This window comes from Aulonocara stuartgranti (assembly GCF_965226115.1).
Source record: "Aulonocara stuartgranti genome assembly, chromosome: 6".
NCBI lineage: Eukaryota > Metazoa > Chordata > Actinopteri > Cichliformes > Cichlidae > Aulonocara > Aulonocara stuartgranti.
Genome location: NC_138944.1, coordinates 5,611,326 through 5,899,683, shown reverse-complemented (window position 1 = coordinate 5,899,683; position 288,358 = coordinate 5,611,326). Strand labels below are relative to the sequence as shown.

General features: G+C 40.3%; 16 protein-coding genes and 2 long non-coding RNA genes across 37 annotated transcripts; 8 read left to right on the top strand and 10 right to left on the bottom strand.

The window, feature by feature from the left end:
* Positions 1-27,581: 27,581 nt before the first annotated feature.
* On the bottom strand, positions 27,582-31,953 carry crybb1l2 (crystallin, beta B1, like 2; the record flags this gene model as incomplete). The annotated part of the gene is made up of 6 exons (XM_082537497.1): positions 27,582-28,296; positions 29,498-29,640; positions 29,751-29,883; positions 30,362-30,480; positions 30,903-31,003; positions 31,779-31,953. The coding sequence occupies 6 exons, from the start codon at positions 31,951-31,953 to the stop codon at positions 28,125-28,127; spliced, it is 843 nt and encodes a 280-aa protein (XP_082393623.1). The 3' UTR covers positions 27,582-28,124.
* Positions 31,954-36,398: 4,445 nt separating this feature from the next.
* cryba1l2 (crystallin, beta A1, like 2) lies at positions 36,399-45,026 on the top strand. Of its 2 annotated transcripts, XR_014277499.1 has the most exons (7): positions 36,399-36,532; positions 36,763-36,839; positions 36,931-37,049; positions 41,654-41,795; positions 42,017-42,159; positions 44,385-44,587; positions 44,742-45,026. XR_014277499.1 is itself a non-coding variant. In XM_082538011.1 (6 exons), the coding sequence occupies exons 2-6, from the start codon at positions 36,765-36,767 to the stop codon at positions 44,530-44,532; spliced, it is 627 nt and encodes a 208-aa protein (XP_082394137.1). In that variant the 5' UTR covers positions 36,399-36,532; positions 36,763-36,764; the 3' UTR covers positions 44,533-45,026. The 2 variants fall into 2 exon arrangements, 1 of the variants encoding a protein (XP_082394137.1); XM_082538011.1 differs by having other exon boundaries at positions 44,385-45,026.
* Positions 45,027-45,900: 874 nt separating this feature from the next.
* unc93b1 (unc-93 homolog B1, TLR signaling regulator) lies at positions 45,901-62,040 on the bottom strand. Its single transcript, XM_082538010.1, has 13 exons — positions 61,845-62,040; positions 59,350-59,466; positions 59,053-59,194; positions 57,262-57,415; positions 57,017-57,178; positions 55,431-55,560; positions 55,240-55,336; positions 53,516-53,640; positions 52,087-52,269; positions 51,644-51,917; positions 51,442-51,563; positions 51,231-51,353; positions 45,901-48,550 (listed from the first exon to the last, which is right to left on the bottom strand). The coding sequence occupies exons 2-13, from the start codon at positions 59,464-59,466 to the stop codon at positions 48,305-48,307; spliced, it is 1,875 nt and encodes a 624-aa protein (XP_082394136.1). The 5' UTR covers positions 61,845-62,040; the 3' UTR covers positions 45,901-48,304.
* A 1,454-nt stretch (positions 62,041-63,494) lies between these two features.
* Positions 63,495-67,195, bottom strand: timm10 (translocase of inner mitochondrial membrane 10 homolog (yeast)). Its single transcript, XM_082537446.1, has 2 exons — positions 66,966-67,195; positions 63,495-64,597 (listed from the first exon to the last, which is right to left on the bottom strand). The coding sequence occupies exons 1-2, from the start codon at positions 67,034-67,036 to the stop codon at positions 64,402-64,404; spliced, it is 267 nt and encodes an 88-aa protein (XP_082393572.1). The 5' UTR covers positions 67,037-67,195; the 3' UTR covers positions 63,495-64,401.
* Positions 67,196-68,146: 951 nt separating this feature from the next.
* Positions 68,147-84,536, bottom strand: LOC309709064 (uncharacterized protein). Of its 5 annotated transcripts, XM_082537494.1 has the most exons (9): positions 84,005-84,313; positions 83,572-83,745; positions 83,046-83,172; positions 80,494-80,612; positions 79,464-80,395; positions 79,189-79,281; positions 73,332-73,797; positions 70,396-72,174; positions 68,147-68,898 (listed from the first exon to the last, which is right to left on the bottom strand). In XM_082537494.1, the coding sequence occupies exons 4-9, from the start codon at positions 80,594-80,596 to the stop codon at positions 68,579-68,581; spliced, it is 3,693 nt and encodes a 1,230-aa protein (XP_082393620.1). In that variant the 5' UTR covers positions 80,597-80,612; positions 83,046-83,172; positions 83,572-83,745; positions 84,005-84,313; the 3' UTR covers positions 68,147-68,578. The 5 variants fall into 5 exon arrangements, with proteins under 5 accessions (XP_082393620.1, XP_082393618.1, XP_082393619.1 ...); XM_082537492.1 differs by lacking the exons at positions 83,046-83,172; positions 83,572-83,745 and adding an exon at positions 84,468-84,536 and having other exon boundaries at positions 84,005-84,223; XM_082537493.1 differs by lacking the exon at positions 83,046-83,172 and having other exon boundaries at positions 84,005-84,312.
* A 344-nt stretch (positions 84,537-84,880) lies between these two features.
* Positions 84,881-116,663, bottom strand: ctnnd1 (catenin (cadherin-associated protein), delta 1). Of its 8 annotated transcripts, none has more exons than XM_082536591.1 (23): positions 116,553-116,653; positions 107,617-107,764; positions 104,364-104,438; positions 104,147-104,272; positions 103,634-103,923; positions 103,431-103,521; positions 102,959-103,149; positions 102,629-102,881; positions 101,822-101,893; positions 99,768-99,918; positions 97,943-98,144; positions 94,755-94,872; positions 94,457-94,613; positions 93,669-93,686; positions 93,284-93,349; positions 91,747-91,874; positions 90,073-90,223; positions 89,736-89,931; positions 89,417-89,601; positions 88,611-88,658; positions 88,220-88,302; positions 87,361-87,457; positions 84,881-86,948 (listed from the first exon to the last, which is right to left on the bottom strand). In XM_082536591.1, the coding sequence occupies exons 2-22, from the start codon at positions 107,755-107,757 to the stop codon at positions 87,398-87,400; spliced, it is 2,802 nt and encodes a 933-aa protein (XP_082392717.1). In that variant the 5' UTR covers positions 107,758-107,764; positions 116,553-116,653; the 3' UTR covers positions 84,881-86,948; positions 87,361-87,397. The 8 variants fall into 8 exon arrangements, with proteins under 8 accessions (XP_082392717.1, XP_082392718.1, XP_082392721.1 ...); XM_082536592.1 differs by lacking the exon at positions 116,553-116,653 and adding an exon at positions 116,303-116,509; XM_082536595.1 differs by lacking the exon at positions 107,617-107,764 and having other exon boundaries at positions 116,553-116,663.
* A 3,579-nt stretch (positions 116,664-120,242) lies between these two features.
* On the bottom strand, positions 120,243-134,114 carry card14 (caspase recruitment domain family, member 14). The gene is made up of 20 exons (XM_082536521.1): positions 133,782-134,114; positions 133,381-133,518; positions 132,970-133,295; positions 130,952-131,107; positions 130,733-130,852; positions 130,314-130,439; positions 127,996-128,145; positions 127,789-127,908; positions 126,727-126,827; positions 126,214-126,269; positions 125,735-125,795; positions 125,072-125,288; positions 124,873-124,999; positions 123,186-123,426; positions 123,011-123,074; positions 122,784-122,904; positions 122,461-122,625; positions 121,907-122,025; positions 121,518-121,633; positions 120,243-120,887 (listed from the first exon to the last, which is right to left on the bottom strand). Exons 1-20 carry the CDS (start codon positions 133,993-133,995, stop codon positions 120,680-120,682), a joined length of 2,946 nt encoding a protein of 981 aa, XP_082392647.1. The 5' UTR covers positions 133,996-134,114; the 3' UTR covers positions 120,243-120,679.
* A 1,557-nt stretch (positions 134,115-135,671) lies between these two features.
* Positions 135,672-158,396, bottom strand: ccdc40 (coiled-coil domain 40 molecular ruler complex subunit). Of its 4 annotated transcripts, XR_014277273.1 has the most exons (20): positions 158,326-158,396; positions 156,604-156,743; positions 156,113-156,206; positions 155,881-155,996; positions 155,620-155,703; positions 154,657-154,876; positions 153,875-154,032; positions 153,641-153,763; positions 151,541-151,662; positions 151,032-151,275; positions 150,770-150,952; positions 149,926-150,171; positions 147,582-147,795; positions 147,310-147,479; positions 147,129-147,220; positions 146,561-146,675; positions 143,854-144,042; positions 143,613-143,771; positions 142,907-143,216; positions 135,672-137,073 (listed from the first exon to the last, which is right to left on the bottom strand). XR_014277273.1 is itself a non-coding variant. In XM_082536522.1 (19 exons), the coding sequence occupies exons 2-19, from the start codon at positions 156,730-156,732 to the stop codon at positions 142,977-142,979; spliced, it is 2,898 nt and encodes a 965-aa protein (XP_082392648.1). In that variant the 5' UTR covers positions 156,733-156,743; positions 158,326-158,396; the 3' UTR covers positions 141,667-142,976. The 4 variants fall into 4 exon arrangements, 3 of the variants coding, with proteins under 3 accessions (XP_082392648.1, XP_082392649.1, XP_082392650.1); XM_082536522.1 differs by lacking the exon at positions 135,672-137,073 and having other exon boundaries at positions 141,667-143,216; XM_082536523.1 differs by lacking the exons at positions 135,672-137,073; positions 158,326-158,396 and adding an exon at positions 158,009-158,125 and having other exon boundaries at positions 141,667-143,216.
* Positions 158,397-159,779: 1,383 nt separating this feature from the next.
* Positions 159,780-194,706, bottom strand: LOC309708455 (testis-expressed protein 2-like). 2 transcript variants are annotated; one of them, XM_082536520.1, is made up of 13 exons: positions 194,538-194,706; positions 193,986-194,077; positions 174,590-176,114; positions 173,848-174,048; positions 173,343-173,670; positions 172,999-173,237; positions 172,491-172,655; positions 169,753-169,852; positions 163,907-164,033; positions 163,224-163,331; positions 162,711-162,920; positions 162,285-162,405; positions 159,780-161,565 (listed from the first exon to the last, which is right to left on the bottom strand). In XM_082536520.1, the coding sequence occupies exons 3-13, from the start codon at positions 176,099-176,101 to the stop codon at positions 161,416-161,418; spliced, it is 3,261 nt and encodes a 1,086-aa protein (XP_082392646.1). In that variant the 5' UTR covers positions 176,102-176,114; positions 193,986-194,077; positions 194,538-194,706; the 3' UTR covers positions 159,780-161,415. The 2 variants fall into 2 exon arrangements, with proteins under 2 accessions (XP_082392646.1, XP_082392645.1); XM_082536519.1 differs by having other exon boundaries at positions 163,224-163,337; positions 194,538-194,705.
* Positions 179,992-180,738, top strand: LOC309707938. The gene is made up of 3 exons (XR_014277128.1): positions 179,992-180,132; positions 180,210-180,423; positions 180,505-180,738. It is a non-coding gene; the product is annotated as an uncharacterized lncRNA (long non-coding RNA).
* Positions 194,707-194,836: 130 nt separating the features above from the next.
* On the top strand, positions 194,837-210,481 carry LOC309708461 (perforin-1-like). 4 transcript variants are annotated; one of them, XM_082536536.1, is made up of 3 exons: positions 194,837-194,867; positions 206,606-207,141; positions 208,222-210,481. In XM_082536536.1, the coding sequence occupies exons 1-3, from the start codon at positions 194,859-194,861 to the stop codon at positions 209,387-209,389; spliced, it is 1,713 nt and encodes a 570-aa protein (XP_082392662.1). In that variant the 5' UTR covers positions 194,837-194,858; the 3' UTR covers positions 209,390-210,481. The 4 variants fall into 4 exon arrangements, with proteins under 4 accessions (XP_082392662.1, XP_082392664.1, XP_082392663.1 ...); XM_082536538.1 differs by having other exon boundaries at positions 194,858-194,862; XM_082536537.1 differs by lacking the exon at positions 194,837-194,867 and adding an exon at positions 201,975-202,200.
* Positions 195,338-196,781, bottom strand: LOC309708463 (myeloid-associated differentiation marker-like). Its single transcript, XM_082536541.1, has one exon. The coding sequence runs from the start codon at positions 196,427-196,429 to the stop codon at positions 195,554-195,556; it is 876 nt and encodes a 291-aa protein (XP_082392667.1). The 5' UTR covers positions 196,430-196,781; the 3' UTR covers positions 195,338-195,553.
* Positions 205,895-214,769, top strand: LOC309708789 (perforin-1-like; the record flags this gene model as incomplete). Its single annotated transcript, XM_082537078.1, has 2 exons — positions 205,895-205,940; positions 214,230-214,769. Exon 2 carries the CDS (start codon positions 214,230-214,232, stop codon positions 214,767-214,769), a length of 540 nt encoding a protein of 179 aa, XP_082393204.1. The 5' UTR covers positions 205,895-205,940.
* A 4,644-nt stretch (positions 214,770-219,413) lies between these two features.
* Positions 219,414-220,570, top strand: LOC309708462 (perforin-1-like). The gene has a single exon (XM_082536540.1). It carries the CDS (start codon positions 219,510-219,512, stop codon positions 220,494-220,496), a length of 987 nt encoding a protein of 328 aa, XP_082392666.1. The 5' UTR covers positions 219,414-219,509; the 3' UTR covers positions 220,497-220,570.
* A 320-nt stretch (positions 220,571-220,890) lies between these two features.
* On the top strand, positions 220,891-225,225 carry LOC309707807 (perforin-1-like; the record flags this gene model as incomplete). The annotated part of the gene is made up of 3 exons (XM_082535354.1): positions 220,891-220,974; positions 221,173-221,708; positions 223,838-225,225. The coding sequence occupies 3 exons, from the start codon at positions 220,891-220,893 to the stop codon at positions 225,006-225,008; spliced, it is 1,791 nt and encodes a 596-aa protein (XP_082391480.1). The 3' UTR covers positions 225,009-225,225.
* Positions 225,226-232,414: 7,189 nt separating this feature from the next.
* Positions 232,415-236,352, top strand: LOC309707808 (perforin-1-like). Its single transcript, XM_082535355.1, has 3 exons — positions 232,415-232,581; positions 233,786-234,321; positions 235,057-236,352. Exons 2-3 carry the CDS (start codon positions 233,786-233,788, stop codon positions 236,231-236,233), a joined length of 1,713 nt encoding a protein of 570 aa, XP_082391481.1. The 5' UTR covers positions 232,415-232,581; the 3' UTR covers positions 236,234-236,352.
* Positions 236,353-248,252: 11,900 nt separating this feature from the next.
* On the top strand, positions 248,253-255,733 carry LOC309708787 (uncharacterized protein; the record flags this gene model as incomplete). The annotated part of the gene is made up of 5 exons (XM_082537075.1): positions 248,253-248,788; positions 249,003-250,197; positions 253,469-253,498; positions 253,622-254,157; positions 254,363-255,733. The coding sequence occupies 5 exons, from the start codon at positions 248,253-248,255 to the stop codon at positions 255,540-255,542; spliced, it is 3,477 nt and encodes a 1,158-aa protein (XP_082393201.1). The 3' UTR covers positions 255,543-255,733.
* Positions 255,734-265,104: 9,371 nt separating this feature from the next.
* Positions 265,105-270,584, bottom strand: LOC309708547. The gene is made up of 3 exons (XR_014277293.1): positions 270,300-270,584; positions 266,380-266,549; positions 265,105-265,223 (listed from the first exon to the last, which is right to left on the bottom strand). It is a non-coding gene; the product is annotated as an uncharacterized lncRNA (long non-coding RNA).
* Positions 270,585-288,358: the final 17,774 nt, after the last annotated feature.

Below are 288,358 nucleotides of genomic sequence, written 5' to 3'. Positions count from 1 at the left end.
TGATTATCAGCTAAGCTGGCCACCTCCACCTCTGTAATTGCAGAAGTTTTGACAGTTTTCTTGGAGCTATAAAACAATATCTGTTAACACAATGCCAAAGAGGAATGACATCAGCAATTATCTTAGAGAAATAATTGTTGCTGCCCATCAATGTGGGAAGGGTTTAAAGCTATTTCCGAACAATCTGATGCTGATGGTGATAAAGATTATTTTAGAGTGGAAAGCATTCAAAACAGCTGTCAGTAGAGGACATCTCAGCAAAATCACCCCATGGTCAGACCATGCAATGAAACTGAAAAGAATCAAATTCAGTTCAATTTATTTATATATAGTGCCAAATCACCAAAATAGTTACTTTATATTGTAAGGTAAAGACCCTACAAAGAGCTGCATCTCAGACACTACAGGCCTCCGATAGGATTTTAATTGTTAATGTTCACGAAAGGGCAATAAGAAGAAGACTGAACAAGTATGGCTTGTTTGGAAAGGTTGCCAGAGAAAGACATTTCCTTCCATCCATCCATTCTCTTCCACTTATTCTTATCAGAGTCACAGGGGCACTGGAGCCAGCTACCATAGGACAAAAGGCAGAGTTCACCCTGGACAGGTGGCCAGTCTGTTGCAACCATTTACACAAACATCCAAACCTATGGGCAGTTTAGAATGATCAGTTAACCAGAATCAACCCAGCTGAAAGCTGTATGGAACCTTAAGAAAGCTGTATATAAACAAATGCTTGCAAACTTCAATGAACTGAAGCAATGTTGTCAAGAAATGTGGGGTAAAATTCCTACGTAATGTAACAGACTAATAATTTCTTGCAGGAAAAACATTGTGTCAAGTTATTGCTGCTGGTGGTAACAAGCTGCTGAATAATGGAATCTACCAAGTTTTTCACACACTGCTTCTTCCTTGCATTAAATGAATAATGGCATGCTGTATGTCATGTTTTGTTGCTCATATGAAGTTGCTTTTGTCAAAATTTAAGACTTGCTAAGAATAGATGATTATTTTATTGTCTCCTGATACTTAAAACTTTTGAACTGAAAGAGGGTACGCTTTCTTTTTCATGTCTATACAGTGGGGCAAAAAAGTATTTAGTCAGCCACCGATTGTGCAAGTTCCCCCACTTAAAATGATGACAGAGGTCAGTAATTTGCACCAGAGGTACACTTCAACTGTGAGAGACAGAATGTGAAAAAAAAAATCCATGAATTCACATGGTAGGATTTGTAAAGAATTTATTCGTAAATTAGGGTGGAAAATAAGTATTTGGTCACCTCAAACAAGGAAAATCTCTGGCTCTCACAGACCTGTAACGTCTTCTGTAAGGAGCTTTTCTGTCCCCCACTCGTTACCTGTATGAATGGCACCTGTTTGAACTCATCATCTGTATAAAAGACACCTGTCCACAGCCTCAAACAGTCAGACTCCAAACTCCGCCATGGCCAAGACCAAAGAGCTTTCGAAGGACACCAGGAAAAGTATTGTAGACCTGCACCAGACTGGGAAGAGTGAATCTACAATAGGCAAGCAGCTTGGTGTGAAAAATCAACTGTGGGAGCAATCATCAGAAAATGGAAGACATACAAGACCACTGATAATCTCCCTCGATCTGGGGCTCCACGCAAGATCTCATCCCGTGGGGTCAAAATGATCATGAGAACGGTGAGCAAAGATCCCAGAACCACACGGGGGGACCTGGTGAATGACCTGCAGAGAGCTGGGACCAAAGTAACAAAGGTCACCATCAGTAACACACTACAACGGCAGGGAATCAAATCCCGCAGTGCCAGACGTGTTCCGCTGCTGAAGCCAGTGCATGTCCAGGCCCGTCTGAAGTTTGCCAGAGAGCACATGGATGATACAGCAGAGGATTGGGAGAATGTCATGTGGTCAGATGAAACCAAAGTAGAACTTTTTGGTATAAACTCAACTCGTCGTGTTTGGAGGAAGAAGAATACTGAGTTGCATCCCAAGAACACCATACCTACTGTGAAGCATGGGGGTGGAAACATCATGCTATGGGGCTGTTTTTCTGCCAAGGGGACAGGACGACTGATCCGTGTTAAGGACAGAATGAATGGGGCCATGTATCGTGAGATTTTGAGCCAAAACCTCCTTCCATCAGTGAGAACTTTGAAGATGAAACGAGGCTGGGTCTTCCAACATGACAATGATCCAAAACACACCGCCCGGGCAACAAAGGAGTGGCTCCGTAAGAAGCATTTGAAAGTCCTGGAGTGGCCTAGCCAGTCTCCAGACCTCAACCCCATAGAAAATCTGTGGCGGGAGTTGAAAGTCCGTGTTGCTCGGCGACAGCCCCAAAACATCACTGCTCTCGAGAAGATCTGCATGGAGGAATGGGCCAAAATACCAGCTACTGTGTGTGCAAACCTGGTAAAGACCTATAGTAAACGTTTGACCTCTGTTATTGCCAACAAAGGTTATGTTACAAAGTATTGAGTTGTATTTTTGTTATTGACCAAATACTTATTTTCCACCCTAATTTATGAATAAATTCTTTACAAATCCTACCATGTGGATTCATGGATTTTTTTTTTCACATTCTGTCTCTCACAGTTGAAGTGTACCTCTGGTGCAAATTACTGACCTCTGTCATCATTTTAGGTGGGGGAACTTGCACAATCGGTGGCTGACTAAATACTTTTTTGCCCCACTGTATCTATCATTTCCTCATTTTATAATGTAGCTAATTTAATATTACTAATATATGTTATTATATTTTAAAATTAAACATGACAGCATTCCTCAAAGCATGCTTGAGATTGCACTTTATTAACATTTTTATGACTAAGTTTATAATTTAGGAAGCCTTGTACACATGACACTATCCTTGATGTGCTGATAACTCATTCATCTCTGCATTTCATTTTATTCAGTCACATTTGCAATTTTGTATAGTTTTAGGTTGCCACCTTTTTAGGTGGCTGCTGCGTTTCCTGACACCAGCGTTATTTAATCTGCTATGATAGCAAACGCAAGCCCTTAATGACTCAGCTGAAACAGAAGAGTAGCACTCCCTTGGACTCACTCTGTGTAATTATATTGTGTTATAGTATAACATGAAGTGCTGATGAATGATCTGTACAGTGCAGTCTTTCCCTCTTATAATCAGAGAGGACCACAGCTGGACTCCAGCAGCCTTAGATAGTGTTCAAACAGATTTAAGTTTTCTTCATAGACTTTCAATAGTCCAGGTTCTTGGCATTAAGGGATTGAGTGAAAATGTTTACAGTAGTATGGATGGAAAGGGGCTGGGTAAAACTATGTTTCTATATAAATGTATATCATGTTATGTTTCAATATTAAGGCTTTGTTAAAGTTTTATACATGAAAACTAGACCAATCAGCCACAACAGTACAATCACAGACATGTGAAACAGATAACACTGCTGGTATTGTTGCTGCTGCGAAACCTTGAGTCCTGGCATTCATGCTTATGGTGTCTTAACAAGTTCCACCCACATAAAATTGGAGCAGAATAAGCTTAAACAGCATCATAGTAATGGTCCTCTTCATCATGACAGTACACCTCATTGCAATAGCTGAAGGCAGCTTAAGCAACATGGGAAAAAGTCCAGATTGTTCACCCAAATTCCAGACTTATCATTGCCTAGTCTTTTCAACCATTGTTTGGACTCCAATGGAAAAAGGCCTTTCCAAGGAGGTCTTCCTCTTGCAAGCATTTAAACCCAAAGTATTCAAACCAACACTGTGTCACCAATGTCGAGACCTGGACAGTACCTCTTACAAAGGGTATCTGCAAAATCTAAGACAGGAAGTTTTAATGTTGTGGCTGATGGTACATAATCAAAAGGTAAAGATTAAAGTATTATCTTTAAGTAAATCCTTGACAAAATGCATATTTAGCAGATTCCAAACAGTTCTGCTGGAAGTGAAACTATTACAGTATTAAAGCCACTTGGCAGCCGCAGCACTACCACCTGCACCTCATCTTCGTCTTTTTAGTGTCAGCAGTAAAAATAAATGTTCATTTTGCATGTAGTTCTATAAAAAAAGCACCTTGGGAAGCTCGATAAACAAGAGACGCAATTTGTTATGCTGAGTTTACAAAAACCTGCAGCCACTCCTCAGATAGCAACATAATCATTCATTTGGAGTCTCTCACCACCTGGCAAATATAAGTCCAATTTACACTATTGTTTGGCTCCGTTTTTAATTTTTACCAACTCCCAAAGAAAATGACTCTTTAGCTGCTCCACCAGCTGTCCTCCAGCTTGTTCCTAAATGAGCAGGGAGTGTATAGTTGGGTTTTGATGGAGATGATGCTCATTGCCAGCTCCATATTTATTCTTGGATTCTAGTCCAAGAATAAAATATGTAAGAGTAGCGCTGCTTGCTTCACAAGTTTAATTAAATTGTATTTAACTTATTTTTGGCATCCATGAAGCTCCTCCAGTATTTTCATTGACTGAAAAAAGGTGTTTTCAATGTTTAACCTTCAATTACACCCTCGCTTTAACCCAACTTTGTTCTGGCTGGCTCATCCTCACAAAAATAGTTTGAACAGCAGGTGTGTGGGGTGAGTGTCTTATGGCTAAAGAAGTATACCCCCTCATATAGAAAACACAGACATAGTACAGAAAACACAAAACTGCCTGAGCATTTGTCTCACAGGGATTACTTATACATACAGTGGCATCATTACTTAAAACTATGGCCATATTTAATATAAATTTCAACCCTTCTAAGAATATATCATTACCAGTGCTGGGTGTAACGAGTTCCAAAGTAATGCATTATTGTAATCTCATAACATTTTTCAGTAAATGTACTGTACTAAATTCAGTAATCGCATTACAGTTACAATTATGTTGCTGTTTGTGTTACAAGACCCACTGTGAATTACAGGCAGATAGAAAAGAAAAAACTTTTTTCCCCACACACGTGTGCTATAATATTGGTGCGGTCTGCAGCTTTTGGAATATGAACACTGGCTTTACTTTTATTGCATGAAAGGGCAACAGTGCAGTAGTAAAGTGCAAACTGTGTCCAGCACAGAAACATTTGCATCATAGTCAAAAGCAGCATCAGCTCTTTGCAAGCATCTGCACAGACAGCATGCTAACACAAAGCTAGCCAAGAACTGATAGCCAGGATAAAGCTAATTGTATACTGATCCCAGCCCAGCAGCCAGAGTCTGATCTTCAACAGGTAACAAAGGCACTTACGAGCAGCACTGTGGCCTCCTTTTTTCCATTTCATTCACTTTGCTTTATGCTGTTTGTTGTTGTTTTTGTTGTTGTTGTTGTTGGGGGGGTCAAACATAAGCACTAAAAGAAGCGTGTATGTGTATGACCTGTGGACTGTAGTGTGAGGTTTAAATAGTTTCTGATAATTGTGTGACAATCCATTTCATGTCTTGTTATGAAGTAACACAAATGTAATGTAACAAGAAGTGTAACAGATAACTTTTTCCAGCTAAATTAATGACTCCAACCCTGTGTATGACAAAAAGGCAAAGAATAATAGGTCCCCTTTAAATGCTTTTCACTGAAAACAGCTGCCTACTGTAGCCAAAAAATGCCACTATAAGATGAAAATAGTGAAGTTGTGCAGCATACAGTCCACCTATGATATATGGTTACCAAATAACAATGTGTTACAATTTCCAAGAATTTAAAACAGTAATTGATAATCCCATCGATGTCTGGCCTTTTAAAATGCCAAACATAAGGTTGAACCCATAGTACAATATAAAAAGATGGATGTAGCCACCTTGATGCTGGCTGATGATATTCTGTTGCGTTAAGCTGAGTATTTTGGCCATCTCCATCTTTATGTTTTGAAACTGGGTGGGAAAACTATTCATGTTCATATGGTAGCAAACCTCTCTTAGGTAAACCCTGCATTTATGTTTCTTCTGAGTAGTAATTGGCACTAATATTATACAAAATGAACATTATGTAAGATATGTTTATTCCTGTGGTTCTTTCTGGAACCAGAAGAGTTGCTGCCTGCTGGGTACAAGAAAGAAAAATAAAGATCTATCAATTTTCTTAAAACACGGGATCGTCACAGGAGTAAGACAGAGAGGCAGCTAACAATTCAGACTCACATCCACAGCCAGATTAAAATCAATGATTGATCTAAAAAGTCCTAAGACTCTTAGAGGAAACAGGAACCCACTTGGTGTAGGGTGACAGCTCTAACTACAGCTTCAACTGCCACCCTTATATATAATATACAGTACACATAAAAAACACTTCTGTTTAAAGAAAGCCAGCTCACACAGAGCGTCTGGGTCTTGGAAGGAATCCCTGCAGAAAATCTATGGCACAGCTTGCATGTGGTGACCCATAAACACTCCACTCTCCTTTTTTCTTTTAAAGCGTGCTTAATCTTCAGGGAGCAGGTGAATGTTAATATGGTTGATTAGGATTTTGCACAAAGAACAGATAGTAATCAGCTGAGGCAGATTTTCTGTGTCCAGTAAAAAGCTATTTTGTTTCACTTTTGTCTGATCTGTATCAGTGTTTAATTTGCTTCACTGTCCCCTCTTGCCTCCATCTGTCCCTGACGTCTGTTTGATTGAATTCACTGAAGCTTTGCTGGCATCATTATAGTCCTGCCGATGGTAGAACTTCTGAGAGTCACAGTTTTATTCTGTTCTCACATTTCTCCCACTTGCCTGACGTCATTGTTTCTTCCAGATATTACCTGTGATTATTTCACCTGTGTTTTTGTGTCTGCCTACGTCTGCACATACATTTTCTTATTAACACTTCTCTCCAGGTGTTAAATCTTCTGGTCTTGTGAAAATGTTTTCACTCCTACTTCAGGATGTTGTGTCTGTTTCAGTTACATTGAAATAAGGCAGCCTTTAATAACTGCTCTCCTGTAATAGTAGTGCCAAATCAAATCTGCGTGGATCAAATCTGTAGTAATGACATTAGGAGGAAAGTAAATTGTAATGTTTTCAAACAGTAGCTTTATAAATTAATATGAGACTGCATTAATGGATGCACTCAAGAATGTAGGAATGTAACCTCTAACAAGGCTGTGAATCTGAGAAAATCTACCAAGGGTTGGATCAGACCAGTTCCAAAAAAATCTTTCACCAGCAAACAGGAAATGGGAAACTCAGACAAGCCACAGCAGCATGACAGGATAAACCAACAGACAATTAACCTCAATCCATATGTGAGGAGCAAGTAGGCTGACGTCAGTGATGTGACGCACAGAGACCAATGTGAATCTCTCAAATCCCAGCAGCTACCCATTGGAGGTCAAAATGAAAAAATAAGTCAACGAGATGAGTATCAGAATAATGGATTCTTAGCAGAGGTTATTCAGACTACAGTGAAATATTCAGAAGATGAAATCTTTCCACATTTGATGTGTGAACCAGATTCTGACTAATCAGGAAATTTTCTTGTTACTGAGCATCAGGAAATATTAATTACCCCCATTTTCCATCATCTATTTTACACCAGCAATTTCAAATGATAATGTGGCTGAAAAGTAATCCTTTTCGTCAGTGTGTGCCCCCATTCGACGGGTAATGGTGAAGAGGTTGATGAAAAACAAGCAGTGTGAGAGAGGGCGGCAGAACGTTCGGTTCAACAGTGAGAGAAGGAAGGAACAAAATTTTCAGTCCTGTAAAACGACAGAAAATAACGACAGGACCCCCCACTGCCGTACCAATCCTGATGTTGGAGCTGATAGAAGGGCTGAAAGGCAAGGGGAGAGATTAACATGAGATGAAAGAACGTGGAAGATAAATCACTGAATAAGAGTAGTGACGTTAAAACTGAGAAGGGGGTGATTTTGACATCGTGGGAAAATATAAGTGACAAATAAAAGAGAGACTCAGGAAATAGCCACTACCACCAAGAGGAGCCAAGACAGTGTGTGAGAATAGAGCTCCTCCTTATTGAACTTGTGCATAAGCTGCACGGCAAATATTCCTCCGGAAATGCATTATGGTCATGTGGCATGTGCTGGAAGCACTCAGGGTGCTTCTAGTGAACTTTTAACATTAATCTTTAAAGCAAAGGTCATAATAGTACATGAAACTTTGTTACTATACTTAAGTAGAATTTTCAGGTGTCTGTACTTTACTTAAGTAGTTATTTTTCTGACACAGTTTACATCTGTACTTTCTACTCCTTGCATTTTCAAAATGGGCTCGTTACTTTTGGTTTGACACCTAAACAGCAATCCTGTTTGCGTGTCAATCCCATAAAAAGAGATGAAAGAGGAAAAACTGTGTGCACACTGTGTGGCAATGGGGGTGTAAAAGTGGGCACAACTTTATTATTTGGCACAACATCGGAACAACTGCAGGTGTCCATAAGTTGCAGTTTGTCACACAGTGTGTTGCTATAGCTAAAGGTCCAGCTGCTGTATTTCACAGAAAGAGATAATTTCACTCGGAGATGGAGAAAGATAAGAAACACAGGACAGGAGGGGAAGAAGAGAGGTTAGATTTAAAGGTAAGGACTGCTCAGGGCTGTTTCATAAACTGTCTGTACATGTGAGATTATGTTTTCTCATATTATGAAACCTGCTGCAAAACAAACCGAGGTAGACTGAGTTATTTAAAGGTTGCATGAAAAATCCTCTGCAGGTTAGTTTACTGTACTGTGATGGATTTAAAGTAAAGAACAGTCTGTGACTGGTGCACAGTGGCCATGGTTTCATGGTCAAAGTAAGGTACAGAAAGGGTAGCAGAGATGATTTTGAATTTAAGCTGATGATCACTGAATTTCACCTTCATACAAACTTTATACCATCAAGAAAAAAGACAGCATAAACAGTATAGAGGATTGAAATCAGCCAGCCCAACTCATGAAACATCTGGTTGAATTCAGGTGTGTACGTCCACAAAGAGCAGCAGGTCAGATGATCACAGCATGTACACTAAGACAATCTACCGGAGTGCTCAATAGAAGTTGAGCCATTACAACTCATTTAGGGTTCCTCACCTGCCGAGTCCCACTTTTAAGTCACCCTCTACAGTGTAGGTTACAGAAAATAGAGCTATTTTTTTATTTTCCTTCTTTTTCTCCGCTTTGACTGATCGTAGTTTAGTTTGAACTTGTGTTTAGAAGTGCTTTTATGAGTGGGTGTGAATGGGTGAATGAGGCATGTTGTATACAGCGCTTTGAGTACTCCGGGAGAGTAGAAAATCAGAATCAGTCCATTTACCAGTTACCATTTTACCACCGACATAAACATTGATATTCATCTGGCAGCATAATGTAAAGGCTGGATAAAATGACAGTCTGCACATCACCTGTTCTTTATAGGTTCAAACCAACATGTCAGTATTCTTATGAAGTACAATCCAGAAGTTCTACAGTTCTCCCTAACAAAAATCCAATATCATACCCAAACAGAATTTGCCTTCAACATTGCCACGTTGTGTACCGATGTAATACATCTGTCTTTTTGCTCACTACTTACACGTGTGTCAACATGGGCTTGAAACTTGACAGATCAAACTGGTGCAATATAACCCAAAACAACTTTTAAAGTGTTAGAGTGTAAAGTTTTCAGGCCTGAAGGCAGTGCATCAGGTCAGAACTGCAAACAGAAAGTTGTCCCTAATGATCAGACTGAGTTTCACTGTAACATCCTGGGGCATCTGATGAAGAACATTCAGAACAAACAGTCTGAACTCTGGTGCATGCCATTATGCCACTGTAGATCAGAGAAGCCAAATGCAAATTGGTCCAGACGGGACTTTGAGGGAGCGATGTAAAACAAGCAGCAGTTGGAAGCAGTTCTGCACTGTACGAGGTAAGAACCTTAAAGGGGATTTCAGATAAATTTAATTACGTTTTTTTTTTTATCCAGAACTTTATGACTGTACCTCTTAGATAAGGCAAAGAGGGAGCTGTCAGATTGTGTCAAATGGTTTGCATTAACTGCAGATTTCTTTGGTAATATCCACCACTAATGCACAAAACCACAAAATGGGAAAGTAATTTGCATTTTAACAACATGTATGGATCCAAAGGTTCTATGCATCTTTCCAGCATTGCACACTAGTAAAGGAAGTCAGGGGATGGGAGGGATGTTTTTATTGGGGTTGATTTAAAAACCTGCAACCATGACAAAAAAATCCTGATTCATTACGTGAACAAAGCTAAGAACCAAACAATGAAAAAAAGAAGTCTAGAGAGACTAAACCTCTGCCTGTGTTTATCAATTACAGCATCAAGTTGATAATTTATTAATCACTGTTTTTTAAGTTAGTAGTTCTAAATATTTCTGGATAGAGCCACACAAAGCCAGTTTTGTAAAAATATGGCACGATACGCATGTTTGAAATATAAAATATTGTAACCATAACTGTTCAGCTTAATCTAGAAGATCATAAAATAACTTCGATTTAAATCTTATTTAATCATTAACCTTTAACCCTAAACCTAAGTGACTAGCAACTTTACTTTGAGTGTGACTCAAACTAAACAAAAACTATACAAGTTTCTTCTTTTATATTTAGAGAGCAGACACCACACACGATGTAAGTCCTCCCATCACTCGGGACCCACATGCTTTCATTCAGATCTTTAATAACCTCAAGCAGACAGGATTCAAGCCCTGTTTAAGCCTGTTTCTGTGCCACCACAGTTGCAGATAATGGCCTTCAGAACAAATATATGAACAATTGATGGATGGGGTGGGTTTTTTTAGTTCTATCCTGCAGGCTGGTGCTTCTAAGGCCAGTCCTCCCTCTCTTCCTTCTCTCGCCTCCTCTCCCCTCCATATCCCTAACCCTAGTCATCAGCCCCCTCACCTCTCTTTTTGCATCCGTCTGTTCCCCTTTCATCTGTTATTTTTAACACTCAGCCATGCCTCATGCGTGACGCAGATGGGCGCGTAATGCGGACACAGTAAACTGAAGAAGGAAAAGGCCTTCGCTGGAGGCATAGAGACTGAGAGAGAGAGACAGAGAGAGTGAGGGAGAGAGAGAGAGAGAGACAAGGGAGGGAGAAAGGTGGGAGAAAGACTGAGCTAAAGACCACTGGAGGCAGATAGGTGGTGAGATATATTAGAGAGAGAGGCAGAAACGCTGTCAAGAATCATTTTACGCATATCGCACAGCTAAACAGGTAGATTTCCCAGAACATGTCAGACATGAGTGAAATACCGCGTCAACAAACTAGAAAACATAATCAACGCTGCATTATTCCCACTTCTTCCCTCTCCTTCACTACCAGATCTTCCTGAAAGCTTAACACACCCACTTGTTTGTCTGAGCAAAAAGAAGAGGAGTTACATATCAATCTTGCATCACTCAACAGTCAGCCTGAGACTTTTCATAGAGGCAGTGAATGAGCATCAGCACCACATGACGCACACCAACTGTCAGGCTTGAGTATCTATGCGCTTGCACGTGTCCGCTTATGCGTGTGAGAAGTAGTGCAAATATGTGAATGGTTCATTTGAGTGGCTGCATACAGATCTAGACATCTAGAAAGTAGCTCCACAGAATCATACAGCAGACCAAAGAAAGTTTTACTTCTCCATATGCTCTGCCACCTCACCTCTCCACCCTCCAGTTTATAATAATGAGGTAACATTACTCATAATTGGACAATGAGGCTAAAATCATCAGTAGACTCCTACTCGACATACGTGTTCAAGCTGTTTCCACACTTATACATCACAACTTCTGCACGTAACAATGGCTGCATCCAGACTGTGATTACTAAGGCTGTATGTAGGACTTAATTATTAAAATAGTAAAATTAGTACAGATGACGCATTCTGTTGCAAACAAAATTTTGTATTATAGCAGCTAACAATGCAAAGAATCCTCCAAATGATTATTTTATTTTATCTGCCTGCAAATCTGAAGGGAAAAGCAGTAAACAGTTACTGTGCAGTGAGTGGGAAGCAAAGGTAATTATTTCATACTTAAGTACAGAGGATCAAATGAGACAGAAATTTGCTTGAAAAAGTTGGAGAATATATAACTCCATCCACTTTTTTCTCCTTATTTAGTTTAGGGTCACAAAGGACCAGCGGCCAATCCATGCCATCACAGGGCCAGAGGCGGGGTACGCTCTGGACAGGCTGCCAGTCAAATGCAAGGCTAACACAGAGAGGCAGGCAACATTCACAGTCATGTTCAAGCACAAGCCAGGGGAGAACATGCAAACTCCACACAAAATCGCCCCAGCAGGCCACTATTTCTGAAGCCACAATCTTCCTGCTTTGAGCCAACAGTGCTAATCACTGCCCTGTGTTCAGAATATACAAATATAAAATAAACAAATGCATAAAATTATAAATACAAAATACAAAAGATAAATATATATTATGTGGATATAAAACACACAGGATGCTGAAAATACAGAGAAAGCTGATGATCAGACATGTGTCGGTTCAGGTGGGGGTGCCAGTGGGGGGTTGTCAGTCAGACTTCACTTATCTAATTTCAGGTATTCCTCTCAGGATTCTTCACACATTGGAGGGTCAGGGCAGCCTGAGAGGTGGAATCTGGGACCAAATCCAAAAGCACTTGCTGCTGCTCCTGTAACTTATTACTGTGTGCAGAGAGCATCCCTAAGAAGCATGCAATCATTTTTATCCAGTTAGAGCTTTGCTCGTGGCTTCATCATAGTTTAGTAAGGAAAATAAGCCCCTGCAGTCGCGTTTGGTTTTGAAATTGTTAATGAACATTGTGTTTGTTTGTTTTTGTTTTTGTTTTATTTTATGTTTTTATTTTTATTTTGCACATTAGAACAAAGTAAATCCCCAAATGTTGATTCTGTTCACCTAGACATAGCATTTTGTCATGACAGTTTGCATATTAATGATCAAGGAACTGACCTCACAGCCCGTTGTTCATTCAGTGTGCTAGTTTCAGTCATTGTGCAAATGTACTGTTTATAAGGTTGGGAAAACCTGCAGTCAGCTGAGACTGAGGAAGTCACTTGGATGAGTGATGAAATGTTTCTCCCACTGAAAACATCACGTCCAGATGAACAGAATCAACTTTTTGGGAGGTTCAGCGTTCTCGGGGAAAGTCACGACAAACTGTTGTGGGTTTCTTTCTTCCTCTAATGTGTCTTACTGTTTTTTATTCATTTTTTATTGCATTTATTTATGTATTACCTCAAGTTAATTTAGCATCCTCATAGGCCTCCAAAGTGAAGAAACTTACTCTTTCAATCTCAGTCTGATCTTGACTACAGTTGAAATCTAATAATAACTATCCTTTCACCAACTCTTGAGACCTTGTGTGAACAAATTCATTCTTTTGACTTCAGCAGGTACAGTTGTAAATTCCATTGTTTGTCACCTCCAGTTACAGGTACGCTAGAGTCAGAAAATAGATTTAGTCATGTTAATCCACCGCTCAGTTCTTGTGTTCCTGTAAATTGTGACAATTGTCTTGCAGCATGTTTCAGTGGCCTGGATATTAAATTGCCAGCTGTAGAATGTGTCTGAAGTCCTTGAAGAGGAAACTCTCTATGGTTGTTGTTGCTTTGTGAATGTAGCATGTAGCATGACATCACTCACAGCACTGTAGCAATCCTGGAGAGAAGGTCACTGGAAGAAATGGTATCAGTCATAGATAATCCAGACTACACACTGCACCGTTTACTGAACATGTAGAAGAAAACTTTCACACACTTTCTCAGTTCCACTGGCACAAGGACAATATGGGAAATGTTTATTGTTTAAATTGCCTACTTATTTTTTCTTGTGATGATTTTATTAAATATGTTTCTCTATTTAATTGTGTTCCTATCTTTTGGGTAATTTTTGCCTTATTGAGCCACTTGGTCTTTTCATCCACCCATTTTCTCCAGTGTATCCAAATCAGAATTATAGTGCAAACGTCAGGTACGCTGCAGACAGGTCAACAATCCTTCACAAGACTAAAGATACAGAGATGCAACTTATTGTCATTTTAGAATCACTAGTTAACCTAGATAGGATGCACTATATTTTATTTTAACAAGATATATTCTAATTTATTTAAGTAACTTTGTTCTAGGCTATTGTAGCACTTGATTTCACATCTCATCTTTTCTAATCTTATATGGTAGCACTTCTGGGTCTGGGCTATTTTTATATTGTTAGAGAAGACTATCAAAGAAAAACTATATTTATCCCTGTAGTGAAGAATATTTTGAACCCTTGGCTTGTGTCTAAGCCCTACCTTGCAGGTCACACCCAAATTAGTTTTTTCCAGGAAATGTCTCATTTGTCAATGAGATTATTGCTGAGCAGCAGTGGAAGCTGTCTTTTAAATAGCTGTTTTTGACACACTGCTCTGCTTTGCTAGCTTTATCAGTTAAATCTGATTTCCACAGGGCATAGAGGGTGTCTCTATGCCCTGTGGGGCATACGGTAATCAGACCCAGTGGGTCAAAGTGTTCGTTTGTGTTAGATGATGTGAGACAAGGTTGCTTGCACTCAGAGGAAGATTTCAATTTTGATATATGTAACATAAAGAACAAACATGAATAATTGGTTCAGCTGTTATTTAGGATGCTTTTGTTGCTCCTAATTTAGGATGGATTTTAATATGCAGGCATCCATTCATGTGGATGCCTTCATGCGGCTCATCTTTTTGAGCCACATGAGACACATGTTGCAGCCCGTGTATCATGACTTCGTAATTTTCCACACTGGAAACAGCTTTGGCAGCAAAACATTAACCTGCACTTATGATAACAGCAAGTCCTTGATTTCTGGATAAAACAAAGGCTTTAGAAACTAATCTATCCTACAGAGCTGATTTTTAAAACTAGAGTCAGTTCAAAGACACAGATAAAGTTGACCTGTTCATGTTTGTGAGGACTGGCCATGCAATGGAGGCTTGAATAAAAGCCCTTAAAGTAGTTCACCAATACAGTCTTTTTTCTGATTTAGATATTACAGAAGTGGATTATCAACCCTACTGTGGCCTAACCCTGCTATAGATGAGGTGCTGAATCACTTTTAACCCCTATCCTGCGCACAGTCAGGGAAAATGAGTTACTAACCTAGTGTCCAGTTGAGGTATTGAATACCTAAACAGCGCTGGTTTGTTTGTGCCATTCCCCATGCTAATGTTGTGGTTCAGTTGCTGCAGGGATACTCAACCAGAAGTCTGATTATGAGCCCATTTCCAGTTCAGAAGCTGTGTAAAATGTAAATTTAAAAGAAAATGCATTGATTTTCAGATCCCATAAACCCATATTTATCCACGGTAAAACACAGAAAACATGTCAAATGTTAAAATGAAGAAAATGGACATTTTTGGGTACATACATCACAAATAATCTGTAAATGTCTTGGAAGACAGGGATGACAGGAAAGTTGTCTCATTCGTGTCTGATATATGATGCTCACCTGTCATATGTTTTGAGTTGATGAAAGTTCCAGTTCATCATGCGACTCTTATAATAATGTAATAGATGCCTTATGCAGTTTAACATATTTGCAGATGCAGTTCATTGCAGATATTTGCTTCTGAGAAAGTCTGCCTCTCTGAGATGCTCATTTTTATACCCAGTCATGTTACTGAACTGTTGCCACCCACTCAAGCGAAATTATTACTACCAATTATTTAAAAATTCCTTTAGCTGTTTACTTTTAGTACCACTTATTTTTCACTTTCCTGATGCCAGTTCCAAACTCAAAGGTCCAGGTGTGCCTTTGACTTTTGTGAGAACCATACATTGTTACTCCAGTTTACAACTACAGAGAAGATTACAAACATTTACTATATCAGGACTTTGCACATTTTATTTATTATGTATTTATTATTTTTATTCATTAACAAAAAATCCTTAAGGAATGTTTCACAAGGCTTCCAGTTTGTTTGCACAGTTACAAGGCTGAGGCAGTAATTAAAGCATAACTCATGAAAACCCCTAACTGATGCTGTGGAGGTTAACAGCTCTCAGCCCGAGTGTTTCCTCTGCTGAGAGACGTTGCTGAATGCTAACCTGGTGCCAAGCAAACTAAAGATGCAATTGGACACCAATCCTCCCTTTGGAGAGAAACTTGGCAAAACACTGATCCAAACCAAAAGCAGCACCAGAGTTTTTTTGGATTGTGTGAAATTGTCTAATAAAGCAAATGAGGAAAGGTTAGCAGAGTGGGAACACATTCAGGTGTAAAGCTAAGTCAAAACACTGCAAATAGGAAAGGTGGCATGTCAGGTGTCAGGTTTGAAAGTTACTGGCATATTGCATATACATTTGCTAACATTTTATGCAGAAGAAATTACCCAAAGCAACCAGAAAGCTCTGCTATTCTGAGATCTGTTGCCCTATGAGGTTTGAACAATGTAGATTGCTCAGCTCCTTGCATTCCTTTTAGCATGAGTCATCCTATTCACACCACAGTCCCATTCAGGTTTAAGCAGATGAGAAGTTATACATGTAGTTATTCTCCATGAGACCAAAGGAACGACTCTTACAGGGCGAGATGTTCCACCTCCTGAGGTCATGGGCATGAATTTGTTTATATAAGGTCTTGAGAGTAGGTGTATTTATTTATACTTTATACTATCTTTTGGTTGCACAGATTCATTTTGTAGCTTATGTTATTATATGCACTTTAAGGTCGATACCTACGTGACCCTATTCTTATAGAAGAAATGTGATGAGGAACATTCTTGGCTATCAAAGTGTGAGCACCAGTGTTGGGACTAATGCGTTATTAAGTAACGCGTTAGTCGCAACACTGGTGAGCACACATCTTATATTCTACATCAGCTTCTAATGATTTATTCCTTCTTCTTAATTCTTTTTCTTCTTCGTGTTTTGGCTGCTCCCCTTTTAGAGGGTTGCAGCAGTGGATCATCAGCCTCCATCTCATCCTATGCCTAGCATCCTCTTCCGCCACACCAAACCTTTTGCGTGTCTTTAGCTCATAATGAATTTGCCAATGCTTACTGATGCGAGTGATAAGATAAGATAAGATAACCTTTATTAGTACCACACGTGGGAAATTTGTGAAGGACTACCTGTGCAAGCAGCCAGCCAGGCAGTCAACATTAAATCCCAATACGGAGTAAAAGTGGAGCTTTACAAACGGATTGTGGGAAAGATTTGCTGAACATGAGTGTATCTGTGTGTGCATGTTAATCCTTTGCTCTCTTTCACTCTTCCCATTATTTAGCAGCATTGTACCTCAAGGAGTCATTAAGCTCTCATAAGCCTTCCCATAATCCGCTGCTGAGACAGTCCCAATTCACAGAGTGACATCAGAAGCAGGGCTAGAAATAAGAGTAGCCTCGTGTGTGTGTGTGTGTGTGTGTGTGTGTGTGTGTGTGTGTGTGTGTGTGTGTGTGTGTGTAAGACAGAGAGAGGAAGCGAAAGTGTGAGAGTGTGTTAGAGTGTGTGCGTGCATGTTTGTGTGTGTGAGGTCCAGCTTGCGCTCTGGTCTACTCACACGTGAAGGCCCATATGTGTGTGTTAACTTGTGTGTCTGTGCATGTGAGTGCGTGCGTGTCAGTCTGACGTCAATACTCCTCCGATCCATATTTAACTGCATAGTGAGGAATGCTCACAGCACCTTGTAGGTGTCTTTTCTCAGTGTATTTATAGAATGAACTAAACTGGGTGCCAGTGTGACAGGTGAAGTGTGCCTTTCCCTCCATTTTGAATGCTTGAGGACGGCTGAGCTAAAACAAGAGTGTTTATTTCTGGAATGGGTCTGCAAGGAAATGTGTTCTGGTAAAAATGGGTATGACTCTTTTTTACATAGAAGTTTGAGTGAATGTTAAAAATATGAGGAAAGTGCATCATCACTTATTAAAATAACTCTATGAAGCCATTTAGCCACTGCAAGAAAAAACTCATCCATCAGATGAGGATTCACACTTGTCTCCAGTCTTTCATGTTCCCAGGAAAAACAATTTTTCTCAACATTAAACCAAAACGACTCAAAGAGAGCTTATTTATTGAGCTCATTGGATGTGTCTTTACGTGGAGATATATTCACTTTCAGTCAGCTGGAAAACTTCTTCCCATTGCTTTTGCTATTTTTGTTGCTTTTTCCACCTACATGTTAGTGTGGTGATGACTTTGTGCTACATTCATTCATTCTGAGAATTCTCCATTGATTGCACAATATGCATTCATATAATAACATATGATATAATAATTCCTGATGGCCGCTTCAGGAGAGAACTTTATAAAAACAAATGTAATAATGGTAAATGTATATTTTAGAATAACTAGTTCCAAAAATGACTATAAACATAAATTTTTCTCAATGTTTCTTTTAACAAGCAAACCTGCATTTGCAGCATTAGTAAATGTCCAACCTAACCTGCTCCACAGAATGTTAGGTTCAAGATGACATGTACAGAATCACTGCTTACTAATGGATTAGTTCTCAGGGGGAAACCATGTTAGAAGATCCCTCAAACCTTAGTGTGTGGTTAGTAATAAGGTCTACAGTTTTGATAGACTAAAGGTTTAGAAGATATAAGTACTTGCAATCAACTGGTAAACGTGAATGTGCTCATAGCCAACACCGTGGATTGACTAATCAAATTAGAGATGGACCGATCCGATATTACGTATCGGTATCGGTCCGATACTGACCTAAATTACTGGATCGGATATCGGAGAAAAATAAAAAATTTAATCCGATCCATTAAATATCACGAAAGCATCTCACAAAACTTGCAACACGCCGTAACTCACCTCAGAACGTTAGCACTCGGAGCAGTATGCATCACGTGATAGAGTGGCTGTGGCATGCGGGACCTGTCTGTGGTCTGGATAGCATGTGGAGCTTCGCTAGCAACCCGGCATTTCATCTCCGACAAAGTTATCCCGAGAGAAGTAAAGCAAGTGTGTAAGTCCATCTCTGAATGTTTGTAAAGCATTCCTGCGTTAAGCTTAACAAACGATATATGGAGCGACTGCCTCTTCTTGCTGCTACTTCAATCATGAAACTGCTTAACGATCAGCTGATCGTCTTTTCTGTCGAGTCCGTGACTCTAGTTTGCTTTTGGCCCACTTTGCACCAGAAAGAGGAAACCAGCGGCTGAACAACAGCAGCACGTTTAAGCTTGATCAGCTGTTGTTAGAATGTATTTAATATTACTTTCTACTCCAGGATCTTTTTCTATGTAGCTGACGACTGGTAACTGTGCAGGGGCGGATCTAGCAAAGTTTAGCCAGGGGGGCCGATAGGGCATTAACAGGGAAAAGGGGGCACAAAGACATACTTTTCTTTCTTATTCTCATTTAAAATGTCTAGCTTTTAATAAATAATTATCTGACACCCAAAGTTTTAATTTGATGCAAAATGAATAGAAGTCCATTACTGTATATAGTAACTATTAAGTCTAATATATATACCCTAGTAAGCTATAGTACTTTTTCCTTTGGGAAGGTACCATCTGTGCAGTCTGCAATTCTGTTGAAGAAAGATGTTGAATCTATTTAATATTTCTTGAAAAATAATTGATTTCTGTGCATTTTTTTTCACACTGCATCAAATTAAGGTTGATTACGGCGATTAAGCATCATGAGGTGGAGCGTGAGGGGTGGTTCCCTATTTTTTATTTATTTATTTTTGTTGTTGCTGGGAGTTGGAACCCTATTAGTTAGGTTGCTTAATATTTATGCTAAGTACTCTTTAAAATACCAGAATAGGGAGGATGGTGTAGGTTTAAGTTTATTAGATTGATCAGTATTGCTGAAATATGAAATATTTTTTTTTGCATACAGGTATAACAGAATAGCTTTAGTGTAGTTGTTGTTTTAAACTTGAGTATGAACTTATACAAAATGCAGCAAGATATTTAAAAAACAGTTTTGTTGATTAAAAAACACTATATCGGATTCATATCGGTATCGGCAGATATCCAAATTTATGATATCGGTATCGGTATCGGACATAAAAAAGTGGTATCGTGCCATCTCTAAATCAAATAGATGACCACTTTCACTTGACAGCTTAATCCATTCGTGGGGCTAAGGGATGAGTGAAGACAGATAAGGAAAAGACATCCTGATGTCTCTTTGTTATTCATGCCCCAGAGGTCCTTATTTGTAATTGCTTTTTAATCTGCATTATATTAAATTCAGGGAAAGTAAAGCAGCTTTAGGTGCTACTAATGGAGTAACAAAGCAATTAGTTTTTTAATCAGGCACTTAAGGCAAAAAGGAAAGCATCAACTACCAGGTGGGCAGGGCTTGGCAGAGTCGACCATGTCAGTGAGTAGTATTTTCACATAAAGGTATCTGTCCCTAACGTAAGGAAAGGTCATTTGGAAGAGCTGAACATATTTTATTGTCATACAGAATATGATCAATCATCTATTTGGTGATCAGACTCTAATGAACCAACATAGCAGGAGTCCCAGCAGTTATAGAAATTAGGACAGGACCCTTTGGAGTCTTGCTAATGGTGGTGAAGATGAAAATGGAGGCTTGAATCAGGCTTTGAATGACCAGGGTGAGGCAGAGCTGGGGAGAAGGCAGGTTGCACTAATAAGAGTCTGAAAGGCAGAATGATAGAAGAGCACTATTATTTATTTGGAATCACCCAGTGGTGAGCTAAAATATTTTATAATAGATTAAACTTGTTAAGTCATGTTGTTTCCCAGGGAGTAAAAACTGGGGACTTTACTGGAGCAATTTTCCTTCTCTGTTGCAATGTTTGTCTTTGTATTTTGATTTGTGAGCTTTATTTCTCTAGAGCATGCACATGCTATAGCATTGTTTACAATTAGTATGTTGTCAGGTGGTTGCTAGGCAACACAATGACTTCTTAACATCATGCCTAAAGCAGTTTTGTGTTTGTAAACTAGTTATTAAGTTAGGTTCAAACTGATATGAATCTTTTATAAAGAGTTGACTACACATGGATCAGTTTTGCCCATTGGTAGGTTTTCTTTTAGTTAATATGTTGAAATATCATATCTGATACATATAATAACCTTACACATATCAGATTATGAAAGGAGAATCTTGTGGCTGCCATAAAATCTGGTTTATAAAAGTTAGAAAACTTTTTTTAAAAATGTGTTTGATAATATTGACACATAAAATTCAGTCCATCTTTCTAAAAAGAAAGATTTGGGCTATGAATTTCTTCACCCATAGTTCCTGTACAGTCCAGATTGTCCACTCGTTAAACTTATTCAGCTTTTCAAACTTTTTTTTAATGCATTGGCTGCATTTTAAAAAAATTTTATACTTTATGCCTTTGTATTAAGGATAAAAAGAGGGTATAAGATAAAAAATTATCTCAAAAGCATTAATTCTGGATAGCAAGGATCAATTTCTTTGAAGCTTTATATGAACTTAGTTATTGTTTTTGTATATTTCATTTCTAAAGTTGGTTTAAAAGTTAGTTGTCCTTGATTAATGTGATTAATGTGTTAAGAATTGCATATTTAAATGTATTTCAAATAAACTGGTACACTGAAACATGTTGTTGTACAGACTTAACGATTGTGGCTCAAGAGTTTGCAGTTCGTCTTGTAACCGGAAGGTTGCCGGTTCGAGCCCTGGCTCAGACAGTCTCGGTCATTGTGTCCTTGGGCAAGACACTTCACCTACCGCCTACTGGTGATGGCCAGAGGGGCCGATGGCGCGATATGGCAGCCTCGCTTCTGTCAGTCTGCGCTACAACTGTAGCTTGCCATCACCAGTGTGTGAATGTGAGAGTGAATGAATAGTGGAATTGTAAAGCACTTTGGGTGAAAAGCACTATATAAATGCAAACCATTCTTATTTTTAACATTTCCCGTTTCTTAATAATAAAGATTATGTTTTAAGGCAGATGCCAGGAAGCCGAAGTGCTGCAGAGTTATTTTGATCTCTCACAGAAATCTTTGCACATTGAAAATGATGTCAAAATATGTATTTACAGCCACTCTGCAGTTCCGAGAAAAAGAAGTGGAAAAAATGACAACCTTGGTGGGCCTATGTATGAAAAAGGAAAAACTTTGAGTGTTATTTAAAAAAAGAAAACATGATGTTATTGTTAGTGTCTTCGCTAAGATGTGACTTTCAGTATTTTAGAAAACATTTTAATTGAGAACTGATGTGTAGCTGTGAGTCAAATCCCTGAAAAAAAATCCAAAACATTAAAAACTCTGGTTTTACAAATTAATATATTCAATTAAGGCCACTAAGGCCAGGGTATGAGTCTACCCACTAACAGTTGTTTTTTTAGTTAGCAGTTGCAGCCGTTTTACATTTTAATTATTGCAAATATTGCAAATATTCTTCTAGTAAATTCATTAATAATACTGAAAATGTCTGAAATATGGAGAGCATTTAAGGACTCATTCTTTAAAATATAAACAATCTCAGTCATCTTTCAGAAAACGACTTACTGTGTCGTTAGTTTTAGTTTTACTGTCTTTGATATTGTGACCTTGTTTCGTCTCTTTATGTTTTGAATCTAGCAAGAATGAATAACAGCAGCTCCCACTTCAGAAGGCTTTGTTGTTGCAACTAGGATGAAAAACTCAGAAATGAGTAAATTCTTCCAACTCTGACCCAGAATCAGTCAGTGATGACATTTGAAATGCAAAAATGTATGAATTATTAACGAGCGTCTGCAACCCACAACCCTTTAAAATTTAACCTCAGGGATTCTAATTTAAGTTCAGGGACTGAACGTGTCTTAATACTTCATTCAGAGTTACTCTAAATCCCTCTCCAATAAACACACACTGTTTATGTATATGATATTTTAATCAGTGCTCCAGATCATTTCAGCAAAAATGATTACCTAAAGTGATTAGTCAGTAAACAAAAAACATTTCATGGCCAAATAAGTACAAATAAAAATGCAAATATGAAAAAAGGATATAATTATTAAACATACAAGATTAATAAAGTGTGACGAAATAAGCTAAATGGTTTGTAATGACAAACATAAATTAGGGTGCTTTTAAAAGAGGTTCTAACAGATGAAGCATAAAGAAATGGAAGCAGTTTTTCCAAGCTCAGTCCACACTTGCAGTGATTGCCAGTCAGTACATTGAGTCTGATATGGCCTGGAGCACCAGCCTAGCACAGAGGTGATGTAAAAAGGCAGCTTTGCCACGAGACCTTTGAAGATGAACAGAAACATATCCCTCTGACGACTTTCAGGCACATAAACGAGAAAGATCGACTTGCAGAACTGGGGGAACCTATATAGATGACAGCCGGAAGGAGCGTGTTTGGAGGCATAGTCCCGCTCCTGAAATTCCGAAACATAATCTCCACTTGTTAACTGCAGGAATTCAGAGATGCACATAATCAACTTTAAAAACTTTTCAATGATAGAACACGAGACAAGTCTGATGATGATCAAACTTTGATCAAATGATCAAAATTTAAACTACAAATTAGTTAAACTTTGCTCAGATTAGTTTGTACTGTGTGTCTCAAAGATAAACCTACTGAAACTTTCGTCTTGCACATCTGCCTTGTCATCCAGTCTTCATGGCCAGGCTGATATTTGGGAGGCACCAAAAATCAAAGCAGCCCTGTCCCACACTTTAAGCTTTACTGCCATCCACATACATGAGAACAAATGCACTCACCTGCCAGCTGTTACGAGGAAGAAACAACGTGTGTAAACCTGCTTTTAATCCTGTTTAACATAATAATCTATGGGGACTGATTCACTTTTCAAGTGGTCTTTAGAGGAACTCCAGCCTTTGGCACTTCTGCTCTGCCTTTATTTTTGAACCCCGGAGGTTGCCAGTTGGCTTAGCTCAGACATATTTCGACAGTGATTTCGTGGGCCTGCTAAAGAGGGCATTCCTGTCCACTCTTTGACTGCATCCTATCATTGTTGGTTCAGCCCTCACTTTTGAAATGAAAGCCATGTTATGAATGATATGAAACAGCAAACACTGACTCATTGTGCAGCGCTGCAAAGCATATGCAGCCCTGCACAACAACTGATATAGTCACCTGGGAATGAAACACTGAACCTGACTTGGGCGCTTAACCTAAAATTCACATTTGCAGTTTTAAAGAAAGCAGACACATAAGCATTTGCACAACAAAAAATCCTTGTATATGTTTAATAATAGACAAATCAAACATACAAGACACGACGCCCCAGCCAGACGATTGTCTGACACTTAATCAACCATAAGTGAAAACTGAAGGCCTCAAAGAGTAGGATTGCAGGTGCATCACGCTGGATTTCATCAGAATGTGCAGGTGTTTGAACTTTAAGGACTTCTTGCATGTTTTATGATCATACAACTAGACAGCATTATTTTGACTGCAAAGAAAGGTGAATGGAAACTGTCTCTCTTTTCAACAAGGTAGTGCTGAAGGAGAGAAAAAGAACCCCAATACTATAAATAAGCTTCAAATTACTTCAAAATTCCATTGTGCTATATTAGCTATTGTCTTTTTAGATTGTGTCATTAGTGTCAATAATCAAATTTTGGTGTCTAATAGAAAGTAGAACAATGATCAATGGGCTGGATGTGGTGAAAACTAATGGAGGGAGATATTTCTGTACGATATCTATCATTTCTGGGTTAATAGTGATTGAATAATAGCCTAACGCTGTTTACTGAAAGCTGCCTTATTATATTTGCATGATTTCAAACACTCAGCAATACAAAAGCCCTCTTCTATAAAATTGATGTCATTGATGATTCCCTTGATAAACCGCAAAGCATCGATATCGTGTGCAGATTACATCATGAATGATGGAGTTTGGTATCATGAATATTTCATAAGCTTGAGGGGAAGAAGAAAGCATTGCATAATTTATCACATATGGAAAAGGATGTGCTAAAATGCAGTCATATCTGTCTTTGGTGCTGACGTTGGCACAGCTGGCCATTAATGATCTCTTTGGTGAGAAAGACCTAAAGTGCTGCTGTAGACAGAGTGCTGCGGTGGCACAGATTTTGATTTTCTTTTATAGAATAACAAATTGGTCCAAATTGCTTTCCATCAGTACAAATTAAATCTGCATCTTTGGAGCAGGCATTATGCCGGGTGAATACACAGTGGGTGGACTGGGGATAGAAACTGTAAATTGCCTCTAGATGTTCTCTAAAGTAACAGATTTATTGGGATGCTGTATTCTTTGAGTTACTTGGAGTTTATGGAATCAAGAAAAGTTGATTTTCTGAGAAAGGCAGACTCTTTGGTGTGGTGTTTAATAACAGAGCCATCAGCCACAGCATTAAAGTCTCACCCAGTTTTGTGAACGTCTCCCCCGTGATGCCAAAATAGCTCTGATCCATGGGAAGATGGACACAGGGCATTCGTTTGCCTCCTGTGGTTTGCAGTGGTCGGGTGCTGGCAGTGTATCGTTTAAGTCTCATGTGCTGTAATGTCACCTGTTTTTCTAGTTTTCTAGTTCAGGATTTTAAAAAGGTGAGTCTGTGGGGAATTTTAACAAATAGCTTTTAACATTTATTAAGTCCAAGATACTAAATATGTTTAACATTCTAGTTTGCAAGTCACACAAGTGAGCTGTTGAACTTTACAGCGTGCATGAACATTGTTTTAAATAAGTTAGAAGAGGATTTTTTTTAATGTTCGGTCCTCTCTCAATGATGTTATGAATACGCAAATGTATCTGTTTTAAATATATTTGCGAATGTTTCTTACGTCATGGAGAGAGCAGCACAGGTTCAACTATCCACGTTACACTTCAGAAAGTTGGTAACTGGGGCAGGATCGACTTCCAATCCCTTGAATGACTCCTGCTCGCATATACTTGTCTTATTATAGGGGAGCTCCGAAAAACTTTCTACTTCCAGCAAATTAATCTGAAAACAGCTTTCATCTGTCAAACTGTGCAGATGCACCACTCTGTGGTGAAAAGCTAAAAATCAAAAAGAAGCACAGAACCGTGTTTCTGATCCGCAACCAAGTTTTTTAGCTCTTAAAATATGAAGGGATTCTTTAATATTGATACGTTGATAACCCTCTCTTGCCAACTCAGATCTAAAGTTTATTTTCCTGTTTTGTTATTTTCCCTCTCAGCTGCATGATCAAACACTTCTGGAGATCTGAGATCAGGTTGTATGTGATGTACAAATGCAGCAACCACCATTTTTTGAAGTTTGTCTTACAACTAGTTATCTAGTTGTCTTTTATGTGGATTGTGTACACCTGATCTCATTTCCTCCCAGTTGTCTAATCCCCATTAGCCCGCAGTGTGTGAGTATATAAAGCAGTCTAATTAAATAGCTTGATTTTTGTTAAATCCTGCATCCCTCCCGATTCCAAACTTGGCTCTTTTTCCTTTAGCCATGTGACAAAAATATACCTCAGGTTTCAAATGACAACAAATTAAACTCCGTCAATTGCCAACATTTCATACTGGCATCACAAAGGTTTCTGAAACAAAGTGGTAATGAAGCTAAAATCTGATTCCAATAACCTCTGTAAAGGTTATTCAAAGATTTAGGTGTGCTGGACCAGCAGTTATGTCAAATATAGATGGAAGAACTGAATCACTCAAGAGTCCATCTGGCCATGCTGGATGATGTGTAGAAAGTGAAGAAAGAGAATGACAATTTATTTAGACTTAGTGTGCTGAAAATCACGGTGGACTGTTTTTCCTCTTCTTTCCTTATACGATGGAGCAGATTTCCTTAAAATGATAATATCCCGGGTTCACATCTCTGACTTTGATCACAGAACTTCCACCAACTTGTTCTTCAAACTTTTTGTTTACAAAGGACAACCAGTCAGAACCAACTTTTCCTAAAGAAATAGATGAGCTGCTTTCAGGCACAGAAGAACCGAGAGGCTGCACCAGTGCACATGTGAACAGAATAGTGATTATTTTGAACTGTGAGTGATACAGAGCTACTCTAGCAGAGTCAAAGAGTAAAAACATGTTGATGGACATGACGGATCCATTTTAAGATGAGTCAGATTGTTCTGAAGAAATCTCAGGCAGTATATTTAAATGTGCAGTCAATTAAATGTGGACGTTTTCATAATAGGCTGTATTATGATATTATTAGGCTCATGGACTAAAATTAGTTAGACTCCCTGGACTAACTATTCCTGAAAACCAGCTTTAATTGGCATGCGTACATCCCTTGGGCCACTCGAGGCTAAGAGAAACGAGTCACAATAGCAACAGTAAAGCTGTGTTTAAACCAAATAAAATTAACTTGGTGTGCTTATTACACGCTGAGTTCCCTTGTTATACACACGAGTGGCAAATGCAAATGCACAGGACTTATTTTGGAAACACTCTAATGTATTACAAGTTAGCTGATACTTATTGAGTCTCCCTGTTGTTCTTTTGTGGCTCTTTAGCCATTGAATCCAGCACAGTGTTCATCAGCTATGATAAATAGTTCCATGATAGCCATGAGAGTGCTTTAAGGCTCCACAGAGTTGTAGACAATGACTGACTCAGCTGATTCTGCTGTGGGGTGTTGCTCCCTCTGTAGACGGCGAAAAAATATTGATTGTAGCAGCTTTAATTTGAGGATCTGTTTTTACTAAATATAACAGGGTCTCATGCTGGGTTCAGTTTTTTTGTGCATTTGCTAAATATATATAAAAGTCTGTTGAATAAAATGTCATTCCAAGTAAAGCAGGTAGTGAGATGATTTATTGGGGTTTAAGGCTGGTGTGGTAGCAGGATCTGAGCAAAGAGCAGTCACCGCCATTTGTCTCTGTGGTTGTTTTCTTCTGTCTCAGTGCCCCGTTCACACAAACAAACAGAAATCTACGCTGGTACCCCTTCAGTCAGGCTCTGACAGGTCGAGCGAGCGCTGACGTTGGTGAGATGTGGAATAATATATGTGAGGGGAGAGAGGGAGGGAGGGGAGGAGAGAGAGGAGAGTGGGGAGCCAGAGGCTGACAAATGGAGACAGCGAGAGAGGAAGAACAAAAATGGAGAGAGCATTTATTATGAGAAGCAGTCTCTGTGGTTATCGTAATTATCTCCTCCTAAACTTTGAATAACTTTTCATTGGCCGCTAAATCACAACTATAAATAACAACCTAATGTACTCCCCCCATCCTGCACTCAAACCGTCAAGAGATTTAAGGACAGGGGAAACATTATTACACCCTCTCCCTCCTCCTCTCCTTCTTTGCTCTTCCTCCTCCACCTCCATCTCTGTGCCCGCCTTCGGCCTCCGCCTCTCCTCCAGTCCCTCTCTTCCTCGCCCTCGGTGGGTTTCACTTGGAGGACATGGTGTAGCAGCCGTGTGGGTGCCACTGCATGTCACGAATGCGCCTAATGGACTGCATCTGGGGGCAGCGGGCACCAAACTCATTGAAATGCCTGTAATCACCCTTCTCCAGCAGAAACTGGCTGCCACGGTAGCCGGGGAACTGGTAACCCACCCAACTGAGGAGAGAAAAAGGGAGAAGAGAGGCAAGGATAGGGAATAATAGAGAGGGATTACAAGGTTGGACAGCAACTGTTCAGCAGAGAAAATGTGAGGCAGCAAAAAAGCATGAGGTGAAACAGAAACAGCAGACAAGTGAGAAACATGATGAAAGATGCTAGAAGGACACATGCTAATAATTTAGAGAGAGTAAACATCGAACAAATGATGTCATCGATCTGTTTATCATGCTTCTAGGTGTTAAAGCACAGACTCGTCTGCCTTCCAGCTGCCTGTTTGGAGACTGCGGGTAGCAGTCCAAATAAAGTAATCACAGCAGATAAAACAACAGTGTACGCTGGCTGCCACGCCTCTGGGAGCGCAGACAGAGACATGGAGCTGCTGACGTTCGTGACACCCTCATGTAGCTGCTGATGAAAAAGCCTCTATTCCTGAGCACATTACCAGACAGAGTGCTGTTTCTGTCAGTTTAAGAATGACGCCACCGATGTAGAAATGGTAAAAGGAGCTGGACTTTTTTTGACGCAGCTGTTGCAAAAGCAGAGTGTGGTGTTTGTGGTCAGTGCTGCTGAAAAATGCATGATTTATCAACCAGAAGGCTGGAAAAGGTAGCAGAGTTACAGCTTCACAGTCAGCCTTAAAGAAAAAGCAGGTCTTCTAGATTTCTGTTTGTTCACAAGGCTGATAGCACTCATATTTGGGGCTTGAAACAGTTCAAGTCTTGGTCTTTCACACTTGCAAAAAACACCCCCAGACTGTTAAGGTTCGCCAATTAAGATGTTATACATTGTTTATTGAATTCTAAAAGAATAGGAAGTGTAAAAACTTCATGAAAGCTGAGTTTTATGGGGTGCTTTGCTAGCTTGTTACCTCGTTGACAGCAAGCTTGTTGAAGCTGCTGCACCCAAATCAGGCCCACAACTACAAACTCTTGTTTTATACCAATGTTTCATGGTTTTGTTGGAATCACATAGCATATAGCAAGTTAATTTGTGAGCTTTGCATGTGCTGTTAAGCTGACTATTACTTTCAAAAAAGATCCAGGTTAGCTTAAGCCCTGTTTCCAGTCTTTATGCAAAGTTAAGCTAGCTGGATGTTGGCTTTAGCCTCATATTTAGCACACTACAGAGTGGTATTATTCTACTCATTTAACTCTTTGGAAAAATGCAATAAGATGTTGTAATTTCACAAACTACTCACGTTCCACAGCTGACCATGATGCTGCCCACCCTGTCAGTGAAACCATAGGAAAACAGGCTGGGAACGTCATCATCCATGATTTCCATCTTGCGGCCCTTGAATTCTCCAACCTCATACAGGCATATCTTGTGCTTCTCGGGATCCTGCGAGGTGGCGGGCATGAGGAAGGAGGAAAAGAGAATAAGGATGTAAAGAAGGCAAATAAAAGTAGAGCAAACTTCCACCAGTTGAGTGGCTGGAACATAGGACTCACCATGCGGACAGGCCTGAAGGACAGCAGGTAGTCATTCTTCTGGCAGTTGCTCCAAGAGTCCCAGCGGGGGTACTCGCCCTTCTCCAAGATGAACATTTCTCCACAGAAGTTCATCTGCTCAAAACCCACGAAGCTGAGGACGGGGAAAAGGAGAGGAAGGAGAGTGATCATTGAACGTCCCTCAAGAAGAGTCAGCTCACTGATTACACTCAAATGAATGAGCTGACTCCTCTTGAGGAGTGTGCAGCTTGTAAAAATCTTATAGCATCTTGGCCTCTGCTGCTTTGATTTTTAAATGTGTCCCTTGTTGCACTACTCCTTATCTCCTTGCTTATATTTTCTTTTATTAACTGACATACTTCCATCACTTGTGCTTTGTGTGCTTTATTATGTTAGCAGCCAAAGTTCTCTGCATTGCTGTACTCTCTGCAAAATCACTCGGGATAAAAGCATCAGCATAATGCCAAATGCAAAGTGGGGAAATGTCACATAATGGTGGAGTGTAGCTGTTAAATCACCTGCTCTTCTCTTAGAGGAGTGTGGGTGCTGCTGGGTACCACACTAGTACATGTGGGTGTATACGTCTCACAGCACGCAATCGGAATACTTACGGCCCACAGTCGACACGCAGGGAGCGCACCTTGTCCATGCCCAAGTCACACACGTTCATGCACTCGGCGTTGATCTCAATACAGCGGCCCTGGAAATTCTCCTGGTCGTAAACCCACATCTGAACGATTGCAGTGGGGAGCAAAGAAAATAGGAGTGGAGGTCACTGAGGTAGGTTCAGATTCAAGGGAAGATATATGAAGCAGGAAGTGTGACACGGGGAGATAAAGATGAAGTGCCAATGTTTTTATGACAGCTACCTCCACAGTGATTTAACACACTGGGGGTTTTTTCTGTCAGTTATAGTTGTCAGCCACCCCCTCAAAGAGCTATAAGAACCAGCAGGTCGCGCTAACAGACGTCCGCTCACAAGGTAAACTGTTACAGTGGTGTGAGGCCAGCTGCTTCCCACTGTGTGAAAAATACTGTATGCTGTATTTGTGATGTTTAATCATCTGTTTTACGTGTGTGTGTGTGTGTGTGTGTGTGTGTGTGTGTGTGTGTGTGTGTGTGTGTGTGTGTGTGTGTGTGTGTATACTGTACCTTGTAAGATGTTAAGCCCATCTCAGACGTCTTGGTCTGAGCTGCTTTCCCATCAGTCTGGGAAGCAGACTTGGATTTCTCTCCTCCAGCAGACATGACGACTGGGATAAAAAAAGAAGCTGTTATAGCTCTAGTTTGACTTTTACTGTCACACTAAGAGGTTGTAAAAAAATCTTTACTTAAGAATAGGGTCTAATGATTTGTTATTCAGTAAACAAGACCTTTAGCTTTCACATGTTCATCTGATCCTGATTGAAGTTGAATTAGGAATGACCAAAAATAGCAAAAATGAGGGTCGTTCTTTACAGACTCTTTTCTTTATACATTCGTTATTTTTACCTTCCTGTTAGAAAAAATGAATGCCCTCAGCTCAGAAGGTTCAAAGATTCATACATCCTGAGTCATTTCTGTACAGTTTCTAAGCATGCTGCATTTACAAAGCTGGCACATGTGTGTTAAAGTAATCGGCATTAAAAGAACCAATCAGAAAATGTCCCAAAAACCTTTACACAACTAAGATCTACTTCAGAACAAAAGCTAAAAAAAAACACTCATCAAAAGCAGATTTTAGTAGGTTGAAGCTTTTCTTGGCTCTGAATCTGAAATGTTGCACTTTCAATGCTGCATTTGTGAAACCAGCTTGATTCCCAGATCCCCATTGGAATTTAAAATGTAAACATTAGTTTCTAAACTCCAGTGCTTTTTTCTGAATATGCCCAAGTGCATTTACTGACAGCTGCTGGCTGCGTACAAAAGAAAAATCACATTTTTGCCAACATTTGACTTCAGTTATAATTAGCTTCCTAGCTTGTCCTCTGGGTTAGTGAAAAGTTTCTATCTTTCTGTTCTGTTCTGTATGTTTGTCCACTGTCTTACCTGTGGCTGTGTGTGCGTAAAGGAGTAGACTCAGGCCTGAGACTGGTGGTCTGTGTGAGAGTGCGCGGGGCCCCTCGTCGCTTTTATATGCTGGCGCCCAGAGAGAGGGGATTATAGACACAGAAACAAACTCGCTGAGCTCACAGCCCCCACAGAATAGAAATACCCCCATCATCAAAGAGAGAGAGACGGGCAGAAAGAGAGACAGAGCATATGGTTGAAATAATATGAGGAAGAAAATATGACAAACTCAGATATATCAACATATGGTCGACCTCAGATGACTTAACCGCATCTGGAGTTATAATCAGGATCGACTTTTGTTTTAGCCAAATGCTAAAACAAGCAAATTTTTAGAATTGTGAATTTCAAATGAAATCAAATACATTTTTGTGTAAATTTTTTTTTCTTGTCGTCAGTGATCTGCTACATTTTGATAGGTTAACAAAAGACAAAGTAACCTTATAAAAGCTTGCTCATTGTATGAACTCGTGCACTGAGTGAAAGAAATGACAGTCCAGCTGGAGTAATGTGAGATAATGCACTTTTCTACGCCCTTACAGTTTCAGTGTAATGACAGCCAAGCTGACCAGGTTCACATTAATGAGCGTATTGCAAAATCATTCCCTCCTGTTCCCTTCAGTGCTATAAAAAAAGAGGCGCTGGGAAAAACAATAACAGGAAAAACAATAAGCTGTGAGAAGCAATAACGGTCCAGTGCCTGCACCTCAGGGTGAGCAAAGAGGTTCAAGGTTTGCATGGACAATAATCTGATTCTGTCTCTGTTCATCTCAGTAGGAGAAGGCTTTTATATCAAAGCTTTGCCTTTTTTCCCTGTATGGGTCAGTAAAATATTACAGTGAGTGTTAGCTGGAAAATGTAAAAAGTGTTTGAGATGTTTATTTCAAAGCACTCACAAGAGAACAAGCAAAACAGTCGTAGTTGTAGCATTCGAGGTCGCGTGTTGTGCTTCATCAAGGCTTCAGATGACGACAGGAGGGAAATATGAGGTGCAGCTGAGTGCTACATGAGATTGTGAGCATTCAGGTAAAACCATTCATGTCTTCAATTCAATGTTCAGACTTATTAATTTTGAAACTTGAATTTGCTCAAATCATTATGCTCAATTAAGCATCATTGAAAGGTCAGTGGAGGAAGTGATGCAGGAGTGACTCAGACCCAGTGAAGTGGCTGAGGACTGCAGAGAGTCTCTTGAAGGAGAAAAACAAGGGAAGCAGGAAACAGCACAATAATACACATGAAAATGGATTTAGCAAAGCCGTGGAGGGTCAGCACTTTTACCTCTTTGCTGTTAGCTGGTTCTGGGTTTAAACTGATTGGGGTATTGCTTGTAGGTGTCTTCCCACACTCCAAAGACATGTCGGAGACAGATGGACAGAAAACAATTTCTATAAGCAAAAGTGAAAATAAATGATAGGTCTGGGTGGCGCAGTGGTTAGCAATGTCACCTGAACCAGCCGGAGTCTTTCTGTGTGACGTTTGCATGTTCTCGCTGCACCTTTATAGGTTCTCTCTGGGTGCTACAGGTTCCTCCTAGAGTCTAAAGACATGCATGTTACATTAACTGGCGATTATATTTCACTATAGGTGTGACTGTGAGTGTTATCTGTGTCTCTGAGTTGCTCCTGTGATGGACTGGTGACCTGTCTTTACCTCGCCTTCCCACAGCTGGGAACACATTTAATCTAACCACCTGTTATGCGTCTGTTCCTTAAGCTAAAGATGCAGATTCATTTGTTTTGTTTCTGTTCTGGTTAGAGAAAGCTTTAATGTTTTCTGAACAAAGTTGTACACTCTGTTGTATGATATTTCCTTTTTTAACTTCCTGCATAAAATACCCTTCATAACCTAGATCAAGATTCTTCAAGAATCTTTATTTTATTATATTTAAACCCATAAGATGGTTCATGTAATCCAATAGTCCAATGCATTGTTTTTGTAAATAGATAAACTATTTCCAGCTGTTCTGAAATTATTTGAAAATTTTGTTCTGATGACCAGTTTTTCTTTTAGCATAATAAACTTATTTTAGATAACACAGTGTGCTGTTGGAACACAGAAGTGATGGCTGCTGAAAATATACCTGTGTATGTTTCATTAAATTTAAGTTACAAGCTATGATTATTGATTCCATTAATTATTATTTACAAACCTTCTGAATAGTGACATATTATAATAGATGAAAGCAAACTGACTTCTTTCAAAAACAGAGCCATGTCCAACTGGCTGTAAACATGTAAGCAGTTGTGTATATAATAAAATTCCCGTTACATTTTAAAGCAGGAAATTAATGCATTTTTCAGCATAAATCTCTTTGTAACAACCTAACACAACTTCAAATACTATGCAGAATTATGGAAGAGGCAGTCTTTATACAATATAAAGTCAGATCATATATGCAAGGCATGTGTACTAACATGTTTTAGTAGATCTGGCATCGAATAATGAAATAGCCAACAAAACTGTGACATTTTCCATGTGCTTTGATAAAATATCCTCTTCAAAGAGCCCATTGATTGATATGTGGAGCACAGTGGATGCATCTCCACAAATGTGAAATACTCTGAATAATGGCTGAATACTGGTTTGATTGGTTTTTCTTACTTGGGGAAAAATATGCTAGATTAGCTTTGCCTTTAATGACATTGTATGCTTTACTTTTCATACATAGGCTTGTTTTTATATCCCGTGTTTAACAAAGACAGCCCATTTTGCTAAATGACTCAAATCCAGTTTCATCCCCTTCACCGGGAGCTTTTACAACAATTTCTACAATGACTGAAAAACCATCTACTGAACCCTCTATGTGTCTATTTTTCATCATATAATTTGTGAAGCTGACATTTACAGCACAGCACTAAAAAACTTCTCATATGTGTATCAGTGAAATGAAAGTTTAGTTAATTATAGTTGTGAGTCAACTTAGTTTGTATAGTTATTTCTATAATTTCACTATTGCCAAATATACCTCATAGGTCTTTACAGTGTGTACAGCAGACAACACCATCGGTCCTTGTTGCCTAAAACATGAAACCTAAACATATTTGTGTTTCAGATGGGTATATATATATATATATATATATATATATATATATATATATATATATATATATATATATATATATATATATATATATATTTGAGCCTCTGAAAATACGACTATTAAATATTTAATGTGATACTTTTGTAAAACCCCTTCTGCTAACAGTAACAACTATCAGATTTCATGGGTTTTTTCCCCCAAAGATCTGCTTAATGCTTTCTCCCTCCGACACCCAAATGAAACCTCTGTCCAGCCTCATTCATGTCTTTCATGTAAAACAGCAGATCGAAGCACTTTGTCCAAGACAAGTTTCTTCTGGACAAATCCACACAGTGTGAGTACATTTTTTTAGAGCACAGCAGGATAAAAGCTGGGAGTCGTGACTTAGCCACTTAGCCACTGCCTTTTCATGTGTGTGTTTTGTGTGTGTTTGCCTGTGTGATGTTAAACATGTTAAGGAGAATTTGAGGCTCTGTTGATGAAATGTCAAGCAGCAAGGGGCTGACCGAAGGAGGTTTAAAACAACTGAAGGGTCAAAATGATCTGTCAAAGGCTCGCAGTGATGTCAAAACCACTTTCCTTGTATTTTTTCACAACTTTTACGCTTTCTTTTATAGAATCTATATAACATGCATTATTAATTAACAGTTATCAATAACGTATTGAATTTAATTATTCGGTCCCAATTTCCTCCACTTTTGGAAGCCACCATTTAAACAGACTCCCCGGATGACTCTCCAAATCCTCCTCATTCTCTGCCTATAGCCCCGGCCATTGTTGCTCTATACGATGGCACTGCTGACCTATACGAATAGACTAAAAACAGCCACGCATTCATCGCCCGCATCTCTGTGACTGCGCTCTATATGATCTGCTGAGTCGACAGGCCCCATAGGGTTACAAAGAGAGAGAGAGAGAAAGAGAGAGGGAGGTAAGGGGGTGGGCGTGTGGGGGACATGGAACGCGAGCAATGAGCCCGTGCGTAAATTCGCAGTTGCGCGTGCACAAACCGTTTTTACGCACGACGCCAGGAGCGATCATTTTCTCACCTGCGGCAATTTTCCCACACTTACCGGAAGTTTTCCTCAAGCTACCTTCAAAATAAATGTTGAGGGGGCTCCACATATTAGGCGTCGATATGATTAATATACAAAATACACTCAATATTTGCGAAGTGATTATTTTATTTATCTTCTGTAAGCAAAATTTACTAATCTCAGAACTTAAAGCTTATGACTTCAGAATGCTTGCTGCTGATGCTGTGAAAGTGATTCAGTAAGTTGTAAATTTGTTTGAATCAGAATAAACAAGCAGGAATAAAAACAACACTAACTTGAGGACTTAAAAATGTAATTGAATATGTCGGCAAGTTAGCTTCTCTGTGACAAGCTGATAGAAGATAATATATATATATATATATATATATATATATATATATATATATTCTAAGAGTATAAAGAGCTAGTGTTGTACTTTAATTTTGAAGAATTTAGCCGGAAGACATCGGTCATGTTCCTGTCCTACTTCAAACACTCACCGCTTTCACGTCATTGGAAAAGAAGGGCGCACGCGCACACTAACGAGCATGAGCATCCCGCGTGAACGCCAGTATAAAAAAGAACCTCCAGGTTCAGACCAAAGTCTATGCAAACGGCATTTAGATTGTGAGGAGTGTCAGCAGCGCATCCAGGTAAGATGACCCGGAAATTTCCTGCTTCAAAACTTTCCCACGGGGTGGTTTAATTGATTAAACGGGCCTGATTGGTCCTATTGCAGATATGAGAAGGTGGAGGTTAAATTTATACAGAAAGAAATCTCAAACAGAAACTGTTGCTGTGATTTTAAAAACTACTCCAGACATGCTGCATTTTAATGCCTGTACATATTCTCATTCATGCTCTTTATCTCTCTTTACTCTAGAAATGAATAGAGTCGTTAGAGCCCACATGACCTCACCTATGATGTTCCCTAGAATGGACACTGCTCCTTTCTTTAAGGTGAATTCACACACTTTTTATTTGCACTCATAAATGTAAAGTGTAAACATGCCCAGCTTCACCCATTCTCCGTGTCTCCCCCCATGCGCAGGTGACTGTGTTTGAGCAGGAGCATTTCCAGGGCAAGTGTCTGGAGTTCACTTCTGAGTGCTGCAACATCCACAACTGTGGTATGGACAACATCCGCTCCATCCGAGTGGAGAGTGGAGCGTGAGTCACACAGCCTGTACGCCTGCAAGTCTCTGTGGACAGCTGACTGTGTGTGTGTGTGTGTGTGTGTGTGTGTGTTTATGTAATTGTGTCTCTGTGATACAAGGGTAGAGAATGAGGCACCCACTACCAAACATGCCACCACGAAGGCCACTGCATCCTACATGTAGGGTCCACACACCAAGGCAGTAATGGGGGGTGAAAAGGAGTATTTTATTTTAAAGACATTCAAATTGCTTTCACCATTTCTGGCTTTAAAGGCTGTTATACATTCCTCATCATTTATTCTTTAAGGCCACATGAGTGGTTTTATTTTTATAGCTTGCTGTGCACCTTTTTTTAATTGCTTGTATGTGAAGGTCAGTGTCAGGATCTCTCAGATAAAGATGATGCTTTTAGAAAGAACTATCTGTTTAGAGTAGCTTTAAAAAATGATATCCATTATGTACTACCAGTGCTGTTATAATAACCTTTCGTGAAGCTTTACTGGACTGGAAACACTTTGTGCTACTCAGATATTTCAATTTCTTAATGAGTTTAGATATTTTAGAGCAGGGATGTCAAACATAAGCCCTGGGGGCCCTAATCAACCCAGCAAGGACGAGTCCACTGGACAGCTTTGTGAAGGACTGTGCAGATTTTAAACTTTTTACTGTATTTTCATAGGTTTTACAGCTTCTTCTATTCATAAAGACCTCCTCTGTTGTCCTTCGTACTACAAAGTAGTGAATTAACAGGCAATAAACTATTATCTACTGTAAAACTTCATTAAAAGTGTGAATTAATAAAAACTTTATGTTTTATAAATATGGGGCAGTCTAGTTAATGAGCTACCAGAACTTTTACAGTAATTTTACACATTGATTATGGAAGAACTGAGACGTACTGTTGGAATTGCAATTTTATTTCTTTAATTCTACATTAGTTCATCTCAGGGATTAAATATTTAGTTCAGTGTCCTTCACTAGTCCGGCCCACTTCAGATCAAAGTGTATGTAAAACAAGTTTGACATCCCTGTTGTAGAGTTTGGAGTTATCCGTGGTGAGAAGTAAGTTGAGTACCTGCTTTGAAGTACTTGAGCAGAGTATTTCTATTTATGTGAGTTTATATTTCTACTCCTTTTGGTATCAAAATATCGTGCTAATTTTCAGCAACAAATAGATGAACGTGCTGACTACCCAACCATCATAAACCATTAAATAACCAAGTACAGAAGTTGTAAAGGAATCGTCTATTTAAGAGACAAAAATCTGAATTACATTTTAAAATTATCCTCTTGCCTGTGATGCTCCGTGTGTATGTACATGATTTTGCTTTTAATTATAATGAAATGAGTTGCTTGCTTTGTCCAAAGCTCCAGAAAATGCACTGGACTGTTCTCCGGACAGGAGCAATGGGCCCTTCCAGAAATCATGACCCAAACACAAACAAAACAAAAGCCACAAGCAATTTTGTTCTGAAAGATTTTATGTAGGACATATTTCTTTCATTCACCAGCCAAGAGTGGGTGCAGCTAGCTAACATTAACACAGCTGAAGGGGGACACCCTCCTTTCACACTGTCAGGTTAGAGACTCTTTCTTCTGCACTGTGAGGTTAGCGGTGGAAGTGGACAGACAAGAAAACTGTTCACAACAAGGTTTGTGGATATTTTGGGCTTTTTTTTAAGACTTCATTTGATTTTTGGGTGAACTGTTCACTTATAATTGTGATTAATAACTTTTTCCCCCTCCATCTGGAGAAAAGAGTGATGTATTTCAAATCTTTCAAATTCCTTGTAGCTGTTTTTCGTCTTACCTAGCTCTCACTTTCTGACTTTTTAGTTCACTAGCTAACTGCTAACAGGTGTTTTTAAAGCCTTTATTGCAAAAGAAAATCTTGCTAGTTAAGCACAAATGTACATTTGCAACATGTTGTTGAATACTGGGCTAAACTTTGCTGTAAAGTTCTGAAAAACTGAGCAGAGCCACACATTCAATCAGTAGCTCCTGCTGTTTTATCATTAAAAGGACTGCTCCACTTTTCATTTTCCACTTTAAAGGACACTTTACAGGTTTAAATAGTTTTACACTGTCATGATACATTTATCTTAGGTTTAAACTCAGCCAGCCCAGGAGTAATCAGTAGCCCTCACCATCCTGACTCGTGGATTCAAATATTATGTTCTTGGTTGAGCATGAACGTGTGTGACATTTCCGTCATTTGCAGATTTGTTTGTGTTTATGTAAAACATAACAAGAAGCTCATTTTGATCATATATTCTTAAGGACTTTAATGTGACCCACATATTTGTTCCTAAAATGTATAGAAATGTGTCAGTTTTATCAGTGTCAGAAATGTGTCAGAAAGTTTTATCAGACTCACAACTTGAACTGTAAGGCTCAAGTTGTGATTCCTAAAGGAAAGTGTAGTCCCTTCCTCTGTAAATAATGCAGCTGTCTGCTGGTGATGTCTCACAGGATCAGAAAGTCTTTGGACTTCTCTTAATTTAGGAGCAGAGCACTAGATGTAACGCTCTGGGACATTTATGCATGTATTTATTCTTAACGCTGAGTGTAAGAGCAAACTTGTGTCTGACGCACTTAGGACCAAATCGTTGCTGCTTGTATCTTCATACGTAACCGCCCAGGCCTTAGTCATGGTGTGTAAAGCCTGCCAGAGTAGTGATTCTCCAAACACATGCTGCTTTCGCCAGTTCTATCTTATCAGTGGAAAAACACACTGAAAAGTAAAAGATGGTGAGCTCTGCTTTTCACTAACAGCGCAGTGTCAGCTATTTGTACTCCCTTCCTCTGTGCAAATGTGTTACTATTTTGTGGGAACAAAAGTGGGGACTTAAAACTATATACCAGTTTTTAAATTGCGTTGATAGGCCACGTAAAACCAGAGTCATGATAAAAAAAAATATACGCAATGTTTTTTCCTGAATACTATCACTATGTTTACTGCAGGAAGAAACACTAAAACTGCGTTTTCTAAGGAAAGCACCCAGAAGCACTCTCTGCTTGCGAACAAAAACAAAGAAACCCTTTCCTATTGATGGAAAATTTACCATGTCGACCAATCAGAAAATGATTCTATTAATTCAAGTCACATGCGCAATAGTCCCCGTTGGTCACTTTTATCAAAAGGCACAGACTATTGAAAAATGGGCAATGTGACAGCGCCTCAAAAAACTCTCTCGGTTGGCCTGGGGAGGGTCAAGTAAAGTTCACTTAAGTGTTTCTATCAAAAATACTCCTCAAAAATTTTTTGGCAGTTTTATTGTGTGGACACAACTCAGATTTTGGTTGCAATTTTTATCTAAGACTAATTTAATTACAAATAGATACTTTTTTAAAAACATTGTGTTGCAGTGGTGCAGTAAGCACAGAAAAGAACTTTATCTGCCTGAGCTGGAGGCGGCAGAGCTGAAGATGCTTAGATTTTTGTTGGGAGTGACCAGGAGGGACAGGATCTGAAATGAATATAACCGAGGATGTAGAGCCAAGGCTGAGGCCATGTTGGCATGTGCAGAGGAGGGCTAGAGGATATACTGGACAAAGGATGTTAAAAATGGAACTGCCAGGCAGGAGAAACGAGGAAGACCACAGAGAAAGTTTGTAGATGTATTGAAGGAGGACATATGGGGTCGGTGTAACAGAAGAGGATGCTAGGTTCAGGGGGAGACGGAGGCAGATGATCCGCTGTCCCTAGCATCCTCTAAAAGGAATAGCTGAAAGAAGAAGATTGTAGAGTAGTGATCCAAATTTTTAGACTATTTAAAATGAACTACAGGAGAGTAAAAATACCATCAAACATTGTAGCTTGATTACTTCCCCTTTTATCTGTGTTGATATACATTCTTTCAGATACATTTACACAACATTATCTGAACACTGGGGGAAAAGTTGAGCTGAAACTTCTTTTAGTTTGTTGATACATTTTTTATGAAGTATTGATTTGGGTACAAAATCCCATTTCAGAGCAGGTAGGAAAAAACACTGACAGCTGTTTGGTCAATAAAAAAAACAGAAGTTGCAGTGCATTGTTCTCTCCATTGTCTTTAAAAAATGTATGTTAGTCAGACTCAAGACAGGCAGTCTTTTATTCACAACTTTTTCTTTCTCAGACATCATTTGGTGGGGAAAAAACACTTTCAGGATTGTTTTTCACTTTTTGGTCCTTTGTCTTGTAGGAATAGGATGACATGTGGGACTGCACAACAATTTTATCCCTGGTGTTTTTGAAGTTCAAACATATCAAACATTCAGATCTCTCTGAATTAGTACGTATTAACGCATTCTTGCTCCACATTAAGTCTTGTTAATGGCTGATAACTCATTGTGGGAAAGTTACATAAGATGATGGCTGACCTGTTGGTTGTAAATATGAGTTCGAGAATTCTGTTTTTAATTTTGCGTGTGTGCAAAAAAACAGAAAAAAAAATCCAAAATAGGACACTCACAGCTTACGACATGATGCATCAGCACTCGTGAGGCTGACGAGCAGGCCCTCTCATCCTGTCTGATGTCACTTGTCTGATTTATGTTCAGACTGATTTCAAACTGTGCTGATTACCATTTTTGCTCTGATATTTTTACCTCTGCCACTCTTTTTTCCAGCTGGGTGGGTTTTGAGCACCATGATTTCCAAGGCCAGCAGTTCATCCTGGAGAGGGGCGAGTACCCCAACTGGGAAGCCTACAGCGGCTCTCTGTCCTACCACACTGAACGCTTCATGTCATTCCGCCCCATCTACTGTGCTGTGAGTAGCAGCAGAGGGAGGAAAGGGTTGGGGGATACAAAAATGAAAGGGTACAAAATAAGCGGGAGTGAGAGAGATGATGATAGTGAGTGACAGAAGGTGCAGTGAGCCACACAGCGGGTGACTGAGACAGCTCAAAAATAGAAATCAGACAGCTCACAGCTAAATCTGTGCTCCCTCTGCGCTAACATTAGTCTGTTTCTTTTTCTCTATTTCCAAAGTCTCACCACAGCAGCCGTATGATGATCTTTGAGAGGGAAAACTTCATGGGGCGTTGCACCGAGCTGTGTGACGACTACCCCTCCCTGGAGGCCATGGGCTGGTTCATGCCCGAGGTGGGCTCCATGCATGTGCAGTGTGGCGCGTAAGTTAGACACGTTCCTCCTTAATTCTTCAAGTTTAAGTAAAAGCCAACATGAGTGGCTTCAAAGATGCTTGCTCTCCAAGTGCTTGCACATTGGGGATCATTGGGCATCTCTTCATAATGTTTCCATTACAATATAAAATACTTTGGGGAGTAAATAAAACTGATTTGAAAGCAGCTGCATAGATAGAGGAGAACAAAATCCATTAAGAACTGAGACTAAAGACACACCCTGATTTACATGCTCAAGTCACTTTCACACTCCTGAAACGTCTAGAGTCGTTCTTTCTTACATGACTTTTCTTGTGTGGTATTTTCTCTCAACTCGAAAGGCTCAATTTGTTTTGATGAGGAAGTTTTGAGGTATGCAGGAGGTAGGTCACATGATCCACCATGTCACCAGATTATCTGCTAAACTCTCAAATGGGCCTGACTGTACATTATATCTTTAATTTGTGCCTCCTCGTCTCGTCTCCACCTTCTGACTGTGACCTAGAAATGATCTGAGATGTCAGTACTGAAAATTGTGTCAGTTACTAAAATGCACCGGAGAGGAGAGAGAGGAGGCTGCAGGTCTTACAAAGACCAAGTGTTTTTACCTCGGATTTTTTTTAAAAAGAATATTTTGTTTTAATAGGTTGTTTCAGTGATTTAAGGTGGTCAGCTATGTGACCAAAGCTTCTGTCCTTCAACTTTTCTGTGTAATTTAAAAAACAAAGTTTTCTTTTGATAGAGTAGATCACAGTTACATCTGAGATCATGAACTACAGCACTATTACAATTGTAGCTAATAAATTCATGATCGTGTTGTGTCACATCATGTTGAATTGACATTACTTTAAAATAAGCCCCAATTGCAAATATGTCTTAAATGCATGTGTGAAAAAGGGCTTCACTGTCAACATTCCGAGCAAGACTTTATTCCCTTCCAGGAGACATATTTTTATTTTAAAATACACGCTTAGTGCTCTACATTTCACACATGAGCTTCAACAAAAGGTTGAGAGAATAAAACTGAGGCTCTGTTCCAAGTTATCTTTTTGAAACGTGGATCGCAGAGCAGGAGATGCTTTGCATCAGCAGTGCTGTCAGTGATGTTTAGGTGAAGATGCTCGCCGATGCACACTCTGTGCAGTGTATTAGGGAGTTAACAGTGCAACAACTCAGAAGAGAGGAGACTGTAGAGTAAATATATAATCCAAGCTTAGATCGTACAGTAGCCGGAAGTCAGTCAACAAAGCAACAAACGGGCAAAAACAAAGAAGAAAAAGTGAGAAATACTAGCTGCAGAACGCTGCAAAGTCTGAGTGCGCAGAAGTAAGTAATTAGCTGATGAGAAGCAGGTTCGACTAGGTAAACACAGATGATGCTAATGTGGGCGGGGCAGATCATTACAAATGTGGAGGAAGTAAAACTTTCTGAACACAAAAATATCCCTAACCGCGACGGGCAGGTGATAAACTCTCTAGCATCTGGTCTGATTGTGTCAAACATTTGCGCTGTCACGTGTATGTATGGCATGTGACGTATAGAAAGGTTCAGAGAGCTACTTTCATCTTTATTTTGTGTTTTTTAGCAGCTTTAAAAGGATGACACAGTTATTTTTAACACAGTTAACAGAGACGGTCGTGTGAATCAGGCAACTGCTTTGGCCAACTGGGAAATATCTCAGCCTGTAGCGTGACATTCAGTCTTTTCTAGATGTCCATGTTTCCCCTGGGGTGAAGTGCAATATCTTTTTATTATCCTCTTCAGCCTGGCCTCTGCTCTTTTCTTTATGACTGAATGTCTGCAAAATAAAAAAACATTTTAATGAGCATGCTAAAATATGAAGGGTCTACACGGTCTGCTTATCAGGGTAGCGGCTCGTGTGCCGATGTGACAACCTCTCACATTTCTGGTGTGTCCTGTCATATCAACTGCCGGACTTTGGTGTTATTTATTATGAGTGTCACAGCCTCAAAGAGCAGCTAACATGACATATTTTTGTTTACACATTTCCACTGAATTCGTCATGACACATTTGTTATTTACGACGATTTTTCACCAAAACAAGCCCTCAAATAAAATTGGCATACGGTTATGTGCCTGTCACAGATTTGTTGACTAATCACTAAAATCATATAGTTGTGCAGTAATATCAAAGATATGTTTGCATTCATTTAGTCATCCACATAGTGACTGTTCTTAATGAATCTCCTCCTCCTGCCTCTGCGTTTCCACAGCTTTGTGTGCTATGAGTACCCCGGCTACAGAGGCCAGCAGTACATCATGGAGTGTGAGAGGCACAGTGGAGATTACCAGCACTGGAGGAACTGGGGCTCTCACTGTCAGACTCCAAAGATCCAGTCCATCAGACGCATCAGGCACTGAGAGGCGGCAGATCAGGACAGCAGCAGCAGAACAACCTGGGCTCTGGCTAACACCTGTGTGTTCAAATTTAGGGGCCCAAATCATTAACCTACAGTTCTGTGACACAAACCATTAGTGATGTAGCAGCTACCTCTTTATTCCAGCACGTGTATTTGTTGCTCTCAAAAATGAAGTGTGTTGTTTTCCATCCATCCGTTTACACAATACAGGCTCACGGGACGGTTGGAGCCTATCCCAGCTTACATGCGACAAGAGGCTGGGTACACAGAAAGACAAACATTCAGCTAACTTCACAAATATGTCTTTGGATCACGGTACAAACCAGAGAACCTGAAGAAAACCTCATAGGCACAGGGAAAACATGCACACTCCATGCAGAAGGGACCCAGCCGGGCGGTGGATTCAACCCCTGGACTACCTGCTCCACTGCTACCACTATGCCAGCTACGGTTTTCTTTTGGTACATGTAAAATAAAGATCAGAGTGAGAATGTGTGATGTTATTCCTGTGTTGTGTGTGAATGCAAGACAGTGTTCGGTGTCGAATCAGCTGATCTCCAAAGTGAGCGAGGTGACAGGACAGTAACAAAAGTCAGTGAATAATAATGACTTGATCGCATACTAGACTGTGCAAAACTATTAAGGTGTCAGTCGTACCTGAGCTGAAGAATCAGCTCTACGTGTGTGCACGCCTACAAAGTGTACCAAGTGTACCTCGTGGCGCAGTAGCTCATCCAGATCAAGGGCCACTAAAATTCACAGGTTATTGTAACGTGTGAAGTACAGAAAGAAAGTGGTACGATTTCTTATTTGTTTTCACTCATGCACAAACAAAAAAAAAAATCCAATCCACTGAGAAGTCAGGTTCATGAACACTCCTAACCTAACTCAAGACATAATTTTGCCATAAATAAACCTAATTACAAGATTTGTGTATAGATGGTACAGAGGCACATACAAACACTTATATGAACATTATAATCCAGACAAATACTCTAGGATGAGTAGTGATACTAGTGCCCAGTCAACAAATAAACTTAAGATGACAATTGTGTTTAGGTTTGATTCAATTCTGCCCAATACTGTAGGAGGAGCAGTGATTTTGTGAACTGTGAACAGACTGACAAGTGATAAATACCTCGTGTGGCACTGAAGTAGCCTATTATTTATAAAAAAAAAAATATGCTGTGTGACAATAATTGCAAGCCAATTTACTTCAGTCTTGCTGTTCCTTGTACTGGTTACACTCTGGTTACATTTTCAGGTTTCCATGGCAATGACTAGCTGTCACCACTACCTTAATATAAAGTCAGTGACTTTGACAACACACCACCCACTTGTCAGACGTAAACATCACAGTCAACAATAGTTTGATTCAGCACATCTTTTTACTTAAAACTGCATGTTTATACTGGAGAAAAGCACAAAATACATTCTCAGGGTCAGAAATTACATAAACTGAACAACATCAGCACGGCGATAATGCAGCTAAGCCCTCTAAAACACTTGCAATACCATATAAAGTTGAATTAAATGTTATACATCCACCGTAGGATGTTGATTACATTCCTTCCTCCTACAGTTGGTTAAAATAGAAATCTGTACCTTGATGAATAGAGCTGCTGTGGTTCAAGTACATCCAACCTTACTATCTATATATATATATATATATATATATATATATATATATATATATATATATAGAGAGAGAGAGAGAGAGAGAGAGAGAGAGAGAGAGAGAGAGAGAGAGAGAGAGAGAGAGGTGCAAGCCTAGGTGTTTCTGCATGAAAACACCTAGGCTTGCAGTTAGGGAATACAGAGTGCTGTCCAGTAAATCTAAAGTTACCTCGGAAAACATAAAAACAGAGTAAAACAAAAGACATTTAAGTAAAAGAGGCACAGTAAGAAGAAGTTTTGGTATATATACACAGCAAAGGCTGCACAGTGATGTGCAGAATTCCCTCACGTTTACAAGGCAAATAGCTGACTTGATGCAGGTGAAATTTATGATGGTGAAGTTACAGCAAGTGTTTCTGCATGCCATGACGGCAAACCAGCCATAGGTTGAATAACAGTTTAACTTAGACGTAAGTTTCCAGTCCAGAGGAACCGCAGTGCCTTAAACTCGTATTCTTTCTTATGGCCAGCAGAGGGTGACTCCTCTGGCTCCAAAGTATTGTCCAATATATTAACATTTGAAAGAAATTGACTGTAATGCTCACTCCATTTGTGACCACAGCAAACACTTTCAAGCATGATCCGTTTTTAAAAATACTTAAACTAAAATAGACTGAGTAAGCTTTAGGGTATGGAGACATTGTGTCAAGTCCCTACTTTACGACCATAGTGTTTCTTTGTCAGATCTACCTCTTGCTTGTTACATCACGATTTCTTTTTTTCTTTTTTTTTCAGAAAACATAAAAACATGATAATGCCTATGATTATAATATTGAGTTCAGGGCTCTAAAGGGGACTCCACTAACAAAGGATGTCTTCAAGGCACTCACATCCATCTTTTAAATAGCCTACACTTTAACATCTTTGGGAGTTTAGCCGTCATTAGAAATAATCATTCAGCACAGAAAAGCAGTTACTGCATGAGCAAAGAGGTTTCTATGTTAGACCCTTTGATACTATATTGAAATGATACTGTATGTATATGCAGGTTCAAAAAGCATATTTGGCCCTTTACTGTTTTGACATGTACAAAACACTAAGTTATGTATGAGTGTTTCTTCATCTAATGTCCCTTTGAGAATGGAATTAGTGGGTTTGCATTTGTAGCACTTTATTTTAGAGTGCATGAACCTCATCTGGACTTAGCATCGTCTTCGGCTAATCGGCAACTTCTAGCAATTATTAGCAGAGCAGAGTTCACAGACACAATGCTAATGTACTCTCAGCTTTAACATGCACTGTGCAACTAGTGTCTGGAATGCCCACCGTATCACCTGCTACAAACCAAGATGGAGCAAGTAATGTTGCAGGGCTACATGCTAATGTTAGCATATAGCTCGTGTGGCTGTAGTCCTTTCAGTTTGTTTGTTTCTGAATATTATTTTAGATTTCTAAAATCTATACCTTACTGGGATTAGTCAGAAAAGACTGAACTACGCACATGCTGAATGCTGCACTTCATCAAACATATATTCAAGCTCATCTTCTGCATCTCACAGCAGACAGCTTCTGACAATGCCTTGTGTGATTCCAGATTCTCTGACTAATGTGCAAACACTATTAAATGAAATACTGAAATTATAAGGAATTAAAACAACAAATATGGGGCTTTTTTATGTTGCTTACAAGAGGCAGGCTTGTTTTTCTATCAAAACACGCTTCACCTTGTGATTAAACTCAGAAAATCAATTCCTTCATTTTGTCGCTTGCTTTCAACTCTTTCTATGCAGATTTTTTTTCAATAATAAACAACAAATTCTCATGAAGAAGAAGCACAAAAGCAAGTGAAATGCTCTCTGCACTTATCATTTGGTTAGCCAGTCTACATAGAAAGAAAAAGGACTCAATTTTTTGGTTTTATCCAGAATATGCTGATGTGTTATAACAATATAGCCGTTAAAGCTGGTGTACTTTTCTTATTGATGATTGTAATTTCACTTAAGCAGTTACCTATAGCTTTCCTTCAAAGTTAGAAAACTATAAACTATCGGGGCTTTTTCTTAATTTTTATATTTTCCACTGAAAAACAAAAATTTACAGAAATATTAATGAATAAAAGAGCGTCCAGTGCTATTTTAACTCTTCCTCTCCTCTTCTCATATCTCTCCGTCCCTCTCGTTCACACGGGCGTCGTCCTGTCCACGGCCCTCGGCTCCTCTTCTCCTGGCTCTGGGTGAGTTAGCTCCCTGATACCAACCCTCTTGGTCCCTTTCCTCCCCGTCCAAATTTTGCACTACATCACAGTCGTCTTCCTCCCTCTCATCTTCTCTGTCGTCCTCCTCGCTCCTCTCCGAGTCGGACTCATCGGAGTTGTCCTCTTCCAGGTAGCGGTAACCTTTGACCTGAGGACAAAAAGAATTAGTTGAATTAGTTGCTCTGATGTCAAAACCCGTTTCTAGCTTAGTATGCAGTAGCATTTTTCACAATAAAATGCACTGATCCTTGGATTACCTTCTTCCAGAAGAAGGACAAATCAGTTTTTAGCAATTCTAATCTAACCACATAACAAAACGCTATATTCTACTTATATAAAACGCTTATGTAAGCAGACAATCTCTCAACAGCCTGTTCTATCTACTTCTTTTGGTCTGCCATCACTCAGAAACCTCAAAATAAAACTTCCATTTACTTTAATGTAAAACAAATAAGATCCTTCAAAGCTTGATTGAAGCGCCTTTTTATATTTTTGCGTGAAAGGCTAAAATCTAAAATCAACAGAGAAGGAGTCAGCAAAATAAATCAGACTGAATCCACAAAAATGCCATCTCAAGGATTTTCTGTGTGCAAATACTTGTTTCTGATAGGTCACTGTTATACACAGCAAAATCCATGCATAGAATATAACAACAACCATGTGTATTCAGTGACTTCGCACATGTTTAAATAGTGGCACGGACTTGATAGACATGTAATATTATTTTCAGACATTGTCCTAAAGGACACCTTCATGGGTAATACTGCTCATACATTTGCAGATAACTGTAAACTATGTTTGAAAAACTAATTTGCCTTTGGTGTGAGTTTTTTTTCTACAAAAGAAAATGAAGGAAAAAAAGGGAAAAATAATGAGCTTATATCTACTCATTCCTCTTCAAAGAAAAAGTTTTTACAGACTGCATGGGGGAGTTTTTGGCATGCCCCAAAGTAATTTCAGCCAGAGCATAAGAAAAATAATCAGCTGCCTCTTAATTAGGGTTTCATTTTTGTCAGATGATCAGAAATACAGGAATATGCATGGATGTCTGTCAAATACGGTAACATGCACTAATTGCCTGTATTGTCTGCTTACAAACACAGCCACCTCCCAAAGGCCCACAGAGACCTTTATGATATGTTCAGTTCCATATCACAGAAAGACTCTGATTGTTGTTGAAATCTAAAGAAACGATGACAGCTCGTGCAGAAAATGCGTCACTGCTCAGTTTGTGGTGTAGTTGATAAACAACACTGTATTTAATCTTCTTTAAACAGACTATTTTTTGCCTGCTGCCTTATTGCAAAACCAAAAATTCAGATCAATCAGAATATTTTTATTCAGATTTATGTATAATATCTAAGTATATCTTAAATCTAAACTAATATATCTTAAAGCCACTATAATATGTCCACAGAAAAGTCGACATACTCGACTCCACTCATGTTGATGAGATGACGAAGGAACATGAGAAGTTGGAGTCAGGTAGCAAAATGAGATCCTCGCTGCGTAGCTTCAGTTTACAGTCAATTAAATGTGAATTAAACATGAAGTTGGTCACAGCTGCATAATAAATTGCTACAGCTGTATTTTATTACGTGAGGTTTAACAGTGCTCAGAACGTTTCATATTTAGGGACACTTTTAATTAAATTGATAACATGGCACAATGTGACAAGATTTTGAATTATCTTTTAACCACACACACAGAATCTATGACAAGCAGAGAGTCTGGTGAAATTAAATGACTGAAACAACATATGAATACAAGGTTTTAAAGAGTGCCCCTGTGGCCATGGTTTGCATATTCCAGCTGCGTGCCGGTGCCTGTTTTATAAATTGACAGTGAAAACACTTCACGTGTGCATCTTCAATTATAGCCTCTGCCCTTCAGGTGGATTTTAGGAATTGAGGCATCCTCCAGCGTGATGTACTGAGACCGATTTCAAGGGGACAAGGAGGCGGATGGAGGACAGAGGAGATGAAATTAGAGAAATGAGAAAAGCATGCCACACCTGAGTGCAGCAGCTGATCAGCATTCTGCTCATTAATGAAACTGCACTTCAATCCAGCACTACTAAACCACTCCTTACTGGCCACTGTGATCTGTGTTTTCGGGATGAGCTCAGTAAAATTCAAAACGTGACCTAGGGTAACCTAGGGTAACTTCTCTGTCTTGTTATGTTTGAGTAATTTTGCCTGTAAGAATGTGGAAGCTTGGTAGGGGTTCTCTGCCATGTTCTAAACTGTTTTCCTGTGTTTGTGAGTAGCAGCAGAGCCTAATTAGTTTATAGTCTTCAATGTTTTTATGTTTTTAACACAGAGCTCCGATTTCTTTTTTTCTTTTTTCATGGTTTTGGTGGCGGTGTTGGAGCAGAGGTCCAGGGGTCAAACCTTGGAGACCCTGAAGTCTAGCTTCCTCCTTATTTTATTCCCCTTTTTCCTTCTTTAATTATATAACTTGTTGACGTATAATGATTTATAGCAGAGGAGAGGCCTGTCCATTAGTTCTGACTTAAGGTTTTCTAGTGCCCACTATTCATGTTACACCTTGTGTCACCTTATACTTCAGGTAAAGACTATAACACACTGTGTGCGCAAAGAAACCTCTCAAGGTTCCCACTGAGTTTGTCATGTCCCCAGCGCCCTGCATGCTCTAATCAGGTTTTTTTTTTTTCGGAGAGAAAACATGTCGGACAAACTCTCCTGCTGTGTGGAACGTGACAAAACAACTTTGATTTTCCTGAAAACATGCAGAGATCATGTTTGAAAAGGGCTCATTACAAAGACCAGATTCATGTATTGATCCTCGATGGACTGACTAGTTACCTTGTGTCGTGGCCGAGGGATGCGAGGCAGTCTGAATGGCACTCTCTTGGCCAGGCGACGCTCCATCACCCAATAGCAACAGCAAGCCAGCAACAAAGTGACTAGTAGTATGGAAAGTTTTGCCTTAAAGGAAAGTGAAGAAAAAAATAGGTTAGACTAGGAACAAAAAAATGGAGGGAAAAACTAACGACATAAACACCGAGTCACATACCCTCATAGGAAGACCATACCAAAGGTAGACTATAAAGATGGCGATTGCCTGCCACCAGTGATAGATGGTGTAGACAAAGTCCAGGCGTTCCTTTTCTTCAGCGTACAGCATTCCGAGTAGGGCTGGAACACACAGAGGAACTCATGTTGTCACGTGTCATAGCTGAAGACATGCAAACATAGAGACCATGGATGATACTCACTGCTGACGCCTGTCTTGTTCAGGGCGGTGCCGAGTCCCCATAGCGCAGAGATCACTAGTAGAGGGCCCTCATACTTGGGGCGATTCGGCTCTGGAGAAAATGCCATGAGAACCACCACAAGCACTCCATGCACAAAAGCACCACTGATGAGACACACCCAGCGTGGAAGCCGTAAGAGGGAAAGGCTAAGGGAGGAAAAGATGGAGGCGGAGAGGCCGTAGATGACGATGAGAAGCCACAGTTTATTTAGACCCAAAGCACATACACCGTAAGACTGTTGAGAAAGAAGGGGGGGGAGACACATTCTTTCAACATTTTATGACCTGATTCACGACTCTGCTTTCTCTCATGACATCCTTAAATCCTACATCTTTACATCTGTATTTCCGTTTCTCTTTAACAAACTTAAACTACTGTACAGACAATCTGCATGAGTTTAGTACCAGGGTGAATCCAGAGATGGCAAACAGTGTCTCGAATCCACTGTAGATGAAGAAGGGGCAGAGCAGCCGCAGGCGGTAGTCCCTCAGGTGTTTGAAAGGCAGCTGAAAGATGTTTCCCCAGCCTATACTGCGAAGGTCGATCTCTTCTGTTGGGCGGTAGGCGGCCCCACACAGCCCGAGGAACTGTGAGTAGCAGCACACAGAGATCACTTTATTCAGAATAATTTTCAATGGAGCTTGTGCTTCAGTTTGTTTTTGTCCCATGGTGAGGTTTTAAAAAATGTCTAAGAATAGAACAAACACAACAGATGCCTGAGAGCAACATTAGCTCTTAAACTAGCAGCTGGTACCCAGTTGGTACAGACTAAAGCCAGTGAAAAAGTGTTTTAGCATCTATTAGCTTGTTTTAGTTTACAGTCTCATCACTTTCATCGTTTCCAGCAATTCCTCGAACAAATTGTAAGCCAAATGGATGCTAGCTTCCCAGCAAGAATCCCAATTCACTGACTTTAAATACCAGAGGTCTGAGGTGTTTTCCAGTGCTTTGTTCATATCTTGCAAGTAGCCACAAGAACGGTTATAAAACGTCTGATTGGATCACCCTACATGGTATAATGTGAGCCTAACAATAATAGAATACTGTAAAACAACTAATATAGAACTTTCAAGCACATAAATTACAGCTAATGGTAATCAACTCTGTTACAAGACCACCACAGACCTTATCTTTGGGGATGCCTGGAGTTGCGGCGCTCTGCTGCTTCTCTGTTTACGCTTTATAGTTTGCAGCTTTAGCTTTACAGTAGCTCTCCTGTGATTTCTTTTATAACATCAATCTGAACGTCTTGTTTATTGAATATTTATAGCTTCTTGTGGGTTACACATGCTAACTGTGAGAGAGGTTCTCAGCTGCACACAACATGCCATATTTTAGACATCAATACAGGTTTGAAAAAGGCTTAATTTTTTCCTTTATTTATAAAGATTTGATATTATCTAAGGATTAATTTCTCTTCTCTGTAAATCCAAACATTCTTAAGAAAACTTTGCAAGTCTTTTATCACATGTAATTCCATCTGAAATGGCTTCCTCAGAGCATTTTTACATTTATCTTTTAATGAGAAAGTGATGTACACGGGGATTTATAAGAATAAGATTACCGTTTCAGCTCGGTGTTAATTCCATCAGAGCATTTTTGGGTACCCAATTCAATTTTCTCTCAGTAATTTGCTCTTTGTTTTGGTTTTATATGCTTGTCTAGTGACTACTTAATGCTGATGTTTTATTGTTGTTTTGCAAGAACGTCACAACAGGAAACAGCGACACAGATTATACAAAGCCTGTCTAGATAATTAGAAAACAAACACCTAAACAAACTGAATGACCTCGAGTCTACGTGTTTATGTGCCTGTGTAGGAAGAGAACTTACAATGATCATGGAGAGGAAGGCGAAGCCCATGAGCACGCTCTCCACTTGGATGAGCAGCATGGAGCTTGGCAGTTTTTTCAGCACGGTGTTGTTGAAGCCGGGGATCAATCCGGTGACTTTAGCACCTGGTTTAGGGACAGGAAAGAAATTAGAAAATAACTGATGTCAGCCAAACAGCCTGTGTTAATCCTACAGACTGTTAAAGTGTCTGTCTGTACATTTAAGCAACAAACTGTACTTTACAGACTTTTATTGCAGCCGTACTTTATAAAATTACAAAAATGCTTTAAAAGTCTCTGAGTGGATGAAAGGCAGATAGGAATGCTGATTTAATAAAACCTAACAGAGCTGCAGACTGAAGAAAACAAAGTTCTTTATGCAGTTGTGATGTAAATCGAAGAGGTCAGCTACAGTCATGTGATCCTCTACCTCAGGTCTGTTTCCTCCTACTGTTAAAATGTGTGTTTTTTAGCCAGTAAACCTACTTCTACTTCCACTTAATGAAAACATCTGAATGGGGAAACTGTGACACAGCCTGTCAGTTGGTGATGTTTCTCTTTAAGTTTCATTTTGAATAATACCAATGTTACCAACTATTTTTATTTTTTACCACCTTTTTAGTTTTGCACTGCTGATTTTAAAAAAGCAGCTGTGATCATGGTGCTTAAATAGTACTGAAAGTACTGTGCAAAAATCTTAGAGGCATGCAGCAATTTATTGAACCAGCAAAAACAGCTTGAACAGTTCTAGCCTGTAGGCTTTTTGAAGGACATTCAAAGCTCTACTTTGGCTGTTTCTGCCTTTTGTTCATTTCTCTGTCAACATGATCCCCACTGCTTTAATAATGTTGAGGTTCAGGCTCTGGGGAGACCAACCCATGATGTGTTTTTCTATCCAGTTTTTTTTCTGCACTGGCAGTGCAGGGATCATTGACATGTGGAATAATTAGGCTGAATCATTACATCACTAGCAGTCTTTGTAGATAAGATTGAGTACTGAACATCAGATTTCAAATTTGCGCTGAAAGTTGAAAATACAAATTGACATTTTATTGCTTTTTGAAATTCACAAATCCAGCAGACACAGAACAATGTGTGGATATTTCAACCTGTTTCCAGCACCTGGTGAGATAACGAACCTCCAGGTTTGGCTGTGGTTTGGTCTCTGAGAGAAGTGTGTGGCTCTTTTACAAGCCTCTTGCTAATTTTACTTGTAGTACTTGGATTAAACCAGGTAACAAAGTGGCTGTGTCAGCTTTTTCTTTTCTTTTTTTTTTTTAATAATTACGTTCTGCCTAGTCAATATTAACACTCGGGCAACAAAGTGTTTGTCTATGATTACTCTGAATCCTCCAAACACTCCACAAGGCACTAGGAGAACTAATAAAGAGTAAGACGGGAAGACTGATGGACTTCCTTGTGTGTTTTTACAAAATAAAAAGCAGGGATGGGAGTTAAAATCTCTAAAATATAATTTATTATAAATAGAAAAAGTTACATGAATTAACTGGTTTTAAATGACAGCCTCACAATTAACAGGATAGATTGTTTTTTTCTTTTTTTGGAATGATGATGGATTTAGTTGAAAAGTTGATAAAAATTCCTATTTCCCATACTCTTCCTCTTAATATTAACATGGAAGTAAATTTAACTTTTATTGTCCCGAGCTTATTATGGTGTATCTGTACAAGTCGCTACTGGAAGTGAGGAGGCAAGTTTCTTTACCGCAGTGTTTCACTTGGGCGAGGACGTGGGAGTTATCATGGAGGTAAACGCTGTTGAGGACGAAGGCCATGGGGAACTCGGCGAAGACAAAACTCAGCTGACGCAGAAGAAAAGAAAAAGGTTTGCCCGTTTGTCCAGCAAACAGTATGATATTAATAACATCATTAATGAGGGAAAGCTGAAAGACTCACATTGAAAATGATGTTAAAGACCGACTGGAAGACGATGATATAGCTGTGGCACGCTCCCTTTGGGAGCTTCTTCTGCTCCTGCACGTGCTCCTCCTTATAGTTGACGCATTCATAGTACTGCTGTGCCATCCTGCGCATATATGAGAGTGTTTATGGTGTTAGAAAACAAATTTAGAGGCATTTATTTTGTACTTATCTTCAATTAATCACACGAGCCCCTTGTCTCTGTGTATGAAGTGTTTAAATTGATCAAAACCACATAGGCTGTCTCTGTTTCACACTAACAACTACGCTTTGCCCTATAAATGCTCTATATTCAGGAGGTGTAAAGAACCCGAGAACAAGCTTTACATTCACATTTCCTCTTTTAGGATTTAGCGACTTCATAAAAGGCAAAAACACATCAGAGCATTAAAAAAAAAGTATTCTGCCAGCAGCATTTATAATAAAAAGAAAGATCAATACAAACTGAACAGGCGGTGACAGAAAAAAAGATCTCAGCTTGTAGTCAGCGCAGCACGGCTCAAAAGAAATACAACAAAGAGCCCGGTAAATTGTTCTTTCAGTCTGCCGTTGATTAAACTGATACAAGGTTTTGTTACATCTGTTGATGAAAAGACATTTTAAATAATGCTCACTCGATGATGCTTTCTGAGAGCTTTGTTGTGCCGGAGGGACACGTGAAGTAGGGACAGGTATTCAGTGTCTTCATAAAGCAGCAGCTCTTATCATCCACATGAAACATGTAAACATTAGACCTTACATCTAGCAGAAATATGGAGCATTGCTCGATTAGCTACTAGGAAAATTGTGCCAGGCTCTAAAACTCCAGGAGTCCCATTTTTGCTTGAAGAGCTACAATAGCAAAATGTTCTTTACAGAGCTCTACTACTGCCTACACTTGAGATCTTCTTCTGTCGCTCTGTTAAATCCTGTAGCTACTCATGATAAACACGTAGTTTCAAGTAATGATGTCTGCATATAAACAAACAATTCCTGTGAGCCAAAAGTGTTTAGGGCTTCAGACTGCTCTAAACACTTTTACTGTAGTCTTGGTTGTTTGATGTCACTGTGGCACATGGATCTGGCTGTGACCACAGAGGCCTCCATTTGCTGTTCAAACCTTCTGCTCATGAGCAACTCAGACAAAAGCTGGGATAGAGACTAGAGAGAGGAGCTGAAACGGCGTGTTTCTCACAGAGGATGAACTGAAGAGCCGCACTAAAGCCTTTTTATAAGGTATTGTTTGTTTGTTTTTTCAAGATTTCAATCGTCCTCTCTCATCTAAAAGTCTGCTGACAAAGCCCACTACACCACTGTATTGTGCCTCCCATGGAGACTTTCTTGCTCTTTCTGCTAGTTTGTTTTACCTGATCGGCCCGTGATTGGCTCGCTTTTAAAAGAATGAATGAGGCAAGAGGAACAGCCGCTTTCTACTTCCTTCACTGGAATAGAATATTCTGAAAGGTTACTATAGTTTTAGGGGATTTTTTGTTTGTTTGTTTTTTATTTCTATAAATCTTAAGACGCAGCAAGGGTTAAGGAAGCACTTCCACCCACCCAAACTTCTACTTCTTCTTTCTCACCGTGTGATATAATTTCCCAAGGAGGCCCACAGGGGCACAATGGCCACACCGATGGCCACAGCCGATGGAACGAGGGTGTAGTAACGCTCCCAATAATTTGTAGAGACGAAGAGAGCGTAGATCCCCGAAGCCAGGAACATCATCCACTTGGTACCTAGAAACCTGGATGTGAGACAGGGTGTTTAAAGGAAGAGCAGGAACATTTATATAAAGACATGTTTTAAAACTTGGGTTTATGTTGCTACCTGATGAGGAGAGGCGTGTACAGGAGGCCTATGATCGGTGTGACATTAATCCCCATCAGCATCTTCTGGTCGATGTCCTGCAGGCCGAGGTTGCTGTACTTTACCTCACGGTAGGTCGTATCATAGTGGAGGATCAACTGCATCTGCAGGAGGCCTGTTGCACACATGTACAGGTACAGTAAATGTTCACGAGTTGCACCTTAGAACACATATGCATCAACACTACAATGAGCGGGTGGAGGGAGGTTTGGAGTCTTCTCCCACCCCCATTCTCTGCGGCCTGCTGGAGCGGGAGGGCTAGTAGGAGGAGTTGGCCGTCCGGCTGCGGTCTGGGGTGTGGGGCCTCCCTGCTGCTGCGGAGTCGGGGTGGTCTGCCTCTCCCCACCGCAGGGAAAAGGGTAACACCACCTGGGTCTGGGTGCAATTCCCCCCTCCAGGGGCAAGGGTACCTAGACCCGGTTTGTAGAGTACGCTTGGGGAGTGTGATTGTGTGTACAGCGTCTCTTTATGTCTGTCTCCACGTTGGTTGAGTGTGGAGTGAGTGCATATGAGAGCATGAGGGTGGGAATGGATGTTTGTGTCTGTGTGTGCCTGTATGTCTGTGTCTATATGTCAGGTTGGGTATCAGACGCCACCTCTATGGGGACACCTCAGGCCCTCCAAGGTTTGGAGGCCTATCTCCACCCACCACCACTTCCCCTGCCGGTGGCGGACTCCCTCAGGTGTCGGTGTGTTGGTGGTTCTTTGTGTCTGGGGGTGGGCGTCCGGGTACACACCGGCTCACTCCTTGGCGGCCGCTTGTCGGGGCCTGGGGCCTGGGGCTCGCTCGGGCCCCTTTGGAGGTGGGGTGCCCCCGGCCTCTCGGCCTAGGGCTCGGTCACTCAGGCACAGCTGGGGGCCGGCGGAGCTCACGGGCGCGTCACTGCAACCCCCCCTGGCTTCTGCTCCGCGGCTGCTGAGTGAGCCCTCATCTGGGACTCTCCTCAGCTCTTAACTGGAACAGTGGCGCGGCTGCCCCTCTGTTGGTCTTCCATGGTCTCTTGTGTTCTGGGGGCCTCTGGATGTCTGGAGTTTTGATCTCCTCCATACCCGCTTCACACCCTGGAGGACGGGGCTGTGGCCCCCCCACACTCCCTAGCAGATCATTACATGGAGAAACCTTTGGAATGCAAGCATGCTGATCCACACAGGTATGCACACATGGGTATTCACAGACACGGACTAAAGCTTTCTTGGCTGCTGCCTCAAAGCACACTGTGCGCTGTCTATCTTGCGTGCTGCACAATATCGTTTATTACTTAGTAAATACTGATATCTATGACTAGCTAGTTTATTGTGATGGTGCTTTGTTTTCTCTATTATTATGTTGCTCTTTGTTGTTTGCTGTCTCCTCTGTTTGTTTGTTTGTTTGTTTGTTTTTTCTCCATACAGGTGACCCAGGAGTTTTTTTTTTTTTTTTGTTTTTTTTTTTGTTTTTGTTTTTGTTTTTTGTTTTTTGTCTCTCTTCCCCCCCCCTTCTCACCGTCTCCTCTCCCCTTGGGTTTTCTTTCTTTCTCTCCCCCTCTCTCTCTCATTCATTCCCCCTGTCCTATTTATTAAAAAAAAAAAAAAAAAAAAAAAATGACAAAGGATGAACTGAAGCTCTGCCATCACGTAATGTCGCATACTGCTGTTTCTGATGTCATTTATAAAAAAAAAAAAGAAAAAAAAAAAAAAGTAAATGTTCACGAGTATTCAAGCTACCCTGTCTGTGTTTGCCAGTTTCAGCACCCCATCTTCAGGGAAACTCACCCATGTACACACTGTACACAATCATGGCTCCAATACTGGCTGCAACAACATTCTTGATGATTCCCAGCCTCTTCCTTCGATAGTATTTCTTCTCCTCCTCCTCCTCGTTGTAATCTGCCTGTGGGCCCAAAAACTCCTCCATCTAAAGAAAGAAGGACAAAAAGTTATGCAACACTTAAGCAGAGGCAGAGACGTGTTTATCAAATTAAAATCGGATTGTTCTGATCCGTAGTACACCAAAACTGATAACCAGAGAAGCTGGATTTATGAAGGTTCTCTGAAATCAGCTGAGCTCACCTGGCCCTGCACGTTGTCTTCGTGGTCCACATTGAGCATTTCGTTCACGTTGCCATTTGGAGGCACAACAAACTGATCATCATGAGGGATCAAAGCTTCATCGCCAGTTGCCTCCATCTGGTGACCAGAAGAAGCAGCACGCTATATTAATACTTCACTGCACCTTCTGCCATCATCGAAACCAATCGGCCACCTGCAGCCACCGTGGTTTTCAAGCTGCTGCACATGAACGAAACTCTAATTATAGATGCTTAAAGTTTTCAGAATCAAATTAACTGCAGACGTAAATATCATTAGTGTAATTACTATAATGTTGTATCAAACACACCTGACTCCAAATCACTTTAGATGCATTTTCAGATTTATTTTTAAGTATTTTGTTCATTTATTTTTGTTTTGAGTACTCTGAGACAAAACATAACTGGCTAATTTTAGCACATGTATTTATAGCTTTAAAACTGAACACGTTATAAAGTGAGATTGTGTTAAAATTCACAAAAATGCATACAGAAGCAGCATTACAGAAGCCATACTTCCTCTTAATTGTTTCTCAACACAACGTGCCAAAACGTTTTAAAGCTTGAAAAGCTATTTTAATACAAATATTAAGAAATCATAGAATAGGGGGTGGCAGTTATATAGAGGATATGTTCAGATAAGGGACTACTCACATTCACATCAGGATATGATATTTTCATTTATTTTAAAAACTAGCTGAATGAGTACTTTAACACGCGACTGTTTAACTTATTTTATCCAAGTTTTTATTTCAAGTGAAATTATTATACGTAAAAGTCCAACAAAATATTCACATTTAATGAAACATAAAAAAGACGAGCAGTGTGTGCTGTTGTTTAAAGAAATTCAGTTTCAGTTGTGTGTCCAGAGCAGTATGGCAGGTTGACCTTCCCGTGCACCGTGAGCTGCACGTTTATTACGCGTGCCGATCACGGTGCAGCTACAAAAGTCCAAAACCTTCACATGTGTTTTTGGAGCTAAACGACTGCAGCGTTTCTAAACAACTAAAACTAACTAAAACTTGCAACTCTTCTTACATTTGTATGCCTCTGTAATAATACTGGAATCACCACAAGCTGCAGTGCATTTTATAAAAAGCTGGTGACATTTATGACATCACTGCATTTTTTCCGCTTGTAAAGCCGTCCACTGTTCTATGCTGGACCTTTTGAACCAGTTCTGGTGTTGTGCCAACAACTGATTTCCAATGTTTCCAATGTGTTTTGATGTCTAATGTCTTTACGTATGTTGGCAGACTTTGGTGAACAGGATTCACACAGAGGTTATATATGAAATTAAGAAATGGCCTGTTTTGCAAGTATCTTTATGAGTCTGCATTATTGTACCTACATCATAACCAACTCGGTCTTTTTGGCCACTGTGCTTTTTTGTTGTTTTGTATAGATTCCTCTGGACTGTACATCTCTGCTGTTTACTCTTACTATTTATATCCTCCTGCATAGTTCGTGTGGAGTACCCATAATTTAATTGTGCATGTACAGTGAGGATTAAAGTCCTGTTTTATTGAACTCTCTTTATACAACTGTTATGTTAAATTGTTGCAGTTTCTGCTGCCCTCTTGGCCAGATCACTTTTTAAAAGAACATGTTTCCTTTCAGTGAGGCTTTTCAACCGAATAAATAAAGGATATAAAAAAGTCGCTTTGACAGCAGCTTCTACATTGTGACAGGAATGTTGTTTGTAGCTCAAAATAACTTGATGTCATTCATGAGGGATACATTTGACATATGTTTCACATATTAAAGGCCAACAAGTCAGTAACAGAAGTTTAAATACATGCAATCACTTTGTGGCCTCGCTCAGTCCCTGTGTTTAAGTTGTTAAGTGATAAAGTTTTCTGTTTTTGAATTAAAAACCTGCCGAATCAGTGGTGAGTACCATACTTGGTGATTCAAACCCCCAACAAGAGAAAATGAACTTGCATAGGATACAAGAAGTGTTCCTTTGTTTCTTTTAAATTGTATTTACATCACATTCCTTTGCATAATTAATATTATTCTTACTATTATAGGTTACCATTCACAGTTCATGGACTCCCCCTTCTCCTGTAATAATTACTGAAGTGTCTTTTGTTTCTTTTATGACTTTTTATGACCAGATTTATAAACTGCATTTTTATAAAAGCAGATGTGATCCATCAAAACACCTTTATCGACAGAAAAGCGTGTCTGTCTTAACAAACCAGCCTCATTCACAAGCCTTTTGTTTGCCTGACTTCTCTTTTCCTTCCCAGTATGGAAACTATGAAAGTTAAAGCCGTGCGGGATGGTGTAACTGCGTTTAACCCCTTATTTCAGATTTCTTTGACAGCGTCATATTATGACCCTTGTTATTACTTTCATGACAGTTTGCATCCGGGTCTTGTTGACGTTTCAGCGTTTCAAAGTTATTAGTCAAACCCACGTTCATAAAACAATCACCACCGTGTTTTGCCATCTACCCTGAAATTCACTTACCGTGTCAGTGGAGCGGGGCTGAAGCAGAATGAAGACGGGGACAGAGACACACGGACATCCCCGCCCCTGTGTCCCTTTCAGACCCTGTTGTCGTTACTTCTCCTTTCTTATATTAGGTGCAGTATAAATAAAAAGTTTCGTGGAGGAAACGAAAGTTAGCTATCTTCACTTCCTCACTTGTGCCTGCTTCTCTTAAAGCCACAGACGCGCTTTTAGGAAACACGCCCCCTTCACGCTCTATGTGTGTGTGTGTGTGTGTGTGTGTGTGTGTGTGTGTGTGTGTGTGTGTGTATACATGTTTAGACGTCTTTGTGAGGACTTATGAGGGACAAAATGTTCGTCCCCACGAGTTGAAGGCATTTTTGAGGCTCAAAATGTGAGTTTAGGGTTAGAGTTACAATTAGTTTATGGTTAGGTTTAGGCTTATGATTAGGATTAGACATTCATTTTTGATGGTTAGGGTTAGGGTAAGCGGCTTGGGAAAGCATTATGTCAATGGGATGTCCCCACGAGGATAGCAAACCAGACATGTGTGTGTGTGTCGGAACTTTTAAAGAATTATTAATAATTATTAAGCGCGGTATCACGGGCTGTGGATGGAGGGGGCATGGGATATATAAAATTAATACCGAAGCAAACCGCTTGAAATCCACCGGTTATTATAATTCCGTCTCAGTTGCGCAGTTTGCAGTTCTGTTATAACATCACACGTGTTGTTCTGTTGAGCGGTGGGAGCAACAATGTCTCACACTTGCTCGGTTTGGTTGATTCAGAGCGACCCACCAGATGGCTTTGCAGAGTGCGAGAGCTGCAGTGAACTCATTAATTATACATTTAATAAAAAATAACACGCATTGCTGTTCCTGCTCTGGTGACGTCATGCTGGTACACAGGAGTAAAAATGCACAAACTTTACTTATTCTAGAGAAAGATCTTTAGATCCAGACACTGCCTGCATTATGGATAGAAAGCTGAAAGCCGGTTTCAGTTGCTGCTTGTTTGTGGCTCTCTCTGCCTTCAGTAACTGAAAAGCATGCTCTATTGGTCACAAATAAACACTAGTGGCACGGTTCCACTGCCAGCCATACATGCTCAAACTATAACACTGTCTCTACCATGTCTGACAGATGGTGCAGTGTTTGAGATCTTAAGGTGTCTCTCCTTCGACGCTCAGGTTTTCACTTGTCCATAATGACTTTTAGTTTTAGCCAAGCAGGATCTTTGACATGCTTTTTTGCAAAGTTTAATCTAGCCTTCTTCTTCTTGTGTAACCATTGGTTTGCTTCATGTTTTAAACCCTCTATATCTGCATCTCTTGATTGTAGATATGGTTAATCAGCCTCCCTCCTTGAGCGCGGTCGTCCCTGGCCTGAAGTTGTAAAGCAGTTTTTCTTAAACCAGGAAAGAGTTCTGTGATCATGTTTCAGAATTCTTCACAGAAAATTTCATATCAACAAAACTTTTAGAACCTTTTTTTTTCAAAATGTAGAAAAACACTATGTTGTATCTGTAATAATCACTCGAGATTTCATTGTATTTCATCTTATAGTTACTGTATATTCATTCACACACTCTGCACGAGAGTGAAGTCGAACCATACCACAAACCTCGTGTGAGGGCCAGAATAAATACTTCCAACACTCATGAAGCTAGGCTACACGATGACAGCGCTTTATTAGAGTTAACAGCACACTGTGCAGCTTCTCTGCAGTGCAGATGAAAAGCTGTGTCACTGTGGTTTAAACATGAAGAAAAAGAGACACGCACACTAAAACATGGTCCACTGACACACAGCACAACACAGTCTACACAAGCATGACAAAATGAGCAAAGTTCAGGCATTGTTTTTTTTTGTTTTTATCTGAGCTGTTAAAGACAAAGAACCAACCAGGGTCAAAAGAGTAAACTATGAATAGTACAAAAAAGACATTTTGGCTCAGCCCATAATGAATTCTGTGCATGCCCTGACCCATGATTCGCTGTTTCTGAGGTGTTGCACAGGACTGACATGTCTGCATGACAGACAACTGTAAATAAACTAGTTCCACGGGTTGAACTGCAGCTTTGCAAAGAGTCTATATTTACTTTCAGTGCCTTCCAAAACCAAACAAGAAAAATCTGACCCCAGTTCAAAGGGTGAATTGAGATAAAGATTAAAGTTGAATCATTCTTTGCATTTGTCTGGACCTGTCACATGTAACCAGGTTTCTAGCTTTCTGGTGTTACGCATCAGAGGCCTTTCTCCTTTTCAGTCAGATTTTCAAGTGACTTCGAGAGTCCAGGCTCAACGTACAGAAAGTGGAAAAGATCCAGAGTGTCTGGTCCACTGTGAGTAGTTTCAACATGTCCTTATGCTGCTGATCCACCAAGTTTCTGAGGAAGAGGCAGTTTCTCTCAGCGGGCCCTCGACAGCATTAACTCCACACTTTTTTTTTTTTTATTTCCCACCCTTTAATTAAAATACAAGTCTCTCATTGTTTGAAGCCACACATGCTAACCCCATCCCCATGACCTTTTGATCCCACATCATTCTCCATTTTGTTTTCTTCATCCACGTCTATCCGCTCCCCACAGCCGCCTTCCTCATCATTTCCTCGTCCTGGACTGAGAGCTCCGTCAGCTTGCGTCCTAGCCGCTCGTGAAGGTCCAGATATTTGGCCACGCAGCGGTCCAGGCAGACCGACTCACCCTTGGTCAGCTCTGCCTCCTTATAATGTGGCGGTACGCACTTCCTGTGGCAGGCATTAGTCATTCTGAGAGGAAAGGAAGGAAACAGTCAAGATTCTTCAGTATTAAGAGTGATGATAAAAATACATTTTTAAAACATAACAAACGTGTTACTACATGATATATTCACGCATAAGCACCTTATTGTGGGGTCCCCATTATGACTTGCTTACAACAGTCACTTAGTAAAACAGAACAGCGCCATCTGCTGGAGTTATTTTGTGAACCTAAAGTTGGCTCTGAATACTCTCCTTTTAAAATTCATAGTTTCATATGACCTGATATAATAGTTATTTAATTTCATAAAGATGTTAAATTAACCAACTTTTAGGTCAAGAAAAGGTGCATTTAAGAAGAGTATTTAGAATTTCTGCAAATAAAATGTATTCTGGCTCATGTCACAGCAGAAACGTGCTTCCCGGTGTTGACACAGATCCTTCATCAGAGCAGGGAGAGACACAGATTCAGTTTAATTATATACTTCAAAGAAGAACTAGCAAAAAGTTAAATGGCAACTAATTACTTCCTTTGTCCTCAAAGTCTTCACAGGGATAAGCCCCGAGGACAGAATTTCATACATCCTTGCCCAACAAACACCACATGACCACCGACGGACATTAAACCCAGTTCCTCTTCACTGCAGGAGATTCACAAAGAGACCAAACTCAAAACACATGAAAGTCATCAATCTCTCATTTCATGTTGCTGAATGAGTCTATCCAACAGCACTTCATCTAGCCAAATGTCTTTTAATACAACACCATGCTCATCAGAAGAAGCCTTAAGTTCCTTCTGCAGGTCACCATCACCGTTTGCCTTAGGAGACACAGTGATGGTGACCTGATAAATCACATTTCAGTGGATTATTTCTTTAACCCGATTAAAATTATTGGTTAGGTTCTTCACATCCAGCCCCAGGATTCAAAAAACTGCAACAAGGTAGACGATAAGCCACGAACGCCTCTAACTGCCTGAAAGGCCCAGTTACTGTCACTGTTCTGGTGAACTACAAGAAACAGTTAAACTGTTAAAAACAGGCATTTTACACTATGTACTTCTAAAAGTACTGCCAGCATTGGGATACCAATAAAATCCCCTAAATCTGAAACATCAACTTACTGACATGTCAAAATGTTTCCTGTCAAAAGATACTAAACATAACAAACAAACATGACATGCCTCGCCTACCACCAGACCCAACTAAACAGAACAGCCCATCTGACAACGTCCAACAACTGTGTGACGCCATCACGTCAATACAGACCAAAATCTCTGAGGAATGTTTCCACCATTTTTTTTTATATCTATGCTAAAGGCAAAAGGGGAATTATCACGTATGAGCAAGCACTAATCAGGTGGCCAGTAACATATCTTTAATGGCTCTAAGATGTTGCCAGGTATCATATGAATGTAGAGAACTAGTTAACTAGAATTTGATAGAATTATTGCTCACTTCCATCCACAAAATGTAAACAAACATTAGTATTTGGTTTATGGAGTGATGTCAATAACTGGGCGCCATCAAATTACTGCAGAAGAAAATCCCAGTAAGCTGATAGAGAGCCAAGAGCCAATCAAACCTCAGTCAAAAAAGTAAAGCAAGCAAACTGCTTGTTTCTTGATCTGAATGGTTGAACAAACCCATAACTCATTGCTCATGTATATTTATTCGTCTCTTTCAAGCCAAAAACACCTGCATAAAAGTACATAAACTATTTTCTTTGGCAACTGACTGAATCTGACTCAGTGGATTTTAACTGCAAGACTTTATTAAAAGCACATGAATGTATAATTTGTGCAAGGTCATGAAAGGATAAATATTAACCAGGCTCGTCTTTTCTTCATTCAGAGATGCAGGTCTGTGCTGCTTCTTCCAAGTATAAAAATACTTGTGATCAAAACCACTTAACTTAATATGAATGAATGTACTCTTACACAAGTGACGGCATTTAAGTAGATTACTGTGTTATGACACAAGGACACATCTTTATATTATGAGAAAAAGCCGTACTGTGCTTATACTGTAAAATTGTGACATGTGAAGTAAATTCAGTGAGTTAAGCACTAAACTCAGGCCTTTAAATTTTAGTCACTATAGCTCTTTTTAAAATAAATGCTATCCCACACTGGATTTAACCCTTGCCAGCCTTTAGTAGAAGCCACCCTTTGCCTTAAACATGCCGGCTGGTGGGCCTTTATAATAATGAGCTTCACCAGCAGGACACTTGCTCGCATTAACGATGAGCTGTACAGGCTCAGCTTCACTAAACAGTAATTATCTTTGCACATTATTCTGGCACACTGTAAATACATGTAAGTTTGACACATAAAAGCCGCGACACTTCACAGCAGACTGCTGTGGCTAGCTGAGAGGTTAGCTTGTTTGGGCTTTACCGGTTGTACATGTCAGCCATCATCTCCACCTCCAGCTCCGCCGCCAGCTGCTGCGCCTTCACAGGATCCATGGCTCCGCTTCAGTTCTGCTCACACCGGGTCTCGAACCACAAACACGCCGTCCCGCTGAGCCTCTCCTCCGGACAGCAAGCAAGGAGCAGTACCCGCTGCTTCTGTAACCTTCAAACCTGCACGAAAACACGTGTGTGCCGTTTCCCTCACACACTTCCGGTGACAATAAAGTTGGATTCAAAAAGCAGAAAGCGGAGGGAGCAGGAAGCGCGCCCTCTACAGGTGTGTGTGTGTATTTCTATTTGTCCAAAGTAAGATAAGAGCTTCACAGGGAAGTGAAGGACAAAAAACCTGCTTAAGTTCAAACTGAACATCAGAATGAGGAAGAAAGTTGGTTTGTTCTGTATTTCTGAAACTTCTGTCTCCATTTATTTATTCATGCTATTTGTATTTTATCTATTAGTACATATTAACCGGCATATGTGTGTGGACACCAGAGAAAGAATTTCATTGTACAGAGAAATGCTTTTCTTTGTACACATGACAATAAATGCTTTGAATCTTCTGAGATGTTCCAATGCAGAGAGATCAGAAAAAGATCAAATGTCCAGTGAGCACCAGCTCTCTGGGTAAAAATTAATTGTAGATGGCAGAGGACAAAGGAAAATGGGCAGACTGCTGCAAGCTGATGAGCAGGCAACAGTAACTCAACTAACCACCCGATGCTTGGTTTTGGGGTTGGAAAAAACTGCTTCGTAATTGGACGTCTCGGTTTCTTCTGCAGTATTTGGATGGTTCTGGTGTAAACATAAAAGCATAGATTTACCTTGCTTTGTGTGTCAAGTCCATCCCTTTATGACCACAGTGTACAAATCTTCATATGTCTGCTTCCAGCAAGACACTCAAAGGACCTCCATAGATACCAGAGCTCAATCCAAAGTATTGCATTATAAATGTGTAGCTCATAAATCTGGGGAGCAAACCAGCTGTAACATGTGATGCTGTCATGTCAATATGGACCAAAATGGAAAAGGAATATTTCCAGCACTTTGTTAAATCTATGCCAATTAGAATTCAAGCAAAATGTAACTAATAATGTGGCCAGTGAGTGTATATTCTGTAGTGCCCTCTTGTGTTCAGCTATGGTGCTTTTTAAAGAAAGCAAGCGGTCACATGAAAACGTTTAATAAACCATAATTATATTATGTACTGATGTACATAAAACAGTTTTACAAATATAGACTTAAAACAACAGAGCTTTTCCACAATGGAAACATACAGAGGGACATCACTGAAGGCCACTCAAGTGCCTTTTCCTCTATTCATCAGACAATTTCGCTGAAAATGTAAAATTTATAAAATTGACAAAAGAAACTTTTTCTTTAGAATATTATTAAAGGAAATGAAACATCTTTTTGAACCGTATACAGAAGGAACTAAACGAAAACCCAAAGCGGTGAAAACATGAAGTGAAGAATGTAAAAATGAATCTTTAAACGCAACTTCATGTGACATGTGAACATAAACACAACCAGAACAGAGACAGCATTAGAGTGAGAGCCGACCACTGGACGGGGTAGAAAATACACACGTACATGACGTTACTCTGCCTCGTCTCCAGTCACGTCAATCTCATTCACATCATCTTCCTCATCTTCATTCGGAGTCATGTCTATGTTGTTGAGGAACCCCTCACACTCTCTGGTCTGAGATGCTTTTTCTGGGGAGCAAACCAGAACATCCACCTCTTCTTCTTCTTCCTCCTCCTCCTCCTCTTTTCCCTTTTTGTCTGTACTGGTTATCTTCGCGGTCAAGGGCTGCAACATGAAGTCCAAAGCTGTGTTTTCTTCAGGCAGGAGGGTGTCACTGTGAGAGGAGCAGTCATCATTGAGGAATGGAGACCCCGTTGTATCAGATTTCCCTGTGCCACAGAAGGAGACTGTGAGGGTAGCAGGAGCATGTGCGTGCATGTTTGTGTGCAAGCAGAAAGAGGCATACTCACACTTTCCGATGATAAATAACTGATCAATAGTCAGCTGCCTCTATAGCCAGCAGTGAGCTTTTGACGTTAGTGTCTCATCTGCAAACACCGTCAGCAAATAAAACACAAGATCAGCTGCCTTTCAAGTGATTCTGTTCTTGTTCTGCTCTGCAGCCCTCGAGAGCTCAGCGCACCAGCATGGACCAGCATCATCTCAATCGAGTGGCCACTGAGCTCACAGTGCATCTCCAGACCAAACAAGAACTTTAATCACCAGCTGAAGTCAAAGACAGTAGAGCAGAAGTCCATCCACCTAGACCAGGGGTGTGGAACTCCAGGCCTCAGGTTTTAGATGTGTCCTTGATCCACCACAGCTGATTTAAATGGCTAAATTACCTCCTTAACATCTCTTTACGTTCTCCAGAGGCCTGGAAATGAACTAATCATTTGATTCAGGTGCGTTGACCCAGAGCGATATCTAAAACCTGCAGGACACCTGCCCGTGAGGCCTGGAGTTGGACGGTGACCGCCACAAGAGCAACCTGGTCAGGCTGCCACCTAGTCTTGGTCCTCCACAGGAAGGAGCAGGGTTAGGTGGTTAGTTTGAAAATAACAGCTAGTAGATGACAGGAACCTGCACAGCCAAATGGAAAGAAAGCTTTATGGCATGCTTTAAATGCTCGAGTGCCATCCCACTGTTGTGACATAACTGAGGACATAAAAAAGGAAGAAACTAAATAGCAAAAGCAAACATGGACACATGCCTACAGAGAGAATTTTACAGTGTTTCCTACACAAAACACTGCATTCTCCTTCCAAGGTAGATTTTTTTTTAATGTAGTAGATCCACTGAGAAATGAAGGTGCCGTCCAACCAGACTGCAGGACAAACAGCACTTAAGTACATGTTGATCATGCACTGGATTGTGCAACAGCACGTTTAAAAAAAAATGGCCGTATTGAAGCTGATGTCTGAACAGATACTGAAATTCTGAGCAGACTTAAAAAGACAAAAAATATTAAAATGTAAATTTGCTCTATTGCAAGGTTTAACCTGAAATGATATTCAGGTTTTTTTATTAGTTTTTTCTCTTTTTTTATGTCTAAATCTGCATCTACTTTAAGAAAAGTTTTTTGGTCTCTTGAAGTGAAACTATGCGGCTTTGCGTCAGCCCACATGGGGGCGACACAAACACCGTGCCTTAGCTCCAACCTGACAGTTTATGGTCTGTGTTTTTACAGTTTACTCCCATCTGCAAGAGACAAATGGCCTGAAGCCACAGCACACTATGCCAACCCATCCTCGGAGGTGCCTGTGTGATTGGCATAGAGCAGAAAAATCAATACTACCAATGTAATCATTCATTCTGAATAACAACCTTCAAAACAAAATCCAATTAATTTACCATGGCAACAGAAACAGCAAAATTCAAAGTACCTTCATAAGGACTTCCCAGTGGTCGCTCTCTCTCCGGTGTCACCTTGGCTTCATCTTCTTCCACAACGTCTAAGGACACTGGGTGGTCTTCATCACCATCCAAACTCCTCTTCTCGCTCATACGACTGTTTGTCTCTGCAGACGGGCTCAAAAGAAGATTGTGATTTTTATCAACTGCGATGTTTGAACCTTTGTGATGTTCTTCAGAGTTTGTCCCGTCTTTAATGTCCACTCCTTTCTCCAATATGCCATCTGTGCCTGTTGCAGGTTCATGTGTTTCCTGGGTCTGTTTGGACTTCATTCTTCGTGCTTGTTGCCATTTAATAAGCTTCTGAATGTCCTTCAGAGTGACCACGTGCCGCTGATTCACTGTCCCGGGTTTTACGTTACAGTCATTATTGGTTTCTTCAGCCTTTTCAGTGTGCTCGACACTCGCAGTCTTCTTCACTGCGCTGACCTCCACCTCGCTCTCATTCCTCCTCCGTTTCCTGCACGTCCTCTCCATTTTTTTCTCCTCCTGCTCCTTTGGCAAGTCCCTGTCGACCTGCGCATTGTCGACATTTTCATTGTTTTCAACAACGGCAGGAACACTTTGTGTAGAGTCCTCTACAGGTCTTATTTTTCGGGGTCTACCACGTTTCCTTTTCGCGAGCGAGACGCCATCCTGACTCACAAGCTGAGCTCTGCTGACGACAGGCTTGAAAATGCAAGGCGTTTCAGGTGGGGTTGTGTTATTTGCTGCCTCTTGAGATTTTTTTATAAAGCCCCTGGTCCTGATCCGAGACGGCTTGGTGCCAAAGGGTTTTTCTTCCCCAATGTCAATGACGGGCAACATTTTGCTGGGTTTCCCTGGAAGTCCAGATGGTGCATTTGAAGACCTGATAGCCACTTCTCTTTCCTTCAATAGCACATTGTTACTTGACAAACTCACTGAACAATTCTTTGTTCCATCACTGACTTTTAAATCTTTGTACGCAGAACAAGAACCGGTGGAGTCTTGTTGATCATTTGTGCGCCTTCTCTTCCTCCCGTCTCCTGTAGAGTCATCATGTCTATATTTGAAACTCTCCTTCAGCCTCCTGGAGTACGATTTTACTTCTGCTGCTGATTTTTTTCCTCTCTTTTTCAAGCTATTCCCTTTGCAACCTTCTGCACTGGTTCCTCTATTTGTTAAATGCAAATCCTTCTCCTGCTGCTCTTGCTTTGACTGGCAGCTGTGATCTGGATCTGGTGATGGAGATGTACTTTTATGACCTGTGCAAATGATGCTGCTAAAGGGAAACTGCAGTGAACCAGCGTTGTCCGAGAGCCAGGGTCTCCTACGTAAGGATGGCTGCTGCTGGACATCGTGTTCAGGGTTTGCTGAGTTGTTGAGTAGAGGCTGACCTTTAGCTGCAGATGAACTTGGCTCTAATGGGGAGAGACGCTGAGGAAGCCGCAAGTCATCCATGCAAGGTGAGGAAAAAGTGGGTTTAGACTGTGTCCCATCTCCATTTGGCAGAGGCAAAAACTCGAGACTCTGTTGATCATCTTGTGAGGATGGTGGCTGAAATGCTGGGTAATGGAGTTTCTGGCCTCTGGTGGAGAAAGCTGAAGACAGGGCTGAGCCTGTGGTTGTTTCCGGATACAGAGAATTTTGACTTTTGAATGGGGGCAAACCCTGGCAGCTCAATCCATCGATTTGCCATAAAGATCTGACAGCTGGGTTGCACTGGGGAGTCGGCTGCTGCTGCTGGATCAACTTGGGCTGGTTTGGAGCTGCAAAGCAACAATGGATACCTAACGAGCAAGCGGAAGGATGACTATCAATTCATCTTAAATACGTGAATTGTAAGCCCTGTATTTTTATAGACATTTTCTGTGACAATCAAAAAATCCAATTAAAAGTACCAATTAATAAGCTCCTAAAAACTGAGGAGGAAGGGCAGCAGGACGGGTAGCAGTGAGAGCACTTGAACTGAGACTTAAGTCAGGTTCAACTCAGTCTGCTTCTGTAATAACATGTAATGTGCTTTAAAAAAAAAAAGAAAGAAAAAGGTCCTACTGTGTTACTCTCTGAAAATACACCTCTGCCTTTTTAAAATCAGTATAAAAAGGACAGAAGTCTAAAACAGTCGTCTACAAACTGCTCAGCCTCAGCTGTCCCTCCTACTCACATCCAGATCAAATCTGAGCATCTTCAACTGTGCAACATCCAGCTCCTGCACTTTTTTGCCCATCTCCAAACCACAAACCTGCTTTACTCCCAGTACCTCTACTATTTGCAGATTCACTGTTACACCTGTCTCCCTCTCATTCATACACATGTATTCTTTTTTTGCTTCTACTGACTTTTTTATTTATTTATTTTTATTTCTCTTCTGTCCAGGCTCTCTTCCACCTGCTCTCAGTTAATTCTTCAAATTCATTTTCTTTGCAGAAACACTGAAGTTTAATCCAAGGAACGAAGAACTGTTTGAGGTTTTAGACAAAACAAGGTATAAAAAATAATAAAGACAAACTGTAAGGCTTTACATGTTGTTAAAATGTAACTAAACAAACACAAAAATCACCAATAAATGTTAAATGCTGAACAGTAAACTTCAGTACATTCGCAGTGAGGGGTGGTCAGGATTTTTGAGTCCTTATTCTAAAATTGATCAATGTCTTGTCTCAAAAAACAAACAAACAAACAAACAAACAAACAATCAACCCCAATACTGTTAAGATGTAATACACTACTGCATGCAGAAGGTGGCAGTAATGGACCTAAAAACTGTTTGCTAGCCACAAACAATAACAGGCCAGTAATGAGACCCTGGAGCCTGTGGAGCAGTGAGGAGAGATGCTAAGGAGTCTTTAACAAAAGAAAACAAAAAAAACTTACTACGGGTCTGTACAACTATTTCATAATGTGATATTAAAAATATATGTGTATTTACAAAGAAAGCTTCTACCTGTCTCCACTGACGTCTGGTTGCTTTGCGACTCCAAATCCTGAAAGAAAGCAACCTCTGCTGCACTGGCAACAGGATCCATCCGACCCTGGGCTGCGTCACCCTGCGAAACTGGGACTCGGCAAACATTGTGGCTCGACTCCAACTTCTTACAGTTACTCTCCAAGTTGGGCAGGATGTTCAGGCTCATCATGACGTCCTCTAACAGCTTCTCTATCTGCTCGTCACACTCGTCCACAGAGCCCTGCGGCTGAGGCGCCGGCGCTGATTCAAGCTCAGTGTCGGGGTTTGAGGTGAAGCTGCTGCTGGAGAAAGACTGGGATTCAGAGGTGGTGCTGTGGTGTTGCTCTGGTTGTGTGGGAGAGCTGGTTACAGCAGGTGGAAGGTTCTGGATCTCTGGTTTCTGAACAGGGCATGGGGGGACAGGGGAGGGAGGAGGCTCGAGTTCCTCAGCATCTGTCTGTGGCTTTTTGAAAGATGAATAAGAAACCATTAAAACCATTACAAAATATCACCTTTCATTCAAACTTTAAAACAAAGGTGAATTCATCTGTCTGCAGATAAACTGGACTAACAAACTATTTTATTGAGGTGCTTCTCTGAAAATGAGTCCCCAACAGTTGCCTCTAAGTGCTTTATAATGTAGGCGAGGTAATAATAATACAGAGAAAACAACGACGGTTGAAACGTGATTGTCGGATTGGGGGCGACGGGACAAAGACTTTATTTTACCACTGAAATCTAAGTTTCATATCAAAGTTTGGATTTTCATTCCTCCAGTTGAAGTTATTTGATGAGAGCTGGAGAGGAAGACTGAAACCAGCTAAAATATTTAACACTCACTTCTCTGATCACCACAGTTTGAATAAAAAAACGACTTCACTGTTTGCAGCACTCACAGGAAACAAGTGAAGAAAAAGAAATTAACTGGTGATCATGTCATTTTATAAACACTTTTTTCCAATTCCTGTTTTTCATATTCACATTAAACAATTGACAAATTTCTCGACACGTAAATAAAAACAGATACTGCTTTACCATCAAGACATCAGAGATTCTTGTGGTAATCTTTTACCCTTTACCAGGTAAAAGGATGGCAAAGTTTCCACAGAGCAAGTATGTCTGCTGTGCTGCTGATCTCAGGGGGAGAACATGATGAAACGCACCTTCTTTCTGGTCGAGCCTGAGGCAACAGCCGAGCTAAACCTGCCCAGCTAAGGTTTTACACCACATTTACATCATACCGCTGCTGCTTACTTCTCACAGAGCACGGAGTGAGACTTTAACGTCTCACCAAACCATCGGCCGGGCCACGTGCACCTCCTCCTCCTCTTCTTCAGCCTACTCTATTCTGCAGAAATGCACCTTCCCTCCTGCGGTCTCTATTCTTGTTGACAAATGGATATTTCTTGTTTCTTGCTTACCAGCGTGAGCTTAAGTTATATAAATGTTTAGTTGTCATGCTTTCATAGGTAATATTTCAAAACATTGCAAAACATCTGGCATCAAAAATAAGCCCCAATGCCAAGCAACAGTCTTCAAGCACATTTCAAAGTATAACAGGTATGATTACTCGTTTCTCAGGTCTCCAGCTGCCTGAGTCTATAACACAGTATAAACAAAGATTAAGAAGAAGAAGCTGGTTATTGTAAGGTTTTGAAAGGGCATCCTATTTTTTAATCAAAATAAAAGTTTTTATCACAGGGAATTCTTCCACTTCATGTTTCTTGATGTTCACTCGATTATGCCGTCTGTCAGACTCAGAACTGGGAATTTAAGTGATACTGAAATGTACTTTCCTAAATACTTCAATCTCCCACTAGCTCATGACAAACCTCATGACACTGTCACACGTGTAAAGCCTGAAACCATAAAAAAAAAAATCCATCCATCCGCTTCTTCTCATCCTTTTCAGGGGCGCTGGAGCCTATCCCAGCTGTCATAGGGCGAGAGGCGGGGTACACCCTGGGCAGGTCGCCAGTCTGTCGCAGGGCCAACACACAGGGACAGACAACCATTCGCACTCACATTCACTTGCACATTCACACCTATGGGCAATTTGGATTATCCAATTAACCTATCCCCACAAGCCATAAAAAATTGCCAGAAAATTAAAAAAAAACAAAAACATTTTTTTAAGCGTTTAGTGTAGCTTCAAAAAATGTACCGTACTTTCTGGACTATAAGCCGCTACTTTTTCCCTTAGGTTTTGAGCCATGAGGCTTATACAAAGGTGCGGCTATTCTGTGGATTTTTCTTCCACCACTAGGGGGACTCTAACCAGAATTAGAATAAAAAACAAGATAGATTGATGAAAAATCAATGCAAAGAAGAATACACTACTTTTTCTTTAGCAGATAGAACACCATCCATCCATCCATTTTCATCCGCTTTGTCCGGAGCCGGGTCGCGGGGGCAGCAGCCTAAACAAAGAGGCCCAGACCTCCCTCTCCCCAGCCACCTCCTCCAGCTTATCCGGGGGAACACCAAGGCGTTCCCAGGCCAGCCGAGAGATATAATCTCTCCAGCGTGTCCTGGGTCTGCCCCGGGGCCTCCTCCCGGTGGGACATGCCTGGAACACCTCACCCAGGAGGCGCCCAGGAGGCATCCTTGTCAGATGCCTGAACCACCTCAGCTGGCTCCTTTCGATGTGGAGCAGCAGCTGCTCTACTCTGAGCCCCTCCCGGATGGCCGAACTTCTCACCCTATCTCTAAGGGAGAGGCCAGCCACCCTTCGGAGGAAGCTCATTTCTGCCGCTTGTATCCGCGATCTTGTTCTTTCGGTCACTACCCACAGCTCGTGGCCATAGGTGAGGGTAGGGACGTAGATCGACCGGTAAATTGAGAGCCTCGCTTTTACACTCAGCTCCCTCTTCACCACGACGGACCGGTGCAGCGTCCCCAATCCGTCTGTCGATCTCCGGCTCCCGTCTCCCATCACTCGCGAACAAGACCCCGAGATACTTGAACTCCTCCACTTGGGGCAGGAACTCATCCCCAACCCAGAGTGGGCACTCCACCCTTTTCCGGCTGAGAACCATGGCCTCAGCGTGTTCAGATAGAACACGCACAACAAATTACCAACTGGTAATTATTTTCAAATCCTCGCCCCTTCATCATGGAAACCACACGAAGAAGTTCGTATGATGCAAGTTTTAAGTTGAAGGCCATCGATCTTGCTATCCAGGAGGGAAACCGCGCTGCTGCACGCAAGCTTAGCGTCAATGAGTCTATGGTGAGACGTTGGAGGCGACAGCGGGAAGAGCTCATGCAATGCCAAAAGTCGAGAAAAGCTTTCAGAGGACATAAAAGCAGGTGGCCTGAACTTGAAAATGTCCTGGAGGAATGGGTGAACACACAGAGAGCAGGTGGCCGAGGTGTATCCACTGTACAGATCCGACTGAAAGCCGAAACAATCACCCGCGAAATGAATATTAAAGATTTCAAAGGTGGGCCGTCATGGTGTTTCAGATTTATGAAACGTAAAAACCACGGACCACTCTCTGTCAGCAACTCCCCCCTGACTATCAGGAAAAAGTTGAAAACTTCCACAAATTCGTTGAAAAAAAAGATACAAGAAAACTCCATCGGACCAGACGACATAATCAATATGGATGAAGTACCTTTAACATTTGATCTGCCTCTGACCAGGACTGTTAACAAGACAGGTGCATCATCCGTGTTGTTGAAAACAACAGGCCATGAGAGGACGCACTTCACCTGCGTTCTGGCATGCACGGCATCCGGACAAAAACTTCCACCAGTGGTGATTTTTAAGCGCATAACTATGCCGAAAGAACAACTCCCGAAAAGGCATAGTGGTCAAAGTTAACACCAAAGGGTGGATGATAGAAGGTCTAATGAAGGAATGGTTAACGGAGTGCTATGGGAAGCGCCCGGGAGGATTTTTTCACCGGAAAAAAGCACTGCTTGTTTTGGATAGCATGAGGGCCCATATCACAGATTCTGTGAAAGCAGCGATCAAGAAAACAAACTCCATTCCAGCTGTGATTCCTGGAGGTACAACAAAGTTTTTGCAGCCACTTGACATCAGTGTAAATCGGGCATTTAAAGCTGCACTACGGGTTGAGCGGGAGACTTGGATGACAAGCGGTGAAAAGTCATTCACAAAAACTGGCCGCATGCGAAAAGCATCCTTTTCTGATGTCTGTCAGTGGATCCTAACAGCGTGGAGTGCTGTGAAAGAATCCACCATCACCAATGGGTTCCGAAAGGCTGGACTGCTGCGCGAAGAGAGCGGCGCACCTTCAGAGCCAACTTCACCGGAGGATGACAGTGACATGGAGAGCGAGACTGATGGAGACAGATGTGATGAAGCTCTTCTGAGCCTGTTCAACTCCGACACTGAAGAAGACGACTTCATGGGTTTCAGCGAAGATGATTAAAGTGACTTGTGGTTTCAAATACAGGAAAAACGGAGGTAAATAAATACTGTTCCGTTTTAATCAGCAAAGTTGCTGCCGTGTTAAAAGGCATTGTTCGGAAAGAATCTGTTCAGGTACATACTTGTACATTTGCAGTACAAGATTGTTCTGTACATGCAGTAAATATCTATTTTTTCATCATAGATATCTGCGGCTTGTATATCCTTTTTTTTTTTTTTAAATAGAGCTGATGTGGCTTATATACAGGTGCGCTCTATTGTCCAGAAAGTATGGTAATTAAATATTAAGTTATTTTGCAATTTATTCCTTAACCCAGGGTCCAGGGTATAATTGGCCGTTTTTGACTACTTTTTGATTTTACCTCTATATTTCACCTTTAAAATGTGTTTTTCTTGCCTTTTTTGGTATCATTATTTTCAGCACAACCTCAAATATCTGAAATTTGAGTTATTTTTTCATTTTGGTATACTATATTAGCACAGTTGATCTAAATTCAGACAAAAAATTCAAAATCCCAGTAGAAAAAAGTTATATTTTTTACTGTAAAACCCACAAACATGTTTAACGAATAATTTTCATAACTTGAAATGCAAATAGAAATTGTACATTTCTAAAAATTATGCACAAGTTTTGCAAACAACAAAGTTATATGGTACCATTTACCTAAAAATGCAGCCAAGGCCTCAGGCGTTTTTTATATAACCATTTAAATCTATTTACAGAACAATCAGGTGTTCTGCATCAAATAAGAAGGCACACAAATTATTTGTGCCAGTCCAAAAAATGTAGTTTGTGTTCAGTATAAGACAGAGGAGAACAGCACAGGCCTAAACCCTGCAGGTCTGACAGCAGGAGGTGCATCAGTCCAGTTTTCCATGTGGGAACAGCGTTTACACTGAAATCTGCCTTTGACGGCTTTTTTAGAGCAAATATGAAATTCAGCGGTCTAACTGACACACAATACAAGACAATAACTACACAACAAACTAACTACAGCCTCCAAACACGCTAAACGTCACTAATGTCTCACATATGAAAACTCGCTCACTCTCTCTGTCTTTCGCTCGCCCGCTTTCCATCGCGGGTGTCACTCCACTCATCAGTTTTTTGATTGGCTGACATGGTAAACTCTAACACCAATAGGGAAGGGATGTTCGCAAAGGGAGAGTGTTTGCTAGCACTGTCTGTAGAAAACGCTGTTTTTACCGTTCTTCACACTGTAAACGCCACTGTTTTGTTCAGAAAAAAACATCGCGTGTATTTTTTATCATAACTCTGGTTTTACGTGGCCCATCGACACAATTCAAAAACTGGTATATAGTGAAGTTCGCACTTTCGACCCAAGTTGAAATGGGGACTCTGACCTGCCGCATCTTGTAGCTGTGTCGTCTTAAATTGGTCATGTGATTTTGATGCGCCGCCGCGTCCGGCGACCCCAGAGGGTTAAATACCTGAGTCGGTGATGTCAGGATGGACGTCTCATTTGGGCTTTGTACCGTCACCACCTCCCACATCTCTCCTGTCGTTCTTCTCCTCAGCTTCACCTGCACACACATAAGACAAATACAGTTCTGACAAAAACACACAAAGTGAGAAAGGTGTCCAACACATGTGGTGTGACATATAACAAACTAATCCAGAGACAACGAACATACATGATGCCTACACTCAATCCATGAAACGGAACTCCTGCTCACAACACGAAAAGAATACAATTTCTTTTCACCTTGATGGATATCTGTGCGTCTTCCATCATCTCCTTCATCTTGGTTAGATCTTTCACCGCTGCGCTGCATGGTGAAGGACTCTTTTCACTCGAGTTTTCTTTTTCGTTCATCTCATCTCTGCAGACCTGTCGTGGCTGCTCTGCATTTACGCTCTCAGCTGCCGTGCCGTTTGATTTTCCATCCTCCAATCCTGCCCTTTCTCTGGACAACCAGTTGATGCTGTCCCCAGACTCAGATGACTCTTGGTAACAGTCGCCCTGAGCTTCCGAGGAACTGGAATCATTACGGATGGTAGGAAAAGGCACAGTGTCAATGGAAAAAGATGAAGTGGATGTGGGATTCGTTACACTGTCACAACTTTGGCCAAATGTAGACTCTGCATCACTGGCAACGGCGGGGCGAGGGGTGAGATGTGGAACAGTGATACAAACATCCGGGCTTTGAGCTACAGAGGAGGCAGGCTCCGGATTTCCAAAATCCACTGAATTTTCAGCAATGGTTGCTGTCTGTGTGCCAACAGACACACTGATTGTCTTTCTGACTGGTGAATTTTCCTCTCCCGTGCCCGTCACCTCAGCCTCAACATGTGTCTCCTGTATTTTTAGGCTTCCCCGTCTCTCTCTGCAATTCCCAAGACTCTGCCTCCTTTCCTGGACTTCTTTCGGCCCTCCACCCTTCTGTCCTCGTACAAGGTCTGTGATTCCAAACTGGTGGGCTGCAGCCAGCACATCACTCTTCTCATTGTTTCCTTTTACCTCCAGCACACCAGAGTAAAGCAGACCAACCAGCTTGAGCAGAGTCTGGGCCTTCACGGTCTGGAGCTGGAGCTGACGCTTCTGTCCAGATGGAGGTGAGGGGGAGGCTGAAAGCTTCTGAGACAAGTACGGGCTGAGAGCTGCAAGGATGCAGCTGTGGGTTGGGATTGAGATACCTTTACATAAAGAATAAGTCAGGAGAGAATGACTCAATTGTGCATTTTGTACATTGTCTTACATCACAAAGAACTTTGTAATTTTCCTTCTTTCTCACCCTCAGTTTGGAGCAGGGTGTCACAGAACTGGGCACTGTTCTGTTGTCTCTGCAGCCCCCCGAGAAGCTGCACCTCATAACCAGGCCACAGGTACCTCTGCATGTCCACATGAGCACTTCTGTTTGAAGTACAAACAGAAGCCGTCTTGAAGCAAAATCAAACAGGCACAAGAGCATTTGCAGGCAGAGGGAGTTTGCAATTCACATCCAAAGATACGTTTTTAATTTTAAAAAAGTAATATGGTTAACATTCCAGGGCATGTGTGTGCAAAATTTATGTTTCCCTGCACAACATCAGAGGCAGAAGAAAGACATGGAGAAGAATCCTTAAGTGAGAATTCTGTAACAGCAAACACGGTGGCTGAAGCCCAACCTTCAGATAGAAAAAAGCATTTCAAAGTCTTATTTTTTTAAGCGTTTTAAATCAGATTTAACAGGTGATTGTAAATGTGCAGCTTTTATTCTTTGGTTACCACTCAGATAATGATAACGATTAGATAGTCCTTCAAAGTAACTGCCCAAATAAGGGACTACAAGGATTTTTATCTCTGTCAAATGAACATGTGCCTGCATGACTTCCTGACTTATCTGACTGTGTGTGTGCTTGTCTTCATCTTCTCATCTGGAAGCTCATAAACCAGCTGCCATTTGGAATTTGTCTCAGACCTTTATGAGTCATTTCATTGAGCTTACGAAATGTCACAACATTTATTTATATGCAGACACGCACATTCCAAAGATTCTCAGTGAGACCCAAACCACTTTGCCACAATTTGATCCGAATGAATGCGGCCATCTTGGAATATGTCCATGCCATCAGGGAAGAAAAAAAATCCATGGCTGGAAAAAGCTGCTCATTCAGTAAATTCAGGTAGCTGACCTCATTCAACAATGCTGAACCTAGATATGAGCAACTAAACCAACCACAAGACTGCCCCCATGGGCTCGTGTTGGTGCATCAATTTATCTGTATCCCTCAGTATGACGTGCTAATCATTCTTAAGCAGGATAAATCTGGGCTCAGACCATCTTTAAGCACCTAAGCAAACTGAAGTCTTCTTTCCACCCTTACAGCCTCATTGAGAAGTGGTTTTCTTAGGGCTATGATAGCATTTAGTCCCAGTGTCTTGAGTTTGCTACAATGTAAGATAAGGAAATGCCATGACTCTGTTTTTTTGGAGATTTCTTCCTGTTAAAAGGGAGTTTTTCCTTTCCACTATTGCCAAGTGCTTGCTCATAGATGGTTTTCTGATTGTTGTTGGTTTTCTCTGTATTATCGTAGGGTTGTTCTGTTACAATATAAAGCACTTCGACAAGACTGTTGCTGTGATTTGGTGTTATATAAATTAAATTGAAGTTTTTACAAACTAAATATTTCAGTAATCTCCGATCAGGATCATTCAAGATTTTGTCCATTTCTCCATCAAAGATGATGGTTCACCACAACTCTTACAGGTTTCAATAATGCAATAATACACTGGGCAGTTATTAACCCAGTTTTCGTCATTTTAGGAATCTCCTGAGTTTTTCCCCTGCTCAGGCCAATAATGTCACCCTTCTAAAATAGAGTAAGATCTTTTCCACAACCCCAGGATACGTCTCCAGACATGGTTGTTTAATAGAAGAGAACCTACTCACTGCCTTAGGTAGGGTTAAATAACCTGCTGCCAGCTAAAACATTAAATCACTGTGATAATTATTTAGTGGAATGGGTGGACAATAGTCACAACCTATTTCTTTGGGTGGTGGCTACTTTTTTTCCCAGCTTGGCTATACCATATGGTTCATTAAAGGGCATGTGAATTTAATTTCAGCAAAAACTGGGACACAAAAACTGCTTGTATAGAAACCTTGTTCTTCTTTCGGCTACAATTTTAAGGAGGTCGCCACAAATCATCTGCCTCCAAACAAATCTGGTAAACACTTAAATAGCTTAAATAACATGGGGGGGGGGGGGGGGCTCACTATCCTGTTGAATAAGAGCACAGTCATAAGGTAGTCAGTATTAGCCGACATGGAAAACGTTGTATAGAAATTACCAGTCAAATTAAATTAAAAATTGCTTTCAAAGTTTGGCTGATTTGCACAAAAATGAATTATTTGACCAACTTTGCTTAGAATGGCAGGAAACAGATCTTTTGATGATTTTTTAAAAAAACCCAAATCAGATTCATGGTAGGGTATTCCTTTGAAAGTACCAAAATATTCCAATTGCTATTTTTTTTTTTTTTGCTTTTATTATTGTATTATTGCTTTTATTGTAATTTAAGATACCATTTCGAGCTTTTCTGAATATATGGACGCTAGATGATGGTTTCATTTATTTTCTATTAATCTGAATAATACAGTTTATTTATACCTTTTATCTTTTGAGTTGAAGAGCTTTTTCCCCTAAAATCGAAATGAACATTTCTGAGTAAACTGCTCAATTGCTGCATTCATGGTTTGGGGGAAAGCCTCACTTTTGACCTCTTCTTATAATTTAATGCAGGTTTAAATTCTTGGTACAACTTGAGATCCTTAATTTAAGTACTAGGTACACCTCTAGATACCCGTTTTCTTCTGACAGTGTAATGAGTCACGGCTAGTTTCCTGTGTGCGGTGTGTACAGAGGTGGTCTCTCTGGCAGGATCACAGCTAACACCGACTCTGGGAGCATGTGGACCACGTGGAGGAGCCCTACAAATTAATTAGCATTAGTGAACTTCACTATCGGCTTGTTACCAATCAGACAACATTTTTATTTGTTTGTCTGTTTCATTTATTCCATTAATCGCAATTTTCTAGACACCTAAGCCGACTTTTTTTTTTTTAAACAAAATGCGTTGGTTAATCGTCGCTGTCTAGACTTATCCTAGCTAGCTTAAGAGGTAGCTACATGTTAGCACAAAAATGCAAAAAACCAAAACGCCCTTCATTTCGCATAAAATTTTGCCACTTTATTCATAGACTACAACTTAATAATCCTTCCATTCCTTAGAATGAAGGTTTAATCGGCTTAACCTTATTAAGATGGCTAATTCTGGAGTGATTTCCGACACTGTGGCTAATGTAGGTTAGCTTTAAAGTTACACTTACCAAAATCTTCCTGTAGCAGGAGCAGAGGGTTCATGGAGGATTATGTTTATTTTACCCACTGGAGTTAAAGCCAGAAATTAAAGTCGCACAGCCATATGCAACACATCGACGCCCATCACGAGTTTTTGCATCCGAGATGGTGTTGCAACGTGATAGCGACACCTACTGACCGCCCTGTGAAATGACACCGAGCGCTGAGTTATTAGTAAGTTTGGTGTCAGCTCAGAGTGGATTCACTTTTAGTTTCATTGGTTTAAAAATTTTAGTTCCAATTTGTTTTGTGATAGTGAAAAAAAAATAAATAAATTTATGAATTAAATATGCAAGCTGAAAATCTTTACTGACATATGTGTAGTTTGTTGATAACAAAACTGCGTTAAACAGAATCAGCGGAAACCAAAATGTGTATATATAAGAGGGAGAGTCCTTTTACTTGTGTTTGTGTTCCTGTTCCTTCTTCCTGATGTCGGCATCCATTGGTCATCACCATAACTATCACAACTACGGTCTTCTCCTTGTCAGCCACCACTATGTGTGGTTGGTTGGCCAGTAGCAGATTCTCTGTCTGGAACTTGAAGTCTCACAGGACCAGTCCTGTTGTTCCCAACCACCTTAAAGGTTAAAGGTTGTCGTCGTGGTTATTCTGCCAATGCTTTACAGCAGAAGGTGAAAAAACATTTCAAGTCACAAAATATGCAGCATTATGTGGAATATGGCAAATACTACCACAAAAAAAAGCAAACGCAACAAAAAAACAAAACAAAAACAATTTTGGATTAAAAACAAAAAAAAGAAATAAAATGATGGATGTTTCCCCTCAGACGCCAAAGGTTTTGTAGATGAAACAGCAGCAGAAACATGTACAAAGGAGACTACATGAGTAAAGGGAGACCTACATAAGGAATAATGCTGGCTGTAATGTATGCTCTTTAAGTTTACGCAGTGAGGGCGTCAGGAATGTTGCTTTCAAATGGAATTTATCCTTCACATTATAAATGGCTCAGAATTAGTGTCCCAATTTTAATTGGCTGGAATTTGGTCACCTGACTCGCAGCCATGTGGAAATCCTACAGTGTCACTAAAAGTCTGGACCATTTCCTTCTCATGCTTAAATTACTGCTACTTAATTTCCTCAATATGTTTTTAAAAGTAGAAAATACTTTTTTTTGTAGTCTAGTTTTTATTACCCCCACTTTCAACTATAATAACCACAAGTAAATGATACTGAGTGACTACAAAAATCATAAACATCTCCTTGTTCCCATTTAAAAATAAATAAATAGAATCTGAAAAAAGAAAACACGGGCACTGAGAAATAATTTTCTTTTTTATTAAAAACATTATTGCTAGTTACATAATTCATTCATAAATGAGAATGTGCAACTTTAAGAGCCAAGGCAAAGAGATTACATTAGTCAACAATCTGGTTTTTTCCTTCCCATTAGTGTATCTGATGATGGCGTTGGAGGATTTCTGTTCAGCTAACTTGGTTTTGCTTTCAATTAAGACAAACTGTTTTCAATCAAACAAAAAAAAAAAAAAAAAAAAAAAAAAAAGATTGCATATGCATTCACCCAGAGCACCCAAAACAATTGAACCCAAATCAATATATATATAAAAAATAATAATACATAAAACCATTAAAATTAACAAATATTCTCTTGTATATATAGTTTAAATGTGCTTTTACTTTTTTCTTGATTTTATCTAATAGATTCTGGTCTATGCCTCTCTTTCTAACACTAGCCCTCGCTCGCTATCATTTTCATCTTTCAGTCAGTCCAATCTTGAAGACAGCTCGTTAATTTGAGAAAAGGAGGCTGTCATATTTCAACTGGCATGAAAAAAGGAGGTTAAAAAAAGAAAAGAAAAATCACACTTTACAACCCCGTAGTGCTTCTTTTAATCATCCACGCAGTAAGTATCTACATCTCACTCGGCACTAAGAATAAGCATTCCTCTTCAGAACAAACATCGTACTAAAGAAATGTGGGCAAAAAAAAACAAAAAAAAAAACAGACAGCAATGTGTCGATCTGTAGTCTTAAAGCCAGGCAGGTTATGGATTTGTGAAGCAGTGAGTTATACAGAACTCAAGAGTTTAATTTAAAAAAAGAAAAAAAAAAGAAATATCCAATAACATACAAGATCGCATATTCTTGCAGAATAAAAACTTCTGAGTTCTATATACAGTACTCCCAAATTGTACACTGCTGTGAAAAAACAAAACAAAAAAAACCAACAACTTGACCAGTTACCCAGGTCACGCTGGACACACCCATGAGACCCATCCTGAATAAGCGAGGCACTCCAGTTAGCTCACGATTAAAGACAATCTTGCATATGTACACATTCATAAGATTATGGACCTGCAGATAAGGAAATGCGCCCACCGGATCCTTGAGATATCCACTAAGAATTACCAAGAAAAAGGGGGGTGCATTTAACAGAAAGATCACTTTAGAAATTGCCGTCTGTTCCAACAAGGAGGAGGAGGAGAATCATTCGTCTGCTTTATTTCTGGCTGTATAACTAACCTTGTACAGTTGTGGATCATCACAATCAAATGCAGAAAAAAGCAGCACGCCCGTGCATCTTTGGGCTGTCACCAACACAAGATGCCAACAGAACAAAGCGGATGACAAGTTTTCAGTGTGGCTGCTGGAGAAAAGTCTGAGTGTGCCATGTTGCGCGTTAGCAGTGGCAGTCACAGCAGTAGCAGTGTCATTTGGCACGCGTACGTAACTAAAAGTACACAGCAAAGCGAGTAGAGGAACAACCGCTACCAAAACAGAAGCAGAAGCTGTACACATATCTAATTAGACAGATAAATACAAGATCCCAGCGGTAGGAAATTACTCATATTTTGTAGTGTGTGACCATTAAGGAAAGAGAGAGAGAGAGAAAACCTTGATTTCTTCAAAACAGAGTGTGTTAGCCATTTATGGAAAATCTCACCATAAAGTGTCCTGATATGATTCCAACAGTTCCTTTTTAATTTGTTTAATTAGTCTTTGCTCTGACCTCCGAGAAAATACCAAAGAAGCCACAGTCTCAAAGAAAGAGAGCATTAGTGTTGTCCAAGCAAGCTGTAGTGCTGATGGAGTGGTTTTGGAGTCAAGTGGTCGTAGTGTCACATCCGGCTGTCAACAGGGAATGCAGAGCATCGTCAGTTTTCCATATGGTTTCATTCGAGTGTTTGAACTGCAATGGAGGAATGTAACAGAGAGAGAGGGAAGAAGAGAAGCTGCAAGAGAGTGAGTGTAAGGGATGAAGTTTAGTCATGTCGGTAGTGTAGCGGTAGTCCCCCATTGTCAGTTCAGCAAGGGCAGTAAGTGGGAGGAGGCTGTCGTCTTGTGATGCACACAATCAGTTTTTCTGCAAGAGAAGAAGAGGTACAAGTGTGTGAACGGATCACATGGAGCGGCTAAGGGCGAGGCAGCCATGCCTGGGTGGAAAGAATCACACTTTTAAAGAAAAATTTATTATTTAAAAAATACAATACAGTGAGTAAAAACGTTACTTAACATTGGACAAAACGAAAAATTACAAACTGTGCAAAGCAGAGGTAACAAAAAATATGTGTATATAAGATCCAAGGAACCACAAAAAATAAAGATTTGACACTTTTCACCAGCAGGGGGAGCAAAACAGTCTAAAAATAGTAAAATGGAAGCTCATTAAAAATCCAAATCACAATTAGAAACACACAAATATTCACAAATCTTACTACAAAACTAATATTAGGCCATGCGGTGAGTTGTGAGAGCAGCCAGTGGGACACACATACCATGCGGTGACATGCAGTGTGACACAGTGGGTGTAGCCTAACCATCGTAAGAATCCATTAGAGGCAAGGAGGCCTGCCTCTCCCCATACATCCCTCCCTGGGAGAGAGAGAGAAAAAGAAAGAGGAGAGAAGGACAGATAAAGATGAGGAGAGATAAGAGTCCAAAGGAGTGGGTGAATAAAGAGGGTTTAGTGTGAAAATCCAAAGAGGAGGTGAGTAGACACAGAAGGGGGAAAAGTGGAGGGAGTTCAGGATGACGAAAGACAGAAGAGTTGCGACATGTTAGTGCAATGTTAGGTCCTGTTTTAAGGTTGGAAAAAAGGGACAAGGGTGAGAAATAACGCACAAGATAAAGATCAACTCCTGTGCTGTACCGAGACATGCATCAACATGCTGCCTGTGGGTGTGTGTGAGAACATGTCCATTCACACGGTAACTTTCTGGGAAACCAGTGTGTGAAATTAACACCATTAATAGTTTTTGCCCTTTACATTCATTGAACAACAACTTTAGCAGCTTGTGAGAGCGCAGACTGAACTCAGATGGCGCCTAAAGTCAGGTGAAGCACTGCAGCTATAGCACAGCTCGGTGATTTTGGCTTCTCGGATCAGCAATCCTCAACCCCAAAATATTCCATTTATAATCAAAAACAACAACAACAAGGTGTGAACTGGCTAGATAACTTTAAAAATTAAGTGAGCATTACGTTACATTGGGGTCAGGAGAGAGATGTAGCAAAGAGCAAAGTGCATGTTAGGAGTGAGGCAGTAAATTCTCAGTAAAGGTGCAGACATGCGGGCTTATGTCTCTAGGCAAAGGTGTGAGGAGTGTCAGTGTGTGTCATGAGGTTGGCCGATACCTGATCTAAATCTTTGTCAGTAGGTCCGAGTGTGTTATCCAGAGTGTTCCTTCTCCCCGTCTGGTCCAGTGTGGAGTAGGCATCTGAAGAGGAGAAGCACGTGTTTAATTGGTACTTCCGATAAATACACAAAGGGCGTAGAATATGGAGCTGGCAGGAAAGAGAAAAAGAAGAAGACCGCAGAGTAGATTTATGATGTAGTGAAGGAAGACATGCAGTGGGTTAGTGTGACAGAGGAGGATCCTAGGGACAGAGGCAGATGGTCCGCTGTGCTGACTCAAAGGCAGCAGCTGGAAGTCAGTGATGACTTGATGCCAATGAAAGCAAAGGCATGTCGGACAGCTCTTCTGTCAGTTGTATCTGTTTGTGTGTTTTGTGTTTGCACACTTGCCTGGTCCCATGTCATTCATTGGAATCATTTCCCGGTCACTTTTGCCACCTGTGTGTCAGAGAAATATTAAAACAGTCAGAAATACATGTATTGCTCTGTAATTCTAAAGAATTAAGTCGAGACAAATACATTTTTTAATGCAACCAAAGTGCTCAACAGGTAAAAAATAAATAAATAAACAACTAAATAAATCACCACAACTAAAACAAAAGTAAAAGCAAATGTCCACATTCAGTCTACTTTGAAATTCAAAGAATGAAACGGTTTTTAAATCAGTACTAAAAATGTCCTGTGTTGACATTTCAAGAAAAATTGCCACACACTTCCGGAGGCCCGGTCCCTTCTATACCTTAAACCTGACCTCAGTACTCAGGGAGGAGTCAGGCAGGTCCCACACACACAGTAAAAAACAAAAACATGCAAAAATCACTTAGAAAACAGACTGGGAGGCAGTGCAGATCAAATATGCTTTCACTATTCTTGAAAATTCCCCATGTGGCAAAGCTGTAAATGTAATGAATCGAAAGTTGGCTGAGATGAGTAACTCCATATCTGCAAACAGCCCGTTATCATTCTGCACAATCAACTTCCGAGTTGCATTCATGCAGAGGAATCATTCAGACTCAAGTTTAGAGAGATCTAAGACGGAAATTATGTGAAACTCTGAATAGATACTTAAAAGGCCAATTTGAATAACAACTGACACCACTACATCATTTATTTTATAAAAACAAGAAGACTGGTAACAATCATTACACTGAAACCTTTTAAGCAAAGTGGCGGCTATTTTGACTCCTACCACTGACCTTTGTCTATAAGCGGCAGAGTGCTTTCCTCATATCCGTTGGGTTTGTTGGTGGGAGGGTTTAAGTTGACCATGAAATCTGTCTTCTTCCAGCCATCCTTTTCCAAAGTGCGCCGCAGGTCCTTGTAGCCCCAAACTGTCTGCAGCACTAGGCCGGCTCCACGCACCTCCCGATCTGAACGATTACTAAAGACGAGAGGGACAGAGAGGGAGAAAGGTGCAATTTATGAAAATAACCCGTTATAGCAATTTCAAGATGCTCTAAAACGTGGACAGAAAAAAATTATCCAAATGATCTGTATCCATCTGTCACTGCGTACCCATCCTTGTTGATGAGCACCAGTCTCTCGATGCCATTAGCAGCCCTGAGAGTCTTGGCTGCTTCCACACTGGAGCCCAGCACCTCATGGAGCGTGCTCAGTATAGACACCACTGTCTCTTCTGACACTGCTCGCACTGGCTGACTCTGACCAGCACCAGGCAGGTTATTTACCAGGTTAGGCACCGCATGTTTACCTGACAACACAGGGAAGATTAAGATTGCAGCATACTTACAACTGCTAACACTGGTATGTAATAAAGCTGGGGATTTTTTTTTAAACTCTGGTTAAAACCTTTTTACTGAAGCTCAGTTAGACAAAGAGTTAAATGTGTCACCTAGTAGCTCTTTGTTTCGTCCATCAATGGCCAGGTTGCGAAGGGCTCCGGACATGGCTCGGACTACGCGGTCGTTGTTATGAGCCAGCTGCTCCGTCATCATGGATAAACCTTTCTCCCTGCGCACCAAGGCACGGATGCATCTGCCATACTACAGACACACAAAGTGCTTTTATTGATTTAGAAGACCATCTTAACGACCATTGCTGCTAAATCTCGTGCTTGGTTTTTAACAGACTTTTCACTCAGTGGGTTACCGTTACCTGTCAAACGCTACTTACACAGGGTAAAATAAGTATTGGATACATCACCAATTTTCTAAGTAAATATATTTCTAAAGCTGTCACTGATATGAAATTATCACCAGATGTTGATAACAACACATCCACTCCACACATGCAAAGAAGTCAAAGATAGATGTTCGTGAACACACCGACTGAAATTCATTTAATACTTGCTACAAAAGTGGTTGGGGATGACCGCTTCGAGATGTCTCCTGTGGGGAGAAACTAGTTGCAGGTGTGATTTTGCGCCAGTCTTCCACACAAGCGGTCTTTCGAAATCTAAGCTTTAGTTCTTTCTAAAGGTTTTTAGTTAGATTCAGGTCAGGCGATTGGCTGGGCCATTCTAGCAGCGTTATTTTTTCTTCTCTGAAACCAACCATGAGTTTCCTTGGCTGTGTTTGGGAATATTGTGTTGCTGAAACGCCCCCCCCCCCTCGTTTCATCTTCATCATCCTGGTAGATGGCAGCAGATTTTCATAAAGAATATCTCAGTTTCCATCGATCCTTTCTTCAATTATATGAAGCGTGCCAGTACCATTTGCTGAAAAACAGCCCCATACCATGTTGTTCCCACCTCCAAACTTCACTGCTGTTGTGGTGTTTTTGGGATGAGTTGCGGTGCCTTTTGACCTCTAAACATGGTGTTTATTATGGTACCAAAAGAGTTCCATTTTAGTCGCATCTGACCAGACTATATTTTCCAAGTATTTCACAGGCTTCTCTAAATGCTGTCCACTTCTGTATTATGGCTCCATTACTGATAGATTTCAGGCGTGTCATGATGTTCCACACCTCCCTTTCTTCAGGAGTTCAATACCTTTTCCCTCTGTCATTTCTAATTATTGCACATAATAATTTAGGGACACCTACGGTTTGATTTTTTGCATGTGTGGACTGGATGAGTTGTTACCATCCAGTGAGTTGTTGCTTTTGATGTAAGAGAACTAGCAGCTCGGAGACCCTCTCAAATAACTGAGTTTATCACCCTCTCTCTAAAGCTGAACCCAACCTTCAGAGGAAGCTTGTTTCTGCTGCTTTGACCTGTAGCTCTAGGCCATATGTAAGCATAGGAATGTAGATCAACCAGTAAACCAATACTTCAGCTCTTTAGGTGGAGTGTTGACTAAACAAATACCACTGTGATTTTTCTCATGTGCACAAAGTCAAAATAATTGTGTGTTACATTACAGATAACCTCTAAGAACAGACAAATCTAATACAAATCCTCATATAGAGTGTTTACTAATGTTCCTGAAATAACCTTTGATTGCAATGACTAATGTTAAAACAGCACCATTTATTCAGACTTCCCAATCTGGTTTATTTACTTAGCACATAAAGTTCTGGTACTGTAAAATCGAAAAAGATCAGTATAGATGGCAGTTCTTACAGTCCAGTGTCCAGCGCACAGGTTCTGAATAGCTCCAGCTGAAGCTTCCAACACTGTGGCGTTTTGGGACTCCTTCACCAGAGACATGTAGATGCGAACCACCTCCGGCTGATACAAGAGCTCATAGCCTACAGGAAACAGGCAGAGAGTGGACACGTGTGTGATGGGAACATTGATAATGTAACAGGTCCTTCATAAAGAAATAATCTTTCAGGAGTATAAAATACAGACATATTAATTATTGAACAATATGTGCAGGGATATGTTAAGTAGTAATTCTTGAAAATCAAACAGGATAAGTGTTCCTGAATGCGGTATCAAGATTGAGTGATATCTATTCTTTATCCAAGTACACAGACAGTTTTCTTTATGCCACCCTCCAGATAAGAACACAGCAAACGTCTATACTATCATCAAGCCGATAGGCACTCTGTAAGGGCTTCAGTAGAGACAAAACAAATGGTGCCCAACTGTCTGCTCATTAAGCTCCAAAAGCCTTGGACAGAAGATCTTCCTCCAAATATTAACTCTTAAAACAGCAGAGACGATTGATGGAGAAGCAGAAGACTCACCAGCGCAGGAGGAGCCTGACCACTATCACACCTACATTTGTCATAGTATAATAAATCTTCCTTTACATCAAACCCTGCGATAGAGAGAACGTCTCTGTTGTGGTGTCCTGAAAGCCTCTTAAAGCACAGCGAGTCCAATCAGAGAAAAGGGCAGAGATCCCGTGTGTGTCTGTCTGTGAGATTGTTTCCACATGAATGCAAACAACATCCACTACTCCTAATCTCCCATGAAGAAGTGCACAACAACAACAGCTCATTCCAGAAGCACGTTATGATGACGTATGAAGTCGAAAACGACAAGAGAGGCAGAAATCTGCAAAACTTTCAAAAAGCAAAGGCTGTAACTCATTTCCTTTACTGTCCACATCCACTTCCTGTCTTTCTTTTAGCGCTCACATTGGTTGCCCTCTGCTCAACAGGACATCATCTCATGAGTATTCATGGTCCAGATTTAGATTTTTGTCCTGTAGATTATTCTAAGCTGTATTGCAATAACGGTCGTATGTCACAAAATTTTGTTTCCAAATTCTAATTACAGAAAGTATACTATAATCAATGCATCACCAATTGCTGATGCATTATTGCCATTTGCAATCAAAAAGAGTGGTCTTCTGAGTCCATGTGGATGGAGCGAGGTACAGCTTACATCAAACTGCGCGTGCAGTAGCAAAGCCAGAGCAAACTACATTTTCAGAAGTCCGAGCGCTTTATCAGTTGACAACATATTTGGTGTCAAAAAAAACCACCAAGTTTACCTGGCATTTGTAACAAATAAGAGATATCTCAGGTGTACTATGACATCCTCTCTACATGTCTGCCTGTGAATGGAGCTGTGGCAAACAGTCATCTAAAGGTGGATTACGTCTGAATGAGAGACCGCTGTCACCACAACACGTTCAGTGTTTTGAACCCCATTTCTATAAAGGCTTAATTCAATAAAAGGTGTTCATAGAGCCTTTGCTTACCTTGAGCAGGTGAGGTCCTTTTTGGAATGTCTATTGTATCATCAGCTGTATCCTCATCTTTCCTTCCTGGAAGCAACATTAAACATTAACATCAACAAAAATGCCAAAACAATCTGCTGTTGACACCGAGTGTGATGGCTGTTTCAGACTGACACATGCGCTGTTAGTACATGTGTTCTGATTTGGTTAGACACGTGCTCGTCAGGGCAAACATGAAGATTTAAAAACTACAGTGCACTTTCTACAAGTGTTCCGCTATTAAGAAATAGGCCATGTTAGTGCTAGTAAAACATTTCTGTTATCTAAGCCATGATCCTACTGCACCCACTCCAAGACAAAAGTACAAAGCAGAAGTAAAGTGCATAGCCAGGTAAAGAAAGCTTACCTTTGGAAAACCACTCATCTGCAGCCAGGCCGAAGGAGGATGTAGGGCAGGGAGGGGAAAGAGAAGAGCAGCAGAACAGGAGGAAGAGAGAGCATTTAAGTAAAAAGGAAAGCAGCCGTAATTGAGTCACTCAGTAAACACCTGTTTACACCCCAAAAGCAGCACTGCCACCACACAGAATCAGCATGTGACATGCCATGTATGAAGGCCAGATAAAGCAAATGCAGGGAAACGCCCAAACCAAACAATTTCATATTCACATAAAATTGTACATCAAATGTATTAATAACGTACAAGTGTAGAGTAGCTACAAACACATAATAACTACCTGCAGCAGTCTGAGTTTAGTTGTGCCCTACCACCTCACCACTCACTCTTATATCATCAGTCACTATCTTCTAAAAATAAAGAGTCAAATCAGAAATAAAGGGAAAAAAATAAAACTAAAAAACTAAACATTTGACATATTTATACCAGCATTAACACATGGTTGTTGCAATTGACTTTGTAATACAAAGCCAGCAAATTGTAGTGGGGGCTGTAGTCTGACAAAAACAAATCAATACTCTCGGTGAAACACAAACAGAGCAGCTGAAGAGAGGATAAGATTTCTCTAAGGGGGGGAGGGGTTAACATTCCTGTGCTGATGACTGGCTTTGTTTGTGTAATGTGTTTGTCTAAGATTGTGTGTATGTGCAAGTATCAGCTCAGTGAGATGATGTGACCTCACCAAATGCTCTCGATACTGAATGAAAACTACGCTATCTCTGTCTGTCTAAGGCACACACCTTTGCTCTTGCGGGAACCGAAGCAACTGCCCTTATTGCTGGAGTAGGCGGGGCCTTGGTGGTTTGGTGTGGCCTCCAGGTAGCGCTCAGGGTTGGGGATTTCACGGTGCACTTGGTAGGACAGGTTCCTCAGCAGACACACACAGTTCTCTGTCAACTGCAGAGATGGAGAGAAAGTTAAGAATCAAAACGCCGCCTTTCTCATTGTAAATTCACAGGTAAATGTTACTGAACACACAAAAGCAACAAGGATCAAACAAAGGTGTCAAAGGATTTAATCAATCAGAAATCCACATACCTTGTTGTCCACATCTTTACAGTCAATCTGGGACTTGACAATGTACATGAGCGAGTCGACCAATCCCGTGCACTCCCTGAGCTTCCTCCTCGCCTCACTTCGCTCTGAACTCACATTTCTTTAATCGAGAGGAAAGTTAAAAAGAGGAGAAAGAAGAACGCAGATTAGAAGAGGTTAAAGGGGAGCGGAAGGAGTCTGCTATAGTGACTACAAAAGGATTCCAGCACATAATGCCCGAGCACACCCCCATTAAGTTTGAATGAAACTCCTGTTAAATGTACTAGTTTACAAAGAGAGTACAGTTTGACAAGATCGAGTTACATCTCTGGGCCAATTTTCTCAACTGCTCTCTGACTCAGCCGCACTTAAAAGATTCAAGAGAGCTGGAAAACTGAGTGTCGTGGCCTTTTGTCTTTTATGTTTCCCGTCGGCAGACACACCCTTTCACATAATACCAGGACACATTCTCTTTCACTGCACAGGGCACTCATCTGACTTCACTACATAGTTTGAGAAGTTTATTTACATGCTGCGGTAGGCACACATTTAAAATAAAAAATGCTGACCGAATCAAATCAGGACAGCGGCAGGAAAAAGAAAAAGAGTGTCCCGGTTTTCAAAAAACAACGCTTGAAATTTGCTAAACTTATTTCAAACAAACGGAAAAAAGCAAGACAATATCTATTTACATATGTAAATAAAATAGTGTTTGACCCTAATCCTCTTCACTAACCTTAGCTATAAAAGAAGCCACATAAGCAGACATTAAACATGTGTGCCACTGTTCACGATATGCCTGCATGACTTCTGGAGCCATAAAAGTTTAACTCTGCCTTCCATCTGTCGTTTACAGTTCGACAGTGAAGTGACACGAAATCATAAAGCGAAACTAAAGGTTAGGTTTACAGTCACAGAGATGAATATTTTCAGGAAAATCCACTAAGTATTAAAACTTAAAGAGGAATTTCCTGAGTAAATATAGTCATTAAATACTCTGCAGAAAACAAGTTCTCTGTCAAAGATCTCCTACAAGTCTTGAATTGGAAAAAAAAAATAGCTTTAAACAGAAATGACACACTCATCGTTTCAATGACCCATATGTAGATAGTGGCTACCACATGCCCAAAACTGGCTATAATTTATACTATAATTAAGGCACTCATATTGCTGCGTGTATACATATCCATTAAGGCAAAACAAACTGCACTCATAATGACCTTAAATTAACCACTAAACCCAGCAGTGCAACTGAAGCTTCACTGACACAAAATCTCTGCACAACACTCCCCGTCTATTTGGCAACAATGAAGAGAGCGTTCTTGTTTGTCTGAATATTGTTAAGTGGAATTAGAAATGGACAAAAGCTTGTAGGAGCTTGGCATTCCCACTCCGTGTGAGCTCTACTCTTCAACTGGTCTGAACAACGTGAGCTGAGAAATTGCAGAGTTTGGCTGCAGGAAGGCCAATTACAACGTGCTACAATTGTCTGGGTCAAAAGGCGTAGTGACCCAGCACTAACTATGTCACAAACATGCTAGTACAACCGCCCAATTTTTAAGAGATTGTTTAGCTCTGGCATCTCCTGCGTAATGTCAGGCTGAAATTTTGAATTTATTCATTTAAAAAGGGACAGTGCGGTTTAACATAGTTCAAGTGCAAGACATGAAACTGATGTACCGCACATAGGTTTATAGCTGCTGCTAATTTTCAACAATTGTCTCTTGTTGGGCTTACAATCTAAATAGATACATTTTACAATAAAACATACATTTTCATAAAACCATATTACATCATGAATACAATTACAATTAATAGACAATAATTTAAAATAAAATTAAAATCATTAGTTAAAATGACTACAACTTTGATTTCCCTTTAACCACACTTTAACCTTCAGTGTAAAGGATCTAATGTCTGTAATCAATTTGATATCGGTTGGAAGTGTGTTCCACAGGTGGCAAGCCTTTATAGAAAAAGCTGACTGACCGAATGTAGACCTGCGATATAATATCTTGCAGTTGCCGTTCACCTTACTCCTAGTAATACGATTACTATCTTGTCTCTGGATGTATCTATTGAGACACTCTGGGGCCACCCTATTTATACATTTAAAAACTAATTTAAGAAAACACAGATGATTAAAACTCTTAAAACTAAGTAGATTATATTTCTTTAAAATGTGACAGCGATGCCACCGAACAGATTTTTTTTATCCATTATTTTTAAAGATTGGTTATATAAGGATACCACAGGCTGAATTGTAGATGGTGCTGCTTGGGTCCAAACTGTCATACAATATGAAAAATGAGAAAATATCATAGAATGCATAAATAACTGAGCTGCTGAAGTGGGTATATAGTGCCAAGTTAACTTAAAACAATTCAGATGCTGTCCAGACCATTTCTGTAAATACTGAACTTTCTAAATCCTCAAGATAAGATGCGTTTCCACACCTGCAAGTAACCCTTTTATAATTAGACTTATGGCTGAGGGAAATCACAGATAACAGAGACAGGCCTGAACATACTGTTTATACTAGAAAAGTCAATGCCCCACTGTCCTCTGCTTGCCCCCCTCCCAGTAATCTCTGAAATTCCCTTCCTGTCACCCCACCCTCCCCTCCTGATAGCTCAGTTACTGGGCAATTTTTCTTTTCTTTGATATATAACTGACATTTAACCCAGAAGTGTTTATATGTACTAGTAATTAGAGTAAGAGTCTTTAACATGAAAAATATCTTTGATGCATCACTCCAATATACTCACTTTTTTAAGTCTGAATTTTTGAATCTGCTTGGAGTTTTTGTTCCTTCTACAGAAAAGTGTTTTAATTAAAACATGCTTCTCCTACACATGTATGTATTTACACATAGCATCTTATAAAGACCAAGTAAATAGAGCTCTGATTTTTTTTTTTTAAAGAAAAAAAGTTTTGAGTTTAATCTGACTGAAGACATTTGTCTTCAGTATTTTTTTTTATTATGACTCTACCATCATTCTCCATCTTCACTATGCCTACTCCATGATGCATTTCCTGCTCTTCTGCTCTGTTAGCGCATCATTGCTTCCATCCTCCCTCACACATCCCACTGCTCTGTCAGTCTGTTGACCTGGCAACTTTCCACTTTCTTTTCCCAGCTACATATCTTGCTTCTCTAATGTTGCTTCCATCCTTCCTTTGCTCCATACCTCAGGCAGCCTGCTGTGTTGGTGAGGGCAGTCTCCCATTCAAGATGTCTGGGCTTGCAGTTTTCCTCCCCACCACCTGCTCCGTTGCTCCCTCGCTCCCAGCCTGAATGGGGAACCATCACCTCGTCGGAGAGGGCGTGCAATGCATGGTCCACAATCTCCATTTTCACAGAATCATGAGACGACAAGTTCCACAGCGTTCCTTCAGGGGAGAAGAAGAAAAAAAATGTTTGTTTTTTTTAAAACATACAAAAAAAAAAAAAAAAAAAAAAAACCCCAAACCAGACGAGAAGATTCAGTGAGAATTTTGCACTTTTCCTGCAACTGATATCACTGAGAAATTCTTAAAACTTTGTAAATATTGTTTTCTAATAAAGCACAAATATATTATTACTATAATGGACTGAGCCTTTGTGTGGTGGCTACACATGCAAGTGTGACTGGTCCCAAAGGAACGAGGAAGAGTCTGTGCTGCCTGACTCAACTGAAATGATTGGAATCACCCAATGACTGATTTTTGCACATTAGTATAACAGTTGTCATCAATATTGGAGTACTGTAACACCTCGGTGTGTGACAGAAAATAAGAAAATATGCAATACACCCACTTTATTTCCACACAAGTTTACATACATCCTACAGTCAGTTCAGGGTTTTTCTTGGCTCAAGCAGGCCTTTGTGGGGTGACTACGCTGGCTTACTCAAAAGAAATGTAAGTGTTTTTCTTTTACATCATAAAAAGTTGAGTTTAAGCCTGAGTAAATTAAACATTAAAAACACTGGTTAAAGATTTATCACAGCCTTCGTAACATTTTCTTTGGGGGAGGGCCAATGTCGTCCATGAGTGCCAACATTTTTTATATGCAGGATATACCCTGTGGACTATATTTTGATCATCATTAAGTCTTCTTCTGTTTTAAACTTAAAAGTACTGAAGGTTTCTGCAAACTCAGGAATCCTATAGCAAATGAATAAACCGAGCCCTTCCAAAAAATATTTTAAAAACGCTGGGCTGGCTAATAAGTAAGCAGGAGCTACATTATTTCTTTTTGGCACAATGCCAACTTGATGTGGCTTTTGATCCCTCTTAGGTTCAAGACATTGGCTGTCCAAGGTTCATTTGCTTTACTTTTGGTTGCATCACTCCCTCCCTTTTTCTGCCTCCTGCAACAGAAGACTTTTTTCCCCCCGATAGTTTTTCCATATTTAGCTACCAGGAGTTTCCATGGAAAACAAAAGCCCTACCGACTTACTATTTTGGTTGTGCAATGTGGAGATTTGGTCCCAGAGGCAGACAGAGCTGCACTGTGAAAGCGAAGCTAACATCATTGTCACATTAAACCTTGGCAGTGTCATCAATTCTACAGCCATAACATTATGAAATAAATGTTGATTGCACAATGAAAAGCAACAATGTAGCCTATTGCCCATTTAAAATGCACAGTTTAAATAAGGTTGTATGACAGTTCTATGTATTAGTACAAACGTTAAATAGACAATCTGTTTTAAATCCTGACCTGACAAAATTTCTCTTTCCTTTGTGTACATTTTATATTAAAGTTTATCTTGGTGTAGGATTGTGGAGCTTTTGCAGGGAGCTGCATGGTTCTTGGTGGGATTGCTGCCAGTTGGCTAAATTACTTCTGTTGGGTTGCAAAGTCATGTCCAATAGCTGTCCAACTGGTGGCAATTGTCAGCTTTATCTAGTATGAAAAAGCTAAATTGGCACACATTAACTAAATTAATAATAGCCACCTTAACAAAAGTAAACAACCACACTGAACAAGACTGAAAACAGAGCCCAGGATCTCTATGCACCGTGTACCTGTGATAACGTCTGTCAGATCCTGGTCATGAGTCTTCCTCAGCAGCCTGATCAGAGCCGGGACGCCATCGCAGTTCTTGATGGCAATCTTATTGTCTTGATCTTTGCCATATGAGATGTTCTTTAGTGCGCCACAGGCTGCGTAGTGAACCTGTAACATACACAAGCACAGCTTAATGGGCCATCAGCCACGATGGAGTGGTACTTGAAGGCATCGATTTCAAATGCATGGAGTGTGCTAGCAAGAAACAGTCATGACCTCGAAACTGTACTACACGCATTAAATAGGTCTTGGCAGAGCTCCTCATACGAGTAATTACTACAATTAGTGGTAAATTAGCAGGCTGCATTTTGTACACATTTACACATTAAAGAAATGTTAAAGGGGAGCTATTATGCTCATTTCAAGACTCATAGTTTTGTTCTTGGTCTCCACTGGCGTAGCTTTTCATAATGCACAGTTTAATTAATTATATATAAGGAAACTTTTTTTTTTTTCATCCAGTTGCTCAATTTTACTGGATCCTTATATATTAATATTTTTCAGAGTTAGGGAAAAACAAACAAACAACCAAAAACCTATACATACGCTGCGCATGCAGACAACACAAAACCCAAATTTACTTCATTTTTAAAGCCATTGTGAATATTTGTTATGGTTAGGGTTAGTCAGAAGTCACCATCACATTATCATACGGGTAGGACGATTTGCCAAAGTAGGACAGTTTCTCAGAACACCGGTATTACAACAACAGAAGGTGTGGCTGATGTATTTAGCCTTAAGTAAAAAATATAAGGTATGTCTAAAGCTGCTAAAGTAATAGATGGTAGCAAACTAAGCTAACAGTTTATCTGCATAAAGACTATTTGTAACTGCGTTATATTTCCATTTCTAAATGTGTTTCTATTGTGGTTGAAATGCAAACAGCCTCTTAATTTCACTTTAATGTGGCTACAATTCTTTCTGACAACAAGAAAGCATCATCATTGGGGATGACCACAAGCTAGCTTGTGGGATGCTAGCTTGTCCAAGAGAAGTAGCCTAAATTTCAAACTTGGCATCTTTAATTTGAGCAACCACCTTTATCACAGTACATATTTGGTTAGAATATCAGATATTTACAACATGGTAATTATGGCCCACGAATATACAATACTTCAATAATAGTATTTATTAGTGCCATTATACCTCAACTATTACTTTGTTTTGTGCATTTTGTCTGTATTAAAACTTGTATGTATTATATAATAATAAATGTATGGCTAATAATGTGAAAACCTACAGAAAAAGAAGAATTGCACAATGGTTTGCAACATTAGAACATTTGTATCTGATTTATAATCAATGGTGGTGAACTCTGGTGTTTATGACAGAAAAAAATAAAAATGAAAAATGCAATACTTCCACTTTATTTCCACTAAGTTAACAAACGTCCTAGAATTTTTTCTCCGCTGTTGCTTTGAAAGTTGTAATAGTCTGCATTCCTGGACCATTTTTTCATTATATTATACTTAATGTGGACTCGTTTTTCCATACACACAAACTTATTGGATGGACTCTTTAAAACCACTTTCAAATGTTTAGAAGATGCATTTGCAGTGTGACCCATTTCCTCAGTCAGCAAGTTATCGCGCACACACACACCAGACTTCAAACCTGTCACTGGCCACGGAGCACGAAATGTGAAATTAAGATGCTTCTTTGCCTCGGGACTGGAATGCATGATGTGGTTTCCTTGGTAGTGCCCTTACAAACATCAGCAAAATTTTGCCACAACTAGACCGAAATGAAAGGGAACTGGAGAAAAACCACTGAATGTTTCGGCCAAAACCGGATTTAGAACAAATGTCGCCCTCCAGGATTTGAAGTCCAATACATGCAGCTTGTTTATAGCTCACATTCATTCGGTATTACAGGTAAATCTACAGTTCACCTTGTCCTCACAGTTTAAAATACACTTCATCCCTTAAGCTTCGCTTTTAGCCCAATCATAACAACCTTCCAGAACAGCAAAGAGCGAACAGAAAGCCTTGGAGAAAAACAACAAACTGACCTCTCTGTGTGGGTTGTCGAGCATAGAAACCAGTGCTGGAATGCCTTTCAGACGACGCACATCGGACTTCACCTGCAAATCAAAAGGAGGGATACAGTGTGAATGGGCATTTGTTATATTATTAAATAGAAACCATGCAAAACAATTATTAAATCAAGAATGAATAGACAAGCAAGGGCCCAAAACAAGGATACAGAGTAACAAGTGAGAAACACTGAAAATCATTGAAAAGACAATAAAAACCTCAAGTATTTTAATCTGTGAGGGAATTTCCCATCAACATTGAGGGGAAAAAGCATGCACACAAAATACAAAACAAAATACTTCTTAAGCCCTTGAAACAATCAAAAATGGCTCTGTCAGCTCGTGCTATTTTACAAGTTATTATCTCTGATTTTGCCGTTGCTTATATTTATAAAGCTTAGTGACATGCTCAAAGTTTAGCTCTGGTCTGTTCTATTTGTTTTAATTCACGTCTCAATCATTCCTGCACTGTGCAAACTACCACGAATTAAAATTAAGTGAGGGAAAAAACATTTTAGTTAGAAATAGAAATAAAAACGACACTTTTATAAAAGATGAAAACCAGCTGAAAAGATATCATGTGCTTACAAGATGTGCTTTCAACATGACTTAAAGTCCACTACTTAAAAATCAGCCCTGTACATATCCAGCTGACATTATAATGAGAAAAATTAAACATTAAATCTAGTGAAAAAAATAATATATAAACATATAAAACCTTACAAACTTTATAACGGTGAAAAAAAAAAAAGAGAGAGCTTGCATTGTTTTCGGATCCTTTACCTTATCATTCTTAAAGGTGAGATGCTGCAGATAAGCAGCTGCGTTGCTCCTGACGGGATCCAGCCTATAGTTGAGCATGGCGATGACCTCAGGCAACTCTGGCTGACGCCAGCCACCGGGGCCAGAGCCTTTCCTTAGAGTGCTGTCCAATGAAGCCATGCTCCCTCTTTCACCCTGAGCCAGTGGCGCACCACCACCCCAGTAGTAATCTCCTGCACCGCTCATGTCACCATCCAAGAGGCCCTCATAGCTCCTGAGAGGAAAAAGGAAGAGATCGGTAAAGGCTGACACTAAAATATATTATGGAAAATCAAAGATCACACAACTTACCCAGTCCTGCGAGGCGGAGCACGAGGGTAAGCATGGGGGTTGCGGGGCACAGTGCTGTAATGCATTGGAGGTGCCATGCCATAGTCGGGCTCATCAAAGCCCATACTGCGTTGGTCATCCTCCAGACCGTATGGCTCTGGAACAAACCTTGGAATGGAGGAAAGCTCCATACCACTTCCCATAGGCCCAACCTACACAGAGACAAAGACTGTGATCCAAAAACAACTGAAACTATGGCTGCACTCTAAAATACATTTTCAGTGGCTTGTGTCTGAGCTTGGAAACTCAGACATACACATTATGATAACAGTACAATTAATTGGTGGGAAGGGAGTGTTGGAGACAGTTTGAATTCCTTCTTATGTTCTCGCTGTCTCGCCAGAAAAATGTGTCGTGTGTAAAATTCCCGCAAAGTAAAATTCTGCCAAGAGAAAAGTGCCAGAATAAATTGGGCAATGATTGCTTAACACACCTGTGGCTGAGCAGCATAGGGGTCCAACTGGTTCCTGCTGGGGGCTCTGTAGTTGGGATCTAGAGTCCTATACCCATCTGGATGAACCGGTCTGGAAAGGAGGAGGAGGTTGACAATGAGACAAAACATTATCATGGAAAAGTTTAAAAACAATCTGCATGCCTTGAAGCCTAGATAAACAGGAATTTCATTGAACATGTTACCTGTAGCGATCATCCATGTGAGCTCCCCTGTTGAGGCTTGTATAGACCTCAGATGGAGGTCCAGCGCGGTAGTCGTCATAAGGTCCCACTGGAGGTCCGTAGTGGTAGTTTCGGGGCACAGTTTGAGTGGGGTAGTCCATTGGCACAGCAACTCCAGGGCCCTGCCTGTAGACTCGGTCCGCAGGTGTAGTGTATCCACCTGTCACGGAGCCTCCACCATCCATTGACAGTGTGTCTGACACAGAAGGGATGACTGTGCGTGTGGTGGTAGTCTTTACTACTTTCTTTACCTTAAAAGGGGATGACAAGACAGTAAAGAGATGAGATATCAACGCTGACTAATTACAAGTATGAACTTTTCTGCTTTACAGAGATAGCATCCAAAGCAAACCTTGCAATAAACCAGAACAAAAACAAGAATGAACCAGTTTGGCCAGAATGCCACTCTTCCCCTTGTGTTACAGCTGGAAACTCCTTCGCAAGAAGTGACTACTATTAGCATCTAGCTCTTACTGTGGTTTCTGTACGCTTCGTTGTCCCATCTTCACTGGTCTCCACAGACACAATAGGTGGCATCTGCTGGGGTTGTTCCTCCACCGTGAATGTCTCCTGCACCACCTGACCAGGCTCCATCCTGAACTGCATACATTTGGATACATTTCAGAGTAAGATACAAATGTAGGTTACACACTCAGTAACCTTGGATCAACACTATCTGAAAGGTGCTTACGTGATGTGTCCCGTTGATGTAACCCTCGTTCAATGTCAGCCTTTCTATGTCTGCATCACAAGGAATGCGGCCGTTCTGTAGAAATAGAGGAAGAAGAAAAAAGTACACATGACATGGCCCAACACACAAACTAAATGAAAGAGTATGTAGCCATGAGCAAATATGGACAACAGTACTGACAGAGCAGGTTTTCCACATATATTGAGCAATGTGCAATACATATATACATGCTTCCAAGTTTTAAAAAAAGAATAAACAAACAAAAGCGAAAGAGTCGCAACCATCGCCAACTTTCATTTTAACTTATACCATCAATCGAGATCAAATAAAGTCATAGAAGGCTTAACTCTAATACCTATTTTCACTTTTAAAAAAAAAAAAAAAAAGTGTGTAATTTTATATATATATATATATATATATATATATATATATATATATGTATATGTGTGTGTGTGTGTGTGTGTGTGTGTGTGTGTGTGTGTGTGTGTGTGTGTGTGTGTGTGATGGTAGAGAGAATAGGTGAAGAAAGCTAGACTTGTAGAACTCAGACTTCCTCATGCAAGTCACCACCATCTACATTGCCTGTCCAGGAGTGGCAATGGGTGTGGTGTACTTTCTATTCCAGCCACAGATGGAGCCCTGTCTCTGTTACTACAGCAGGTAGTCACTACAAGGACACAACCAGGAGGGTAATTGCTCAACTCTGATTTAGAAATATGCGTCATACTGATAGAAAAGCCGTAGTCTCAAATTTACACAAGAAAAGATGTGAACACCATGCTGAAAAATGTGCTGGTTAGAGGTGCAATAAAACTGCAGCCAAGCTCTTACAGGCAACACGTAGATAAGCAAAACAGCCTTGTGATGAAGGCTCAGACAGAGAGAAGATCAGAAAGTACCAAGCAGAGGCGAGCGTGTGGGAACTTGTCAGTAAAGACTGAGGTTGTAGTGCGCTGCCTTGAGAAAGTGGCAGAGGCATGTTGAAAGCCTCTGGGCTATAGAAACACAGAGCAGCGATAAGAACTAGAACAGACTACAGTTCTCTTCTGCTGTCACTGCTCTTTATTAGCCTGGGACTGAGAAGCGTCCCACTGAAGGCATGCCACACATGCTACAGTGACAAAAGACAGAAGGAAAATAAGGAAGAGACCAAGTTTAATTGGTATGTTGCAAAGGCCTCCTCAGGGCCAAAAAGTGTGAGCAAGGACACACCTGCTCTTTCAGGCATGCTAAAGGCTGTACAATCAGAAAGCGAAAGAATGAGTGAGCGTAGGCATCTGTGAGGTAAACTCAGAGCATGAAGTCACTCTGAAACAGGTAACTGACTCAAGGTGTGTGAGTGCATCATTCTCGGAAATCAACAGTTTTACAGAGAATTTCTGACTCAAAGTCTGACTGCGGCCCAGGCAGGGCATTGGTCTCATATGAAATCTGCTGGTTGTTACTGCAAAGGTGAAGTCTTGTTTCTGGCATAACAAAATGAAATATTCATTTAAACAGAAAACACATCTGCATACTAAGTAAGACATATTTTTTGGTACAGGAAGCGTTCTGCTCTCTTTATTTTTGAGCAGAGTCTGGGTGCATGCAGGTAAACAGGGGTTTTCCTGGATCACAATAAGCTTCTGTATAAGCATGATTAGCCCGTCTACTTTTAAGGAAAAAGGTCAAAGTTACCTGAAGTGAGAAAATAAATAATTTTCCTGTTATTTTGGACCATTTATTTTTAGTTTGAGTAAAGTAGACCTCAGATAGTTTAAAGAAAAATCTCATCCTGGTAATTTTCCTTTGGTGGAACCCAAAACTTCTTTGGAGGGACAGCAGAGTATTTTAATATTCAGAAAAAATGCTCTAAACTGCAGGTTTTAGATATCACCCAGAATCAAATGACTAGTTCATTACCAGGCCTCTGAATAACTTCAAGACACGTTGAGGTCATTTTGCCATTTAAATCAGCTGTGTTGAATCAAGGACACCTCTAAAACCTGCGGGACACCGGCCCTTCAGGCCTGGAGTTGGACACGTAAAGGCTAATGGACTAGCTAAAACACAATCTTGAAAGCAAAGGCTGTTGTCAGTTTAGCTTGCATTTGCAAACATTAACTGATAACTGATATCCACAGGCTACTCTGAAAATCCCCTCTCTTACAAATTTCCACTGTTCTCTAAAGGCTAAATAAGCACACTATCCAATTTTTATATTTATATGTCTTTCTATTAGAAGCCCAGAATGGGCTTCTAATAGAAAAATCTGATCCGGGCTTTGCTGCTTAGGCTGCTGCCCCCATGACCTGCCCCCGGATAAGCAGAAGATGGATGGATGTTTTTCTATTTTTTTTTTTTTTTTTTTAATATAAATCAGAACAACAGAGAGATGCCTTTATATTGTAAGGTAAAGGCCCTAGAGTAATACAGAGAAAACCCCTACAATCACTTGGCCCCCTATGAGCAAATGCTTTGGCGACAGTTTGAAGGAAAAACTCCCTTTTAACAGGAAGAAGCCTCTGGCAACTCTGGAAACAAGTTGCAGTTATTTTGTAAAACATTGCAACAACTTATAATTTGTATTTATTTTTTTCTTTTATCTTCCCCCTGAGATGTCTGATAGATGTAATAATGCATTAGTCTCACTGGCATAGTTACTTTGGCCAATACTGGGATGAACAATATTTAAAATGATTATGCAAGTTGTTAAAAAAAAATAGTGGATTTATAAAGATGTTTTTGTTTGTTTGTCTTCTCAGACTTTAATTGTAATTCAACCCAAAATAAATCAAGAAAAAAAACAAAGACAAAATATCAAATAAGACTGTTCTGCATGCAAACACATTGGGTTTGTAAGGTGGATGGAAGGATATGATGATGAGGATGATTAGACTTATGCTGAATGAGGAATGGGTGGTTTACTGAGGAAATGGAGAACAGGACAGATGGATGATAGGAGGAAATGTGTGAGTAAAAACTGCGAGGAGAAACAGCAGGTGTAAAATACCCCCTCGGAAGACTTTACTGAAAGGTGTCTTCGCTTGACTTAGCTTAAGTTCGAAAACTCAAGCAGAATTCAAGCAGTTATCAAGAGTCCAGTTAGATTAAACCCAGAGAGGAGGTATGTTTAACCCCAGTCCACACAGAGAGGATGGGGGTGACCGTGAGGATGAAACTCGCTCGGATTACAGATGAATCCAAGGGGTGTTTCGATGGAAAACAATGCGTGAGGGATGGTGGTGGTAGGGCGGGGTTTGTTTGGTGTTACCTGCATGTTGGGGAGGGGGCGGGGCAAGGTGCCAGCACACGACCTCCGCTCCTCCTCCAGAGCTCGGCTCAGCATCTCAAACTGCCTCTCCTGCTCCCGCACCGAGGCCAGCAGGGAGGCCGTACTCGCACACTGCTCCATTCACACGCTGAGAGCAGAGCACAGGACAGGAAAGGATAGGACAGAGTCAACACCAGAGAGCAAGATGAGATACAACCAACACCAGGATTTAACAAAGAACAGACAGAATCACCCAAGTACAAAACATATAAAAAGAAGAGCTGGCACAGTGTGCCTGGAAAGTGCTAATGAAGTTGATATTTAGAGGCTAAAAAGCAGCTGGAGCTGACGCAGGGAGGCAAAGCGAGGCGAGATCAACGAGGGAACAGGAGCGAGAAAACGTGATTAGGTTAGAGCATGTGTGAGAAATGCTGCAAGGATAAGCAGTGAAAAGAAAGCATATTTATTTCATTAAAAAAAGATTATTCAATTCAAACTCAAGGTGGAACCAGCAAAGCAGCCATGGATGAAAGCTCCCGTCACCTTTTTTTTTTTTTTTTTTTCTCCTTTTTCCCCTCCACCTACTCCTGTGCTGGGTTAAAAATAATAAGCGCGATGCATGATGAGAGAGAGAATTACAGCGTGTTTTCAGCTGCAGCGTGTGGAGCTTGTTAGCACTTCCTCACTCCAAAAATGCAGATGAAGTGAGAAAGGAAGAGGGAGATGAGTGCGAGAGCAGAGAGGAGATATCATGAGACAAGAGTCATGCCAGCAAGTTAAACTAAATTTAAAAAGCCTGAGGTGTTTAAAACTCTCAGGGTGTGACCTCCACAGCAAGGAGATGACAGAAAGTCCTGCATCCCTGACGAGGGAAAAAGTCAACATGTGTGAAAGCACTGTTCAATACTGCCATGACAATGATGAATACATGCAAATTACCTAGTCAAGTCCTCTGTATTTAACCTCATTAATTTACCTGTTAAATTATTGTATGGATTGTGTGACAAGACCCTGCCACTTTTCCAATTCTGACTGACCACCTTTGTGTCTATTACACAGTTACTCTAAAGGGAGTCTGGGCTAATATTGCTATAGGAAAGCAAACTATGCTTTGCCAGTTTGCTGATGTGTTAAACAAGGGGGGCTCCAAATCGTTTTAGTTAATGCCCCACATGCAGCTTTACCAGTAAAACAATGATTTCATAACAAACAATTTAAAATAGCAACCCTCAAAGGGCATGTATACTCTAAAAGGTTATTAAAAAGCTGAAACTGTAAGCCCAAGTGTAACACACCCGCCTCTCCACTTACTTGTAACTAAAATAAAGCATCATCTTTGCTAAAATATGTCTCATTTAAAGCGTGAGTCGTAAAAAAGAAAGAAAGAGAGATGACATGACAATATATTGAGACATGAAAAACACTTTTTACAACAGTAAGTGTGATTTTAAAATCATCTAATTTTTTCCACATTCATTGCATCTGCCCTCATTACATGTGCATTTACAGTGGAAAGGCATAAAAACCCTCACTCCGAAGTAACCACTCCAATGCAGGTATTTGCTACTCTTACCAAAGACATCCTGAAGGAAGTCCTAAAGGGATGCTTCCCATACACAAATTACCTAATAAAAAACTGCCTTTAGTTCTTGCTCGAGTCTCTAGCTCAGTTTAAGATGTTTGCTTCTTTAGTGCTATTGATTCACTATCCTGCTTCATTAAAAAAAAAAAAAAAAAAGTTCCAATGTTAAAGTCTATTTCTGCCACAATCTGATTAATAGTCACACTATAAGAATCTCAGAGAAACACAAGCTTGAATGGCTTTCAGACTTTAAATGTAAATAATCTTTTTAACTAGAACTTCCTGCTGCTCCTACTGTGCTTTTAACTTTGCAACCATGGTGGGTTTACCAGTTACTTGAATATAAATAATATTGTCTGACAAAGTAAAGATGAAACCTGCAACATGCTCATACAATTCAAAATAACCAACAGATTTATATAAAACTTTTACTTATGTAAGCAATAAATCCTGAGCAACAGAGAAAAGTGCTAGCAAAGAAAAAAGCTGTAGCTGCAAAGGAAAGTAAGTACAAAACTTGTTGGGGGGGGTTTTAAACATAAACTTGGATTTTATGAAGGAAATGCATCATGAAAAACCACAGATGACCTAAGCCTAAATTACAGAGGCAAGATAAAAAGGAAAGGTCCTTCTAGCCCAAATTAGGACAATGACAAAGTCCTTTTTCTGAGACGCTGACCCTCAGCAGGGACACTGGTGAGGAAGGAATGAGGAATTTAGGAGATGATTGCTTCAGCAGTGTCTGTCTAATAACGAGATGACAGGAGTGTGGCTCTTCTCCAACCCAGAGCAAAAACTGTTTTGTACCTCAAAGTTCACTGAGTCATGTAGATCAAATCTGCTCTCCATCCAAATATACAAGACGCTTGGAGCAAACAAAGACTCCAGTCAAAAGCCCGAGCGCACACTTACACCAGCACAAGTGTGTGTTCACATCTGTGTGAGGGCGAGTGTGTGAGTGTATGTGGGTCAGAGACTAAATAAAGGTGGCAAGTGAGTCCGGCTGACACCGCTTTTATCCTTGAATACTCAAACAGATACGCAGCTGCTTTAGGCAAATTTAATGCTGTTTAATTTTGTTCCCTGGAAAAGTAAATAGACACATTTCTGAACAAACGCATATGAGCCGCACAAAAAAAACACATGCACACACACACGTCCTGCCATTGTCATACATTCCACAGTAAGATTTAGCGTGTCATATCCTGTCTCAGCTGTTGGAAGCTGTCCTAAAAAGGGAGCCCTTCATTCTTTCTTTTGTGCGCTCTCATCTGTCTTCGACAACAATGTTTTCCCCCCCAGACAAACATTTAAATCTTGGAAACGGAGCATAGGCACTGTTTTTTTTCTACAACCCAATCAGGGCGTCCGGGGCTCACAAACTAACAGATGTTTTAGTGTCAGAGTTTCTGCCAGAGGTACCTGATACATTTACGTGGTACATTAGTTTACTTCACAGTTTTTTATCCCAACTGTTCAATGTTCCTCAAAATAAATTTAGATGTTTAAACCTTAGAAATACAAAGGAAATCAAGTCGACTTGTTTGAAAGTAAGAGAACAGTCAACACTAAGCGACATTAAACATCTGCCATACATGCATTGTGCATATAGTCAAGACCCATTCCAAACGTTCTGATTATCATACTTTAACCTGTGCGTAAGACTGTAAACTAATGTGATATTGTGTGTGCAGTGTGTGACACAAAGTGCTAGCACCAGAACCCTTCCTTGCAGGTTAACATAACGTGCATCAACGATGCTCCAGTCGAATTGTTTTCTTCTCAGTCTACTCTCATTCAGCCTAAATACAAGTGTCCATTTTCTAAATTTCTAGAAACCCACAACCAAGCTTCTGTCCTCAGTTCTACTTTCCACCTTGCTTCTTTACAACTTTGTATCACAGAGAGACAGGTGTGCAACGTCTTAGAACTTCGTACATTGATAAAATAAGCAAATAATTAATTTAACAAACTGGTATTTCTAGTGCTAACCAAGCAGCAACATTCAACCACTAATGGTAACAGGAGACTAGGCGAGCCAACGGGCATGGAAAATATTGATGGTAATGCTGTATGGTCTCGAGGGTAACAACATCCTTGTCAGAAAGCCATTTCTGTTTCTCTAAGCCTCAACAGTTTTAGTGTAGGGATCTTTTTGCACCACTCCGCTGAACTTTATAGATGAGCTGTGGTTCACCTCATATATCAGCTTTTAGAATCTGAATTTGCCTCATATCTTACTTTTCCCTAGAGGCAATAATAACAAGAGCTGTGTTAGCCCTGTGACAGCCTGGCAACCTGGTCAGGGTGTGTCCTGCTGTTCACCCTATGACAGCAGCAATAGGCTCCAGCACTCCTGAACCAGGAAAGTGAAAGAAAATGGATAAATGAATGGATGGTTAAAGGCCTCATCATGTGATCATAATTTGATCTGAACCATAACGAACGGAAAGTTGCTGTTGTCCCTCGGTGGGACTGTAAAATGGTACAACACACCACTGTGGTTGCTACATCCTCCTTCCTGATGTTTATTTTCAGGGAGCAGTCTGTCATGTCTTACAGACACAAAAAAGCGTCATATTATATATTATTACTATGTACTTGCCTAAACTCTGACAATTATCTGAACCCGGCATTACAGAAAATGGAAATCAACTAACATCACAAAAACCAGATAACGCCATGGTTTAGGATGTTCTTTGAGGCTTTGTCAAAAACATCTACACTTTTTGTTAGCACTGATGAAGATTGAGCTTCAGTGTAATGGACTTTCAGATGCACACGGCCTCTACAGCCACGAGAGCCACACCACTAACATTCTTGTGGCAGGAAGTAGTTCCTTCTTAAAGTTTAATGGCTTTTGCCACTTAAAGTCTGGCCATTATGCTTTTGTAATCTACTGTAAGGCCATTAGCAGCAACGCTAAATTGTATCTGCTAATGGGATAGACTTGGAATTACACTGCTAAACCACTTACTACTCAGCCAGAGCTACCACACAACACTCACACACGCGCGCACACAGTTTGTGTCCACTACTCACTGCAAACTTGCTAACAGTTTGTTAGTCTGGAGAATTGCCTTATTATCATATGCTATCACGGCTATTTGAGGGAGTTAGTCACTGGTGGTTGTGGCAGGCTGAAATACACCCTGTCCCTGTCTATGCGCGCACACACAGCTGAGGTGAAACTTTGGTAAAATGCTGTTGTGGCTTGGCCAAATGCTCTGCTGACTCAGCCTCATTTGAATGGTCACTCAGAGATTTGGCCCGTGTGTGTTAGTTTAGTTTTTCCTTTTTTTGTGTAGCCTTGGCTCACATCCAGCTACTACCACCTTTCCCATCAAAGTAAAACCATGTACCACCCCCTCTCCACACACACACACACACGCGTATACACAGCCCACCATGTGGTGTACAGCGTGGGCACGCTGTGGAGAGCACACATTCACACACACCCCCACAGACTTTGCAGGGACCACCACAAGGCCAGCTGCCCAATCTGCACAATACCAGTGTACTATTCTTGGTGAGAAGGAAACGTGCAGCCCCATTTGAGCGGAGGGCCATTTAACTGCAGCTCGAGTCTAAAAATGAGCAAATAAGTTCAAATATGTGGACGTGAAGCTGGAGCTAGGACTACAGATATGATACCACCAGTTCTTGGGAGTTATTGGCCTTGCCCCAAAAGAAAAAAACAAAAACTCAGTACTGAATTTTTTGGCAGGTGGGGTTTCATTTAATCACGCATAAAATAATATTTTGTTTACCAAATGGCTAAAAATGACAGGAAAAAGCACAGACGTCTGTTAAATCGGGTAACAGACTCTTTGTGTTAACTACATGCAGACCAACTGCGGTTGCATGTGTAGCTGCCCTTCAAAGACTCATTTTGAACCAGGAAAAACCCTGATACTGATAGGATGCCATTAGTCACTGTAATACATTTTTGTTGTACTGCTTAGTCTCAAAAGCAGCATTACTTTAATAACTACATATCACTTACCTCTACTTATAATATAAGGTGGTATCAACAAATACAATATTTATTTTTGTCATATTTGTTATTCATTAAGTCAAAGTCAAGAAATTTTCTAACAACTCCAAGAACGCACTTTGAGTCCAACACATTAACTTTATATCATATAAAACAGATGGAGGAGTGACCTCTACCTGCTTGGTTTAATACAAAGCCAGTAGAGGTCAGTTAATTAATTAGTAATTAACTGAACAACAACATACTCTACAACTAGTGCAGCCTGCATGCCAATTCCAGAAAAGACAAGAAACCCGTGGAAAAAAATACTTTAAACTTCTTTTAGCTCTAGTTTATGTCACAGAACAGAATCATTTCCATCTGCGTTAGCTCGTCTTTCCATCTCACCAAAGCTGACTAAACCTTCCTGAAATTAATAAATAGAGCTGGTAACTAGAAAAGAAACCAAATCAATCAATCAAAAGGCCACTCTCTGAACAAACTGAGGCTGCTCGATTATGGCAAAAGTCCTAAGTACAGCAATTTTCATTGATACTGGCATTTAACACAATTACTCAGAGACCTTAGAGTGATTTATTAAACTTAAAAAAGAACGCACTTTCCTTTTTAATTAAGTGACTATCCCTGAACTTTAATTAGAACTGGAATAAAAAAAAAAAACGACATAAATAAATAACTGAACTGAAATAAACCTGCCACAGAGGAGTGGCAAAAGTACAGAAGAGAGAGATGTGCTGAAGGGCAAAACAGAACTTCTTTTGTCTTGTTTAATTAATCTGTGGAATCCAAAATGGGATGGAAATTAAATTCAACAACAAACATTTATAAATTAAATTAGATTTTATCGTGAGTCAACTAAATGTCATCAATTCATATTCTGCTGTGTGCTCTGTGATAGTGCTAGATTTAATTAAGCCTCTGGATACCCCGACATATCGAGCTTTTTGAATCCAGAAAAGACATTTGCCCATCTCAAGTGGCCGATATTTATCTGTTGTGTCGCATTACTTCACATTGGCTAAAGGTTCAAATGTTAACAATTGAGAATTTTTGTTTCTCTCACAAAAACAGGGGTGGGAAAGATTACAAAGATACAAAACTGTCAGCCAAATGCTGTTAAAGAGTTGTACCGTTAGGACCACAATTTTCCAATCAGTGCATCCCTGAACCTACCTGTAAAGGTTGCTCAAGATTCACCCACATAATTTTAGCTTTAATCAATATCACTACCAGAAAACACAGAAATCATGCATGGGGCAAAATATTCCCTCTTAACTGCTTCACTAAAAAATGGTCACACAAACTAAAATCCAATATTCAGCCATTGGTAAAGATTTGCCACAAGTGAACCGCAAACAAGCACGCAATCACTTCTAAATTGCTGTCATGAGGTTCATAAACGTGCAAACCAAACTCAACCTTTCCAAGAAAATAACCACCAGCACAGAGGGAGGGTGCTGTACGGCTGTTTTGCTTCACAGCTTCATACCCTGTACACTCTGATTTAACCCATTATCACACATCTCCCATGCACACCCAGCTGAAGTTTAAATAAAAACAGACTGCAGGTGTGACTGCTGGAAATAGACTGAGGAAGAGAGACATGTGGGGAGACATGGAGGAGGAGCAAATATAAGAAAACCCCAGCTTGTGTGTGTGTGTGTGTGTGTCAGTCAAAGGGACACACCCATGGTATTTCTCTGAAAGCCCGTCATTACAGAGACTCACAAATGATAGCCCTGGCTAAAACAACTGGCTGAGCAGCAAGACTTCAGCCTCCACAGACAACATGGTTAGGAGCAAGAGAAGTGCCCAACTTCAGATTTTACTTTTTTCCTGTCCCTCATTTCTAAATCTTTCGGAGAAGGCAAATCACAGCAAACAACTTGTTCAAACTTGTCCACAATCTCCTCCATCTCTGCCCCAACAAACTCAAACAGATATGCCCGCAGGGTATGAACAGGAATATGTCAGGCATGTCCAATCAGCTGACTGTATCAAACTAAATCAACAATCCAGTTACTTTAGATCAACTCTGAAAACACTAACTTATGCTGGTCTGTGTGATATTAATGTTTTTCTTAACATCACAACGAAGCCACATGAAGCAAACTGAAAGCTCAAAGCTCACTCTAAACAGGGACACACACACCTGCTCCCTCTGGCAATTTACTGTTTTACCTCTGTAAATAAGTTGTAAAACAGTAAATTGAGAAGACGTCTATGTTGTAAGCGTCTGCACAAGGGGCAGAATAACTAAGGAACCAGCACACCTTCCCGCCTGCCTTTCCAGCCAGCCACCTTACCACACCCCGTCCAGACCTACACAACAGGTTCTTGCTTTTGTCCTTGGCTGCCGTTGATCCGCCACCACAACAACCAGCACCACAAATCCCGTCTCTCTCCTCCTCTACCTGGCAAACCACATCAAAAGACAGCTGCAGAAACAATAAACAGTGACTAAAATGAACGAAATTAAAAGCACAAGCACACACCGTAGGCGCTGGAACACCTGGAAGCGCCAAGAGTCCACCGAGAATGGGCGTTTCAGGTGTAACATAATAGGAAATTGATAAGCCGAGATTGGACTTTGACTCCACTAAAAGCTACGATGCGGTCAGCCAGGTGCCTGGCCACTTCCTTGTTCTCTCTCACCTGCTCTGGATAGCCCCCTAGCTAGCTCGGGGAAAAACGGCAATACGAAGCTGTTCATTAAAACCTCGCCGTTTTCGTAAACAGAAGATTCGACGTGTAATGTAATAGCACTGGACACCTTCCAGCTCACCAAAACCACAAACCATTCAAACCACAAAGTCCCGTGTTTACGGAGTGCATAGTACGTTTATACCCTTGCCTCTCCAGTTCAAACCTTCATGTTATGAGTTTTCTTAAACTTTCCCCGAGCCTCACTCTACAAGAGTTATTCATCAAGCCAGTGCTAACGTAATTAGCTTCTACTGCGCCTGACTAGCCTGCTAGCGCGGTGTCTACAACAATCAAGTTCACTAAGAAAAACAAAACCTGCCTTCAACAAATCCTAAACACTTGCATCGAGCAAAAGGTAAAACAAAATAAAATAAAATAAACACCATAAGGCAAACCATTACCGATCCTGGAGACTGTTAGGTTTGTTTTGCAAAGTCCATAAGTATTTGAGATGGGAGATTCAGGCCTAGCCTAGCTTAGCCTCTGCCGCTGTCGCCGCTGCTGCGCTGACACGATCCAAATATCAGAAAGAGTTGGGATGAAACAACAAAAAACACCTCTACGTTATCGAAGGTACGCCCTAAAAGAGAGCACACGAACTGAGCGCCGCGGAGCGAGAGCACTCAACATAAAAAAGGGGAAAACACCCACCTATACAGTCTCCTGTCTGCCTGGCTTTGGCTTGTTGTTCACTTGTCTCAGCTCTTCCTCCTCTGCTGGGGGGAGAGGTGGGGGCGAGCTCCCGAGAAAAAGAGAGCAGCATCGAGGAGAACAGACAACAGCAGGATAGCTTCATGTAATAGACACAAAAAAACGGTGTAGTAATATTTGTTGACAGTATGTCTGACTCCAAATCAATACTAATGATTTATTTTATTCATGTAATAATATAAAAAAGCTTCTGTTTGTCTCCATTTAATTTGCTCTCTTCCATTATAAAGGAACAAAAAAATGAATTTCCATGGGAACTCGCTCCAGCAGGTGAACTTTCAATCAATCTGTCAACTTTCAATCTGTGGAAATTTTTGGAGGATAAAATTCTATGATATTTTATCCTCCAAAACTGCAGGTGACATTTTTGGAGATCTCCTGTTGCCCTCATGTGGTCATAATGTTATAGTGCTGAACTTTATTTACTCTTAGGTCCCTAAATATTTGGAAGATTTTTGTAATTTTTCCCCTTTAATTGCATTTCCCTTATACTTGAAGGGGTTTAACAAAACGATTGCGTTAACTTCTTAGGAATTAGCGATTTTTTTACGCATTCACAAGATTTTCAGAAACCTTCACCTCCAGCCTTGACGTTTCCACTTTTATGAGACTTTTATGAAATACTTATGGTGTTAATTTGGAAATCCTAGATCAGATCTTTCTTGAGTTGTTGTGCTCACAAAATATTCAGAAAGCTTTACCTCTGAACTTGACAGATTCAACCTCATCTGAGATTCTTAGTTGACGCACCTCTGGTATCAGCGTAAAACTCTACATTGCCTTGTTGTGTTCACAAAGCTGGGTGACCACGGTACCCATCTGGCTGGCAGGGTGATGGCAGTATCCCATCAACTTTTCAGGCCTGAAAAAAAACAAAATAAACCTTTAGAAAAGGTAAAGCTGCTACATCATCATACTCATCCTACTTTGCAAGAAAACAGTGCCTGTAAAGTGATGGGGGGAAAAGGACGTAGGTATTTTAAATTCACTAAATTTATTTATTTATTTCTAAGTTATGTTTGCATTTGACCTCAGTACATAAGTATTTGTGGGTCTTTCTGGTTCAGAGCACCACAGGGGACCCACAGTGCAAAACACATGCCGGCAATCAAGCTCCTTTTTTTTTTTAAGTGAGCCAATTCATTTACAGCTTTTAAGATTTTAGTCAAATGATAGATATTAGTTCATAATGAAAACATGTGCAGTCATACATTTCTGCAACACCACAAATCATTTTCAGCTTGTTTTTTTCCTTCTCTCAGATCTGTAATGTACAATATTGAAATGTCCTTCTAAATGCAACAATTAATGCAACAAAAGATCAAATCTGTCTTAATGTTTGAATCTTACAGTATGTAATACTGATTTAGATAAATATTAAGCATAAATGGCAAACATTCAAAAATGTCCAGAGTTAGTGACAGTATGTAAATTCGATCCGCTGATTATTCGGGATCTAATGGTAAATGATATTCTGTGTTCTTCTGCCCACACAGGTCAGCTGTAAGACCGTTTTCAGATTTACGAAGTGGAATAGTTTAATACTTTTTGTTTAATACTTGTGTTTTTTCCTTTGCAGCATCCCAGCATGCCTTTATCAGTACTGAAAATATAGTGAAACAGTGAAACTGGCCATATGGAACAATGGTTATAGGTTTTCCAGTTTTTTGAGCGAATGAAGACCTCCCTACAGGGGCATTCACACTACACTACCGTAACTAAATAACTGAAAAGTTCCTGATTTTTCACTATTGATTATAGAAATTTGCTTATTTGTTTTTTATAAATTTTCTACAAAAAAGGACTTTTTCTGTGAGTTCAGTTTTATAATTACAGGACAGTCTATTGAATATTTACTGAATATTTACTGTAATTTTACACATTTATTTCTTACAGTTTAAGCCCAAACAGTCATGGTGACAAATTTCATATTCTGTAGAAAGTCTGACTTACTGCTCTTCTGTTACTTATATTTAGATATCTCAGGAATTAAATGCGTAGTTAAGAAAGCAGAGTTGCGCTGGTCCGGCCCACTCAGGATCAAAGTGGGCTCCATGAGTCCCGTGATATAAAATGAGTTTGACTTTCTTGTTCTACAGGGTTCGGTGTTCCTTTGTGTCAGATATCATGTCGGAATTTAAATTTAATCTGCAATCACACAACCTGTCATGCACAATAAAAAAAACCTGGGCAAAAACAGGAATACAGGAGTAAAAGTTAGACTGAGTTGTTTGCAAGCAGAGCAGTGAAAACAGTCATTTCCAGACTGGGCTTCACTGCTTGGCTAAAGCAGTAAATATGATCTTATGAAACTTATGAATCTTTAGTAGCAGAATTTTCGTTTAATTTTTCAACTTTATACAATCATTTCTATATTTGTTCTTTCATTTCTTCCTTTCGTCCACTAGGTGGCAGTACCACATCAAAATAACTCAAAAATAAATCCTTGGAGCGCCACCTGCCCTGTTCCGGTTTCCTCCCACAGTCCAACGTCATCCTTCAGGGTTCACTGGCGATTTTTCACCCGCGGTGTGAATGTGAGAGTGGAATAAGAGGTTGTGTGTCTGTGCTGCTCCTGTGCTGAACTGGCATATGAGTGGGTCCCAGTGTCAGAGCAGGAGACCTGTCACCCGAGGAAAACTTTTTCAGAATTACATTCCAAAAACATGTGATGAAACATAGTCTGGAATCTGGAGCACATGTTCTCCTCACATCCCAAAGCTTAGTCTTTAAAAGAACGGGTTAAAGAAAACGACGGCAAACAAAGCATAGTTCACACGTATTTTTCTAAATTTCATTTCCTAAATGAATTTCCTAAATTTCCATGATAATAAACTTGTTGGATTAACATCTGGTTTGTTGTCCATGTTTCCATTAGATCAATAAATAATACAAGTTTATAGGCAGACACCAAATTCTCACATTTGAATGTATAAATGCTGTGTGTCTCTGCTTGAAAAGGCTTTCAGTTGATTAATGAATGTGACCAATGAACATTTAAATACACTGCTCACTAATAATAACAAAAATCATACTATAATTATTCTAGTGCGTCTATACATGTTTATATGTTCCCCTCCTCTTAGACAAGTGGACCAATCTGGATGAAAATTTCTGAGAGTTTCTGTGACAAACAGTGTGGCACCAGTGAGGGGCTTTAGGGACGGATACAAGGAATAAGACTTCTTTACATCTGCTCCACAGAAACGTATTACTGTGCAAAAGTTTCTTCTTGTGTTTTTCCTTCCTTTTTTCGATATTTGCAGGAGGATTTATTTTGCGCTGATATTCTCTGAAGATCCACACCCTGGAGAGATTTTTCTTCACTTCCTCTACAAGTCAGCAATGTCTTTTGATATTGTTTAGATTTACTGCTAATACAGGTAATACACTGCTCAAAAAATTAAAGGAACAGGCTGTTTGTGACAAGCTAAACCAATCACATGATGCTCTGCAGCTGTGCTTAATTTCAAAAAAACAAACAAAACACCTGTAATAGTGCCCGGCGTGCGCTGTCTCGACAAACAACATTCACTTATCTGTACTTACAGCACTTCATTTCACACTCGCACCAAAGAATGCACCATCTCCAATGAAATCTCACTTTGAAACTCCACGTGACACAACAGCTCAGATTATTATTATTTTATTCTAAATCAAGGGTGTGACTTACAAAACACAGCATGTAAGCAAGAAAACATAGAAAATGAAAAATTATCTACATTTTGTACAGATGCAGTAAATGCAAGCGTGTGTTTCATGACAAAACCTGTGTCTTTAGAGGACACTACACATGTTTGTTTTAAACAAATAAGTCAAAAAAAGGAGGCAGCGTAAAACACGTTTCTCAGTAAGTAATGCAGCTACATGCACACTAAACGGTCCTCCAGTTACTCATAAAGTATCACAGATACATACTCGTGTTTACAAAAAGTTTTCTTGTAAAGCTTATTTATCCATTTAATATTAATGTGTTTTTTCATGATCCAGTAAACAAAAAGCCCTTAAAGAAATTTCCATTATTTACATAAATGCTCTGAGTTTTTCTTCTGTTGCCTTTTCTTGCCCTACCACAGGTCAGGCTCCACCCACACAATCTTCTTTTGCTCCTCCCAGATGATGGTGCGCAGGCTGGTCAGCAGGGAGGTCTGGTCACACCAGGATTCTGGATCCACGCTGTGATACAGACACGGCAGCTTGTCCAGCAGCGGCTCCTCGCTCCTCGAACACGCCAGCAGCTGCTCCTCTGTCTGACTGTGACGGTGCAGCTTTGACCTAACGTAAAAGTTAGATAAATAAACTATAACCTCCTGCTTTTATGAACTTTTGTATTAACATGAAGTAATATCAACACATTTCTTTACACTTATTTATTTTTCTAAAAGTCGCTCACATAGAATAGGAAGGAAATGTTTTTGCTTTAGACTTGCTGATATTGTTTGTACATACAGTTGAAGTAACTGATCTGTAAGTATGACAAAATGTGTTTACTTAGTAGGCATAATTGCACAACTGGCCTGGGCTCTTTATTCAACAATAAAAAAAATCTGGAGCTCAGTGGTTGAGCAGCTGATCCCTGATTTCCTGTCTCTGCTATTGCTGCACTAATAAAGGTGAGATTAGTTAAAAAAGGAATTTTACCATTAAACTCTATACATGAATACATCAGTCCCTTTTGTATTTTGTTTTACTTGTCTGAAAATATGAAGTTAAATTACAACTCTAAGATATTTGTGAATGAATCTGTGTGCCATGGAGTCTAACTGGAAAAACAAGGAAGGTTTTCTGGGAAAAATGTTGACTCATTATTTTTGCCCAGCATTCTCTCGCTGCTTACAATCGGAAGAAAAATGTAATATCAGAAGCATGAGGTGGCATTGCGTGAGATGAAGAAGACGAATCTACCTCAGTTTACGTGCGCTACGTGCAGACTGGCCAATGAAGATGATAATGGGGAAGATCTCAGAGCGCTGCAGCCGGCGCACGCAGTCGAGGCCTAAAGGCAGCACGCAGTGGATGCCCTGCAGGTTATGAAGAAATAAATAAAATTAGCTTAAGTGTGATTTAAGCGCAGTGCTGTTACATGAAATACATTTTAAAGAATCCCTGGCACTGTGATAAAGTAAAATACTGGTTTAAACCTGATGATGGTGCTAAAGTCATCAGATAACCAAAATGTAAGTTTTACAACATAAATCTCATTCATATTTGTACAAAAGTTGCGGCTCAACTGGCCATCATCTGTTTAGCATTGCACACAGTTTGTTGACCACAGCTTCCTTCTTTGCTCTGACCTTCTTCATGACCTTCTCGACACTCTGCAGGGTGTAGCAGCGGCTCCCACCCTGCTCAACCTCCTCCAGGATCTCAGACCTCTGGAGCTGGGCTGCATGCTCACTGGAGCTCAGCACCTCTGAAGCAGAGAGGAAAGAGATTATAACACACAAGATAATGCTGTGTATTATTGGAAACACACATTAAATGATTTCGTTTGGTGTAGCCTGTTATTTCCTCTAAATATTCTACGCCTATGTTGCTGTAATGATGGTAAAGATTTACACTTTATGGCTGCTGTCCTCCTTTTATTGATATTTATTTCCTTCCTGGTTTACAGTAACACACAAACTCCATTGTACAGTATGAGACCGGTTATTTACTATGCTTCCATTACAGCATGAAATCGTAAATAGAGTGGGAGGTGTATGAGCAATCTCGCCCATAAAACATGAGTCAGCTCAGGAAACCGTGTCCCTCCCGCTTATCTAACAATTTGTCTTCAGCTGTTTATTCTGTAGCCGAGATTCACATAAGATTTCATGTCAGCTTATATCGACAGAGCATTTCTTACCAGGCTCACAGAGCTGAAAGCCCTGCCAGCTGGCCAGCTTCTTGTCCAGGATGCGTCCCAGCACCGAGGGCAGCAGCAGGACAGGCCTGCAGACAGGCGGATAGCGTGGCGTCACCAGGGTGTAGGGCATGAGAGTTACACAACTTTTGGGTGCAGATGTTGCATCTGCAGTGGAAAGAATAGACAGTGCAAATGTTTATATCTCACTAATATTTCCATAGATCTCTTTTTTAAGTGCAGTTAAAGCTGAGATTCACTGGCTGTTTGTAGAATATGAGGCCCCGAGTAATTCTGCTGTTTTGTGACCACTGGGGTTACTGTACTTGATTCTGCACTCGCGCTCTTCTCCTCCTCCACGCTGACCCACAGTGGGTTCCTGCCCTGGCGCCCAGTGCTGACAATCCTCACAGTCTTCTGTGTATTCTGGGTCATCACACGCTCACCCTGACGAAGCAGAAGAATATTCCCAGGAGTTAATTAGGGGAAAGATGTAACTTGTGAAAAAAACTAAACAAAGCAACAAAAACCCAGTGCTTTAGTTTATTCTTACCTTTTCAGACTTCTTTGCTTCAAAGCTCATATCCTCAATAGCTCGAATCAGAAGCCGCTGTGCCCTGTGACATCAAGAAATCAGTGAGTAGTGATCTGACTCCATTCTCGAATAATCTGAAGAGCGCACAGTTGCCTTTTGTGAACCTGAACTTTTCATTCATCAGTGCACCAACCTGTAATAATTGGGAACAGTTCCGCTCTGGAGGTCCAGCTGCTGACACGGGTGAACGTGACTGGCGTGCCACGAGTCCTCGGTGCCGGCGGGCCGCGTGTTCGTCACATGCAGGATGTCGTTACAGGACACAGCCAGGGTTCCTCCGGGGCCGGCAGGGAGGGACATGTTGACACGTACGTAGAAGGAGTCTCCTGATGATGTCTCACTGCTCTGCAGCTGTTGCAGCAGCGCCTCGTAGTCTGAGCAGACAGAAGAGGACGTTAAACCACTGGACTGACACTCTGCAGTACACACCATGTGGATGATATTCAGAACTGATGTCAGTTGCTGTACATGCTCTACATTTCATCCCAGAACTAACACAATGTCAAGTTTAAAGAACAATATACTTTCATGGTAACTGTACTTTATTACCTCCTGTGCTTAATCCTCACACCCAACATAAGCACAAGCCTTACCTGTAAAGATGCGTTTATAAAATTCACAGATAAAAACTAAACCTATACTAGACCTTATTTTATCAGATCCCCTTCAAAGCTCGTCCCGTTTTGATCACTTACACCTGTGTGTCTGTGATGAGGGCTGGAGCTTCTCCAGAGTAGCAAAAACAGCACTCCTTCAAACTGAACTTCCTTGAACACTCTGCTCTCCTCGCGAGCAATGATCCACGCAATAAAAATTAAGATTTTACTCGATAGTTTGAGGGTCATGGTGAAAATGCAGAAGTGGTCAGAAGTGGACTGCCAGGGTGCAGTCACTAAGTAGCATCCAAGCCAGAGCGGGCCAGATGTGCACAAGAAGACGGGGAAATCAAATCAGGTGTGGTTTCTGAATACATGAGAACTTTGAGTTCATGTACATGCATAAAAAATCTGCTGAGAACATTTAAAAGACCAGTTTGTGATGCAACGCGTGAAGGAGAGGGAATAGCAAACAAACAATCATTTTATTATGTCAACCATGCAGGCCCTGCTTTTTTATTATGTTCTGTCTTCGGATACGTGCCAAAAAATGTGGTTTACTTTTTCAAAATGATAGGTTTCAGAGCTGAATTCTTTGCTTGACGCAAAACAAAAACACCCTCATGAATGCAGCATGTTCACCATATCCAGTTTCTACTTCCTCATGTCAGGCATCCTTTTAATGTCAACCAAAGCTGCCTCCTTCCTGAAGTCAGCTGTAACCATAAAGTCTTATTTCACGGCTACGCGTGTAAAACAAACACAAAGTATAATACAGTACTGCCAATACTCTTACATGTTTATGGGCATTTTTACAGCTTCAGTAAGTTTAGATAATAGTGTGGAAGAAAAAAATAACATAGAACAATTTGGCTTCAAGACTGCAGACAAGTCATAGAGCGAGATCTAACATCTCCACTAAAACGGCATATAAGTGATTCAAGATGAGACTAAAACTTCATTTAGGCTTTGCGGGAAATTTACTTCCTAACTTGCGTAGCAACTGGAAACTCTTTTTATCCCTATACCGCAGCCTTTAAGTGGTTGTGGTATGCGCTGACCCGACATGTAGTCACATTTCTCAGGAGGCACGCCAAGCTACATAGAAGGCTGCGATGCAGGGTTACAGTAAAATGGTGTTCCGGTTATGGTGCAAGTTATATGGAAATCTGACGCAATTCGTGTGTAAGTTCTCGATGAATCAGTACAAGAAATATGACGTACCATCTTGCCTGGGGCGGAGGGAGAGATGACAGATGCCTGCAACCTGGCCAAGAGCCCACATGGCTTCCTCTAAAGTGGAATCTTCCAGCACCATCCTCAGAGCCTTCTGATTCTTCTCGTACTTCACCTGCAGACCAACAGCGTTTTCACAACAGGTGATAAGGAGAAAAACTGCTTTTACGCACACATTTGCACCTACCTCCACTATCTGAGCCCCGGGGCTGATGCCAACAGTGTGAGCTGCGCTGCCTTCAGTCACCTGATGCACAAACACTCCCGTCTTATTGCCCCCCACTACTGCCAGCTGGCTGAGGAGCGCCTCACCCTGGAAGGAGATGCTGAGAACTCTGCCACTGACACGGATCGCTTTTGGACGAGAACGCATCAGGAAGGGAGGGACTGAGGATCTTGACAGGCTGACGATGAAAAATTAGGGAAGTTATTCAAGCTATTTAGCAAATATTGATCACTAATAATTACAAATAATTCCTGCACACTGGGATTAGTAGAAAGTGGACCTGCTCTCCTGGACTGATTTTGCTACAGCAGTGCACACTAACAATATCCGGTTATTTGTAGAGCACTTTTTTTTTTTATACATGGACATATGATCCCAAGTTACTAAGTGTAAGAAGTAAGTGTGGAAGAATGCGATCTGAGACACTGAGGAGGTTTTTTATTGTGGTGTAAAATTCTCAACTGTTGAAGAGTTGTTTTCACTTCACCAGCTAGTGATCAACAATGTCCTGTATGCCCTGTGATTAATAGCCTGCATTAGATTTATGATTGGCCTTAAAAGTGTCCATACCCTTTGGGCAGAGTAGAATCTAATTCTATTTAAAAATTCGTGTCACTGTCTCACCTGTGAGAGCTGGACCTCCTACGAGAGGAAAGCCCGAATGTCTGCATGCTCTTGTTCACCACTGGACAAAAGAGAGAATGTTTAATGATTGGACATCACGGTTGTTTCCCAGGAAATAATGTGTTGGGGTTAATGTGTCACTCTACGTTGGCAAAGATACAACAGGGGACAAAAGCAAATGAAACTCCCCTCAAACAACAGCTATAAGGTAAAGAATGTACTACAATAATAGAGAGAAAACACCAGTGATCAGATGATCCCCTATGAGAAATATGGAGAATAGAGAAAGCACTTGGTGACAGTGGGAAAGAAAAACTCCTTTGTAACAGGAAGAAAAATCTGGCAGAACTAGGCTCAGGAACGGGCAGCTATCTGCCGTTCCAGTTGTGGGTGAGAGCAAGAAGGAAAGAAGGTCTCGTTCTGATATCTCTGCACACATATACAGTAATTTAAAGAAGAATAATGCTTTCAATACACACCGCTGGGGAGCAACACAAAGTCGTCCAATAGACTGTCAGTCTCTGCTGCCTCTGAGCTACAAGAAAAAAAATACAGACAAGTGCCCTTATCAGATCCAACAAATATGGATGCACACAACAATGACGGTATGCATTTTACACTGAGTTTACTTCGCAAAGAAGCGTGTGATAAATGGAGATAATGTCTACAGACTGGTTTGGTGGGTTGCTATGACAACAGCAAGACACTGTGACAAGTATATAAAGTCTACTCAATTTGTGATTTCAATAGAACTTCTGTGGCTCCTCAACAAACTTGTGTTCTTTAATTAGCTCTCGATTGCACTTTCTTTCTTTTTGTGTTGTAAATCAATAATCAACCTGAAACTGTGCCATGATATGAACACAGAAAGGAATGCAGAGTTCAGCAACACTGCTCATTCATCCGTTCTGGTGAAATGTTTCCCAAAATCTCATAATGTCAGTAAGAAATTATGAGATTTTGATATGCACTTCTAGGAAACACAGGCATACCTGCTCTCTGCATACAGAATTTCCTTCCTTCGGCGGAGAGAGTCTGGACTGGGAGGCTCAGCGTTTCGGGACCGCATGCTACACGTAGCACCATCTTCACACTACACACACAAGCCAATATACACGGCCAACACAGACACAGAACATAAAATCATGACTGCAGGAAAAGCGACAGTATGTCACAAGTGTGTAGTTTGAATGAGAAAGCAGGAACATACCACTCTGTGCACTGCGGTTAACTGATATGTCAGGGTTTTTCATTATTAATCTCAAGAGCAGTGCTATCAGGCTTTGATCACACATGATGGTATTTGAACTCTGGTGGTTGTCACTAGTGACTGGTTTTGTCTCCATCTCACCTTTTTTCCCACTGATAATGTGCCAGCACCCAATTTAATATTGGTTGCATGCAGTTGAACGCCATAAATAAATAACTTTTTACTCATGGCGAAGAGTTGCCACTATAAAACTGTTGGGTGCATTGTTGGAAGCACTAACAGAGACTGGTAGGTGCATCCTACAGATTTTGTCCATTTTAGAAATGAATCTAACCACCCTCTGCTGGCAGTGAGTGGAAGAAAAGAGGGATTTGTGTTGATGTGCTCAGGTGTGGTTCTTTAGTCACTCTTACTGTTTGCCTGACCGGCCACACCTACTCTTTGTCTATTCAGCTTGGCAGCTGTAGATTTCATCCATTACTCACTGCATTACTGAGTCTACTAAAGTGGCCACAGTGTTCATCAGGCCGCTAGACAAGAAGCCCTAGTTTCTCTTGTTGCTTTTTGTCTGCACTGTTTTCTTTGTGCCTGAGATGACTCCTTAGAATCATTCCAGGCTACAAAGCAAAAACTCCTCAGCCACTCCACACGTCAGCCAGCCACAGCCTTGCCTCCACCTCATCTAACTTCTACGAGTTGACCCTAATCCTCGTGACTGTATTAACTCTATTCTTTGAAACTGGAGAGCTGTACAAAAACATCAGATTTAAAATACGTGATTATATTATTACATGTGGGGAAAAATTAACAGAGCATTTCACAGCTATTTCACACACTCACACACCTCTGAACTGCAGGAAACCATTGAAGGATTAATTGCATCCATGCGGCAGAGTCTGCGTCGAGATGATACGGGGCATTCATCACTGCTGGAACTCAGACTATCCCAGCCGCCCTCCGTCTCCTTAGGGTAGACATGAAATTAGTCAGTAATAGCATTTTCCTCTAAGTGTTGTGCATACGTGAGCATGTGTGTGTTTAAAAAATTTACTTCGGAGCTCTGGTGCAGTTCTGTAGAGCTGCACTTGGTCTGTAAGCTGAACACCTTCTCCTGTAGCTCCACCAGCTGGCACCGCAGGGTGTCCTTCTCAGCCAGGACATGTGCGATCATGGCCTGGGCCTCATCCCTGGACTGATAAGCCTAGAAGCACATGAATGATTAATAATAATAATAATAATAATGGATTGCATTTATATAGCGCTTTTCAAGGCACCCAAAGCGCTGATTGACAGTTATTTAAAACCGTTTAGCTGACTGTGCATGAAACTACTTTGATTCTTAGTCAGACACACAGACCCAGCTGAGCCAAGTTTAGGCCTCTGTTTGCTGAGATACAAAAGTACATACTGGCTTGGATACAAGCATGTGGTATGCAGTCGATTGTCAAAGCGGCGCCAACAGCAGACAACGATCTATTTTTCAGCACCTTTCAGCAAACACACCTCTGGAACAATACTCGATGGAAGCTTAAAAATAGAAGTACTGTGTTTCCAAGTCATTGTGAGTAATACATCACTCACTTGAAAAACCTCATATAGATATAAATACCAAAACACAACACTTAGAAATGTTCTTTATGACATCAAGTTGATCGGTTTTAAATGAATGATTAATATAATTATATTAAATTATTTATAGTTTTTAATGAAATATACGGTATAATTCAATTTAATTCAATTTTATTTATACAGCACCAAATCAGAACAACAGTTGCCTCAAGGCGCTTTATATTGTAAGATAGACCCTACAATAATACATACAGAGGAAAACCTAACAATCAAATGACCCCCTATGAGCAAGCACTTTGGCGACAGTGGGAAGGAAAAACTCCCTTTTAACAGGAAGAAACTTCCAGCAGAACCAGGCTCAGGGAGGGGCGGGGCCATCTGCTGCGACCGGTTAGGGTGAGAGAAGGAAGACAGGATAAAAGACATGCTGTGGAAAGCATCTCTGTGGTGTTCCAATGGCACACTGAGTTACTAATTGATTATTAGGAAAGCTATTGTCCAATTATGTTTTAAATCACCACCAGAAAACAGGAAGTGAAACAGGAAGTGGGAGACTTTAAGGCACAACCGGGCGAGACAAGAGTATCAGAAGCTCTAGTTTGGGAAACAGCTTTGTTAAATAGTTAATGCGTCAGTTATATTTTTCAGGTGTGTAAGATATACTTTGATCACGCTCTGATAATTTACATGAAAAAAAAGTTCTTATGTTTTGGCATTTTCAGACAGTATTCAAAAACTGGGGAAAAAAGGGAGAAAAATCAGTGATTTAAAGAGTTTCCATCTGGGCTAACCTGAACATAGAGACTTTTAATGTGATAAACCTGCATTTGGTGACAGAGTTTCTTACTGAAACACTGAAATGGACATCTGTATGCCTAACATGATTCTCCAAGGAAATACTCGTAGGAATAGGAGCATTTTTTTATCCTCTTTGCTTGAGAATACTTGAGATACTTGTTATTAAAACTCAGAGGAAATGTTGTGCGCAGCGTCAAATAAATACAAATATACATATACATGTAGAAAACAAAGCACAGTGAGGTAAAGTAAGTATTTTTTGTCATTAGTTGATTGTCTTTTAATTTTTTTAAACAATTTCAAATTACACTAGATTAAAGTTTTTCTTTAAACAACAAGCAAAGCCAAACTATAAGCAGTGTAAGTCTGAATATGTTATGCCTACAGAAGTAGTTATATAATTGAAGGTACTGTCTTGATCTTAATTATTCTGTGCTGTGGAACTCCAACACCTGCATTCCTCGAGCTTGTGTGTGCGTCACACCATCCGCTCGAGACTTGTCTAACAAATCAAATTCCTCTGCTTCAGTGAAGCAGTTAAATGCTGTTAAATGCAATCTGACAGTTTTTAGGGTGTGGTAGAATTTTTTAATTCATTGTTTTCAGAGGAAAGGGTTCAAGTTAATGACAGCTGATGTAAAATGACTTTAAAGTGGATCATTTCTTCATGATGTTTTCATGTGAAGGTAAGAACATGTTAGAAAAAAACAGAATACCGCTCCTTTAAAAGAAAGGTATTATTTAAAACAGAGAGGCGCGTACACTGTGTCCTTTATCAAAGACACATAAACACACACCTACGCACACAACAGACAAGTACAGAAGAACGGCGTATTATCTGACACTTAAAGCACTGAAACAACGCAACAATGAACCAGAGCAAAACCGATGCTCTCCGTAAAAGTAAAGTCTAAAACAGAAAAATGCAGCTTGAAAATGTTAATTAATTTGTTTATCAAATTCAGGAAAGATTGATTAGAGGCACCGTCGTCAATTCCTTACCTGGTCTCTCTCGGCCTGGAGAGCTTTCATCTGGTTCTGGATCACAGCGCTCTTCTGCTGGTGCATTTTGCAGTCCAGAGTCAGCTGTTGCACCTGGAGGCTCAGAGACTCGTTCTGATCCAAGAGCTGACAAGTACACGCATATTTTGCCAATTTAGCTTCAATTTTAAGTCTATGTTACATTAGAAAGTCAATTATTATATAAAGCAGTATGTGGTATTCATGGTTTCATGGTTTATTTATATTAGTGTTAGGTAACAATAACTCTCCAAGTAGCAGCTGAATACTTTTGCCCATCATGGTGCTGAGTGGGAGTCTGAAAAGCTCACTTTCCATCAGAGATAACTGGTTGAATTTGTGTGACATTTCCTGATCCGGTTACTGTAACCACTGAAGGAAAAAAAACAAAACAAACACACCTTTTTTTTGTCTCTGAGCAACTGTTCGTTCTCCTCCCTGTATGATCGGAGCTGCTCTGCTAGCTCCACCTGACTGTCTATGGCCTCTGCCAGGTCTTGAGCCAGGATGTCCTGACGAGCCTGATGCAACAGGAGCAGCAAATAAGATCTCACCTTCTAAAGAATATGAGTGAAAAAAATGGTCTATATTAAAAAACAAAAAAGAACAATTGCGCTCACGGGGTCTAGTTTTTCTGCCTTCGCCAGCTGGCAGCGCAGGCTCCTGACTTCATCTTGCAGCTGTGGTGACTCAGGACAAACAGACTTGAGTGACCGCTGCCTCTGGAATTCATTCTCTGCTTGGGCATTTTGTAGCTCAGTCTGCAGCTGATACACCTGCCACCACACAAGACAAACAAGACTTGAGACACTGTACATCTAATTAGGTGTTTTATGTTTTTTTATAGTCTGTGGTAAGAAACAAAGAGTGTAAATCAGTAAATCTGAGACACTGGAGACAATTCAATTAAATTCAGGAATTAGATGACCCCCATTCCCAGATGAGCAAGCACTTGGTGGCAGTGGGAAGCAACCATGTTCAGAGTTTACTAGAAACAAAACAAGGAGAGAGAGAAGCAGTGAAGGGAAAAGAAAAGCTCAGGGCATTATAAGAAGCCCACAGCAGCCTGAGACTACAGCAGCAGAACTAAGGGAAGGTTCACAGTCGTCTGATCCAGTGCTAACTACAAGCTTTTTGAAAAATGAATGTGTTAGGCCTAATCTTAAAGGTAGAGAAATCCAAATTTGGAACTTGATTCGCAGGAGAGAGGCCAGGCTTTGCCTCCTATTCTACTTTTAAATACCCTCGGCTTGACTATGTGAGGACAAGGATTTTAGATTCAATGATAGAGATGCTAGTAAAGGAGAAATATATTCAATTCATCAAATGACTTTGACCAGCTGGAAAACAACAGAGGTGAAATGACTTTGACAAAACAGTTCTGATGATCTGAAGTCAGTTCTGATATGCTTGCATGATTGAAGTAAACAGGACTCTTTTCACCAAGTTCTCTGTTACCCATCAGCTCAATTCAGTTTAATTCAATGTTATTTATCCAAATCAAAACAACAGTCTCCTCAAGGTGCTTTATATTGTAAGGTAGACCCTACAATAATACATACAGAGAAAAACCCAACTATCAAATTATCCCCTACAAGCAAGCACTTTGGCGACAGTGGAAAGGAAAAACTCCCTTTTGACAGGAAGAAACCTGCGGTAGAACCAGGCTCAGGGAGGGGCAGGGCGATGTTTTTTTAAACAAAAGTCTTTTCAAACATGAATATCTACTGTCATAAAAAAAGTTCTCTCACCCAACTAAACAATGTTTCTGGGAAATATAATAGAAATAACAATTTTGTTATTTAGAAAAAAAGACTTTTATGACCACATTCAAAATGACCTTTCATCATGCCTACGTACTGTCTCACACAAAAACAGCAGCAATTTAGCGCTATACTTCTCCAAGATTTGGAGACTTGTGGGAGGAATAACTGCAGATACTGAAGTAGCTTTACAACACCTCATATGTGCAGTTTAGAGCTTTTGCTGTGCCTTTAGAGGAAACCAGTGAAAAGTCTTTTGCAATATCCTTTTGTTTTGAATCTGTAGAGGTCAAATCTGAAGATTAAAAGTTTAAAGAAAAAAAAAGATAAATGCATTCATGACAGTGTAACCAAATGCAGCATATAAGAACTGTGGAGCCTGCTTGTTATCTTTGCTTGAGGATAAATATGGCAGCCCTTTCTGCAGGGAGGACAGAAGGACTTTGATTTTGAGTGGATGGGTCAATCATTAGAGTACAATTTAAAAAAGGAAAGTGTGACATGTTACAGAAGGAAAGATCCTGAACACTTCCCACTTTTGCCTTTCATTTGTTCTGCCTGGTAACTTAAACCCCATAGCTCCTGTATATAGCAAAGACTTTTTGCTAAATACCTATCTCAGATTACTTGTGAGGTGTCACTTGAGTCTGAGTCTCAAGCGGGAGAACATTTACCACAGCAAAATACACAACTTTTTTTCAGGCTGTGAACACAAAACAAAAAAAGCATCCCTTGGCACTGTCTAATCCTTTCAAGCTTTAATTTCACTTCTTTAACATCAGCCTTTTGAGGATTTTCCCCAGGGATGACAGCTTTGAGACTCAGACAGAAGGTCTCCTGCAGTGAACAAACAGACTCTAATGACATCCGCTGACCTGAAGGTTTAGCTCGTGGAGCCGCCCGTTCACAGCTGATTTCTCCTCGATTGCTGCTGTGTAGCGAATATACAAGTCACACTTCTCATCCTTCAGCTTGGTGACTTCACGTTGCAAAGAGCACAAGTGTCTCTGGATCCGTTCGTTGTCGGTGCGCAGGGTTCTGGACTTCATCTCCTGCTCCATCATCTGACTGATGTCTGCCTCCAGAGAGGCGCAGTGTGCTCTCAATTTGCTGGCCTCGTTACGGGCCTCCTGCAGCTCTTTCTGCATCCCTGTGACGGCTCTGACCAGATACTCAGTCAGCTCTGAGTATTTTATCAGGCCTGAAAGAGAGTGCAAGGATTGCAGTCAGCAGAACAAAGAGAACAAACACATCCATAAGACATACTAAGACTTTGAGCCACTCACCACTGAATCTTGAGGGCTCAGTGCTGGGTTTGCGTCCAGTCACCTGGGTGTAGAGTGCTGGGTAGTGAATCATTAAGCTCTCCAGCAAGGCCATACCACCATTCTTTCCCTGGGTTCTCAGCAGATCCAGCATGTGGCCTAGAAATAGTAGATTACAATGAGACTTCCAAATTAACCTTTGAGTTAATGTCATCAAGCAACAGCAGCGATGCAAATAATCACAATTCTAAATCTGAACAATTTTGTTTTTACAGATACACCTAAACTCTGTCAGTGTGACATGATGATTTTATATGTTGCTGCTACACTTTTCTAAGTGGTTAACTCAGCAGTCTACTGTATCATCTCATGGACAGAGTTTCAACTGACTTTAAAATCTATGAAAACAATGAAAATCTCACTCGTTCTCATGCAGCGGTTTGTGAGGTTGTGGCAGGAAAGGATCTCGTCCTCGTCCATCTCACTGAGAACCCTGGCCTGCCTCAGGTACGGGATCAAGATGCACGGCCGCACTCCTAGCGAGATCCGATGGCGGTTGTCATTAATCAGCTCCCACAGCTCCTCCTCACCCATCCCTTTCAGGTCTAAATCCTCGGGGACACATTCCTCCGCCATGCTGGGTCTACTGAGTGTGTTTTAAAGCGTAATGATGTTGGCTGCCACAAAGATGACAGCTCTCAGTGGAGCAGGTGGACTGAGCACACACCTTTTGCAGCCAGAGCAGCGGACTGACTGTAAAAGGAAAAAACTGTTCTATAAACGTGTCAGGCATTTTCCACGCCCTGTGGGTGTTTATGTCCAAGTGCTGGCGTGTGGGCGTGCAGGAAAACCTGAAAGACAAGCTCTCAAGGATTCGACTCACAGGCTGATGCAAACTGAGTTAAAGGACACAAAACACCCACACACATAGTCACTAACACCCACACAAACACACACTCAAAAACAATCAGTCAGTAAAGCCATGATTAATGCCCATCTCTTATATTTACCCTCTGGGTGTTAGTAATGTTTGTTTACCCTGAACAGCTAGCTCGGTGTGTACTCGCGCCACACACAGGAGCCCCTCTCTCTGTTAATGAGTGAGGCAGAGATTTGTTTACTGAAGAGCGCCTATGGCACTGATGAACAGAGCCTATCGCTTACAGAGAAACGCTGGATGCCATTTGAGCTCACCTTAATAATTTCTAATCACATAAAAGCAAACACACACCACACACACCGCAGTGCTGACAGGAGCAAACACTAAGCGGCAAAGTGCAAAGTCCTGTGTTAAAGAAGGAAATAAGCTCAGCTGTGGTCAACACAAGGATAATGCCTTCCTCGTAATAATAGCTAGCTTACAGTTCTTGTGTGTGAACTTACTGTCAGCTGTATTGTAAACTGTCTATGCAAACAATTGGAAGACATCAGGGCAATCTACTGTATATATATACAAGCATTAAGACAATGGAGGATGTCATAACCAGTGAACTCACCAGGTTCAAACAGGATAAATGGGCATGTAGGCGTTTTCTAAGAATGTATTTTAACTGCAAAAGACATTAGATTTAAAAAAATAATTATAACAACAGCTGAAACATAATGTCAGCTTAGAAAGGGACCGACAAACATCTGCCAGTAAACTGTATTTTTTTTTAAATTTATTATTAGTCCTTTATTTATCCAGGTAAAAATCTCACTGAGATTAAAAATCTCATTTCCAAGCGAGACCTGGCATCATGGCAACAAAAGTCAAAATACATGTACTACCTAAGTATATAACATTTAAAACAAATACAATATCCCGTATGAACATGTGAATACAATAACAGATCAATTGAGAGCGACATCAAAAACAGTCACACTGAGTAAAAGAGTTATTCTCTCATTCCTTTAAGATGAACGTAATCTCTAATTGATGTAACCAATTCGGATAATTTCAGTTCCTTCTGCAGATTATTCCAGGAAGCAGGGGCAGCGTATTTAAAAGCTTTCCCCCCAGTCCTTTTCTGATTTTTGGGACAATCAATTGTATGAAATTGTGAGAATGAAGGCTGTGGTTGGTTGTGGTTTTTACACATGTAAATACATAAATAAGACCAACCAATGGGAGAGTCTGCAAATATGCATAGATGGACATTTAGCAGCAGCATACAAAGAACGATGATGTACACGATTTCTATAGCCAGTAATAAAACGTAAAGCACAATGGTAGACAGTATCCAACCTCTTTAGGTAGTGGGCAGGTGCATTCATAAAAAGCAGGTCACCATAATCCAATAAAGGTAAAAAAACTTGCACGAAGCAAGTGTTTTCTCACTTGGAAGGAGAAACAGGATTGATTTCTAAAAAAGTAACTTAATTTTAGTTTTAACTTCGACACAAGCCTTTGAATGTGAGTTTTAAATGACAAATTCTGATCTATAATGATCCCTAGATCATTATAGTTTTAATCTTAGGAGACGTAGCGAACAAGTCTTTGCCATTTGAGAATAACATGAGCTTGGTTTTCCCTTGATTTAACCAGATGCAATTTTAAACGGCAAAAGTCTTCTTATTGTGAGCGAGAAATAAGTGTGTCGCAGATGTCCAGTCCACAAGTTCACTACCCCTTGACAAGACAGTTAACAAAATATCCTCTTGCCTGTCTTTCTGCAAAACTCAAAAGCCCTGCTCTCTACAGTACACGATCCAGTGCTCAGTAACCCAACCGGCTTCTGTCAACAATGCACAGTTTGTTTATCTCGCACATCACGTAACACCATGGGGACGGCTCAATACTAGGAATTTCCCCTTAGAAGATGCATAATAATATACAAGACAAACAAAAGTATAATAAAAGAAGATGTGGAGGAAAAAAACCTCTGTCCAACTCCCACATTTCGAACTGTAAGAAGGAAAAGAAAAAAATGGGCTATGTGGTTGTCCATAAAGACCATTTGTAATTTTGAAACTAATCATTAATAAAGTGGGATGCAAAAGTTTGGGCAATCTTGTTAATAGTCATTATTTTCCTGTATAAATCGTTGGTTGTTACAACGTTGTACTGGTTCCTCTGCACGAATGCCTTAGTGGATTTTGAGCAGTGTTTTGGGTCGTTGTCTTGTTGAAAGATCCAGCCCCGGTGCAGCTTCAGCTTTGTCACTGATTCCTGGACATTGGGTTCCAGAATCTGCTGATACTGAGTGGAATCCATGTGTACCTCAACTTTGACAAGATTCCCAGTCCCAGCACTGGCCACACAGCCCCACAGCATGATGGAACCACCACCATATTTTACTGTAGGTAGCAGGTGTTTTTCTTGGAATGCTGTGTTCTTTTTCCTCCATGCATAACGCCCCTTGTTATGCCCAAATAGCTCAATTTTAGTTTCATCAGTCCACAGCACCTTATTCCAGAATGAAGCTGGCTTGTCCAAATGTGCTTTAGCAAACCTCAAGCGGCTCTGTTTGTGCTGTGGGTGGAAAAGGCTTCCTCTGCATCACTCTCGCATGCAGCATCTCCTTGTGTAAAGTGCGCCAAACGATGGTTGAACGATGCACAGTGACTCCATCTGCTGCAAGGTGATGTTGTAGGTCTTTGGTGCTGGTCTGTGGGTTGACTGACTGTTCTCACCAGTCGTCGCTTCTGTCTATCCGAGATTTCTTGGTCTGCCACTTCGAGCCTTAACTTGAACTGAGCCTGTGGTCTTCCATTTTCTCAACATGTTCCTAACTGTGGAAACAGATGGCTTAAATTTCTGAGACAGCTTTCTGTATCCTTCCCCTAAACAATCTTTGTCTTCAGCTCATTTGAGAGTTGTTTTGAGACCCCCATGTTGCTACTCTTCAGAGAAAATTAAAAGAGGAGAGAAACTTACAATTGACACCATTAAATACTCTTCCACATTATTGGATTCACCTGTGTATGTAGGTCAGGGGTCACTGAGCTTACCAAGCCAATTTGAGTTCCAATAATTAGTTCTAAAGGTTTTGGAATCAATAAAATGACAACAGTGCCCAAATTTATGCACCTGCCTGATTTTGTTTAAACAATTATTGCGCACTTTCTGTAAATCCAATAAACTTCATTTCACTTCTCAAATATCACTGTGTGTGTCTCCTATATGATATATTTAACTGACACTTTTTATTGTAACAACCAACGATTTATACAGGAAGATAATGACTATTATTACCAACAAAGCCTCCTAAAGCACGGCCAGCTTCGAGGTGTAAAAGGATGGTAGTGAGATCATTTCAGATTAGGAATTTTTCATGGTGTTTTGATGTTTATCTATTATTGTAGGGTCTTTACATAAAATTGAATTGATTTGGTGGTATACAAATAAAACTGAATTGAATTCAGTTGAGTGATTATGGGTGTTAATTTTACATTAACTCTAATTGATAGTCCTTGATGTGTGTCAGTCAGAATCATTATTGTATTTGTTCCCTGATTCGCAAGAGAACAATCTGAAAGAAGCGGTATTCTGATTCCCTGGGATAGAGTTAAGGTTAGAGTTGGGATTGGGGTTAATAACTATACACATTAACAGTAAAAGCTCAACAAGTAATTGCAGTTTACATATTAACAACGGTTTTCTGGAGAAAAAGAAGTTCCAGTGAGGTTTGCAAGTGTGATGAGCAGTAGCTATGCAGCACTATCTTTCTAAGTCTGTGAAGGTTCTCAGTCATCCAGGTCATCGTAGTCAAAGGAGCTTGCAAAGAAAAGCGTCTGGACTTCTTTAAGTTGCTTGAAAACATTGCAGCTAACTGTTGGCACACACTGGCTGCTGAAATGTGACAATCATGAAAATATCTTTGATCAGTGGCATCAATCCAATCAGTCTGGTGTTACCAACGTGAAAGTTTCCATAAATAGTAATCATCAAAATATGATCTTTTTATACATTTTGAAAATTTTGCATAATACTTGGAAAAGTTGTATCAAACTGGATGCATGTGCATGTGGATGTTTGCATGTTCTGTGCTTTAGGTCATTCATTGCCCGTCAGGTTGTGGCATGTGGATAAATAATGCCCCATCTCTTCCTCCTGGAAGTATTTTTAGAGGTGATTTGCCTTTTTGAAATCCAGAGTTACAGAAATGACCTTCAAATTAAGCTTCCTCATTTCAGTTCTTCACTTTTTTTTGCCATGAATATTTTGTGTTCTTTCTTTGTCTTGATTTGTGGTCTTTGAGGTTGTTCTTTGTTAGGACTGGTCTCTGATTTTGTTTTATTTTAGGTTTTTTTTTTACCTTTGACAGTAGAGAGATAATCTACCAAACACTCCAATCAGGGTTGGTAACAGTTATAGTACACCGAATGTAATCTGGTCCTTAGCACGCCTTAAAATTCGGCAAATGCAACCTCAGATGAAGTATACACCATGAAATATCACACCGTGATGCAGAAGCAGGCCTGTGAAAAACTAATCATACTCTACTGCTTCTATAAGAATTAAGGATTAGTAGCAGTCAGGAGCTATTAATAAAATTGACATGATGGACTGATCATTATTAATGTGAACTGTTAGGTGTTAAAGTTAATGACAGTACAATTAGAGCTAGAATGATCAAGTAAAGACTGTCTGGAAAGGTTGCCAGGAGAAAGCCTCTTCTCAAAATACATAGCAGCATGGCTTGGGTTTGCAAAGTTGCATTTGAAAAAAACCACAAGACTTCTGAAACAATGTCCTTTGGACAGACCAAAACCAAGTGGAATAATGCACAGAATCACATTTGCCAGAAACTAAACACAGCATATCAGAACAAACACCTTATATACCAACCGTCAGGGCTCATGATATGGGCTTTTTCTGCAGCCATAAGACCTGAGCGCTTTGCAGACACTGAAGTCCTCTGTATACTCAAACCCATGCTGAAGTTTTTATACTGTGTATAACCCTCAGTTTTAACTTGATTTACAAAGTCTGAGTGCCACAAAGTAAAAGCACATCATTGCACAGCAGTGGTTTGTATTATGGCTCGATACAAAGCTCAGTTTTTCCGTGACTAATAATAGTGACCATGGTAATTTTTCTGAAATAAATCTATTATTGTGATGAAAATCTGAACAGGTCCAATCTGCATTTCTAAAGAAAACTAGCATGTTTAGAAATGCTATGTTGAAAATGTCTTGCTCTATTAAAAAAGCACTTAGGAAAGATTCGACAAAAATGTTATTGGGGGGCGTGCTAGTAATTTTGTCCTCATTGGTAGCTCAGTACGTAAAGTGGCAAAATAAAATGAAGCTGCCAGAAGATAAAACAGAATAAAATAAATTTCTGCATTAAAACCTAAATAACAAAACTGCTTGAAATTGTCATGAGGAGACTCGTGTACTTGCTTTAAACATTCATGGATAAAATCACCACTTATACTGCAGGTCATGTAAAAGCTTTCTCCCTTTTAGTTTAGCTAGTGTCATTTGGGTGTGTCTGAGCGGACACATCATTTACAAGGAAATTGAATTCTCTGTATCAGTTGCATGTTTTGCTAAGCCTGTGCTATAACAGTGTGATGGTGAAATACTATAAGGTTTTCCATGTGCTTTGCAAGAGTCTGCTATTTGAGCAGCAGGTTTCACAGCATTGCAACATTACAAGGCTGGTGCTAACCTGACTTTAGGTTCTTTTCTCTGCTCTGTCACTCCAGATGGTACGTGACAGTTCTGTCCCTACTACGGTTTTGTGCCATCTTCAACTGATCTTTGACATCAACTGATAAGGAATGAGAAAAAAAACAAAGCATGTGTACTACTGACAATAGAAAACCAAAATAAGCTTGCGTCATGTCGCACCAAGTACTGATAATATAGCGTTTTGTGTACTTTAGGGCATGTGTACCGTGTAAAGTGGCACGTTTTCCATTTGATCAACACATTACCACGGCAGTATGAAAAATATTATATAAAAAGGTGTGACTGTGGAATATCAGGCTATTTTAAAATAAATATTTTTAAGTGAAATCCAATCTAATAGTTATGCGATGTTTTATGATACATAGTGTTTAGTTATAAAGCACTTTTTTAAAAAACACAATTTTGACAAAGTGCTATACAAATCACCAAAACACTACACAAAAAATCAGCAACAACAACAGTGATAAAAATACTACTGTAAATAAAAGCTAAGAGTACACCACTCTCATTCGGATTTAAAAGCCAAAGAATAAAAAAGAGTTTTAAGATATATTTTAAAAAGAGGTAACAAGGGGGCTGGGCAGGAGATCATTCCACAATTTGCGAGTGAAAAGGCTCGATCACTGGTTTTTCAGAATTGTGTTAAAGATTCCACTTTACCGTCGCTGAAAGCATTAACGTGGCTGCCTTAGCCTGATGAAGTTGACTGCTACAACAAAATGCAAGAATTTCTTCCAGGACTGAGCTGAACAAAGGCAGTTCACTCCCTGGTGATGAGTGTACTTTTACTGTTTCTTGGTTTTGAGTTACTGAACACTGTTTGAAGTATATAACATTTTTATAATTTCTCCAGTATGAAAGCAAGCAGAACTGAAGAATGAAAAAAAAAAATACACAACAGAGATTTATATATTCAGATGAATATTATTATGTAATGTGGAACACATGTTTGACAAAATATCTGCAAAACTGTAAATGTAAAGTTAAAGGTTTAATGAAGAAGAGAAGGAAATGAGCTAAATACAACTGTTATGACACAGTGAACGGAAGCTGTTTCCAAGGTTGCTCAATCGGAATTCTTTGTGGGTTTTAGAGGTCAAAGACTTCAGAAATAGTTAGAAATCCTCGATCCATCAATTTCAACAATAGAAGATGAAACTATGAATACAGGAAACAACAGAGGGCTATTACTGTAAGTCTATAAGTGATGTTTTCATTTCATTTCATTTCATTTTTATTTATTTCACACTTGGTACTACAAATCAAACAAAACAACCACAACTTCTGTCAACAAAACACAACAACCATGTGTGAAAAGGAGCAGGAAGAAGAAAATATTCTTATTAAACCCTGCCCCCTATCTACCATCGAACTTATATCACCGGTGGGCACCAAAAATCAGGAACAAACTAATATTGACATTTCTCTCCGGTCGAATCCCAAACCAACATCACATTCATTCGCATTCTTCATACTGAGTTATCGTTTTAAACATATAACACTTTTTAAAACATTGTAAATTTATACAATTCTTTAAATTATAATGAAGTGAATTCCACAGTCTTATACCCCTAACCGTTGTGCTCATTAATCTTTGTGTAGTCCTGGCTAACTGATGTTTAAAATAAAATTTCCTTCTATTCTCTTCTCCCCTTGAACACATCAAAAATACACTTTGTAACTTAAAAGGCAAAATATTATTTTTAGCCTTAAACATAATTAATAATGTCCGTAATTTCACTAAATCTCCTAATTTTAATAATTTTGATTCTATAAATAATTTGTTTGTATGTTCTCTATATTTAACATTATGAATTATTCGTATAACTTTCTTCTGTAATAGGTTTAAAGGTTTTATGGTATTCTCATATGTATTCCCCCAAACTTCAACACAATAGTTGATATATGAAAAAAACAAAGAAAAATATAAAATACGCATTGTTTTATAATTTAATAAATCTCTTATACTACCCAAAATGTAAGATTGCTTTCAAACCAGTTTGTCTGTAATCAAAAGTTTAGATTTGTGACCAGGACAGCCTGGAGAACAATACTGAAGTCTACTTAAAAGAAATCTCATCTAAGAGAGTTCAAGCTGAGCTGAAGAATAAAACTGGTCACACCAAATATTGTGTTTCAACAACATCAGAACTCTATAAACTTTGACTTTGCCTTATATACTTAGATTTACTTAAGTATCTTTTAACAATATACCTGCACCTATTTTTCATAGCAAAACATAAAGAACTAATTGGTGGCTTTAAGATATTTGCACATTACTGTATATTTGTGACACACTGGTGAATGCTCATGTTAAACATGGCTGAGGATGGTGTATGTAAAACTAATCACTGCCAGGCTTCAGTTTTTGTGTGTGAGTAGATATCTCCAATATGGAAGTTTGTGAGCATAGACACTTCACTCATCTGCTGTTCAAACCTTCTGTTTGTAAGTTACTGCTGTACGATGCTGCAAATGTTGCCAATACCAATGCAGACACTTTGAACCTATAAAGGCAGCTTATGTAGGGCAGAGCAGTGTGTCATGGATTATCAGATGAATCGTCATCAATTTGTAAATTCAGGACATATTTTAATGATCACCAAAGTACTGTGATTTTTACTTTCCACAATAATTAGTTAATACAACAAAAAACATCTTTTTGATTTTCAGGTATTTTGTAACTGGCTTTTTGGAGACCCGGAATTTAAATGTGCCAGTCTATAAAGCCCTTGGGGTCAACTTTAACACAATTCAGTGGGCCACATAATTAACTTTGAGATTAGAAACTTCATTACCTTTTATTTCTTAAATTTTTTCACAAACAACATTTCAATGCATCAACGAAACCACACATCAATGTGAACAAGTTGTCATCCTTCCCTGGCTGTTACTTATCTAAGCTTTCCCTTTTTTCACTCACATGTCATTCCTGTGCATTGTCCTTCCAGCGCGCACTGTCACGTCATCTTTTCCTGACTTTGGGATGTTTCCTATTCCACAGCCTGTGCATGTTCAGACAGTGCTCGTGACAGCCTGCGGAGCGCCCCCTGATGTTGGGGGAACTCCTCACATACGCGGTGCAAGATGGTGCTGATGGCATGCAAGCGGTCCGTCTGCCTCTGCAGGGCGGCTTCCACGGATTCGGGGGTGGACAGTGCTCGATAGCTGCCTTCACACACTGTACGCAACCTCTTGGCCCGACTCTGCAGAGCCACTAGGTGTCCTAGGTTCTAGAGAGAGGGAGCGATAATGACAGAGTAATGACATATTAATCAAACAATGAGTAGTTATATTTTATTCCTGATAGGTCGGATAAGTGTGAGTATTTTCCAAGAGTGGAAACTGTGATGAGCAAGTTCTGTGTACGTGACCCAAAAAAAAACAAGTTAAACATTCTCACCACACCTTCATTAAGTTGTGCAATGGTAACAGTTTCACTTCCCATTAGACATTTGTATTGACACATACCGGGTATCATTGTTCCTTTAACAATGAAGAGTGCATCGGATTAGAAGCCAATGAAAAGTGGATCACACCCTCACTGTACATGCAACCCAGTGCAATTCAGAAGAATAACAATTTTAAAGTACAATCACATATTCACATTCACAGTCTGTGACCCTTACCCTTTCTTTGGTATCCTGAAGATTAACAAAGTCAGAGTCGAGGATGTAACTGGTGCTGCACAGTTCTGTGAGATGAGTCTTCCTCTGTGTGATCCTGTCTCTCAAACTCTCCTTCTGTTTTTGTAGCTCCCCAGTCACCTGCTCATACTCTACCACTTGCTGAAGACAAATCCTGCATGTAAGATAAATGCTCAACCTGCTCCAAGCACAAATGAATTAATGTTCCGTCAGTCTCTTTTACCTTGTGTGCTTCCCGGATCTTGCGCTGTAGGCCCTGTATAGAGAGGCTCAGGTCACCCTGTGTAGCCTGTTTGAGGGAGTTCCTCATCATGGCCTCCTTGCGCAAGACGATGGTTTCCCTTCTCGCCACTGTTGCTTCGCTTTCCCTCAGCAGGCATTCCCGTTGCCTCATTAGCTGGCTGAGTCGCACCTGCACAGACACAAACACACTTTGGGTAGAATTCACAAACATTAATCACCCTAAGAGCAAATTGTTATCCAGCATTCTTACAACTTAGTTTTACGACTTTCAAGACAATTTTAAAAATATCTATAAATCTAAACCAAAGAGTAAAACAGTGAAATGTGGATTATTAAATATTAAGTCTCTCTCCTCCAAGTCTCTGTTAGTACATGACTTAATAATTGATCAACAAATCGATTTACTCTGCCTTACAGAAACCTGGTTGCAGCAGGATGATTATGTTAGTTTTAATGAATCAGCACCCCTGAGTCATTCTAACTACCAGAAATCTCGAAGCACAGGCCGAGGGGGCGGTGTGGCAGCAATTTATCACAACAGCCTATTAATCAACGAAAGACCTAGACAGACTTTTAATTCATTTGAAAGCCTGATGCTTTCAAATGAATTAGGACCAATTCTGTTTACATTATACATGCTTCCCCTAGGCAGTATCATTAGAAGACATAGCATACATTTTTACTGCTATGCAGATGACACACAGCTCTATCTGTCCATGAAGCCAGATAACACACACCAATTAGTTAAGACCTGGATGGGCGCACATATTAAACAAATATGTAAGAATGCTTTCTTCCATTTGCGCAACATCTCTAAAGTTAGAAATATCCTGTCTCAGAGTGACGCTGAAAAACTAGTTCATGCATTTATTACTTCTAGGCTGGACTACTGCAATTCATTATTATCAGAAGTCCTAAAAACTCGCTGAAAAGCCTTCCGCTAATCCAAAATGCTGCAGCAAGAGTACTGACAGGGACAAGAAAGAGTGAGCATATTTATCCTGTATTGGCTTCCCTTCATTGGCTTCCTGTTAAATCCAGAATTGAATTCGTTGTTTGTTGGGTTTTTCTCTGTATCTAGTATTGTACGATCTACTGTACAATATAAAGTGCCTTGAGGCGACTGTTGTTGTGATTTGGCGCTATATAAGTAAAATTGAATTGAATTGAAGTCCAAATCAAGCATCAGAATGGGAAAGAAATGTGATTTAAATGATTTTGAACACAACAGTGAGTTCACTACCCTCAAACAGCATCTACAGATTTAATCTAAAAGAGCACCTTTGGGTTGTGGTAGAACGGGATCATAGATGTGCAGCTGGCAAATCTGCAGCACCTGTGTGATCCTATCATGTTGATGTGAACCAAAGACTCTGACAAATGTTTCTAGATTCAAAAAATTGAAGCAGTTCTGAAGGCAAAAAGGAGCAATACAATCAAAAATATTTGTATTTGTTGGGTCTATTAAAAATATTTGAACAAATCTGCCTCCTAATGTGATCCCAGTGTTAGTCCTTTCAAAACTGAGTTTGCACTGAGTTAAAGTGTCTATACTTTAATTTTGCAGTTATACGTTGTATGCATCAGTAGTTCATAATGAGAAAGCAAATGAGCCATAAGATCTAACACATTTACAAAAAGCTTCAATAAGATGTATTTTTGCGGCTTTCATATTTTCCGTCACCTTGTCTCTTACAAGCAGGCACTGATTTATATTCTGAATATAATCTGAATATATCAGTATTATGTGCTGTAATCAGACACCAAGCTGACAGATTTATCTGCTTCTATAGAGAAAATAACATGACTGTGAGTTTGGAAGAGCTTGAGATAATTTTTTCCCCGAGGAGGTACGAGAAATAAAAAGACTGAGCTGTTAGTTTTCACATCCAATTGGACCTGGAGCCCTTTTTTGTCTCAGATACCTTTTTTTGATGGAAACTCCTTATATATAAAATTACCCTTGCTCAGAGGTTTAACAGCCTTGAAACTATGACTGATAAAAGTGTCCACAATATAGTTCAATCTTCCTTTACAGTGATACCCATGTTGAGCAGTTAATGCTTAATTAGATCCTGCTGATGAAATCATTTTAATGTTAAAGATTGTTCAGGTAATGAGTAAACTGGAAACGAATAAGACTATGTTTACTATTCATTCATTATTCATTTCTGATCATATAATTGAGCTTTTAATATTTATTCCATCTAAAGAAGAACTGAGACTGAATTGTGGGTTAGGAGAATCGTTACACCACTACTGATGCTGTAAAGTCATATCCACATGTTGTTTCTATTCTTTAAGTTGTAAATTGGAAAATTTGCTGAACTTCATGCCTGATACATGAACTTTTGAGGCTTTTTCCCTTGAAAACTAAAAAAACATTGCACAATACATTTGTAAGCAATAAATTATAAAAAAAAATTGCTGGATGCAAATTAAAACTTATATTAGCAAACTTATATTTATTTAATAAAATAAATTGTCAAAAGGTTCAATAAACAGTGAATTTTCCCAAAAAATTAATTCAAGGGTCAAAGTGATCGAATGCATTTCAAATAAAGCATATCCCACTCTTATGTGTTTATGCATTGTACATAAACAGCACATTTGCACATGGCAGGCTAAGGCTAAAATGTAGATGGCCAATCAGCCTTATAGTCTGTCTGTAATCGTACTGTGTTTACCTCCATACGATGTATTTCAGCTTTCATTGTGTGGCTTTCTCCCTGCCCCACATCCATAGCTGAACGCATCTCTTTTACAAGCTGTGTCTTCTTCTCCCACAGCATGATTTGCCGCCTGTATGCCACACGTGCCAAAGAAAAAGAGAAAATACACACACATGCAGAACAAAGTACACTATTCCATTAAAAATCAAAGTGTTTCTCTGAGTATGTGATTCTTCCGGAAATAACTCTGCATATTTAATGAAGCCCTGCAAAATTTTACCTTCATACTATGAATATGTTTCGAGTTAGAGGCATTTGAGTTACATGGAGCTGGGTTGAAATTTAAAAGATTAGTCGACTAGTCACGATTACGTCGACTATCAAAATCACCGACAACTAATTTAATAGTCAATGGGTTGTTTGAAGCTTTGTAAGATCCTGAAAGATGCATGAATAAGTAGTAGGACTTAAGAGTTGAGAGAGAGATTTAAGAGATTTAAGCAAATTAGCAAATCAACTCAATAATAAATAAATTGAATATGTTTAAGTCAGAAGAAACAAGGACAAAAAGAAAGTGACTGACTCAGCTTCCACCAGACTGTTGAGGAGCCTCTCCTTTTCCTCCTGCGTCTTCTCGACTTTCATCTGCATCTTAACGGCCTCCCTCTCTGCATCCTGGTCACATAATTTTACATAAAGTTATATATTAATATAAAACAGAAGAAAAGAAGAAAATATAAAATGACGAAACCCGCCTGTCATGCCTTAAGTCTGTGAATGAAATCTGTCTCCATCACGGCGTTTTCCTGCTGCAGAGCCTGGCTCAGTTGTCCTTTCTTGCTGAGCAGCATGTTGAGCTTCAGCTGATCACGCTTCAGCATCTTTGAGCTCTTCTCCAGCTCAGCCTCCTCACGGTGCTCTGATTCTATCTGACCTGAAAGGGTTAGAGTTGGTGTGAGAATGAAGTGGAGATAGTAGCATAGTAGCATACAGGTTGTGACTTGGACGGAGTATGCAGCATGTGCGTCCTGCATACTCTCAAAGTAGAGTTTCGTCTGTTGCCATCCTGTGTACTCTGCCTGCAGTTTGAGCAGCTCCTTGCTGTTGGCTTCTATCATTTGGGTCAGTCCCATCAGAATCCCCTGTCGCTTCATCCAAAGCTGCTGGTCGCTCTTTATATTTGCCGCCAGCTCCTCAATCTGAGCTATTATTGACTGTATCTTGATGTGCAGAGGACCGAGGTCATCATGCTGCAAATGCAGGAAAAATAAATTAAAGCTGGCAGCCTCGTTTTTGAAAAGAATTCAAAATGACACTAAATTATTTTCATTCACTTTCTACTTTTAAAAGCATAATTGATCAATTGAGAAGTTTGAACTTGGCTCACGATTTCCTTCCATCCCGGATTTTAAAGGATGGGTTCGATGTTATTGGCACTGAAACCACAGCACAGAAACGGCATTGCTGAGGGTTTTCAATGATCTTCTAGAACATGTTATAGGCATCAAGGATTCTGCCCTTAATTGGTTAAAAAACTGATACATGCCTTTGTGACCTCCAGATTAGATTATTGTAACTCGCTCTACTCTGGACTCCAACTCGCTCACCTACAACGATTACAGCTCGTTCAGAATGCTGCGGCTCGTCTCGCAACCGGAACTAGAAAGTTTGCCTCTATTATTCCAGTGCTCTCTGACTTACACTGGCTGCTTATTAAATTTCATATTGATTTTAAAGTTCTGCTGCTTACTTGCCTCACACTCCTCATCCTCCCTGGGAGAGTCTATGCCAGGGTGCTGGAGAGGAGAGTCTGTCCGTTAGTCGAACCTTGGATACAGGAGGAACAATGCGGTTTTCGTGCTGGTCGTGGAACAGCTCTTTATCCTCTCGAGAATACTTGAGGGTGCATGGGAGTTTGCCCAACCAGTCTGCATGTGTTTTGTGGACTTGGAGAAGGCATTCGACCACGTCCCTCGAGGGGTCCTGTGGGCGGTGTCTGGCCCATTGCTACGGGTCATTCAGTCCTTATACAACCGATGCAACAGCTTGGTCCGCATAGCCGGCAATAAGTCGGACTCGTTCCTGGTGGGTGATGGGCTCCGACAGGGCTGCCCTTTGTCACTGATTCTGTTCATAATTTTTATGGACAGAATTTCTAGGCATAGCCAAGTGCTGGAAGGCTTTCACTTGGGTGGTCTCAGGATTTCATCTCTGCTTTTTGCAGATGATGTGGTCCTGTTGGCTTCATCGGGTGATGGCCTCCAGCTCACCTTGGAATGGAGTGTGAGATCGACAGACAATTGGTGCAGCGGCTGAAGCGATACGCACGCTGTACCGGTCTGTTGTGGTGAAGAGAGAGCTGAGTGTAAAAGCAAAGCTCTCAATTTATCGGTTGATCTACGCCCCTACCCTCACAAGGTGAGGAGTAGTGACCGAAAGAACGAGATCGCGAATACAAGCGGCAGAAATGGGCTTCCTCCGAAGGGTGGCTGGCCTCTCCCTTAGAGATAGGGTGAGAAGTTCGGCATTTGAGAGGGGCTCAGAGTAGAGCCGCTGCTCCTCCACATCGAAAGGAGCCAGTTGAGGTGGTTCGGGCATCTGACAAGGATGCCTCCTGGGCGCCTCCTGGGTGAGGTTTTCCAGGCATGTCCCACGGGGAGGAGGTCCGGGGGCAGACCCAGGACACGCTGGAGATATTATATCTCTCGGCTGGCCTGGGAATGCCTTGGTGTTGGCCTTGGAGGGAGGTCTAGGTTTCTCTGCTTGGGCTGCTGCCCCCGTGACCCGGCTCCGGATAAGTGGAAGAAAATGGATGGATGCTTACTTTGAAATGCCTAAACAACCTTGCCCATGACTATCTCATCGACCTTCTCAGTCTCTATGCTCTCAGCCATTCTTTACGATCATCTGGTCAGTTACTTCTGGCCCAGCCCAGGCACCGTCTGAAGACTAGGAGTGATCGTGCTTTTGCCTCTGTAGCATCAAACCTCTGGAATAGTCTTCCTGCTAGCATTCATGCCTCTGACTCCATCCAATACTTTAAAGCATGCTTGAAAACTTACCTATTCAACCTGGCTTTTCCAACTCACTAATTCTCACCGCTCCTTAATTGCTGTATCGCTACTCATTTCTCTGGATAATCATGATTTCTCCCTATCTCTACTTACTAATGTGTTTGTTTGTTTCTCTGTTTTCTCTATTTGACCTTGTTTTAATCACTTACTGTTCAGTGCAATTATTTACCGTTATTCCTTACTGTGAAGCACTTTGGTGTACCCCCTGGTTTTCAATGTGCTATATATATAAAATTGCATTGTATTCTATTGTATTTATTTATGATCTTAGTAACAAGAAACCACAGCTTCCCCACAGCCACTCACCCCAGTGGTGGCCGCTATTTGAGAAATCTTCGTGTTGTATCCGATGATCGTTGACTGCTTCTGCTCGATGACTCTAACAGATGAAGTAAGCTTAGCCTCAATGGCTGTGATTAACTTGTTGTACTTTGTGATCTCCTGATCAAGGGCCTCCTGAGTCAGGGCCAGGCTGTCCACTCGCTGGCTGACCAGCTGGCTCTCCAGCTTCACCACCAACACCTCCTCCTCTGACTGCTTCAACTGGTACATCTAAAGGGGGGAAAGGAATGATGAGAAGCACATAAATCTAATATCTTCACATATTTGTTTTATTCTCTACACATTTTACAAAGAAAAAAAGCTAGGAATCAAAATGAAAAATGTAATCCTGTCACGTAAAAGCATGAACAAAAAATGTTAAAACTAGTAAAATAATAATACTGAAATTGAATAAAGCTAATTTGACAATATGAATAAATTGCATTCAAATCTCTATGACTCTATAGTGTACATTAACCTTTATACATGTACTTATTTAACACCTGTTACTACTACTACTACTGTTACTAATCCTGTAGAGCTGTTGTTATTTGCATTATTCTGTCATTTCAAACCAAAAGACTTCATCAGTTGCTTGTGAATTCTCTCTCTTTCTTTATCTATAACGTGATACTGCTGGAGTGTGTCTTTCACTAAAACAAGCCCAAGCCAAAGACCTGGACAATATGTAGGGTATAGTGAATAACACTCTTATGATAATACTAGAGATATCAAAGAAAGGGGATTTAGTGTGAATGGTCTGAAGAGTGTTATCATAAGAGTGTTATGACAGTCTAAGCATTTTCAATACTTTCCTGCTTTTAGTTACCTTCTCTTTTTTGAGTCTGGATATCTTCTCAGTGAGCAGTTGGGAGTACTTGGCAGCGTTGTTGTGGAGGAGCTTATGCTGCATGGAGCTCATGATGTTGTTTTCCAGCTCCAGCCGTGCAGAACTCTCTTTCTCCAGCTGCTTACTCTGATCGTTCACTTGAGCCTGGAGTGACCCAAATTCCTGGAGAAGACAAAAACAAAATCAGGCAATGTAATGTTTCTAACCTTGTACCACGACTGCTCTCTGGCCAAACACTGACCTTTGAGAGTCTAGCGAGGGTTCGCTCTGTCTCCTGCAGAGTGAGGAGGAATGTGCTGTAGTGGGCCTGCAGGGCCTCTTGCTGAGCCTGCTTGTCACTGATGAGCTTTCTGGTAGTGGTGCAGTCCATTTGAGACCAATTCAGCTGCAGTGTCAGTATCTCATTTTGCTCCTGCTCTGCATTGATGGACTTCTTGTAGCCATCAATGTCCTTGTCCAGCAAGATCACCTGGTGCTTGGTTTCACTGAGAAGAACAGAAAAAAATGAATGGCTGCTCACTTTTTGTTCTGTGTTACTTTTGAATAAAAAATCAAATAAGGGTTAATATTATCATTGAGTGTTCTAAAAAAATTTTTTTTATAGACATCTGTCATTTTCTATAGACTATGTTTCTATGTTTAGAGCACTGTCATCATTTGTTACATGTACACTTGAAGCGCATTAGCACCTTTAACGTTTACTCAGTAGGACATGAATCAGAAACAGCTTCCCACATCCATCAGTCTCACCGGATGACTTCCTGCATCGCACCGAAGGCCTCGTCTCGTCTCCTCAACCCCATGAGGCAGCTGCTCCACTGCTGCAGCAGCTGTTTACGGGCCACCAACAGTGACTCCATCTCCATCTCAGCCTGCACAAAGATGTAAAAATGAATGACTGATGTTGTTTGACGACTGCCATAATCAGAGAATTCTTATTTCATTCATGAGTTAGTAAACTTAGACAAAAACATAACCTGTTTGTCTTTTTCTCTCATCCAAATATTTTTGTGTTGACTGTATCCATTTACATCATTAAATCAACTAGTAAGATACACCCACCAGCCACTTCATCAGTTACAGGTAGTTCAGGTTGGACAAACTTGCCTTCAAAACAGCCTTTTTTAAAATTGTGGCACAGATTCACAGATGCTCTGTTGGACGGAGATGTGGTGACTGCTGGCTATAGTGAACTCATTGTCATGGTCAAGAGTCCAGTTTGAGATGTTCTGAGTTTTGTGACATGGTTCAACATCCTGTTGGAAGTAGCCGTTAGAAGATGGGTAATATGTGGTTGTGGTCATAAAGGAATGAGCACCAACAAGAGTCAGGTAGGTGTGGTATTTCATCAGTGCTCAGTCGATACTGAAGGATCAAAGGTGTGCCAATAAAATATCCCCCACACCATTACACCAGCACCATCCTGAACAGCTGATACTGTGTGAATTGCCTCCACTTCCTGTTCTTATCTGAAGGGAGATTCACCCTTAGTGATTTTCTGCAGTTGTATCCCATCTGCTTCAAATCATGCATTCAGAGGTGCTCTTTCTGCATACTTTGGTTCTAGCAAGTGTTTATTTGGCTTACTGTTGTCTTCCTATCAGCTCAAAGAAGTCTGTGTCATGATCCTGGGTCTTATGACCCAGCGGTTTGAATTTTTGTGTTTTGTTATTTTGTATTATGGTTTGAGTCCACCTTGTTAGTTTAACGTTTTAGTCCCTAGGTTGTTATGTTTAGCTATTGGTTGTCAGATTTCCTTGTGTAATTGCTCCTACGTCTCCCTCTGTATATTTGTGTTTATATAATTCTGAGCTCCTGTGCGTTGTTTCCCCTCGTGTTTTGTCCCATGTTTCCCCTGCCCATGATGTCAGTCCTCTCTCCGTGCTCTCTCTCCCCTCCTGTCTGTGTCTCTGTGTTCTTCCTGTGTTACGTTTAAGGTCTGCACCTTGGGTTAGTATTTTCAGTTCCGTATCCTCCCTGTCTTGTTATGCGTAATTGTCCTCAGCTGTGCTCCCATATGTTCCCACCTCACTCATTACCTTCTGTATATTTATGTCAGAATCACCCTCTGTTCCATGTCGCGTCATCCCTCATAGCTGTGTGTGATTCTCGCTGTGTCTTCTTGTGCATATTATAATTAGTTTTTCCCAGTTTAGTTTCGTATTGTCGTATCGCCTGTTTCCCAGCAATAAAGCTGTGCTTTCGAGTTTACTCCCCGTGAGTTTGCATTTGGGTCGTCTCCTGCCTGCACACAGCCGAAACATGACAGTCTGGCCATTATCCTCTGATCTGTGGCATCAAACAATTTGTCTCAGACAACTGCTGCTCAAAGAATATTTTCTCCTGGTTGTGCAGTATATCAGCAGTTTAAAAAAAAGACTGTCTCATGTGCTCCAACAACCATGCCACGTTCAAGGTCACTTAAATCACCTTTAAGAGACCTGTTCTGATGCACAGTTTGAACTCCAGCAGGTTGTCTTGTCCATGTCTAGATACCTAAATGCAAGTACTTGAATGTGAATCCATATATCAAGGAAAATTTTCACTCAATCAATCACTGGATAAATGAACTGGGCTATTGTTTTAATGTTTTCAGTTTTACTAATCGATATAAAAGCAATATTCACATCAATGAAATATTTATTTGCTATGGGTAATATGAAAGTTGACACTTTTAATAGTGAAATCACCCAATACTAACTAGCACCTTATCTCACTAGCTCACTATTTTGCTTTTATGTCCAAAAAAAGGTCTGGTGGGCAACTAATTCTTGTTCAAGCTGCAGGGATAAAGTGCTCATCTCTTCATGTAAAGATGCAGCATATAACCTTTTACGGCACAGCAGTTACCTCTGAGAGAGCCTCTTTGGCTGTCTGTGTCTCCTCTGCATGAGCACTGGTTTTGGACTCATACATGGCTATCTGCTGCGTCAGCCTGTCCAACTCCTTTGTTAGTCGCTCCACATATAAATCCTGATGTAACAGATGAGTATTTTCGCTTAGTTAAAATTATGTTGATATACCAGATAGTGTATATATTGACAAATACAATCAAATCGTAATAATTTACATGTGAGTGTCTACCTGCTTTAATTTCTGGTCTTCTGCCTGGGTCTTCTCAGCTCTCGCTTTGCGTCTAGCGTTATTCATGGTTTTGACTTCAGAGCGCAGACCTTCACTGACTCCTTGGATGAAGATGAGATACTGTGTCATGCTGTCTAACTGCGCCTGTAGCTGGGACTCTGAGGGAGGACAGAGGAGAGAGCATAAACATAATGGCTCGAATCACAATTTCAGAAACATGAACAGATACAGATGTTGCCTTTCTGTTGCTCAAACAGTATTACATAGGCCCAACAAAGGCTGCTTTTAAAAGGGAAAGATTAAAAAATTATAAAATCTGTTTACATTTATTTTAACTTCTTAACTTGCGCCATTGAACTTTTAGGGTTTCACATCCATCAGATTCTCACTTATACTAACATAAAGCCAAATGCATAAAAAATAGTTGATCTTAAAGCTCCAGCTTTCTGGCTGAAACGTGTAAACCTAAGGGGTGAATATAAAGAAGTTGCATAAAGTGGAATCCTAATGTAATTGAATTTTACTGCATTTTATTTTATTTTACTGCAGGCTGAGTAACAATCATAAGTAGTACGAGTGAACTCACAGTGGAAAACAACCCCAAACAGAGAATGAAGCTTGATTCGGATGGAGGATAATAGTAGCAATAAAGTTCTCTTTAAAAAAAACAAACAACATAATTGTAATGTGGTCATTGGGACAGACATCAAGAGTCATATAAAATCAAAACTAATCCTGGATCAGCACAAAGACACAACCTCTAAATGACAGTCCAGGCTCACCATTGGCTCTGGCTTCGCAGACCTTTCTGGTCATGCTCGAATGTTGACTCTTTATCTCCTCCAGCTGGTTCAGAACCTGCTGGTGTTTGGTTTCGGCTTGTGTCTTGGTCTCATGGAGGTCATGCAGCCTGTTCTGCTGTCTGACCAGATGCTCCTGAATCCTGAAGACCTCCACACCTAATTCCTGATTGTGGCTAGCATCATCCTTCGCAACTGCATGCTGATGGAGGAGGAGAGCAGTTAGAAATCACAGAAAAATCAATAATTCTAGACGATAACCGACTTTATACATGCTTTTATGTTGGGTACTAAAATGGCTTTCCTTCATCCAGGACAAAGCCTGGTATAAAAGTACTGGTTCTACTTATTAGTGGTTGCCGGTTGGAACTGGAACTGAAAAAGATTTTATTGTATTTGTAACTTATTTCCAACATTGTAACCCTTTTGGGGACATTTTAAAAATAAATCTGTGACCTTCAAACATTAGTCATTATGTGAACATTATGTGAACCCATTATGTGAACATATTCAGATAATGAGGGGAACTCTTAAAATGTTTTATACAAAGTGCTTTAAATTTCAACTCATTACATATGAAATATACTGTACTATAAATCAATATTCGCTATATATACCATACATGACATTTAATATATTGTGTTTGTCATCATTACCCATTTGAGTGATGAAGGCCTCACACCTTAACCCTGCAACAAGTGTTTTTCTTGGAAAGGTAAACAGTTTGTGGGTGTTGCATCTTTCCTAAACACCTGTCGTATGTAATACAGAAGATGTGAAGTGTTCTGCAGTTGCCATACAGTTCTACAGCACCATCTTCTGGGCATTTAAATAGAAAAGTTGCATTTGTTTGTATAGAAACTAGCTTGTTTGCTCCTGCATGTGTGAATCAGTGTATTAACTGAGCAAAGATGGAGAGAGTTTTTGGTCAGAGAAGTGGCCGACCTTTTCCCTCAGTGTATGGTTAATCCTTTCCAGCTGTTTTCTAAGCTGGATTGTCAGAGCAGCTTGTTGTCTTCTGACCACGGGCTGCCAACAGATTAAATATAGTATCAGTAACGTCCCAGTGGAAGACAAAGATATGTAGTATTAATGCTTCACATCCATCATAATTCAATTTTCTTTCTGATGAGCACTAAGACAAAAATCGATTCATTATTTAGTAAACACACTGGTCGTGTAAAGATTAAAGGTGAAGCTACAAACATGCTCAGGATCAAGAATGATCAACTCCTCTTCCTCATCTTCTGGCAGTGGCTCATGATCCTCCATCTCCTCCGATGTGTGTGAACGGTGAGCCATCTGAGCAATATCCTCTTGCACTGAAATACAGTGAAAGGCATCATTTAACCAAAAAATAAATAATCATGTAAAAAGGGTACATATTGCTATAGAATATATAGAAGTAAATCCCACAGAGGATTAATGTGGGACTTACTTAAATTTGTGGCCGCAGGGAAGTTTTCATCCACTACAGTGAGGTCATGGTAACGCTGGGCAGCAGGGCTCTCTGGCTGTGGCAGTGACTGAGCCTGTGAGTCCGGAGACAAACATGAAGCATGAATAGAGCTCCTTAATAGCTGCTGTGATTTAAACATTGAGAACTGTTAGACTGAAGATGTCAAACATGAACCTGCCCACCAAAGGGGCCAAACTGGCTGAGTGAGTGGTTTTGCAAAATGTAAATTTGCAAAGAAGGAGGACACACTTCTTTAAGAATGGATCCTGTCATGAGAGTCCAAACTGCTGATTCCATTTGAGCCAAATGACTAACACTACTGCAATATTTTGTGCATCCAACAGTTAAGACTGTGAGTGCAGCAGCACAGCACCTGACCAAACATCCAAACTGCATCAGTGTTCAATGACCTGTTGCTAAAATAGCAACAAAGTAAGGAAACAAAACCACAGCAGATACACATATCAAACCTCTTTGTAATGTGAGGCAGTCGCTCCAATGTCTTCTTCAGCGTCGTCACTTCCATGATGCAGGTTGGGATCTGTCTCATTTCGGGGGGAGCTTTCCTCCCTTCCATCATCATCTCCTGGGTTCTGCATTGGACCTAAAACTTCACATGAAGATTTATATTTTCTCCAGGTGACTAATATGTGTATTTGCCCCAAAGGTCAAAGGCTAATGGTGAGAGAGAGAGGGCTTTTGAGAAATTTTCCGACTTTTTTCTTAGCAATGCTGAAAATATAAGAGCAAATATTTTAACTTGTGGCGCTAATCCCTTTTTTATTAGTCAGCTATTGCCACGTTTGAAGATTCTGAACATGTTTTCTTTTCTCAGATGTCATATGACATGTTTCACTTCTATAACAGATGTCCTGCCTGCCATCTTGGGTTTTGATTTAATGGGCTGTGGTGTTCTCTCAATTATAAATGCAAAACTGCCAAACAGTAGTCCAGTCATTCTTAAAGAAACAAAATTTGGAAGTGGATGTCTGGAGTCTTTTGGCTAAACAATATCTATGAAATCTTTTAATCAGGTTTCAGGGTTTTTCCACAGTGTTAAATCTTCTCTCTTGAAACTGAAAAATTATATTCTAGTTGATACCTGTTCAGGTGGTTGTTCAGTTTTAGTTCTGCTGAACTTGAGTGCTGCTTTCGACACCCCATGACTTACACACTCATGACTTACTCTTTGAGGGCTGTGTTGGAGTCAAGTTTTGACTCTTAAATGGTTTAATCTAATATTAAACTCAGAAATTTCTAGTTAGCATTGGATAATACACTTCTGCACCAGCATTATCACATCTACAGGTACACAGGGGTCGAGTTTTTTCTATGTCCACGCTCCCTCATGGTCAAATTATTTGTCAAAATAGCATCAGTCTAGATTTTGCAGCCTATTTTACCTTTGAATCGTGGAAATGTTATATAAGACTGCTCAATGAGTTTTGGATATAAAAAATACAGTGTCCTACGGTTTCTTACACTTAAATGAGTGCAAAACAGAGGTCATATTGTTGTGTGTTGCCCTTCCACTAAGGTCCATATAGGTCTGCTTCCCTAACCTATGGAATCAGGGTGGGTCCTTCGTAATTAATAAATAATAATGATCAGAAACAATCATTATCTCTTTCAGTGCGCCCCAGGGCAGCTGTGGCTACAATGTAGCTTGCCATCACCAGTGTGTGTATGTGTGTGTGTGAATGGGTGGATGACTGAATGTAGTGTAAAGCGCTTTGGGGTCCTTAGGGACTAAGTAAAAGCGCTATACAAATACAGGCCATTTGCCGTTTTTCATTATACACGATGAAATTAAATTAGTAAATACATTGCACTCATTATTGATTTTTACAATTTCATGTGTTGACCAGAACTCACCTTATATATTCAAGTTTTTCTGAGCCTACTTGAAAATGAATAAAATATCAAGTGGAAATCTGAAGATTTCCGGGCTGGGCTTATGGGTAACAAATACCTTCCTTGTATTTAAAATTAGCTATGTTTCTGTATTCTTGCTAGCTTCGCGCTAAGTCCTCAACAATAGAGAGGGTTTGTGAGGATCACAGTATAATAACTGTCAACCTGACTTTGGCGCTTTAATAGTCAAAAGAACAATTTAGAGTTTGCGTACCAATACCATCGTACTATATCGTACCAATGATATAATTTAATTTTGCATTTAGGATACAACTTACCACGGTAGCGTTACGGGTACAGTCGATAAAGGTTACTAGGCAACCGTAAACTTCCGTAGCTGGCGTCTGCGCAGTCTCAGTCAGACATCAGTCGCTGTGGCGTTTTAACACACAGGTAGCACGTAGGATGTACGCGCTTATTTACGACCGCTTACAGAATAAAAGTCATTTCTAGGAGTTACTGACATGTTCAAAGCTAATTTCTTAATGCTGTGGTAACATTTTTATCTCCAGCCAACAACTGTGAGAGGGCTGGAGGAGCCTGTAAGAGAGTAGACAAATATTTAGATGCAATTTATGGCCTCATTTTGGGCAGTGATCTTTGTTTTGATAATCACATAAATACGGTTTAAATACTGCTTTCTATCACTTAAAGGTTATATCTAGGACTATAAAATTCCTGTCTCAAACTGACTATGAGATGCATTCATCTCATTCATGGGTTTAAGTTGGTTATATTATTGCAGCACTCTATTTGAAGGACCAAATCATCAGCACAACATCTCTGGCTTATTCAAAATGCAGCAGGCAGAATCCGTACAGGTAGATGGAAATTTGACCTCATTAACTTAGTTTTGAAGTTACTTCACTGGCTCCCAGTGCTATATATACACATTCTTCTATTAGTTCACAAATCTCTCAATGGTTTGGCCACCCAGTATGTCTCTGACTTGCTGACTGTCAAAAACCCAGACTGGGTCTTTTAACTGTTCTCAGAATCAAATCTCAGTCTGTTGAGGGTGCTTTCAGTTTTCTGGAACAAGCAGCCTGCTGACTTGAGATCAAAAACAGACTCAAAACCTTTTTGTTCACACAGGTCAATAAGTGTTGTTGTTTTGCTTTGTTCTGTCTTTAATGCCTTCAGTTTCCGTACACATTCAGTCTCATGTATAAAATGTCTTGTATAAATAAAATTGCCAGAAGGAGAAAAGAAAAGAATAGGGAAGAAGTGTTCAGTGAATCAATTCCACTTCCTGTCAGTTATGATCATAACGAATTACAGTAGTCCAGCCTAGAAGTAATAAATGCATGAACTAGTTTTTCAGCATCACTCTAAAACAGAATATTTCTAAATTTAGTGATGCTGTGCAAATGGAAGAAAACAGTCCTACATATTTGTTTAATATGTGCATTGAAACATATCCGTCTCTTGATGGCAACAGTTATAAAACAGTATGTAAGGACTGGAAAAAGTTACATCACAACTAAAACTTCCAGACGTGAAAGAAAACGATGAAGTTCTTGAGTTCTTTACCTATAATACCTTTAGGTACAATAAAGAGATGGTTACAGCTCCAACTATAAGCTTTAATAAAAATCAACGTGATTTAAGTGATGAACTGAGCCCAACATCAAATTATTATTAATCTATTATGAAAACAAGACCCACTGCTAGAGAAGATAAACTAAGCATTTGCAACCCAAATTGTGAGAAAGCAAAAAACAACAATAAAAAGCTTTGACAAGATTTATTTTGCTCTATAAATAAGGCAGATACACATAATCACTGGATTTGGCTTTGAAATTAAAATGTAAATTTTAAAAAGTCATGAATAATTCACAGATACAAATAACTTCATGAGCTTTACATATATCATCAAAAAATTCTCTTTTAATTCTCTTTATACCAAAAACATTGACACAAAACCTGAAACCATAACCCACTTAGACTTCCAAAATACAAGGAAAAAAAACCCCCTCAACATTAACGCATGTACTGTAGTACATCTGTAAATGTCACTTCACAATGCTTTGTCAATACAAGATGTGTACCTGTGAGCAGAAAGAGCAGTCCAACTCTGGGCCTAATTAAAGGACTTTGGTTAAGATTAGAAACAAAGTTAACGAGCTTTTTTTTCTTTTTTCCCCCAGAAGGGTGCACATTCTTGGCAATAGGTTTATGAACCAGTCTGTACCTTAGCTTCACTGAAGTGTCCTTCTACATACAGCGTGGAGGTTAAAGTCGTTTTAAAGCACTGTCACATATCTTAATTAAAACTGTTAAGTGCATCGATAAATAAGCCACTCAGCTCTCCGTAAGCCCGATTATCGAATAGGACATGTCTAAAATGATATGCAAGGAGAGCTAGTGTTTATCATAAGAAAACCTTCATTAGTATTTGTGCAATAATTTGCATATCCCAGTCAAATGTTTGCCGGGAGAAAAGACGTTTCCATTCAAAAACAACTGAAGCCACAAACACCCGTACGTACATTCAGCAGACGTGTTACAGGGCTCTTACTTCTCAGACATACACTTATAGTCTCTATCATTTTAAATTCTATGTAGCATTTCTAACATTGCACTTATTTGTTGCGTACTTGTCATAAGCATTAAATTTACGCTGTGAACGACAGTTCCTACATGACGCATGTTTGCTCTTGAGCATTTCTTCCATGTTAACACGGATAATGGCATCAGTGGCATTAATAAAAAAAACAAGGAAAAAGAAAAAAAAAAAGAACAGGGTTTGGCAAGTGAACGGGGTGTTCAAGATCTGGTCACAGCACAAATCAATACTGTAAGTTAACACCTGATTAAAAGTCGCTGACACAAAGCCACTTAAAGGTTTAATCTTTTTCGGTAAATAAACATCAAGTATCTGATTTATTTCGCCTGTTTCTCTAGAAAAATCTACATACATCACGCTGTGAGCACCACTTGCTCAGTCTCTAAACTAAAAAGGCCTACCATGCGCCGTCTCACTGTCTCATCACGTGCAGGCTGTAAGGTATGTGGTGAATGCTTTCACATTGACATGTTCATAGCACATTATATACTTATATGTTCTCCTCTTATTAGCTTAACCCCCTCCCGGTTTTGAGCCAAACGTGACTCCCTTCATATGTCCATCCTTAAACTCTAAAAGACAAATCAATCTATCCTCTGATAAATACCACTTAAGGGAGCAGCAAGCAACAGTTTGTTTGTCATTAGTGTTTATTTGGTCGACTCTACCTTGTTCTTGTAGAATTCATAGTCTATTCTATGGGAATGTGTTCGTGTTACAGTAGCGTCAGACCTATCGACTTTGGCTCCGGTTTCCATTCTAAGACCCTGTAATAGTTAGGAAATACTGTAAACAATCATCATGGCTGGCTGGTGCTCTCCCTCTCTGGCTGGGAAGGCTCTGGGTCCACTGGGGGGCCAACTAAAGGGCCACCAGCTGTCCGTGGGTCCATGGCAGAATGCATGATCGGCAGCCACACGTCATCCATGTTTGGCATTACAAGGATTTTCTAAAAGATGGAGAGATAATGGACAGGCAGTATTTAATATGCTTGATTCAGCGTGAAACCTAAAGTGAAGTGGTTAATTTGCCCAGTTTATTAATAAAATGCACTCATGTTCCTAGTGCATTAATTGACTAGACTGAAAATGGGTGGAAAATTTGAATAATTTCTAGGGATTTCTGTGTGTCTTGGGTCTGAGTGAAACATCTCCATTGGTAGGTGTTCAGGAAGCATCCTAGTCAGATGCTTGAACCCACTCAACTGAATCCCTTTGATGTGAAGTAGCAGCAGCTCCCTAACTAACATGCCAGATGAGTAAAAACTGCCAAAAAGGTAATTAAGGAGCTGAAATGTTGACTGTGTAACAATCTACAGCTAATGATGTTAACACTTGTTTTTAACCTTCACTCCATTACAAAAGTGCATGCACCCAAAAATGCGTCTCAAGTGCATCAAATCCTCTAAACACCATCTGCTGTTGTCATAATTGTGCGCATGGTTGAGGACTACAACTGCTGGCATCACTGCCTTGCTCTACACTTTACCCTACATACTAATATGCATACATAAATCCATACATAGACGAAGACCATAAGCACATCAGCAAAGTGTGTCTTTTTAGCTCTACCTTCTGTACGGAACCATAAATAAATGTTGCTGTGCTCCGAAGTATGACTGTGTCAGTGACTTACAAAAATTAAAGAGAAATGTTGTGTTTACGATACCTCGAATTCCTGCTTCAGTTTTTTCTCTATCCAGTCTGTGACATGAGCCAGAGTGACTTCTCTTTCTCCCAGTTTAGGTCGTGCCTTCAGTTCCAGGTGAGGTGGTGTCCTGAAGCCATACCTGCACCAGAAAACAATCAACACCCTCACCATCACGGCTAACGACTGACATATGGCCACCACTAGAGGGCAGTAAGAGACTGTATAAAGAAATACACATTTATTTAGCTGAGTAATTCCACCAGTTCTGGGTATCCTCACAGTTTACTTAATAAACAAAGGTAGTTGGATTTAAGTTTAGGGTAAAGGTATCTGGAGTCTAAAAAACTGTTTACAACAAACGTGTTGTTGTCATTCTGGTAAACCTGCACCTTCACTCTGTGCATTCCACAGGTTACACAGCAGGACAAGACTTTCTTCACATACCATATCCTGTCAGTAGGAGGAGGGGGAATGTTGACTGCCAGTGTTCCTTGGAGCTCCTGCACCTCCACCGTGAGCAGCAGCGGTGTGTTGGACACTTCTTCCATTTTCTTTTTGATGAACTCCGTCTCTGTGGCCTTCTGGAAGTATTTGGACTTTGTGATCTTGTCCACAAAGCGCATGATCTTGCTCGATTTATGTCCTCCAACAAAGCTGTATTTATTAAAAGGAAGATTTGGGTTAAACAATGCAAACTTTCCAGTAATCCAATAATTCTATTTTTTCATTTTGATTTCTTCTATTATTTAGTTTTATTAGTGAAATAAATACAGATGTGACAGGTGAAATTATTTTAGAATTAGTGATCAGAAATGAATTACACATACATTTTTTTAGACAGTCCCAGTTCCAATTAAATTTAACCAGTACTTTTGTAACCTGAAGTAATCATAACACTCATTTCCTGTTTACATTTACAGTCCTTTGATTACAAAAAGCACGCCCCTTTACACTCACCCCTCCGCTCCAGTCAAATCATTGGAAACATCTGAGGAGTCTTCCTCATCTGATGAACCTGCGCTGGATGACTCTTCATCACTGTCAGCCAAGCAGTAAGTTCGTGGCCTGTATCTAGAAACACATGAACAAATAAATGAGGATTGTAATGTGCTGGCTTCTATGCATTTATTAACAAATGCAAACGGTTTTGCTTTGTGTTTTTTATCGTTTTTAATATGCCATCTATGATTACTCACATGCACACATGCTTATAACGCTGTTTTAATAAACAACTTAGTAAGTTACTAAAAAAGAAAAGAAAAACAAAGCTTCACGAGAATTATTTTCACAATTTTTCAGGTGGTGTACACCTTGTTTCCTCATGAGACCTTGAAAAAAAAAAAAAAAAGCCCCCTTTCCCATTATTTTTGGGAATCCCCAAACATTCATATTGTAGACCAGTGGTTTTAATTTGCACCTTTTACACCAAAAAGCAAGGGGGGGGAGGTATAGGAGACAGAAAAGACAAAACACTGAGAGAAACAGGTGAGGTACCGGACAGTGTACTAGATACTAAAGACCACACGCGTTGTTTAAGTCCCAGGAGAACCCCCCCACCCCCCACAAAACTCTGCATTAAATCCAACAAAGGCTGTTCCAACAGGTGCACACAGTATTGTGGTGGAGATCGACTGTCTTACCCATCTTTGCCAAATTCGCCAGGGCGCAGGCTTTCTCCCTCCTTGCCCAGGCGAATGAGGTTCATCTTGGTTTCCAGGGTCATCAGGAAGGAGCCACTGTAGGTCATCTCTAGGTCAAACCACAGACCTGAGGGGGAAAAAAAAAAAAAAAAAAAAAAAAAAAAAAAAAAGATTACTAGGAAGGTCAATATGAGGAAAAAAAAAAGTAAGATATGAAACTGCAAAATGTAAGATTAGCAGATCACTGTTATATTGTAAAAAATGGCTTCCCAATCTGAGTCTATTAGTGACAGTGGAAAGAAACATAATTACTAATTTTGAAGCTAAAACATTGAGAATCTTCCATTTCACAGTCATCCTCACCACCTCTCGTCTCAGACTTACTCTCACTATTCTCATAAAGCTGTGCTGCTCTTTCTGTGGCACCTCTCATTCCCCTCCAAGCATCACTAAAGCAGGGAACCCAACTGATTTTATTTTCTTGATCTCTCTGCTTAGATGAGAAAGACACACTGAAGCACCCCGAGAAGGAAGGGAAAAACTGGAAGACATCCTTTAAACGTAGGCGGAACAGTTGGAGAGCACACAGCTTTTCCCTAAGCCTCTGTTTGATAACAGCAGGGAGATCTGGCTGCAAAAAACAGGGCTCTCCTTTCCCTCCTCTTTTCTTGTTACCTCTGTACTACCAAATTTGCTGTAATCTGATAGTAGAAACTTGTTAAAAATCTCCATAGAAAGCTTGGCTTGACTGGGGCAGGCTGTGTATGCCCCCCCCCATGTTTCCCCATTTTTTTCCACCCCCAATTCTCTCCTTATAAAATAGTCACATGGTCTTTGTGTGCAAAGACTTACTATAAACTTGTTAGTGTGTTTCTCTTGGCACCACTAGAGGGCAGCAAAGTTTGAGAGATGAGGAACTGATGAACAGCAGTAGGGAGCCAAAAAGTCCACAACCTGGGTAGTTATTTAACAGCTTCGTGACAACAGCCCATCGAGAACAGGCTTTTAAATCTGAACAGGATGAATTAAGGGTCTAATCTGAAACCTTTTTCCCTACAGTGGGCTCAGGTGGGCGAGACAGCTATTGTGGGTCAACTTGTTCCCCATCAAACAAAAGTGATCTTTTTTTATCCTTGACGAAACATTTTTGGGATTGAAAAAAAAAAAGTGCAATATAATTTGCATGATATATGACCTTCATAGTCATCAGTTCTATACGTGAGGAAGATTCTTGACTAATGTGTTAGACCACACTGTCCAACATCATCATTAAAAACACCAAAAAAGGAAATATCTTTTGAAAGAATAGTCTTTAATCCCTGCAACAGAGATACAGAGACTTGGAGAATCAATGTCCTGGAGCAGATAATGGCCCCACACCTTTACAAGTGTTCTAATAACTGGAATGTTGGTGGTTTGGTTCCTGGCTGCTCAAGTTTATGCCTTTGGCAAGATACTGACCCCTAAAGGTCCTGTAACATTGTGATGTAGGAGAATGCTCTTTTTGGTTGATGCTGGATCTGACTTTAGCACATTTCAAGCACTTTTTCTTATCACTGCAATGCAGATAACAATCAGTTATATCTCTCCTTTAAGGACTAAGTTGCAGATCTTGCACAGGTGCTCAGACGTTGGGATGGCTGACAGTTGTCTCCACATTAATGATGGGAAAACAGAAGTCCTTGTTTGTGCTCCCGACACTTTTGTGGTAGGTAAGGTAATGGAAACTTTGTATCCTTGGTGTGCCAAGTGAAGTTCCATTGTGTCATGCTGAACTGGAGCTTGATGATCATGCCTTTATATCCATCACATTTGGATTATTGCAATTCACTGTTAATTTGTCTTAACAAAGCTTCCCTAAGTTATTCAAAATGCCAGTGGGAGGTTTCTGACTAAATCTTCTAAGTACTTATGCGTCACACTGTTGCTAATTTGGCTGCAATGGATCCCCATTAGCTTCAGGGTTCACATTATGATCCTGGTTTTGACTGTTAGAGCCTCTGAAGTGCTATGATTGTTCAAAAGACCAAACATGCTGGAATGTTAATATAGGTTGTTACTTAACAAATCATCTGTAATACAGATATTTCGGCTTTGGATACTTGTTGTTGCTGTTTAAGTATTAGTACTATCAAAATGGAAAGGTTATGATGGAAACTTGTTCAGATATTAACAAGAGCTGACATGTGGGGAAAGTACACACAGGACTGAAACGGCATGCTTTGTTTTCACTGTTTTGCTGCCTTGATACCGTTGGTTTGTGTTAAATGACTAGATAATGCCATAAGTTTGCTGTGCCAGACAGAAACACAGAGTTAAAGCCGTTAAAGACAAAACCAAAAGTCGAGGGGGTGAAAAAAAAAGGACCTGGAACAAATGAAAGTACAGAAAGTACAGAGAGTTAGTAATGTCTGACAAAACAGCTGGTTAAAAATAGACAGGAAGTCAGAAAGACTGTGGGGCTGAAAGAACAGCTTCGATCAGCTGAGCCTACAGGGCATTGATGGGCCCACCAATTTGGAGAGGTGTGAGCTGAGGCAGGTTGGGTTAGGAGCACAGAGTTTTTGTAAGTCTGGACAAAGAAGATGACCTCGGTGCAAGCAGCTGGATCAGAGCAGTGCTTCCCTAATTAGGGTGAAGCCCCACCAAACAAACTGCAAAGAAATACCTTCACATATACAGGGAGGGTACTTGTTTTCTTGTGTCCATCAGAAACTGACATTAAGAGAAAAAAAAAAAAAGCATGTAACAACAAACATGCATGAATACAAATGTGCAGGCACGTAGATACAATTGCTTGCCAAGACATGCACACATGCACAGCTGAAAAGATTCATCGATCCATTGCACTCAGCAGGATTGTTACAGGAAGGAGCGGCATGAGACGAGATAAAGGAGGACCTGAGCTGCCTGAAGGATTCAGCCCCTACAACACCAGTGGAAATTTCCAAAGGAAACCTAAACTGACCATTTTGATTGCAAGTTTCCTAAAACCTGAAATACCTGGCATAAAAATAAGATAAAACACTTGCCCCCGACCTCCAAGAAATATGGCTAAAACAAAAATCAAAATCACAAATTTTAATTGAATGTAAGTGATATCTGTCAATTCACTTACTGTCTGTGATAAAGAAAAGAAACCTCTGGCAACCTTAGCTGTTTGGGGAGTAAGTGCGATAAAAACTGACAAAATATCAACATCATCAGTGAAAACGAGCTCCATGCGAACTGATTATGTTTAGAGAGACTTCTGATGGGTTTTTTGTCTGGAACTGAACCAAGAACTACTGTTGCCATCTCAGCTGGAGACACAATCAATTCCTGCCCTTATTATAGAGTTATGTGAGTGCTGCTGCAGTGATGAAAATGAAGCAGTGACTCATAGCGTTGGGATGAGAAAAGAGTGAGTAGAGGCACAAAGAGGAAGATGAAATGAAAGGGAAAGCAAGGGGAAGAGAAAACCAGGAAGAGAAATAGAAGATTGTGCATGCGAAACAGATGAAAAGAGAGATCAGTTACAGAATGTAGAATGACAAAGGTTACGTTGTACAAGCGAAAGGAAAGCTCAGTGCGCCTGCATTACTGAATAGTCACAGAAGTATTCATGTAAAAGCTGCTTGTGCTCTAGAACATGCATAGTTATGCAGAGCTAAGACCTCACATAGCTAAGCCTCGATTTATCTGGAGCACATAAAACCATAAAACCTGCTAAAGAGCCGTGAAGTACAACCTACCTGTATGGACTGTGCTGTATATGAGAACACAATTAAATTTCTTTAGACTTCTAAACAAAGCCTTACACTTTAAATAAGTTGTATTCTGTACAACAGTCTGTAGCATGTCTGCTAAAGGGTTTTTTGTCGTTTTTGTTTTTTGCATGAATCAAATGTTACTGTACACCAGTTCCACTCATACATCCATACAGTTAGCCAAACTCAAGACAACAATACAGGAGCTCAGGGTTATGAGCTTTACTGAACCGACTCCTGCCCCTGCCTGACAGACTGAGTGAATAAACGGCTGTTACTGCCCAGTACAAAAATTTCTATTTTGCATGTTCTTGAATGGAGCAGTTTTTCTTTTTATAGGTGTTAGCAAAGACTTGTGTTATCTCCTTTGGGTTATTTTTTTTTTAAAATTATAATTAGCAGCAACCACATCCAACCACAACCACAGAAGTTATACCAGGTAATGATGTGGCCCTAACTTTCATATGTTGCTGTTTCTACTGCTGCTATAAAATACTTTTAAAAAGACCTGTACTATACTACATATTATATCATTTCCTGCTCCAAATTTTTATTGTTGGACTCTAGCGCAGCAGTCAAAAATAATCCTTATTTATTTGTTCTGGGTCTTGTTGCAGCCCCTCGTTTTTGCCCTCGATCTGGGCCAACATTCTTCTGATTGGCTCGCCTCACAACTAGAAGGACTAAACAGCAGTCGTGCTTGGATATTCCAACTCACTTGAGGCAACTCTTGTGAACTGATGCAACAAAAATTTAAATAAAGATGAAAAAGCTGAGTCGTTCCAGTTTAACTAGTTCTTTTTTGTTGTCAGTGTGGACAGGGTTGCTTTCAGTAAAGTTAGCACAGCAATCGCCGGTGTTGTTGTTGTTTGGATGGAGAGCGCAGTCTCAGAATTGTGAACTTATTAGTCACAGCAAAAAGTCTGGGAAAGAGACCCACGGCCAGTCATGAGGCAAAATGTCATTTCTGAGTTTTTTTGTCCACCAAGCTTTAAAAATGACATTATCTAAAGTTTTGACAGTTTAAAGTCTGGAAGTCTGGACTGCAGAGGTGTCTGCCACCAAATATAAAAAGCAAAGTCATAGCAAAAAAATCTGAGTAGGAGTTTTTGTAGAAAGAAAGCTTTGACATATAGTGTCATGTTTGCTTATGAAAAACTTGTCTATGTGACCTAGAAAACTACAGTAAATAAAACTAGGCTACAGTCCGTTTGAGGTTAGTCACATTCATGTTTGACAAGAGATTACAGTGACATTTATAGTAGAGCTGATGTTCAGACAATATCAGCTATAGATAACAGCTACTCTAAGTGGTACAGAACTGTCTATATTTATAAATGGTCAAAAACGCTGAATATGTCTTAATTCAAGTTGTGTTTCCATAAGTGAGATTTCCAAAAGGGAGCAATTTTGCAAAAGTAAAGTTAAATTATTTTTCAGTTTGTACCATGGAGACATCTCCAGAACTAAGAAATGAAACCAGTGTTTGAGTGCCAAACCCTGCAGTTCCTTAAATGGCCACTAGAGGAAGACCCCGACAGCGAGACTCAATGGTAAAATGCCCAACAGATCACAGACATGTTCACAGCATGCTACAAAATATGATTTTGCTCACCAACAGTCAACTGTCATCCTATCATGGTTAGTAAAATTGCAATATCTAATCTGTATTTTGCTTAGCGCTAATTAGCACTGTATCTTGATAACAAAGCTCACCATTAGCCATTAAGTGTTAACAAACAAAAGAAAAATCCCCTGAAAGCTGGAACCCAGATCTGTGACAGCTTTATACAAGCAACACCAAACCACTTGTAACTTTATAGATAACAAAGATTAGAATTTTACCCCTTATCTTTGTTATCTCTACCATGGGCATAGCTATCTGACTATGAATGGCCTGTGTGGAGGTGCTGTGTTTTTAAAAACACGAGATACTCGAATGTTCTCCGTGGCAAATATTGCACAATAACTAGAGTCTTCTGAGAGAGAAAAAAAATAAAGTGCACAGAGCTCATGTTTGCCAGTGCATCTTTTAGTTGTTCACTGTGTGTGTGTGTGTGTAAGTGTATTATGGTTCCAAATTGATTTGTCTCTTGCCTCGATAGTTAATGCAGGGTTTAGATGCCCTGAGGATTCTGGGAGTGGTCGAGCCCATGTCCAGTTCTGTCAGGGTGAGCTCATTCATGAAGTAAGGCAACTGAAAGACACAAGCATACAATTTGGCTGAAGATACTCTCCGAGTATACTTAGTAAGCAATAACAAAACAACAAACAAAAAACCTTGACAACAGCAGATATAGAAGTTAGAGTATCATTTTTCAAAATCTAAATCAGTATCAAAATATTTTTCATGAAGTGAAATAGGTTTTGCCTGGGGGGGGGGGGGGGGGACAGGATTAGAGTGAAACTGAGGGGCCGAGCAGCTTCTTCTACTGCACTAAACTGCATGTGGCGCTGTAGAGGGGGGTCAGGATCGAGACGGCTGGGAGGGGGTCTCCAACTTCTGTTTTGATTTCGACATATTCACACAAGCCAGTTTGCTGCATGGTGCAGCTGCAAGTTGTGGTTAGAGTGGGCGTCTAGTTCACGGAAGACGCTAGCCGGTAAACAACAATTGAACTTTCATTTTTTTTTTTCTAAATGACATCAGAAACAGCAGTATGCGACATTACGTGATGGCAGAGCTTCAGTTCATCCTTTGTCATTTTTTTTTTTTTTTTAATAAATAGGACAGGGGGAATGAATGAGAGAAAGAGGGGGAGAGAAAGAAAGAAAACCAAAGGGGAGAAGAGACGGTGAGAAGGGGGGGGAAGAGAGAGAAAAAAAAAAAGAACTCCTGGGTCACCTGTATGGAGAAAAAAAAAAAACAAACAAAAAAAACAAACAGAGGAGACAGCAAACAACAAAGAGCAACATAATAATAGAGAAAACAAAGCACCATCACAATAAACTAGCTAGTCATAGATATCAATATTTACTAAATAATAAACGATATTGTGCAGCACGCAAGATAGACAGCGCACAGTGTGCTTTGAGGCAGCAGCCAAGAAAGCTTTAGTCCGCGTCTGTGAATACCCATGTGTGCATACCTGTGTGGATCAGCATGCTTGCATTCCAAAGGTTTCTCCATGTAATGATCTGCTAGGGAGTGTGGGGGGGCCACAGCCCCGTCCTCCAGGGTGTGAAGTGGGTATGGAGGAGATCAAAACTCCAGACATCCAGAGGCCCCCAGAACACAAGAGACCATGGAAGACCAACAGAGGGGCAGCCGCGCCACTGTCCCAGTAAGAGCTGAGGAGAGTCCCAGATGAGGGCTCGCCCAGCAGCCGCGGAGCAGAAGTCAGGGGGAGTTGCAGTGACGCGCCCGTGAGCTCCGCCGGCCCCCAGCTGCGCCTGAGTGACCGAGCCCCAGGCCGAGAGGCCGGGGGCACCCCACCTCCAAAGGGGCCCGAGCGAGCCCCAGGCCCCAGGCCCCGACAAGCGGCCGCCAAGGAGTGAGCCGGTGTGTACCCGGACGCCCACCCCCAGATACAAAGAACCACCAACACACCGACACCTGAGGGAGTCCGCCACCGGCAGGGGAAGTGGTGGTGGGTGGAGATAGGCCTCCAAACCTTGGAGGGCCTGAGGTGTCCCCAGAGAGGTGGCGTCTGACACCCAACCTGACATATAGACACAGACATACAGGCACACACAGACACAAACATCCATTCCCACCCTCATGCTCTCATATGCACTCACTCCACACTCAACCAACGTGGAGACAGACATAAAGAGACGCTGTACACACAATCACACTCCCCAAGCGTACTCTACAAACCGGGTCTAGGTACCCTTGCCCCTGGAGGGGGGAATTGCACCCAGACCCAGGTGGTGTTACCCTTTTCCCTGCGGTGGGGAGAGGCAGACCACCCCGACTCCGCAGCAGCAGGGAGGCCCCACACCCCAGACCGCAGTCGGACGGCCAACTCCTCCTACTAGCCCTCCCGCTCCAGCAGGCCGCAGAGAATGGGGGTGGGAGAAGACTCCAAACCTCCCTCCACCCGCTCATTGTAGTGTTGATGCATATGTGTTCTAAGGTGCAATTAAAACCCAGGAGGGCATGGAGCTACCTGCCAAGGAGCAGCAGGTAAGCGCATAGTCCCTCCTGCTAGCCCTCAATGACTAAGTGTATTTAAAATTGAGAGGTGGGCAACGACGTCAGGGGTGAGGTATACACCCTGATGGTAATTTGGCCGAGCAGCTTCTTCTACTGCACTAAACTGCATGTGGCGCTGTAGAGGGGGGTCAGGATCGAGACGGCTGGGAGGGGGTCTCCAACTTCTGTTTTGATTTCGACATATTCACACAAGCCAGTTTGCTGCATGGTGCAGCTGCAAGTTGTGGTTAGAGTGGGCGTCTAGTTCACGGAAGACGCTAGCCGGTAAACAACAATTGAACTTTCAAAATATGAGTGGATGGATGTTTGGAGGCGGGGAGGGTTTGAAAAAAAAAAAAAAATACAAAACAAAAACATGACTCGCAAAATATACCGAGGAGGCCTGCCCAATAAAGTCTACATGTGCAAAATGCTGGTTAAGGGATAGAATAAATGATGCAGTGCCTCTTTCTCTCTCCCTCTCCTTGTAAACCCGGTATGGAGCTTCTGCACTGCATCACACACACACACACACACACACACACACACACACACACTGACATTTAGAGTTTGTTTGTCTCTTCTCTGTGTGTGGCCAGACACCTGTTATCAACAGGAAGCTGATCATGACTCCTTTTTCTCTTGTATGCCTGTCTCGGTCCTAAAGGGAAAAGGTTATGTGCTTTGTTCCACACACCCGTATTTTGCTGAGCTTCATCTGAATCTTCTTGGAGACCTGTTCAATCCAATAGGGCTCAGTCAGGAAGTCCCAGAAGAGCCGGCCTACAGTGGCATTCACCCAGGCAACAGAATCGTCCTCTTCTCCGTCGGGCTGCACCTGAGCCGATGTGGTGCTCTGAAGCTTAAAGACAGAGCAGATGAGTTACTGTAAACACCACATAAACCTTTTATCCCAAAAGGGATTCCAAAATATCACCCAATCCCCAAACAACACAACATATTGTGCCCCTCTTATTAGGAATACAAATAACTTTATTGATCTCAAAGGGGAATTCCTATGGGTACAATGTTGCAAGGATATGTGCAAATGTAAAATGTATTATTATATGTCACAGAATGATCTTTTTATTGCGTATAGTCACTGTTTAGTCCAACGAGGTTACACCGCAAATGAGACAACACCTCAAAAAGGAAATTAGAGAGAAATGTGTTACGAGTATGAATGTGAAATGAGTATGTGCTACCTTCTTATCAGCTCCAGGGCTGCTCTGTGGACTCTGAAGAACAGGGCTGGCAGCTGTAGGGCTGACTGCAGACTCTTTAGGCATTAAGGAACCCATGTAGACACTGTAGTCCAGCAGAGGCTTGGTTTTGGCACTGCCCACTGTTGTGGAAGAGACTGATGAGTCTTTTGACTTGGTCTGAGATGTCAGGGCTTCATCCAGACTGCTGCGGCTGCTGTTGCGACTGTGACAGCTCAAAGCTGTGGGTCACAGCAAAAGTAACAAAGAGTTGATGAATTCCTGCTATAAGAGCATAACTATATTGTAAGAATAAATGACTTCTGGCCCTTTTAGCCCTTACTCACCCTTCTTAAGTCCTACAACACTGGAACTTTTCTTCAAGCCCACCTTTAGCTTAGAGGCTGACAGAAACCGCTGGAACCACTCCTCCTTATCCCTGCCAGTCCTTCCAAATAGGTAGAGTGTCAGAATGGAAGAAGAAGATGATGATGATGATCTCCGCTCTTGGAATGCCCCCGTTCCCTCTCCTCGCTCCCGTGTGCCCTCACTGGCCTCCATTCTTTCACCTTCTGCCTTTGACATGAAGTCATCCTGCCTGCCAAGTTCAATGCAGATAGGGTATTTTTTGTTCCAGACTCGCTTCCTGGCGAGACCCTGAGGCACGAGATACACCTGAGGGAAGAGTTTGGTTAACAAAAAAAGATAATAGCCAAACTGAAAAGTTTAACTTCTTTAAATTTCTTTTGGTAACAATTTCAAAATTTATAAAAGACTTATGATACATTAAAAAAAAAGTTAAGCTGGAAGAATGTATAAATTCTGTTCTAATGTATGCATGTAACTACTTACTTTGCTGTATGTAAGATCATAAATCTTCTGACTGATGTAGTTAACATCAGGTTTTGGTTCATTGTGCGAGGCACGGCGGGCGATGTTGTGGTTGGGTTTAGACAGTCGAATGATGGATCCCTCCAATCGGACAAAGACGGACTGCGTCAGTGTGGCATGATACGTCTCTGGGTCGTAGTTCTGTATCTCATTCATCCAACCCTGCAAAGATATACTGATTTTACGTGGAGTTGATTATGTTTAAGGAATGTGTTGCAAAATAGTTTTACTAGAAAAGCTATTGCTATCCTCACACACTGTATATTCTTTCCAGAATTCAAACAAGAAAAACCTTTTTGGAAGAGCCACAAACACAGAGACAAAATCAATCACTGTACCTGGAAAATGGAGTAAACTCTACACTTATGTAACATATTTCTACAGTGATTGAAAAGGTCACCCAAGTATCTCCATGAACCATGTGTTCTAACCACCAACTGAAAGTACAAAAGGCTTGTTGTATTCAAAGGCTTTTAAATTGATCTGGATATAGTTCTCCTAGGATCCTTCTCTACGTTTATTTGCTGCTTTTTTGCTTTGTTGTTGAGAAGAAAAAAAAGATTTTAAATCGCACAGCTGTTGTAACTATGTACAAATCTTTCCTGAAGGAAAGAAAATGTGTTGATAAATGTAGATTATGTGATTTGAAGTTTGTCTGAAACAAGCCATGTTGGCTCCTCTCTGTTAAAAGCATTTCACTGACCTTGTAGATATCTGGTTCCTTAATGTCCAACTTGGTCACATTGAGCAGCTTTCCATGCCGTCTAGGTCCCATGTTGTTCCCTCCAGAACGTTTTGGTCCTGCCAGCCACACAAAACCAATGGCTAAAAGGAATCCCAGCTCAATCCCAAGCAGCACTCCTCCAATATAACTAGGCAGAGGCAATATAAAACACCCATAGAGGAGTAGAGTAAGGATGATGAGAGTATAGTATGGAACACTAGGTAGGGGCTCAATATATTCAGATTCATCCTCGCTGCAGGGTTCAGTACTACCACTTAGTGGCACTTTAGTTAGACTACCGGTTCCAGTATTATCAGTTTTATCAACACTTTCACCTTCTGTGTCTGTAAAAGTCTCAAATTCCTCATTGGACAGAATGCAATAGTCCTCTTCTGCCTGCTTTGCTAGAGCAGACATGTAAAGCAAAGATGATTTGCTGGGACTTTTAGTGGCAAAGGCAGTGCTCAGCGGGGATTCTGCTGAAGCAGAGGCCTGTCTGCTCGGGCTTTCACCCTCCCATTCAGTTCCTTCTTCCTCCTTAATGCAGTAATTATTGTTAGTCTCCATTGGACTATTGATAGAACCAAGACTTGACAGTTCTGTGGCACTGGCAGAAAGTACCTTGGGCCGGTAAATGCTGCTTCCAACTAAGTTGCCACTCTTTTCATCCATGATCTTACTCAACAGCTGAAGCGGTTCAGAAATTGCCTCCGATAGACGACGCTTGGTGTCTTCGATTCGTGCCTCCACTTCTGAGACTTTGAAGAAGCTGCGGTTATCTGGTGATGTCAACGGTGAGGAGGGGGCAGTTTTAGAATCACTAGCTGATGACATGGCAGCAGATGATAACCGGGACTGAGCAAATTGCTTAAAGAGTTGCAGGTTAAGGCGGGATTCTGGAAGACGGTAGGATGCTGACGAAGAGGACAAATCCTGGGATGTGTCTGAAGACAAAGATTTAACGAGAGTCTTCATGAGATGCGTGTGCCTTAGTGATGGTGCGGGAATAGAGGAAACCCCATCACGTGACTCGGCATCAGAGGAGATGGACTTCGCTAGGCTTAGAAAAGGTTTGTCACTGGAGGGAAAGCTCAAAGATTTTGTAGGAGAGGAGTTTGAAGTTGAGGCTGAGGACAGAGTCTGAGTGGTAGAATTGATAGTGTGATGTCTTGAAGGGGAAGAAAGTCTGGATGTTTCAGGAATAACACCAGCTCCAGCTGCAGAGCCTGATGGCACCCCATCAAACATCTCCTCACTTGCTTCTAAGGCTGTCACGATATCTGAGTCATACATGGCAGCTGAGGGAGTGGAGACAGTTGTACAGTATAGCTCTTCTTCCTCCTCCTCTTCCTCCTTCCCAAGGGCTGAGAAGTGGATGGCAATGTTCTCCTTTGACAGAGGCCGCTGGACATGGAGCCTGGGTGTGAAGGCAGGTGGCTGTTTATCCGTGGAGTGAGTACTCTCTCCATGGCCAGGATGCCGGCTGGTCATCTCAATACTCCCACTGAAAAGAAGGTAGAGAGATTTCACTACACTACAGCAGGAACGGTCAGTCCATTAAACAGATAAATCAGCAAAGACTGTCTTGATACAAACGCTCATTAAGTATCAAGCTGTTTTAGCTCTTCTTTCTTTAAGCACAGCTTCTTTAATTTGATTGACACTTAAACTCAAAAACAGAAGGCTTAAAAAGTGGGTGGGTGGAGAATCCATGCTTACAGTCAGAGCTGTCTGCATGAGATGACCATTTTAAAGATATGCAATATGACAATACAAATCTTCAAATCCATGCAAAAGCTATTTAAAAGGACATGCACAAACATAGGGGGTATTATTCCACAGTAGGAAGTCAGTAAGGGAGCACTTCCTTGTCAGTGCATCAGCAAATCCCACTGAGCAGTCTGAACACCAGCACAGATGGGGACTAAGAGCCGGGAGACTATGTGAACAACCAGTCAGTCCTGATCAAGCTTCTTGCGATCAGCATCGGAAGCATAGATATAGAAAATGTGCGTCTATATCTATTACTGTGTGGGTGCTCAAAGAAAAAGGAAAGAAAGAAAAGGTTTTTTACGGCTCAATCAGTTTTGTTATGTCAGACTTAAGAGGCAATCAGGCATCTTAAATTACCACCAAAACACATTTAGGGATTAGAACCCGACGTCTGACGCATTACCTGCTACCACTAACACTTCTTTCAAATACTTAGCAAATGACTCAGCAAAAATCAAGGAGCATCCTTAGAAGTAATCACTGCCAAAGTCTGATAGACTGAAGAAGCTTTTCCAAACTATATGTAACATGACTGACATTTTTAATGAAATATTCAATTTTATTAATGCAGCGCCAAATCACAACAACAGTCGCCTCAAGGCACTTTATATTGTAAGGTAGACACTACAATAATACATGCAGAGAAAAACCTAACAATCAAATGATCCCCTATGAGCAAGCACTTAGGCGACAGTGGGAAGGAGAAACTCCCTTTTAACAGGACGAAACCTCCGGCCGAACCAGGCTCAGGGAGGGGCGGGGCCATCTGCTGTGACCGGTTGGGAGAGAGAAGGAAGACAGAATAAAAGGCATGCTGTGGAAGAGAGCCATAACACAGGACTTCAAATTGACCCTATTTGGCTTTTTCTTATTTTCATATGTACCATTGTATTGGTGGTTGCTCATATCAAACAGTTTCAAATACTGAAGTCAGGGTATGTACAAGTAATCCTTTTGGACAAAAGGTTTATGCTTCAAAGTCTTTTCTTCCCTACTTTTAAACCTGCATGATATCCTATCCCTAATATCCCGAATTTGACTTTTGTAGACTTACAGGTTTGGTCTCCACCCATCGACTGTTCTAACCCTCCGTTTGTAAGGGCTAACCAATAAGAAGAAAGCTCGTTTGAAGGCAGAGGAGTCAAAATGGCTAATTTATGAGAGTAAATGAAACAAGGGTCTATACCGAGACTTCATATCTGGATGACCAAATTACCACTACCACCAATTCAGCCCTGAGATCCTCGCAGTTTTGCCTGTACTGGACAGAGAGAGCAGTGAAAATAGACAGGAAAGTGGGGAGAGAAGGGGAAGACACATAGCAAAGGGCAGTGGATCAGACTTGAACCCAAGATGCTGCAATGTGGCATATGGTCAAAAGCTCTCAAAGAAGGTGGAAACTCAGTGGAGGAGGGTCGTGTTCATCAAAGGACAGCTGGTGTTGAAACAGTGTTTTGATATGTAACCGAATAAGAATAAGTGAAACGATATTGGAGCTTACTTTGCTGGATTTTATATAGAATTTCTTTTTTTTTCCTAAAATGACCTTCCGAATACATGATCGGAATAAACTGAACAAAAACAAATAAGTATATGCAACTGCAGCATTGTATTGCCTTGCTACCAAATAGCCTACCAAGGGAAATTACCAGTTTAACTGTATTTGTCATGGATCAATTTTCAGGTTTCCATATGTCAGAACTTATGGATTTAGGCCTAGTGTAACATAAAACAAGGTTGTTACAGTAAAAAGAATCCACTGTAGAGATGCTTTTTTTTTTAATTTTTATTACCAACACACTTCCTTGTTGCTATTCAACACTTTGTATGTGGCTTATGATAAAAGTCAAATGACAACACTGACACACAATTTGCAATTACTAACACTGTAACTAATGATTAAAAGTTGTCAGTCTAACTGCTGGCTCTTTGCTTACATCCTCTGGTAGTCAAAACAGAATTATGGTAATATCCTGTTGACATTTGGCACTGGCGTCCTTGTGCTTTGTCTGGATGACAGAGGTGGAATGAATGTTGGCTCACTCATTTACAGACTCAACTTGACCACTCATTGTCACATGGGTCACGAGTGAGCTTGTTACCCAGTCAGGCAGTCTGCCAGCCACCTCTGCCCCCAGTTAGACAGCCTTCAGTCAGCAGCAACACAATGAGGCCATTTCAGTGGACTGCCAGCTGGACATGAATTTCATTTTACCATACAAGACTCTAAGGACCTGGAAGTTTTTGCCAGCAACACATTAGGATTATTGATAGTGGGTAACTATGTACTTGTTTGGGTCAGATTTGAAAGCTGGTTCTATCTCCTAATCGAGCACTATGGAAATGCAACAAACAAACAGCTCAAAAAAAAAAAAAAAAAAAAAAGTGGGCATGTGCTGTATATTTACATATTTATGATTGGCCTGTCCATCAGAGGCTGTATCTGTACACACAAACCATGGAGATTCCTGTTTGTCTTGCGTCTCCAGAGTTTTTCCTTGAGCCAATGTCCAGACTTGGTGGACAGAGAAGAATGAATAATGCCACTGATGCTGATAAAGCTAATCAGTGAAGCAAGCCAGCCTCATTAACCCTCATGTTTTGCACTCATTAAGGACATGTTCACAGTTCACTTCTTTGTAAAGCAAGCATACACTGGCAAGGAGAAAAGCTCCACAGAGCTATTGCATGCACTGAATGGCTATTCATAGCATTGCTTGTTTAGTGTTGTTAAAATGAACTGGAGAAAAATGACGTCACCTTAGTTCCTGTGCTGTAGCTTCATTCATATGATACCATACAAAAATCTGTACCAATAAAGTAAAATAAACCACGCTAACATGAAAACAGACACAAAAATACATACAATAAAAATAAGATTTGTATCCTTATTTATGTAAAAATGTCACACAGTACTGACTATAATACTGAGAGGCAACTGACTGTAGTTTATAATCCTTGTCATAATCTTAACTATTAGTGTCATTTTTCTTATTTATTTGGATGCTGCAACAAGGAGCTTAATAAAGATAAGCCTACACTCTACAATAGTAAGCATAATTCCTTTAATGCATTATTTAAGATTCATCAGAAACTATTATCACAAATCAGTTAACCATTAAAAAGTGTATAAACAACTACTGTTTTTATACAGTTTTTGTGAAAATGGACAAAAAGATGTGAATAACTGCTGTGTTTATTCTATCATGAACTAACATTAAACTGACTGGTGAACTGAGGGAAATAAAGACACCTGAATAGGTGATGTGTCAGGCAGACCTAAATGATACAGTGTGGACAATAAGATGAAGAAAGTGAAATTATGGTGAATGAATATATTTTATAAGGGAATATAAACAAGCGCAGTTAAAACTCTGAGGGCTGCTATCAGACTACCTGACTTCTGACCACTGAGTTCAATGAAAGTTCACAACCAGAACTTTCACAATGTCAAAATAATAAATGTGGGAAGTCCCCAAGTGAAGCAGTAAATGCAGTCACATGATGAAAAAAAAAAAAATTGGTGCCATAAAATCTTTCTTCTTCTTTTTTGGGGTTAAATGGCATAACTAATTCATCAATGATCCAACATGTGTCATGGCCCGGGTGAGCACGGGGTTTTTCCACTCCGCTGGGTTCTACCTTCAGGCAGAGACTCCAATCAGCTTCCACACCTGGTTCCAATCAAGTCACCTGCATATAAGACCAGCATTCACAACAGACCTCTGCCAGATCTTCTGCTAACCCATGTCAGTGCTAGGCTGCGAACCCCTTGTGAGAACCCTCAACTACTGCTTTTCCCTCACCGTGTTTTTCTTTGTCATAGGACCCACCTGGCAGTCACGTTTCCCGAACTACTCTCATCTCCGCCTGGACGCTGGTTCTGTCATCTGGTTTCTTCTTCTCCACCATCGGACTACACCTGCCTGCCTCCCTGCCAAGTCCCTCACTCCACGCATATTCTGGATCCTCTCTGGACACTCCTCACCCGGAACCCCCTGGACACCCCTTCCTCGCATGACACTTTAAACCTGCAACGCGTAAGCCCTAACCTCCATAGCCTAATCCTGCAGCTGTGATTCACTGGACTGCCACTGACTACTTGTCTCTTCTCATTATAGTGACTGCGTACCTCCATCCAAGCCGCTGCCCCTTTTTTCCATCCGTGAAATCCAGCACCTAGCCATAGCACTCAGTTTCATGTTCACAGTTTGGCCTCACAGTTCACAGTTCATAGCATTTCATAATTCATAGCATTCATAGTCTCCTGTTGTGTAATTTCACTAGACACTTGTAAATAAAGCACTGTGTTCACGCCCGTTTGCCTCCCTCTGTGTCTGCATTTGAGTCCACACCCACAGCTGGGCCCTCTCGGCCGTAACAACATGAGGGCTATAAAAGCGAGAATATGCCTTTCCACATTATGTATACGCCATCATGCTTGAGGAACTTTAGTTCTCTTAATGGGGACAGTTATCATAGTAGCATGACTCAGTGTGTCCAAGCACAGGACCGCCTCCAACATGACCTCACCAAAAACTTCAAATCACGCTTCATCAGCATGTCTGGAACTGCTAATGTGACTGTAAGGAAGTGGAGAAACGCCTCCCTGGTACATGTCATGTGTCACTTACTTCACTTCTTTCTTACAACACATTCACAGTTCGATTTGCTAATTTGTTATACTCACAAGACTGTGGTTTTATCAGCTTTAGAATTTATTTTACAGCTAATAATTTAATACACTAACTTCTGGGTTTCCAGAAAGAAAAAGACTGTCCAACGTAAAGTATTACCCAGGTGAATCCAGAACAAAAGAAGTCATACTTGGCACTCGGGGAACAAAAATTATATTTCAACCGATATATACGTATTATAATCTTGTGAAGTGTGATTATTCCAAATAAAGATCAGCCAAAACAGAAGGAAAGAAAGTATAAAACCTTTTTAATGCCAAACACCCACTGTTTAAAGGTCACAGTGGATACCAACACAGTGGAAAACACTGGCTTACGGGTCTTCAAGTGCCTTAACTCTGTGTGTGTGTGTGTGTGTGTCTGTTACCTCGCTTTATGAGTTTATGATCTCAGCTGCTAGTTTTAAGTCTTACTGTGAACACTCTGACGTTACATTATAGTGACTATTAGGATCCACAAGAACAATAAAGCAGGATACGCTTTAGGGCAGTCCTACAAGTGTGCAATGTCTCTTGATCAGCTCTACACTTCTTACAAAACTAAACAATGTTTAATGACATGTACAGAGAGATAGCCACTAAAACATTACAGCACAAAAATAATAAATTAATAAAACTGACTAGTAGAATGTACAAGTATACAGAATTCTGTAGCTTTAGTGTGCTGCACAAAATCTGATTATTGTTCTCACTTCTACACACTGCAGGGTGTTTGTGTTTGTTGCAACGTCACCTTCACCCTATTTTTCCAGTGTGAATAAATAAATATTTAGCAAACAACAAACCATCAAGGAATGACTTGTGCATGAGTGACTAGGTTTTGAATTTTGACCTAAAGTTCCCTTTTTTCATTTTTCAGTCACTTCTTTAATTATGTGCCTGACACCCAAAATACGGTGGAAACACCCGTGACCCTCATGTTTTCTTCCCCCCGATGATCAGTATGATCCGGCACGTGATGGACATCATTTTCTCATACAATGTTTTCCCAAGACATGGTCACCTGTTCACTTTTCTCAAAACCACTAATTTGTAACTGAGTTATAATTAAATGTTCAATTTACGTTGATTAAGTAAATTGCCTCTATGGTATATGAGAAAAAAAACAAGACCGAAAATGATTTTTCTGAGCATTTGAGCCTAAAATAATCTTAAATTGGGCTAACAGCATTTCCACTGATTGCAGCTCAGTAACTTCACTACAAGAGTATTTTTGCAAGTCACCGTGCTTGATGCTCTCTGCCAGAACAGCACCACAAGCCAACCCCCTCAGAGAATCTCAAATGTCATGCTCCACTGTTTCAGATAATCAGCAGCATTAAGATGACGCTTGCTAAGGGATGGAGATGAAACTACAACGGCAAAACACACCAGTAGGAGGTATAATGAAATCCCAGAACACTTTCAAGTTGCCAGGGAAGGGATTAGAAGCAGTCCCGCTTTAAATCCAGCTGTTTATTTGCAGAGTTAATAGCTTTCCCAGTGCCGACACTCACGGCTAAGGAAAGTGTCACACCCCATAAACACTAATGTCAACATTGCAGAAACAATAAGTAATGGGTACAGACATCTAATAGCTGCACACAACATTTTATGCCTAATTTTTTGTGGCAGATAATAAAAACTAATGTTGAAGTGGGAGAAATGACTCAACTCATTTCTAGAGAATGGCTCCCTGTACCTCTATAAGCCTTCTCTCACCACAGCAATATGTGAAGGTGTAAGTCTGCTCAATAACTTGCCTTTACGGTTCTGATTCTTGTGCCCTGATTTTGTACATATTTCCACAGACAAAGCAGAAGAGCACACATCAAACAGAGCAGTATGGCACTGATGTGGCTCAAGTTAAAACAAAAGCTTTCGGAATATTGCAGTGTGAGTATAACAATAGAAAACTACTGAGGCACCGTGTCTTCTGCTAAGATCATACCTCATGTTTCTTAGACCAATATGTAGAAAAATCAGTTTAATCTTCATCAGCCTTCAATAAACACAAAATCAGACAGAATCAAATACCAGCCCCAACACATCTGGCATGGTATATAACTCATAGATGGCACTAAAAAAAAAAAAAAAAAAAAAAAATACTGGTCGTAGCAAGTGGTACCCCTAGGCCTCAAGGGCTGGTGTTCTGCAAGTTTTAGATGTGTGCTTGATCCAGCACAGCTGATGTAAATGGCTAAATTACCTCCTCAACATGTCTTGAAGTTCCCCAGAGGCCTGGTAATGAACCAATCATTTGACTCATCATTCGATGCTGACCCAGGGTGATATCTAAAACCTGCAGGACACTGGCCCTTGAGGCCTGGAGTTCCCCATCCCTGACCAAAGGTTTCAATTACAAAATCCTAAGTGACTTCCTTCTTCTTTATCGCATTCAAAAGATTTTATGGAAACTTGACCTCCGACCTTGACGTCTCTGAGATTTGAACTAGTCTGATATTTTTAGCAGACGCAGCTATGGCGTCGATTTGAAAGTCCTAAGTCACTTCATTCTCGAGCTCTCCCATTCACAAACCTTGGTTTTCAGGCTGCCCGCCCACTTGGCAGAGTGTTATCAACACTCCGTGAACCTTTTATGGGTCAGGGGTAAAAAAAAAAAAAAGCAGAAGCCACACACCAGTTAAAATAGTACAAGTAACAAATACTGAAGGATCATTATAAATTCAAGAGAAAAGAAAAACATGCCAAATTTATAACATTGCATTAGCATATATAAAACAGTAGCCCAGCAAATCCACATTGACATATCAAAAGTTTAAAACTTAAGGTGATGAAAGAAAAAGGCAAAAAGTCTACCTCGCCGCTCTGTCCTGGAAACTCATTAGTGATCAGCGACGTTACAATCCAAAATGTTTCAGTTGAAGAAACCTGTTACATGGTTCAGTGTCACTTTTAGAGTGACTGCTTTAAAAGAGGTTGGGGTCCAATGATCAGCTTGATTGTAATGTATAAGAAATACATTTCTTCATTTTGTATGAATATTTGAGTGATAGGCTGAGATTTTACTCAATTTCTGACACAGAAAAGGACAGCTGCAGAAACCACAGACTGTTCTTATCTGTGACTGTGCGGTCGTGTCAACAAGCTGAAGGTTACATGGGTATCCACACTGGGCTTTAGGTTTAACTTTCAATGACAAAATTGACATAATTCGGACTCTTAAAGGACGCCTAAATATTCACAGAAGCACATACTATCACATTGGTGTGGGAGGATCAGGAGGGCCTGCATTTGAATATAACCTGCATTTGAATATAACCTGCATTTGTATAGCGCTTTACTTAGTCCCTAAGGACCCCAAAACGCTTTACACTACATTCAGTCATTCACCCATTCACACACACATTCACACACTGGTGATGGCAAGCTACATTGTAGCCACACCTGCCCTGGGGCGCACTGACAGAGGTGAGGCTGCTGGACACTAGTCCAACTTTATTCAGCAAAGCATCTCGAACAGTGGGTGGGTGGGGTTTCTGTGCACGTCTACCTGAGATGCACTAATCAGGGACATGTGCTGTCACTGACATCATACAGATTTGAGAGTAAAAACAAACCAATAAGTCTTTAAAATGGTGCGTTTGGAGCACTCTAAAGCCTGAGCTCTTGGTTTCCACAAACACCTTTTTGTTTCAAAACATTGGCTTGTTTAATATGGGCTTTTACAAAAGTTATTTCTCTAAAATGAGGCCATCTTTGTTTCCAAAGCACAAAAGTGGGGCATGGGAATAACAACACAAATAGCAAAAATCTTTCTCTAAACATCAACATGGAGTCATTCCAAGTGCTGGAGACAAACAATAGCAGCCCAACAAAACAGAAACTGTTCTGAAGAATGTTGAGGAACTGGTGCGACAGGCACGGACTGAAATGTTAGGCACTGGTATCACTGCAGGTACCAGCCCTCTCCGAGCACTCCTCGGCCAGCTAAAGCCACTGAAATCACACAACCAGCATAAAGCAATGAGAAAATACAATTATGCCATTGATATCTGAAGGTCAGTGTGCTCTTTTATCCTGCACAGTCAGGATAAACACAAACTACCAACCGTGATCATATTCTGCTCAGGCCTCACTCGTCACTGCTGTAAAACTGGTGATGAGCGAGGCTCCTTTAAATTCTAATGCTACAGTCGGAAAGGTGAACGAGCCTCACTCATTGGCCCTGATTAAAACCGAGAAATCAGTAGTGTGTGAAATATGACGTCCATAAATTATATCTGATTTCACCCTCTGCTAAACTCCTTCCAGGTGCAAAGTTTCTGATGCCACTTTATCAGAGAGTAAGTGCCATGCTTTGAAAATATATACCATAAACACTATAAAGGTTAGTATGACTGTGGTTGTGATTACTACTCATGCAGTGTGCAATCATAATGCATGATGAAACTGAAGAGGCAAGTTTCTGATCCCCAAATTAAAAGTATATTAACTACAGTTTTAATTTGGTTATTTATATATTCCATCAGACACTTGGGAATTTACATAGCACCTCTAAGTGACCCATTCACACAGAATTTGTGTGCACATTAAGGGCTTTAGTCATTTCACCATTAACCCAACATGCAAATCTGTAGAAACCACACATGTACAGGAAGAACAATGTTTGAAGCCTAAACCTTTTTTTCTGAGGCAGTATTGCTAAGCAGTGCACATTTAATGTTAACTTATCCTGCACACCAGCTCCACAGGACGTCAGGTTTAGACTGGCTAATAAAAGGGTCCCATTTAAACAGTTTGTTTTACGATTATATTTTTAAGCAGGTAGAATCAAATGCTCCAAAGGTCTAAGCTTTATAACGACAGTATAATAAAACTTCAGTATATAGCGTCAATATATATCAGTTAAGCTGTGCACACAAGACTGCCAAGCTTTTAATATGTGAGTAACAACCTTTTATAACTACAGAAAGTACAACTAGCTTACATTTTCCCATCTTTCTTTGCAAATATGCAGGCATTTTTATGACAGTTGGCACGCAATAGTTTGGTGTTATGGATCAATAGAGTGAAAGAGCACGAAGACTCATGAAGAGCATGTGACGTTCCGTCTATCGAGACTAGGAAGTTAAAAAAAAGAAAGAAAAAAAAGCCTGTTTTCAGCAACAAACAGAGAGAAAGGCAAAGAACAAGGCCAACAGCAGGTTTTCAGAGCACAGTGACCCCGGCGTTACACAACCACATCTACCCAGACAAATCACTATTCTCATGATTCACAAACAAAGCACTTCAAATCCAATTTATACTTGCTCCTATGCATTTCAAACCCTGCCAGTTGTTCCTGCTAAATAATGCACTCCTCACTTAACTGCTTAAGCTCATCAACAAGCCCTCATTATTTTTTGAATGAGCTTCTTGGCAGCAGCGGTGACAAAACGGTAACAGATCCGCCTCTCTGCTCCAGTCACAGAGACTCGTTCAGCTACAGCCCCAACTCCCAGGAGACATGTCACCTTTTATTCTTTCAGAATAAACTAAACAACATTTGTGACCTACAGCACTTTAAGTAGTTTTAAAGCTTTTGCTGCTCTTAACCTTTTTTAGCTACTAAGCAATAGCCCTGAAGCAGCGAGTCACACAGGCAGTTCTTCCTGTAAAAAGCGAGACACTTATTAGAGTAGGAGGATTACCGTTTTATTGCTGAAGAAGAAAACCACATCATGTTTTGTGCAAATGCCATTAAGGCAAAGGACTCTTTTCATAAGGCCCTGACCTAGTGCTTAGTTTCTGAGAAAACTGATTAAGTAATAATGGCATAGGTCTCCTCAGGATTCAGCACAAACTCTTGTCAAATGTCAACATAATATTTTAATAAATTTTGTCAAATTATGACTGAAAAACTGATCATTTCTCAGAGTTTAAGATTATTTTAAAGCTTAAAAAGCATCCCTGAGGAGTCCCCCCCCCATCTGTAAACTGGGACTGTGGGTTTTTCCTGCTTCTGATTCCATCCACCACAACTGTAAAAGGCAGCTAATCTGTCTGCAGTAATTACATTTCATGCTACTCAATGCAGTTCCATAACAGTGAGCTTCTGAGGCCCACGTGAGACATCAAACGTTGCTGAGAAGCCACTTCACAAGTATTACAGATTGCACAGCTGCACATTTAATCAATAAAACACTGATGATTTTAAATGATTTCCAACATTTGATGCAATTAATAGAAAATGTAAAATAATGTGGTAAAAAAGAAGAACATTTTCCCTCTGAGCAGACACTTTAATTGTTGCCCACTTGCACAGTGAACAGAAATAAAAACTTTAGCAAAAGCCGGGAATGCTGTAATCGTATATTTTTCAGTGCTGTTCAAAGCAATAGGAATTAGGCAAAGCAGGTCCCAGCCAAACTGTGATGACAAAAGACCACATTGTGAAACTGTGAGAGAAGCTCATTGGAGACTGAAATAGCAAATGACTGCTTGAAACTGCAAAGGAGTGGCTTTAATCTTATGAAGCTGTGCTGCTCCTCTGGGCTGACATTAAAACTGTAAATAAATTCACAGATTCTCAGAAATCTCTCTGATTTTTGCTTTCATACAATCTGTTGCCTGCGGCTTTGTGAATTTGCCTCAGTTCCAAGAGAGAAATATTTTTAGAAAAGCTATATTTAAACACCTCCCCGCCCCCTACCTTGCCCGTGTCTCTCTCCTCTGGTAACAGAGGTGATTATTATGATGGCAACAGTGAACTGAGTGTTCAGTACTGTGCAAGCAGAGCACAAGTGAGGCAGAGCCTGAAATCACAGATGGCTGATAGTGTGACACATTCTCCTGATGTCCCAGTAATGGCCATTATTCCAGTAAGGGAGCGGCACCTGTTTAAGGCGTCTGCTGGCACCTGCATCAAAGATGACGGAGCTTACAAAAGGTTCCTGGCTTTACTACAGGAAAGAGCTAGTTTATCTTTTTTTTTGTAAAGTATTAGGGCTACGTTAAGAAAAAACTATTATCGATCACTTCAAAAATCAAGTCAAAATTTTGAGATTAAATTTGTAATTCTAATTCATTGTGGTGATGAGTATGTGGATGTTGAACACATGATGCAGAAAGCCGAGTCTGGTCAAAAAACAAACAACAAAAAATAAATAAAAAAATAAAAAAAAAACTTTCACTAACTCGTCAAAACAAGGCATTTTGCAGGGGGTATTGCAAATGTGGCAGTTTGTCTTGAAACAACAACGGTAATCTCCACGCTCCCCATTTCAACCTTTTTTCCCCAGAATAATATTTTGACTTTTCTTTAACTTTGAATCTCAAAGTTTTGACTTTATTCCCAAAATAATCAACTTAATGTTTATGTTAATGTGGCCCTAATACTCTGTCATACAGTATGGTTGCCCTGCCATGGAAACTACTGATCACTCTTATCTACTGAAGTCTCAATGGACTTGTATAAAAATCAACAAATCACACCCCTATCTGGAATTCTTTAAGCTCAACAAAGCCTTGGAAATTGATCTGATAACAGAAAAAAAAAATAAGTTGCCTGTAACAGCACACTCACATGTGACAATGGGCTCGGCTTATTGCCTTTTACATTGTTGTAAAGATTACAAACTATTACAAATCTGGGCCACGGTTCATGGAGAAACACTGGTTTCCTTTAACAGAGGCCTTCACTCACTCATTGTTTAACTGAGCAAGCTGTAAATCACAATGAGAGAGTGTACCCTGTGTAAAACTGCCCCACATAGCCTAAGTACAATAATTTCATGTCAATAATTTTGTCATATTAACTCCCAATCATCTGTCTTCAAGGCTTTGTAGGTACAAATGCCACCAATAAACTTCCTGCCACTTGGCAGCTGTCTTGGAGCACATCGGGGTAGTTATTTTGTGTATGATACATAAATTATTTTTAATTCTGGTGAGGGCCAGGACATAAACATGTATGAAGAAAAATCAATCACAAGCCAAACACAGAAAACCAAAACAAAAAATGATAAGGTTTGCTTACCTTTCTGCCAAAAAAACTTTTTTTCTTCCTAAAACTTTATTTCATTTCATTCAGAGAGTGTCTGCTTCTTTTTTCCTTTTAAATTTTTTTTTTTTTTAATAAAACTAAGTGTGTCTACATCTCAGCTGAAGAAAAATCTGATGTAAGAAAAATAAAAAAACAAATATTCCTGATGATCGAAAAATAGATTTGGTCTGCTGAGAACCTGGAAGACAAGAAAGTGTCTCAAAGCTATGAACAGGTGTCGAGTCACCAGGGTGCAGGTACATATGAGCAGCACATGCTCTTTGTCTCACAGTGAAAAATGAATAAGTCAAACTCTATTAGAGGAGCAACACTAAGGAGGTGATAAAGACACACAGCCACTACCTGTTCTACTGCATTACAACAGCATCAGAACATGTTTGGCTCGGAAAGTAAAACATCCACAACACAAACTAGTTGGTGTGTGTTTTACCAGTCGGTACAGAATTCTGTTTGGGCATACATGTGGAAAAGGCTTCCATTTTGAACGGCTTTCATTCGGCAGTTTTATTTGTGACATGCTTTCTGAGACAGGAAATGAAAACGTGATCCAAATCATTTAGATATGCTGCAGACACACTCAAACCCTAAGCCTCGTTCTGTCGCTCACAGGTGTTACGGCAGCTTTTACTTCTCCTTTGGTTGCCAAAATGACACCTTTCTCTCTGCATCCTTTCAACCACATCCTGTCCTTTAGTTTCAGCACTTTCAGCATGAATTCTTCCTACAGGTGCTGTCTGTGCCGCCGAGGTCTGAGCGGCTTTTAATGTGTTTGCTGACATATGCCAAATCAGGCTTAGGATACAAAGTACCTTACTTCATACCATGTAGGCTTCAAAAACAAACAAAAAACAAAACGCCACAGGTTGTGGCTCTGGATGCTTCTCTCAGGTTTACGTTCGACATGTCTGCTATTCAGGCCACCGTTATTACTTATTCAGTAATTCACTCATCCAAGTGATTTATTGAAGAAGTCACTTGGACGAGTAGCCAGATGTTTCCCCCACAGGAAACGCTACGTTCAGATGAACCGAATAAACTTTTTGAGTTATTAAATTTAGCTAAAACTAAACTAAAACTAAAAGGCAGAGTGAAAAGAAACAAAAAATAGAGTTTAGAGAGATGAAAAGTAACCAAACAATTAATCTGTAGTCACAAAATGAATGAAAATAAAGAAAAAATGTCTTTAGTTTTAATCTTTTACATAAAGCATTAAGAGGCTTTGATGCACATATTTATTGAGAACATAAGCATGAATGACCTAACTGACTGCCTTGACAAAATACTTTATAATACTTACATTCTGAAATTCTTCTTAAATCATACAAGTACATCCCATACCAACTACCAATAAAATAAAAAAAAGCTTCAATTACATAAAATTTTCTAATAAAAAAACTAAAATGAAATGAGAAATACCAATTTTGAAAATTAACTGAAATTAATTTAATCAGAAAAAAAAAAACCCTATATTAATTCTGATTCAGACACGACCATATCCGTTACATATATCCTTACCAGAAACAAATACAATAAAAAAAAATTTCTGAGAATGACAGCCTACATCAGACCAAACTTTTCGTGTGTTAAAACCAAAATGTTTTACATCTATCTTATTCTTTAGCTACATCTAGAATGGGTTCACTTTCTTATACAGACATATGAACATTATAACATGACCACAAAAATCAACATAAACATTACGACTACAGAGTTAACTGATTTGCATAAATGCCTAAATACCCGACCAGGAAGAGAGACCATAACGTTCACTTTTTTTGCCACCTTGAAACAGGCTTAACTGAAGTCAGCAGGAGTCTGGCTGCATTACTCGAGCTCTTTTAGAACAGCCTCATGCAAATCTTAAAGTCAAATTCCTCTGTGAATTACCGTGAATAACTGGCTCAACAACACAGCTAACTGCTACGCTTTATTTAAGATCTACTATGAGACAATGTGGCAGTTAAGGAACAACCTGCAAAAGAGAACAATGCAAGTTTAAAGAAGTGGAAGCCTAAAGAAGATAGCATTATTGGATTACTTGCATTAAACCTGAAACTGAACATGTGTTTAAAGGAAAAGAAACGTGTTCTGGTGTGCGGGCTTTTACCACAGCCTGTGGGTATTGCTTTGAATAGAATTTCACGAAGCAGCAGCTTTAGTCATCTAAAAATAATGACTACATGACTTGAAGCTTCTTGAGCACCAAAACAATAAGCTCCATGAAGCGGTTTGGATGACAACAAGTGAATTCTTATTCCTTATAACACTATGCAGCACTAGTGTTTCTTTTAGTATAAGCAATGGCTACTTGACAAAAGTAGTATTGTTCAATATAACCTATAGAGACCACTGAGAGGAGCATAGACTTTATACAAAAGATGGAAGTAAGTTTCTTGTCTAAAAAGTGAAGTCAATGCATTTTTGCACTCTTCAGGTTGCATAAAGTAGTTAATTTGAACAGAAGTTTACAGCCTTTTTGTCTACTTTACCATGTGACTGGGAAGTTACTGTGGTATCACTCAGTTTCTGAACCTGAGCCACCTCGCCTTGTCAAAACGCTAAAATCAAGGCAAGAAAATGGTCATATTGAGGCTAACCAAGGAGTGACATAACGATGAGCTACATACGTTTTTATATACAGTGGGGCAAAAAAGTATTTAGTCAGCCACCGATTGTGCAAGTTCCCCCACCTAAAATGATGACAGAGGTCAGTAATTTGCACCAGAGGTACACTTCAACTGTGAGAGACAGAATGTGAAAAAAAAAAATCCATGAATCCACATGGTAGGATTTGTAAAGAATTTATTCGTAAATCAGGGTGGAAAATAAGTATTTGGTCAATAACAAAAATACAACTCAATACTTTGTAACATAACCTTTGTTGGCAATAACAGAGGTCAAACGTTTACTATAGGTCTTTACCAGGTTTGCACACACAGTAGCTGGTATTTTGGCCCATTCCTCCATGCAGATCTTCCCGAGAGCAGTGATGTTTTGGGGCTGTCGCCGAGCAACACGGACTTCCAACTCCCGCCACAGATTTTCTATGGGGTTGAGGTCTGGAGACTGGCTAGGCCACTCCAGGACTTTCAAATGCTTCTTACGGAGCCACTCCTTTGTTGCCCGGGCGGTGTGTTTTGGATCATTGTCATGTTGGAAGACCCAGCCTCATTTCATCTTCAAAGTTCTCACTGATGGAAGGAGGTTTTGGCTCAAAATCTCACGATACATGGCCCCATTCATTCTGTCCTTAACACGGATCAGTCGTCCTGTCCCCTTGGCAGAAAAACAGCCCCATAGCATGATGTTTCCACCCCCATGCTTCACAGTAGGTATGGTGTTCTTGGGATGCAACTCAGTATTCTTCTTCCTCCAAACACGACGAGTTGAGTTTATACCAAAAAGTTCTACTTTGGTTTCATCTGACCACATGACATTCTCCCAATCCTCTGCTGTATCATCCATGTGCTCTCTGGCAAACTTCAGACGGGCCTGGACATGCACTGGCTTCAGCAGCGGAACACGTCTGGCACTGCGGGATTTGATTCCCTGCCGTTGTAGTGTGTTACTGATGGTGACCTTTGTTACTTTGGTCCCAGCTCTCTGCAGGTCATTCACCAGGTCCCCCCGTGTGGTTCTGGGATCTTTGCTCACCGTTCTCATGATCATTTTGACCCCACGGGATGAGATCTCGCGTGGAGCCCCAGATCGAGGGAGATTATCAGTGGTCTTGTATGTCTTCCATTTTCTGATGATTGCTCCCACAGTTGATTTTTTCACACCAAGCTGCTTGCCTATTGTAGATTCACTCTTCCCAGTCTGGTCCAGGTCTACAATACTTTTCCTGGTGTCCTTCGAAAGCTCTTTGGTCTTGGCCATGGCAGAGTTTGGAGTCTGACTGTTTGAGGCTGTGGACAGGTGTCTTTTATACAGATGATGAGTTCAAACAGGTGCCATTCATACAGGTAACGGGTGGGGGACAGAAAAGCTTCTTACAGAAGACGTTACAGGTCTGTGAGAGCCAGAGATTTTCCTTGTTTGAGGTGACCAAATACTTATTTTCCACCCTAATTTACGAATAAATTCTTTACAAATCCTACCATGTGGATTCATGGATTTTTTTTTTCACATTCTGTCTCTCACAGTTGAAGTGTACCTCTGGTGCAAATTACTGACCTCTGTCATCATTTTAGGTGGGGGAACTTGCACAATCAGTGGCTGACTAAATACTTTTTTGCCCCACTGTAGTGTCTATGGTGATGAGTAAACCAGTTAAATGAGAAGAAAAGATGCACTGCAAGTCTAAGAAATTATTTTTAAATATAACCTTAAGTCAGTATGTGCAAAACAAAAATAAATAAATAAATAAATCAAACCAAACAAAATAAAACCCAAGAAAAATGGTAAAACTCAACTTTAACTATCTGCGTTTAAAAGCATTTGCTGAAATGTAAATTTAAAGTCAGAGCTTCAGAAGGGAGCCTTGGGCTCATCTCTTTTATTTGTATGTTTGAATATAAGACTCCATGCTTGTGCAAGGCTTTTAAGGACCACGGTGCTACCAATCATCTGGTTTTGTGACAACATGTTCAGTTTTGTGAATGACAAAGCTGGGAATCCCGGCACTTTAATCCTATGTGGTAAGACAAACACACGTTTCCACTTTATCTTCAGGTCACCAATACCTGAGGCCTGCTTCTAACTCAGAGGTTTTATCTGATCCCTATTCTGTGAATGCCAGCTGTTCTGTAGTACTACTCAGTTCTTCACCACTCAGAGCTATGTTTGTCCTTCCTATCCTCCACACGCACTCTCTCTTAAGCTTTCCTCTTTCCATCTAGACTTTGGCCCCACTGAGGTCATTTGTAGCTCAGGAAACCGATCAATAATCAGTCCAAATTTACTGGCTAAGTGCTTACCTTGTATCCTCAGTGCCATTCAATCCAGCCTGGGACTTGCATCTGCCTAGAGCAGAGTCAAGTATCACATGTCCATGGTGCTCATGGGGCTTCTGAGAAACACAAGAATTAAAGGGCCAAAGATAATTATGGCTGTAAAAAATATAAACACAGAGACCTAAAATATAAAGGGAGTGTGTTCTTCGTAGCTCAGCGTTTAGCTGGTAGCCATTTGTGGATGGAATATAACCATATGGCAAAATATAGGCTTTGACAGTAGGAGTTAGCATGAGGATGATACTGGGAGGTGCTATATGGACTAATATGGGTACTAACGTGGTCATAATATTAATTATGATCTTACACGGACCAGTGAAACACGACAGCATTAACTTACACTTATTTTCACTGCCATTAGCCCAAACATGACTTAATATCAAACCATAAACAATGAGTGGACGGAAAAGAATAGTTTTCCTGTTTAAAACTGAATCCCGAATTTGTTCCCAAGTCTGTTTTTAGACGAGCTTATTTCACCAAACTGGAAAAATGTGTTTCGTAATGATAGCTTACCGTTTGTGGGAGTCTCCATGTTCGCCTGGACACACACGAAAAAAGCAAAACTTCCAAACGGGCTCCAAAGATTCACGCACAGTAATGTGTGTGTATTCAGTTCCACGTACCAACTTATTTCGACCCGTCTTCTACCTCACCCTGTTGACAACGACTAAACTGCACTTAGTTCCTTAAAGAAGAATGGGAAAAAAACGCTGGAGTCACGGGAGGCCAGAGTAATCGAAACCGAGCAGACGGATAACTCCATTGCAATGCGGTTTGGGATAGCCAATCGATGTTTTGACAGAGCTGCTTTGCAGGCCTGAGCTGGTGAGGCAGATGTGTAAGGTAAACAGTGTAAAATGTAAATAAGTCGGGAACACTAGTGTACAGTTTTTTTTCTGGCTTATCTTGGGGACACAAAATTTACTAAATTAAAATAAACTCCTTTTGTAGATTATCATAAAAGAAAAAGAAAGCAAATCCATCTTTTATTTTGCTTGTGTGCAGGCTAATCAGTTAAAAAGTGTGTGAATAACAGTCACATCTAATTAGTATTTAAGAGCTAAATGCATTAAAGAAGGATGTTATTTACAGCAGTTTTTATCTTCACAAAAAGGCGCAGCTGACACCTGCTGAAAAATAAACATTGAGTGTAATGTACAGTTAAAAGTTCCCTCCTGTGATTTAAATAGTGGTACTGCTAATGTCGTGTTGCCATCTAGTGTTAGCAACTGGCAACTGGCCCCATTAAACTGATGGTACTGCAGGTTGTGTTAAGGTATGTAATAAAAAGAAAATAATTAGTCTTTCATGTATCAGTTACATTGGAAACAATTTTATTATTAGTCTGAATGCCTTTGGGTTAATTTTCTTTTTTAGACTCTTTATTCTGAATAACTAATTTACAGTTTGATTTGTTAAGCATCATGAGTAACTGTTTAGGAAGTTAATTATAGTTATCATACATTCAACATGTTATTTTCCCCATATTACACCCTTCAGAACACTTTTCACACAATATATGAGGACCTTCACATACGACCCCTGTCACACAACAGTTTGATGGAGAAAGCGAGATCCACTGTGTAAGCTAATAGTGTAATACTGGATATAACGGTTTCCATAATAACCAGCTGTTGTGTTATGGCTTTTTTGTTTTCATTCAGCTGCAGTATCTTGGTAAAACAAATCACTGTGGCCAACATGTAGAGCAGTACTCCAATTAGGGAGAAGCCAGCCAAAAATCTGTCAAAAGGCAGAAGACATCGCCCAGCAAAGTCACCTACTATAACCACCAGTGTAATTAGAGACATGAGGATGCAGACACCATATGACACACCAGAGACCGATAGCTGCCATGCTACTCCATTAAGGAGTTCATGGACCATCTCCACAACCAGAGGTATGATCATACAGCCCCCCCATAGCTGGATGATCTTGAGGAGACCCGGCATGGTGCTCATGTAGCCTCTTTGCTCGTGCGCTTGGGTGCGGAGCACAATTGACTCTGAGGTGTAGGCCAGGAAGGTGAGACCTGAGGCCACTGCAGCCGCCACAGGACGTGGTAGTTCCCCCTTATGATCCATCACCATCCAAGGGAAAATCACAGATGTACTGAAAGTCATCAGTGCCCCCAACACTGCCACCGTCATAGTTAGGTTCTTCCAGGATACTCGGATAAGACTGTGAAACTGGATGATGCTCAGGATGTGGATGAGCAGGGTAATGGTGAAGAAGAAGCACCAGATGAACATACAGAAGATCCTAAAGGTTCTGTTCCAAGTTGTGTTACTATGTTCCACAGAGGCCACAAGACTGAATGCTGTGCAGGTTGTTAGGACTTCCAATGTGCGCACCAGGAAAAGGGGACTGGTGAAGTCTCTGGCCTCTAGTACAATCACAGGCATTGTCACACCGTGCACTCTGAGCGATCTAGCATCCAGCAGTATATTTAGGCGTCTTGAACAATACCTCAGTCTCAGTTCCTCAAGGTTTATTTTTTTTATATCTTGTAGTTCAAAAGTTCAGCCAGCTTGTATAAATCCACAAATATCAGTTTAATCAGGGTTTTGGAGAATAGTCCAGTAGTGTCCATGGAAGCAGTTAACTCAACAAGATCATAATAATACAAAAAAACCTAATAAATCTTGAAATTATTTCACTGTCTTCCTTCCGTTCTCCAGCACCTAAATATGTGTAAAATGAAACTTCAAAACAGCACCTCTTGGAATATATTTCGAAGCACGGTTGGTGTCAAAATAGACCTCGCCTACTTCCTTTTTGAGGTTGCAGCCGTGCACTTTCAGTCTCAGTGGAGGTAGGTGCAAATGGCCACAACAAAAAGCAAATGCAAACAGAGCAATCTTCCTCCTACCTTCAGTTCTCATGAAGCGTTGTTCCTTTTTTTTCTTCTGAAGTAGCAGTAATAAGATAGAGCGGGGTTTTTTTATTGTTTGAAGATGTATGTCGTGCATTTGTTTTAGGACAATATTCACTGATCTGCGGAGTGCTGTAGATCATTTAGAGTTGCTTGGTGGATCTGTTTGTGGGTGTGCCCTGCTGTACTCTCAGGGGAGAATAGGCTGATATTGTAAAGAGCATCTGTTACCCCCCTGCCACTACCACCCCCACCCCTCACTTTTTTGTAACATTTGGAAATAAGTTGTGTTGAGAGCTAGAAGAAAGCTGTAAACATTTTACTGCTTGATTGCATCCATGGGTGTGACTTTGTCTAGCATACACTGTAAATAGATTTACGATGTAGAATCACTGTGTGCGTGCATAATTATCTGCATGCATGTTTTCACAGGGAAGATATAAAAGTGTTCCCGTGTGTACATGTATTTATACAAGCACAAGATAATCTCTGTGGAAATAACCAATCTCTTTGCCTCTGTGTTTTGCCACATGTCCTGTTTGTGTTATATATAGATGCTGTATACACCATTTCCCCAGTTACCGCAGTCTCAAGGCAAAAACTTTGACAGAAAGCTAAAGACACATCTGATAAGCAGCTGAGGTAATGGCTGTGATGCGTGTATCAGGGTTTTGAACACATCTGTATATAGCTTAACAAGAACCCAGATCTAAGACCAAGGCTTGTCTCAGTTTCAAAGATAAGTTTCAGAAGTTCCTTTTTAAAAAATCTCTTTTTACAAGATGTTACTGTAAAAACCCACATGATGAATGGCTTACATTTCTGATTCCTTATAGTGCCCTCATGTGGTAACAAAATGAAATGCAACTTTTTAAACTTACCACAGAATTTCAGTAATGATGGAAGGCTGTCTGTAGTTATGGATAAGCAGCAGCAGAGGGTGAACTTGTTTATAATATGAACAAAGAAAATCCACCTTAAAATTCTGAGTAATTGCACATATACACTAGTTTATACCCTAGTAGTTTTCCATTCAATTACAAGAATCTAATAGATGGTTTTAAGACAGGGAAAATTAAAAACAGTTCAAGTTCTTACAATTTACTTGGGAAATGTGGCAGGTTTTCATCTGAAACCCTTTCGTCATGTCATCTTTTATATACTGAATTCCCCTTTCTGTAAACTCCTGGTCATTGTGCTATCCTCAATGATGCTTGATTCATAGTGTAAGATCATTTATTAATATTAATATGTGAATGAAAACTTACAAAGAAGACTGGAAACATTAAGCTTGCTTGTTTTAAAAATGGTTGAGCCATATGAGTCTAGTGTGAAAAGTGTGACATTTTGGTTCATGTGTTGCAGCAGCTTTGCTGTTACAAAGTAGGTATATGGCAACAAAGAGAAGAACTGTGCTGTTTTTATTCTGCTTAAATATGTCAGCTGATGCATTTATTTGTTGCATTAACTGACTTATAAACTTTGCAAAGCAGAATATATGTATACCAGTCTTTATATGCTGTTATACCATTTTAGGGATGCATCTGCAAACCTGCAGCACTGACAGTGCACGGTTCCACCACATCACAGGAAGTGATGTCTTTCTTGCGATGACTGTGAGAGTCATTTTTACTCTGAATGTTATTAGCACGATTCTCTGAAATGCCTTCACATGCCATGTAGCCTACTGAGTTTAAATAAAACCTTTACCCTCTGATCGACATTGTGATGATAACCTGAAAATTACAAATAGTACGACAATAAAAAAAGGCTTAACGTACATTTCACTTCATATGTTTTTACCACGTACTTAGTACAGTATTGAGTAGTCAATCGCTAATGGCTTGTACCATTTCCTGGTGATTTTTTTTCCTCAAATTTTGATGCCTTTTGTTTTTATGATTTCATGGTTGCGTTTAGTTTTGAGCCTTGAAAGCTGTAAGTGGTTGTACAGCTAATTATTTTATTACTGAGAGGTTCTTTGATGCTTGATGAATCATGAGAGATATTCTAGCAGCCTGAGTCCATGGTAGCATAACTCAGCGGCAGTTTAAGCTCCAACTTTAGCAAAAAGGAAATTTTAAACTCTGACAAGTAGAGCTTTATCTGACAACCAAACTGCTTCCATTCTACTTGTAAAAACTCTGGGAGACACAAGTAATCAGTTATGGAAAAAGTACATTCTGTAGGTCTCAAACTAAGTGCATCTTCCCTGTATGTGTTCAGACGTATTGGGCATTTGGCTAACAATTCACTGCAAAGCAAACTAATAAGATGCAGTGTTGTGACCTTTGAGTGCCTTTCTTTTTTACAATAAATAGTATTGTGTGCTTTTATTCCGTTGAAATCCTGAAAGTAAGTCGACATTAACATACTAAAAACTTTTACATATTGTGAACTTTGCAGTATGTTTGATCATGTGTCAGATCAGTCTTTATATTTCTTTTAATAAACTGTACTGTACTGTTTAGTCAGAAAAGTTGCAGCAACAACAAAGCACAGTTCACACTGTTAACACTGTGTAATTTTAACACTGACTGCCTAATAATTCTGTGAAATGTTTTCCAACACCATGTACTGACAGTGTAAACACCCCCACCTACCCACCCCACAGACACGCACATGCTCACTCTAACCCTCAATCATAGTTTAGACAATTTGAACTTCATCATACTATTAAACCAATAATAGACATGAACTTTTTTTCATGATACCCTTTATTAAAATCTAGTCTGATGGATGTAGGTGGTAGTGTGTAACAAACAGCGTTCAAACGAAAAACACGAAACAAACCATAAAAGCAGACTTCATATGCACTTTTATTGTTAACTGGATGGAAATTTTCGGTACAATTCATGGCAAAAATATACACATACTGCAGTGTGCCAAGAAATCAATAAACTCACAAGGACAATGATAATATCTCTTGATTGAATTCCTCTTCTCAATGACAAGATTATTAAAGAGCACGAGCTTTCTTTTTTGCTAAAGGGTGGATTTAACTCTGAATAAGCTTTAAGCTGGAATTGTGTTAATGTTTACTGACTTCTTACCAGGAACTGCATTAGAAATGTCAAGTTGGCTTCAGTGGTTTTACTGCAGAAGAACTTAATCTTGAATTCTTAATGTGCAATAAAAAACAGTTATAACTAAAATGGTGGTTATTGATGAGACACATTTATAAGACAAATATGTGCTATAATTGATATAAATCTAATGCAAGCTTAATAAGGTTTCCCTATTCAGCTAAATTAGTCAGATTACATCAGACCACAAAGTATTGAAAACAAGATAAGCTAAAAAATAAACTAAAGAAAGATAAGCTGCATTTGAATAAAGGAAAATGGTGTAAGTACTTGGTTTATGTGGTATGAGAATAACACAGTCTGTGTTGGTTGAATACTACGGGTTGGTTGTGTATTGTTTAAGACCCTGAAATGTGTGTTACTGTTAGGGCATCTTATATATTCTAACTCAAATCGTGATGTTCTCTGTAGTCTAATCAAATAGTTTTTGAGCCTAATTCTAACCAGGCAGTGATTAAAAATGAAACTAAACAGTGGGTGAAACAGAAAACAAACTGCGGTCTCCAGCTTCACACTTTGGCCACTGTAACTGGTCACCTATGGGTATTTTAGGCCTTTGTTGGGTACTTGGTGGCTCCGGGGTGTCTGACTGAGTGTTTAGGTGTGATTGGTGAGCTGTTTCCTTGGGGGATGTGGCCAGGGGTGGCTTGGGCCTCTTTGTCGTGTGGTGGGGGCTCTGCTAGGTGTTGGGTGGTACTCGGGGTCTGGGACCCCATCCTCAGCTCGTGCTGAGGTGGCCGTTCTCTGGCGGGGGTTGGCTGGGATGGACACACGGTTGTCATCGGGAAGTGTGGCCTCAGATCTTCAGCTCTCTTGACTGTCCTCGGTCTCCTCTCTTTGTTTCGGCCTTTAGGTGCTGCGTATCGTTTGAGTGTGCTTTGTTACCGATGCAGCAGTTGGAGTCCTAGCATATCTGTTTGCTTCATCCTTGACCCCCCCCCCCCCCCCCCCCACACACACACACACATACTGTTTTCTCTCTTTTTTCCTGGTCCTTTTCTTCGTCCATTCCTCCACTCCAGCAATATTATGAATTACTGTATAAAATGAAATAAATGAATGAAGCAAAAACATCAACAAGAAGAGTCTACTGTGCTCCTCTTGGGAAAGCAAACATGTTTGGCACAACAAAGCATTCGGACCATTATTCTGCTTGCTTCTGAGCAAGACAGGTTTAAAAAAAGAAAAAAAAACAAGGGTAGCTAGGAATAATAAAATAATAAATGGGAAACCTGGGCGAGATGAAGACAAACGTTTAGAGATGCTGACAAGAACACAGGCTCCTGGTTTGATGCTAGCATCTCTCAGATGACTCTTGGATCACTGACAAAAATAAGCATGAATAAACTCATATTTAAAAAAACAAGTTGTTCCTGTATTATGGTTTCTACGGAAACTGCGAAAAACAACAGCTACAACAGGAATCAAAAATTGCACATTTATTTAGTACAGCAGCATGCATAAGACTCTCTAGTCCAATCATCATATAAATCTCTGGGAGTAACAATCAAGGCAACCTCACTAATCAAGGTGTGATGTGGCTGACTGGCACACACAAGGTCACACACACAACAAAAAAACCCCAAAACTTTTTTTAAAAAGTGAGAGGCAAGTTGGCGCAATAGTCCAGCTGACTACCTTCACTTTCTGCTGTCATGCAAAAGCGCTACTGGCTGAAACTGAACACGGGTTACCTCATGTAAAGAGGCTACATTTGTGTGTATAGTCGTTTCGCCTGATCTAGAATTAAGCTGCATATCTGAGCCCTAGTCTTTTAAATGTCCCAATTCCTAATTAATGTAGCAGAGAAGTAGGTAGACGTTTCACAGCTTGCCGAGAGAGGGTGCATGCGCAGACGTTTTATGTTGGAGACTCGGAGACGTCCGTCAGTAACGTGATTCCCGGAACGGTGCTCCTCACGGACAGTCAGTTTACTTTACTGTTTAGAACTTACCGGTGTAAAGTATTTACTAAAACGCGCACGAAAGAGTTTACGTGTAAATACGCGCGTCACTTCAGTCGTTAGATAATCAGTCCATTTTAATGCTGTTAGGTTGCTCATTTAGTGGAGTCCTACGGTAAAATACATTAAAACAGCAGAATATTTTACATTACAGTTTAAAAACCCTACGCAGATCTAATTAAAAAGTTAATCCACGCACACACAGGCGGGCTCTCGATCAGCGCCCTCACCCTGCAGCCAGTCAGAAATAAGGTAAACGAAAACAAATGCAGCGAAAAATTCAAATCGCAAAAATTGTTACAAGCGTGATACCGGAATTACAGATATTTTTAAGAACACGTGAGTGTTGGTTTTTATGAGCAGCGACTTTATGAGCAGTTACTTGCTCTTCCCAGCTGAAAATTCCTGCGCGCTCCCAGAGACACCGCCGTATGCTCATTTGGAATTAATCAAAGGGATGTGCTTCTTTATGCCACTAGCAAATGTGGGGCGATCGTGACTCAAGAGTTGGGAGTTCGCCTTGTAATCGGAAGGTTGCCGGTGTTGTGCCAAAAAGTGATTGTCTGCCAAAAACTGATTTCCGGTATTTGCCAAAAAGCGATTGCTCATATTTAAAGTGCTATAAGTAACTTGTTGGGCTATAATATGTTAAACATATGTCAAATGCATCCCTTATGGATGACATAAAGTCATCTTGAGCCACAAACAACATTCGTGTAGCAAGATACAAGCCGCAATCAGTTTTTGGCAGCGACTTTTATATAACCTTTATTTATGCAGTAAAAAAAATCTCATTAACATTAAAAATGTATTTTGTAAGAGTAAGTTGCCCAACAGGACAGCAGAAATGGCAGCAAATATTACAATAGTTCTGTAAAAATATTTTAAGTGGGGATAAAGGACCGGATTGGTTATAATGTAAGTACAAGTTGTAAAGATACTTAAAAAACAGATAATGTTTTAATTCTTTATGTAACCCCTTTGTATCCCCTGTTCACCGAAGTCTATTTACGAACATACGTAAAGATATTACACATAAAAAATACACAGAAACACTGGAAATCAGTTTTTGGCAGACAATCACTTTTTGGCACAACACCTGTTCGAGCCCTGGCTCGGACAGTCTCGGTCGTTGTGTCCTTGGGCAAGACACTTCACCCGTTGCCTACTGGTGGTGGTCAGAGGGCCCGGTGGCGCCAGTGTTCGGCAGCCTCGCCTCTGTCAGTGCGCCCCAGGGTGGCTGTGGCTACAATGTAGCTGCCATCACCAGTGTGTGAATGTGTGGATGACAGGTTGTGTAAAGCGCTTTGGGGTCCTTAGGGACTAGAAAAGCGCTATACAAATACAGGCCATTTACCATTTAGTAAAAAGACAGCATAAGCAGTGTACTGTCAGTGTGGAGGATGGAAATTAGCTGGGACAATTCATGAAACGTGCTGACATCTGGTTATATTCAGGAGTGTGGTTCTTAACACAACCTGTCGACAAAACAATGTCAAATAACACAGACTTATGATCTGAAAACACTGCATCTAAAATCATCAAGTTTAAAACAAGCAGGCTATAGGATGAGACAAGGTTCACTGTATGCCCACATGTATGCCCACATGCAGCCACCCACTGTGTGAGATTAAGCTAAGGCTTTTTAAAAAGTCATATAAGAAGTCCTTATTGTATTTAGGTGGACAGTAAATCACAACACATAACACTGGGTTAGAGCAGTCCTGCTCAAATAAGGTCAATTAAACACTGGAGGAAAATGAGGGAGAAAGCTGCTTACAGTCATATATACTCCAAAAAACAGTTTCTATTCCCCCACCTTGGCCTGAAGTCTGGGGAGAATTAAATTAAGCACAGTTAGGCAGTGCCCAGTAGTATTCACTTGTCTGTAGTCATACACAAATAACCTTAAGTAACATTCCAATCTTAATCCATAGGGTTTAATATGGTGTTGACCCACACTTTGCTAATATAACAGCATCAGCTCTTATATTCAGGCAAGAAGACCTGGCTTACTCTATTTCATCCCAAAGGTGTCCTATGAGATTGAGGTCAGGATTCTGCGTAGGCCCGTCAAGTTCTTCCACACCAAACATGCTCATCCATGTTTTTATGGAACTTGCTTTGTGCAGTGGGGTGGAGTTACGTTGGAATAGGTGTGAATAGACTGCACAATAGACTGGAGGGTGTTCGCTCTGTGTTGTAGCGTCCTGATGACACCCAGTTTGTGCTCCAGTGGATGATGAGAGTCAAACCTTAAATACTGTTCTGAATATGTTGGTTTACGGTACACATAAACTCTTACATGTCCCCCGTTACTGATAGAAATCTCAGAGTCTAAGAAGGCTAACATGTCATTTTTCATATCCTTCCTAGTGAAGTTGATGTGTTGGTCCACCGAATTAATGTTATCTGTGAATTTTTACCCAGGTGTCATCCACATACCTGAACCAATGACTTGATGGTGTTCCAGGGTAGGATAACAAAGCCCTCTTTTCCACTTCTTCCATGTACAAGTTGGCCACAATAGGTGAAACCGAGGAACCCATGGCACACCCATGTTTCTGCCTGTAGTACTGACCCTTGTATGTGACATTGGAGGGATTCGGACACAGTTCCAAGAGCAAACACACTTGGTTGGTGCTGAAGGTGGTCGTGTTTCTGTAATCTCTTACAAACTACCTCCACTGCTTCAGTGACTGGAACACAAGTGAACAGACATGTAACATCATACAAGACCAATATTTCATCTGCCTCCATAATGATTTCACTTCCCTTCTCAACAAAATCCAAGGTGTTCTGGTTGTGGTGTTTAGAGCTGCCTGCCAGCAGGTTGAAGATCCAAGACAGAAACTTGGGTGACCAAGTTGATCACGAAGACAATTTGTCTTAAAGGTACACCCTGTTTATGTATCTTCGGTAAACCATATAGACTTGGTGTAGCTTCCCCTGGGTATAGCCTGTGGTATGAGGTCTGGTCCATAGTATTGTCTTCGTCTAACTGCTATCACCTTCTTCAAGTTCTCATATTTTGGCTAAAAATTTTTCTGCTAATTATTGTTGCCCCATAACTGACTAGACCTAGATTCTAGTACAGATGAAGAAGTGGCGTTTTGATTGTGCCTTGTTATTGTTGCACATTTAATAAATAAATGTTTCTTCTTAATAAGATTTTATTATCTAAAATTTGTAATTCTATATAATAAATTTTATATAATATATTCTTAAAATAGTTTGTAAGAAATTATTATATAATTTTGCTGACAAAAGCAAAGCTGTCATGGGACTCTGCAGGCCGGTCAAAAACGACACCCTTACTACTTCCATAGGAATGCAAGGTAAGTAACGGCCAGGTGCTGATAATCCAGTGCACTTGATTGACTGATTATCAGCATGTCTGGCCACGTGTATAGAAGCAGAGGATTTGGCAGTTTGGGCTGGTCTGCAGTATTCAGGTGTATATTAACACAATGTCGCAATCTTCCTAGGAGTGGATGTTCTAGCAAATTTGTTTGGGTGTTGTTTTGTGCTTGTTTTGCATCCACAGCATTCAGCATTCATTCTTGCAATCACTGAATCGACCATGAACTTTTTTGTATACCAAAGTTAGTCTGACACCTAAATCCACCGAAACTTGGTCTTGCAGCAGGACAATAATCCAAAGCACAGTTTGGCTGGAAAAAAAAAGAATCAAGGCCCAGTTCAGAACTCAGGGGACTGAAATGCTGTTGAGTGCTGCAATATCTGCATAACTGCAAGATATTGCTGGTAAGGAGGATTTCACAATGGGTGTACTTAACCTTTGTTTTATTTCAATGTGTAAAGAGCAATAGTTTCCACACACATTAAATATGTGTGAAGGAAGTAAAACTGGTGCGCATATGACATTGACTTTTTATATGTTCAGTATAAAAACGCAACGTCTTCATCTGTACAACAGTCTAGATCAGATCATAGACTGTACTAACCAAAGCCTGCGGTCAACTGTCAAAGTAAGACCACCAAGTCCTTTGTTTCTTTAAGAATGATTACATGCAGGGTTAACAAGTTTAATAGCCTTTTATCTATAAATTGTTGTTTGCATGCCCACACTTTATGAACGTGGAGAAATTCGATTTTTTTTTTAAAGATATCTTAGCAGCATTTGTTTTCTGGAATTTTTTTAGGACAGTAAAGTCTGTCTAAATGTTTTCAAAGTGTACTCAACTTCTCACCAGATTAAGAAAAGCAAGCAATTTTTGTCTTTTTTTCCTTTTATATTACATTGTTTTGCAGTGGTCTACTTTAACATTTCTCTTCGTCTCTTTTTGTATCTTTACTGTGCTAAATAAGAACTGGTACTTCACTTTAGTATGCACAGGTACAATAGAAAATCACAGTAAACACAACTTTACCACTGTTTGGTTTAATTTAAAAAGCTGCCAGGGTAGAGTGAGGTAGGTACTGAGGCAGGATATAGGTTGACCACTCATACTCATACCACTACATAGACACAAAAGTTTAACTGTGTGATTTCTGGTTTCACATACATCTCCACTGAGAAATGACAAATTATTTGGGGGTGAAGTGAACATTTGAAAAATACTCTATTATATTGGTCATTTTTTTATATTTAAAGTTTAATCATCATTTAATCTCTTCTCATTGTTCCATTCAGATGGCAAAGCTGTGGCACGTCCTACTCCTGTGTTGGGCATGGAGTCCCCTGTGCCTTCCTTCCAGTGTGAGCTTCATTGGTACACCACAGGAGTGTGAAAAGGCTCACTTTGTCCCTGGTTACAACTTGGGTGGTGAAGGCTTTGACATTGTGACGATGGAGAGAAAAGGTGCCTATGTGATCGACACTGAAACATGGAAGATTGGAAATGGTAACTGTAGGATGTACTGTAACCGTTACATGAATGGCGAGAAACAGAAGGTCCCTGTTGCTGTGGTGGACTGGAGAACCCTGCCCAAGTGCAGTTTGAAGGTCTCCAGTGTGGTCTATGATTCTGTTGAAACTCTTGTCAGTGACTCGACATCATCTGTATCCAACAACTGGACAATTGGCCTTGACGTCCCGGTAGATCCTTCAGCAAAGGTTGGGGTTGGCTTAGGAGGTTCTCACTCAAGAGATTCCACCTTTGCCATGAAAAAGTCAAAACAAGACCGCTACACCTTCTTACACCATTCGATCAACTGTAAATTCTATGGGTGAGTATGTCAGGGAATATTTATGGAAGCCCGTTTCCGAAACTCGAAATTTTGAGAAATGTAACTCGAAATTTCGAGTTAGCTCTGCCAATCAGTAATCTACGTGGAATGCGCACTCAAAACTGGATCGCAACAAATCGGCGCTTTCGAGAGTATGTTTGCTGATAGTAACACCATGTGATTCAGCTAATAACACAAGGATTTCATATTTTGTGAAGCCACACTGAAAATAATCAGCAATTTGTGCATTCAGGACTGACTGTAATAGTGGTAGCTTAGCTGTAGCATTTGTAGCTGAGGGCTTCAGCTTCTGGGTAACAAAGAAATGACGTAATTCACATAGATTACTGATTGGCAGTGCTAGCTCAAAATTTGGAGTTATTAACTCCAAATTTTGAGAAAAGTAAGTCAAAATTTCGAGCTACTTTTATTCTAAATTTCGATAAAATAACTCTAAATTTTGTGTTATGGATACATTTTTTTAGTGACAGAAATGCACTTTTTTTTATAATAACAAATTTTATTTCATTTGAATTTATGTGACGTCAAACAGATTTTCAATTATGTGTCACATATAGCCTATTTTAATTTTAAGTATGTAAAACATTACAGAAAAAAACGTCAGTGTAAAAAAGCCCTATCATATATAGAAAATGTTCACAGTTATTGAAGCACATCGTTAAGTTTGAGTTTTCCTTGTTTCTGTGTTTGGATTAATTATTGTTCCTCAATATGGCTGGCAATGGTTAATGTATTTGGCAGATATAATGTAAAACGGATGACGAACATCTAGTTGACATGAACTCAATATGCAAACTTATTATAATGATTTTTAAGACAATGCTCCCTGGTGCAATATACTGTGAAAAGCTAAAAATGATGCCCTCCTGCTCCCAGTCTGTATACTTTGCTAAGCCATCCACTGGATCAGATTGGCCAGTGAGTCATATGTTTGACAACACTGTTTCTTAATAGTTTGCTGCCATTTCCTCTGCGATTAATAAAGTATTATGATTTGACTTAAAGGAAACAAAATCTAAGGTGATTCACTTTTCTGTGATATGCTTTTCTGTTCCACAGCTACAGACTGGCAACAAGTCCTCCTTTGAGTCAAGAATTTAAGTCGGCTTTGGATATTCCCCCTTATTCCTCTAAAACTGCGCCATTATATCACAATCTGATTGACACTTATGGAACACATTACATCACACAAGTGTCTCTTGGAGGTGAAATTAAAGCAACCACTGCTGTCAAGACCTGCATGGCTACAATGAATGGACTAACAGATACTGATGTTAGTGACTGTTTGTCAGTTGAAGCTTCAGCTACTTTTACAAATTCTGCCAGTATTAATGCCACAATTGACCACTGTCAGAGAAAGAAAAACAAGTTGGGGTCTAATCAAAGTTTCAGCAGTTCATTTAATGAGCGGCGCACAGAGGTCATTGGTGGAGATATTGATGGAGGTGATATCCTCTTTGTAGGTCAATCTGACCCCTCGGCCTATAAAAACTGGCTCATTTCTCTTAAAAGTATCCCTGATGTGGTCCAATACAACTTAAAACCCCTACACACCATACTGCCATTAAATCATCCTGCCAGGGCGGGACTGAAGCAACAAGTGGAGCAGTACATTAAGAAAAATGCAGTGCTGAAGAAATGTTCAGAAACCTGTAAGATTGGGCACCGATCAAACGCAAGAGATCCTTGTGCTTGTGTCTGCAACAGTAACCAGAACATCAAGTCAAACTGCTGTCCTGCTGGGAAAGGTCTGGCAACCTTAAAGGTGTTCAAACTTTATGCAAAGGGTCTGTATGGTGACAAGTGGACTGAGACAGATGGTTCAGTGGAGGTGACATATGGTGATCAGAAAAAGCGCACTGATATTATAAGTAATGATGACAACCCTAGATGGAGAGAAACATTTGAGTTTGGAACCATCACCATCAACATGAAAAACAAACTTAAATTTGCTGTGTATGATGAGGACACTTACTGGAACAGTGATCTGTTAGGCGAGTGTTCATTTGATCTGCGAGCAGGGAAGGTGAGCGACAGCTGCATGCTGAATCATGGGACCTTCTTCTTTTCCTACATCGTAGAGTGTGCACCAAGTCTTAGTGGGAACCAGTGTCAGGAGTATATCCCCTCGGCCATGAGTCCGTCTTTGGCTGAGGTTTTCCACACCAGAAATGGGGTTCTTCTTGGAAAGATTGGGAATAAGTATGAGGAGTCAGTAAATGAGTGATTTTAAACCAAATGTCATTGTTAGGAAATGAGTCAGGGGGAGATGATTATGTACTGGATATCTGTTTGCTTATGTTTTTGCTTTTTATTGCAGCTAAAATATTTACATTTATTTGTTCAGTGGGTGTAATGCATGAAGAAGTCATGACAAAGAACAGTTGCCCCAGTTTGTTTTAGGTGTGAAGGAAGTAAAACTAGCACACGCCTTTGTGGGTTTTAAAGTAGTTAAAAACAAAATCTGTGACAACAGCAGACTCAAGTCTCCACTTCTAGATCAGTTAGTAAAGCATAGGCCGAATAATAGATCTATGCTGCTCTATCGATCAGAGCCTGCTGTTCACCGTCAGTGTAATACTACAAAATGCTTTGTCATTTTTAAAACATTCTTGAGTAGCACAATTGTTCACATGTGCGTCTCCAGTGAGTAATGTGTGAAAAGGTTTAGAGCTGCAGTGCATGTGTGAAAACTGTTTTAATGTATTGGGAAAAAGTTGAGAATGTTTAACTTTTGTTATTTTTGTTTTTTTATCCATGTCATTTCATATCTTCTCATTCTTAAATGGTTCCATACAGATGGCAAAGCTGCGGCACCTCCTGCTTCTGTGCAGGGCTGTCTGGTTAGAATGTAAACTGCATCTGTCATGTTCATGTCTATTCAAGTTTCAGACATTGCATTTTATATCCAGACTGCGCTGCTTCTTCTGTATTACACTTTCACGTACTGCAAATTTGTAACTGTGCAGCTCATATAAGTTACAACTGTCCACTTCATTTGTGTCTTGCAGAGTACGGTATATAAACTCAGGACATGGCTGATCAATACAAGCATCATTCCATACTTTCTGTGTTGGAGTTTACTGCAGACTAACCATACAGTTTAAGTTTGTATTTAGAATTTGTATCTTTTTACTTATTCTCTATGTCAGAGTACAGTATCCTACCATTTGCACTATGTGTAAACCTGGAGCTTTATAATTTGTCTCTTTGCATACATTTACATGGCTGAGATGACAATAAAGTTCACTTTGACTTTTACTTCATGGGTCACATACAACCCAGTGTGAATTTAAGTGGGATCAAACTGTTGAATTACAACAAAAAACTATTTTAATAAAAGTACTATTGCTGAAAACTTTGACATTTAATAAATGATACTTTATAAAGAAAATTAATATATTTGAGTTCTTCCTGTTTCATTTTGGATAATGTGTTTGTCAGTAAGAAGGATGTAAAGCTGATGATGAGATTCACTCATGATGTGATCTTATGACTTGCAAGATCATTCTTCCTGGTTTCAAAACAATGAGAAGCAGAAATTGTTGCCCTCCTTCTCTGAAACTGTCCACTTTAAAAAGCCAGCAGTTGGCCTGTGGGTCAAATGTTTGAAGCTTATTTTGGAAATATGAAGTAAATCCATACATATGTGAACTAGTTGTGTTTGTGAGGTTTTAATTGGCCTTTGTAAAGGGGCCAAACAATAATACAGAGTACAACAGCAGTCTGCATGGCTTTTTACAAAGGTAAATAACAATCATAAAATCATTTAGAAACACAATTTATCTACATGGTCACAGAATACAGTCAGAACATTCAGTGCAAAATGTAACTTATACATTTAAGTATATTTTGTGTTAAAGGGCTTCTGTGGCCTTTGTTGCTCAGCTTTAACTATATGAGTCCTTCCCATCAACTCAGTTGCACCACACTGTTATCTGTGTAGGCTAAACCTATTTGATGCAGAGGGCCTCACAATATCCGATTTTCACTGCACATCAATTCATTTGTAGTTGAAAGGTGAACTTACTGTAACATCAACAGAAAAGTATAGTAAAGAAGTAATTTAAAAATAATAACTATACAAGAATATGCCATATTGTGAGTGAATGGAATCTGGTAGGAAAGTTATCCAAACCACATAACACACACATCTGGGAATATCAGCAAGATCCCCGAAACACACGCACACACTGGTGTCAGGTTGAGGTGAGCAACAGCCTTTTTATTTGTGACAACATGGACTGCGGTTTCTTAGCCTTTCAGTTCAGCACGCAGACACACTGGATGGCTGCCACCGACTTCTTTCCTGCACACCTGTTCTTCCCGCCCTGTGACCTCACTGCGTCACCCCTCCTCTGCAGCAGGCCAGAGACTACACCTCCGCCACACCAGCAAAACTAATCTTTGATTATCTAAATATTATATGTTATGTTATATAGTAGAAGAGCAGGTAGACGTGTTATGACCTGCTGCAACCAGAGACGTGTTTATGACAGAGATTCGGAGAGATCCGTCAGTTATTTCATTGCTGTTCACGGCAGGTTAATGTGATTCTCAGACCGTTACGGACAGTCGGCTGCTGGCCGTTGAGGTTACCTCAGTCTAGATTTTAATGGTAGTAAATTCTAAACCAGTTTACGTTTAAATACACGTATCACGTCACAGATTAAAAAGAAGAAGAAGAAGTAAAAAAGTGTTCGATAGATAATCATTCAATTATAACGCGGTTAGGTCATGACTAATCTAATTTAAAAAGCCTCTTGTCACCTCTCGAGGCACTGACCTACTTTAAAGACCCACAAAGTTCTGAGCAAGTTGCAGTGGTGATGGTGGGAGGACCTGCGGACACTTTCAGATAGGAAACTTGGTTGAGCTTTACACTTACGTGAGGCTCGGATTAACAATTATTTTTAAAAGATGAAACTTAGATGTTTCAAAGTCTGATATTCTATGTTTGTAAAAGGGTATCATGTCTCTATTTCCTGTCAATCTTTCTTGTTCTTTGCCTATATGGATAACTGTTTGTGGATTGCTAAGAATGTGCAGTGCTGAGTTTGAGGTACTTTGATGAGCAATTCTCATATGTTGGCTAAAAGCTTTTCTGCTAATCACTGTTTCCCCAAGACTCACAAAACGTTTTTTTTTTGAGACTAACAAAGAACTTCAGTTTTGATTGTGCCCTACTGTTGTTGCAGACTTCATACCTAACCATAGCTAATAATTATATAAATATGCATGAGCCACAACTCCTCCACAATGGTGTTAAGGACCATTAAAGCCATATACGAAACGATTACTGAAAGAATTTGCTGCTCAAAGTGGTTTTACAAGGGGTGTACATATTCTTTTCCACAGGATTTTGTTACTCCTGAGAACATTTTCTTTCTCATATGACTGTCTTCACTTACTGGAACATATTAACAAGCCACAACAAAACAGTTCCCCCATGTGTGATATTGGTGTGAACCAGGTAAAACACGTCTTTGTGGGATTGTGGGTTTTAAATTTCTGAGGTATAAAGGAGCGTGGTGCAACCTAAACTTCACTCTTTCATCTTTACTACCCTCTAGGTAAGATAATAGAAGGTACTGACCAAAGCTTTCAGTCAGCTGTCAAGGTAAGACCAACAAGTCCTTTGTTCCGTATGATTTTCTTTTTGCCGTTTGGTTAATACTTTAGTGTAGTGGCTCTGAAAACATTGGTCATGCTCCAGTGGAGCTGCACGAAGTCACTGCATGACCAGTAGAAACTAGATAAGATGGTTAATGTAACAAAACTATGCAAAACAAGAGTTTTTTTTTAAATTCAACTGCTTACAGTTTATTTTGTTATCGTGAAATATTATATGTTCTTAGTTGTTTACAAGGAGTAACATGTTTAGCCAAATATTCTATTTATATTGCTGGCTGCCTGAGTGGTGTCCAAAAAATGACACGGGCTTTATAGATAACTGCAAAACTTTTTATGTTTTGTTATTAGACACAGCATCCATCCCACTTGGAGGGAGCAACTATTATTTCTAGAAATGTGGCTTATCTGGGGGACACCAAAGTGTTCTGAGGCCGGCCGAGAGATATAATCTCCCTCACAGTCCCTGTTAGTAAATTATTTACTAGTTGATCATCATATTTATTTACTTATAATTTACATCATATTTAGCTCCTCAGAATTTGAAAGCCTTGAATCAGAAGTACTTGGCTTGCTGGTGTAACTCTTGTACTCACATCTTAAAGCAGATAACCCATTAGCTGGAGAGGAGATGGTGTCTGAGTAATTTAGAAGGTCTACAACAAATTTGGGTCTAATAAAGGTTATCTTATCTTATCTTATGTTATTTATGCTGGAAAAAGAGTTTCTTGCTTTATAAAATAAAACCCCCTGTAAAGCTACACCTTGCCATTCATCACTGATTAAAGAAAATAAGAACAACCCCAGGCTTCTCTTCAGCACTGTCGCCAGGCTGACATGGTGACTGCTTCTTCACTCTTGAGGATTCATGTACATTAGAATATCAAAGTAGACAAAGCTGCCTGGATAGAGTGAGGAAGAAGCAGGATATATGTTGACAGCTCGCTAGCTATGAATTCAAATGTTACCTGCACATACTTCACATGAGCAAAATCAAATGTAGTCAGAAAAGATAGGATCTTTGGGTGAGGTATAGTGGATATTTTTGGTGTTTAAGTTTACACTGGGGGGCAGCATGGCGGTTAGCACTGTTGCCTCATAGCAAGAAGGTCCATCAGTCCAGGGTCTGTGTGGTGTTTGCATGTTCTCCCTGTGTTTGCTTGGGTTCTTTCTGGGTACTCCGGCTTCCTCCTACAGTCCAAAGACATGCAGTTAGTGGGGATAAGTTAATTGGTAGCTCTAAATTACTTATGGGTTTGAATATGAGTGTGAATGGTTGTCTGTGTCTGTGTGTTAGCCCTGTGACAGACTGGCGACCTGTCCAGGGTGTACCCTGCCTCTTGCCCTAAGAAAGCTGGAATGGAATTTTGCACTGTTTAACTTCCCTTTTGTTCATGTAATTTAATCTCCTCTCATTGTTAAATGATTCCATTCAGATGGCAAAGCTGTGGCACGTCCTGCTCCTGTGTTGGGCATGGAGTCCCTTGTGCCTTCCATCCAGTGTGAGCTTCATTGGTACACCACAGGAGTGTGAAAAGGCTCACTTTGTCCCTGGTTACAACTTGGGTGGTGAAGGCTTTGACATTGTGACGATGGAGAGAAAAGGTGCCTATGTGATCGACACTGAAACATGGAAGATTGGAAATGGTAGCTGTAGGATGTACTGTAACCGTTACATGAATGGCGAGAAACAGAAGGTCCCTGTTGCTGTGGTGGACTGGAGAACCCTGCCCAAGTGCAGTTTGAAGGTCTCCAGTGTGGTCTATGATTCTGTTGAAACTCTTGTCAATGACTCGACATCATCTGTATCCAACAACTGGAAAATTGGCCTTGACATCCCGGTAGATCCTTCAGTAACAGTTGGGGTTGGCTTTGGAGGTTCTCACTCAAGAGATTCCACCTTTGCTATGAAAAAGTCAAAACAAGACCGCTACACCTTCTTACACCATTCGATCAACTGTCATTACTATGGGTGAGTATGTCAGTGGATATTTTTCTTATTTGAGTAATTTTTATTTATTTATTTTTTAATGTATTTCTTCTTTAGTTTAGCATCAAGAGTGATTTAAAATGTCACTGAAGTATTTATTACAATTACTGCAGTGGTGTCAAACATCCCCCCCCCCCACACACACACACACAGGGTCAGGGAGTGTTCTGGAATAATCAAATCATTATATATATATATATATATATATATATATATATACATATATATTTATTTATTTATTTATTATTATTTTTTACATGTTTTTATTGTATGATGTGAAAAGTAAGGGTAATTTTTAAAAATTGATTTTCACCCTTCAAATTGATTTTAGTTTGAATAATGCGATATCGATTTATTAAACCCCCGAATCGACTTTTAAATATTAATGTATTTTGCCAGAAACGCCAGAATCTCAGGTTAAAGCTCACAAAACTGGTTTAACAACTGCCAAATAGCTAAAACAGGTGAAACATCTTCAAGCAACTTAAAGAAGTGCGGTGTTTTTCTTTCCAAGCTCCTTAGACTTCAGAAAGTTACACACACATAACAGGGGCGATAGCTTGTATAGCACACTGTATATTTCATACATAACATCTTCTCCCCACTAAGGTAAGCGACCGCAGCACTGCCCGCAGAAATATTTCACTTTTTTCTTTTCTTTTTTCTTCTTTTCTTTTCTTTCTTTCTTTCTTTTTTTTACAACACGGTAACAAGTGGGTGGCTTAGTGACCCTCACTAGATAATGTCTAACAATTTCTGTAACCTGTATACACTCAGTGTTTCAATAGACTGGTGTGTTTCTGGAGGTATTGTGGTCCGCAGAACTTGTTCAACAGTCTTTTCCTGATGAGATGTACCAGGGTGGAGCAAGGTGTCACTATCACTCTGGGCTGGTGACATTTAGAATAGAATAGAATAGAAAATTTATTGTCATTGCACATGTCACAAGTACAAGGCAACAAAATGCAGTTTGCATCTATCGAGAAAGTGCTTTAGCAATAATATAGATATATTACAAAATATATATTAGCAATAAAAAATGGATCTATTATAGGTATGAGGGTACAAAATATGGGTCTATTATGGTATGTTACAATGTACACGGTATGAAGGTAAGTTATGAATATGCTATAACTACAAGTATGTACAGGCAGTAGTGAGTGTACAAGCTATGTACAGGCTATGAACAGGGTATAAATATGAAAACTATACAAAAATATGAAACTATACAGAAATATGAACTATACAAGTTATAAACAGTTGTAGAACTATAATTATTATTGTACAGAATGATTGTCTGTACAGAATTTACAGTAGTGCAGTTTAGATCAGTGAGATATGTGGCTAATTTCCACAGAGGTTATATAAAGTGCTAGTGTTTGTGAGTGGTGGTTCAGTCCATGTTATTATTGTGTGTATGATGGTACAGTTGGCCATTTGTTTGTTTTTGTCCATTGTGTGTTCAGTAATGGGTGGTTGTGGGTGTGTGTATTGTTCAGTCCATGAGTTTAATGTGGGTCAGATGTCAGGAGGCAGAGTTCAGGAGTCTGACAGCTGTAGGGAAGAAGCTGTACTGGTACCTGGTGGTCTTAGTCCGGTGACTCCTGTTGCACCTCGCAGAGGGCAGGAGGGTGAAGAGTGCCTGTCAGAGGATCCAGTGCAACCTGCTGAGATACTGGCTCAGGACATGTCAGCATCTGATCCACATGACGTTTCCACACTCCTTGTGCTCCCACATTCACTTTGTATGACACTGGCCCAATCTTTTCCAATATGAAACAACACTGGTGATGCCACCAAAATGTAAATGATTGATACGGAACAGCCCTTTTTGAGTCAAAATAGTCTGCAGCTTCTTAGACTCCTCTTCTACCTCCATCTGTAGATAGGCATTTGCTAAGCCCAGCTTACTGAAATGCTGACCCCCTGCCAGAGAAGCAAACAGGTCCTCAATGCGTGGAAGTAGGTACTTATCCACACAGAGCTGTGAATTGAGAGTGACCTTGAAAGCCCCACACAGTCTCACTGAGCCATCCTTCTTGTTGACAGGCACTATGCCCCACTGGTGTGAAGACCCCAAGTTCAGTCAGGCGTTTCAGTTCAGCCTACACTCGAGGTCAGAGAGCATAAGGCATGTTACATGGTGGACAGAATTTGGCTACATTATCAGGCCTAAGAATCAATCTGGCTTTAATTCCTTTCATTGACCCAAACTCCTTAGAGAAAACAGCTGAGTGTTTTGTTAGCACAGCCCCCAGATTGTCATTTCCACTTTGCTCTCTGGCATGAATGTCTTTCAAGTTCAGTTTAATAATTCTCAACCACTCTGGTGCCAGCGGTTCCCCAGTGTATGTCTTCAGCATGATGTCAGTGGGTTGCAGCAGCAACTGACTCAGCATACTTTTGTACTGTTCTCATGGGAGCAAAGACACGCCACCCCCTGTATCCAGCTCCATCTTCATTTTCTTCCCGTTAACTACAGGCATCAGGGAGATAAGTGAATCCCTCTCTTTTCGAGACAATGAATACAGTTCCAACTCACTATCAGTGTCAGATCTGATTCCTTCACTTTCACTTTCCTCACCAGCAACATGATGAATTCTTCTCTTTTTGTCCTTAACTCTGTGTTTAACTGCATTACCTTTCAGTTCAGGTTTTCCGTCTTTCTCTTTCCTGTTCCAATCTTGGCTGCTTCTGGCTCTACCTTTACGCATGCGTTTCGTGTGGCCTTTCCTCCCCAACTGGTGACAGTCACGGTCCTTGTACCAGCAGTCATCATCAGTATGATTCATTTTCCCACAGCGATGGCATCCATCACCTTTTTGCGACAGCACCGTGTTCACTTTAAGAGAGCCACTTAACTGCTGAATTCACGTGTTGCTGTCTCTGCCAACATGGCATAGTCAACTGCTTTGCAGAACGTGAGATCCTTTTCTGTCAAAAGATGCTTCTCCACAGTTTCACACTTTAATCCACAAACAAATCTGTCCTGTAGAGCATCTTCCAGATACACACCAAACTCACAATGTTCTGACAGTCTTTTCAACACCACCACATACTGTGCGACTGTTTCCTGTTCCCCCTGATTCCTCTTGTGGAACCGGAACCTTTGCAAAACTCCCACAATATTGTCATACTGCAGGCTTGTTTGGAGCTACCAGGTTATGCAGCAGACCATACGTTTTGGGACCCATCACACAGCAGCACTGGCACTCGTTTCTCAGACTGAATGTCATTAGCCAGGATGCAATGCTCAAAACGTTCAATATATGTTGCCCACTGCTTACCAGCATCATCAAAGGGATCCATCTGCCCAATCATTCCAGCCATGATGCATCTACAGCCAACACTGTCGTTTCTGACTCGTTGTAGAAAAAGCAGCTCACCGAATCCACAGCTCGGAAGTCCTTTCACCATGCTATTGTTTGTTTTCCATCCACACTTGGCCACGCAGTCAGTACATGCACAGTAGACGGCCAAGTCTTCCAGACTTCACAGCACATAACAGGGCGTGGTGCCCACTACTGGTGATAGCTTGTATAGCACACAATATATTTTGGCTTATACATAACAAATTCCCTCTTGCTGTTTTGCTTGCACCAGGAAAAAAAATCACACTTCCTGCATGGCTTTCTCTCACTCTGTACTTCAAGACCAGTTTGCCATTAAAAATCTCTGTTTTCTGCATTACTCTGTTATGCACCAGTCTACCGTCTATTCAGTGCTTTCAGCCAAGAAAGCCGAATTTCTGCTGTTCAATAGCGAAGAAATATAAGCTTTTGCAATAATAATGACAAAACCGAATAAAACCTCTGTAACTTTGCTCTGCTTGACTTCAGCAGCATCAGATAATGTTCATATGTTGCACATTACCTGATCTACTGGAGAATATTTTTAAGGTGCGTATCTGCAATAAAAAGTCAGGATAGGAAAAACTCATTCATATTTTTCTGTTTTATCTTCACTTACTTTGACACAAAGGTATCTGCTGTGATGATTACACCACTGATGTGGTCTCACAAGTGTCAGCTTTGTTTTTATACATAGATATAAAAATATGGATATGTACTGATAAATGGTCAGAAATGAAATATTTATGAATGTTTGAGTCAAAATCGAATTGAATTGGAATCGAATCAGTTATAGAAATCGAAAGTGATAACCAGCCCTAGTGAAAAGCATTCACCATGTTACAAAACAGCTGATAATGTTACAGTTTTTCATTCTATGGCTAAACCATTATTAATTGGTGTAGATAGTCATGAGTAATGTGTTTGTCAGCAGGATTTAAAATGGATGACGAGTTTCCTGTTCAGTTGAAAGTATTATTTTCATCACTTGCAAGACAGTGCTTCCTGGTGCAAAATAATGTGAAAAGTCTAAAGCTTATCCTTAGCAGTTTTCCATTTTGAAAAGCCATCCAGTGGACCAGATTTTTGGTGGGCCAGATCTGGCCCGTGAGTCAAATGTTTGACATCTCTCTGATGTTGATAGTTGGAATCAATTTGAATTAACTTATTTATATGCTTTTCTGTTCCACAGCTACAGACTGGCAACAAGTCCTCCTTTGAGTCAGGAATTCCAGCCGGCAGTTGACTCCATTCCCCCTTATTCCTCTAAAACTGCGCCATTATATCACAATCTGATTGACACTTATGGAACACATTACATCACACAAGTGTCTCTTGGAGGTGAAATTAAAGCAACCACTGCTGTCAGGACCTGCATGGCTACAATGAATGGACTAACAGATACTGATGTTAGTGACTGTTTGTCAGTTGAAGCTTCAGCTACTTTTGCAAATTCTGCCCGTATTAAAGCAGAGTATGAACACTGTCAGAGAAAGAAAAACAAGTTGGGGTCTAATCAAAGTTTCAGCAGTTCATTTAATGAGCGGCACACAGAAGCCATTGGTGGAGATATTGATGGAGGTGATATCCTCTTTGCAGGCCAATCTGACCCCTCGGCCTATAAAAACTGGCTCATTTCTCTTAAAAGTATCCCTGATGTGGTCCAATACAACTTAAAACCCCTACACACCATACTGCCATTAAATCATCCTGCCAGGGCGGGACTGAAGCAACAAGTGGAGCAGTACATTAAGAAAAATGCAGTGCTGAAGAAATGTTCAGAAACCTGTAAGATTGGGCACCGATCAAACGCAAGAGATCCTTGTGCTTGTGTCTGCAACAGTAACCAGAACATCAAGTCAAACTGCTGTCCTGCTGGGAAAGGTCTGGCAACCTTAAAGGTGTTCAAACTTTATGCAAAGGGTCTGTATGGTGACAAGTGGACTGAGACAGATGGTTCAGTGGAGGTGACATATGGTGATCAGAAAAAGCGCACTGATATTATAAGTAATGATGACAACCCTAGATGGAGAGAAACATTTGAGTTTGGAACCATCACCATCAACATGAAAAACAAACTTAAATTTGCTGTGTATGATGAGGACACTTACTGGAACAGTGATCTGTTAGGCGAGTGTTCATTTGATCTGCGAGCAGGGAAGGTGAGCGACAGCTGCATGCTGAATCATGGGACCTTCTTCTTTTCCTACATCGTAGAGTGTGCACCAAGTCTTAGTGGGAACCAGTGTCAGGAGTATATCCCCTCGGCCATGAGTCCGTCTTTGGCTGAGGTTTTCCACACCAGAAATGGGGTTCTTCTTGGAAAGATTGGGAATAAGTATGAGGAGTCAGTAAATGTGTGAGTTCAATGCTAAATGTCACTGATGAGAGATGAGTCAATAAGAGAATAAGGATTTGACCATCTGCTGAATATCTATGTGCTTGTATTTCATGGCATTCTGTGTTTCTGTGTGCAAAAATATTTTTTGAACTCAAACATGCTTGTGAGAACTCAAAACTGTAATGCACTTAGTTCAAAAATCTAGCAATAAAGAATCAGCAAAGACAACATGTGTGTTTCATGTAATTATTCAAAAAATAATGTGTTACTGTTTATTAGGTTTCTGTAATGCATCAAGAGGTTATCACAAGCTACAGTTGCCCCATGTGCTTGAGGTGTGAGGGGAAACAAAACTAGTGCACATTGTTTCTGTGGGTGTGAGAGCAGTTAAAAATAAAATCTGTGAAAAGAGCACAATGAAGTCTCCACTTCTACATCAGTACTTTAGCATACTTCAGATGACAGAAGCTATTGATCTGAGCTGGCTGTCAACTGTCAGGGTAAGACGACAGAATTATTTCTTGTTTAAAGAAATTTCTTGACTTGAGCATTTGTTGTACGTTTCTGGTTCATTTCTGGTCTCACTGCTGTTCATGTGTGAAAACTACTTTTCTGTATTAGAAAAAATGAAATATTCAAACTTATACATATAAAAAAAGTCATTTATTCTCCTCTCATTGTTAAATGATTCCATTCAGATGGCAAAGCTGTGGCACGTCCTACTCCTGTGTTGGGCATGGAGTCCCCTGTGCCTTCCTTCCAGTGTGAGCTTCATTGGTACACCACAGGAGTGTGAAAAGGCTCACTTTGTCCCTGGTTACAACTTGGGTGGTGAAGGCTTTGACATTGTGACGATGGAGAGAAAAGGTGCCTATGTGATCGACACTGAAACATGGAAGATTGGAAATGGTAGCTGTAGGATGTACTGTAACCGTTACATGAATGGAGAGAAGCAGAAGGTCCCTGTTGCTGTGGTGGACTGGAGAACCCTGCCCAAGTGCAGTTTGAAGGTCTCCAGTGTGGTCTATGATTCTGTTGAAACTCTTGTCAATGACTCGACATCATCTGTATCCAACAACTGGAAAATTGGCCTTGACATCCCGGTGGATCCTTCAGTAACAGTTGGGGTTGGCTTTGGAGGTTCTCACTCAAGAGATTCCACCTTTGCCATGAAAAAGTCAAAACAAGACCGCTACACCTTCTTACACCATTCGATCAACTGTAAATTCTATAGGTGAGTATGTCAGGGGATATTTGTCTTCTTTTTTTAAAATTTACTGAGACTTTTTATTTTATTTTATTTTACAGCAGTGGTGTCAAACAATTCGTAATTATATGCCCAGTGATGGGGAGTAACGGAATACATGTACCGCCGTTACATATTTAAAATACAAAATATGAGTAACTGTATTCCGTTCCAGTTACCGTTTAAAAGGTGGTATTCAGAATACAGTTACTTTGTTAAATTAAATGGAGTACACGGTGGTCTTTTCCTGTTTCATGTGTTAGACTGTTCCCTATTTTTGGTAATTCCACGCTGGTGGAAACCCAAACAAAACACGCATTAAGAGGCTCTATTGCTTGTGTGTTGAATCAGGCCCCCCCCCCCCCCCCCCCATCATCTTTAAGTGACTGAGACAGGACTCATCACCACATTCTCATATCATCCTGACCCTTCTGGCCTCGCTAAAGCACAAGACACTTTAACGCCCTTCCCACGCAATGTACACAAGCTGTAAATTTCCACATTGTTTTATTTTATTTTATTTCTATTTATATAATTTGCATAACTCACCCATTTGCTGCACATAATGTCATCTTTGTATATACTCATTCACTGTATATAAAGTTCTGTCTGTCCCTCTCTCTTTTTTTCTTTGCACGGTCGAGGAGCGTATCACGTCACATTTCCCTGCGTGTTATACCTGTATAACCATGCACGTGACAAATAAAGAATCTTGAATCTTGAAAATCTTGTGTCTCAACCCCGCGCCCCATGTCACCCCTACTTGCAGCCCGCATAATGTCGTGAAGACATATTTTTAAAAATCATTATTCAAAAAAGTATTTAATATGAAGGCAATAGGCAGAGTGTTACAGGCATAGCCCTAAAGAATGTAGCCTTATGGGCAGTGTAGTCCGCGCTGCAGGGAGAATGGACTGCCATTCCCGTTATGTGTCTGTGAGCGCGAGGGAGAGAGGAAAAAGGAGAGTCAAAAAGTACGAGCTGTGACAAACCAGAAACGGGAGATGGAAGCATGTAAATATAATAATAACCACTGCAGCCAAAAAGAGTGCCCGACGAGCGCAGTTGTAAGTAAGCTATTAAGACTCGACTGTACACTGTGTTCGTCTTTTCCTCCGAAACAATAAGTTCCGTTGAAGCAGCCTTTCAACGCCTCTCTCTGTCTCTCGCTAGCAAAGTTGACCCAGACAAGAAAGTAAAGCTAGTTTTCGGTTACGAGCCTGACACAGAACCCGACGTATTAGTCAGAGGTCCCTTTACTACGGTTCGGAGTCGTGGACCTGTTTTATATACGCGCGGAATAGTTTTCTATACGAGCTGCAAAAAGTGCAGCCTTACCTAATGTCCCCCCTACTGTTACTCATTTATATTAAGATTTAAAAATCTAGTTGGTATTGATATGGCGAGTAACCTGCAGTAATAGTAATAAATCACACAGCAATAGTACATTCATGTAGTTGTAAAAAGCATGATAATATATTAAGTAATCCAAAGTATTCAGAATATGTTACTCTCATTGAGTAAGGTAAAGGAATATGTTACAAAATATACTTTGGGGCATGTATTCTGTGGAATACATTTTAAAGGTGACCTTCCCAGTACTGTATATGCCATGTATAACCCAATTGCACTTTATGTGGCGTGGAGCAGCCAAACCATCGCATAAAAAACTATTAAAAACATTGTCAAATGTAAAGAAATGATATACTGAAAATTTTTATATTCATTGTATCATACTTTTACTAATCAGATCATTAAGTCTGAGTTTTTCCTGTTTCTGTCTGTAGCTTAATTATTGTTCCTCAGTATTGCTGGCCATGGTTAAAATGCATTTTTCAGTAAGACGATGTAAAACTGATGATGTACCTCTAGTTAAGACTGAGTAAAGATGCAATCATTTCATAATGATTTTTTTTTTAAAAAAAATGCTTCCTGGTGCAAAACACTGGATCAGATTCACTTGTGGGTCATATGTTTGACACACCTGTTTCTCAACAGTTTGAGGCAGTTTCCTTAGTATTGTGATTCTGTTTTGAATTAATAGAAAGAAAAATCTAAAGTGATTCAAATAAAATGGTTCAGACATTAATGCATTTATATGCTTTTCTGTTCCACAGCTACAGACTGGCAACAAGTCCTCCTTTGAGTCAGGAATTCAAGCCAGCAGTTGACTCCATTCCCCCTTATTCCTCTAAAACTGCGCCATTATATCACAATCTGATTGACACTTATGGAACACATTACATCACACAAGTGTCTCTTGGAGGTGAAATTAAAGCAACCACTGCTGTCAAGACCTGCATGGCTACAATGAATGGACTAACAGATACTGATGTTAGTGACTGTTTGTCAGTTGAAGCTTCAGCTACTTTTGCAAATTCTGCCCGTATTAAAGCAGAGTATGAACACTGTCAGAGAAAGAAAAACAAGTTGGGGTCTAATCAAAGTTTCAGCAGTTCATTTAATGAGCGGCACACAGAAGCCATTGGTGGAGATATTGATGGAGGTGATATCCTCTTTGCAGGCCAATCTGACCCCTCGGCCTATAAAAACTGGCTCATTTCTCTTAAAAGTGTCCCTGATGTGGTCCAATACAACTTAAAACCCCTACACACCATACTGCCATTAAATCATCCTGCCAGGGCAGGACTGAAGCAACAAGTGGAGCAGTACATTAAGAAAAATGCAGTGCTGAAGAAATGTTCAGAAACCTGTAAGATTGGGCACCGATCAAACGCAAGAGATCCTTGTGCTTGTGTCTGCAACAGTAACCAGAACATCAAGTCAAACTGCTGTCCTGCTGGGAAAGGTCTGGCAACCTTAAAGGTGTTCAAACTTTATGCAAAGGGTCTGTATGGTGACAAGTGGACTCGGACAGATGGTTCAGTGGAGGTGACATATGGTGATCAGAAAAAGCGCACTGATATTATAAGTAATGATGACAACCCTAGATGGAGAGAAACATTTGAGTTTGGAACCATCACCATCAACATGAAAAACAAACTTAAATTTGCTGTGTATGATGAGGACACTTACTGGAACAGTGATCTGTTAGGCAAGTGTTCATTTGATCTGCGAGCAGGGAAGGTGAGCGACAGCTGCATGCTGAAGCATGGGACCTTCTTCTTTTCCTACATCGTAGAGTGTGCACCAAGTCTTAGTGGGAACCAGTGTCAGGAGTATATCCCCTCGGCCATGAGTCCGTCTTTGGCTGAGGTTTTCCACACCAGAAATGGGGTTCTTCTTGGAAAGATTGGGAATAAGTATGAGGAGTCAGTAAATGTGTGAGTTCAATGCTAAATGTCACTGATGAGAGATGAGTCAATAAGAGAATAAGGATTTGACCATCTGCTGAATATCTATGTGCTTGTACTTCATGGCATTCTGTCTTTGACTTTTATATGCAAAAATATTTCAGCCATGCTTGTGGGCAATGTAAGCCACTCTCTATGCTTCTTTTCCATAGTCGTTCAAAAATCTAGCAATAAAGCATCAGCAAAGACAATGCGTGTGTTTCATTTGAGTAATTAAAAAAATTGCCATGGTCTAAGGTGTTTTTGGCTGCCTGTTTTTGTGTTTTTGGACTTTTGGACCGTCATTTTTTGTTATTGTGTAGTTCCTGGTTTCTTTGTCTTGAGCTTTGCTTTCTAGTTCCTAATTAGTTGTTCATTTAGTCTTTTACCTTTTGTGCTCTGTCTTCGTCACTGGCCTCCTGGTTGCCTTCCAGATCCCCATTGCCTGCACCGCCAGCATGAGGTCGTCCTGCAGAGCTCCTTCGTCTGCATGGCTGTCCACACTGTTGGCTCCGTCTCCTTTGGCCACTAATAAAGGAACTAATAAAGGTTAATAAGAGAGGACTATAAACTACTGGCATACATGAAACAACTATCTGAAGTAATCATTTATTAAAAATGTACAAAATTTCATAGTAATATTTAAATTAAATTTACATTATAAGAATTATGTGTTGAGGAGTAAGGGAATTCCAATATACATGGACTGGTTCTTATATAGTGCTTTACTACTCTTCTGAGCACTCAAAGTGCTTCACACAACTTGTGCATTCACCCATTTGCACAATTTTCTTAGTGCTTTCTAACTAACATTCACACTCCAGATGGATGCATCAGAGAGCAATTTGGGGTTAGTATCTTAACCAAGACTAGGGGAAGCCAGGAATTGAACCACCAACCTTCTGATCAGTAGATGACCTGCTCTATTGCCCGAGCTACACCGTATATAACAAAGACATCCAAACAACCTCCCTGAGCGAGATCGTTTTCACATAAAAATAAAACTAATGGACTTACATACTTTTTATTGCAAGTTTATATTGGTAACTGTTTATTCAGTTTCTGTAATGCATCAACAGGTTATCACAAATTACAGTGGCTCTATGTGTTTTATGTGTGAGGGGAAATTAACTAGTGCACATTGTTTCTGTGGGTGTTAGAGCAGTTAAAAATACAATCTGTGAAAAGAGCCCAAGGAAGTCTCCACTTCTACATCAGTACTAGAGCATACTTCAGACGATGGCAGGTACTGATCTGAGCTGGCTGTCAGGGTAAGACGACAGAGTTATTTCTTGTTTAAAGACATTCCTTGACTTGAGCATTTTTTGTATATTAATAGTCTCACATGTATTTTCAGTAAGTAATGCCTGAAAAGGTTTAGGGCTGCAGTGTGAGATGTGTAAGAATGTTTAACTTTCGTTTTTTTTATCCATGTCATTTCATATCTTCTCATTGCCATACAGATGGCAAAGCTGTGGCAGCTCCTGCTTCTGTGCAGGGCTGTCTGGTTAGAATGTAAACTGCATCTGTAATGTTCATATCATTTCATATCTATTCAAGTTTCAGACATTGTATTTTATATCCAGACTATGACTTTCACGTACTGCAAATTTGTAACTGTGTAGCTCATATAAGTTACAACTGTCCACTTCATTTGTGTCTTGCAGAGTACGGTATATAAACTCAGGACATGGCTGATCAATACAAGCATCATTCCATACTTTCTGTGTTGGAGTTTACTGCAGACTAACCATACAGTTTAAGTTTGTATTGATATTTTGTATCTTTGTCTGTGTGAACTTATTCTCTATGTCAGAGTACAGTATCCTACCATTTGCACTATGTGTAAACCTGGAGCTTTATAATTTGTCTCTTTGCATACATTTACATGGCTGAGATGACAATAAAGTTCACTTTGACTTTTACTTCATGGGTCACATACAACCCAGTGTGAATTTAAGTGGGATCAAACTGTTGAATTACAACAAAAAACTATTTTAATAAAAGTACTATTGCTGAAAACTTTGACATTTAATAAATGATACTTTATAAAGAAAATTAATATATTTGAGTTCTTCCTGTTTCATTTTGGATAATGTGTTTGTCAGTAAGAAGGATGTTAAGCTGATGATGAGATTCACTCATGATGTGATCTTATGACTTGCAAGATCATTCTTCCTGGTTTCAAAACAATGAGAAGCAGAAATTGTTGCCCTCCTTCTCTGAAACTGTCCACTTTAAAAAGCAAGCAGTTGGCCTGTGGGTCAAATGTTTAAAACTTATTTTGGAAATGTGAAATAAATCCATTCATAGGTGAACCAGTTGTGTTTGTGAGGTTTTAATTAGCCTTTGTAAAGGGGCCAAACAATAATACAGAGTACAACAGCAGTCTGCATGGCTTTTTACAAAGGTAAATAACAATCATAAAATCATTTAGAAACACAATTTATCTACATGGTCACAGAATACAGTCAGAACATTCAGTGCAAAATGTAACTTATACATTTAAGTATATTTTGTGTTAAAGGGCTTCTGTGGCCTTTGTTGCTCAGCTTTAACAATATGAGTCCTTCCCATCAACTCAGTAGCACCACACTGTTATCTGTGTAGGCTAAACCTATTTCATGCAGAGGGCCTCACAATATCCGATTTTCACTGCACATCAAAACATTAGTAGTTGAAAGGTGAACTTACTGTAACACCAACAGAAAAAAGTAAATGAAAAATAATAACGATAAAAAAAATGTTCCAAAAGCTATGTACATGTTAAACTAAGATTTTTTTAAAAATATATATATTATATTTTAAAAATTGCAAGTGAATGCTCATTTTCCCACTATGTTCATCTTGTAGGAAAGTTATCCAAATGACATAACACACATCTGAGAACATCCAGCAAACCAATCTCTGGTTATCTGAATATTTTATGTTATATTATATAGTAGAGAAACAGGGAAACGTTTCATGACTTGCTGCAACCAGAGACATGTTTAATGGTGGAGACACGGAGAGGTCCATCAGTTTATTCCTGCTTGTTATATTATGGTTAACGTGACTCTCAGCCCGTTACAGACAGTCGGCTGCTGAGTTTACCCTGGTTTAGATTTTAGTGGTAGTAAAATCTAAACTAGTTTACGTGTAAATACACGTATCATGTCAGGGGCTAAATAAAAAAAGAGAAGAAGACAAAAAAGTGTGTGATAGATAATCAGAGCATCTTAACGCAGTTAGGTTGCTATTTTAGCGCAGTCCTACGAACAAAGTACAGAAGACTATTTATATAACAGTTTAAAACATGATGAAAATCTAATTTAAAAGCCTCTTGTCAGACCTCCCGCAAAGTACAGACAGGAAACCTTGGTTGTACTTCACACTTACGTGAGGCGATGATTAATAATTATTTTTAAAAGATGAGACTTAGATCAGATGTTTCCTGTCTATATATTTTGGCTGAATGCTTTTTCACTAATCACTGTTAAAGAACTTGAGTTTTGATTGTGCCCCACTCTTGTTGCAGATTGTTGCAGACCTAACCCTAGCTAATAATTATATAAATATGCAGTCACATGCATGCAGCCTTCAGAGCTGGGGATGAGGTGAGCCTAAGAACAGCAAGGGCAAAACTGTCACGTGGCATCATAGAGGCAAAATGGCAGTACTCCAGGAGGATTTCTCAAAGCTTCAGTGACAGCAGAGACACTCGGAGGCTGTGGCAAGGGATATAGACCATCAAAGGTTACAAGCCCACTTGGCTACAAGCAGACTGTGGACAGAAGACGCCACCCCCCCTAACGATCGAGTGGTGACACTTTCCCATGAAAGTGTGTTCCTTGCCAGGATCAATACACACAAAGCCCCAGTACCTGACAACATCCCGGGACGAGCACTGAGGGACTGTGCTGCGGAACTCACAGATATCTTCACAGACATCTTTAATACGTCACTGAGTCAGGCTGTCGTTCCCACGTTCCTCAAAGTCTCCACCATCACTCCTGTAGCAAAGAAGTTATCTCCCTCCTGCTTTAATGACGGCCATCCGGTCGCACTCACCTCCATCATTATGAAGTGCTTTGAAAGGTTAGTCATGCTTCAAATAAAGACATCTCTTCCCCCCAACCATTTCGCATACCTGTCAAATCACTCAACCGATGATGCAATTTCAACTGCCCTTCACTCAGCCCTCACACATCTGGACACTAGAGACTCATACCTTAGAATGCTGTTCATAGACTTCAGTTCAGCATTCAACACCATCATTTCCCAGCAACTCATTCACAAACTGGATCTGCTGGGGATCAGTACCTCGCTGTGTAACTGGCTGCTGGATTTCCTGACAGAAAGACACCTCCAGCACAAGAACACTGAATACAGGGGCTCCCGAAGGATGTGTGTTTAGCCCCCTGCTCTTCACTCTCCTGACCCATGACTGCACACCATCACACAGCTCCAACCTTTTCATCAGGTTTGCAGATGACACAACTGTGGTAAGTCACATCAGCAACAACGATGAGACCTGCTACAGGAGTGAAGTTAACCATCTGGCAGCAACAACAACCTGTCCCTGAATGTGGAGAAGACTAAGGAGATCCTCATAGACTTCAGGAGAACTCACACCCTGCACACCCCACTAACCATCAATGGTGCTGCTGTGGAGAGGATAAGCAGCACCACGTTCCTGAAGTCCTCCTCTTGCTGTTTAGATGTCCTGCCAACAAGTTTTTTCAAAAAGTCTCAAAGACTTTGGAGTCAGACCTGTTACAAATCGTCAACCTTTCTTTAATGTCAGGTGTGTTTCCAGAACCACTAAAACCTGCTGTAATTAAACCTATACTGAAAAAGGACAATCTTGACAGCTAACAGGCCGATCTCAAACCTCCCATTTCTAAGTAAGATAATTGAAAAAGCAGTTTCTCAACAGCTCAATTACTTCTTAAAACAGAATAATTGCTACGATGCCTTCCAGTCAGGTTTTAGACAGAATCACAGCACTGAAACTGCTCTGACCAAAGTGTTTAATGACATATGTCTGAATACAGACAGTGGAAAAATGTCAGTCTTAGTTTTACTGGATCTCAGTGCAGCATTTGATACAGTTGACCACAACATATTACTCAAACGACTGGAGAACTGGACAGGTCTTTCAGGAACTGTACTAAACTGGTTCAAAACATACTTAGAAAACAGGAAATACTTTGTATCAATAGGTAACTTCACATCTGAGCAGACAAGTATCACATGTGGAGTTCCCCAAGGTTCCATCTTGGGACCCCTTCTGTTTAACATTTACATGCTCCCACTGGCACAGATTATAAAGAACAACAAAATAAACTATCACAGCTATGCAGATGACACACAAATATAAATCACAATGTCACCAGGAGACCAAGGCCCTGTACAGGCTCTTGGTAAATGCACTGAGGAAATTAATGACTGGTTGTGCCACAATCGTCTCCAGCTAAACAAAAAAACCAAATAAATAAAAGGAAGTAATAGTCTTTGGCGCCAAAGAAAAACGATTACAGGTCACTAGAAAACTTCAATCTATACACCTAAAAACCACCAACCAGCGAGAAATTTGGGTGTAGTGATGGATGCAGACGTAAACTTAGAAAAACACATTAGGACAATAACAAAATCATCTTACTATCACCTCAAGAATATTTCAAGGGTAAAAGATCTGATGTCTCAACAGGACCTGGAAAAACTAGTCCATGCATTCATCTTTAGTAGGCTTGATTACTGTAACAGCATCTTTACAGGTCTACCTAAAAAATCAGTCAGACAACTACAGCTCATTCAGAACTCTGCTGCTCGAGTCCTCACTAAGACCAAAAAAGTGGACCACATCAGTCCAGCTCTGAGGTCTTTACACTGGCTGCCTGTCCGTCAGAGGATAGACTTTAAAGTTCTGATGCTGGTCTATAAAGCTCTGAATGGTTTAGGACCAAAATACATCAGTGACCTCCTGACCCAGTATGAACCTTCCAGATCCCTCAGGTCATCTGGATCTGGTCTTTTATCAGTTCCCAGAGTCCGAACCAGACACGGAGAAGCTGCATTCAGCTTTTATGCTCCTTATATCTGGAACAAACTCCCAGAAAGCCTCAGATCAGCTGAAATACTCAGTTTATTTAAATGCAGGTTGAAGACTCACCTGTTCTGCATTTGAATAAAGCACCAAATCCACACTGTTTTACTTTTAAGCTTAAAATTTAAAACGTACTCTTTTTTTTTTTAATCATGCTTTTTATTTGTTTCTGTTTTTTAATGTCTCTGTAAAGCACTTTGAATCACCTTGCTGTTGAATTGTGCTATATAAATAAACTTGCCTTGCCTTACCTGGGTGCACACATCTCAGAAGATCTCTCCTGGTCAAAAAATACTGCATCACTGGTCAGTAAAGTTCAACAGCAACTCTACTTCCTCCGCAAACTGAGGAGAGCAAGAGCCTCAACCCCTACAACCTTCTACAGAGGCACCATTGAGAGCATCCTAACCAGCTGCATCACTGTGTGGTATGGCTCCTGCACTGGGTCCTGCTGAAAAAAATTTACAACGGGTAGTGAGAGCAGCGGAGAGGATCCCTCCCTCCAGGACATCTACTGCACCCGCCTCATCTGGAAATCACAGGTGACTTCACTCATATGTCCAATAGCTTTTTCAGTTTGCTGATATTAGGAAGGAGACTGAAGAGCCTCCGGGCCAAAACAAGTAGACTGAAAGACAGCTTCCTCCATCAGTCAGGATGCTGAATTCACTCCCCTGCTCTCACCCTCATGATCTCCAGACCTGCATTCACTTATTTCCTCTGAACCCCCCCCCCCCATCCCCCCAAACATTCGACTCTGACCCACCACCATTGCCCCTTCACTGACTGGCCCACTCCCACTGCACATGCACTTGCCCACATTTACTATGATTGCTTTGGACACTACTGCTTAAATAATTAAGTATTGTATTGTATTGTACATAAGACTTTTATTTTATTTTATTTTTTTACTTTTTTATCTTTATATTTTTAGTGTACACTCAGGGCCATGGGAGCATTGCTATTTCAAATTCCTGTGTATGACTGTACATATGGTCTTTGACAATAAAGCTGACTTTGACTTTTGACCCTGACTATATGTGTGTGTGGGCATATACATGATAAAAAATTTTCAAGGCTCCAACGTGAGCTAGAATTCTTTCAAAATGATGTGAAGGACCATTAAGCCATATATGAAACAATTACTGCAAGAATTTGCTGCTAAATGTGGTTTTACAAGGGGTGTACATATTTCTTTCCACAGAATTTTGTACACTTCTCAGAACATTTTCTTTCTCAAATGACTGTATGTATATTTTTACTTCGCTTACTATTATGTATTAACAAGCCATAAAAAGACAGCTTCCCCATGTGTGAAATAGGTGTGAAAGAAGTAAAACACATCATTGCTGGATTGTGGGTGTTAAAATCGTGAGGTATAAAAGAGCGTGGTGCATCTAAAACTTCACTCTTTCATCTTCACTACCCTCTAGGTAAGATAATAGAAGGTACTGACCAAAGCTTTCTGACAGCTGTCAAGGTAAGACCAACAAGTCCTTTGTTCCATATGATTGTCTTTTTGTCCTTTGGTTAATACTTTAGTGTAGTGGCTCTGAAAAAAGTGGTCATGCTCCCGTGGAGGTGCATGAAATCACTGCATGACCAGTAGAAACTAGATAAGATGGTTAATGTAACAAAACTATGTAAAACAAGAGTTATTTCAAAATTCAACTGCTTACAGTTTATTTTGTAATCGTGAAATATTATATATTCTTAGTTGTTTAAAAGTAGAGTAACATGTTTAGCCAAATATTCTAACTAAATTGCTGGCTGCCTGAGTGGTGTCCAAAAATATGATGTGGGCTTTAAAGATAAATGCAAAACGTTTTACGTTTTGTTATTAGATTCCCCCACCTGAGCTGTATTTGTACTGACATTAGATTACACACAGGTGCACTCTATTTAGTCATTAACACTCATCAGGCAATGTCTATGGGCAACTGACTGCACTCAGACTAAAGGGGGCTGAATAATTACGCACACCCCACTTTTCAGTTATTTATTTGTAAAAAATGTTTGGAATCATGTATGATTTTCGTTCCACTTCTCACGTGTACACCACTCTGTGTTGGTCTTTCACCTGGAATTCCAATAAAATTGATTCATGTTTGTGGCTGTAATGTGACAAAATGTGAAAAAGTTCAAGGGGGCCGAATACTTTTGCAAGCCACTGTATATGTTGACAGCTTGCTAGCTATAAATTCACCAAAGTGTTACCTGCACATACTTCATCAGAAATGATAAGAACTTTGGGTGAGGTATATTGGATATTTTGGGTATTAAGTTTACACTGGGGTGCAACACGGTGACATGGTGGTTAACACCGTTGCTTCACAGCAATAAGGTCCCGAGTTGAATTCCACCATCAGTCCAGGGTCTTTCTGTGTGGTGTTTGCATGTTCTGCCCATGTTTGCGTAGGTTCTTTCTGGGTACTTCCTCCTACAGTCCAAACACATGCAGCTAGTGGGGATAAGTTAATTGGTAACTCTAAATGGTGCATAGGTTTTAATATGAGTGCGAATGGTTGTCTGTGTCTGTGTGTTAGCCCTGTGACAGACTGGTGACCTGTCCAGGGTGTACCCTGCCTCTCGCCCTAAGAAAGCTGGAATGGAATTTTGCACTGTTTAACTTCCCTTTGTTCATGTAATTTAATCTCCTCTCATTGTTAAATGGTTCCATTCAGATGGCAAAGCTGTGGCACGTCCTGCTCCTGTGTTGGGCATGGAGTCCCTTGTGCCTTCCTTCCAGTGTGAGCTTCATTGGTACACCACAGGAGTGTGAAAAGGCTCACTTTGTCCCTGGTTACAACTTGGGTGGTGAAGGCTTTGACATTGTGACGATGGAGAGAAAAGGTGCCTATGTGATCGACACTGAAACATGGAAGATTGGAAATGGTAGCTGTAGGATGTACTGTAACCGTTACATGAATGGCGAGAAACAGAAGGTCCCTGTTGCTGTGGTGGACTGGAGAACCCTGCCCAAGTGCAGTTTGAAGGTCTCCAGTGTGGTCTATGATTCTGTTGAAACTCTTGTCAGTGACTCGACATCATCTGTATCCAACAACTGGACAATTGGCCTTGACATCCCGGTAGATCCTTCAGCAAAGGTTGGGGTTGGCTTTGGAGGTTCTCACTCAAGAGATTCCACCTTTGCTATGAAAAAGTCAAAACAAGACCGCTACACCTTCTTACACCATTCGATCAACTGTCATTACTATGGGTGAGTATGTCAGTGGATATTTTTCTTATTTGAGTAATTTGCTGATAATTTTTAATTTATTTATTTTTTAATGTATTTATTTATTTTTTAGTTTAGCATCAAGCGTGATTCAAAATCAAATGGTTTCTGTGTCACTGAAGTATTTATTGCATTTACTGCATTGATGTTAAACACTTTTTTTAGGGTCACCCAGAACACATACATACAGATCTGGAGTGTACTGGAATATCATATCATTTTATAAGCTGTGTATTAACATTTTGTACGATGTGAAAAGAGTGCGTTTAAAAAATTGATTTTCCCGATTCAAGATTTTAGTTTAAATAATGCAATATCGATTTATTAAATCCTGAATTTTGCCAGAGACGCAAGTATCTCAGGTTAAGGCTCACAACACTATTTCAGCAACCACCAAACAGCTAAAACAGCAAATGAGAACAGGTAAACGGATTCCCCCAAAAATTTAAACACAAAGCGCAGCTCATTCACATATGCAGACATGCCTTTGGGTGCTGAAAGTCAACATCGCACAGACTCTGAAGCTGCAGTTGGGAGTTTGCCTTGTAATCGGAAGGTTGCCGGTTCGAGCCCTGGCTTGGACAATGTAGCTTGCCATCACCTGTGTGTGTGTATGTACATGAGCTTTGGGTCCTTAGGGACTAGTAAAGCGCTATACAAATACTGGCCATCTTCACAATTAAGTTAAACTTATCTATATGCTTTTCTGTTCCACAGCTACAGACTGGCAACAAGTCCTCCTTTGAGTCAGGAATTCAAGCCGGCAGTTGACTCCATTCCCCCTTATTCCTCTAAAACTGCGCCATTATATCACAATCTGATTGACACTTATGGAACACATTACATCACACAAGTGTCTCTTGGAGGTGAAATTAAAGCAACCACTGCTGTCAGGACCTGCATGGCTACAATGAATGGACTAACAGATACTGATGTTAGTGACTGTTTGTCAGTTGAAGCTTCAGCTTCTTTTGCAAATTCTGCCAGTATTAATGCCACAATTGACCACTGTCAGAGAAAGAAAAACAAGTTGGGGTCTAATCAAACTTTCAGCAGTTCATTTAATGAGCGGCGCACAGAGGTCATTGGTGGAGATATTGATGGAGGTGATATCCTCTTTGTAGGTCAATCTGACCCCTCGGTCTATAAAAACTGGCTCATTTCTCTTAAAAGTATCCCTGATGTGGTCCAATACAACTTAAAACCCCTACACACCATACTGCCATTAAATCATCCTGCCAGGGCAGGACTGAAGCAACAAGTGGAGCAGTACATTAATAAAAATGCAGTGCTGAAGAAATGTTCAGAAACCTGTAAGATTGGGCACCGATCAAACGCAAGAGATCCTTGTGCTTGTGTCTGCAACAGTAACCAGAACATCAAGTCAAACTGCTGTCCTGCTGGGAAAGGTCTGGCAACCTTAAAGGTGTTCAAACTTTATGCAAAGGGTCTGTATGGTGACAAGTGGACTGAGACAGATGGTTCTGTGAAGGTGACATATGGTGATCAGAAAAAGCGCACTGATATTATAAGTAATGATGACAACCCTAGATGGAGAGAAACATTTGAGTTTGGAACCATCACCATCAACATGAAAAACAAACTTAAATTTGCTGTGTATGATGAGGACACTTACTGGAACAGTGATCTGTTAGGCGAGTGTTCATTTGATCTGCGAGCAGGGAAGGTGAGCGACAGCTGCATGCTGAATCATGGGACCTTCTTCTTTTCCTACATCGTAGAGTGTGCACCAAGTCTTAGTGGGAACCAGTGTCAGGAGTATATCCCCTCGGCCATGAGTCCGTCTTTGGCTGAGGTTTTTCATACCAGAAATGGGGTTCTTCTTGGAAAGATGTGGAATAAGTATGAGAAGCCAGCCAATGAGAGACTTTAAAGCCACATGTTGTTGTTAGGAAAGAAGCCGGTATGGATTTGACGACATGCTGAATATCTATGTGCTTGTACTTCATGGCATTCTGTCTTTAACTTTTATGTGAAAAAATATTTTTTTGAACTCAGAACTGTAATGCACTTCCTATGCTTCTTTTTCCATATTGTTTCAACTATCTAGCAATAAAGCATCAGCAACGACAACGCCTGTGTTTCTTTTAAGTATTCAAAAAAATATTGCGTTATTTTTTTGGTTTTGATATAACACGGCAATGAAGGGTGTTCTATCCATTTTTTGCATAGAGAGTGCAAAAGTGTGTTATCTATATAAAAAGATTAGAATACTGAATTGAATCTAACATTCACCTTAAACACAAGTAAATGTTTCTGCCAGAAGCAGAAACATCCAATTTAGCATCTTATCGAAACAACCCATCATTAACTCTAATACTAGGAGACTCATAGATAACCTCGTGGCCATCAGGAGTTTAAACAGAAACAGTAATGAATCTACAAGGGTTTCACCAGTTTGGAATTATTAAAGTTTCAAAGGAAAGGACTATGAAGTATTTTTTTCTTATACTTTATCTCCTGTTGGGAAATTATTCTCAGCATTTAACCCATTCACTCAGGGAAGCAGTGGGCAGCCACCAATTCAGCACCAGAGGAGATGTGTGTAGGGAGGGTAAATTACTCAGTGGTACCTCAGGTTAGCCGTTCGGTGGATTTGAACCCTCAATCTTCCAATCATGGGGCAAATGCTCTACCTACTGAGCTATTGACATAGATGAAACAAAGACATAAAGTAATCATGTATTAAAAATATACAAAATTTCATAGTGGTATTTAAACTAAATGTACATGATAATTAGAATGATCAAAAATGTGTCACAGAATTAGTGAATTCCAATATAAAGACAAACAAAGACATCAAAACAAGCCCCCTGAATAAGATCCTTTTTACATAAAAATCAAACTAATCGACTTACAAACTTTTTATTGCAAGTTTATATTGGTAACTGTTTGTTCAGTTTCTTCTTTAAAAAAAAAAAAAATCCTGACCTTTGGGTCAGGAATTAAAATGCCGGTAGAGGAGACAATTTTATGTTTGGTCCATTGGGCTTGGACATCTTTTAATTGTCTGGCAAGTAATTTATGGGGTTTATCTCCTAATTCAAAGTTAAGAATATCGCTTTTGACTTGGATCCCAAATCTGATTGTATTGAAGTTTTAGTTTTAGAATAGAATTAGAGATATCCTCAGTATTAGTTTGGAGAAGTGACTCCTTTAATGTTGATAATTCTGACTCGATTTGGGACAGACGAGTTAATCTCGATCTACGAGCAGGGAAGTTGAGTGACAGCTGCATGCTGAATCATGGAACTTTCTTCTTTTCCTACATTTTAGCGTGTGCACCAAGTCTTAGTGATAACCAGTGTCAAGAGCAGACATGGGCAGTAACGTGTTACAAGTAACACATTACTGTAATCCAATTACTTTTTTCAAGTAACAAGTAAAGTAAGAGATTACTATTGCAATAAAGTAATTAGATTACTACTACTAGAGAGTATGACCATGTAGCGTTTAATGTGTGGAAGTACTGACCTTACTTTGAGCCTGATTCCGTAAAAAGTGACAAAAACATTAGCATCCTGTACACTCTACTTGGGAGGAAAACTTCTTTCTACACAGAAAAATTTAACTGCAAATGTGAGCAAACACATAGCACGCTGCCACGAGAATGTGAAATTCCCCGAGAAACCCCCGGATCCCCCCCCGGGCAAATCTCCGACTGCTCCACTTCTTCTAAACAGGTGAAAATAGATTTAAGAACAACAGGACTTAGTGCCGCCGACTCTTTGATTTTATCTATTTTTTGCTGTGTTTTACTTGCATCTATTTGAAAGAGTGAGTGTAAACATAAAAAAATATTTTATTTTAAATAGGTTTAAATGTTAAATAAATTTCTTCAAGTCAAAGACTATCCATCCATCCATCTTCTTCCGCTAATCTGGGGTCAGGTTGTGGGGACCAGCAGCCTAAGTAGAGAAGCCCAGACCTCCCTCTGCCCAGACACCTCCTCCAGCTTGTACGGGGGAACACCAAGGCATTCCCAGGCAAGCCAAGAGATAAAATCTCTCCAGTGTGTCCTGGGCCTACCCCGGGGCCTCCTCCTGGTGGGACATGCCCAGAACACCTCACCCAGGAGGTGCCCAGGAGGTATCCTATTCCAGCTGAGGAACATGGCCTCCAATTTGGAGGTGCTGATTCTTGTTCCCACCGCTTCATACTCGACTGCACTCGACTTCATCGGGTGAAGCCATCACCCGATGAAGCCAACAGAGGCACATCATCCACGAAAAGCAGAGATGAGATTCTGAGACCACCCAAGTGAAAGCCTTCCGCCACTTGGCTATGCCTAAAAATCCTGTCCATAAAGGAAACCCGAGGGACACGATCGAATGCTTTCTCCTGTACACCGTACACTGGTTGGGCAAAACTCCCATGAAACTCAATTATCTTTCAGAGGATAAAGAGCTGATAAAGTTTTGACTCAACAGTTTCAGTATTAACAGAGAAGATAGGGCGTTCCCTTGAGATGACTGTCATGGGCCTTTTTACTTTTAACTCTGAATGCTATTAGCACTTCATTGCAATAATGTATACTATGTATACTTTATTAATCCCCATAGGGAAATTAGTCATCTGCATTTAACCCATTCACTCAGTGAAGCAATGGGCATCCACCAGTCCAGCGCCCGGGGAGCAGTGTGTAGGGACGGTACCTTGCTCGGGGTACCTCAGGGTAGCCGTTCAGTGGATTCGAACCCCTGACCTTCCGATCATAGGGTGACCACTGCCCTGGATGATATACTCTGAATGACTACATACTTACTGCTAAATAGTGTCATATGCAAATCATCAATAGGGATTTGCTGGAGAATCTCATGCTCAAAGCACTGATAGATGTAAATTTGAAAAGTCCTTTTTCTATTATCAAGACTCAAACCAGTGCGGTGTTAACAGTAGAAAAGAAAGCAGACTTCATTCACTTTTATTGCCTACTCAATAAAAATAACAATGATTCTGTACACTTAACAGCAAAAATGTATGCAAAGTGAAGTGAAATAAATTTACAGAGGAAGTGGTACGAACCTTTAAAAGAGTGACACATTTATTTAAATGTGAGCTGTTTTATATAGTGCACAGCTGAAATTCAGTTCAATTTAATTTTATTTATATAGTGCTAAATCATAACAGCTGCCTCAAAGCAAAACACATGCACAACGGCCTTACAGACAAGAACGCATTAGTCTGGAATCAGAATCAGAAAGAATGTCAGGTTACTGAAGGTTGCTTCCTTATCAGGAACTGGTTTCAGCAGTTTTATTGTAGAAGGACATATAGTTAAAACCTTAATATGCAACATAAAGAATAAATATAAATAAAATGATGTTTTTAATATCGTCACACATAAAAGCATTTTATTAGAAAACTGATAAGATCTCCTGCAAAATGAAGCTTCCTCATTCAAGTAAATGAGTCAGGCATGAGTCTCAGTGTGAAGTACAATGTAGCTTGCTATCACCAGTGTGTGAATGGGTGGATGACTGGATATGTAAAGCGCTTTGGGGTCCTTAGGGACTAGAAAAGCGCTATATAAATACAGGCCATTTACCATTTACCATTTTACTTAAACATGTGAGAGATAAACTAAAACAGACAGTTTGGTTAATGTGGTGTGAGAGCAAGGAGTCGTGGTCACTGAATCATGTTACAAGTATGTGTGCTAAGTTTTCTATGTGCCGCAATGAGCTACTTCTGCTTTTTATTTTTTACTGTTCAGTTACCTTTCAGTGTTTACTGGTTTCAGTATTAGTTTTAGTTTTTATTGTTTTTATTAAGTTTTATAATATAGTGAGCATTTGTCTGGTGCAAAAAAGTGATTACCGGCAACACATTGGGATATCTACAAGATGACAGCCTTTACAATCAGAATTTGCACCAAACTGACCACAATTAAAACTAAGAACATTTCTTGTCTGTTTTATTCCTGTTATTTATATATTTATCAAGTTTAATGAGTAAATTTAATGAGAAACACACAGAGGTCATTAGTGGAGACAATAATGGAGCTGATATCCAATTAGAATCATCTCTATTCAAAAATGGGCTCAGCTCATTTAAACCCACAACTGGTGTGGTCTGATACATCTCAAAGTCCCTGCACACTACAGCACATTAAGAAATATGTAAGATTGGATGTAGATAAAAATTTAAGAGATCCTTGTGCTTGTGTCTGCAACAGAAGGTGCAGGTGACATATGGTGATCAGAAAAAAACAAACTAAACCAAAACAATGGTCCTTAAGGCCCAGCCAGCTTTAAGACACACTTGTATTTAGTATTTACAGATTCTGCCTGTTCGCCATTTATAATGAGAGGGCAATGCACCTGTCTGTGCCTCCTGAGCACCAGTGGGACAAGATCTCTACCTTGGCCCTGTACGCTGTCTCATCACCATCATGACCCCAACCATGGTGACTGAGGCCACGAGGAAATCTTTGATCCAGATGCAGGTGTCAGGGAGGGATTTGAAGGTGGCGAAGATGTCTGAGATCATGGTGTTGAATGCTGAGCTGTAGTCCACGAAGAGAATCGCCACATTGCTCTTCCTGTTCTCCAGATGGGTCAGTGCTCCGTGAAGGGAGACGGTGATGGCATCCTCTGTGGACTAATTTGCTCTGTAAGCAAACTGGTGGTGGTCAAGGGAGCGGGGTAGACAATGTCTGATGTGCTGAGAGACTATCCGCTCGAAACACTTAATGACTACAGATATGAGGGCTATAGGTGAGTAGTCACTGAGGCTGTCTGTACCAGTCTTTTGGGGGACGGGAATGATGGTGGAGGCCTTCAGACAGGTGGGAACGATGGCACGAGTCACTCTCAGTCTCCACCTCCTTGCTATAGACGTGTGCTTCAAGGGGACTTCCACTGATTTATTAGCATCAGTTTCTTCTGCAATCACCACTTTTTGCTCATAATGTGTGTATATGAGACTACTTCATGTCATTAGCTTGTATCTAAACTTTGCCATAGTTTGTGGGATTTTTTTTAAATTCTTTTAAAATTTCCAGCAGGAAAAATCTATTTTTGTTTATGTAGTTTGCAATCGTCACTTTGTGTTGCAAAGCCTTAGCCTTTAGCCTTGAAATATGGTTTTATGGAGCAGTCACATTATTAATTTTATATATTTAACATTTTAAGACAGAAATACTTTTTTGGTTCTTTAACTGAAGACAGTTAAGAAAATTTATCAAATTATTTTCAATTCGTTGAATCAGCCTTGCAATGGATATCCCATAATTGAGAAACAAGAGCCGCAGAAAGTCCCATTTATGTCTACAGCACCATCCACTGGGCATCCATTAAAATATGAAGATGATACTCTCTGTGTGTGAGGTAGGAAGGAAGTAAAATTCACACATTGTTATCTTGGATGTTCTTAAGTTAATATTTGGGAGATTAGCGATCAGGTCTCCACCCCTACATTAAAACTATAAAATAGGTCAGAAGCTGCTGATCAGAGCAGAGTCAACATTGAAGGTAAGACTGCTAAGTCCTGCCTTGCACTATTTTTTTAAGTTGTGCACATTCTCATTTTAGTGCACTTGTTCTGATTCTTTATTTGTGCTTGATTTGTCCTTGATGTTATTAATACTGATTTGCGATGCTCTCTTATTTGTTGTGACACTTTCATGACTTCTGTAATGCGAATGTGAACCTGTGAAGTCTGACAATCATTGCTTTAGTGTACTGATTAATCTTTGTTTATCTCCATCATTTTTTTCTTCTCTTATTGTTTGACTCTTTCATATAGATGGCAAAGCTTTGGCACGTCCTGCTCCTGTGTTGGGCATGGAGTCCCCTGTGCCTTCCTTCCAGTGTGAGCTTCATTGGTACACCACAGGAGTTTGAAAAAGCTCCCTTTGGTTACAACTTGGGTGGCGAAGGCTTTGACATTGTGACGATGGAGAGAAAAGGTGCCTATGTCATCAACACTGAAACATGGAAGATTGGAAATGGCACTAAGATGTACCAGAACAGCTACATGAATGGAGAGAAGCAGAAGGTCCCTGCTGCTGTGGTGGACTGGAGAACCCTCCCCCAATGCAATCTGAAAGTCTCCAGCACGGTCTATGAGTCGGTTGAAAGTCTTGTCAATGATTCTACAGCATCGGTGTAGGAGCACATCCCTTCTCCTATGACAGTGGTTCTTAACCTGGGTTCGATCAAACCCTAGAGGTTCGGTGAGTCAGTCTCAGGGGTTCGGCAGAGCCTCCGCCATGACATGCATGGCTCATTTTGTGCACCAGTAAAAAACATATCTATGTCTTGAATTTGAAAAAAAAATCCTATTTTATTTTTCACTAAAGAGGGGTTCAGTGAATGCGCATATGAAACTGGTGGGGTTCGCTACCTCCAACAAGATTAAGAACCACTGTCCTATGAGCTCCTCTTTGGCTTACGTTTTCTACTCCAGAAACGGAGTCCTTCTTGGAACGTCAGGGGAGAAGTATGGTGAGTCAGTCAGTGTAAGAGCAGCTGTTGATGTGAAATGAGTTGATGACTAAATAACAATCTGATTTTATGCTGAATATCTTAGGTTAATATGCTGGTTTGATATGTAAGATGACCTGATGTGCAAAAATTATTATTACTTTTAAAATAGGTCAGCTGTTCAAGAGTCTGATAGCAGTGGGGAAGACGGAGTTGTTGAGTCAAGATGTTCTAGATTTCACACTTCTAAACCTTCGTCCCGAGGGCAGAAGTGTGAATAGTCTGTGTTGGGGGTGTGTGGGGTCTTTGAACCCGCAGAGGATCTTGGCCGACATACTAAATTTCCTCAGCCTCCTCAGGAAATACAGCCGCTGCTGAGAACTATAAACTTATTTCACTAAAACTATTATTTATTTACATAGTGCCAACTTACAGATGAAGTCCCTGCAAGAGAAAACGCCTATGAGCAGCACTTGGTGATAGCGGAGAGTGAATAAGTCCATTTCAGCATGGGGAGAGCTCCAGCAGAACAAGAGTCAGGGACGTGTTCGAGTGAGGAAATGGTAAATGGTAAATGGCCTGTATTTATATAGCGCTTTACTAGTCCCTAAGGACCCCAAAGCGCTTTACATATCCAGTCATCCACCCATTCACACACACATTCGCACACTGGTGATGGCAAGCTACATTGTAGCCACAGCCACCCTGGGGCGCACTGACAGAGGCGAGGCTGCCGGACACTGGCGCCACCGGGCCCTCTAAGCTAAGAGAAAGAAATGATGAAAAAAGAAAAATGACACACAGCAAATGTGACAAACCACAAACAGTATAGCTACAGAGATAAAGGCCTGGTGAGAAAAGCACCAGAGGGGGTGGAGGGGTGAATAGCACCTTACAACCAGAAAAACAACCAGAGCGCTATTTTGTTGATCCCGTTGCCAGTTTGGGTTCAAACCATCCTTTGTCATTCAGCTCACCCTCAAACATATCTTAGTCATGTTGCTATAGACTCAGGCTGCTGGAGGACTTCCATTGATCTATTAGCATTATATTCTTCTGCATTCACCACTTTTTGTCCTGCTGTGTTTACATGCTACTACTGCACGCCATTAACTTGTATCTAAACGTTACCACAGTTTGTGTTTTCCTTTCTTTTCCGTTGGTTGTTTGTGCTTTCTATTTCCTGGCCTTCTGCACCATTCATAGCAAATCTTCCTGTTAAAAGGATGTAAACACCAGTAAAGACTCGAGTGTTGCCAGCACTAAAATTTGTAACATCACTTAGTATTGCAAGCCACGTGGTTTATTTACAAATCTTGTTCCACTGCTCTGTGTCCTCCACCTGTTCTCCCGCTCATCGAGGTCCCGGCATAACTGAAATAGAGAGACCACAATTACTGGTTTTCAGTTGCCCTGCCAGCCTTCTTGGCTCGGTCCCTCGAGCCCGCAAACCACACCTCCGTCACAGAGGGATTTCTTCTTTCTTACTATCGCCAAGTGTTTGACTCATAGGGAATCATCTGATCACTGTGATTCTCTCTATCTAATATGCTATGTGTGTTTTTTAACCTTATAATATAAAAAACCCTTAAGATGACTCATGTCAATTAGTTGTATGGCTTCAGTCAAATTGATTCATATATTAAGTCTGCACATATTACTGTGTTTGGTGTCCCATTGTGGTCATATTATAAAAGAAAATGTGGCAGTTCAAATGAACTGTAATTTTAATAATGTTTTTAGAAAATGAAGCAGAATCTTTTACCCTCACATGGCAGCAGGAAAAATCCAATTTTGCTGATGCAGTTGGCAGTCATCACTTTGTCTCGCAAAGTTTGCACAAACAGATATATAAAATATACGGTATGTGTCATATCATTTAGTTAACATACGGTTGTGATCAAATACTCGCCTATTTCTTTTTAATTTTTATTTTTTTTACATTTGGAAAAAATAATAACTTTATTTAACTAAAAACAAAGTTACTATTCTTAAAAAGTCAGGAAAAGTTATATTTGTCAATTCTTTGCACTAGGCTTGTAATGCATGTGCCATAACTGAGAAATAAGATCAGCATAAAGTGCAAATTTATATCAACAGCGCCACCTGCTGGACACTCATTAAAGTAACAAGATGAGAAGATGATTTTCCCTTTACGTACACTGCATTGACAAAAATACTCACTCGTCTGCCTTCACACACATATGAACTTGGGTGACATCCTGTTCTTAATCCATAGGGTTCAATATGATGTCACCCTTTCCACCTGTAACAGATTCAACTTTTCTGGAGAGATTTAGGAGGAATTTATGTGTTTATGGGAATTTTTCACCATTCTAAACTAAAAATGCTCCCGATAGAACTCTCAGGTCAGCTGATAAGTTGCTTCTAGTTGTTCCTAGAAGCAGGCTAAAAAACAGAGGAGATCGGGCCTTTGCGATTTCTGCGCCCGAACTTTGGAAAAGTCTGCCTCTTGAAATTAGGATCTCTCCAAGCCTTGAAATTTTTAAAACCACATTTTTGATCTCTAGCTTTTAATTGTGACTGAGTTTTTTTTTGTTCTTTGTGTGTGTTTGATCTACTTTTTACTTGTTTACTATGTACAGCACTTTGGTCAACCTGTGTTGTTTTTAAATGTGCTCATAAATAAATTGATTGATTGATTCTTCAATAAGTGCATTTGTGAGGTCACACACTGATGTTACAGAAGGCCTGGCTTGCAGTCTCCACTCTAATTCCACTCAAAGGTGTTCTGTTGGGTTGAGGTCAGGACTCTTTGCAGGTCAGTCAGTTTCTTCCAAACCAACCATCATCCATGTCTTTATGGACCTTGTTTGGTCCACTGGTGCTCAATCATGTTGGAACAGGAAAGGGCCAACCCCAACTGTTCCCACAAAGTTGGGATCATGAATTTGTCCAAAATGTCTTGGTATGCTGGAGAATTAAGAGTTTCTTTCACTGGAACTAATGAACTAAGCCAACCTGTAAATAAACACAATTTGGTCAAATTATTTTACATTTACTCATATTTGAAAAACAAAAACAAAACTCATAGGAGTCTTTAATCTCCTAAAACATCCAAAGTCAAAACAAGATACAAAACAAGTACATCCTCACATAGTGACAGTGGGGTTTTTAACAGCATAACAAAATTTAGTCCCCATTGTTTAAAAGTATTAAACATTCTATTAAACAAAACAATATATAAGATTCAGAAACACAAAGTTGTAAATTTCCCAACATCAGGATACAGGATCTAAAAGGTTAAAACCTTTTAGTTGGTTATTGCCATTTACATATTCTTCATACTCATATCAGCCTGCAGCATGCAAGAGCCTATAGCAATGAGTTTTTCTATTACAGCAGAGAAATATTGTAATAATACTAATATTATTGAAGTTTTCACAAAATGTTTGTAAAGCCTTTACTTTTTAGACAATTCTTATTAAGTCACTAGTTATATAAGAGTTTCTTAATTTAATTCTTAATTATTTTCAAGAAGTAAAAAGCCAAAGAGCTGAAAATAGACACGTACATGTAACTCAGTAAAGAGTATTTTTCCTCCTTATATTTTTTGATAAGTAAGTATGAAGTAACTTGAAGGTAAAATACTCAAGTATTTTGAACTGTTCTGGAGTCATTCTGCCTAGTGACGCTCCACCACTTCCCAGGACAACATGCTTAACATTTTTGAAACTGCGATTTTATTACATTGTTTTCAATTATATGCCCCTCGTTAATGCACATTCTAGAAGCATTGTTTCCTGTCTTGAAATTTTGCACATGGAAAAACAAACAAACAAATAAACAAGTGTGTTCCTGATGTGGGACTCCTGTGAAGTCCACACTGTCTGATGAGTATCGGAAACTGTCATTTTTGCATAAACAAGAAAACACAGATGAAAACTTTTGCAAAAGACTTTAACTGTGCAACACATTTGCAAAGCGTCAACTAAATGCAGGACTAATTTTCAACTGAACGGCGCTCTGTGAACATAAACAGTGTGTTTAAGAACTTGTAAGGGTGAGGTGTGAAGTGTTGGTGTGAATTCTTGCTCTTGCATCTGTTTATTTAATATTCAATGTTATAATAACATCTGCTCAGCCCAGTTACCTCTGGACAGAAGTCCTGAGTGTCTCTCCGTTCAAAGGGTCCGAGTCTCTGATTCGAGGGCTATTACTACAATACGTTAACAGAAACTTATTTAAGCTGATTACGGCACTAACTACCTCCATCTGAAAGCCTAACCAACTGTGAGCTAGCTGACGCACCCCACAAAACACCAATGTTTCTTTTATCCGGGATATATAAAAATATGCTTTCCTATTGTACTTCATAAACATGACAAGCAGGTTTATATTTCAAAATTCTTTGTACGTATCCTGGTAGGCATGTTGGAATTTCCTTGTGCCTGAATGTGTCTGTATTTTTTATCAAACATTAGGTACAGTAAGAAAAGGAATGATAACACTCATCTGTGTGTAAGCTATTAATATCCTTTCAAAATCACATTATAAGAAATTGTATCAAATTGCAACAGAGTTCTGGCAGCTGGGCTTGCCAGCAATAAACTCTGTTTTCATGGTTTGCACAACAGGTTTGCAAGAGCAAAGCTTTTTACTGGGTTATGATGCTGTGTTGTCAAGAAAATATAAGTTTTATGCTGTTAGCCATTGAATTTCAGTGAGTCTTTGCATTAACCAAAGGGGGAAAACCATTTACAATACAGTACTGTTCAGAATTCAAAATAGAACAATTACAATTAGATTTACAACTTAACATTCACTTTTGCTTCCAGGATGATAAATTGCTTGAATCCTTGTTTCTAGATATAAAGTAGATATAAAAAATTAATGTTATAAAACATTTAGGTTAAATGTAATAAATATTTTACAGAATATATAACCAAAAAATATTGACAGCAACTTAAAAGGAGGAGGTCAAACATGAAGATCAAATACACAAAACATAATCATCAACATCACCATAATTTGCTTTACACTTTACACTTCAGGTATTGCGTGATAATGTTCCAACCTCTCATTCTGGTCTCTGTTTGACCCTCTGGCTATTTATTTATTTGTCTTTAACAAGTCGCCTTCTTTCTTCTTCTAGTTCTTAGCAGAAGTTTAATTAATTATCGTCAACGCCTAATGGAGGGTGTGGGGTGTGTAAAAATGTGTGAACAAAACTGATTCAATATAAAACTTGTGAGAAATTTGTTGGAACCTAGTTTTAAATACCCTTTCAAGACTCCACCTCCTGGACACTAATATCTTAAGCTGTCCATTTTGAGGCATCAAACAGAACTTCCTGTTAATGCTGATGGTAAGACACCCAAAACCTTCATTCTGTGAAACTCTGAGATTTTCCAGTTTTCATGGCTTTAAATTTCCCAAGATTTTAACTTGTATTGCCTTTTATTATATTTCCTTCTATTGTTCTTTATTTCCTTCATATAGATGGGAAGGCTGTGGCATGTCCTGCTCCTGTGCTGGGCATGGAGCCCTCTGTGTCTTTCATCCAGTGTGAGCTTCATTGGTACACCAGAGGAGTGCAAAAAGGCTCACTTTGTCCCTGGTTACAACTTGGCTGGAGAAGGCTTTGACATTGTGACGATGGAAAGAAAAGGCGCCTATGTCATCGACACTGAAACGTGGAAACTTCAAGATGGCACTTGCAGAATGTACAGAAACAGCTACATGAATCAGGTAAAACAGAAGGTCCCTGTCGCCGTGCTGGACTGGAGAATGTTCCCCAAGTGCAGTTTATCAGTCTCCAGTACACTCTATGATTCTGCTGAAACGCTTGCTAATGATTCCACATCATCTGTGTCCAATGACTGGAAAGTTGGCCTTGATATTCCTGTTTCTGGTAGCGTTGGACTTGGGCTTGGTTTTGGAGGCTCCCACTCCAAAGAATCTACCTTCGCCATGCAAAAGTCAAAACAAGATCGCTACACTTTCTTTCGCCATTCTGTCAAGTGTAACTTCTACAGGTGAGTATTTGAACAGAATTAATTCAATTCCTAAAAACTACAAATAGTAAACAGTCCTATATATGCAAATCTTTCTATGTTATTCCAGTAGTTATGTTATTTGCAGACAGACAAACTCATCCACAGTATTTTATCATATGGGTAAAATTTTATTACCTTTATTATATTATTGCTTACATTTTTTAATTTTTTGTTTTATTTCTGTCCTTTACAGTTACAGACTAAAAGCAAATCCTCCACTGAGTCATGATTTTGAATCGGTTGTGAAGGCCCTTCCTTATTACTCATCTGCAACCAAGCATTTATACCGGAATTTGGTTGAGACATATGGCACACATTACATCACACAAGTGTATCTAGGAGGAGAAATGAAGGCCGTCACTTCCATCAAGACCTGTCAGGCGGCCATGAATGGCCTGTCAGCTACAGATGTCAACGACTGTCTCACAGTGGAGGCCTCAGTTAATTTCATGAGCTCTGCCAGCATTAAAACCATGAACAAAAATTGCGAGGCAATGAAAAGGAAGTTAAACCATGGGCAAAGTTTCAGCAGTACATTTAGTGAGCGATTCACAGAGATCATTGGTGGACACATTAACGGAGCTGATATCCTCTTTCAAGGGCAATCAACATCCGTTATGACGGACTGGGTCAAGTCTCTTAAATCCATACCTGATGTGGTCCGATACAATATAAAGCCCATGCACATGATTCTGCCAAGCAGCCATTATGCCATTGCGGGACTGAAGCTAGAGGTGGAAAAGTACATTAAGAAAAACGCACTGATGAAAAAATGTTCGGAAACATGTAAGATTGGATCCAGATCCAGCAGAAGAGATCCTTGCGCTTGTGTCTGTAATGGTAATAAAAATATCAAGTCGAACTGCTGTCCTGCTGGGAAAGGTCGTGCAACATTGAAGGTGTTCAATCTTTATGCAAAGAATCTATATGGAGACCAGTGTACTCAGACAGATGGTTCAGTAGAGCTTAAATATGGTTACCAGATAGGGCGCACTGCTATTATACCAAACAATGATAACCCCAGTTGGTCGGAGGTATTTGAGTTTGGACCAATCACTATTAACACGAAAGACAAATTGGTGTTAAATGTATACGACGAGGATAGATACTGGAACAGTGATCATCTTGGGCAGTGTCAGGTTAAACCACGCAAAGGCTGGTTTAATTACAGCTGCATGCTTAATCATGGTACATTATTCTTTTCCTGCAAAGTAGAGTGTGCACCAAGCCTAGGTGGTGACTACTGTGACGAGTATATCCCCTCACCCATGAGTCCCTCTTTGGCCAAAGTCTTTCATACCAGAAATGGTATCCTCATTGGAGAAACTGGTGAGCAGCATGGCAAATTAGTCAAGCCGGGACTTGAAGTAGGACAAAGGGAGAATATGTGATGCATACATTACTTTTATATTGTTGCTTCTCATTTCTGCTTAACTGCTTATCATGTGGAACCATTCCTGCCTCATATAGTAATCGCAAATATATTGCAATATTACTGCATTCATGTATTCTTATTAAAAACATGCCAGTAAAGCAGTCACAAAAACAACATCGGTGTCTGTGCGTTTGCTTCATTTGTGGTGATGTTCATTGACTTGAAAACATTGTGAAAAGATAAATAATAGAAAGAAGATCCAGGACTGTTGAGCAGCTAGAATCTTGTATGAGAAGTTCAAAAGACTCTGAGCTGGTCTCCTGAGTTCCCAGACATTTACGGGCCGATGTTAAAAAAGGGGGGTAAACGTGACCCTGTCTCAACTCTTTTTGCGATATGTTGCATCAAATTCAAAATACCCTTGAAATTTTTGTTTATGTTTTCTGTTTTATTATGAACAAAATATGGGTTCATGAGATTTCAGATGATAACACTTTATTTTTATTTAGATTTTACACAGCATCACTTTTTTTTTTTTTAGAATTGGGGTTTTATTTTTGCTTAATTTATTAATGACAAACATATTTGTGACACTTTCAAAACCCAGCATTCTTGTACTCTGTAAAACAACATCATTGCGTGCATTTGCATGTGTCTCTTGCATTGTTTGTCCAATAAAATCTACATTATCTATCTGAATTATTGTGTCAGTAGATGTCAGACTAAAAGCTATCCATGAGCCAGTTTTAAGGCATTAAAGGTCTGTGGGTAGTGATTTGACATGTGCCACTTTTCACTCTTAAATGAAAGAAAACCGAGGCAGTTCTCTCAGTGAGTATCTGTTAACGTGAAGTTTAAAGCTTCACGTGGGAAACTTATATTAGGTATGATATACACATTCACAGACATCATTGGTGGATATGATATGTGTGTATTTGTTGAGCTTCTTTGAACCTTTAAGGAAGAAAAAGCTCATTTTGTGCAGAACATCTTGAAAATACGTACGTATGCTTCAATAATGTGGGAGTGCCAGCAGCAAACTGTAACTCTTTCATTGTGAAAGTGTATAGGCATTAAAGCATACATGTGAATTTGTTTGCCTTCTTGTATGCATATAGGGCATGCATGAACACATCTGCAATCTCCAAAGAATTCATTTCGGTAGATCAATGCGTGGATGGTTGCATGCATACATGTTTTCACAGAGCAGATGCAACTATGTTCCCCATGTGTATTGCGTATTTACAGAAGCACAAAGAGTCCTCTGAGGATCCCGACCAATCACTTTGCCTCTGTGTGATGGCACACCTCCTGTCTGTGTTATAAATAGAGAATAGATGCATCAATTCCCTCGGGTCAAACAGCTCAAGTTCAAAAACTTCATCTGGCTGTTTTGACAGAAGGGAAAAGGCACACTCCACAAAGACAGACGGTAGCTGGTAAACAGTGTAACCCTGCTATTACAGAGTCACGTTATAATGTGTTAACTGCATAATGAAGGGTAAAATGCATGTTTATAGTTCTGACTGTTATGCAGCCAGCAGCATCCTGACCAATCATCGATTTCACATTGAAATATTAATAGCATTATTTATTCCTGCACAGAGAAACATGGAAGGTTTATAAATTATACAGAAAATCTAAAAAAAAAAAAAAGCTATGGAAAAGTTTGAAGTCTGTTATGTGTGTTTCCATCATTTCTACATGAAACTAGCGCCGCTTTGTGGTACATATGTGAACTGCAACTACTTACAGCACTGAAGCAGAAATCCAGTATGGATGTGTGCAGTAACACTGCAGCACAGGATGGACAGCAGCAGAAGAAGCCGAACATCTTTATGCAAACCAAACAGCCACATTTATGCAAACAAAGGAAACCTTTGTTCTAAATGCACATGTGCAAAATTCCAGATATTTCCCTGTACAAACCCCACCAGTCATGATCTGAACATACACACTGTTTTTGCAACTATTATGTCAACATATGTATTTAAATACAGAGACATTCCTCCAATCCACAATTTTTTCAAAAAAAATAAGATGAAGGAAAATGAATAAATGGATGGATGAATGAAGAAATGTAAAAAAACAAACAAACAAAAAAACAAACAAAAAAATCAACAAAAAAAAATAAACACATCAGAAGTAGTGGAATATAGCTGGTCTAGGTACTGGTAATTTGATGAAATCTTTGGGGCTTTTTGGCTTCTTCAGCCAGAGCAAAGACACACATGCTTGAGCGACTGGTGATTTTAAATTTGTTATAGGTGTGAAAACCCGCCTTATGACACCTGAGGCTCCAGTACACCTGTAACTGGAGAAACAAAAGAAAATGGATGGGCAGATGGATGGTTTTATTGTTTGTTTTTTTGATGGAAGGAATCTGTTTGGACTCATTTCTGTTTTTTATTGTGAAAATATTTTACAAAAAGGTCAAAGTAAAGGTGGAGTGGAAATAGTTTAACTCTCAGACGTTCAAGGATGTCAAAAGCTTACTTGATCTCACCAGCTTTAAAAAAATATATATATATATATATATACACAGGATTAGGATTCCGTAAGCTTATGTACAAACATGTTACATTGATAGGAAGTTTTTCCTCTAACATTGTGCAACACATTTAAAGAACACAGTATCACATTACTTTCTCAGAAACAGAACTACGCCCTGTGATCGCAAACAGGCTGTTTGTGTACGTGTAAGGGCGAGGCGAGCCGTAGTGGTGTTAACTCAGCCCGTTTTCAACTTTTCACCCTCACATTTTTAGGTTCTTGTGTATAGTAGTTTTTATACGACCAACTCCTTTAAAAATGCGGAATCCAGTAGCGAGAAGTTCCACACATACGATTTATTTTATTCTGCACGCCCACAATCAATACTCTTCACATTTTTTATTTATTAAATACTTCTCTGGACTTCACATTTGTTCATTTTGGGTTGGGATACAGGACATATTAAAGGACACCTTTAAACAAAAGATGTCTTGAAAGATGCATTTTGCTTCTGTTTTGCATTCGTATTTATTTTCTAAACGAATCCATTTATTTGGGACTCAGTCTGACAAGTAAACATTTTCTTTTTGTTTTTGTTCAGATTGATAATTTCAGAAAATTCTTCATGTGAAACAAAAAACAAAAAAAACTGTTTTAAAAAAGTCTCTGTGAGACTTTTTGAACATGGTGAAGTGCACATAATGTGTGAATGCTGATAATTAGATGAGACAGTATTGACTCCACCTCCTGCATATTAATGTTACAGTATACAGTCAGTCGGACTTTGACAGCACGATCACAGTTTGCAGTTCACAGTCAAGGTAAGGTCTTCTTCATAGTCATTATGAAACTATTGCACTGGGCTGAAAGTGTCAATTTAAAGATTGCTTTGTTTAACCATTTTATTTTTGTTCTTCTGTTATTTTTTTATTTCATCTACACAGATGTTTATGCTGTGGCACTTCCTGCTCCTGTGCTGGGCTTGGAGTCCTCCGTGCCTTCCTTCCAGCGTGAGCTTCATTGGTACACCAGACGAGTGTAAAAAGGCTAATTTCATCCCCGGCTACAATCTGGGTGGAGAAGGTTTTGACATTGTCAAAATGGAGAGGAAAGGAGCCTCCATCATCGACACTGAAACGTGGAAGACTGGGAATGGCTCTTGTAAGCTGCAGAGAAACCCCTTCATGAAAAAAGAAAAGCAGAAGGTGCCTGTTGCTGTGGTGGACTGGAGAATCATCCCCAGGTGTGATTTGAAGGTCTACAGCATAGTCTACGACTCCGTTGAAAAGTTTGCCAATGATTCTGTGTCAGCTGTCTCCAATGACTGGGAAAGCGGCCTTAATTTCTCTGTAGACGCCACTCTGCCTTTTCAGCCAATTTATGGAGGTTCCCGGTCAAAAGAATGCACCTTTGCCATGCAAAAGTCAAAGAAAGACCGTTACACCTTCTTCCGTCATTCTCTCTCTTGTAATGTTTACCGGTGAGTGTGGTTTGCTCTTTACCAAATGTGTATGTTGCTTAACTTGGAAATCCTTAGCTTGAATTTTTTCATTTTTTTTTAAACCTATAGCAAAAGCAGTTAAAAAGCAAATTGGTTAAAAAAAAGACAAAGAATTAACTTTTTCTTTGATTGAGATTTAAATTAAGAAGTTATAACCACTGTTTGTGATCCATGTCTTTTACAGCTACAGACTGGCAGCAAAACCTCCACTGACGCATGAATTTGAATCAGCTGTGAACTCCCTTCCTGCTTATTCACAAAAAACAGAGGAATCATATCGCATTTTGATCGATACCTATGGCACGCATTACATAACACAAGTTCTTCTCGGAGGAGACATGAAGGCCATCACTGCTGTCAGGACATGCGAAGCGACCATGAACGGCCTGTCAGCAACAGTAATCAATGATTGTTTGTTAGTCGAGGCTTCGAGACGCTTTGCTCATTCTAGTAGCATTAAGTCAATGATGCAGTACTGTAACTCAATAAAGAAAAAGCTGTCCATGCCAAGCTTTAGTGGTAAATTTCATGAGCGGTTCACAGAGGTCACTGGTGGAAACATCGATGGAGCTGATGTACTCTTTCAAGCGCAGTCAGATGCTTCTGTTTATAAGAAATGGCTCAACTCACTAAAAACTACCCCTGATGTGGTCCAATACAACTTAAAGCCACTGCACACCATACTGCCAACTAATCATTCTGCCATTGCTGGACTGAAGTTGGAGGTGGAGAAGTACATTAAGAGAAATGCTCTGCTGAAAAAGTGCTCAGAAACTTGTAAGATTGGCCACAGAGTGAACAAAAGAGATCCTTGTGCTTGTGTCTGCAACAGTAACCAGAATGTCCAGGCGAACTGCTGCCCTGCTGGGAAAGGCCTCGCAACATTGAAGGTGTTCAAACTTTATGCAAAGGGCCTGTATGGTGACTGCTGTACTAAGACAGATGGTTCAGTGATGGTTAAATATGGTAAACAGGTAAAGCGCACTGCCATTATACGGAACAATGATAATCCCAAATGGTCAGAGGTATTTGAGTTTGGACCCATCAAGCTCAACAGTAAAAATAAACTAAGTTTTGTGGTTTATGATGAAGACACATACTGGAACAGTGATCTGCTTGGCAAGTGTTCAATTGACCTGCGTAGCGGAAACGTGACCGAAAGCTGCATGTTTAAGCATGGCACCTTCTTCTTTTCATACAAAGTGGAGTGTGCGCCAAATCTTGCTGGTAGGCTTTGTCAAGATTATGTGCCGATACCTTCTAGTCCCTTTTTGACGGAGGCCTTCGCCAACAGCTATGAGATGCTTGTTGTAGAGCCAGGAAAGATTTATGCTAAAAGACTGAATGATGATACCGAAATCTGATTTTTCATTAACCTTTGATGTTATTTCTTTGCTTTTTCATTTTGCTTTGTCTTTTATGTAAAAACATATCTTTGCAATTCATCAAATGCATTCAGAGGCAGCTTTATGAAAAGAATTGTTGATTCTTTTTCAGGCTTTTCTTTGTACTATCAATGTTACAAAATCTGCAAATTAAAGCACCGGCAAAGACAGCGCTGCTTTTGTGTGATTTTCTTATTCAGTGCAATTATTTCAATAATATTGCCAAATCACAGCTAAATGTTTTTATTAATAATAGCACACTAACGTAATAGCCTGCAGATAGGTCTTGTTTTAACTGCTTAAGCTCAGTGTTAGGTTACAGTGTTAGGTTAGTTAGTGTTAGTGTTACCAACTAACTAACTAGTGTTAGTTAGTTAGTGTTACCAGTGTTAGGTTACAGGTTTATTTTTCTTACTGCATTCAGAATGTCTTACTGCGTGTGAAATAAACAAAGACTTAGTTAATAAATAAAGACATGTTTACAACAAAGACTGTGTTAAAATATTCAGTAAGATTCTGACAGGCTTCATGGCATTCGGCTTTTTTACACAATGACAACAAAACATTTAACAAGTAAATCTAAACAGGTTCATATTAGAGTTAGTTCTCATACTGTGCTCAGCTTCTTGGGTGTTTGTGTGTGTGTGTGTTATGTAGTTGAATAACACCTTTCTCTATACGTTTGGCCACCATCGTTAAAATGACGTCTACGGTATTTGTACATTTTTGCAGCCTGCTATGAGATGAACTGCAGTTTTGACACTTCCATGTTGGCTTCATTTTTCAGTCTTGTGGATGCTTGATAACTACCAATATAACTGTCCCTCAATCCTAACAAACAGGCTTGAAAAAGAATCAAGAAAAAATTAAATAGTAAAAATAAAATAAAATAAAAATAAAATACCAGCTTTGTGGTGCATTAACTTTTAAATATAAACCATCCTTTAATGTTAATATGTAACATCAAAGACCCTTTTAAGCCTTCTTTAAAAGAACTAATAAAGCTTTTTTGAGCTTTCTTTTCCTTTACAGTGCATCGTCTCTACAAAGGGATCTCATCTTTAAATACTTTAAAATAAATAAATACAAAAATGTGTGAATGCAATTTATTAAGTATAGACAGATTACACTTGCAGACGTGACTCCTACTTGCACATATAAATAGCCCAGATACCAGCAGCTTTAGCCTGTTACCATTAAGCAGTCAGGGCAGGCAGTAACCTCTGTGCTGCAGGCTTTGAAAAAGACTGGGTTTCAAGGGCTACAATTGTGTGTATTCAAGGTCCATCAAAGCTTTTGCACCGTATAGAGTAGCAGCATGCATCAAGCGTGCACACTCTGTGTTGTCCTCGGTGCTGACAGTCATAACTTCAGAATCTAAAACATGAGGCGATGTGTTGCCACTGAAGCAACCTCCCCCATGGGAAGTCCCTGCAGGGACCAAGAAGCTTTTGAAGAATTCAAATTGTCTTCCTGTTTCAACCAGAGGGACCAGGGTCCAAATGAAGCTCTAGGGACATTGTTTTACCCCAAGAAAGTCCCTGATCATGTGGCAGTATTTGAAGGATCAGGAACCTTTCCCGCTAGGGCTTGTAATGTTGAATATTTCTAGGCAACTTCCCACTACATGATTTTGGAGCTAGCGTGAGATGGCACAGTACACAACAGATGCCTAAAGGACCGTTTCAGCATTGGTGTTTGCGCTGTGGTGCAGGAGTCAGCTAAACTGGGATGGACTGTTATCTCAGCCTACTGCAGATTTTATATTTCAAAGGTGGTGTGTTTCCATGTTTTAGGAACTGTTGGTGGCTATACAGACATGTATACCATTACACAGATTTACTTTGGTACATTTTAATTTATGGCTATATTTAGACTTCACAACACAAGTACTGCTTGCCCTGCTTGTCTTAAAGGAGTGCCACAGGAATATGTAGAATAAGTACCTTTTAAAAATATATTTGCATTGCTGAACAATAACGAGCAGACCAATAAATGAAGAGGTAAAACCAGAAGCCCGAAGAGTCTGCCAGTGCACTTCCAGATTCATACAACATTACCATATGTTTTGGTTTTGATAAATCTGTGGAATTAAAATCCCTATTCCAGACTCTTAAGTGGATGGTTACACAAATCAAAGAGTCAGTAATAAATAATCGAATTATTTTATGCAATCTGATCAGGGATGCAAGACAATACAGAAGAAAAAAAAATAAGAAAACAGGAATTTATTTACAAAAGCAGTTCTCACAGAATGCAACATTTAAATGTTAAACTTTATGGAATTAAATGGATATTTAGAGAATGGTACAAATGATGAATTTGACCTGCATAGTTTGCCTCTTCATAACAGTGGGGGTGAGTTTTGTAATCTACCTGGTGAGCTACCTGGAAAGCATCTGCTTGACACAATTCTGCTTCATGCCATTGAAGTGGACGTCTTTCCACTGTTGGACCCTTTTTCATGGAATACGTGACAAAGATTATTGCTCGTACAAACCAAGTATTTCAGTTAATGTGGTGAAATTCTCATATTTTCATAATACATTATTTAGTAAATAGTAATGTAATTAGTGCTAACTACATCTGATATGTAACTTCATAACCAACCTAAGTGGTATTAGCTGATAAAAATAAGCACACTCACAGCAACATGTAGGTTGTCCACTGAAAATTTCATTGGTTCAGATTAAATCCATTTTAAATCAGTAAACAGTGTGTATTATTAAGAGTAACTATACTCATGTTTCTTTGAAACGGGTGATGGTCTAATATCATTTATAAAATCTCTTTGTTTGCCCACAAACTCCTCCTACAATCAGAAACAAGCACATGAGCTCTTTGGTGGAGGTAAGATGAGGAGCTGAGCAAATAAAATTGGCACACAGGTATATTTTAGGACTGTGAAGGGTCCAACCTGTATCAGAGGTGATGGTGGTGATGATATGTATTGTATTGTATATGGTTGTGTTGCCTAGTAACAAGTTATTAATCCAAATCTAAAACTTAATATGATACAATGCTTTTTGAAGCATTTTTTCATTTTCATTTCATAACAATAGCATTTACCTAAAATTTAAATGGCACACGATACATCATCATGTTTACTGGTAACCAACCACAATGGACTAAAATCACAGACCAAATGATACTGTCGAATGGGTATATTAGTATACGTAACTGACCATACATAAACGATGACGGGTTTACTCCTTATCTTTGTCAGAATCAGCGGATTTACTAGAGTGATACACTCCTTCCTCTCAGACTGTGCAGATATTAAAAAAAAAACACACAGTAAAGAAAATGAGTCCAGTCCAGACAAATACTTTGACACAGAGTTCATTACACAGTACAGTACTGTTATGTATAATAAAGGAAAGTACATCAAAGTGCTGAGATCTATACCTTTATCCTCAATTTCTTGCTATCAAACAATGACCCCTTTACCAGCAGCCATTATTCAGACTCACTCCCATTTCCAAAACAGGTCATCTTAGTTCTTCAACTTGACAGTCTCCTGCTGGTCTGGCTTATCCACACCCCATTCCTTCCTCCTTCCTTTGCTCTTAGAAGAAAAGAGACAGAGACGAGGGGATTTGCCTCACGGTAGGTAGCTGTTTTATGTGTAGCATATGAAAAAAGAGGTTTTTTGGTGAGGCTTGGCAAAGAGAGCCAGGAGCCCACTTGACGAGCAGCGGGTCTTAGAGCTGGATGATTTGTTTGGAGAAGCCCTCTCCAACCAAAAGGGGGATTAACTGCACACAGGTTCCCATGGAACCACAGCGAGATGGAGAGGGTTTGTAGAGGTCGCCACACCCCCACTTGACTAGATATGCATGCATGCATGTACACACACGTGAACAAAAACATAGATATGAACAGCATGCAAGACTTTGCACCTGTCCTCAAAGTACATTCCCATGGGCACAGAAACAGTAAGTAAGTAGGTGGGTCTTGTCTAGGCTGGTTTGCTGTTTACTTCACAACCTCTGGTCCTTCTTAACTCGCAGCGCAGGATTTAATATCTGGTCGATCTATAGTTAACCACAGTTAAACTTAGGATGGTAAAATAAAGATCCTGAAATGCACAAGTAAATATAATCAATTTCTCTTTATAGCTAAAATAAATCATCTTGCTTCTGAAGCCTGTTGTATTCGCCTCTTGTGTGAGATACTCTAAACTGACTAAACAGTAGCAAACATACTTTAGGTCCCAGTAGGAATTCATCAGGGAAAATAGAGATAGAATTACCTCAACTAAAGAGGTTATGTACCTAGTTTGATTTATGTGTTTGTTAGTTTGTTTCACACAGTAAAAAAAAATTTGTGAGAAAATTCTAAAAGAATTGGAGTTTTTGGTTTTCTGTATTTGTATCCTGTATCAGAAATTTTGAAGAGAGATTTTGCTTCATATTTTCACAAATACATCTCAAATTACAGTACAAAAAATTGGGAGAAGTTGTCTCCATGTTCTCTAGAAAATACCACAAATCATTCTGGAGCCAGGGAATCAGTTCATGGACAGTGTGAATGGATGTTTTATGCAATATAAAGCTGCTCTTGCTGATAAGCTGCTTCAGGCTTTATCATTATCCATCAATTTTTTTAACTGCTTCTTCAACATAGGCGTCGAGGCCTATTCCAGCTATTCCAGCTAGAAGGTAGACCATAGACAAACTGCCTTTTCCACTGCAGGGGAACTGACAACCATCACATCCACACTTATAGTCAGCTTTTGAATCACATGCATGTATTTGTAATGTGGGAGCACTCGGGAAGTGCAAGCAGGCCAAAGAAGACAAGTTAACTTTACACAGAAAGACCCTAACCAACCAGGAAGTTTGAAACAAGAAATCTCGTCACTGTGCTGCTGCATGGTGCTTTGGTGAATTCATCCTCAGACTGTAGTGGCTTACTGGTCCTCTCAGGTTTTACTTAGTACATCAGTGATGCATCACACTATGGTATGATAAGTCAAAATGCCTGGTGTGGTTTTTGTTTGTTTGGTTTTCTTTTTAGAAAAAAGCAAAATGTTTCTTTATATCCAGACTACGGCCACCATGAGCTGTGATCTCCAGCATGCCCAAGAAGAATTCAAGCAAAAAACAAAAGATGAATTAGTTGGTTTCAAAAACTTAGAGCTTGTGACCGAACTCTAGATCTCAGATGTCCTTTGTAATTCTAAATGTAATGTCTCTGTTTACAGTATTTTATGGCCCACACAGAGAAGCACAACATCCTGTGTTATTTTCAACCTGCAGACCTTTGATCACTTCTACTGTATCTAGCTGCACCTGCAAAATAAAAGTAAAATCACTCTCTTTACTTTCTTGAATCTATGTATTTGTTGATTTGCTTTTTTTTCTACTTCAATAAATATGCCCTTCAGTTGAGATAAAATATTATAACTTCTCACCTTGGGGACGAGGAACATTTTTAACACACTGCATACTCAGGTGATAAAAATATTGCAGATGATCTCTTGTTCGTGAAATCACTTGGTCAGCAGAAGTGAAACAGTGGTGAGAGCTGTGCTCTTCTGAGTGGGACGAGTGTAGAAGCAGTGTTCTCACAGCCTGTTTGCAGTAAGATGAGGAGGTCACTGATGCTCCATGCTGGTGCTGAGCTGCTGCCATCTGCTGGTGCCAAATGTATTTTCATTGTTTATGTACCAAGAATCTGAAGTAAATGTTTGGTACATTATCTTTTTGCATTTAAATTAAATTTCTTTCAAAAAATTATAATTAGGGCAAATAAGTTTTATAGTTTTGCTGGAAGATTTAATCAGATAGCACCCCAAGAAGGAGTGGTGTTGGTCTTAAACTTAATGCTGTGTAAGCTTATCAAAAAAAATATACTTCATATATTATATTTAGGTAAAATTCATTCTGTATTTCAAATTTAATGTAACTTAAATGTTTTATTTTAAATTCTTTTTAAAGTACTTTGATTAATCCTGTTAACTCAGTTAAAGCCAGTTAAAGCATGCCCTGTGTCTAACAAAGACAACATGTTAATACCATCGGTTTATGAAGCCAGCATGCAGAAATACACCACAAATATGCATGTTCGCATGTTCGTTCATTTTCCCAGTTGAGTTGGATTTCTTTCAACTAAGAAAAAATATATTTTAAAATTATTTCCATTGTTATGAAAATAAATAACCATGATTTACTTTAACATGTGTTAGAGACACAGAGCTACTTTCCAGTATGTCTGTTTTTTAAACTTATAAAAAAAAAGTAAAGTAAGTTGGGAGTTAAAATTATTTGATTATATGTTAACTATTTGAATGAGTTAGTTTTACTTGTGAATTTATTATTTATTTATTCATCTTATACTGTTGTAAGCTAAAGACAATCCCCTATATACAAGGGAAAGTGGGGAGGAAGAACGTCCAGGAAACCATGGCTAGGGAGGTCAGCCATCTGCTGCCACTGGTTAGATAATCACAATTTGACAAAATGATCTTATTCAGTTCAATTCAATTTCATATTATTATAAAATGATAAAATAATTTTCTCGTGCCAAATAACAACAACAGTTGCCTTAAGGCACTTTATATTGTAAGCTAAAGAAATGACACTGAGAAAAGAGAAAAAACCCCAACAATCAACAACAACCCCAACCTATGTGCAAGCACTTTGGTGACTGTGGGAAGGAAAAAAGTCCCTTTTAACTGGAAGAAACTTCCAGCAGAGCCAGGCTCAGGGAGGAGTGGCCATCTGCTGGTCTGTTGCTTGGTTGGGGCTGAAAGGAGAAAGACACAGACATGCTGTGGAAGAGAACCAGAGATTAATAATAACTAACTTAATGTTAACTGTTTCTAAGTTTTAAAACTCATAGTTTTAAGTTTTTGAATTGACTCTAAGACAATACCAAATTAAAAGGAATTTATGAGAACACACATATTTATTTTAAGCACAAACTCATCAAATTGTCTGTAGATTTAACCTCTACAGATTTTATTTACTGAAATAAAATTAATCTAAACAGAGAAATAATAAATGAATAAAAATAATTTTTTGTTGCCAGATGCAACTAACATGAACTCCCAGGTTTGATTAATAGTACAATTAGACTGAAAATAAAAAGCTTCATTCATTCATTTCCGTGCGTGGAAATGAATGAATGAATACTGTCAGTTCTGTGTAACGGAGGGCAAACCTTCAGTAACGTACACATTGGTGGTTTGGAGATTAAAGTCAACTGTCACAGAAACAGATTCATCACCGTGGCAGCTGAAGTGTGAGCTAACTTTATTAATGTGCTCTCCAGACAATGATGACGTCTGTATTTCACACAAACCCTCATTATGTGACATGCAGCACATGTGGGTATATGACTGAATTAGTGTAGCTTGCAAGCTCCATGCTGGTGCCCCTGCTATTAGACTCACCCAGTTGTTGTGACCGTCCATGGTAACCTGGGAAATCAAAGCTCCCTTTTATCTCCCAGTACCACCCCAGTGGTGAAGCCTGAACAACTGGTAGCACTACTGTCAGCACCTCGCTTTATTTGCCATGGACTGCTCAGTTCAGCTCAGCCTTGTGGCAAACATAGCACAGATTAGCATGCCAGCAGTTCTCTTCCCAAACATCTCTGACAGCATTAGCACATGCTCAGTGTAGGGCGTACGTGAGAGCCAGCTGTCAAGTGGAGGGAATTCCTAGTGCTTCAATGAAGGTCGCTCCCACCATTCAAAGTAATGGTGCTCTGCCAGGACTCCCACGCAAGGTGTTAACTTGGTATTGCTCACAGTTTAGCTTGGACGTCCTGGCATTTCTAAGAGAGACTTAATTGCTGCTTTACATTTACACAGCAGGGCTACAGTGTGCGATCGGCACCTGTCGCACCACACAGGGGGGTCGCAGCAAAGGCATCTGCAGCTTTATTTAAGGAAAAGCAGCAAACACTAAAAGGTAGATTTAAAAAAAAAATCAGCTAAGTGCTGATGAATAAATATTACTCCCAATAACCCATATGGAAAAGAAATAGTAAAAACTTATATGATTTACTCATGAAAGTGACCACTTTCTCAATACTTTCATATATTGCTTTAGTAAGTATCCACAACATACAAGTTTCATTATATAATTTTTCAAGGGATCTTATATCTGTTTTCACTCTTGTATGCTTTTCATACAAGTTTCACACAAGACAGATACAAACTTTATAAGATTTATATATATCTTTTCCATATGGGAACAAAGCACAACTGAGAGCATCGTCTACACAAAACAGCAGACACTGCTGAATCTTTAACCTGCCTCCGTTAGTTTTTTGAAACACTAGCTACCCTGGATTAGTGTTGGGTTGTGTTGATTTGTCCAATATATCACTGAGGATAAAATTGCTAATCACAAATGTGTCTTTTGTTGGATTCTGTACTTTCAAAGGTGACAATCTTTACTTTGCATGCAAATCCAAAAAACAAAGCTCGTGTGGTATGTTAGGGTGTGAATAGAGTGGGGGGGCCTTTGGACAAATTCAACAATTCACGCTGATTTTAATTAAAGCCAACAGGGTACTGCATGCAACATTAAAGGCACAAAACACACAGGGCTACGTTTCAGACAAGTCGTCCTCTCTGTATTTTTCTCCTTTGTCACTCTTTCTAGTCCTCCCACCCTTGGTTGCCCCCTCCTTCACTTTAATCCAGTGGCAGAATTTCACTCGACAAGTGATCAAAGACCAGTAGCACGATGCCAGGTGCGGCTGTAGCTTCAACTGTTGACAACCACCAAGCAATTTTTCCCCCCTTCCTTTTTCTCTTCTCAGAAACCTAAACAAAGCTGGGCGAACTGCTGTGTGTGTTTGAGTCTGAGAAAAACAGTTTCTCCTTTTTTTAAGACTTTATTCGATTTTTTTCCCAGAAGGAGAAGTAGAAATGTTTTTTTTCTTTCTTTTTGACGGTGATCTGTATTACCTAGTCTCCTGTCCCCCTCAGTGCACGGTGTGGTGGCCGGTTTGAGGAGTTCTGTGACAGTAAATTACAGCACTCTTGAGACAGACGAGCAGCAGGAGTTGAGGTACAGAGAGAGGATGCACGGCGGGGATTAGGCTTTATTAAGACTCAGCCACCACTCATAGGCACAACAACACAACATGCAGGTGTGTGTGTGAGCGAATAAGTGAAGGATATACAGCTCAAAGCATCTTTCTCAACCTATAGGTGGTCGGCAGTGAAAAAAGATACACATCAGCTCTAATAGGGATCTCATGTCTGAAAGTGTTCACTACTTTCTTGAAGAATGTTTCCAAACTGTACTGTTACATTGCTCACCAACATATACTGACAGTATATATGGAGTATATGGTGATTTCTCATTATGTTTAGGCCTGTAAAGGATTTGTGTGTTGTGTTAGCAATTTTTACTTTTATTTTGTTTAAGTCTCATAATATTTAAAATTGTGATACATACCTATTTTTATTTAAATAGCAGAACATGAAAAAACATTGTGAGGCCTCTAACACTTTGAGCAATGCTTTATTAATGCCATTTGGAGTGTATTGTTAACAAAGGAAAAGCTTCGTTTTAAATTACTTTATACAGTACAAGTGAAAAATGTACAAACACTCCAAGCAAAGTATGACAGGTTTCATGGACAACAAGAAAATAACCTAATTGGCTTCTTAAAGTCACCTCATCTGCCCTAACAAAGAAAAGAAAAAGAAAATTACGAGTTTTCATAAACACAAAGCAATAATTGTGACTGAAATAACTACTGTAAATATAAACTCTATTGTTTTACATTTTACTCATTAAACAGAAATAATGGGAAATTTTCACAAAATCAAATTACTTAAAGTCAGTATTTTGAGCATAAATATTATTTTTGAGTGTATAAGACACAACACCATCACAGATGGGAGCCAATAATGCAACAATCCCATATGAGAAAAAAAAATCAATATAAGCACAAACATCTGTTGGCTGTCAAATCTGTCTGTGATAAAATGCTGTTGGTGCAAACGGTGTAACATTATTACAGCAATACTGTACTGCAATAAGAAATATTCTAACTAGAATGGATGGAAGAAGCCTGTCTGACAATCTGGGTGGAGAAAAAGGTTCATCCCAAAGCAACAAAAAGGAAAATGCCTCAGACCCTTCATGTGATAACTGCTACGGCCATGAAGATGGTTTGGGATGAACTGTGATGCACGAGTATAAAACATTTGCACTTTTTCAGCAACGCTGCAAAGACTTTTCCAAACAATGTTTCATTTTCTTGATGAAAAAAAGAGTACTGCACGGTGCTGCTGGATGATTCCTTTTGATTAAATTTAGATTTTGAAATTCTACAATTCCTTTTTTAAAAACTTCTTCAAATTCAACCACACAAAGGTAACCCACTCTGTAACAACATTAAAAAACTGCTGATGTGTATCACAAAGTCTGCTCTTAATCTGCTGTTAACATGCTTTGTGATTTATAGAGAACCTTTGTATGCAGAAATGAAAAGTATTTTTAGGTGCTGCATATATTGTGGAAAAGAAATGCTGAAGAGGATCTCTTATCTGAACGTCCTGTTTTGAGCTCAAATTTACAAGAATTTCACTGAGACGTACATGGTGGGTATACAAATTAGAGTCTCCCAGGAGAGACTACAGCTTGGATATGGACACAATTTGCAAGTCCAAAACCCATACTTGAAATAACTCTGTTATAACTTGACTCTGATGAAGCTCTGAGTTGCCCTTTGCCCTTTGTGATCAATATGCATACGTTTGTGAATGAGCCAACACTGCATATATTTTCATATTAAAACTTTCTTCATGTGCGTGTGGGTGGATATGGGGACTTACTGACAGGTGGGAAAGCAAGTGAAGCAATGTCAGGCTCCAGCTGTCGTGAAACGCCTCCCAAACACTCTTTAACACATCCACATCATCCACCCCCTTCCCCCATCTTTGCTCTCATGCCTTAACTATCCTCTCTTGTCCGAGCACTGCTGCGTCCAGCTGGAAGCTTTGAACTGGTCCAAACACACACACACACACACACACACACACACACACACACACACACACACACACACACACACACACACACACACACACACACAGATGGATTGTAACAACAGTAGTAGAGATCTGTTCAGACTGATCAAAAGATCAAAAGAGTGACTAAAGAAGACATTTATTTCAAAGCCTATTCCACTATTTCATGAACAGTAAGAGAGTTGTAGACAGAGATTTGTATCTGTGATGATTAGAACTGTCATTTAGTGGTCTGGGGTAAATCTCAGCATTTGCTTCTTAGTCACCACCATGTAGATTTTTTTTTTGAACTAGTAGTGACCATATTTAGATGAATGAGTGGACTCCCCGAGCTTGATTAGCAGGCTGCTTCCATGTTTTATAAGATTGTCCCGATGCCTGCAAATTAGCCCCAATTAATGGAGGGCTGCTACATTCACATCCACCTACCAGTCAACGCAGTGTTATGTTAAAACTCTATAAAGTTTAAAAGTGAAGGAGTTACAAATAATAAACCTCCTGTGTAGTTGTTAAAAACAAGGCAATAGTTTATACTCAATCAAACTCAATCAAACAAATACAGCTGAACCTAGCATTCCTGATGACTGACACAGTTTGCACAGTGAGTTTCACTTTCTTCACCCTGGACAAACGTTTCTGGTACCAAAGTGCAAAGCAAAGAGGTTTAAAAACAGCTTTGCTCCAGCATCCATCACGCCGATGAACAATTTATGTCTATATTGTTTTATCGGTAACATGATGATGTGCTTTCATATGAGGTTGGTTGATTCATGACTGCAGAACAAATCAATTGATCTGATCGAGAAATCGAATACAGACCAGGTTGTAACGTTTATTTTCTTTTGCCTAAGTTTTTAGGGATTTACTCTCTGTCGGAACTAACCTCAAGTGGCCATTAGTACAATAGCAATTTTTTCTGTGTTGGCTTCACTTTTCAGCCCCAAGTGTTGCAGTTTGAGTGGCAAGGATTAGCTGTGACAGAGGCGTCTTCATTAAAAGTCACAAGTTTGCAGCTCCTCTTGACGCCATCTCTTTTCTTGAAAAATGAAGGGTGGACTACTTCCAGCAGAGCAACTGTTGGTGCTGGAAATAAATTGTCTGTTCCTGCATCGTCTAGTATGAGCATATATAATTACTACAGACACAGAGATGGTCAGCATGTAGGCTTACCACAACACAGGCCTTAGAATGAGCCTCATCATTTTTAAATATCTTTGCTGACTGACAATTTAATGGAGGCTGCCAGAGCTGTTTGACCCAGTAAAAATAGGGTTGAAAGAAACCCGGAAACTTATTTTCGGAGCAGTTGAAGAAGTCTCGTGCCGCATATGAAAGAAAAGGTTACCCGAGTTGGTTTAAAGTGAAAGAAAAGGCGATACGCAAGTACTGAAGGTTCTGTTGTCCTTTTGAGAAAATCACTTGTTTTCTCCCTTTGAAGAATTGGTTATGAGAGTAAATCTGACAGAAAATTATCTGACTAAAACAATATAACTCCAACACGCTGAGCGACTGGAACAGTGATGATCACATTAAAGAAAATCAAGCAAAAATATTCAGCCAATTCCTTTCAAGTTGATATGAAAATGGATTGTTGCGAAAAAGAAAAAAGGGGGCCAAAGAAGTCTTTTCTGGCTGTTAAATTGGATGTGCATATGACAAATTTCAAAGGCTGTCAAAATAAAAAAAATGGAGGGGGGGAGAAGAAGAAAGGGCTGGAAAAAAATACATTTACATCATAAATGCACAGGTTCCCTTTCAATAGGCCTCTTCAAAACTCTGTCAGGCTTTTAATGGTAGGCAAGTTCAAAGTGGCACTAGACTCCCACTGCTTCCACAGATAGAAGTAGAACAGTGTGTGTGAGTCCGGATCCCTATGTGGACACACACACACAGTGTAGCATGTGAACTATTACCTCTTCTGTCCGAAGTCCTCACACCAAACCCTATTGTGTGTGTGTTTGTGCATGCACTTGAGTGTACAAGCGTGCGTGTGACTGACAGGTGTATACGGAGAACTGATAGCGGGAATTCTTCCTCTTCCTCCGCTCTACCTCTTTGATCCACCCATCTCCCTTTCTGCTTTCTTCCATCCACTTTTCTTTCTCTTTTTCTGCATTTCTTCCGCTTCGCTCCTGGTTTGTCCTAAACTGTTGGCGAGAGATTGCTCGAAATGGTATCTCGGGGAGCATTGCAGACATTCTGAAAGCGCTCCGGATCCCGGTACCAGCCAGCCCCAGCCAACCAGCCATGCCCCACGGTGATATCCCTGCATCAAAGCCACAAATCTTCCCCTCTTTCTTTGCCTCCCTCCCCTTTTCTCTGTCTCTTTTTCTACGGTGGCACTTCCAGCAGCTTCGAATGTTTAAACTTCATATATCAGCCTCATTACGGAGCCTCAAAGCCTTCCATCGATTCTAAAGGCGCTCATTTGAATTTTTAATCACACGTATGTACGAGTGCTGCGCTCAGCAACTATCCGACGCAAGCATGCACATACACACCCTCGCGCTCTCATCTCCGCTCCTTCAGCTCTTTCAAAGTGCTCTGCCTCTGAAGTTTTGGAGTTCAAACTTCCACTTAGAAAAAGTCTCAGTTAATATTGCTCCGATGAGTTTGAATTTAGAGCGATAACTGTGGGCACACAGTTCAGGCTCCATTGTGGGCACGGTCGCATTGCTTGTGGGCGGCAGGGTGCTTGACTTGAGTTAACACAGGTGCTTCTTTAGACTTACTTTCCTCTTTGATGTCAAATATGTAGTTCGAGCGTAGAGAATATTATATAAAAAATATACAGTTATACATCACTCGGTCCTCTTGGTGCACATACTGTAGCTATGTAGGGCCTTCTCACGCTCAGTTACAATGTGCATACAAAGTCCTGGCTAAGCTAAAGAGAGACTTTGTCACTCAAGCAATAACAGGGAAAGGGAGAAAGACTCCTTTAGATCTTCCTGCAAGAAGTACACCTTTGAATCTGAATTTCCTTGCAGAAAAAAGCACTTTGAAAATCTAATGCATAAACATTATCTTCTTTCCCCCCACTTCCACCCCTCTTCTACTTCTTCCTCCCTCCATTCCCTCCCTTCACCTAAAGCGCACAAGCTTCTGAGCGACTTTGGAATAACTTCCCTTTTTTTTAGAGTCCTCAGTAACTTAAATAAGAGGCGGTCGGGGATTTGGATATTGTTACGTCTCATCAAAGGCAGAGATCTTCAGCTATCCTCCCTTGCCTGTTCGCTTGTTATCTGTCAACGCCCAGTCTTCAAGAAAGATGCTTCTCCTCAAGACTGATGTACTGTAATTTGATATATCCCCACCCCCACTCCCCCTCCCCTACTTTTTTGAAAAAAATCTTTGTTAGGGCACAAACTAGCTCAGGGGAGCACAGACGAAGACGTTAGCACTGGTTCAATCAGTTAGTTATCGTTTTTTTAATGACAAAAGTAACTAAAAAACACAAAAACCCCTGCAGTTGGTTTCTTTACCTGCTGAATACTCTCACAAACGTGGTCTGTTTTCACAAAAATATGAAATTATTTTGTTTAAAGGTTAAATATCTAATTTCCACGTGCCTTAAAAGGTTCAAAGCCATATTTCAGAACCAAATTGTAGAGCTTCATGCTTTGCAGAAAGGCAAAAGACTTTTGTGGCTACATGGTTCACATATTTCAAGCAACATGGAAGATTTATGGCATGTGATTCAACAAAAAAAAGACTGCACTTACAATCTTCAGCTAGGTCAAAAGATATTTCTTGATGTGCCTTTTGACAGCCAGTCGCTGCTATCTGCGCTGTTTACCTTCACACAGCGGGCAGCAGACAGCAAAGCGTGTGCCTTCCTGCTGTCGGCGGAGTCGGCTCGAATGCCGCTCGCAGTCCGGAGCGTCATCAGAAGTTCAATGGATCATAATGAAAAGCTTCACGCTAGCACAAAATCAAACAGGGATTCTATTTATTGAAACCCATGTGGGGACTCCGTCTCATTGGCTTATAAGCAGTGAGTATGATTTAGTGAATGCTACCCATGTGTTACCCCCCCTACCCACGAACCCATCACATGCTCTTTTTTCCATTCCACAAAACCCCTGAACCCCCCCTCCCCATCACTTCTACCCCCTTCCTTTCTCCCCTTGCACCTGCTGCTGTGAACAGCAGGATCCCAGTGTGTGATTCTGTTCATCCCTCGCTTTTCTCCCCTGCGCTCACCACTCCATCCCTCCATCCCTTTCTTTCATGTGTGCTCTGCTGTCAAGCCCAGCTGGATCAGGCCTGCCAGTCTAGTCAGATGCAGTCTTTGTTGGTGTTGAAACAGGCAGTGCTAAACCCATGTCTTGCAAGGCCTTTTATGTCTGTAGCATTTATGTAAGATATTAGCATTTATGTTAAAATGATACTCACAGGGTGCATAATAGACATATTTTCATTTCTTTTTTATTTATGATAAATGGCAAGTTTGGACTGAGAAAAAAATCTTTCTGTACAGTCTTTAAGGGAAGTATCACACAGGTCAGTGTTTTTGCTGAATCAAATTTCCTGAGTCGCGCAACTAACAGAAACTTTTTATTCAAAGCGGCTTTAGTGCGCTGTAGACATGTAGGTCAGCAACACCTAGCTGTGAAAAGTTTTAGGGACTATTTTCCACGAAACTACATCCATCTGTTGTATCATTGTGTGTAAGGAAGTCGGTGCCTACCCATGAGGAAATCATGGCAACCACAGTATACTTTGTTTTTTGGATGATAAAAAAAGGTACAGTCAGTTGTTTGTTCAGTTTATTCAAAGAGAAAAGTGTATTCCTGAATATACAATTGGTTAATGTGTAATTCGATTTTCCAGTTTGTGGAAACCGCTGTGTTGCCCCACCATCTTAAATACAGTGACCGTGATGGACACCTCATCTCATTTTGTGTATGTGGCTAGAGCCATAAAACATCATCCTGTTCCTTTTTGACTCGTCTCTTAATCTGAAGTCAGGGTTCCAACACACACAAAAATCTGCATAAGAATGCTTATTTGTTTCTGATATTGTCACATAGTGGCAGCAGATGAGACATGCGACCCTTCCATTTTCAGATAACGAGTTAGCTAAACTGCTGGTTATAAGCTAGCACTATGCCAGCAAATGTTAGCTGCTATTTAGTGTCCTAAAAATCCCACTTTCTCTTTGATAAACAGTTTGATTACATTCTCTCATCATATAAGAGTTTATTCCCGAAATGTCCAACTATGTTAGATGTGCTTCACTAATACTGGGTAACAGCAGCTAACAATGGTAACAACAGCAATGCTTACCAACAGAATAGTTCAGGATATCCTCAACAACTCACCTTAGTACATATCTCTCATCAGCCAGAACTGAGATTCACTGATTTATCAAGTTGTATCAGATTTCTTTTTACAAAGTTTTACAGCCTCCTCCTGAGATGTGGATACTTCTCACCCAGCATATTGACAACTGAGGTAAACAGCCTACACAGACAGGGAAAAACTCAGATCCAATCTGGACACACCTCTGGGTACACTCACCTAGGTGAATGGTGGACAGATTGTTTGAAAGGCGACCGGGATACAAGCTTAAAATACCATAAAATATTTGATTTACATATATCTGTAATTTATTCCAAAGTTATTGCTAAGTGTTGATATTATTAACATATGTTACAAAACAGTGTGTACAAATTTTGTACATAAACAGAAGTAGAAACACACTGGCTGGTCGCGGCTGTTATGAGGTTATGATCTTGGCTGGTTAAAACATTGTTTGTCATATAGCGGCCGCGGTAGCTAAGAGGATACACTTGAAAGTTGACCAAAATCTGCAATCTGCTGACATCTAGTGGTGACATTTAAACACTGTAACTTCAGGGTTACCGTTCTGTAAGCAGCCAAGATTTTAAAGATTCTCCATCAATGTGTTTTTCCATCTATTCCTACTGTAAACGGAATGCTGCATAAACCGTCCAAGAATTCTATGCTCCAGTTTTTGGTGAGTAAAATCTTAGTAGGTGATTTTTCTTACGTATCACTATAGGTATCTGTGATATTGCGTTGCATTCATATAGTCAGGAATAGCTGATAATTTAACACATTAACCTCATGTCCAAATACGGTAACTTCAGGCTGCTGAAAAACCAAGATGGCAGCAATGCATCGCAGTGGTTAGTCCATCGTTTATATACAGTCTCTGGATGTTCCGTCTTTAACACACTTTCCCACCTGATTTAAAAACTTTACACTCATACATGCACGTTAGTAGATGCTTACACACACACACAATCCCCTTTCAAACTTTGTCTTAATTCCTTGAAAACACCTGCCACTTTCTTGATGTTAAATTAACATGGGGGGAAAAAGGAGAAAAAAAACATCAAAGATGAACACTTCAGCAATCAGCTATCACTCAATTAGTGCTCAACAATTTTTTGTCTAATGCACTGCAGAAGGAACGCGTGGAGAATGTTGAAGAGAGGAAGAAAACTCTTTGAAAAATCATATTTTTTCCTTTATTGCTTCATCTCATAGCAAAACAATTTCTTCCTATTATCCTCCCAGTAGGTGGTCCACTGTCCTGTAAAGGGGTACGGTAATGCTTTATAGGCAGAGAGGAGAAGATTCCTTTTTTCTTTGCACCTTGTACCCTGGATACATTAAACAGAATCAAAGACGACATTTACATACCATTTGTGTTTCATGTTTGAGGAGTTTAGACAGAAACAGCTCTCATCCTGTGTGAAAGTAGGGATGTTTTGACTTTCTGAACTTTTTGCAGAGAGATAGAGAGAGGCGGGAGGGATGATTGAAGGACAGAGGAGGAGGAAGGGAGATGAAGAGTGAAATAACTCTCAAAGTTTTTCGCTACAATTTTCTTTTGTCATCTTGTCACCGCTTCTCCTCCCTCTTATCCAACTTTAGAGTGAACATGTCATAAATTAGTGACAAAAGCCTTTGAATGTGATTTTCTCTTTTTCTTTCTAATCATTTGTAATCTAACAGAGCTGAGCATTCTTCATGTCTAGTATAGTCACATTAGCAGTATCTTTATCTGACTAATGTCTGAGTTGGCGTTAACAATTACAGGAAGCCTACAAAATTAGAGCAGCATGCAACTGAGCTTTGACCTCAGTATATGCATGTGATTAGTCTGCGCTAGTGTCTGGTCATATTACCAGTGACCTGCAGCGTCATCCAGCTGCACATGAAGCTCTTTTTTGGATTCATTTTGATCAAACAAAATTTACAGGAGAAGATTTCTAGGTTTCCTCATGAATCTCGATTTGTCTCTTGTGACATGCTCACTCCTCATCTTGCTTTGCACCTAAGCTGCTCTGGTGTTGTTTCAAAGCCTGCCATTTATGAGCTGGCGCTGTACATTCTCCATATGGAGTGACTGTTCTGCTTATATCCCTCCAGCTGTTTGGGGATGGACTTTCATCAACAGACAGTCGCAAAGGAGATCCCTTTAGTCCATAAGTGACCTGCTATACAGTTGAAAGCGCGGTGCCGCAGTGTTTCATCTTTAAATGTTCACTTGACAGATGAGGTGGTGGTATTGTACCCTCCTCCCATACATACATGCGTTTTTTTTAATGTCTGCATTATTCACAAAGTGACGTTTAGAAGATAGTAATGATGATAGCAGCTCTGTAACATTCTGTTTTATTTCTTTACAGATATAGTGATTTCAACCTTATTTGAAGTCACTGTTAATATTTATACTGGGAATATGTTACTAAATGGTAAACAAAGCCACAAAAACACAATGTCCATCAAAAACACAGGAGCGCAGGGAACAGTTCACAACTCCTCAGGGGGCCGACCCGGAGGGTGACGGTCCAGAAGTCCATAGTTCATTTGATCAGGGGGCCGGCCGTGCGGAAGGCGACGGCGTGGAAACAGTTCAGGGGGCCGGCCGTGCGGAAGGCGACGGCGGCGACTCAGGCGATGGCGATCAGGGGGCCGGCCGTGCGGAAGGCAACGGCGGCGCCCAAGTGTCAGACGTACCGGCCGAGGCTTGGAGGGCACAGGACCAGGCGACGCTGAAGCAGAGGCAGGACCAGGCGACGCTGAAGCAGAGACAGGACCAGGCGACGCTGAAGCAGAGGCTGGCCCAGGCGTAGCAGAAGCACAGGCGGATGCAGCCGGACCAGGCGTAGCAGAAGCACAGGCGGATGCAGCCGGACCAGGTGACGACGAAGACTCGGATGCAGCCGGACCAGGCGACGACGAGGCGGTCGCAGGTGGCAGCTGGACAGGCTCCTCGGGCCCTCCAGCTGATGCGGCGTGAGGCTGAACGGGCCCCTCGGACCCTCCAGCGGAGACAGGAGGCTGGACGGGCCCCTCGGACCCTCCAGCGGAGACAGGTGGCTGGACGGGCCCCTCGGACCCTCCAGCGGAGACAGGTGGCTGGACGGGCCCCTCGGACCCTCCAGCGGAGACAGGTGGCTGGACGGGCCCCTCGGACCCTCCAGCGGAGACAGGTGGCTGGACGGGCCCCTCGGACCCTCCAGCTGACGAGGCGTGAGGCTGGACGGGCCCCTCGGACCCTCCAGCTGACGAGGCGTGAGGCTGGACGGGCCCCTCGGACCCTCCAGCGGAGACAGGAGGCTGAACGGGCCCCTCGGACCCTCCAGCTGACGAGGCGTGAGGCTGGACGGGCCCCTCGGACCCTCCAGCGGAGACAGGAGGCTGAACGGGCCCCTCGGACCCTCCAGCGGAGACAGGTGGCTGAACGGGCCCCTCGGACCCTCCAGCGGAGACAGGTGGCTGAACGGGCCCCTCGGACCCTCCAGCGGAGACAGGTGGCTGGACGGGCCCCTCGGGCCCTCCAGCGGACGAGGCATGAGGCTGGACGGGCTCCTCGGGCCCTCCAGCGGACGAGGCATGAGGCTGGTGTGGTTCTCCGGAACCACCAGCTGACGTGGCATGACCAGTAGGTGCAGAGACCACCGGCTGAACAGAAGGCTGAGTGGGTGACGGAACAGATGACTGAGCTGAACAATGGGGAGCTGGCTGAGCTGCACAGTGGGCTAAGGGCTGAGCTAACGGAAGCACGGGAAAGTGTACTATGGACTGGGTGGCTAACAGCGCTAATGACTGAGCTAAAGACTGAAAGGCATGCAGTAGTGATGGCGGTGTGGATTGCAGACCGAGTTCTCCTGAGCCCTTAGTAGAAACAGGGACGGGCGCAGGCACATGCCGGACACTAGCCACTCCCACCCGAGGAGTAGGTACGGGTGCGGAGACGGGCTGTATCCTGGCTGACCTCACCCTGGGGACCGGAACAGGCACCGGCAACGGCTGGGCAACTGCCCTTCCCACCCGAGGAGCTGGTACGGGTGCAGAAAGGGACAGAGCCTCAGCCGGCCTGGAAACCAGAGCGGGGACCAACTGGGCCTCAGCCTCCCCCACCCGAGGAACTGGTACGGGTGCAGAGGTACGCTGGGCCCGAGCTGCCCCGGGAGGAGAAACACGAGCAGGAAAAGGAGCAGGCTCAGAAAAAACAGTCTTAGAAACAGCAGACTCAGGGTCGACAAAAACAGATCTATCAAAAATGAACCCGCCGTCCACTTCATGTTTTGCAGTCTTAGTATTAGCAGTCCTTGTTTTAATAGTTTTTGAAATCCTTGGGTTGACAGTTGTAGAGTGAGCTGACTTGGGGATGACTGAACCGGACCTGACAAAACCCGAACAGACGGAACCGGAACTGAGTGTGTTTGACCTGGTAGAGTGGTTCACAGTTTTCCCTTTAACAGCATTTACAGCCTTTGGCGAGTGCTTATTGTCTGTGATTTCTCCCTGTTCAGAGGGAGCAAAATGAAAAAACTTCTCCCAGTCTATGTCATCGTCCATCAGGGACACATCGACAGGATCAGGAGTGTGTCTATTGTTCTTAATGTCCAGAGAAGCGGAAGAAGGATAATCAGTGTTACTCACCACCGGGAGTTGCTTAACATGGTCCATCTTATTGCGGCGTGTGCGCCGCTTCCTACGGGGAGGGGAAGCGGGCGGAGAGAATAGCCGAGCCTCCGGCGTGCAGAACGGCGACACGGAGGCTGGAGCGTGGGCAATTGAAGGGACGCGGAGAATTCCCAACTGAAGCGGCCGCGACTTGGGTGCAGGTGAAGCGGCAGGTGGGGGCTTTCGGCAGCTCCGGGGACCACCGAGAGCCAGCCGCGTTCCTCGGAAAATCCACCCGTAGTCAGGAGTGCGCCACGGCCTCAAGCGGAGCTCCTCCTCTAGCTCAGCAAAGGCAGCATCCTGACGCTCACGCAGCTGAGAGCGGTTTGCTGGGTCCATGTAATGGTCGTAGTCTTCTGTCACAGTACGGCTGTGTGCAGGCAAAAGTAGGACCCAAACGCAAACTCACAGAGACAAAAGGTAAACTCAAAAAACACAGCTTTATTGCTGGTGTGGAGTGGGACACGAAAAACAATACAAAATAAACTAAACTGGGAAAACTAAAGCACAAGGAGCCACAGGGAAAAATCACACAGCTATGATGGAGACTACGACACTGACAAAGAGAAACACAGGGCTTAAATACACAGAGGGATAACGAGGGAATGAGACACAGAAGGAGGGCACAGCTGGGAGAAATCAGGACTGGACGAGACAGAGACGCAAAACTAGAAACACTCACATGAGGCATGGACCTTCAAAGTAAAACAGGAAGTATCACACAGAGACGCGAACTAGACACAGTGGAGACAGCAACTAAGAAACAGAGACAAACCATAAGGCAGAGGTCTAAGAACCAAAATACACAGAGGGAAATACTCAGCTTTGAACACAAGAGACTAGACTAGAGGGAGTAACAAAAGACCAACCATGAGAACATAATGCACAATGCAGGGTGACAGAAAACAAGAAACTCAAACATGCAAAGACACACCATAAACAGAACAGAGGGGGCACAGAGAGACATGAAGGGCAGGGGAGACTTAACATGGGTTGAAACACAAGGGGGAACTAATAAGCAAATCAACATAGGAGGCCTAATGAGTTAAACATACTATAAACATCAAAATGAACTAAAACTCAAAACACTGGGTCCTAAGACCCAGGATCGTGACACAGCAACAGGCAATAAACAGTGTGTAATCTACATGAAATTTTCATTCATGTTTTACACAATAAAATGACATATATTTAGTTTATGTTCTAATAAACCATCCACGGGGCACAAGATGTCATGAGCAACTTGTTTGTGCAATAGCCAAATGAGAATTGAGGGTATAAGACATCTCATTGACTGCATGAAATGCCTCGAACGCACCACGCCCGACCCTCAGCACACTTTCACCGCAGCATGCCTCAACATGTGCCGAGACGCGAGGGCCCAATCATCGTTACTTGCAGCTTTAATTACACTTGCCATGACATCTCAAAATGTCAGTACATTGGAATTAATTGACTGAAATAAGCCTGGATAAGAACAGAAAGCTGGTTTACAGTCTTATGGTTAAGTTAAAACTTAACAAATGCGACTGTTGCTCACATCCAAATTGTTGTTTGGTGTTGTGGTTATTTCAGTCTGTGCTGTGGAGCTATGGTGTAGTTTACAGTGTTTTTGTGGCAGTGTTAAAGTTTAGTTAGTAGTGAATGAGCAGCTACAAGTGTACAAATACATACATACACACACCATGGTATAATCAGGTTAATGAGACAACCCCTCGGCAGGTTGTGAGACTGAGTCAAATTCCAGTGCTGCTTTTATATCCTGGTCTGTCCATGGCCATATCTGTTGACATATGCACACAGGACTACTTTCTTCTTCTAGAAAATAAATGGAGGCAACTGCCTGCCATGTGAACTTGCACCTGCTGTGCATCCACTGTAACCTTGTCTCCTCTGTCCTCATATTGTTACATTAGTTTTCATTCATCATTGAGCTCACTACAAGCTCCTTTTCCACTCGCCACATTCCCCTCATTCGTTTCTCCCCCCACGTTCCCTTTCTCCTCCACGTTCCTGCACCTTTTTATCTTTTCCTCCCTCCATCCCTCCATTGCCCCCTCACGTTTAATGAAGTCTGCTCTTGTGTAATCTTACAGTGATCGGGCCCTCTCACCTCCCCTCTGTGACTCAGGTGTGTTCTCCAACAGAGAGCCATTGTTCTCAGGATCCTCTGCTGAAGCCTGCCTGGCACAAGCACACACCTGCAACCAACAATGATACCTTTATTCGCCTCACACACACACACGCACACACACACACACACACACACACACACACACACACACACGTATGAACTCTCAGACAACATGCCGACATGCAGAAGAACAAGCTCTCCCGCAACATATGAATGTTGAGGGTTTGAAATCACCTCTGGTTATCTACGGTGAAGGAATGAGGAAGAAAAAGTAGCTGGGTGAGGAGGGGTGAAGGAGGGGGAGAAAGAGAGAGAGAGAGGGGAGGAAAATGGCACAGATTACATAGCCAAGTTGTTGTTTGCACAAGCTGGTGTCATATTTGATTACATCGGACAGAGGATCAGCTGTGTTGGTGTACAGAAGAGGGGGGGAGGCAGGATCAGCGGTGCATGCTGGAGACATTGCACCCCACGGCGATGGGCAGTTAATGTTTAGTGCACAGTGACGGAAACATAACTCTATTTGCATTCACATGCTCTCAGGCGATGCGTCTCAAAAATCAAAGGTGATCTCTGCTGCACAAAGGCACGGACGGGGTATTTCCAATACACCTGCTGCAGTTTATGTTTAGGGAAATGGCCAACTAATCCTTTTATTTCCCTGCAACTGCCACTGAAACCTGAAGTCACCTCTTGCCTTAGGGTGGAAAGAAGGGAAGGGAAGATCACAAGCAGAAAGGAAAGTAGAAGGGACAGAGTCAGGAAAGGGGGAAATATGGCTGAGATAAGGCAAGAAAAAATGTGACTATAATAGAAACAGAGAAAGGAGAGCTGGGGAAGACCTCTGTGGCTTGTAGATGAGATGTCATGCTAGAATCACCTGTTAACGGGTGCAGGCCTGCAGGCAGGCCTCTCAAGGTCTCAGATATCAGTGTTTGTATGCATGTTTGTGAGAGAAAGACGGAGTCAGCTATCATTGCGATAGGATTTCAACTTACCGTGTACAGTAAATACGCCATCTTGCCCAAGGATCACACGCACAAACCAAGTAAACTCTGTCCACCCATCCCTTGGGTTAGATGGAGACTGTGTGAGCTGCAGGTTTCCTGTTATAGCTGCACATATTTACAATAACAGAATCAAAGTTGAGGGTGGGGGATTCAAGATGACAAATCCTTCCCATAACACAGTTATCATGTGTACACAGTGTGTGGCACAGTGGAGCTACAGTAGTTTCCAGTATGTGGGAATGTCTTGGTTTAAATTGGGAGATGTGCTTCATGCTTCAAACCAAAAGAGGTTCACAACCTCAGCTTTCCAGTTCCAGTTCTTTGCCTGAACTCCAATTTGCGGCAGCAAGACTGTAAAGTTGTGAAGTATTTTGAGAATAATCTAAGTGGGTTATATGCCTCTGTGACGTTGGAACATGGGGAAAGGGGTGGAATATGAGTGAAGGGGAGGTGTACGGGTTGGGGGGTGGGGGGGGTGGAGGGGTATAGGAGGCCTTTTGTAATTTTACATGTGACAGGAGCGAAGCGAGGGATGGAAATAGAACAATGGAAGAAATGCTGAGCTTCTGAGAAGGCCCTCAAAGACTTCCAACTCAGAGGCTGATAAAAGCCCTTCTACTTCATATCCCAGCACCCCCTTTTCTGTCTCTCAGACACACACACACACACACACACACTTCTCTCTGAAGAGAATATCTTCAAGCTTTGTGCGCGTGCAGCTGAGCGACAGATCGCCAGGGTGTGACAACGATGACGGTTTCAAGCTGAGGAGACGTCTTGAAACAGAGTCACGGCAGTGTCACATCCTGATCGTGGTGTGATGAAAGTAGAGTAAACATGGTAAACATGCCAGGAAATTTTGGTCAAAACTCTGAAAGCGAGCAATACAATGGGTGGACGTGAGCGTCTGAAAAGTGAAACAGTCTCTATCCACAGTCAGAATGACAGTGTCGGTGACACTGTATCTCAGGAGGAGTCTGCGGGTAAATAGGAATGTGATGTTTTTTGAAAATCATGTACAGTGACACAAACAATGTTCTGTAATTACAGAAGAGGCAACAATAGCTACTCTTTACTTTATTATATTTCAATAATTTTTTACCTGTACTATTTTTTATAGAGAGTTTTAAAATGCACATAATTTACTTGCAAAACTAAAATTTAGATCAACAAATATCACATGAGAATTATATGATAGCAAGTAGAAACAGGCAGTAGATCAGGGATTAAACTTGTGTTTTTAGTCAATGGGGGTTTAGTGCAAAACTTACATTTGGGGCTTCTGTGAATGTTCCTCACGTTTTTCTTCACTGAAGAAGAGAAGAATTTGGCATATTTTTAATATAAAATGTGCTCAAATTTCGTTATTTTTTAGGTTAAGTGAAGTGGTGAAATGTTAAAGACTTGACTGGCTTTGGAGAAAAATCTTTTACTACACTGAATATGAACTTGTTTTTTTCAGTTCTTTAGTATTGGCCTATATTAAAAGCAGACCTTAACAGAGCACTTTTGTTGTGCGGTGGTTAAATCACTAATGTAATAGTTGGTGAGATGGTGAGGTAGCGACCCTTAAAGGGAGCAGCTGAAAGAAGACTTTTGTTTTAAGCTTTTGGGTTTAACCTGCCTAAAAGCTATTACAAGGAAGTCTTAAACTTGGAAGGCTTCTTAGCAATGTATTTTAAAAGCCACTGTCCAAATGATTAAAAAAAAAAGACATAGCTATCGAAACTTTTTTTCAGATTTTTTTTACAATAATTTAAAACTTTTAGTCCTGTTTGCGTGGGACTGCTATAGCCAGTAACTCTATGTAATTTAGAAATTACTCATGTGTTTTTCCTGTGGTCCGTTTTACTAAAATTTGAATCGAAGACTACAGACCTAACATAAATGCTAGTATGCTGACAGATTATGCATGCACTCACAATAAAACAATAAAAGAGACAGATCACTAAGTTTTCAATTCACACAGACTAAAATAATCACATGTTGGGTAGTTGGTAATTTGCCATTTCTGCTTTACAAGTTACAGAGCTGGCTGCTTATTATTATTATTTTAGAATTATTAGGAGTCCAGACATAATGCTAGTCCTGAAAGAAGAGTGCTTTCCCCCCAAATATGTTTAAAACTATGTGTTTCTACCTTTCCTGTTGAGCATAGTGTTGATGTGACCATTGTGACTGGCCTTAAAAGTGCAAACTCACGTTATAGTTTCATAACAATTTAATGGGATAATCTGCATCTTTGACATTGTATTTAGGAACCACGTGTCTGCCTTATAATGTCTCTGATATATTAACTTTCTGATTGCTCACAGGTATGTATTTACTCTCAATAGCTAGCTTTTTGCATGTAGCTTTAATAGCATTTAGCTCATCATCTCAGCTGAGAGCGTGTAGATAACTGGTTTCTAAAAGGAACATTTGTTCTCTTTGCACTCAACCAGAAATATTTTGTACTAATGCTCCCATTTATTCTCAAACAGCTGATTGTTGTGTGATAGAGTGATAGTGTGTTTCATGTTTGCGCTGCCTGTGAGTGTATTTAATGTTTGCACTTCACACCAATGCTGAAGAACTTTCTTCATATCTTTCTTAGTTCCCTCCCTTCTGAACCATGTTGAGAGAGGGAAGCTAATTAGAGTTGCGCAGCCTTGGAAGTTGAGGAGTAGGGGGGATAGTTAGCTGGCGGACTCATGGCGGCTCCCTGTGACATGATTGATTTGGACTGTCACAGCTCTCAGCTGGGTGTCACTGCATGGCGACAAATAAAGGATTACATCGTCTCATGGTAACATCCCCCCGCCAGTGCCGCCACCATTGTTCGTCCTACATCAAAGCACAAAAGAGGCACATTAGCATTTTTAATCAGGGGAGAGGCTGGACGCTGTGCAGGCACCCAGCACTGGATTGTTACTTTAATCTCTGGGCGCCCCCTCTTCTCCCCTTAAAATGATCTCATCGAACACACACACAGACCATCGCTACATTTAGACAAACACACATATTCGCTGGCTTAAAAGCCCATGTCTAAGGTTACAGAGTGGCCCAGTGGTGGAAAATTAACAAGACCCATCTGCAGTCACACTTCAATTAGCACTCGAGAGTTTGCCCTCATTTCACTGGACAAAAAGTCTCTCCTTTCGAAATCTTTTTTTTGTTTTTTACAACTCAGTAAACGAGAGCCACCAGAAGGGCCGGAATACAATTGTCCTCCTCTGTCTTGCGTATAGCCTCCCTTGGAACATGCAGATGGATAATTAGGGCTACACTCCTGGTGAGAGTACAAAGATGATGCTAATTCCATTCATGAAGGGGTCTTCCGCTAATTACGTACAGAGTTGCTCTCTCTACTGAGTGAACAATTGCACAGCTGAGTGGTTAAGGTTAAAGGGAGCAGCGTTCATGTTTGGAATCAAACGAGATTAGCTCTGATTGGTGTGTCCCTTCAGCCCTCTCAGGAATAATTTACCTAATAAAGTACCTGAATTACTGCTTTCTTTTCTCGGAGTCAGGCTGAAAGGAGGAGGGGGGGATGAAGGCAAATTCTCTTTTGCAATTCAGATGCTTTCCAAACTTGGATTTAAGCAAAATGGCTTAAAGTGAAGGATTTTATTTCTAATTTGGCGCAAAGTAAAAAGCTCACAGTCTTTGTTTTGTCAGTGTTTATGTCTAAATAACGAGTGACTTGATATCATCAGGAGTTGGGAGAATAAAAGGGAGGAACACAGCAAAAGAGAGACAAAGGAGGAACTGAGACGGGAAATGTTTAAACAGTCCCTCTCTTTTTCTAAACTGTGGTTTTGAATCTACAAACCATTAACCACAAATGGTGTACACTGTGTATTAATGCTGACTACTTTCCAAGACGTGTTGCTGGACTAATTTGGTGGGGAATCAGCTCATTCGTTTTACCACAGAGTGAAAATGTCCTTTCAAATCCTGAAATAAGCAGCATGTCTCATGCTGTGTGTGTTTGTGTCTGTGTGTAATATGACTGCAAACATAGGATTTTGTACCAATTCATCTTAGTGATACATTCAAGTACGCTCTGACATTACGAGCCCTCCTTTATTAGCAAGCATTTAAGCTATTCAAAGTATACAAGAATAAGTTCATCTTGTGTTGCTGTGTGTTGCTCACAAGCTGACTCCCAGATCTGGTTTAGAGGCACTGATAAGGACTTTTTTTTTAAGTTTGTTCCTCTGTTAGACAGGACAGGTGGTAGGAACAAATAAAACCAGTGCAAATTTGATGTAACCTTATTTAAGGCCGTATTAGACGACTTATATTTCCAGGTTTCTTTCCTTGCTTTGTTTCTTTTGCTTAATTTTTTTTTGCTGAATAGTTATAGATACAGTTACAGATATAGATATATTTACTGATGAATGCAGCTTCTAGACCTGAAACTGAGGCCAGAGCAGAAGTGCATTACACCCTCCAGCAGGGCGCAAAAACCTTTGGTTTCAAAACAACACTCGGTTGTATAAAAATCTATGGAAAATGTCTATTAGTCTACTTTGTCTGTGGCCTCAGTAAATAGCCGATGACTTTATGGTCTAAGCCACTTTTAAGTCTTACTGAAGACATTATGTTAATTTCATTATTATGGTCAAATTAGGGTAAAGAAGGAAGACAGGTAACAAAATATTCAGCATGTGCTTTCACATTGGGATTTCACCTCCAAATCTTTTATACACAGTCTGTGGCTGCTACCTGAACTTAGTATCGTTGATTCCGTATCGATAAGTAATATAAATGAAATGGCTTGCTGTGTGATTAATAGTATCACTATAGAATTGGGATGCACCCATACACCTTATGGATGCAGCGTGGTAACCAGCCTTGCTAGCGTTAGCTGATAGCTAAGCACTCTGTCCTGCCTTCCAAATGTGGTCATTCCATGGCTCCAATAAGCAAACTGGCAGTAACTTTTCTTGTTGTTTGTAAGCAGCTTAAGCAGTGCTTTGTTATTGATGGCCTACAGTGACTTTCAGACTTTCTTTGGGTATATATAAAGTATCGCTGCTTTGGCTCATCGACACCTCGAAGAGAGGCAAAAATGAAAATTCCTTAACAATAAAAGCAAAGAAGTTTAGCAGGGCGGCTGCAAGAAACAGGCCCTAATCTGCATGATCATCACTATGGCACGCGCTAGTGATCAAATACGGAGGGGGCTAAATAATAGATCACAATGGGGCTGTCACTGTCTTTTGTTCTGATGTGTGCACTGTGATGAGCCAGAGAATGTGCCTTGCAGTTTAACTTACAGACTACTGCTCATCTACAGTAGTGTGGCACATTTGCCCTATCACCCGCCGCACATGACTCGATTTGGGAAGAGGAAGGAGCGGGATAAGAAAGAGCTGTCACACAGAGAGACGATGCAATCTCGTACTAAAATTAGATAGTGGCAAGATTTTCTGGAGAGAGAGCCTGAATGAAAGTGAATGCACTGAGGCAAAGGTTGTCTCACCCCATCGCAACTGGTAAGATGACTTTGAAACAGTGACTATGATGTGCGCTCAAATGAAAGAGACAAAAATACAGGAGGGAGCAAACGGGTGCTGATTACAATGATGAGGAAGAAAGAGAGAGGAGGGGAGGGGAGAAAACAAACCCAAGTCATCACAGCTAATCGTGTTATCATACTTTGATGTGTCAGTGGCGTACATAATGTACTTCTATCATTTATGACTTTTAGTGAACACATGATGGCAGAGGATTACATTTGTCAGTGGGGGAGGTGGTGGGGGGCTTTGAAAGAGATATGCTAATTTAGCCAAGGAGCAAAAGAACAACATCAAATATGTACCAATGAATAGCCAAGGGACTTTCAAGTCTTAATATCCTTCAGAAGTGCTTTATCTTCACACCACAACCTGCATTTACAGCACAAACAGGAAAAGAGCCAGTAGTGGCTTCAAAGCGCCGCTGGTCTGTGAGTTTAATTCCAGATCAGGCTTAATAAAGGTTATCAGCCAGACCACTAATGAAACAAAGGCGAGTGCACATATGCAAGCGGTGTTAGCATGTTTCGCATCGCCCCCTCTTTCTCTTCTCCCCTCTCTCCCTCTTCTCCTTTTCCTCTTTCCTTCTTTTATGGCAGACGTTTGATTTTTTTTTTTTTGCCAGCGTTTTAAGTTCTGCATCAAAGTGACTGGAAACAATATGCGACCCGCCTGACTCTGACTCTCTTCTCGCTCTCCCGCAGTCAGCGTTTGGAATCATAGCAGGGTGGTGCTTGTTTGATAGCTTGATAGTCATTTGTTTTGATCTGCGACTCCTTTGTCTCTGTTTGGGTCTGAAACAATGAGAGATTAGAACCCTCGACTGAGGGTGCAAGCACAGAGAAAGAACAAATGCTTTCTTTGTTGTTTTCCTTTCAAGTTTGCTTCTTTTTTACCACAAATCTTGCAAATCTTTTTTTGTTTTTTGCCTCCTAGTGACTCGCTGTGCTCTTAAAGCCCCCCAAAAAGCCTCTCTCAGAGGGTTGTTATGAGCCCGGGCACTAATGATTTTGAGCTGTTGCATACACAAAAAGGTCGCCTTGCTAACTTTTTAGCGCACACTGACAACGGGCAAAATTGGCTCCTGCCGTTCAGTGATGGCATCCCAATTATGAAACCATGAAGACAGGGAGAAAGGATGCATGATGTGAGAATCACAGAGAGGAGAGTGGTAATCGAATGGGGACCATATTAAAGGTCTTTTTCCCTCCGTCTTCTCCATCAAACATCAAGTCAAGAGACAAAGAAGAACAGGAAAGGAGAAAGTGCCGTCTTCCACTGGAAGCCTTGACTGAAGATGAAAGCTTTCAATTAATCAAAGAAGTCCCATCACTCATTATACCTTTACCTTGGTGGGCATGCTTCAGTCCAGATTCACTGCAGTCATGGTGCCGAATGCCACGCTAGGTGGACAGAGGATTCCAGGTGGAGGTCAAAAATTATTGAAATCTGTCAAAGACAAAGAGGGCATCTCAAATATTATGCCTTTAGGTACTAAAATTCAGAGAATTTTAGCCTTGCTAGACTGGAAAGTGGCTAAAAAATACCCAGAAACCTCCGGGCTGAAAGACAAGCCATGTGTGTAAATATCAAAAACTGTAGTTCTTCAAATGGCCACTCGAGGTTCCCTCCAAAAAGAGTCCCGCAGACTTCCGTGTCAGAATGGAAATGTGTCACACTTCAAATATTAAATTACATATTTACAGCGTAGGACAAAAACAGTTTTGGTGCCTATAGCTAAATTCCCTGCTCTTTTAAATGCAATCAAACCTTAAAGTTATGCATCATTATGGACACGGTCACTCTGACAGCCAGGTTCTTACATAGGCAGCTGAAGATGATGGGTATCTTATTTCAGTACACTGATTGCTCAGCTGGTTTGGTTGCATTTCTGTCTTTTGATCATTTTTGATACAATTTTCTGACAAATATCTGTGTTGTTAATTGTGTCAATAGTATACATGTGATTAATGAGTGAAATTCTATTATTTTATGTGTACTTTACTGAGCACTTATTGGCAGCTATCTGCGTCTGTGTGTTATACCTACCCAGTAAGCTCTACCCTTTGCTCATTAGAAAAGAATGGGGAAAACATAATGTATCATAAAGCCACAGCATGATGGCTACTTCCATTTTTAATATGCCATCTAGGAAAATGTTAGAACGAGTTTGACAAATTGACAGTATAGGTAAGATAATGACTTACTTCTGTCTCTTTGCTCAGGGAGAAGGATGAGGCTGTAAAGAGAGACGGCGAGGTACAGCGAAGGCAACAGGAGTGTTGGCAAGAAGGTCAGCGCTTTTAATAAGCAGGGTACACAATCTGATAAGGATGCAACTCCACATTGACGCACACACTCACACAGTCTCTCGGGCGATGTTATGCTCGTCCTGGACAGTCACCTACCCTCCCTCATTTCCTCCCATCATGCACCCCCCCCCCCCCCCCCTCAACACACACACACATACACACCACCCCACCACGTCCCTCCCATCCCTCTGTTGTTTCGTTTTATCTCTGTGAAAAATAATGAAAGCAAGCACTTGCAACCGTGGCTCCATTGATGTTCGAATACACAACCAGCAAATTCAAAAACACATTCTGGGATCAAAGTAAAAAGGGGAGGGTGGGGGTGTGTGGAGGGGGTGGGGGGGAATCTTCTTCTTTCCAATGAAATTAGGAGCGCAGTGGAGTCTGGGGTGCAGAGCTCATTTGCTAAGACTGTGAGGCAAATAGTCGTTAAAGAATGGCCTATAAGTAGGCATTAAATGGAAATGCCTGCGATTCCTGTGGATTAGCATAAGAACCTTTTCTTGCCAGGCCAGCTAATAATATTCATTTAAAATAAATACATGGGAAACGAATCTGTTTGAAAAGCGGGGCGATTGCACATATTTACTGAAGGGGCCATCGAAATGAAAGAATGGAGATTCACAGAGTGCTCAGAGGGATGTGGACTTGCGAATCGTCAGTTCTTTGAAGTTCCAGAAACTGGAAAATTAAAGTCTTTACAAAAAATTAGAGGAGGAGAAAGGTTTTATGATTCAGTGGGCTGGCGAAGGAACACAAAGCTGAAGATGTCAAGTACTTACAGTTATGTTGGATGAATTTATTCATCTTGTTTGTCATAATCGTGCTGTATAGCAGATGATAACCTTTGATCTTTCACCTATG

What these genes read in the sequence shown, in the direction of transcription:
- cryba1l2 (XM_082538011.1), top strand. Translation starts at nt 36,765, where the DNA reads ATGAATAGAGTCGTTAGAGCCCACATGACCTCACCTATGATGTTCCCT. An exon ending in TCCGCCCCATCTACTGTGCT is followed by an intron (nt 41,796 to 42,016) that starts GTGAGTAGCAGC and finishes CTATTTCCAAAG; the next exon opens with TCTCACCACAGCAGCCGTAT. An exon ending in ATGCATGTGCAGTGTGGCGC is followed by an intron (nt 42,160 to 44,384) that starts GTAAGTTAGACA and finishes GCGTTTCCACAG; the next exon opens with CTTTGTGTGCTATGAGTACC.
- unc93b1 (XM_082538010.1), bottom strand. Translation starts at nt 59,466, where the DNA reads ATGGAGGCAACTGGCGATGAAGCTTTGATCCCTCATGATGATCAGTTT. An exon ending in TCTTTAACATCATTTTCAAT is followed by an intron (nt 55,337 to 55,430) that starts GTGAGTCTTTCA and finishes CTTCTGCGTCAG; the next exon opens with CTGAGTTTTGTCTTCGCCGA. An exon ending in TCCCTCGGCCACGACACAAG is followed by an intron (nt 48,551 to 51,230) that starts GTAACTAGTCAG and finishes TTTTGTCCTCAG; the next exon opens with GTCAAAGGTTACCGCTACCT.
- timm10 (XM_082537446.1), bottom strand. Translation starts at nt 67,036, where the DNA reads ATGGATCCTGTGAAGGCGCAGCAGCTGGCGGCGGAGCTGGAGGTGGAG. An exon ending in ATGGCTGACATGTACAACCG is followed by an intron (nt 64,598 to 66,965) that starts GTAAAGCCCAAA and finishes CTTTCCTCTCAG; the next exon opens with AATGACTAATGCCTGCCACA.
- LOC309709064 (XM_082537492.1), bottom strand. Translation starts at nt 84,048, where the DNA reads ATGGATGCCGACATCAGGAAGAAGGAACAGGAACACAAACACAA. An exon ending in GAACAGGAACACAAACACAA is followed by an intron (nt 80,613 to 84,004) that starts GTAAAAGGACTC and finishes TACTTCAAACAG; the next exon opens with AAGTGCTCATGTGGACATGC. An exon ending in TCCTGACATCACCGACTCAG is followed by an intron (nt 73,798 to 79,188) that starts GTATTTAACCCT and finishes TCTTTCAAAAAG; the next exon opens with CCACAGACAGATGCTGAGGA.
- ctnnd1 (XM_082536591.1), bottom strand. Translation starts at nt 107,757, where the DNA reads ATGGAGCAGTGTGCGAGTACGGCCTCCCTGCTGGCCTCGGTGCGGGAG. An exon ending in GCCCCCTCCCCAACATGCAG is followed by an intron (nt 104,439 to 107,616) that starts GTAACACCAAAC and finishes CTATTTCTACAG; the next exon opens with AACGGCCGCATTCCTTGTGA. An exon ending in ACATCAACGGGACACATCAC is followed by an intron (nt 104,273 to 104,363) that starts GTAAGCACCTTT and finishes AAATGTATGCAG; the next exon opens with TTCAGGATGGAGCCTGGTCA.
- card14 (XM_082536521.1), bottom strand. Translation starts at nt 133,995, where the DNA reads ATGGCGGAGGAATGTGTCCCCGAGGATTTAGACCTGAAAGGGATGGGT. An exon ending in TGCTCAGAGACAAAAAAAAG is followed by an intron (nt 130,440 to 130,732) that starts GTGTGTTTGTTT and finishes TGTACTTGTCAG; the next exon opens with CTCTTGGATCAGAACGAGTC. An exon ending in TCGAGAAGGTCATGAAGAAG is followed by an intron (nt 121,634 to 121,906) that starts GTCAGAGCAAAG and finishes CATAACCTGCAG; the next exon opens with GGCATCCACTGCGTGCTGCC.
- ccdc40 (XM_082536522.1), bottom strand. Translation starts at nt 156,732, where the DNA reads ATGCAGAACCCAGGAGATGATGATGGAAGGGAGGAAAGCTCCCCCCGA. An exon ending in TCATTCTTGATCCTGAGCAT is followed by an intron (nt 155,704 to 155,880) that starts GTTTGTAGCTTC and finishes ATCTGTTGGCAG; the next exon opens with CCCGTGGTCAGAAGACAACA. An exon ending in CCAGACTCAAAAAAGAGAAG is followed by an intron (nt 150,172 to 150,769) that starts GTAACTAAAAGC and finishes TCCCCCCTTTAG; the next exon opens with ATGTACCAGTTGAAGCAGTC.
- LOC309708455 (XM_082536519.1), bottom strand. Translation starts at nt 176,101, where the DNA reads ATGACCAGCCGGCATCCTGGCCATGGAGAGAGTACTCACTCCACGGAT. An exon ending in ACCCTGCATTAACTATCGAG is followed by an intron (nt 164,034 to 169,752) that starts GCAAGAGACAAA and finishes TTTCCCCCTCAG; the next exon opens with GTCTGTGGTTTGACCTAGAG. An exon ending in AACTGAAGCAGGAATTCGAG is followed by an intron (nt 161,566 to 162,284) that starts GTATCGTAAACA and finishes TCCATCTTTTAG; the next exon opens with AAAATCCTTGTAATGCCAAA.
- LOC309708461 (XM_082536536.1), top strand. An exon ending in ATCAACTGTAAATTCTATGG is followed by an intron (nt 207,142 to 208,221) that starts GTGAGTATGTCA and finishes TCTGTTCCACAG; the next exon opens with CTACAGACTGGCAACAAGTC.
- LOC309708463 (XM_082536541.1), bottom strand. Translation starts at nt 196,429, where the DNA reads ATGCCTGTGATTGTACTAGAGGCCAGAGACTTCACCAGTCCCCTTTTC.
- LOC309708462 (XM_082536540.1), top strand. Translation starts at nt 219,510, where the DNA reads ATGGCTACAATGAATGGACTAACAGATACTGATGTTAGTGACTGTTTG.
- LOC309707808 (XM_082535355.1), top strand. Translation starts at nt 233,786, where the DNA reads ATGGCAAAGCTGTGGCACGTCCTGCTCCTGTGTTGGGCATGGAGTCCC. An exon ending in ATCAACTGTCATTACTATGG is followed by an intron (nt 234,322 to 235,056) that starts GTGAGTATGTCA and finishes TCTGTTCCACAG; the next exon opens with CTACAGACTGGCAACAAGTC.